General features: G+C 43.7%; 6 protein-coding genes across 8 annotated transcripts in view; 1 reads left to right on the plus strand and 5 right to left on the minus strand.

Annotated features, from left to right (window-relative positions):
* Nucleotides 1–9,720, minus strand: part of LOC310634715 (vomeronasal type-2 receptor 26-like) — a gene marked incomplete at both ends in the record, with an annotated part of 15,446 nt that extends 5,726 nt beyond the window's left edge. Inside the window, 5 exons of the mRNA XM_083353249.1 lie at nucleotides 904–1,131; nucleotides 3,034–3,849; nucleotides 5,255–5,546; nucleotides 7,671–7,842; nucleotides 9,708–9,720. Coding sequence (XP_083209375.1) covers nucleotides 904–1,131; nucleotides 3,034–3,849; nucleotides 5,255–5,546; nucleotides 7,671–7,842; nucleotides 9,708–9,720 — 1,521 coding nt within the window. The remainder of the gene's footprint in view (nucleotides 1–903; nucleotides 1,132–3,033; nucleotides 3,850–5,254; nucleotides 5,547–7,670; nucleotides 7,843–9,707) is intronic.
* Nucleotides 9,721–21,042: 11,322 nt separating this feature from the next.
* LOC310634716 (vomeronasal type-2 receptor 26-like) lies at nucleotides 21,043–38,024 on the plus strand (the record flags this gene model as incomplete). The annotated part of the gene is made up of 7 exons (XM_083353250.1): nucleotides 21,043–21,272; nucleotides 23,733–24,024; nucleotides 27,615–28,430; nucleotides 31,164–31,391; nucleotides 37,114–37,173; nucleotides 37,587–37,748; nucleotides 37,860–38,024. The coding sequence occupies 7 exons, from the start codon at nucleotides 21,043–21,045 to the stop codon at nucleotides 38,022–38,024; spliced, it is 1,953 nt and encodes a 650-aa protein (XP_083209376.1).
* A 3,657-nt stretch (nucleotides 38,025–41,681) lies between these two features.
* Nucleotides 41,682–130,609, minus strand: LOC310634717 (alpha-2-macroglobulin-like; the record flags this gene model as incomplete). The annotated part of the gene is made up of 36 exons (XM_083353251.1): nucleotides 41,682–42,135; nucleotides 47,439–47,480; nucleotides 47,718–47,820; nucleotides 48,725–48,793; nucleotides 49,681–49,771; nucleotides 50,070–50,197; nucleotides 52,246–52,458; nucleotides 52,642–52,871; nucleotides 55,039–55,204; nucleotides 56,575–56,649; nucleotides 58,356–58,512; nucleotides 58,797–58,881; nucleotides 61,974–62,150; nucleotides 63,957–64,040; nucleotides 65,614–65,665; nucleotides 66,947–67,068; nucleotides 68,392–68,518; nucleotides 71,052–71,280; nucleotides 75,755–75,923; nucleotides 79,231–79,315; nucleotides 83,883–84,041; nucleotides 85,490–85,639; nucleotides 88,091–88,236; nucleotides 90,152–90,212; nucleotides 90,723–90,938; nucleotides 98,820–98,981; nucleotides 100,020–100,129; nucleotides 101,647–101,761; nucleotides 104,291–104,408; nucleotides 105,956–106,040; nucleotides 107,852–108,020; nucleotides 111,126–111,146; nucleotides 112,287–112,339; nucleotides 127,429–127,636; nucleotides 127,773–127,959; nucleotides 130,515–130,609. The coding sequence occupies 36 exons, from the start codon at nucleotides 130,607–130,609 to the stop codon at nucleotides 42,110–42,112; spliced, it is 4,485 nt and encodes a 1,494-aa protein (XP_083209377.1). The 3' UTR covers nucleotides 41,682–42,109.
* A 16-nt stretch (nucleotides 130,610–130,625) lies between these two features.
* LOC310635868 (pregnancy zone protein-like) lies at nucleotides 130,626–239,969 on the minus strand. The gene is made up of 36 exons (XM_083355200.1): nucleotides 239,718–239,969; nucleotides 234,552–234,735; nucleotides 225,656–225,821; nucleotides 224,067–224,119; nucleotides 222,196–222,216; nucleotides 220,622–220,790; nucleotides 219,028–219,112; nucleotides 216,615–216,732; nucleotides 213,295–213,409; nucleotides 212,069–212,178; nucleotides 209,575–209,736; nucleotides 207,296–207,520; nucleotides 206,434–206,497; nucleotides 205,092–205,237; nucleotides 204,525–204,674; nucleotides 200,545–200,709; nucleotides 198,932–199,004; nucleotides 194,929–195,136; nucleotides 191,295–191,586; nucleotides 190,786–190,912; nucleotides 175,001–175,122; nucleotides 172,435–172,486; nucleotides 171,685–171,768; nucleotides 169,353–169,529; nucleotides 166,654–166,735; nucleotides 164,223–164,379; nucleotides 160,958–161,032; nucleotides 158,648–158,813; nucleotides 152,960–153,186; nucleotides 151,982–152,194; nucleotides 150,114–150,241; nucleotides 149,592–149,682; nucleotides 148,649–148,717; nucleotides 146,626–146,728; nucleotides 144,677–144,718; nucleotides 130,626–130,689 (listed from the first exon to the last, which is right to left on the minus strand). Exons 1-36 carry the CDS (start codon nucleotides 239,810–239,812, stop codon nucleotides 130,661–130,663), a joined length of 4,545 nt encoding a protein of 1,514 aa, XP_083211326.1. The 5' UTR covers nucleotides 239,813–239,969; the 3' UTR covers nucleotides 130,626–130,660.
* An 8,134-nt stretch (nucleotides 239,970–248,103) lies between these two features.
* Nucleotides 248,104–257,908, minus strand: LOC310635877 (uncharacterized protein). Of its 3 annotated transcripts, none has more exons than XM_083355224.1 (4): nucleotides 257,542–257,908; nucleotides 253,051–253,170; nucleotides 252,528–252,645; nucleotides 248,104–251,852 (listed from the first exon to the last, which is right to left on the minus strand). In XM_083355224.1, the coding sequence occupies exons 2-4, from the start codon at nucleotides 253,153–253,155 to the stop codon at nucleotides 249,901–249,903; spliced, it is 2,175 nt and encodes a 724-aa protein (XP_083211350.1). In that variant the 5' UTR covers nucleotides 253,156–253,170; nucleotides 257,542–257,908; the 3' UTR covers nucleotides 248,104–249,900. The 3 variants fall into 3 exon arrangements, with proteins under 3 accessions (XP_083211350.1, XP_083211348.1, XP_083211349.1); XM_083355222.1 differs by lacking the exon at nucleotides 257,542–257,908 and adding an exon at nucleotides 254,966–255,394; XM_083355223.1 differs by lacking the exons at nucleotides 253,051–253,170; nucleotides 257,542–257,908 and adding an exon at nucleotides 254,966–255,394.
* Nucleotides 257,909–266,499: 8,591 nt separating this feature from the next.
* Nucleotides 266,500–272,089, minus strand: part of LOC310635870 (uncharacterized protein) — a 9,049-nt gene continuing 3,459 nt past the window's right edge. Inside the window, exons 3-4 of the mRNA XM_083355205.1 lie at nucleotides 271,457–271,583; nucleotides 266,500–270,186 (exon numbers count right to left, since the gene is read on the minus strand). Coding sequence (XP_083211331.1) covers nucleotides 267,221–270,186; nucleotides 271,457–271,583 — 3,093 coding nt within the window. The 3' untranslated portion in view covers nucleotides 266,500–267,220. The remainder of the gene's footprint in view (nucleotides 270,187–271,456; nucleotides 271,584–272,089) is intronic.

Below are 272,089 nucleotides of genomic sequence, written 5' to 3' on the forward strand. Positions count from 1 at the left end.
TATTTATAATGTTCAGTGAATATTTGAAAAAGCAAGAAGGAAGGAAGGAAGGAAGGAAGGAAGGAAGGAAGGAAGGAAGGAAGGAAGGAAGGAAGGAAGGAAGGAAGGCAGAAGTAAAGAAAAGAAAAGAAAAGAAAAGAAGATTATATGTGCCTCACTGATCATAGTACAGTAAGTAAGGAACATAGCAACAACAGGACAAACCTTAAAGGTGACCAAACTAATAATGATAATACAATAAACAACCTTAGGAATGAGAATAAAGATTTTAAAATGGTGGATAGATTCCACCTTTTAAATTAAAAGAACCAGCAGGGAAGAAATATACCACAGTTGATAAGGTATCAAGGAAGGAATTGGAAAAGATATTCAGATGCTGTGCTGTGTCCTACAATCCATTGCCAGAATGCTGCTGTCAGAATCCATTGATATCATATTCATAAATGGAATGCTTCAAACATTATTCCATGGATTCTGCCATCTCCCGAAGAGAAGAGAATAGAGGTGTATTGAACCGGTATTAGGCATTTCAAAGGAAAGGAGAAGCCTTTTGAACTGGGGAAACAAAAGGGGGGGGCTAGCATCTGGCTTTTGTCACGGAAGAGAGCAATAAACATGAAGGGTCCTAAGTTCCTTTTTCCCATGAGAGGGATGATACAAGGTAAAGGATGGGGGACTGACCAAATGGGGTTAAAGGGGGTTAAACCGGGAACTCTTTATAAAGGTTTACTTCGTGGAATAATATTAAGTCCTGTCTCATTTCCTACAACCAAGCATGTCATAGTAAAGATTCTTTTTGGAATAGATTTGACTCCAAGAATTTTGTCTTCCTAAGACGTGGTTTGGGGTAGGTCCTGACAGCTGCTGGCAATGATGGGATACATGTGGAAGTGATGTTCTCACCTGATTAAGCCATTTTGGCCACAGGATGGCATCCTCCTTGATAATCATTGTGGACTCCAAGGATCCCTGTTTTTCTATGCTCCCAAAGATGACTTGATTGACAGATTTATTGGGAAACTTCACCCAGTAGACAATGTCCAAGTCAGCTACCAGCTCTCCATCCTTGCTTAGGTATACACTGTCTACAGAACTGTTGTAAAATTGAGAATTTTGTAGAAAAGGATGTAGCTAGAATAACAAATTTCAGAAAGTACACTTGAGGGGAAGGAAATAAAAGTCCTTTACTTTAACTCTGCTCATTTCCAGCTTTGAGCCTCTTAGACTCAAAAGAGAGGTCTAGTGTAGATAACTCCTCAACCAACAAGGGTACCCTCAACTTTAAATTTCCATTCAGAATATCTTTCTTTATCTTTATCTTTATTAGACTTCTATACTGCCCTTCTCCCGTAGGGCTCAGGGCGGTTCACAAGGTTTTTAAAATAACAATACAACAATTACAAAAATTAAGAACAGTTAAAATAATTACATTTAGACCTTGAATAAATATAAAACCCCAATTAAAATCCAATTAAAACCCCAATTAATACTCTCAGTCCAGGCCAGAAATATATATAGCTGGAAGGGACCTTGGAGGCCTTCTAGTCCAACCCCCTACTCAAGCACAAGACCCCTTTTCAGACAAGTGAATGTCCAGTCTCTTCTTAAAAATCTCCAGTGATGAAGCACCCACAACTTCTGAGGGCAAGCTGTTCCACTGGGTAATTGTTAATTGAGCTTGTCTTCTGGCTATTGTCTATTCCTACTAGTTTAGTGTCATCCTCATCTATTCCCAATCTAAGTCATTTATGAAGCTATTGAAGATTACTGGACCTAAGACAGAACTTGTGGTACACCACTGCTTGCTTCCTGCCAAAGAATAGAATAGAATAGAATAGAATAGAATAGAATAGAATAGAATAGAATAGAATAGAATAGAATAGAATAGAATAGAATAGAATAGAATAGAATAGAATAGAATAGAATAATAGAATAGAATAGAATAGAATAGAATAGAATAGAATAGAATAGAATAGAATAGAATAGAATAGAATAGAAAATAGAATAGAATAGAATAGAATAGAATAGAATAGAATAGAATAGAATAGAATAGAATAGAATAGAATAGAATAGAATAGAATAGAATAGAATAGAATAGAATAGAATAGAATCTGGAAGGGACCTTGGAGGTCTCCTAGTCCAGCCCCCAGGTTAAGCAGGACAATTCTACAATTCAATTAAATTATTTCAAATAATTTTTAAAATATTGTAATTTTTTGTCATTAGCACTTCATTTTGTCCCTCCTTTTGCGTCCTTTAATTATTCTACTCTTCCATTTCTTCGATATTAGTGTAACTCTTGTCCTGCAGTGCATTGTCCTGTGGTGAGTTGGCCAAGCCAAGATGTCCTAGACACCAGAGAGGACAGATGGCACTTGGCAAAATGTGTCACGCTGAAGACCAGAAGGTGCCAGAAGACTCAGAGCCAGCCAGTGATAATTATGAGCAAAAATTATGTTTGTTCTTCTTGGATGCCACGGTTTTTCTTTAGAAACAACAAAGCATACATGGTACTCTCTGAGCTTGCTTGTTTTCTTGCATACATTTTATTACCCAAACTAGGTAACATCATCACTGCTTGTCTGCCGCCAATGTTATATATTTTGGGTAAATGAAACATCTGCAAGAAAACAAGCCAGCTTAGACAGCACCCCACAATCCTCCTCCCCCTCCTCCTCCTCCCTCTCCTCCTCCTCCTCTTCCACACTCCTTTCCAGCACTGATGATGTTTCCTAGTTGGGTAATGAAACATCCCCAAGAAAACAATCAACCACAGAGAGCTCCAAGGACCCCACAATCCTCCTCCTCCTCCTCCCACACTCCCTTCCACCACTGATGATGTTCCCTAGTTGGGTAATGAAACATCTGTAAGAAAACAAGCCAGCTCAGAGAGCACCAATGACTCCTCAGTTCAACCCTAGGCTACAAATATTCTCCTTTATTGCAAACCACAAAGCATTTCACCTTAAACTTTTTGCAAAGTGATAATTACATTAGACAGAAAAATCAGAAACGAAAACAAAAATACAGTACCTGCCAAGGCTGCAGCCTCTGAATTCCTGAATACTCCCTCCTTTTCCTCCTCTTCCACGTAGATCCGTAAGAGTAAGCAGCATTTAAGGCCCGGGCCACAGCCCAGATGGTGTTGTAGAGGCGGTAGCCACCGAGGGAAAGCACCCTTTCAATCTGCTCCTGGGGCAAAGTCCTCAGCTTCTCTCTCTCTCTGCATCTTATCCAGCCATTGACAGACAAGGCATGTTTTGAATACAAGCATCGAAATGCTTGATAAACATACCGCTGCATTGAAGCAAAGAAGAGAACCATATCATCGTATTTTATCTTCTTTTTGGTCTGGATGGAGAAGGAAAAAAAGCCATAGGTGTACTGGAAAGAGAGAAGAGAATACCTCAAGTCAAGGACGATATTCCTCATTGCTGTAATGAACCAGATTTTCCCTTGTTTGGGTTTTATTTCCTCCTCAAAGACTCGTTCTATAAGACACATTCTAAAGAAGTCAGAATCTGTCTCCATCAAGGAAAGATATACATTGATTTGCCTCCATTTGAGAAAGGTATCAGAAGGGATATCCACTTCGTACCGATTTAGCCCTGAGACAGTTAGCGAGAAAAGGACACAAATGCCATTTGTTTCCAAGAGTGGCATCAATGTTTTCAGAAACACCTCTCCTTTGTCTGTGTCTGGAGCAATGAGGCCGATGGACGTCCATCTGAAATAAAGAAGGAGTTTGACCATCCCTAAATATTGGATTCCCTCTTCAGGCACCATCCGGTAGAAAAACGGGAACAGGGCTTTATTGCTCAACACTTGAGAAACAAAAGCATAAGATATCTGGAATAAAAAGAAGGGATTGAATGAAAAGAACGGATTGCTGATGAGTCGAGTTAAACCTGTAAAAAAACACTCCGGAGACATAAATTCATATAAATGACAAAATACAGGCAATTTCCAACTTACAACCTTAATGGAGCCTCATGTCTATGGAGATTTTCAGTGATCCAGGTCATGGTGCCCCAAAGGTGCTTTTTCAGAAAGCAACTGGACTTTCTTATTTTTCTTTGAAGGATGACTGAGAACCTCCATAGACATTTAGCTATGCACTTTGGGATGAACATCCAACGTGGCCCGGTTGAGAATATGCCACAGCCCGGTAATGGGCTGCAGCCCCCAGGATACTGGACCCCTGCTTTAAGAACTAGTGATTCAATGTAAACCTGTCAATGCCCTCAATAAATCATTAGGGGGAGGGTGCTGACGGTCCGGAAAGCAGAAATTTCTGTTCAAATTATGGATCCCACATACGTAGCTGTGACAGTGGACAAAAAAAAAACATGTTTAACTCCAAAAGAAATAAACTGGAAGATATCTGTAGGATCCACATATCCGTTTGGTTCTTCTTTTTCACGGTAAGCAACATTACACATCACAAGAATGGAAAGAAAGATTAAAGGAATGCAAAGAACCAGCCAAGGCAGAAGAAAGGAAGATGCAGCTATATCAAACTTTCTTATTATTTTTGTTATGTATTGGGCTCGTGGTATTACACCACGTGCGTTGCTGGAAGAGCTAATGGCTCTCCAGCAACCCAGACAGGCTGTCTCCGGTCCTGCAATTGGTCAGCCCCAGGCGGCAAGCGTGGGTTCAAACCTATTGGCTGCCACCTAGGGGCTAGGCTATATATTGTGGCTGGGTGTGGCCCAAGCTCCAGTACAGTTCCAGCAAGAATAAAAGAATGAGTTTCCCTGTACTCAGTCTTGTATCATCATTCCTGCTCACCAGAGCCCACGACTTAACAATTTTCTAAAAGAGAACATTGACAAAATACTATAACTCAGCAGTCCCCAACTTTTCCAGCTTGGTGGACAGGCAAGGGGAGGGAGACAAGGAATGGTTTTGTATGAGTGGCAGGTGCGCGTGCTTGCCTGTGCGCCTGCCACTTGCACAGGCTGGTTCCAAACGGGCTGCATCCCAGTACCAGGCTACAGCCTAGGGATTGCGGACTCCTGCTATTACTGGCTTGTCCTTTGAAGAACAAATTGAGATCAGCTAGCTGCATGATTTCATTATGTATATCAAAGGTTATTCCAAGGATAAAAATGAATGCATTTCTCCAGTCCAGGTTATTTATACCACAGATCCTTGTCACTTTCTAACTGCACCCTATTACACTGTTTGCTCTGCATTGAGTTTTCAGGTGGAATTTTAAGCGAGAAATTGTCAGTTTTTCCAGCTATACCTGTGGAATTTTGTAGATGCCCAAGAGGGCCGAAATCTGAATGGAGAGGTCAGAGTCTGTCTCATCAAGAACAACCAGCAGGTTCTCCTCTCCTCCACACTTATAATTTGGAATATTGGCTTGTCCAAAAGAAAGAAGGTCTAGCAAGGCTGCAGAAGCCATTTCTTCACTGCCATAGGTATCATGGACGTTGTAGCCCAGAGTGATGTTCGATAAGATACTTGGACTCTGGTTGATCTCTTGAATGGTGAACAAGAAAGAAAGGAGATGCCATATACTTCTTGCTTCTGCCCTGCAGAAAGAAATAGGATCACACCATCATCCTTCATTTACCTTCTGTGTCATTTACCTTCTGCTTCTGGGAGTTTCCGGTGAGCTCTATGGCAGAGTAGACATTTTTGAAGGAAGGGGGACACCATTGCAATGGAGATGGGAGTCTGATTGCTAGTATTAATCCCTGAAATCCCTCCAAATAAAGGAGGGATCAGAAGATAACCCACTTGTTCTCCGCCCAGCTGCTCCCTATAAATTAATGACAGGAATGAATGAATGTTTTTTTTATTATTATTATTTTTTATTGAAAAGTTTTACAGTACATTTTATCTTTAACAATCCCCCCTCCCCCCCACCTAACCCTCCCTATCCCTCCCCCCCATTCCCCCTCCCCCCCCCCCCGACTTCCCAGAGCTAAGTACAGGGTATAAAAACAAAGAACAATCATAAACATCCATATGCTAAAAACAATAAACTATTAATTCTATCGCCCTCTAGCTCATATAAAATGACTACAAGCAATACAAATGTTACATATAAAAAAAAGAAAAAAGAAAAGAAAACTTATTCAAATGCTAAGTGAAACTTTTTAGTCCCATATTTGTTCTGAATATAATCAATCCACTTTTTCCACTCCATAATATAACGTTCTTGCGAATGATCTTTCAAGTAAGCCGAGATCTTTGCCATCTCTGCCAGGTCAGAAACCTTTAGAGTCCAAGGAATGAATGAATGTTGAGTGTGTTGGAAGGCATAGCATATGCTCACAAGGATACAATGTAGCCTATATGCTAAACTTCATTTCTAATAACAATGATTTTAACAAGAATGTATTCATGAAAGAGGGGTCAAAGAGGCCATGTATGTCAAAATTGTACAGCCCTCTCTCAACAGAGCGGGAGGGATACAACATCATCTATCTCCAGTCTACAACACAGTCCTTTCAGCAGTTCCAAGAAGGCTCCACACCCATTTGCACCACTCCGGCGACCCTGAGGAAGCAGACAAACCTCCAACTGGCCTCAACGACTCTCTAGAAAAAGGCAAATGACCAGCTGTCTGCAAAGACTATAAATCCTTCCATTCCCCACCCTCCAGTCAAGAGCCGAAGAAGCTTCTTGGATGAGAAGCGAAATGTCTTCAAAGAAAAACAAGAAAGTCCAGTTGCCTCATGAAAAACCATCTTTGGTTTTTTTAGATGCAGAGAAGGCTTTTGATATTCTGTATCTGGGGTTACTTGATTTGAAATTGTTGTTCATGAGAAAAAAAAGGACAGGATTGAAGATTTAGGTGGCATGGATATTTATACACCAAAGATAAGATTAATGCAGATTTTAAAAGCTGTTTTGTTAGATATGCCATACCAAGAATATGGAATCGATAGAAACCTAGGCTGTGATGGAAAATACATTTAAGGTTCTCTGCACAAGATGTATTGTACAGAAGAAAAATGATAAGTAGAGGCAAATGGCTAACCTATGGTGACATACTAGAATTTTGTTGAGAAGATTTTCAAGATTAATATATAGTTGCCATCAGCCCTTCCTGAGTGTCTAAGCACCACTTAGCTGTTTTGATTAAAGCTAAAAAGTGAAGAGAATTTGTACTGCCAACTACTCTCATAACCATAATGAGCCATCTTTCTCTTTGTATGGTCAGATTAGGTGGATATGTGGTTGAAGTTGTCATGGAAATTATTTAGCAATCTGAGCAGCAGAGAGGTTCTCCTCATTACAAAGGAACTGTGATGCAAATTGAAGAGTGGGAGAAAGCATGAACTCATTGGACCTCATACCAGCAATAATCGTCACTTCCAGGAAATAAGAACATTGAGAAACTGACAAACAGAACTCAAATACAGGCTACAAGAGAGCAGAGAAGATTTAAACATGCTTTCAGAATTGGTTATGTGCTGTATTATGGAAATGGCATTCCCATTCAGAGTTACTTCAGACTACGGAAGAAGTACACCTACATTGAAAAACTCTAAATAAATAGATCATCAAAATCTTCCCCAGATAAGACAGAGATTTAAGGAGCAGCCATTAATGCAGGGAGTCCCTAGTAGAAGTTGGATAACTGATGTTGGTGAAATCAGGAGAGAATTAACTAGAGGCAATTCCACCCCCTCCTCTGGACTCACTGGATGTATTCTTCGGTAGAGGGAGACACGTTGAAATGGTAAAATGGGCGCATAACCATATTTTCAGAAGCAATCCCACCAAGGACATAGTCTGCTGGCTTGAAATCATCCACTCGCTGTGCTATAATCCCTTCCAGAGTCAAGGAGCATTTGGTCTTCCACATCCCACAGGCTGAATGTAGAAGCAGCATCAGAAGCAGGAAAAATACCAGCAACATTTTGGTGACCATTAGAGGAATTTTTTTGTGCTTCACGGCTGATTAGGAACACAAGGAGAAGCTTTCCAAGTCTTCTTGAAAGTCGAGCCTCTGCTTCCTTTCCCAGAGAGGATAGGCATGGAGAAACCTCACGTGTTCTTCCCCTCAGCTGGACCTTGGTCAAAGCTCTAAGAGACGTTCATGAGTCAGTCTGTGCAGCCTTGGATGGAAAACATCGCTCACTCTTGTTCATGCTCAACTCCAAGACAATCTTTGCGAAGGTCCCCGGGGTGGTTTTTAAGAAAAGAAAATGACTGTGATTTTGATAATCATAGAGCAAAGAACCCCAGTCCTGGCAACAGGATTGATGCTCTCTGTGTCTCCAATGCAGGGGCAGAGAAAACATGTTGACCCAAAGTTCCAGCTGCGGTTCCTCCACCTGGGATGATTCACTGTCCAAACTTGGATAAAAAGTTTTAATGTAGAAAAATCATGAACTGGGAATGCTTTGATTCTTGAGATGGTTTCTTTCTGCCCCATCCTGCATTAAGCAAAATCAAGGCAGGTTTATTTTGAGTTTGTTTCTCATGAAAGGCACAGAGACCGTTGAGTTTCCCGCCACTGCCCAATGAGGGAAGGGAACTCCGGCCTGCACCGCACGGTTGACCAGCTTGTCTGACGACAACAAGGAAAAGCCCCTGCCCTTCACCCAGACAGTAACCATACTAGTCCCTTCCATGCCCAAAGCTGTAGAAGTCAGGGCACTGATAGACTCTGATTGCACTTCCATGCCCAATGCTAGTAGGAAACCTGGGAATTCCAGTGAGGAGCCTGAAGAAGATCAGGAGGCTGATCTCTTTCAGTCAATTAGATGGGTCCATAGCAGGGGGGATGCCAGCCACCCTAGCCACATTGCCACTTCAACTCACCCTGGGTGACCACATAGAGACTTTAACGTTTGTGGTAACCCCCGGCATTGAGTGCCCCATAATCCTAGGGATGGCATGGCTAGTGAAGTAGAACCCATGGGTGGATTGGAGGTCAGCAGAGCTTAGATTCCCAAAAGTAGAACCACCTAAGGCACCATCCTAGGGCCCTTCATGAGAGACCCCAACCAAGAAGGCAGCAGTGAGTGGTGAGAAAGAACTACTCAAAATACCTGAGGAATATAGGGACCTCGCTGAAGTGTTCAGTGAGGAGAAATTGGACGAGTTGCCACCCCACTGACCTACAGACTGTGCAATAGAGATCAGACCTGCAGCGAAGCTCCCAAAACCCAGACTGTACTCCATGAGCCCTGAGGAACTGTGAGAAATGCAAGAGTTCATAGACAAGAGTCTATTAAAACCAAAAGTTGCCACTCCGGTCCTATTCAGAGAGAAAAATGATGGAACACTATGTCTGTGTAGACTATAGAGCCCTGAACGCCATAAGCGAAAGCAATCTATACCCTCTCCTCCTCATGAAGGACATGCTGTCCCATCTTTCGAAAGGGAAGATTTTCATTAAACTAGACTTGAGGGAGGCTTATTACCGCATAAGAATCAAAGAGGGGGATGAATGGAAAACCACTTTTAATTGCCCCCTAGGGTGTTATCAACTCAGAGTCTTACCTTTTGGATTACAAGGGGCCCTAGCAGTATTCATGCAACTAATAAATGATGTGCTACAGGAGCACTTATACAAGGGCATGCTAGTTCATCTGGATGACATCCTCATATTCACAGAGACTATGGAGGAACACATGAAACTTGTTAGAGAAGTCCTAAAAAAATTGTGGGTCACTCACCTCTATGCCAAACTCTCAAAATGTAAATTTCATAAGAAAAATATAGATTACCTGGGTACCACATCTCACCCGATGGCATAGAAATGGACCTGGAGAAGGTCTGGGCAGTGTTAGAATGGGCATCACCCTGCACGAGAAAGCAACTGCAAAGCTTCCTGGGGTTTGCCGATTTCTACTGCCAGTTTATCCCCTTGTTTGCCCAAATAGCATTACCAATTACAAACTTACTAAAGACCAAAAGGGACGGCAAACCAAAACCCAGCCAGCCGCTGAAATGGACAGTGGAATGCCAAGCCACATTTGACAGACTAAAAAGTTTTCTCAGCTGAACCCATCCTGCGGCACCCCAATATGGATAAACCTTTTGTAATACAAGCTAGTGATGTAGCAGTGGGGGCTGTCTTACTACAGGAAAATGACCAAGGGGTACTACAATGCTGTGCATATACCTCCAGAAAGCTCATCGAAACAGAACCAAGGTGGTCAGTCTGGGAGAAGGAGGCGTATGCAGTAAGGTGGGCACTCTTCACCTGGTGACACTTCTTAGAGGGGAACAAGATTCCTTTCCAAGTATGGACTGACCATAAAAAGCTGGAAGCACTCAAAGCACCCAAGAAGCTCACCCCTAAACAAGCTCGATAGTTGTAACACTTCCACCATTTCAATTTCACTATAAAACATCTGCCAGGGGGAGGAACTTCCTAGCAGATGCTTTGTCTTGGATGCCTCAATACAATAGCACCCAGCCCAGCATAACAAAATCAATCATGCCAGAAATGCAATTGGCAGCATGAGTAACTACCCAAGCCCAAGCCAAATTGCAAAAGCCACTAGCCAGCCTAGCAGGGATTGAATTCAGAAAAGCCTTTGAAACCAATGAATGGTTCCTAAGCCACAAAACGTATGTACAATCACAGATGGACTCCCCTGGGTGGGGGAGAAACTGTACATACCCAAAAGTCAGAGACTCGCATTTATGCAGCTTTCCATGACACAAAATCGGCAGGTCATTTTGGGTTTGTAAAAATGCTGCACTTAGTCAAAAGAGAGTTTGGGTGGCCATCCATTTTTTTTTTTTGCCGGCTCCAAAGATGGCGGATGTGCTGGGGAGAGCTCCGTAACCCCCAGTGGTAAGGCGTCCCCCCAGGAGCCCCCCAGGGATGTCAACAGACCCCTGGGGTGGGGTCAGAAGTTGGGCAGCTGAGATGGGCAATGTGCCGTCCGCTGCCGCCCCGAATCAGCTGTAGGGGTGCCGGGACATCTCCGCCCCACCGCCTGGGCCGTTGGCGGCCGTTTTAAATGGGGCCAACATTCTCGATCTACTCCGGGCGGCGTCGGCGTCTCCGAAGGATCAAAGGAGACGCCGCAGATCATCTGTGAGGCGGAGGCGGCGAAAGCGAGGACAACAACAGCGGACAACAAGCCCAAAGCCGATCATCTTCCCCAGGGGGCTGGAAACAGCGGTGGCGGTGGCGGTGACATCTTCGGCCCACCCCCTGAGCTGCTGCGGCTGTACAGCCAGCTGAATTGAGGCCGACGCCTCCGCTCTACCTCGGCTCCCTGGCCCGCTCCCGGGCAGCGGCGGCGTCTCCGAGGATCAGAGGAGGCGCCGTGGATCAGCTGGGCGGTGGAAGAGGCGGCAGCGGAGACGACGGTGGCCGGGACTGCTTCTCCAGGCCCAGTCGATCGCCTCCCAGGGGCTTTGACAGCGGCGGTTGCGCTGGCGGCGTGGCATCTCCGGCCCGCCCCCTGAGCCGCTGCTGCCGTTGCAACCATCCTGAGCGGGGCCGGAGTTGCTGTTCTGCCTCGGCTGCCTAATCTGCTCCCGGATAGCGGCGGCGTCTCCGAGGGATCAAGGAGACACCGCAGACCAGCTGTACGACAGTAGCGGCAGCAACGAAGACGCGGGCGGTGAGACAGCTTCTCTGGGCCCCGGTCGACCGTCCTCCGAGGGGCCTTGACAGTGGCGCTAGCAGCAGCGGTGTGGCGTCTCCGGCCCGCCCCCTGAACCGATGCAGTCATCTTGAGTGGGGCCGGTGCCTTGTTCTTCCTCGACCACCTTGGGCTGCTCCTAGGCGGCGGTGCCTCCGAAAGATCCACACCAAAGGAGACGCTGGGCAATGGAGGCGACGGCGGCGTGGGCCACAGCAGCAGCGAAAGCTTCTCCAGGCCCCGGCTGACCACTCTCACCAGGATCCTTCGACGCCGGCAAAAATGGACACGGCGTAGCATCTCCGGCCTGCACTCTGAGCCGTTTGCAGCCGCCCCGAATGGGTGCCAACGACTCCTCTATGCCCTGTACGGCGGAAGCGGCGGCAACGAAGGCGAGGGCGGTGGTGACAGCCTCTCCGGGCCCCGGTCGACTGTTTTTGCCCAGGGGCCTCTGACAGCGGCGGTAGCGGTGGCGGCGAGGCATCTACAGCCCACACCCTGAGCCACCTCTTCGAGGCACCTTGAACGGAGACGGCAACAGCAGCGACATGACACCAGGGACTCCCATACCTCTGGGAGGCCACGCTCCGGACGGTCCCCAACCAATAGGGGCCTATGGAGCTGCGGCCAGGAACAACGCCCAGAGGATCAGGGAGGAAACTGTTTGGGCGGCTGAACCACCAAAGCTGATGCCAGTTAATGAATCCCTCCACCTTGCCTTCTGCCCACTCTCAACCATCCTTGCCCATTCTCTCCCCACAGGACATAACGGGCCTGGGTGCAAGCCACAGTGGCAGAGTGGCTTGGCCTTACACCTGCAACCCCATAGAGGTGAGAGCTCTGTGGGGTATGCTTCACCCAGAGTACGTTCTGGACCACCTCCGGAAGCAGAGACACAACCCATCGTGAGAGGATGAGGAGTGGCCTGCTTCTGGGGGTTCGCCCGGCCAAGTGGCAGTGGCAGGGTGACGATCCAGAAACCCACCTACCCGACTCGACCCTCCTGCAAATTCACCATCCAGGGGACTGCCTTCCCGGAACCCCTTGTGACTATGCTCCTTCAATACTCCAGCACAGTACTGCACGCCCTCAGGGGTTCCCCCCTCTCCTGGGTGCAACCCGCCTGCACTACATCCAATCTCGATGACGGGCCCGACCACTGGGCCTCTGAGAGATGGCCGGGCAGGGTCAGGGGCCTCCAGCATAAGCCCAACAAGAGGACCCTGATTAAGTTCTTAGTTAAGTTTTTTGTGGGGTTAGGGAGGGGGGTGGGAGAAGACTATGGTTGCGCGGGAAAGGCACGCCTTCAAGCCACCATAACGCATGCCAGGCCTACGACCATTCGCGTCGGTGTACAACGAGGACCAGTCGCCGATAATACCCAGTGGCGTACTGACAAACAGCCCATTCCCAGGATGGTGGGGAACGGCAGAAGGTGCACAGACAGAGGGCCGTATCGTCACCGGGAGTGTCATCTCCGCTCTGTACAAGCGGTGAGACGCTCCGACCCTCTGTACTCCCCCGGAGGACCCGGGAGCGAAGGTGTGCAGCCTCCTATGCTAAGGCTGGTCTACCTGAATGCAAGGTCCGTAGCTAACAAAGCTCACCTCATTCGTGACCTAGTGGAGAGCGAGCATGCGGACCTGGCTTGCATCACGGAAACCTGGCTGGGCCCAGAGGGTGGTGTCCCTCTGGTTGACCTCTGCCCGCCAGGTTTCCAGGTGCTGCACCAGCCTCGGACCCATGGGAGGGGCGGGGGAGTGGCAGTTATCTTCAGGGAATCCCTTAGCCTGCGAGAGACCACCGTCCCTCAGATGGTCGGGTGTGAGTCTCTCCTACTGAGATACGGCCCAGGGGCGCAGTTGGGCCTGCTGCTGGCGTACCTACCACCTAATCGTGCAGCGGCGGCGCTGCCTGAGCTACTTGATGTCCTCTCAGGGTTGGTGGTTGAATTCCCAAAACTCATGGTCTTGGGCGACTTTAACCTACCGTCCCTGGGAGGATCGTCCGAACTGGCTCAGGAGTTCATGGCTTCCATGGTGGCCATGGACCTGTCGCAAATAATTTCTGGACCGACTCATGAGAGAGGCCACACCCCAGACTTGGTGTTCTTGTCTGGACGGTGGCGTGATGATATCGGTGGGGGTGCCACGACTGTTACGCCCCTGTCATGGACCGATCACCACCTCCTGCGGCTAGACTTCCCCTTTGCCACCCCCCACCGTGGGTGCATGGTGCCAGTCAGATGGTACCGCCCTAGGCACCTAATGGACCCTGATAAGTTCCAGGCAGCGCTTAGGGACACACATGCACTCCCTGCTCACAGCTCGGCGGATGCCTTAGTGGAAGCCTGGGAAAAGGCAGCCACGGAGGCTCTGGACCGAGTTGTACCCTTGCGGCCTCTGACCCGGCGCAGATCCCAGCGAGCCCCATGGTTCACCGCGGAGCTCCGGGAGATGAAGCGTCGGAGACGGGGCCTAGAGAGCCGTTGGAGATCCAGTCGATCCGAATCCGACCGATTGCGATTAAGAATCCTCACCAGGTCTTATCTCGCTGCGATAAGGGTGGCAAAATCCAACTACTTTTCCACCCTCATCGCATCCACAGATAATCGCCCGGCTGCCTTGTTCAGGGTGACTCGCTCCCTATTGAACCAAGAGGTGAGGGAGGAACCCTTGCAGGGTCGAGCCGAGGAATTCGGTCAATATCTGCTGGATAAAATTGCTCGGATTCGAACTGGCCTGGACTCCAACTGGGCTGAGCTGGAAGAACAAGACATGGACAGTCTTGTCGACGTCATCTGGGAGGAATTTGATCCTGTGACTCCTAAGGAAGTGGACAGGATTATGAGAAGGCTGAGCGCCTCCACATGCTTACTGGACCCGTGCCCTTCCTGGCTGGCCTATGCAGCTCGAGAGGGGACATGAGGCTGGTTCCTAGCGGTCATCTCTGCTTCTCTGAGTGAGGGTCACTTCCCCACCGCCTTGAAGGAGGCGGTGGTGAGACCTCTCCTCAAGAAGCCCACCTTGGACCCATCCTCTTTGAATAACTTTCGTCCTGTCTCCAATCTTCGCTTCCTTGTGAAGGTTGTTGAGAGCGTGGTGGCGCACCAACTTCCTCACATCCTGGATGAAGCGGTTTATCTAGACCCGTACCAATCGGGCTTCAGGCCGGGCTACAGCACGGAGACGGCATTGGTCGCTCTGATGAATGATCTCTGGAGAGCCCGGGACAGGGGCCATTCCTCTGTCCTAGTCTTATTAGACCTCTCGGCGGCTTTCGATACCATCGACCATGGTATCTTGCTGCGACGCCTCAGGGGACTGGGAGGCACGGTTCTGCGTTGGTTCTCCTCCTTTCTCCAGGGTCGCTCGCAGTCGGTGCTGGCAGGGGGACAGAGGTCGACCCCGAGGCCTCTCGCTTTCGGAGTCCCTCAGGGGTCGGTCCTCTCGCCTCTCCTGTTCAACATCTACATGAAACCGCTGGGTGAGATCATTCGCAGCTTTGGAGTAGGGTACCATCAGTATGCTGATGACACCCAGCTTTTCATCTCAACTCCAAACAATATCAGTGATGCCCTCGACGTGATGTCCCGCTGCCTGAAAGCAGTCCGGGAATGGATGGGGAGGAACAGGCTTCAACTGAACCCGGACAAGACTGAATGGCTGTACGTACCGGCAAGCCAGGATATTCAGAACGTCCCATCCCTTAACATCGGGGACAAGTTACTACCCCCCGTTGATAGGGCCCGCAACCTGGGTGTCCTCCTAGACTCGCAGCTCTCCCTGGAAGATCACATAGGAGCTGTGACCAAGGGGGCCTTCTCCCGGGTTCGACTAGTTCGCCAACTACGGCCTTATCTGGACCTGGATGCCTTACGTACAGTCACCCATGACCTTGTGACCTCTCGCCTAGACTACTGTAACGCTCTCTACATGGGGCTGCCCTTGAGATCCACTCGGAAGCTTCAACTGGTGCAAAGTGCAGCAGCACGGACACTCTTGGGAGCCTCCCGATACTCCCATATCACACCTCTCCTCCGTGCGCTGCACTGGCTTCCGGTTGCCTTCCGTGTGAAGTTCAAGGTGCTAACAATGACATACAAAGCCCTACATGGCATGGGTCCGGACTACCTACGGGAGCACCTTCTGCCAATGTCAGCACCCCACCGTCCTGTGCGCTCCCACAGAGAGGGCCTCCTCAGGGTGCCACCGCTCAAGGAATGTTGGCTGGTGGCCCCCAGGGGGAGGGCATTCTCAGTGGGTGCGCCAGCCCTCTGGAACAGCTTACCAACCGAAATCCGGATGGCCCCCGACCTCCGCACCTTCCGGCGCGACTTAAAAACCTTCATGTTCCAGCAGTCCGGCCTGGCCTGATAGCTTTAATTGGGGTCCCAATTTGTTTTTTACTATTGTTTTTATTGTTCAATCTGTATACCTACCTTACTCTGTACACCGCCCCGAGTCCCTCGGGAGAAGGGCGCTTTATAAAAACAAATAAATAAATAAAATAAATAAATAAATCCATCAAAAAGGATATTGAAAGCTATGTGGCCAGCTGCCCAACATGCACAGCAGCAAAGAGATTACAAGGAAAATCACTGGGACAGCTACAACCTGTAGCAACCCCCTTCAGCACCCTGGAAGGAGATTTCTATGGGCTTTATAGTGGAACTACCAGAAAGCAGTGGAATTAGTTATAACAAACGTTTTTTTCAAACAAGTACATTTCATACCCTGCACAAAAATCCCTACAGCAAAGACTTTAGCAAAACTATTTCTTCAGCACATTTATAGGTTGCACAGGGCACCCCAGCACATCATATCAGATAGGGTGTGTGTGCAATTCACCTCAGACTTCTTGAAAGAGTTTTTATCACTTTTAGGAACCACTCAAGGACTCTCATCTAGTCCAGGGCTTTTCAACCGGTAGTACATGTGCCACCTGTGGCACTTGGCTATGTGGCAGGTGGAACGCGATTGCCAGCCAAGTAGAGCTCCAGCTGATTGGCACTTCCAGAAGCAGCTGAGAGCTGGAGGTGAACTGAAGAAAAAGGGGGGGGGAGAGGAGAGGTGAGGCTATAAAAGGAGGTGGTTTGGGCAGGAAAGGGAAAAAAAAGACAGCAGGAAAGTTTTAATCCCTTTAAACAAATGTAATTAGTTTTATCCCCTTTAATTGAGTCTGTCTATGGCTTTGAAGGTAAACAGGCTTAATTTAAAGCTAAAGCTTTTCACAATTGCTGGAGCCTTTCAGTCCTTGATTGCAACATTGTGACACATGACACACCTGAGGCAGCTTAAAAAGGGGGGGGGGGAAACTGGAGTTTGTGTCTACAAATTTAGCAACTTTAAGACCTGTGGACTTCAACTCCCAGAATTCCTCAACCAGCCATGAAGGCTGAGGAATTCTGGGAGTTGAAGTCCACAAGTCTTAAAAGTGCCAAGTTAGAAGACCCCTGAACTAGCTGGTAGTGGTGTATATTAATAAACATGGATAAATTCATCATACATCTGTCAGTGCAAAGGGAAAGTGATTCAGCAAAGGAACAGCCATCGAAGAAATTAAAACTGGTACATTTTTTCTACAGTTTGTAATATTTTGTTAGATTATAAAATACAGTACAAAAATACAAAAGCAAATAGTAGGACACAGTGGAGAGGAAAAAGGGGGGAAAATGAGGGGGAGAAGGGTAAAGAAGAGACTTCCTCTGTTGCAGTAGAAGGAAGTATTAACATTGAACTTCAACTTTTTACTTTTCCATAATATTATAAATTAGCCATTTCTATAATAACAAATAAATCTAATCAGTAAAACCCCAAATCCCCACCCCTTGTTTTTTAGTCATCAAGTTTTTGACACCTTGCTAAGCACTGGTGGTACTCAAATATTGTCATGTCCTAATCGTGGTACAATCTGTGAAAAGCTTGAAAAGCTCTGCAAGAAGGCTTGATCTTCCCCAATGCTGTAGATATAATTTACTTGGACTTCAGTAAGGCATTTGATAAAGTAGATCACAACCTACTACTTGATAAGATAGAAAAATGTGGGTTAGATAGCATCACCACCAGATGGATTCGTAGCTGGCTGACAGGCTGTACTCAGCGTGTGGTCCTCAATGGAACTGCATCTACATGGAAGGAAGTATGTAGTGGGGTGCCCCAGGGCTCTGTTCTGGGCCCAGTGCTCTTCATCAACGATTTGGTTGAGGGGATAGATGGGGAACTCATCAAATTTGCAGATGACACCAAGCTGGCAGGAATAGCCAATACTCCAGAAGATAGGCTTAAGATACAGGAGGATCTGGACAGACTCGAACACTGGGCACTGTCTAACAAAATGAAATTAAATTGTGAAAAAAGTAAGGTTCTACATTTAGGCAGGAAAAATCAAATGCACAGGTATAGTATAGGTGGTACCTTGCTCAATAGTAGTAACTGTGAGAGAGATCTTGGAGTCCTAGTAGACAATCACTTAAATATGAGCCAGCAGTGTGCTGCAGCTGCCAATAAAGCCAACACAGTGCTAGGCTGCATTAACAGAGGGATAGAATCAAGATCAAGTGAAGTACTAATACCACTTTACAATGCCTTGGTAAGGCCACACCTGGAATACTGCATCCAGTTTTGGTCACCACGATGTAAAAAAGATGTTGAGACTCTATAAAGAGTACAGAGAAGAGCAACAAAGATGATTGGGGGACTGGAGGCTAAAACATATAGGGAACGGTTGCTGGAATTGGGTACGTGTAGTATAATGAAGAGAAGGGTGAGGGGTGACATGATAGCAGTGTTCCAATATCTCAGGGGCTACCACAAAGAAGATGGAGTCAAGCTATTCTCCAAAGCACCTGAAGACAGGACAAGAAGCAATGGATGGAAACTAGTCAAGGAGAGAAGCAACCTAGAACTAAGGAGAAACTTCCTGACAGTTAGAACAACTAACCAGTGGAACAACCTGCCTCCAGAGGTGGTGAATGCTCCAACACTGGAGGTTTTTAAGAAGAGACTGGCCAGCCATTTGTCTGAAATGGTATAGGGTTTCCTGCCTTAGCAGGGGGTTGGACTAGATGACCTCCTACGTCCCTTCCAACTACTTCTTCTTCTTCTTCTTCTTCTTCTTCTTCTTCTTCTTCTTCTTCTTCTTCTTCTTATTATTATTATTATTATTATTATTATTATTATTATTATTATTATTATTATTATTATTATTATTATTATTATTATTATTATTATTATACAAGAGGTAGCAACTAAAATCATCCCAAAGAAAAAGAAATGGAAGAAAGCAAAATGGCTGTCTGGAGAAGCTTTACAAATAGCTGAGGAAAGAAGGGAAGCGAAACGCAAGGGAAAAAGAGAAAGATGCACCCAACTGAATGCAGAATTCCAGAGAATAGCTAGAAGAGATAAAGATGTCTTCTTAAATGAACAGTGCAAAGAAATAGAAGAAAACAATAGAATAGGGGGGACCAGAGATCTCTTCAAGAAAACTGGAAATATGAAGGGAATGTTTCATGCAAAAATGGGCATGATAATGGACCAAAATGGCAGGGACCTAACAGAGGCAGAAGAGATTAAGAAGAGGTGGCAAAATTACACAGAACTATACAAGAACGAGCTTAGTGTCCCTGATAACCACAATGGGCTGGTCACTGACCTCAAGCCAGACATCCTGGCTAGAATGTGAAGTGAAATGGGCCTTAGGAAATCAGAGCAACAACAAAGCTATTGGAGTTGACAGTATTCCAGCTGAGCTATTCAAAATCGTAAAAGATGATGCAGTAAAGTGCTACACTCAATTTGCCAGCAAATTTGGAAAACTAAGCAGTGGCCACAGGATTGGAAAAGTTCAGCTTACCTTCCAATTCCAAAGAAAAGCAATGCCAAAGAATGTTCAAACTATTGCACCATTTCACTCATTTCACATGCTAGTAAAGTTATGCTTAAAATCCTACAAGCTAGACTCCAGCAGTATGTGGATCAAGAACTTCCAGAAGTACAGGCAGGATTTCGAAGAGGCAGAGGAACTAGAGATCAAATTGCCAACATATGCTGGATCATGGAGAAAGCTAGGGATTTCCAGAAAAAGTCTACTTCTGCTTCATTGACTATGCTAAAGCCTTTGATTGTGTGGATCACAACAAATTGTGGCAAGTTCTTAAAGAGATGGGAGTATCAAATCCTCTTATTTGTCTCTTGAGAAACCTATATGTGGGTCAAGAAGCAACAGTGAGAACTGGACACGGAACCACTGATTGGTTTAAAATTGGGAAAGGAGTCCGGCAAGGCTGTATACTGTCGCCCTGCCTACTTAACTTATATGCAGAGAATATCATGAGAAAGGCAGGACTAGATGAATCAAAAGTTGGAATTAAGATTGCCCGGAGAAATATCAAGAACCTAAGTTATGCAGATGATACCACTCTAATGGCAGAAAGTGAAGAGGAACTAAAGAGGTTCTTGATGCAAGTGAAGAAGGAGAGTGTAAAAGTTGGCTTGAAACTAAACATTAAGAAAACCAAGATCATGGCATCCAGCCCTCTCAATTTCTGGCAAATAGTTGGGGAAGAAATGGAGGTAGTGACAAAGTTTATTTTCCTGGACTCCAAGATCGTCGCAGATGGGGACTACAGCAAAAAAATTAAAAGACGCTTGCTCCTAGGGAGGAAAGCTATGGCAAATCTAGACAGCACACTAAAAAGCAGAGACATCACCCTGCCAACAAAAGTGCGTATAGTCCCTATCAACCATCTCTCTCTCTCTATCATCTCTCTCTCTCTCTCTCTCTCTCTCTCTCTCTCTCTCTCTCTCTCTCTCTCTCTCTCTCTCTCTCTGTCATCTATCTGTCTGTCTGCCTGCCTGCCTGCCTATGTTTGTCTGTTTATCCATCCATCCATCCATCCATCCATCCATCCATCCATCTATCCATCCATCATCTATCTAATCTTAGTCATCAAGGTTGAGAAAGACACTTCTAAAGGATATCATGATTTTTCCACATTAAAAAGTTTTATCCAAGTTTGGACAGTGAATCATCCCAGGTGGAGGAACCGCAGCTGGAACTTTTGGTCAACATGTTTTCTCTGCCCTTGCATTGGAGACACAGAGAGCATCAATCCTGTTGCCAGGACTGGGGTTCTTTGCTCTATGATTATCAAAATCACAGTCATTTTCTCTTCTTAAAAACCACCCCGGGGATCTTCGCAAAGATTGTCTTGGAGTTGAGCATGAACAAGAGTGGGTGATGTTTTCCATCCAAGGCTGCACAGACTGACTCATGAATGTCTCCTGTCTACTGAGAGCTTTGACCAAGGTCCAGCTGAGGGGAAGAACACGTGAGGTTTCTCCATTCCTATCCTCTCTGGGAAAGGAATCAGAGGCTCGACTTTCAAGAGGACTTGGAAAGCTTCTCCTCGTGTTCCTAATCAGCTGTGAAGCAGAAAAAAATTCCTCTAATGGTCACCAAAATGTTGCTGGTATTTTTCCTGCTTCTGATGCTGCTCCTACATCGAACCTGTGCGGTGTGGAAGACCAAATGCTCTTTGACTCTGGAAGGGATTATAGCACAGCGAGTGGATGATTTCAAGCCAGCAGACTATGTCCTTGGTGGGATTGCTTCTGAAAATAAGGTTATGCGCCCATTTTACCATTTCAACGTGTCTCCCTCTACCAAAGAATACATCCAGTGAGTCCAAAGGAGGGGGTGGAATTGCCTCTAGTTAATTCTCTCCTGATTTAACCAACATCAGTTATCCAACTTCTACTAGGGACTCCCTGCATTAATGGCTGCTTCTTAAATCTCTGTCTTATCTGGGGAAGGCTTTGATGATCTATTTATCTAGATTTTTTTCAATATAGGTGTACTTCTTCCTTAACTCTGAATCAACTCTGAGTGGGAACACCATGTCCAGAATGCAGCACATAGCCAATTCTGAAAGCATGTTTAAATCTTCTCTGCTCTCTTGTAGCCTGTATTTGAGTTCTGTTTGTCAGTTTCTCAATGTTCTTATTTCCTGGAAGTGACCATTTTTTCTGGTATGAGGTCCAATGAGTTCATGCATTCTCCCACTCTTCAGTTTGCATCACAGTTCCTTTGTAATGAGGAGAACCTCTCTGCTGCTAAGATTGCTAAATAATTTCCATCACAACTTCAACCATATATCCACCTAATCTGACCAAACAAAGAGCAACATGGCTCATTATGGTAATGAGAGTAGTTTGCAATGTAAATTCTCTTCTCTTTTTAGCTTTAATCAATACAGCTAAGTAGTGATTAGACACTCACGAAGGAAGGAGTTAATAGAAGGGCTGAAGGCAGAGGGAGTTGGTTCCAACTGTATATTAATCTTGAAAATCTTCTCCTTGACAAAATTCTAGTATGTCACCATTAGTTAGCCATTTGTCTCTGCTTATCATTTCTCTTCTGTACAATACATCTTGTCCAAAGAACCCTAAATGTATTTTCTGTCACAGCCTAGGTTTCTATCGATTCCATATTTTTGGTATGGCATATCCAACAAAATGGATTTTAAAATTTGCATTGATCTTATCTTTGATGTACATAAATTGATCACATGAAGTGCTAATGATCACATAAAGTGTTAATATCACTTTATAACACCTTGGTAAGGCCTCACTTGGAATACTGCATCCAGTTTGGGTCACCATGATATAAAAAAAGATGTTGGGCCTCTCGGAAGAGTGCAGAGAAGAGCAACAAAGATGATCAGGAGCCTGGAGGCTAAAACATATAAGGAACGGTTGCTGGAATTGGGTATGTCTAGTTTAATGAAGAGAAGGACAAGGGGGACATGATAACAGTCTTCCAATATCTCAGGGGTTGCCACAAAGAAGAGGGAGTCAAGCTATTCTCCAAAGCACCTGAAAGCAGGACAAGAAGCAACTGATGGAAAGCAATCAAGGAAAGAAGCAACGCAGAATTAAGGAGAAATTTCCTGACACTTAGAACAATTAACCAGTGGAACAACCTGCCTCCAGAAGCTGTGAATGCTCCAACACTAGAAGTTCTTAAGAAGAGCCTGGACAGCCATTTATCTGAAATGGTATAAAGTTTCCTGCCTGAGCAGTGGGTTGGACTAGAAGACCTCCAAGTTCACTTCCAACTCTATTATTATTGTTATTGTATATCCATGCCACCTAAATCTTCAGTCACGTCCTTTTATTTCTCATGAACAACCACTCTTGCATTCAAATTAAACAAGCTGCAAAGGTATAATTTCAAATCAAGTAACCCCAGACAAAATATCAAAAGCCTTCTCTGCATCTAAAAAAAAATATCTATGCAGCTTGTCCCAAAGATGGCTTTTCATGAGGCAACTGGACTTCCTTGTTTTTCTTGGAAGATGTTTCGCTTCTCATCCAAGAAGCTTCTTCAGCAATGACTGGATGGTGGGGAATGGAAGGATTTCTACTCCTTGCAAACCACTGGTCATTTACATTCTTTTCGAGAGTTGTTGAGGCCAGTTGGACATTCGTCTGTGTCCTCAGGGTCGCCTGAGTGGTGCAAATGGGTGTGGAGCCTTCTTGGAACTGCTGAAAGGACTGTGTTGTAGACTGGAGATAGATGATGTCGTATCCCTCCCCCTCTGTTGAGAGAGGGCTGTTCAGTTTTGACAAAGATGGTCTCTTTGACCCCTGTTTCAAACCAAGAGAATCTCCACAGACATTTAGCCATGCAGCTTGTTTTTCCTTATTTTGTTTCAAATATCCTAAAATGTCCAACACCAATTCTAATATTGTGCTTTAACTGTCTTTTAGGTAACAACAGACACTGGTCTTCATGAATAAATCCTTGTTAAAATTATTTGCATTGGAAATGAAGTTTAGCAGGACTTGATGTCCATGTAGTCTACATTATATCCGTGTGAACATATCCTACACCTCCCAGCCAGGCAACATCCGTTGATTCCTGTCATTTATTTATAGGGAGCAGCTGCTTTATTTGGAGAGATTTCATGGGCTAAGACTAGCACTCAGCCTCCCATCTCCATTGCAGTGATGTCCCCCTTCCTTCAAAAATGTCTAATCTATCATAGATTTCACCAGAAACTCCCTGAAGCACAGAATATGTTATGACCCAGAAGCTAAATGGAGGATGATGGTGTGATCCTATTTCTTTTTGCAGGGTAGAAGCAAGAAAAATATGGCATCTCCTTTCTTTCTTGTTCACCATTCAAGAGATCAATCAGAGTCCGAGTATCTTATTGAACATCACTCTGGGCTACAGCCTCCATGATACCTATGACAGTGAAGAAATGGCTTCTGCAGCCTTGCTAGACCTTCTTTCTTTTGGACAAGCCAATATTCCAAATTATATGTGTGGAGGAGAGGAGAACCTGCTGGTTGTTCTTGATGAGACAGACTCTGACCTCTCCATTCAGATTTCGGCCCTCTTGGGCATCTACAAAATTCCACAGGTAAAGCTGGAAAAGCTGAAAACTATCAATTTCTCCCTTAAAATTCCACCTGAAAACTCAATGCAGAGCAAACAGTGTAATAGGGTGCAGTTCGAAAGTGACGAGGATCTGTGGTATTAATAATAATAATAATAATAATAATAATAATAATAATAATAATAATAATAATAATAATAATAATAATAATAATAATAATAAAGTTGGAAGGGACCTTGGAGGTCATCTAGTCCAACCCCCTGCTCAGGCAGGAAACCCTATACCATTTCAGGCAAATGGCTGTCCAGTCTCTTCTTAAAAACCTCCAGTGTTGGAGCATTCACCACCTCTGGAGGCAGGTTGTTCCACTGATAAATGGTTCTAACTGTCAGGAAGTTTATCCTTAGTTCTAGGTTGCTTCTCTCCTTGACTAGTCTCCATCCGTTGCTTCTTGTCCTGCCTTCAGGCACTTTGGAGAATAGCTTGACTCCCTCTTCTTTGTGGTAGCCACTGAGATATTGGAACACTGCTATCATGTCACCCCTCACCCTTCTCTTCATTAAACTACACATACCCAATTCCAGCAACCGTTCCCTATATGTTTTAGCCTCCAGCCCCCTAATCATCTTTGTTGCTCTTCTCTGTACCCTTTCTAGAGTCTCAACATCTTTTTTACATCGTGGTGACCAAAACTGGATGCAGTATTCCAGGTGTGGCCTTACCAAAGCATTGTAAAGTGGTATTAGTACTTCACTTGATCTTGATTCTATCCCTCTGTTAATGCAGCCTAGCACTGTGTTGGCTTTTTTGGCAGCTGCAGCACACTGCTGGCTCATATTGAAGTGATTGTCTACTAAGACTCTGAGATTCCTCTCACAGTTACTACTATTGAGCAAGGTACCACCTATACTATACCTGTGCATTTGATTTTTCCTGCCTAAATGTAGAACCTTACTTTTTTCACCATTGAATTTCATTTTGTTAGATAGTGCCCAGTGTTCGAGTCTGTCCAGATCCTTCTGTATCTTAAGCCTATCTTCTGGAGAAATGCATTGGTTTTTATCCTTGGAGTAACCTTTGATATACATAATGAAATCATGCAGCTAGCTGATCCTAATTTATTTTTCAAAGAACTAGCTAGTGAATGCAGGGGTCCCCAACGTGTGGGCTGGAGCTGATTATCGGGCTGTGGTCTATTCGCAAATGGGCCATATCAGTGGTAGGTCCTCACATGACACAAATGAAGCTGCCCCTCACACAAAACCATCTCCTCTTCCTCCCCTCCCCCACCCCCACACACCATGCCACCAACCCAGAAAGTTTGGGGAAGGCTGTCTTAAAGGACATAACCAATCCCTTCCTTTCATTCCAAATATCTCATTGTTTTGTTTTCCAAGTGTTGAGCAATAGGACTTTGTTCCCCCTTTTCTACTGGATGTTCCTTGAAGAGGGGATTAATGGCCCTTGGCAATATACCAATTAGGCCCTTCTGATTGGGATGTTTTGTTGAAAGCCAGTGTTTACAACTGTGAAGAGGAACTAAAGAACCTCTTGATGCGGGTGAAGAAGGGGATACAAAAGTGGTCTTGAAACTCAACATTAAGAAAAGCAAGATCATGGCATCCAGCCCTCTCAATTCCTGGCAAATAGATGGGGAAGAAATGGAGGTAGTGACAGATTTTATTTTCCTGGGCTCCAAGATCACTGCAGACGGGGACTGCAGCCAAGAAATTAAAAGACGCTTGCTCCTGGGGAGGAAAGCCATGACAAATCTAGACAGCACACTAAAAAGCAGAGACATCACCCTGTCAACAAAAGTGTGCATACAGTACTCAAGGCCATGGTTTCCCAGTTGCAATGTATGGCTGTGCAAGTTGAACCGTAAGAAAGGATGAGCACCAAAGAATTGAGGCTTTTGAACTATGGTGCTGGAGAAGACTCCTGCGAGTCCCTTGGACTGCAAGATGATCAGTCCTAGAGGAGATCAACCCTGACTGCTCTTTAGAAGGCCAGATCCTGAAGTTGAAACTCAAATACTTTGGCCACCTAATGAGAAGGAAGGGGACAACAGAGAATGAAGTGGCTGGATGGAGTCACTGAAGCAGTAGGCGTGAGCTTAAATGGACTCCAGAAAATGGTAGAAGACAGGAAGGCCTGGAGGAACATTGTCCATGGGGTTGCGATGGTCTGGACATCAACCAACAATAACAACAACAACAACAACAACAAGAACAACAACAACAACAACAACAAAGTGTTCACAACTATTTTTCAGCAAAAATCCTTCTCCAAGAGAGAGGTGTAGTTAAGAAATATAGAATATGAATAATAAATAAGTATATAAATAAATGAGGAGTCCTTGGAGCTCTCTGAGCATGGTTGTTTTCTTGCAGACATTTCATTACCCATACTAGGTAACATCATCAGGACCACTGTTCATCACCCCTCATTTCAACCCTGAGCTACACATATTCTTCAATCAATCAATCAATCAATCAATCAATCAATCAATCAATCAACAGATAAATAGACTGTCAAGAATGAAAGTTTGGCAGCTACGTGCCTCTTCGTTTCAACTTGTTCATTAGAGTGGGGGAGAAGGTGTTGCTTTAAAAGTGTTTACATTGATTCTGCTGAAGACCATGAGAGCCTGAGCCATTTCAGAGGACACTGAAGCAGGTGTGGAAGTATTTAATAAATAGTAAGGATTTTGGAAATGGAATGGTCCTGGTGATTTATTTGGATTCTTGAGTTGGATGTTGACATAAGCCCATAGTGAACAATGGGTTCAATTAATAATTGTGGTGTTCATTGAATGACTGCAGCAGTCACTTTATGACCAGGGCATTTGCTTGAGGATTGTTGTAAGAAAGATCATAAAATTGGATCCAGTCACATCATGACCCCCGCAGTTTACAGCCATAACGGGGAGGCTTCATTAAGGTGCTTTTTCAGGAGGCAAATGGACTTCCTTGTTTTTCTTTGAGGACATTTTGCTTCTCATCCAAGAAGCTTCTTCAGTTCTGAATAGATGGTGGAGAATGGAAGGATTTATATTCCTTGCAGACAGCTGTTCATTTGCCTTCTTTTTAGAGAATCGTTGAGGCCAAGTTTATCTGTGTCCTTAGGGTCACCTGGGTGATGCAAATGTGTGTGGAACCTTCTTGGCTGGAGGATGTCTTTTGTCCTGGGTCCCTTCCTTGTTGAAGACAGGCACAGGCTGTTGGCGATGAGTCCGTGTTGTCTGCATCTCAGACTGAAAGGCAGATGGGTCCTGTAGTCTGCAATGTGTTCTGGAAATCCATTCATACTACCACACCATTTGACGGCTGTTCATCCCAAAGTGCATAGCTAAATGTCTATGGAGGTTCTCAGTCATCCTTCAAAGAAAAACAATTAAGTCCAGCTGCCTCCTGAAAAAGCACCTTTGCGACACCATGACCTGGATGACTGAGGATCTCCATAGACAAGACGCTCCATTAAGGTTGTAAGTTGAAGATTGGCTGTATTTTGTCATTTGTATGAATTTATGTCCCCGGAGTGTTTTTTTTACAGGTTTAACTCGACTCATCAGCAATCCCTTCTTTTCATTCAATCCCTTCTTTTCATTCCAGATATCTTATGCTTTTGTTTCTCAAGTGTTGAGCAATAAAGCCCTGTTCCCGTTTTTCTACCGGATGGTGCCTGAAGAGGGAATCCAATATTTAGGGATGGTCAAACTCCTTCTTTATTTCAGATGGACGTCCATCGGCCTCATTGCTCCAGACACAGACAAAGGAGAGGTGTTTCTGAAAACATTGACGCCACTCTTGGAAACAAATGGCATTTGTGTCCTTTTCTCGCTAACTGTCTCAGGGCTAAATCGGTACGAAGTGGATATCCCTTCTGATACCTTTCTCAAATGGAGGCAAATCAATGTATATCTTTCCTTGATGGAGACACATTCTGACTTCTTTAGAATGTATCTTATAGAAGGAGTCTTTGAGGAGGAAATAAAACCCAAACAAGGGAAAATCTGGTTCATTACAGCAATGAGGAATATCGTCCTTGACTTGAGGTATTCTTCTCTCTCTTTTCAGTACACGTATGGCTTTTTTTCCTTCTCCATCCAGACCAAAAAGAAGATAAAATACGATGATATGGTTCTCTTCTTTGCTTCAATGCAGCGGTATGTTTATCAAGCATTTCGATGCTTGTATTCAAAACATGCCTTGTCTGTCAATGGCTGGATAAGATGCAGAGAGAGAGAGAAGCTGAGGACTTTGCCCCAGGAGCAGATTGAAAGGGTGCTTTCCCTCGGTGGCTACCGCCTCTACAACACCATCTGGGCTGTGGCCCGGGCCTTAAATGCTGCTTACTCTTACGGATCCATGTGGAAGAGGAGGAAAAGGAGGGAGTATTCAGGAATTCAGAGGCTGCAGCCTTGGCAGGTAATTTTGTTTTCGTTTCTGATTTTTCTGTCTAATGTAAAATGATATGGACATAGTATACTTGGATTTCAGTAAGGTATTCAACAAAGTAGACAACTTACTCTCTTGATAAACTAGAAAAATGTGGAATAGACAACATCACCACCAGATGGATTTGGAGCTGACTGACAAACCATACTCAATGACTAGTCCTTAATGGTACTACATCTACATGGAAGGAAGGAAATAGTGGGGTGCCACAAGGTTCTGTCTTAGGCCCAGTACTCTTCAATATCTTCATAAATGACTTAGATAAGGGAATATATGGGGAACTCATTAAATTTGCAGATGACACTAAACTAGTAGCAATAGCCAATGCCCCAGAAGACAAGCTCAGGATCCAAAAAAAACTTGACAGACTTGAACAATGGGCACTATGACAATGCGGGTGACAGTGAGGATGCTTACTGCAAGGAGGTTGAGAGTTTGGTGAACTGGTTTAAGAAAAACACTCTAGTTTTAAACATTGGAAAAACCAAAGAGATCATTGTTGCTTTAAGAAAATGCAGGCACAGCCACACTCCTCTATGTATTAATGATTCACCTGTGGAGGTGGTTGCCAGCATCAAATTCCTGGTTGTGCAGTTAACAAGTCGGCTGGCTTGGTCACTCCACAGTGAGACACTGGTAAAGTGGGCACAGCAGGGCCTCCATTTTCTGCATCTCGTGAGAAAAGTACATCTTCCTTCCCCTGTCCTTACCACTTTCTATAAAGGGACGATTGAGAGCATCCTGTCATATTGCATGACAGTCTGGTTTGGAAGCATCACTGCTTCAGACAGGAAGGCAGTGCAGAGAGTGGTGAGGATAGCACAAAGGATTATTGGCAGTTCACTCCCTTCCATCCAGGACATAGCATATAAGCGTTGCTTGAGCAGGGTCTGCAGGATTGTCTGGGACTCTACACACCCTGTTCATGACCTGTTTCCTTTATTACCTTCTGGGAGAAGGCTTTGTGCTATCCTAAGCAGAACTTGCAGATTCAGTTATAGTTTTGTTTCATACGGTATTAACCTTGTGAACTCTGAAGCTTCCTCTTTCTGCTATGTATTCAAAATGAACAGTCATTAATATTTATATGTTAGCAAGAGTGTAAGTTTATATATATGTTGCATGTTTAAATGCATGTTATGTATGTGTACACTTTAGACGGTAAGCAACAAAATTTCATTTTTAATGTCTGCCAGTGTGCCAACAGTAAAAAATGACAATAAAAGTTATCTTATCTTATCCTGCCGACTTATCAGTTTGAAAACATGCAAATGCGAGTAGATAAATAGGTAGCATTTCACTGGGAAGGTAGCAGTGTTCAGTGCACCTCATCATATATTCATGCTGGCCACATGAGCATGGAAGTGTCCTCAGACAATGCTAACTTCCTTGGCTAGGAAATGGAGATCTTATCTATCCCATAAAATGAAATTCAATGTGAAGAAAAGGAAGGTTTTACACTTATGCAGGAAAAACCAAAGGTACAGGTTCCGATTAGGTGAAATGTAGCTCAAAATCAGTAACTGTGAGAGAGACCTTGGAGTCCTAGTGGATGATCACTTAAATATGAGCCAGCAGTGTGCGGCAGAAGCCAAAATAGCTAATGCAATCCTTGGTTGTATAAACGGAGGCATAGAATCAAACTGACATGAAATATTAGTACTGCTTTATAAGACCTTAGGGACGCGGTGGCTCAGTGGGTTAGGATGCTGAGCTTGTCAATCAGAAAGTCGGCAGTTTGGAGGGTCGAATCCTGAGTGCCGCATAACAGAGTGAGCGCCTGTTACTCGTCCCAGCTTCTGCCATCCTAGCAGTTTGAAAGCACATAAAAATGCAAATAGAAAAATAGGGACCACTGTGGTGGGAAAGTAACAGTGTTCCGTGTGCCTTTGGTGTCTAGTCATGCCGGCCACATGACCACGGAGACGTCCTTGGACAAGCGCTGGCTCTTCGGCTTTGAAACGGAGATGAGCACCGGCCCCTAGAGTTGGAAACAACTAGCATGCATGTGCGGGGGAAACTTTACCTTTTTTTTTTTAATAAAACCTTAGCAAGACTATGCCTGAAATATGGCAACCAATTTTGGTCAACACATTACAAAAAAGATGTTGAGGTTTTGGAAAGAGTGCAGAGAAGAGCAACTAAGATGATTAAGCACTGAAGACTAAAACATACAAAGAACGGTTGCAGGAATTGGTTATGGCTAGTCTAGAAAACAGAAGGACTAGGGGTGACATGATAGCAATATACCAGAGAGGCTGCCACAAAGAAGTGTCAACTTATTTTCCAAAGCACCAGAGGGCAAGACAAGAAACAATGGATGGAAACTAATCAAGGAGAGAAGCGACCTAGAATTAAAGAGAAACTTCCTAACAGTGAGGACAATTAACCAGTGGAACAGCTTGCCTTCCGACATTGTGGGTGCTTTATCACAGGAGGCTTTTAAGAAGAGACTGAACAGACACTTGTCTGTAATAATAAAATGGTCTCCTACTTGAGTAGGGGGTTGGACTAGAAGGCCTCCAAGGTCCCTTCCAGCTCTATTCTGAATTGAAATTTAAGGTTGAGGGTACCCTTGTTGGGTGAGGAGTTATCTACACCAGATCCCTCTTTTGAGGCTCAAAGCTGTAAATGAGCAGAATTAAAGTAAAGGACTTTTATTTCCTTCCCCTCAAGTGTACTTTCTGAAATTTGTCATTCTAGCTACATCCTTTTCTACAAAATTCTCAATTTTACAACAGTTCCATAGACAGTGTATACCTAAATAAGGATGGAGCGCTGGTAGCTGACCTGGACATTGTCTACTGGGTGAAGTTTCCCAATAAATCTGTCAATCAAGTCATCTTTGGGAGCATAGAAAAACAGGGATCCTTGGAGTCCACGATGATTATCAAGGAGGATGCCATCCTGTGGCCAAAATGGCTTAATCAGGTGAGAACATCCACACATATCCCATTGTTGCTAGCAGCATTCTGGCAATAGATTGTAGGACACAGCACAGCATCTGAATATTTTTTCCAATTCCTTCTTTGATATTTATTTATTTATTTATTTATTTATTTATTTATTTATTTATTTATTTATTTATTTATTTATTTATTTATTTATTTATTTATTTATTTTATTGCATTTATATACCGCCTTTTCCCTGAGGACTCAGGGCGGTTTACAGGGAGTTAAAAATCAACCATACAAAAGTTAAAACCCAATTTAAAAAATATTAAATCAACCCTGTACTATTAAAAATCCCAATTAAAATGAATGTCTCCTCAGCCTGGGCCCGAGAGCTCAAAGAGCCAGGTCTTCAGGCCCCGGCGGAATGATCGGAGGTCGGGAGCAGTCCTCAGCTCCACCGGCAGCTGGTTCCAGAGGGCAGGCGCCCCCACTGAGAAGGCCCTATCCCTGGGTGTCACCCGCCGGCAATCTCTTACCGGCGGGACCCTGAGCAGACCCTCCCTGTGGGAGCGCACTGGGCGAAGGGCGTTTGATGCCGGCAGCAGGTGTTCCCTCAAATACCCCGGACCCAGGCCATGTAGGGCTTTATAGGCTTTATAGGTGATAAATATCTCATCAACTGTGGTATATTTCTTCACTGCTGGTTTCTTTAATCTATTCAACATGTTACAATCTTTATTCTTATTGCTAAGGCTGTTTATTGTATTATCTTCATTAGTTTAGTCACCTTTAATGTTTGTCCTGTTGTTACCGTGTTCCTTCCTTACTCTACTATGATCAGTGAGGCACATATAATCTTCTTTTCTTTTCTTTACTTCTTCCTTCCTTCCTTCCTTCCTTCCTTCCTTCCTTCCTTCCTTCCTTCCTTCCTTCCTTCCTTCCTTCCTTCCTTCCTTTCTTCTTGCTTTTTCAAATATTCACTGCACATTAGAAATAAGGTCTCATGTTCTGCTAGCATTAGTCATTCAGGACCTTTTGAGATTCCTGTTAGAAGTTTTGTCCAAGTTTTTGGTTGGTTGGTTTGTTTTGTGTTTACCGGTCAGTACTGACTCCTGGTGACTACCGGGAGAAGTTCCTGCAGTTTTCTTGTCCAGACTTTCAAAAGTGGCTTGCCATTCCCTTCTTCCTAGGGCTGAGAGAGAGCAACTGACCTAAGTTCACCCAACTCGATTTATGCCTAAGGAGGGATCGTGAATATCATGGTTGCCTGGTTTAAAGGCAGATGCTTTAACCACTACCCCACATTGTTTCTTGCTGTAAGATACTTACAGCTTAAAAATCAATGAAGAGAAAAAAAGGAAGAGGAGATAATAATAATAATAATAATAATAATAATAATAATAATAATAATAATAATAATAATAAGAAGAAGAAGAAGAAGAAGAAGAAGAAGAAGAAGAAGAAGAAGAAGAAGAAGAAGAAGAAGAAGAAGAAGAAGAAGAAGAAGAAGAAGAAGAAGAAGAAGAAGAAGTTGGAAGGGACCTTGGAGGTCATCTAGTCCAACCCCCTGCTCAGGCAGGAAACCTTATACCATTTTAGGCAAATGGCTGTCCAGTCTCTTCTTAAAAACCTCCAGTGTTAGAGCATTCACCACTTCTGGAGGCAGGTTGCTCCACTGATTAATTGTTCTAACTGTCAGGAAGTTTCTCCTTAGTTCTAGGTTGCTTCTCTCCTTGACTAGTTTCCATCCGTTGCTTCTTGTCCTGCTTTCAGGTGCTTTGGAGATTTATTGAGAAGCCAACTGCATTTATCCCAGTTGAAGAAAGTTAGCCTTGAATACCAATTTTTAGTTAAACAAAGTTTAGATTCCTTTAGTGCCTTGGTAAGGCCACACTTGGAATACTGCATCTAGTTTTGGTCACCACGATGTAAAAAAGATGTTGAGACTCTGTAAAGAGTGCAGAGAAGAGCAACAAAGATGATTAGAGGACTGGAAGCTAAAACATATAAAGAACGGTTGCTGGAATTGGGTATATCTAGTTTAATGAAAAGGAGGACTAGGGGTGACATGATAGTAGTCTTGCAGTATCTCAGGGGTTGCCACAAAGAAGAGGGAGTCAAGCTATTCTCCAAAGCATCTGAAGGCAGGACAAGAAGCAATGGATGGAAACTAATCAAAGAGAGAAACAACCTAGAACTAAGGAGAAATTTCCTGACAGTTAGAACAATTAACCAGTGGAACAACCTGCCTCCAGAGGTGGTGAATGCTCCAACACTGGAAGTTTTTAAGAAGAGACTGGACAGCCATTTGTCTGAAATGGTATAGGGTTTCCTGCCTTAGCAGGGGGTTGGACTAGATGACCTCCAAGGTCCCTTCCAACTCTTCTCTTCTCTTTTTTCTCCTATCCTATCCTATTGTCAAATTTCCAACGTATGGGCTTTTCTTTTTTCTTTTATTGAAAAGTTTTACAATTTTTAAATACAATGAAATCCCTCCTCCCCCTCCCCTCTCCCTCTGAGGCATTGTTTACCTTAAAAGTCCTTTATTAGCCTAATACACCAGCAAATGCTTGCTTGAAGGTTTAAGGTTTATTAAATTTTTATACCGCCCTTCTCCCGAAGGACTCAGGGCGGTGAACAGGGCATATCATAAAAATACAAAAATACAAAAGTTAAAAAAGAATTAAATTATTGCCCACAGTAAAAACAATAGAAAATGTATATAAATATTAAAACCCTAAGTAACTCCCCATCAGGCCAGGCCAGCTTGTTCAAATAAATGGGTCTTTAACCCGCGCCGGAAGGAGCGGAGATCCAGTGCCATCCGGAGCTCAACCGGCAGCTGATTTCACAAAGCCGGAGCGCCCACAGAGAAGGCCCTCCCCCTGGGGGCCACCAGCCGACATTCTCTGACTGGAGGCACCCTGAGGAGGCCCTCTCTGTGGGAACGCACGGGGCGGAGGGGAGTCGACGCCGGCAGCAGGTGGACCCCGAGGTATTCCGGACCCATGCCATGTAAGGACTTAAAAACCATCACTAAGACCTTGAAGGAAGCTGGAATCTGAAAATTCCACCCCTTGCGCAATATAATTAAACATAATTCTCCACCTTTCTAATTTTGTCATTAATGATATTCTCCAATTAATTTAAAGAATCAGCTTCCCTTCCGTTAGAAGAACCGCCAAAGTCTTATCTTCTTTAGAGAGACAAATGGCCTTCAAAGTGCATTCCTACTCTTCCCTCCCACCAATTTTAAACTAAAACAATACACAAGTCTTAAAGCAATACACAAGTTTAACATATGAAATAGCTACTTCTTCATCTCATGTCAAGCAATAACATTCGATGTTAGCAGCGTTGACACCTATCCTATCCTATCTTATCCTATCCTATCCTATCCTATCCTATCCTATCCTATCCTATCCTATCCTATCCTATCCTATCCTATCCTGTTCCTTAAATGCAGAACTCCTAAGACCTGTTCATTAATATCTCTTTTTATCTGTGTAGTCCATGCCCTCTTCCAGGTGTGTTGAAAGTTGTTATCCCGGATGGGTCAAGCTTGTTCCAGAAGGAGATCCAGCCTGCTGCTACAAGTGTGTTCTTTGTGCAGAGGGGACCATCTCTACTCAGGAAGGTGGGAATTCTAGAGGGCTGGGGTTTTAGTCACTCCTATTATTCATCTCATTTTTATGCCTCATTGATGGCCACATGAAAGTGTGGCCCAAGATGGCCCCAAGCATAACATCATGAGAACATGGAGTGTGGAGATGAAGTCACTGTGGGAAATCTTGTGCAAAGTTGTTGATGACGATTCTCCATCATCCAGTTAGAGTTGTCTGCAAGTTGAATCATGGCAACCTGACTTCTTTTCTTGTTGATTTGAAACATTTCATTGCTTATCTTCAGGGTGAGCAAGTTTGTTAGGGGGCCTCTAGGACATATATAATGTCCTCTAGGGTAGTTTCATTTATCACCTAATTTGAATGGGTGTCAACATCCAGCTCGAGGATTCAAATAAAAGTCCAGGTTCATTTAGTTTCTGAAACTCTTACTGTTTATTGAATACACTGCATAGGAATGTCAAGGCAAAACTAATTCTGAGGTTCCCAGATACCAGTTTGTTCTTGACAATAGGCTCATTAGGACCCACCTTTGTCCAGATCTGAATAAACGTGTGACTCAGAGAGAATTGGATTCTGCCTCTTTGTTTGTGCCAGACCAGGCCTAGTACTCCTGCTTAACAAGTAATCAAAGAGTATTTGGGATGTAAATGTTCCAATTCCTAAACATCCTAGGGGTCATTAAGAGTGGTCTCCTTGGTGAACCTATAAAGTGGTCTTAATCTTCCTGGGGACAGCATCAAAAATGGGGGACAGGTTGTGCCCGAGCCCTCCACTTCTACTGAGGGAAGGACTTTCCACCAGCATAAATGGATCACATCACTTGTGCAAAGTTAGGAAAGAAAAAATATAATTTCGTTCTCTATTCAAGGTACGTGGCATTTGTGATTGACTGATGATTTGTGCCTTAAGTGAGAACTCTTAACTAATTTATACAAAAATCCATTTATCTGGCTGTCTATAGTGGTCTACAGAATGTTCTCCAGCAACAAATGAGTCAATACTCTTCCTATCCTGCTTCTTTTAAGTCCAACTTTTACAAGGACATATGTTCAAATTTTCAACTAGTAAGATTGTTGGCTGAGCAGGTACAAAGATAGACAGGGAAATGATTGAAGCCTGGGAAGTGGAACCTTTGTCAATCAACATGAGGTTGATTTACCACCATCTTATCATGAGGAACAGATTTTCAGAAAACAATGCAAACTAAAGGAACCACTTGCGTTTCAGTTTCAGATGTAGACAACACAGACTCATATGCAACAGCCTGTGCCTGTCTTCAACAGTGAAGGGACACAGGCAGAAAACATCATGCAGCCAACAAGGCTCCACATATATTTGTCCTACTCAGTGACCCTGAGGACACACATAAACCTCCAAGTGGCTTCAATAGTTCTCTAAAAGAATGCAAATAATCAGCTGTCTGCAAGGAATACAAATCTTTCCATTCCCCACCATCCAGTCAGAGCTGAAGAAGCTTCTTGGATGAGAAGCGAGATGTCTTTAAAGAAAAACAAGAAAGTCCAGTTATGCACCTTTGTGGTCCTTGATTTTTATGTATATTCAGCATATAGATAGACGAAATAAGAAAAAAAAATATTCAGTGTTGTTAAACTCCATTCCTCACCTGAAATCAGTTTGTTTCACTGCATTTGTCTGTCTTTACTTCATCTTCCTGACCTATATATATGTTTCTCATGAGGACAATGAGAGATTCTAGGATTCCCATTTTTCTGAGCATATTGTGACCACGATTTTCTCAATTATCCAGTGTGCATCAGCTATAATGTGTCACGTTCCCTCTTTTTTTCTAAAGCTAGCTTAGTCATCGGGCATCTCTTTTTCCACGTAGGGCTCTACTCTGCATTGGATGATCCTAAGCATTGTTTTACTTGCATGTGAAATTCAGATTATTGTACAATAGTTTGTATACTCTGTTCAGCCTCTCTCTCTCTCTTTCCTCTCTCTCTCTCTCCCTCCCTCATGATCACACTCCCTCTCAATTTGCAATTTCCTAAAAAAGTATAACATGCTGGGAGTAAATATAGATTCTAGTCAAAAAGTATTTAGTGATTGAAGAATGAACGAATGGAAAATGGTGGAATAATTTAAATATTTACTCTTGTTCTTTGCAGATGCAGATCAGTGCATCAAATGCCCCAATGATCATCACCCAAATGAAGATCAAGATCAATGTATCCCTAAGATTACTGTGTTCCTCCGTTACAGAGAAACTTTGGGCATTATCATGGTTTCCTTGGCTTTATCCTTATCCTTAATCACTGGCTTCATCTTAGGAATCTTTATTAAATATTTGGAGACTCCAATAGTCAAAGCCAATAACCGGGATGTTTCTTACATCATCCTCACTTCCCTCCTGCTTTCCTTCTTGTCCACTCTTCTATTCATTGGACGGCCAAGCAAATACAATTGCCTCCTCCAACAAACATCCTTCAGCATCATCTTCTCAGTGGCTGTCTCTTCCATCCTGGCCAAAACGATCACAGTAGTGCTGGCTTTCCTGGCCACAAAGCCAGGGAACAAGATGAACAGATGGCTTGGGAAGAGTTTTGCCAACTCCATTATCCTTTCTTGTTCTACTGTTCAGATAGCCATTTGCTCCATCTGGCTCAGTGTCTCTCCTCCTTTTCCTGACTCCGACATGCACTCCCAACCCAGAGAGATCACCCTGCAATGCAATGAAGGCTCTGTTGCCATGTTTTATGTTGCTCTGGGCTACATGGGCTTCTTGGCCGCCATCTGCTTCACGGTGGCTTTCTTGGCCAGGAATCTCCCCGGGGCCTTCAATGAAGCCAAGCTGATCACCTTCAGCATGCTGGTCTTCTGCAGCGTCTGGGTATCCTTTGTGCCTGCCTATCAGAGCACCAAGGGGAAGTCCATGGTGGTCGTGCAAGTCTTCTCCATCTTAGCTTCCAGCACTGGTCTTCTGGTCTGCATCTTCTTCCCCAAGTGCTACATTATCATCCTAAGGCCTGATCTGAATACAAAAGATCACCTGACCACAAAAAGGAAAGATGGCATCTGAATCTGAAATATTTATGGGCTGGTTCATTTATTCTGAAGAAGCAATGCTCCTTCCGACTGGTATATTAGATGCTGCTAAAATAAGCAATTTCGTTTTTTCCCATCATAGGGCTTTAGAGAAGAAGTCCTCACTTCATGCTGCACTGGCCAACAAACATTTATACATTAAATCATGGCAACTGGACCAAACACTTTTAATCTGAGATGTGTCATTGCTCAGTTTGGTCCAGTTGCCCTGATCTAATCTTTAAACACCTTTGGTCTGGTTGATTGTGTTGTCATTGACAGATTGCAAGCCATTTTTTGGAAGAGAAACCTTGACACTGGTGTGGCAAAAGTTGGTACATTCTAACAAATCTCTGACTCTCTGCTCAACTAATTTTGCTCAGATTGATGAAGTTGCTTGGATGAGCAACAAAATGTCTCAGATTAAGACTGGTCCACTTGCCATGATTCAAACTTTTGACACATTACATAAGTCCTCTTTGTTTTCTGAATTTTTTTTTTTGGGGGGGAATGCTCCTTCAAATTAGCATATCAGATGTTGGTAAAATAAGCAATTCCCTTTTATTTTTATTATAGACCTCTAAAGAAGAAATCATCACTTAACACTGAGCTGGTTATCAACCATTTATTTTCTCTTAATGTTTAATCTGAATGTTCATCTTCAACATTTGAATCCATTGTCCAGCCCTTTGGCATAACAATTAAGATTATTACTGAAGTGTGACAACTCTTGAAATATTTGAAGGCAGTTATTGTCTTTGCTTTCCACTGTGTTTTTTGAAGCGCTGTGGTGATGCAGTGGTTAGAATGCAGTATTGCAGGCTGATTCTGCCCATTGTCAGGAGTTTGATCCTGACCAGCTCAAGGTTGACCCAGCTTTCCATCCTTCCAACGTCGGTAAAGAGAGGACCCAGATTGTTGGCGCAATAAGCTGACTCTGTAAACCACTTAAAAAGGGCTGTAAAGCACCATGAAGCACTATATAAGTCTAAGTGCTATTGCTATTGTAGGTTAAACAAACCCAGTTCCTTTAACTGTTCCTTCTTGAGCTTGGTTTCCAGGCCTTCAGTGTCTTGCTTATCATGTAATTGTCCTTTCTGTACTGTGGTACCCAAACTGGATATATAGAATAGTGTTGAATATCTGTAGCTCGGGTGAAGTATGAGCGTGAAGGTTCGGTCTCACAGCTTGTGGGTTGGTTTCTGAATGTTTCGTTACCAGGCTAGGCAACATCTTCCCATCACAAGACCCATCACAAACCTCTCATTGATGACTCACAGACCCATTAAAACACCCATCACAAGACCCTCACTTGACACAACCACACCTGAAGCCCTTATAAATAGAAGGACACTGACACTGACATTCCCCCAAACTCCACTGAAGATGTTACCTAGCCTGGTAATGAAACGTTCGGAAACCAACCCACAAGCTCAGAGAACGAACCTTTGCCCTCATATGTAGAATATTCTAGGTTAATGAGAACAGCTGCAAAGTCAAGATTTCTGAGGCGCAGATTTGTCAGGCCAAAGAAGACTTCTGTGCTTGTGAGTGTCACTGCCGTTTTTTTAAATTTTGCCAGCAGCTCATTTCTATCTGTACATTTTCCCCTGCTCTCTGCACCTGTGTTATTATCTTATCATGTAACCATAGTGAATCTCACATGTCCAGCCATGTTATGGTTTCAAACTGTTTTGTGTGCATGTCTAGAAAAAGTTTCTCACAGTTACTCTGTTACTTTTTTTTTTTCTCTTCTGCCTGACGAGAGATGTAGTCAGTTTAGGTCTTGCTTTGTTTTGCTCATTAAAAGTTTTACTGTAGAATATGCCTCGGATTTTCTTTCTTTGATATTCACCATGCATCAGATGAGCCACGGTCCATCCTCCTCTGATAGGAAGCTTAATTCTTCCGTGACAGTGAGAGCATTATTTTTGTGAGTGAACTGACATTGCTGCAACTGTCTCAAGACTGGGATGCGAAAATGCTGAAGAAAGAAGTAAGGATCGCCCAAGGCAGCAGATTGGCTGCACCAAGGACTTGTTTGCTGGAGAAAAAGGCCTGCATTAGAAAAAGGCATCCAGGTGTAACCGAGGGACATAGCAGGACCAAGATTTTTTTTAATTCCATTTCTTCCAAGATGGAAGAAGAAGGCAAAAATGAAGCAAAGGTGTTTTGTTGTTGTTTTTTTAAAGAGGGAGTTAACATAACACAGCTCAGTCACTGAGTTTAATAAATGTGTGGATTATAGGGACAGCCATGCAAACAATGAAGGAACTGCAGGAAGCTCTGTAAACAAATGTATACTTGGTTGTTAATCGAAGGTTCCTGCATGTGGGAAACATAAGCATGAAATATTTCTTCTGCAGTGCTAACAATAAAAATCTGTTTAGTTTGACAGAAGAATACTGTGCGTCTATCTGAATTTGTTCCAGTTTCTTTTCTAGCCTCAATTTTTCCACCTGGACATTTTTTTTCTGATAGTGAAACCAAATTGTGATAGCTACAATCTATGAACATCTTTCAGATATGACACTATTTATGTACTTAAACCTTGATATCATGACTCCCTTCAGGTTTTTTTTCTAGACTTAACAATTCCAGCATTCTCCACAATAGTAAATTGTGCGGTTCCAAAAGTTAGTTTAGGACAAGAAAAAATTGACACTGGCTGGGATAATCTGTACAAATCTGTTCTTTTATTTCAGCCAAGACAATCAGAGAAAAATGATAAAAGGATATACAGGTCAGTGTATAAAAAAGAAGCTGAAGATTTGAGTTCTGGAAAAATATTCTAAGCAATATTGTAAGAGATCACAATGGGATGGGATGGGGTGGGGTGGGATGGGAGGAGAAGAGAGAGAAGGAAAGGAAATATTTTTTTCATTACAAGAGATTCTAAAAAACGGGATTGAATTTGTAAAAATGGTTACCTTAAGAAACAGTCTCATCACAGTTCATTTTTAGTTTCCCCAGGTGGCTGGGGAATTATGGGAGTTGGGTTTACACATCTTCAAGTGGTCAAAATTAAGAAAACATACCTCAAACGTTAAAGTTTGAGAGAAATGTGGAGCTCACCCGTTGACTTTTCGAACCATAATTTTCAATGCTTCTCCTATATGCTTGAGAAGGACCAATCTTGAATATGTATGTGTAAACATATCTGCTGTTCCATATCTTCAACCGGCCAAATATTAATTTTATACATTGATTCATTTACTGCATTAAATGTTAATCCGTATCTGATTTTTTCCCCTCTTGGTTTACTTTGGCTTCCTTCAATCCGCACTTTGGTTTCCCATCCCGCCTCAATGATTTTCCTGGTTCTCTCCAATTTTGAGAGCAGCTCTTAGCAAAACTGCCCCCCGTACCCCACCACTCCCTACAGACACCTTTAGACATATCCTCGTTACAAGATTCACCTGAGAAACTCTGATGGAATAGGAAAAAAACTTGTTTTATTTCATCCAATGATTGGAGAAAGTAAAACAATTTCTGCTCTGGATCTCCAGTGGCGATCTGTACCCGTTTTCTGACACCATAACTGGTGAAAATGTAAGTAGTCAGTCTCCTGGAAGTCAGTGTAAATGTGACCATTTACTATGTGACCATTCCAACCAAATAAAGCAGAACTCCGAGGCTTGAAGTTTCCTCAAAGCACATGTTTATTAGATACATAATATTGGTAAGGTCAAAAGTGAAACCAACTCTAAACTTTCCCCTAGGCCTAGGGCTTCAGTGTAACTACATATAACATTTCCCTCCCCTGCATTATGCTATTGATTATGCTACCCAATGAAAGCAATTGGCAGGCTCTGGGACACATCTCCATTCCTATGGAGAATGACCTTGGTTCCCAAGGGACCGCTCCATGTTTTGTCTAGCAATTCTTTTTTTTTCCTTCCCCTCTTGCCCCCAAACCTATGTGGCAACGTAGATTGACAAATATGGCTTCAGCCAGGTTCGGTTCAGAAGTTGACAGTAAATTGGGCACATACATGCAGTGGGTTTTTGTACAGACAAAAGGGGGTGAGCAAATATGATTGATTCTTCCTTGTTTTGCTTGGCTGGAGCTTTTCTTGCTTAACGGATTTTTTTGACCTCTTCGTCTGTTGAAGAAAAAGCATGAAATTTTACACATTTACACACACATATATATATACATTTATACACCCGAATGACCAAAGATCCACATACAAACACCCGCGAAAACCTCAGAAAACAAATATCTTACCTCTACGGGGAGGAAATCCACCAGCTAACTAGGACCTACGAAAAACTCGAAGTACGAAGAGCTTCCATTCTGTGTGACCTCACATTCCTACGCAACTGCCGAGATCAAAATTTAATCCCCACATCCTTCCAATTGAAATTCCACTCCAACTCTGCAGCCATCAAACGCATCCTGATAAGAACTGAATTGGCCCTAATCAGAAATGAACTCCACACAAAAAGATTCCTCCTGGACCGAATCAACAGAGACCTCCTCACACTTCACCTTAAACTCAGCAACAAGATCCACCCCACACTTTGGGACAAATTCAAACAAATCGCTGTCTGGAGAGCTGAAACAGAGACTGCCTACAAAACAGACACACACACCAATAAACTCTGAAGACTAAAGGAACGCCAGAAACAAACCCCTCCTCTCTCACAGCAACACATGAAACAAACTGTGCACAACATCTCAGATAGGATTCTCACCAAAGCCGAAACCAACGTCCTGTCTAAAGGATTTAATTTTGCAGTCGCTCCCAAACACATTCCCACGGAAACCATTATATGCGAAGTCGAATCCAGCCTGACCAAAATTAACCCTGACGACGCCAACAAAATCAGACTCGAAGTTACCAACATCCTCTGCACCAGCAAACCACCCAAAAGCAACTTACCCAAAGAGACAGCACTACTTAACCTAAAAAAAGACACCAGTATAATCATTCTGCCAGCAGACAAAGGCAACGCCACAGTGGTAATGAACTCATCTGACTACCATACCAAATTATCCAACCTACTCCGAGACTCCACATACAAACTCCTCAAGACAGATCCCACCACCTACCTGGAAAAAACCACAAAATCCAAAATAAAAGCCACCCCCATGAGTGAAGAGATCCAGCAAACAATCATTCCCAGAGAAAAATCATCCAGATGTCCTAAGCTCTATGGTCTGCCCAAGATACACAAAGAAGGAACCCCACTCAGACCCATAGTCAGCTCCATAGGCTCACCTCTACAAAATCTAGCCAAATTTCTTGCCAAACAACTACAGCCTTACGCAAATTCCATCACCTCACATGTACAAAACTCATTCCAATTCATAGAGATCATAAGTAAACTAAACTTATAGCCCTGTGACCTACTTGTGAGCTTCGATGTAGTATCCCTCTTCACCCAAGTGCCAATCAAAGAAGGCTTGACAGCTATCCTAAATAAATACAACCCCCCAAAACACATCCTAGATCTGACCAACCACTGCCTATCTAACACATACTTCATCTACAATGGACAAAGATACAAACAAATGGAAGGAGCACCCATGGGATCACCCCTTTCACCTGTCATCGCAAACCTCTACATGGAACACTTTGAAACCCTCGCTCTAGAAAAATCCAACCACAAACCCAAACTCTGGCTCAGATACGTAGATGACACCTTCGTAATCTGGCCACACGGCAAAGAAAAACTGGATATATATATGTTTTCTGAGTTTTTTGCAGGTGTTTGTATGTGGATCAGGTTCGAATCTCAGAAGGGTATGGCTGACTGATGAAAACTAATAAGTTAGAAATGCATTTCAGTCTCCCTTAATTCTTTGTTAGTAATTTACACACACACACACACACAAACACACACACACACACACATATATATATATATATATATATATATATATATATATATATATATGTGTGTGTGTGTGTGTGTGTGTGTGTGTTATATATGTGTGTGTATGTGTATATATATGTGTGTGTGTGTATACACACACATATATAACACACACACACACACATATATATATGTGTGTGTGTGTGTGTGTGTTTGTGTGTGTGTGTGTTATATATGTGTGTGTATACACACACACACACATATATATATACACATACACACACATATATAACACACACACACACACACACACACATATATATATGTGTGTGTGTGTGTGTGTGTGTTTGTGTGTGTGTGTGTGTGTTATATATGTGTGTGTATGTGTGTATACATACATATTTGGGGTTTTTTACATATCACCATTAATATTTGGTAAACAGTGTTTGTATTTACAAATAATTAATAACATTTAATTTTTATAGTTCCACGTTCCACATAGTAATTTTCCTTGATTTTCTCTACTTCCAATAATATTCTCTTTTATCAACCTTAAATCAAAACAGTTCTTGGTATTTTTTTGAAAAATAACAGTTAAATGTCTGTGAATATCTTCCACTTCATTATTAAACTTCTTTTCTAATTAATCATCTAGATCACCTTGTCGTAGATCCTGTTTTTAGAGTTTTCATTTAAATTTATTTTCCCCACAATATTCAAAAGAAAGCATTTTTACTTGTTAAAATTTTCTTAGTTAATTACACATATATTGAAATCTTTTTCCTCATATGAACCATCCCAACCCATACATTTTTCGTATCTTGAAATAGAACAAAGAAAGGAGAAAAATAATATACTATCTAAAAAAGCATATCCCTCTTAAACTAAATACCTTAATAATCAATGTTTCATTTTTGAAAAACTTATTCAAATCTTCAAAATCTATTATATTTGAATATTTAATACATTTCCCTCATATGAATCTTCCCACACATTTTTATATTTCTCGTATCATAGGCAAAATAAAAATAAAAATACTGTATTGCTTAAGGAGCCTATCCCTCCTAAGCTAAGATTCATTTGTATTCAAAAAATTATTTCTTTAACCGTATTCAAACAAGTGTTTAATCTTTAAATATTCCATCAAATGAATCCCTTCAACTAATTTCTTAATTCTGGCTTTGGCCCTTTTTTGCCAAGCATTTTCCCTAGTCAGTATGTTCCGTTGAATCCCAAGATAATCCCATGGTTTTGTAGATGTTGTTGTCAATACAAAAGCTAAGGTAAGTCAATTAAAGTGTTTTTGTGAAGATATTCCTCAGATTTGACCTTTATATTGTCCCACACACTCACATAAAATCAAGAGAGGTGAGATGGCCTTTAAAAGCGGGAAAGATTTTTCTATGGTAGCAGCACCCTACCTGTGCAATTATTCACTGGAGAAGCTCGACAGATGCTCACATGAGTCTCACTCTGGCACCAGGTGAAGAACTTTTCCATGTTCCCCTCTTTTTAAGTTGGCTTTTAACTCAAGATTATTTTAGTTTTTGAATGGTTGTTGTGTCACTGTCTAGTTTATATGGTGTTTTCATTTCACACTTGATTTGATTGCGTATGTCTTTATTAAAATTACGGTTTTCTTAGTGTGTCTTATTGCCAACCAACCACCCAGAGAATTTCAGCTTTGGGGCAGTTGAAAAGCTTCAACAAATAAATATATACATGATAAATATCAAACAAAACAAAACAAAAGTCCAGCCTAGCCTGGGAGGTTCGTTTGTGGTACTGTAGGAGAAAGAATGGCACAAACGGGGGGTGAAGTCAAAAGAGGACTTAGCTTAGAATCTCTTCATAGCCACAAATGGACTAAATCCAACAGACTCCCCTTGAATTTCATTTACCTTTATTAGCACCAAATAGTGGTAATCATTACTTGAGTAGGTTCCTGAGCATAGGGATAAACTATAAATTAGTCTAATTGGAACTTCACATGAGAATCTGGTCTTTCCCACCTGAGAGTTACTCTTTGACCATGAAATTATCCTACTTTGTGAAGACTTAGTTCCCTGGAAAAGGCTTTGATGTTGGGAAAGATGGAGGGTAAGACAAGAGGACAATTAGCAACAAGGGACTTAGTGTCAGTGGTGATGAGGGCATCATTGGGTGACCTGAAAGAGCAGATTATGGAAAGACTGTGATGGAGAAAATCTATGTGGTTGTTACGAGCTTACATGGACCTGATGAGACTAATAAATCAACCAATTAACCATATAAACAATTATTTAAAAAAATGCAGGAGAGGATCAGGTCTAACTGGTCCTACAAAATCTGCCTTGAACATGTATCTGGGCTCCAGATTTCCAGATGGAAGCAGAAGAAGTTGGTCATCTGGAAGAAGAAGCAACTGGTTGGTCCCGTAAGAAGCAAAATGCTGGATTAAAGTGGGCTTTGTTTGGATCCAGCACAAGTGTTCTTCTTATAGAGAACAGAATAATGTGTACATGTGGTCTTGAGAGACGTTGCTCTCTCTTGCTCTGATAATCAGTGCTTTACAGAATAAATGCTTTTCTCCTGCACTAGACCTATCATTAACAATGTAGGCGCTGGCTATAATGTTATGCTAGTAAGGATAAATGGTGGTATTTTGTTATGTCTTTCATGACATCTAAGTATTTTGAATCAGAATAGTGTTGGAAGGGACCTTGGAGATCTTCTAGGCCACCCTCCTGCTCAGGCAGGAAACCCTATACTATTTCAGACAAATGGCTGTCCAGTCTCTTCTTAAAAACTTCCAGTGTTGGGGCATTCACAAATTCTGAAGACAAGCTCTTTCACTGATTAATTGTTCTCACTGTCAAGAAATTTCCCCTTAGTTCTTGGTTGCTTCTCTCCTTGATTAGTTTCCATCCATTGCTTCTTGCCCTGCCCTCAGGTGCTTTGGAGAATAGGTTGAAACCCCCCCCCCCACACACACACACACTCTTCTTTTTGGCCCCTGAAATATTGGAAGACTGCTATCATGTCATTCCTTCTTTTCATTAAACTAGACATACCAATTCCAGCAACCGTTTTTCATATGTTTTAACTTTCTGTCCCCTAATCAATTTTGTTGCTCTTCTCTGCACTCTTTCTAGAGTCTCAATGTCTTTTTTATATCATGACAATCAAAACTGGATGTAAAACTATATGTAAGCATGCTCCTATCACGGCGTTTGCAGGGGGTGGGTGGGGTCAACATGGCATATTTGTAGGAAAACCAGATTATTCCATGGGGCTATTGCAGCCACAAAAGAGGCTGGTTTCTGCAGTGTAGTGTCCCAAATGGGCTTCAGGAAGATTCTGTCCATATACAGATTGCAAACTGGGGTTCCACACCATTATAACAAAATTCACATTAAAAAGTTCTCAATAGCAATATCTAACTGCTCTTTGGAAAGGATTGTTCTTAACTCTGCAGAAACAGAGCAATATCGAAATATTTGGAAGTTCTTGTTAAAATAAAACAATCCTGTGATGTTCTCTGAGAAAAGAAATGTCTGAAATTGAGAATTTTGGCAAAAATCGGTTGCTGTTTATACTCCACCTGTGCTGCAGGGGGCGGTGTACTCCGAGATGGCAAACTCATCTGGAAACGCAAACAAAAGAGGAGCAACTGTCAGAGTGCATCATTTCATTTGGTCTATCGACACCAGGGTCGCTAGTCCTCATGCTGCATTACATTGTTTCCAAGAACTGGTGTCAAAGCCCTTATCACTTTGACAACACCTTTGAAGTTTGGGGTAAACTTGGAAGAAGGATATGGATTTTGAAAAATAATTAAGTACGCCGATCAGGCCTCTCCCCACTGGGATCCCCTTCTCACCGGTTTCATAATAATCGTAGACTTTCACCCAGGAAGGTTTCAGGTCCTGGACCGGAGTTTCAAGCTCGACTTTGAAGGAATAACTCTGGCTTACATTGCTGAGCTGCAGACCAAGAGAAATGATGGGATTATTCAAGAGGCTAGAGAAGTGTCTTCTCTGAAGTATGCAACTATCCACAGGGAAGTAATGGGGACCTTGTTCTTGCAAGGCTATTTCCAAGTTCCCTAGTTACCTGAACTTTTTAAGACCAAGGACATATTTTGGCCCTATCCATAGAGGACCTCTGAGGATTAGCTGACTCCCTCCCACCAGAGAGGAACAGAACAACCAATCAGAATAGAGCTGGGAGGGACCTTGGAGGTCTTCTAGTCCAACCCCCTGCTCAAGGAGGAGCTCCTATGCCCTTTCAGATAGGTGGCTGTCCAGTCTTTCTTAAAAACCTCCAGTGATGTAGCATCCACCACTTCTGAAGGCAACCTGTACAATAGAATAACAGAATCGGAACAGACCTTGCTCAGGCAAGAAACCCTATAACACATTTCATACAAATGGTTGTCCAGTCTCTTCTTAAAGTATTGGAGCACCCACAACTTCTAGACTAGAGGCAAATCGTTCCACTGATTAATTCTTCTAGCTGTCAGGAAGTTTCTCCTTAGTTCTAGGTTGCTTCTCTCATTGATTAGCAGCCTTCAGCTGCTTTGGAGAACAGCTTGACCCCCTCTTCTTTGGGGCAGCCTCTTAAATCTTGGAAGACTGCTATCATATCACCCTTAGTTCTTCTTTTCACTAGACAAACATGTCTAATTCCTGCAACTGTTCTTCGTAAGTTTTAGCCTCCGGTCCCCTAATCATCGTTGTTGCTACTCTCTGCACCATTTCAAGAGTCTCAATCACTTTTTTAATATCTTGGTGACCAGAGCTAATTTTATCACATGACATGAGCCCTATCTTCTTGTAGGGAGGAAGAGTTCGCCCACCACAACTCTCGTTCACCAGCCCCACTTACCTGTTCCAAGTACAGGAGGACCTGGGTGGCTGAAATTTCAGCCTGCTGGATCAAATGACGTTCTTCCAGCTGGTGAAGAAAGGGAAAAGCTGGTGTCATAATCCAAACTCTTTGGCTTGGAAGGAAGGGAAGGAAGGGAAGGCCCTCATGGAGAACCACCAAACCACTCCTGGCATTATCTATGTAGAAGGGGAAGGGGATTTCTCTCAAAATGGAGAACTTGAGATGATCCCTGGAGGTGAACTTCAGACTCAGAAGCAGTAAAGTAGATGTTGGCGTTATCCCCCAGCTCAAATACATTCTCCCAGGGAAAATAAAATGTCAACACTCTTAAGAGACTTACAGGAATATTATTAATTCAGAAAATAAACTATAATAAAATGCCAGGGAGAAAGAACCCTTAAAAGAAAGGGCTTCCCATTTTAACTCAAGAAAGCTTCGTATTCATCCCAATTACCTCACCCTTCTGACCTCATCAACTCACATGTGCTACAGCCTGATCAACTAAATGCTATCTTGATTAAATACGTATTGTAAATAATTGCAAAATTCTACACAGAGGGCTTGCCTCCCTTCCTCTTTTGGTATTTCAGTCAATCAGAATATGGCTGGAAGGGACCTTGGAGATCTTCTAGTCCAACCCCTAGCAAAAGCAGGACACACTATATCATTTTAGATAAGTGACTGTCCAGTCTTTTCTTTAAAAACTTCAGTGGTGAAGACCCACAATGTCTGAAGCGCAATGGTGCTTCATTATTGGAGGTTTTTAAGTAGAGACTGGACAGTCACTTGTCTGAAATGGTGTAGGATCTTCTGCTTGAGCAAGGGGCTGGACTAGAAGACCTCCAAGGTCTCTGCCAGCTCTATTCTGATTCTGATTGAACGTTAACTTCTCCAGGCCCAGCTTTGTTGCCAAGAGCAAAAAATTCTTTGGAGGGGAGAAAAAAAGTCTTTACCAACTTTACGGTCGATTTCACTGGGATGTATCCGGATAGCATCTTAATCTGGACAATTAACATGTTAGAAACCCCGCGTTGGCCAGTGTAACTGGGAAACCAAGAAAAGAAAGAAGCCACGTCACATTTTTTTTAAAAAGTAAAAATGCACAGCTTAAGGGCGAAACGCTGCATGCAGATTCATAAAAGCTTGGGTGTGCCCTCAGGGCTTCCATCCACTCCCTCCCGGAGTGCAGAACAATGGCTTTTCAGAAGGTGGAGGAGCCACGTTGCGGCCCTCGAACCCGTAGAGGTTGCCCATCCCCGGAGGAGAAGCACTGGCTAAACAGCAAGGATAGGTTCCCTTTGCCCCCATGCATATTCCCACGTGCTCAGGGTTGACCCGTTACCTGACGTTGATAGCAATGTCAAAGGTCTGGTGGGCTTTAGGTCCAGTGGAATCTTGAGGAATTGTTTGCACAAGCAACTTGAATGGCGCCTCCTCCTGGGGTGGGTGGATGTTATACCTCAGGTTGGTCTGAAAAAGAAGCAGCACACTTGTGTCTCTCTCCAAACGACCAGTGGTAAGCGAGAGGCATGGTTACGATTTGAACGCAGAAGGGCCCGCAGAGTGGGAGAATCCGTCACTTCGCAAAGGCAGGGAACACAGTCCTGGAACTATTCAACCTACCGCAAATACCTTCAGAATTTGTCTGAGGCGATGCCTCTAAATTTAGTCCCTGCCAGACAGAGGTTCTTCACCCTCAAGGATTTCAGGTGACACAGTTTGTGACCACAAACGTGGTGCTCACAAAAGACTTGGAGATTAACAAACATGGAGCTCCATTCTCCAAGGAGGATTGTGGGAAACCTGAAAGCTATCAAAGAACATTTCTATCTCCTTCCAGTCCAAAATTCTCTTTACTGGTACCATATTCACGTATGTTCGCCACCATCGCAAACAGGTGCTCTTATGCTTCTGTGGCAACCGAGGATGGCGGTGTTGTCACAACACAGGCTCCGCCACATAATGGCATCAAAACCCAGAAAAGTAAAGGAGGGGCTTGTGCAATACACGTAATATTGCATGGGCTACGGCCACAAAAAAGCCCAAAATTTCTGTTGCTAAGCAAGACAGTCGTTCAGTGAATTTTGCCCCATTTCACAACCTTTCTTGCTGCAGTTGTTAAGTTGGCAACATGGCTGTTAAGTGAATCTGGCTTCCCCATTGACCTCGCTTGTCGCAAAGGGGCATCACATGACCCCAGGACACCACAACTGTCATAAATATGAGCCAGTTGCCAAGCAGCTGAATTTTGATCACACGACCATAGGGGATGCTGTGATGATCATAAGCGTGAAAAACGGCCATGGGTACACTTTTCAGTGCTGTTGTAACTTCAAATGGTCACTAAATGAATGAATGAAGGTGAATATATGCGTCCCAGGGTAATGTTGCAGGATCCAATCTTGGTCGTTTCCCGGGACCAGAGGCTTTGTCTTCCAAGCTTTTGGACTCTCTCTAGCAGAGTGTGTGCTCTTCACTGTGTGGTATCTATAGTGCCTGATGTATGTGACTTTTTTAGATGTTGATTGGGGTGTGTTGATGGCTGGCTTTTAAGTCGTTAGCTTGTTTGCTCAATCACTGTGATTGAAGCCTGAGAAAGCCTCACACTGCAATGATAGCTCACTTTGCACTGAACAAGGAAACACATTCAATTTTGCAGCTACTAAGATTGTTGTATGAGCAGGCACAAAAACAGCCAGGAAAGTGATTGAAGCCTGGGAAATGGACCCGTCAGTTAACAGGAGTGCTGATTTACCACCAGCCTACCAAGTACTTAGAAGGTGACGGCTGGGCAGCAGAAGCAAACAACAGCCAAAGACTTAAAAGCCAGCCATCAACACACCCCAATCAACATCTAAAAAGCCACTTACAACAGGCACTATAAATACCACACACTCTGCTGGAGACAAGTTGCCTGAAGATGGGCTCCAGCACGAGTCCGAAAGCTCAGAAGACAAAACCTCTGGTCCCAGTGACCGACCCAGATTGGATCCTGAAACTAAATAGGATACAATAGAATAACAGAGTTGGAAGGCACCTTGGAGGTCTTCTAGTCCAACTCCCTGCTTAGGCAGGAAACCCTACACCATTTCAAACAAATGGCTGTCCAGTCTCTCCTTAAAAACTTCCAGTGTTGGAGCATTCACAACTTCTGGAGGCAGGTTGTTCCACTAATTAATTGTCCTCACTGTCAGGAAATTCCTCCTTAGTTCTAGGTTGCTTCTCTCTTTGGTTAATTTCCATATGTTGCTTCTTGTCCTGCCTTCTGGTGCTTTGGAGAATAGCTTGGCTCCCTCTTCTTTATGGCAGCCCCTGAGATACTGGAAGACTGCTATCATGTCACCCCAAGACCTTCTCTTTGTTAAACTAGACATACGCAATTCAAGCAACCATTCTTTACATACGAATGAATGGTGGTAAGTCAAGGACTATCTGTATACCATTTCAATCTGTCCAAGCAATCTTTATTGGCAATGGAAAGCAATTTCCTTCTTCAGTGGCTGACCCAGGACACTCACCTGCATAAAGATGCAACCGGTGACCTCAGCCACATAGTCCCCTGGCACTTGGGGCAGATCCTGGCACTGGAGCAGCAGAGAGTTGGTGCTGTCGACATGGAATTCTGTCAGGACAGCATCTCCTGAACTCAAGGTCACTCTGGCGTCAACGCCATCCTTAGAATAAGTAATTTTCCTGTACTGGCAGAGGGCCTGGAGAGCCACCACCGTATCCTGCAAGAGAAAGCAAAGCTAGGACATCTCTCTTGGATTGCGCACCTCAGCTGGAATCTTGGGAGTTAAGACTCAACACATCTGGAGGGCATATCAGGAAAAACATCAGGCCCCCCAAGTTGGTGCAGAGAGTATGGCAACATCTTCCAGTATCCTTTGAAAATCCATAGGGAGGGACTGTACCTGCGTCGAAGAGAATCCTCCGTTGGGATTCTGTTGGTGGATCAACCATTTGACAATGGCAGTCGCTGTCGTTAATTCTTCCTGGGACGGGGATGGTTCTTTGGCCACGTAAGCAAGGAGAACGTAGGCGGTCATCTCTATCTCAGCAGAGGGAGCAAGGGGGTGGTAATATGGAAGATTGGGGGTCTTCTTCTGCTTCTCAGGTCTCTCCCAGTGGATGGAGCCATCCTCTTCAGAAAGAGAATGAAGGGTTTTAGCATTGGGTTGCCCCATCGAGGCAGCACCATTGGTCAAGTACCTTTGGCATCTCAAGGACATATTGTTCTATTTATCAGAATAACAGAGTTGGAAAGAACCTTGGAGGTCTTCTAGTCCAACCCCCTGCTCAAGCAGAAGCTCCTATACCATTCCAGGCAAACGGCTGTCCAATCTCTTCTTAGAAGTCTCCACTGATGGAGCACCCACAAGCCGTTCCACTGGTTTATTGTTCTTGGCTGTCAGGAAATTTCTCTTTAGATGTAGGTTGCTTCTCTCCTTGATTAGTTTCCAACCATTGCTTCTTCTCTTGTGTTATCCACAACCCTTAAGTACCAAGTCTGAAGCTTGGCATGCCATTCATTGAGTAACTCTCCAATTTTTTTATCATTTGTTAACCCAGCATGTAGACCAGACCAGGAAATCAACTCCTCAGGAAGGCTAAAACTATCTGTATTGAGATTGGCTCCAATAACATAATCTGATGATGCTACTACCGTATTTCCTCAAAAATAAGAGCCAGCCGGAAAATAAGCCCTGGCATGGTTTTACAGGATGCTCATAATATAAGCCCTACCCCCAAAATAAACCCTCATTGTCAGCCAGACAAACGCAGTTAGCATGTCCATTGCAACATATGATGGGCGTATTGAATGATAAAATAATACCATTAATATATCATTAAATATAAATAAATAATATTATTGAAATTAATACTTAAAGCAAGACCTCACCTGAAAATAAGCACTAATGCATCTTTTGGAGCAAAAATTAATACAAGACTCAGTCTTATCTTCGGGGGAAATATGGGTGGTTTGGTCATGAAATGTCAGTAAGAAAACCACCAAGCTCAGAGAGCACCAAAGACCCCCATAATTGTACTGGACCTTCTCCCCTTCTTATATCCAGTGAATCAGGGCAGCATCTAGATTTCAAGTATGATCCCGAGGGGATAACTGCTATCTCGGGGGCCATCCGGCACATCCCACCTCCATTTTTAGCTTCAGGTGGTCCCTGGTGATTCCACCCTCCAGACCAGTTCAGGAGGGTTTTAAATGGCGCTCAAACCATCGGACGGTGGCCATCATCCCAAAGACCTCCGTCGGGGGGGGGGGGAAGCTCGCTGATCTAATAGATGGGCAGATGGGGGTCAGCAGCCTGAGCTTCGGATGGCCCAAAATCTCCAATCCTTTCGCCGCGGCCTCAAAACACTCCTTTTCCACCAGACTGACCTGGACTGACAGGCATTTTAATTAATTATATTTAGAATTTTTAATTTATTTTTAGTTTTTAATTTTAATTTATTGCACAGATGATTTTAATTTTATTTTTATCTTAATTTCTGTATTTATTATATGTTTTGTTGTTAGCCGCCCTGAGTCCTTCGGGAGATAGGGCGGGATATAAATCCCATCAATTAATAAATAAATAAATAAATTTGCTCAAACTGCTTCAAACTGTTGTCTCATGGTTCTGGACTTTAAAAAGAAAGAGAGTAGGACTTCAATCGCACCGATGTGATTACCATCTTGACTTTTTTTGACCTCCTTCCCATAGTCCTCGACCTATGACCATAACTGAGCCCAAAATTTCCATCGCAAAGAGAGACAGTTGTTAAGTGATTTTTTTTTGGTCCCATTTAACAACCTTCCTTGCCACAATTATTAACTGAATCACTGCAGTTGTTCAGTTAGTGACCCAGTTGTTAAGGGAATCAGGCTTCTCGTTTTGACTTTGCTTGTCAGAAGGTTGCAAAAGGGGATCACGTGACACACACCCCGCCAGGACCTTGTAACTGTCATAAACGTGAGCTAGTTGCCGAGCGACCAAATTTCGATCACGTGACCATGGGGATGCTGCAACAGTTGCAAGCGTGGGAAATGGTTAATAGGTCACTTTTTTCTTTGCCGTTGTAATTTTGAACGGTAACTACATGAACGGCTGTAAGTCCAGGACTACTTGTATGTGAAGTGGCTGGCTATATAAATTTAATAAATAAGCAGCAGAGCACCAGAAGAAGCCAAACTCCACAAACGTCCGACACAGAACGCAAGAGGGCTGACAGTTCCATTGCTCATCGAGCATCCTGCACAACAGCCTGAGCATCATACGTCCACCTTGCCTCAAGCGCACGCTTCTTACCTTCCTTCACAGCGAGCTTTTGAAGCGACTCCAACATCGCTTGCCTCCTCTCCTCATTCCCTGCCAGAGTGAAGGCATATGCCAGCAGAGCCCGGGAGTAAATGTGGATCTCTTCCGCCTGAGAGGCCATCTCCAGGAAATGCAAGGCATTTCGTACCAAAATGTGCTGCCGAGGGTGAAAAACATAAGGCGGGCAATTGTAGCCACTGACAAAAACTTGATGGGTTCACAAAGTCTGGTTCAATTTGGATCCAGGCCTTGTGTCATTCCTCCATCTGAGCCTGAATCTGAGAAGGAAATGGAGCTGGAACAGGATCCTATGGAGGCCGAGGGACAGGTGTCTGTGGCTTCAGAGGACTGTGGGGAAGAGCAGGCCGAGGTAAGGCCAGGGCCCTTCAGGTTTGGGACAGGGGAGACAAGAGCTCAGGTGAGGAGCAAGGCCCACCCCCACCTGATCCTACAGCACGGAGAGTGGAAAGAAGGAGGGAACAACGCAGGCAGGCTCAATTGCTCGGGAGGACAGCATCCTGCCCCACGCCGCAAGGCACACCTGGGGATTGAGATTTAAGGAGACGCTGTGGGGTGGGGCATTTGTTGGGAACAAACATTGAATCCTGGGAGGGTTGTGTATTGTTGCTCTTGTTCTATGCCTTCTGTTTGGAAAACCTGGACACGTTGACTACCCGACTAGCTGACCATGTGGATTGAACGTTTTTATGACCTCGGACTGTATTTCGGATTCTCTCTTTGAAAACGACTCAGGCAAGCTGGGATTCAAATGGACTCGTTACGTTTATGTTTTCTTCTTTGTTATCTATATGGCCTTGGGTACATTCTTATACTAATCAGGCTGTATTGAAACTGCTTTCAGCCAGCGTCAGCTGAGAGGTGCGTGTGTGTGTGTGTGTGTGTTCTACTGTTGGAGACTTGCCAGCAAACGGAGCATCGGGAGGAAATTTGCAGCAATTAAAGAACTGTTTACATTGCCAGCTGACTGCATTGCCTTTGTGCTGTGCCCTGGGTCATCACACCTTTCTCACTCCCTGCCCGTAATTCTGCAGGAAACAAGTTCAGCAGGAGCATTTCACATTCTGCCTGGGGTATAGCTAAATGCCAGTGACTATGTCGATTCTCAGTCGCCTAGGTCAGGGGTCCCCGACCTGTGGGCTGCAGCCGTCTACCAGGCTGCAGCCTTTTGGCCACCGGGCTGCGTGAGTGGCTGGCCAAATGGGCGTGTATGGGCATGTATGCACGTGCATGCACAGCCCCACTTGTGCGAGCATCATCACAAAGGTCGCATTGCTGGCTGAGGAATTCTGGGAATTGGAATCCACAAATCTGAAAGTTGCCAGGTTTAGAGACCCCTTGTTTATTTTATTGCTCACACTCTTTTCAAGTCTTCCTTTTCATTCTTGGAAGCTGCCTAGAATAGACCCCCGGCGAGACACATGGCAAATAAATTTAGCAAGTAATAATTTCCTTGGCCACAAGATAGTAATGGTTTGCCCTGAAGTAATTCAGAGGTTGTTTACTTACTGTGTGAGGCAGAGGCATTTCCAGCAAAGCTATGGTGATATAGGTCGAAAGAGAAACCTTATCATCGACCCCACCCTGGAAGAAGGGAGACAGGCAGATATCAGCCCTTTTGTCATCTTTCTAGCCCTCTTTACAAAATCAGTATCCCATCACACTCACACAAAAGCAGGATGTGTTTCCCCCCTCCCCCAGCCTATGCATAATCTGGATGCTTCCATCCAAGGGAAGATGTGTCAACATTTCCAACCTCCATTGACATTGAGCCAAAGTGGCACTGTGGTTAGAATGCAGTGTTATAGGCTGACTCTGCCCACTGCAGTTCGATGCTGACCGGCTCAAGGTTGACTCAGCCTTCCATCCTTCCGAGGTTCGGAAATGAGGACCCAGATTGTTGGGGGCAAGAGGCTGACTCTGTAAACCACTGTGAGAGGGCTGTAAAGCGCCACGAAGTGGTATATAAATCTAAGTGCTATGCTATTTCTACTCATTCCATGTCTCCTTTGCCCTTTGCTGAAGCTTCATCTTATTTTAGGCAGTATAACTCTCCATTTCTGCCTTCTGGTACGGCCTTCTACCACTTCCCCAATTGCTCATAATCAAAACCTTGATGCTTAAAGAAGAGGCAATGTGGCTAAGTGAGTTAAGGCCATTTGCTAAGCCACAAGGGGGCAGCAAAGGGGGTGCAGAAATTGCACCCCCTTTGTTTCCAACCTAGTGGTCATTGGGAACTTTTCAGCCCACATATGATGGCCCTAAACTAAAGGATAGTCTTGGAGTAAGAGAGGACTAACCCAGTCATTGCAATAAAAAAAATAGAAAAGAAAAACCTGCTCTATGCAAATATTGTATTTTGCACAATCACATTGGTAGGGGTCAGGGGTCAACTTTAAGACTTGTGGGCTTCAACTTTTCTCAGAATTGCCTAGTCGTCATGGCTGGTTGGGAAATTTTTGGCGTTGGAAGTCCACAAGTCTTAAAGTTGCTATGTTTGGAGACCCCTGTTGTAGCTCATTAGACTATGCAAAATTTATCCCCAATGTGAGAACATGATCATTTCCAGCCCGATTGGCAACTCCAATCTTGTCAACAGGTCTCCCAGCAAATTACTATTTTAAAACTGTTATTCCAATCTAGGGGAAGATCAGGCAGAAATTATCAAAAGGTAATCAGGACTATATTGATCAGCATGATAGAAAAGTGAACAGAATGGAACTGAATTAAGGAGGGAGGGAGGGAGGAAGGGTGGTATCACCATGAGTTGGGTGGTTTTATAAGTTTTCTTAATAAATAAAAATAAAAATATAAAATAAAATTAACATAATAAAATTAAAAATAAAACAATATAATAATAAATATAATAAATATAAATAATAATAATAATAATAATAATAATAATAATAATAATAATAATAATAATAATAGTAAAAGTAAAATAATCATAAAATATCAGACCTGTCAATTACAAGTGCAAGAAACAGATGGAAACCAGGTCTTCCATCTCAACTGTGAATCGCAGTTCACAGCTTGTTGCACAACTCTGAGCACATAAATTTGAACACTGTTTTCACTATATGTAGGGTTTGATGCACTGCAATCTCTAGAATTCTTCCATAATGGCTTCTTATCTTTGCTACAATAAAAAGCAGTTGTTAAAAAGTTCCCAGAATATTGTTTATCCGTTGAATTGTTTTCTGGTCTGAAAGAAGCTTGACACTGACCTCATTTCCACCAAAACCACACTCAAAACTATCACCCAACAGATATTCCCCCCACCTCCATACCTTTAGTGCGTTGTTCAGCAGAGACCCTCTTTTTAGGAAGGACCCATCTTCCTGCTGCCTCAGTGCCAGTGAAGTCTGAGCATCAGTGATGTGATTTGGGTCCACGTAGATGGAGGAGGCCGCCTGGCTGAAACTCTTCAGCACAAAAGCTGTCAACCTACAAGATAGCCCAGAATGTAAGAGAGCTTTCATTTTTCTTTGTATCAACTGTTGTAGTGTAAAGTCTTCTTCAGAATGAGGCCTTCTTGGTCCACAAAGAATCGTTTCCTTCACATGGAACAAGGAAAACCATTCCTGGAGGACCATCTTGGAAGATCTGATTTTTTTCCTGATTTTCCTATTCCAAGGCCTACCAAGTGCTTTTAGCTTTTGTTGTTAGTGAGAAGGGGAGAGGAGCAGCCACGCTGAGCATTATTTTTTCATACAACAAAGAAATCTTACCAGGTATTTCCTTCCGCCGAGCTGCTTTCTCCAAAAGTGCTGTAGGAACCATCAGAATGCTTGTAGTTCAGTTGCCTTTGATAGCCTGAAGCAGAAGTTGAACATGAGTGGTGGGCAAAGAGGCATGCGCAAATCCCCTTTCAACTCCAATTCAACGAGCTTCTTCAACTTTCTAAGCCATATTGTTTCCAAAATGGGATTAAACCAGGCAGGGCTGGTTGATGGCCAGAGATCCCCCCTCCCCAAAAAACTACAACTTAATCATTAGCTGTTGTGCTTGCCTACAGCTTCTTTTCCCAATAAATAGCACTTCCCTATGAGAGTGTACAAATTTCAGAATAACTGTTGGATGCACTCCTTTCCAACTGGATCCATTTCTCCTTATATTTCTAATTTGTTCTCTGGCCATTTGTAAGCTGCAATAGGATGACCCAGAGTGAGTAACAGAGTGAGCGCCTGTTACTCGTCCCAACTTCTGCCAACCTAGCAGTTTGAAAGCACGTAAAAATGCAAGTAGAAAAATAGGGACCACTATGGTGGGAAGGTTAACAGCGTTCCGTGCGCCTTTGGCGTCTAGTCATGCCGGCCACATGACCACGGAGACGTCCTCAGACAAGTGCTGGCTCTTCGGCTTTGAAATGACTAGTTGAGTTGGAAATGACTAGTACGCATGTGCGGGGGAACCGTTACCTTTACCTTTATAGGATGACCCAAGGGAAAGGTATTTGGTTGCCCCTTTCCTTCTGAACAGTTGAAGAGTTCCAGTGTGACTCAGCCAATGAAACCTGACCTAATTTACAATGTCCTTAATCAATAAATATCTATCGAGATTCTCAAGTGATCCAGGTCATAGTTGTCCCAAAAAGGCTTTTTCATGAGGTAGCTGGACTTTCTTGTTTTTCTTTGAAGATGTTTCTCTTCTCATCCAAGAAGCTTCTTCAGCTCTGATTGGATAGTGGGGAATGGAAGGATTCCGAAAACAGCAAAGTTCACATTTTGGACAGAGAGGACCGCTGGTTTGAAAGAGGGATCAAGGAGGCCATCTATGCTAAATTGAACAGCCCTCTCTCAACAGAGGGGGAGGGATACGACATTGTCTATCTCCAGTCTACAACACAGTCCTTTCAACAGTTCCAAGAAGGCTCCACACCCATTTGCACTAATCAGGTGACCCTGAGGACACAGATAAACCTCCAGGTGGCCTTAACAACTCTAAAAGAATGCAAATAACCAGCTGTCTGCAAGGAGTATAAGTCTTTCTATTCCCCACCATCTAGTCAGAGCTGAAGAAGCTTCTTGGATAAGGTGAAATGTCTTCAAAGAAAAAGAAGAAAGTACACTTGCCTTGTGAAAAAGCATCTTTGGGACAACTATCAATATCCTTAATCAATAAAAGGAAAGGTTTCCCCTGCCCAGTCACCTCTGACTCTAGAGCCATGGTGGCGAACCTATGGCATGCGTGCCACAGGAGGCATGCAGAGCCCTCTCTGTGGGCATGAGCACTGTTGCTCCAGTCCTAGGCCTTCAGCTGGGTTTTATAAAACCTTTTTGCTTTAGGCCTCCACTGCCATGTGCAAAAAAAAGTTCAATCAATCAATTTCAACTTCTCGCAGGGAAAAAAAGATCTAGCATAGTTGGAATTGATTGATTGAACTTTTTAGTCCCACCCAGTCTGCCGTTACCACTGCAGCCACGCCTACCCAATTGGCCACGCCCACCCAATGGGCCATGCCCACCCAGCAGCCGATGATACATAAGTGGATTTTAGGTTTTAGTTTGGGCACTCCGTCTCTCAAAGGTTCGCCATTATTGTGTAGTGGGTCCGACGCAAGAGAGACGCCAGCCGGTGTGTGAGTTCAGCTCTTTATTGGAAGGGGAAGTGAACTGAGGAATGAGGGCTACCTGGCCTCCTTATATACCTGGCCAGGTAAGCTAACAGCCAATGGGGTTGGCCCTAGGTTTCCCGCCGAAACTGTCCAGGCCACGCCCCCTGATGGCTGTTGCTATGCAGATGCCTGCATACATAACAGCCATCACTGCTCTAGAGGACGGTTTTCTAGCCAAGGAAACCAGCATTGTCTGAAGACACCTCCGTGCTCATGTGGCTAGCATGACTATATGCTGAGGCACACTGCACTGTTGCCTACCTATTTATCTATACACATTTGTATGCTTCAAACTGCTAAGTCAGCAGGATAAGATAAGATAACCTTTATTATGATTTTTTTTTTACTGTGGGCACGCTGGAACACATTAAAAATGAAATTCTGTTGCCCTGCTCTCAGAAGTGTACATATACATAGCATAAATATAAACATGCTATATATTCATACATATGTATATACCTACTTCCTTACATATAAATACCTATAAATATTAATCACTGTCCATCTTGAATATATAGTGGAAGGAAGAAGCTTGAGAGTTCACAAGGTTGATGCCATATGGAACAAAAAGCTGTGACCGAATCTGGATGTTCCACTTCAGATATCATGAAGCCTCCTCCCAGAAGGTAACAAGGAAAATAAGTTGTGAAGAGAATGTGTAGTGTCCCAGACAATCCTGCGGACCCTTTTCCAGCAATGCTTATATGCTATGTCCTGGATGGAAGGGAGGGAACTGCCAATAATCTTTTCGGCCATCCTCACCACTCTCTGCACCGCCTTCCTGTCTGAAGCAGTGATGCTTCCAAACCAGACAGTCATGCAATATGACAGGATGCTCTCGATCGACCCTCTGTAGAAAGTGGTAAGGACATTGGGAAGGAAGATGCGTTTTTCTCATGTGATGCAGAAAACACAGGCCCTGCTATGTCCGCTTCACCGGTGCCTCACTGTTGAGCAACAAAGCCAGCCTACTCGTTACCTGCACACCCAGGAATCTGATGCTATTAACTATCTCCACGGTGAATCATTAATACACAGGGGAGTGTGGCTGTGCCTGCCTTTTCTGAAATCTGGGGCAGGAACAGGAGTTCATCCTGTCACATGTTACGTGGGTCTTGACCTACCAGCCTTCCGGTTGACAAGCCCAGAGGCTTAACCACTAGGCCACTGCACCCCTTTCTTAATCAATACCAGTGGCCAATCTGTGGATCAAGCCTGTGGAAATTCCCAACCTCAGTAAGAAAACAAAGAGGGGAGAATTCATGTGGGACTGATTTGGGATGTTTCTCACCTGCCACTAAGTATCCGATGGCCTTGGATTTAATCTCCTTGGTCAGTTGACCAGTCTTATTGAGATAGTTCAGGATGTAGATATTGGGGGCAAAGAGGGCCATGTTCTGCTCCCCACAGCCGTAGGGCATCTTGAGAAGCTGGTGGAGGTTCTGTATCGCTCCCCCGAGGATGTCTCCTGCAGTCGGGAAAGAGGCAGATGGAAAATAGGGGTAATTAGAAGATTTTGGCATGGGTGTGTTGCAGGTTGGGAAGCTCAAATCCAGAAACTCTGAAGAAGAGACAGATGATTCTGGGGGAAAAAATGACAGTGCAAAACTGTAGAAGAATGGACCTTTAGGAGGATGCCTGTGTGTGTTTCTGGCCATTCCAAGAATATAGTTAAATCAGGAGTCTCCAACCTGTGGGTCGCGAACCCTACTGGGCCATGGCCTAATTGCCACTGGGTTATTGTAAGTGGCTGGCCGATGCACAAGCAGCGCCACATTAGGGGTGTTCATGGCCCCACTTGCACAAGCGTCATCGGGGGTATTCATGAGCCCACTCGCGTGAGTGTCGAGGGCAGTTGTGGCCCCACACGTGCAAGTCTCATGGATGTTCGTGGCCCCACTCATGCGAGCATCATCATGGGCGCTTCTGGCCCACTACAGCATTGTCATGAATAGTGCAGGTGCTCACGTGCCCCCAACACGAAATCACCCCCTCTTCCCCTCTCCCCCCCCAACTGAAAAGGTTGGGGAAACTGTGGTTTAAATGATGTTGCTGACGTAGCTTGTGGAGAGTTGGCAAAAGACATCTAAGCCTGACCTTGTGAGAGCTTGTGTTGCTCATCTCTCAATTACCCAAACTGAGAATTCCAGGTAGAAAGATTTTAAGGCAATCAAGCCAAGGACCATCCAGTTCAGCAATCGGTCCAACAATGGCCAAAGAAGCAGAGTTAATTTAATTTTAATTTTATTTTATTGAATTTATATACCGCCCTTTCCCGAAGGACTCAGTTTGGTAACCCCTGACATTTTAATCAGCAAAGTTTCACTGTGTAGAATAACAGACTATCAGAGTCGGAGGAGACCTCAGAGGTCTTCAACCCCCTGCTCAATCAGGAGACCCGATACCATTTCAGACCAGTGGCTGTCCAGTCTCTTCTTAAAAATCTCTGGTGATGCAGCACCCACAACCTCTGGAGGCAAACCATCCCACTGGTAAAACCACAAAGAAAAAGCTTTGATTTCAGGAGAATTTCTTCACATTGTTAGCTGCCAGCCAGAGGAACAGGCTGCCACATGAAGTAGCAAGTTCTCCTTCACTGGGGAAGGTCTTCAAACAGAGGCTGTCAGAAATGCTGAACTAAAGTTGCACTAAATCATGGGTGTCAAACTCACCGCGTCATGTGACGTGTCGCCACGTATCATGACTTTTTTTTTTTGCATTGCTGGAGCTGGGCTGGGCGCGACCTCTGTGTGATGCAACCGGCCCACCGGCTGGCAGTTTGACACCCCTGCACTAAATGATCTGTAAGATCCCTTTTGATTTAATAAGGCAGGTGATACTGAGGAGAAGAGGCAGAAGAGGTAGAAGCATAACTTCTGCAACACAAAAAGTAGATTAGAGGAAAAAGAAGAGAAGGGAGGGGGGTTTGAAGAGCTAGGAAGAGGGTTCCTATATGTTGTGTAGTGCGTTTCTTGGAAGCAGGAGGTGAGACGAGAGGGTTCAAACAGAAACATTGCTTTATTCAAGTAACAGGAACAGAACTGAATCAGAGGCTTCTTCGCAGCTACTTATATGGTTGGCCACTAGGCGGCGGCCAATAGGTTTAAAGGAACCTATTCCTGCCCCAGAGCCAACCAATGATCGTCCTGGAGACTGCATGTCTGGGCAGCCAGCGACCGTTACACAGACACCCTAATTAAGCTACCTCAAGCAGCATTCAAAGACATGTGAAAACAGTTCAAGTAAAAGGCCCAATACATTACACTATACTTACCAAGTACACAAAAGGTCGCCCTGGCAGAGCCTTCCACAACATTTTCTGGCACCTTCAAAGAAAGAGGTTCTGACTGTGCATCTCCTGGAAGAAAACAGAACTTAGATGGTTTTGGCTGCCGTCCCGGGTTTCTATCTTCTCTGGGATGTCCAGAACAAAAAGGGATACAATATAGGAAGCCCTGTTCTGCAACAACACCATTGCACAAGCCCCTCTTTTACTTTTCTGCATTGTGACGCCATTCTGGAGAGGAGCATGTGTTGTGACATCATTGCCATCTTCGGTTGCCACAAAAGGACAGTTGGACATTGACTGCCAGCAAAAAAAACAAGCCAGCCAGCTCTGTTGACATATTTTCTGTGGTAACTGCCAATTACTGGCTGAGAGCAGATCAATTGCAATCTGCTTCTGACTTGATTTCTGCTGGATACACACACACACACACACACACACACACACACAGAGAGAGAGAGAGAGAGAGAGAGAGAGAGATACAAACAGAGAGAGAGAGACACACACAGTGTCTTATTTTTGTATCTGCTGCTTGATTTAATTTTTTATAAAAATGGGGAATCAAATTATATCCTTTGTCTTTACTGGGTATAATGTAGACAGATATATATATTCTAGCCAGTCTCTTTAGCATGTGAGAAGAGAGATGCAGAAAATTCTAGAATCTCTAGAGTGTAAAAAAAAAAACCTCAAACCCTCTAAAACCCATAAATTAAAAGTGGAGCCATTACTTGGTCCTCCAATTTCAATTTCAAGCATTTCCTCCTGTGGTCAAATACACCAAATTTTGATTTTGTCCTACAAATGCTTCCCAGCCACCCAGCAGATTCCTTAGAATACAGAATAGCAGAATTGGAAAAGGACCTTTCCACTTCCATATCCATTTCCACAAGTGGAGGGCAGGTGTGCCCACCTGTCACACAAACGGAGCTATGCATGCACACACACTTGCCCGCCGCTTTCACAGCCTGATTCCAAATGGGCCGTGGAGCAGTACTGTGTCACAGCTCCTCTCCCCCCCCAGTTGGGGTTGGGGACCCCCTGTTCTAGTTCAGCTAGGGAAGTCAGTTCCTTTAAGCCAGCTGTAAAAGGCAAAATGGACACCTTAACTAACTACGAAGTTTACGGCTGGCTTAAAGAAACTTAAAAATACTGTTGTGTATTCACACGTTATATGTTACGTTACCATGTTCCTAGTTATGAGGTAAAACCTTCGGCAGCTTTTGACAGCTGTCAAAAGCTGCCGGAAGCTACTGCGCAAGCGTAATCGCTTGACAGCTCTCGGCTGTCATGAACCGCCGGTTACTGCGCAGGCGCGAGTAGCTTGACAGCTCTGGGCTGTCAAAGCTCTCCTTCGCCGATTGGCCCGCTTGGACAAGCGGGAAACCGGCACAGCCCTGATTGGTCACTGACCGGCCAGCTGGAGTATAAATAGAAGGCATTGTAAGTCTGTTCCTTGCCTGGTTCTGACAATAAAAGGTTTTCGTTAGCCAGCTGTCTTGCGTGCTTCTTCAGCTGACAGAGCAAATACCTCCACGTTACCAGAAAGGGGACTAAATTTTCAGCTCCTCTGCTCTAAAAGAAATCATCCTCATCCATTTAATTCTGTGATGGGGAAAGAAGGACCATGAAGAAGCAGCCGTACCATGAGAACAGAGAAGTGAGTTGAAGACCACTTCTTTCTCAATTCCTTCAGGCTTCACCAGGACAGACAGAAAAGAAGAACAAAGGAAATGTTAGTGTTGAATATTGGAAACTCAAAAAAAAAACAACACCAGGTTGCATAAATCTACATAAATGCAACTGCTGTTGCTAAAGATTAAGTTATTTAAATGAGAAGGAGCAGCTCCGTGTCATTTTCAGTCTTTCTTCTTCGTTTCCATCATTTTTCTTGGGCTGAGAGCTAAACAATAAAGGAAACCACTGCTGATGAAATCTGAGTAAGTTGTACAATAATCTAGGGACTGGCAGGATAGATGGGCTATTGATTTGATTTTTATTCTGTAGACCAACATTTCTCAACCTTGGCCGCTTTGGACTTCAAATCCCAGAACTCCTCAGTCAACCTTGCCTGCTGCCTGGGGATTTCTGGGAAGCTTTCCCCATCTTAAAATTTGCCAAGATTGAGACACGTCAAGAATAATAATAATAATAATAATAATAATAATAATAATAATAATAATAATAATAATAATAATAATAACAACAACAACAACAACAACAATAATAATAATAATAATAATAATAATAATTTATTATTATTATTATTATTATTATTATTATTATTATTATTATTATTATTATTATTATTTGGAAGGGACCATGGAGGTCATCTAGTCCAACCCCCTGCTAAAGCAGGAAACCCTATGCCATTTCAGACAAATGGCTGGCCAGTCTCTTCTTAAAAACTTCCAGTGTTGGAGCATTCACCACTTCTAGAGGCAGGTTGTTCCACTGGTTAATTGTTCTAACTGTCAGGAAGTTTCTCCTTAGTTCTAGGTTGCTTCTCTCCTTGACTAGTTTCCATCTGTTGCTACTTGTCCTACTTTCAGGTGCTTTGGAGAATAGCTTGACTCCCTCTTCTTTGGGGCAGCCCCTGAGATATTGGAACACTGCTATCATGTCACCCCTCACCCTTCTCTTCGTTAAACTACACATACCCAATTCCAGCAGCCGTTCCTTATATGTTTTAGCCTCCAGTCCCCCAATCATCTTTGTTGCTCTTCTCTGTACTCTTTCTAGAGTCTCGACAGTAGGTTCATTATTATTAGGGGTTGAGAAGAAAGAGAGAGTGATAACTCTAGGAAGGCGAAAATCATTGAATGGAAAGATGGATTGGTGACCCAAGTTAATGTTCAAGAGTGGACCAGCTAAAAATTGACTTAATGTGTTTGAGAACAAGAACATTGTTTTGGGTGCTTTTTTTCTCTTCATGATTCTTCACCACGTCCGGTCCACAATTAAATCATCTCACTTACCTCCACTAAAAGCGTTTTGATCACAACATCTTTTTGCTGTATGCTGGGCACCTCCGCTATTTCATTCCCACAGAGCTGATCTGAGCTCACGGCCTCGGCACTGGCTGTGAAATTCACTTTGCCTAGGACCAAAAAGTCACCCGTTCACAAATATGTCATGTAAGCAGTCCTCGAGTTGAGGATGTCTGACTTAAGGACCACCCCTAGATCTGAACAGTCTCCCTATTATTAAAAATGGTGGAGAGCCTTCTCCTTTCTTGAGCTGATTTAAGCACTGAAGGTACGCAGTCTTAAACAGCCGATTTTCAGTAGATCCAGAAAGCATTGCGAGTCGTCAGCACTTCAACGCTTTTTTTTGTTGAAAATTTTTTTATAGGGTTAAAAAGGAGGGTAGGGAAATGGGGGTTTGGGATAGGGTACAGGAAGGGTTGGGGGTGAGGGTTGGGGTTTCCCCCAACAACGTTCAAAATTTGGCAAACAGCATGTTGTCTGGGTAAATGTACATAAATAAAGATAATAAAGCTAAGAATAACACCGATAGGTATAATAAATGATCAAAAACAATACTAAATTTTCAATGTATGATATCATTCTTACTCAAATAAATTCAAAATTGCACATCGCATTCCTTTCTCTCTAACTCGCTTATCTAGCCATTGATAAAATTTATTCCAAGTTCTATACCTATAGTAAACTAAATGTTCTTTCTCTTTAATCTCTAAAGTTAATCTATCCATTTCTGCACAATCCAATATTTTCTTAATTAATACGTCTTCAGTCGGTAACTTTTCATTTTTCCAATATTGGGCATACATCATTCTCGCTGCTGTCAATACACGTAACATTAGCACTTCAACGCTTTTGAAGAAGGATGCTGCCGTCTGCCATTTTTAGGAACAGGCAGTCCATTTGTAAGCACTCCAAACTCCATCCAACTTAAACACAAATTCGGGTCAGACATTGATTTACAGAATGGAATCCTATAAATTACAGTGATTTTCCACCTTAAATAATTGCCCACTGTATATAGGAATACACCAAAGGATCTGATAGGGTTTTGAATATTGTCTCTTTGTAGGTCTCTTCTTCGGGGAGTTTGTTAAGATATTTAAACTTAGTAGCAAAAACAGTGGGGTTGTACAATGAGCCAGAACACAGTTGTAGTTGATTGGTTGGAGAGTGCGGGATCCTGCCTGAGGCATTCTGCGCTGAGATTGGTTTCTATGGGTGTTGGGGGGGGGAGTTTCCCTTTTTCCCCCCACCCTTTTCTTCTCATCACTTAAAACATCTCTTGGTCCAGGAAATTGGAAACCATATTCTATGAAGATGAAAATGGCTCCTCTTCCTCTCAGCCCCCAACCCTAATTGACTATTTCAACTTTGTTTATGCCTCATTTTCATTGCTTTTACAAATAATTCAAGGCAATGAACTTTTCACTACGTACCAAGTGATGTGGGGGTCACCATCCAGGACACCGTTCTCCTCCCATTTGCACAAATGCAGTAAGATTCTTGCTGTTTGTCCATAGCGGTTGCCTCAAAGTCAGCAGAAGGAGCCAGAGATATTGTGACCTGGCCATCAAGAATAAGATGACAGTGAGAAAGCTCTATGAGGGTGTTAAGTAGTGGGCTCTTGGGTGCAGGAATGACACAAGGCTGAGGACAGGGTAACTCATACTTTATTCTTGCTAGGACTGTACTGAAACTTGGGCTGCAACCAGCCACAATATATAGTCTAGCCCCTAGGCGGCAGCCAATGAGTTTGAACCCACTCTTGCCGCCTAGGGCTAGCCAATTGCAGGCCCGGAGACAGCCAGTCTGGGTTGCTGGAGAGCTGTTGGCTGCTCCAGCAATGCACATGGTGTACCACCACAAGCCCAGTACATAACAGAGGGAACGTCCTCCAGGGAAGGAATTCATAAAAGGAGGAGGAAGAACAAGGTGGGCTTCAGTAGGTAAGAAGTAAAGTTTAAGAGACACAGAGAGTTTTAGACAGAGAAAGGCTAGATCTCCTTTAAAAAAAACTCCAGTGTGGGAGAATCCACAGCTTCTGGAGGGTTAAGTAATTACACTAGACTAAAAACAGCAATGTGACAACTGGGAGCATTACCGCTCTTTGAAATAATACCAGAAGAGAATAACAGAGTTGGGAGGGACCTTGGAGGTCTTCTGGTCCAAACCCCTGCTCAAGCAGGAGACCCTATACCATTTCAGACCATTTGCTGTCCAATCTCTTCTTAGAAACCTCTAGGGTTGGAGCACTCACAACTTCTGGAAGCAAATTGTTCCACCGATTAATTGTTCTCACCATCAGGAAATCTCATTTTTAGGTTGGTTCTCTCCTTGATTAGTTTCCATGTGTTGCTTCTTCTGCCTTCAGGTGCTTTGGAGAACAGGTTGACCACCACCACCCCTCTTCTTTGGGGCAACCCCTGAGATTTTGGAAAACTGCTATTCTGTCATCCCTAGTCCTTCTTTTCACTAAACTAAAGGTAAAAGGTAAAGGTTCCCCCGCACATGCGTGCTAGTCGTTTCCGACTCTAGGGGCCGGTGCTCATCTCCGTTTCAAAGCCGAAGAGCCAGCGCTTGTCCGAGGATATCTCCGTGGTCATGTGGCTGGCATGACTAGACACCAAAGGTGCACGGAACGCTGTTACCTTCCCACCGGAGTGGTCCCTATTTTTCTACTTGCATTTTTACGTGCTTTCGAACTGCTAGGTTGGCAGAAGCTGGGACGAGTAACAGGCGCTCACTCTGTTACGCGGCACTCGGGATTCGACCCGCCAAACTGCCGACCTTCTGATCGACAAGCTCAGCGTCCTAACCCACTGAGCCACCGTGTCCCTTGAGCCACCGCGTCCTTTCACTAAACTACACATACCCAATTCCTGGAATGGTTCTTCATACGTTTTAGCCTCCAGTCCCCTAATCATCTTTGTTGCTCTTCTTCTTTTGACAAGGTTTTTTTAATAAAAGGGAGACCCTTCATCTGGCCTTCTGAAGGAAGTGGAATCAGGAACATGTGGATCAGATATTTCTAAATGACATGGATATGTTTGGGAAGGAGCACCGTTCACCCTTAGCTTTTTGGCTCAGATATCCCTGAATTCCATTGCTGCACTTGGAAAAGGCTATATTGTGCAAGAAAAGTTAACAGTAGGAAGAAGACAGAGAAGAGGGCAGAGTTATAGTTCTGCTCCCCCTTCCTATGTTCATGGCGGTATGGTAGAATATGCCAAGTGTCCCATGGAGCAGGAAAGAAATTGTGCACAAGGGAGGGAAGAGAAATCACATGCATACAATGGGGAAAGTAAGAGTAGAAAAATAGCAGGTATGGAGGCTTGCCGGAACACGAATCTTGTATGTACAGTGCATGAATTACAAGAAGTTTTCTATTTTGCAAATTGGACAGGGCAAGTCAGTTCTTTGAAATTTGGGCGGTTCAAGATGTTGAATGTAAACAATGGACAGCTAAGAAACTGAGAAACAGAGAGACTTGTGCAGAAAAAGAGGACCGGACAATGACAGGCATTGGAAGGGAAGGTCCTGTAGCCAGTTACAGAATAACAATAGTTGTTTTTTTTATTCCTATTTACATCCTGCCCTTCTCCGAAGACTCAGGGCGGCTTACAATCTAAGCACAAGTCAATGTGCTTAGCAATAACCTTCATTCTATGTATATGCCTGCTTATTAGGGCTTTCACCCCCCCCCCCCAAGTGGCATTATTACAAAGTCAGCTTATTGCCCCCAACAATCTGGGTCCTCATTTTACCTACCTCGGAAGGATGGAAGGCTGAGTCAACCTTGAGCCTGGTGGGATGCGAACCTGCACTAAATGCAGGCAGCTGGTGTTACTTAAGGAGGCATTAGCCCACTGCTCCACCAAGGCTCTTAGTTGGAAGGGATCTTGGAGAACTTCTAATACAACTCAAGCAGGAGACCCTATACCATTCTAGACAAATGGCTCCTCAGTTTCTTCTTAGAAACCTCCAATGTTGGAGCACCCACAACTTCAGGCAAGTGGTTGTCCAATCTCTTCTTAGAAGCCTCCCAGTGATAGAGTGCCCACAACATCACAACCCACCACTGTTAAGGACTCCTTACCTGGATGCAGTGAGTTTGGTAGGAGAAGACAGTGGCTTTGAGTGGAAAGGCTTCTCCTCGCACCACGGAATAGGGCAAGGTGAGTTCAATAAAGAATGGCTGGAAGGTCTTCAGGAAAGTGGGCTGGGCCAAGCCAAAGCCGGTGTCTGCTGAAAGACAGAAAGCTCCAGCTTTCCATTCGGTGATGGTATCCGGGATGGTCACAGGAAGAGACACATTTTTAGAATCCCTGAAGGACAGAAGAGATCAGCAAGTGAGGAGAAGGGATTCCAAAATCCTGGCACCGAGGAAGCCAATGGAGGAACAATACTTAGCATCTCAATTACAGATAATCCATAATTAACAACAGCATTGGGACCACAATTTCCATCGCTGAGCCACGTGGTTTTAAAGCAAAATGTCATGTCAGTGACAGCAGTTCTGGCTGCCATCATTAAGTGAATCCTGTGCTATTTGTTAAGCGTGATATAACCTGCTTGCCATTTGCATCCTCCTGCTGGCTTCTCCATTGAATACATGATAACGTGTGTTCGTGCTCTCTATCCCACGTGATACCCTACGGGATCACAATTTTCCAATATCTAAGGGGCTGCCACAAAGAAGAAGAGGACGACTTGTTCTCCAAAGAACCTGAAGGCAGGACAAGAACCAATGGTTGGAAACTAATCAAGAACAGAACCAATCTGGAAATAAGGAGAAATTTCCTGACAGCTAGAACAATTAATCAATGGAACTTCTTCAGAAGTTAAAGATGCTACAGTTGTGGACACCAAGCTGATGTTGAATTTAATTACGGCAGCAAGACTTTTGATAGGTCAGTATTGGAAGAAAGAGGAACTGCCGACCATAGAAGAGTGGACTTTAAAGGTTTCCGACCTGGCAGAGATGGCGAAGATTTCTGCCTATTTGAAAGATCACTCGCAAGAACGCTATATTATGGAATGGAGAAAATGGATTGAGTTTATCCAGAACAAGTATAGGGTTAAGAAGTTTTATGTAGCATTTGAATAAGTCTTCTTTCTTTTTATTCTTTTTTTTATTTTAGTTTCTTTATATATATTTAATATTACTAAGGCTTGTTTTATCCTATATAAGCTAGAGAGTGATGGATTTTAGAGTTTATAGTTGTTAGTATATGATTGTTTATGATTGCTTTTTATATATATACCTTGTATTTAGCTCTGGGAAGTCGGGGGGGAGGGGGGAGAGGTAGGGGGGGAGAAGGGAGGGGGAGGGGGGTTTTAAAGAAAAATTGTATGTTAAAACTTTTCAATAAAAAAAAGAAGTTAAAGGTTTTTAAGAAGAGGCTGGACAACCATCTGTTTGAAATGGTATAGGGGAGTGATGGCGAACCTTTTAGAGATGGAGTGCCCAAACTGCAACCCAAAACCCACTTATGTATCATTGGGTGCCAGGTGGGGGTGGCCCATTGAAAGGGTGTGGCCAATTAGATGGGTGTGGCCCATTGGGTGGGCGTGGCTGCAGTGGTAACAGCAGACTGGGTAGGACTAAAAAGTTCAATCAATCAATTCCAACTTTGCAAGATCTTTTTTTTTCACGCAAGAAGTTTGATTGATTGACTGAACCTTTTTTTTTGCACAAGGTGGTGGATTCCTAAAGCAAAAGGGTTTTATAATACCCAGCTGAAGGCCTAGGACTGGGGCGATGGCGCACGTGCCTACAGAGAGGGCACTGCGTGCCACCTGTGGCACACGTGCCATATGTTCACCAGCACGGGTATAGGGTCTCCTGTTGAGCAGGGGGTGGACTAAAAGATCTCCAGGGTCCCTTCCAACTCTTTCATTCTGTTATTGATTATGGTTATAAGAAGCCAGGTTAATAAAAAGGTTACAAATGACTTTGGCATCCTATGATGTCAGAACTGCGAGCCAGGTGCCAAGCATCTGAATTGCGATCATGTGTCCATGGGGGGACCCTGAAACAGCCAAAACCTTGAGGACATGTCATAAGTAGCAGTCATTCAGCAAGGTCCTAAGTTTAAACAACCACTGAATGAGGGATCATTAAACAAGAACCACTTGCCTTTGCATTGTACTTTCAAATAAGTTTCTGAAATCATCTGGGGATTTTTATTTTCTTTTTGAATCAGAACAGAGCTGGAAGGGACCTTGGAGGTCTTCTAGTCCAGCCCCCTGCTCAAGCTGGAGAACCTGTTCTATTTCAGACAAGTGACTGTCCAGTCTCTTCTTAAAAACCTCAAGTGATGAAGCACCCACAACTTCTGGTGGCAGGCTGTTCCAGTGGTTAATTGTCCTCGCTGTTAGCAAGTTTCTCCTCAGTTCCAGGTTGCTTCTCTCCTTGATTAGTTTCCATCAATTGGAATGGTTCTTGCAACCATTCTTCATCTGTTTTAGTCTCCAGGCCTTTAATCATCTTAGTTGCTCTTCTTAATTGCTCTTCTTTTTCTAAAGCAACTCCTATTCCTTTGGCCTCTCCAAAAGGATAAAAATGTAAGAACTGAAGCAAAGGGGATTGATGGAACTGCACCCAACGGGAACCTCGATGAGAGAATGAAAAAAAAAAGTCAAGATGATATCTAAGATTATGGGGGATCAAACCCTCGCCCATTTATTGCATGTTTTTAAAGGGGCGGGGCTTTCAGTTCCCGTGGATGCAGCTGAAAGTAAGAGACGATGCAAGGGAGAGAAATTAATTTAGTTAGGGCTTGAATATGACAGCATCATGTTGCCATTTTAACCAACACACAAGCCAAAGGTTTGTTACCATTTAACATCTTCTGTTCTCTTTAGTTTGCAATGTGGTTTTCTAGCCAGAAGAACAACATGCCGTAACGAAAAGCCAGTTCAAAAGCTTTGTGAAATCAATGTCATAATTAAGCTGTTGACTCCAACCCCTTGAAAAATGCAGGAATTCAAATTCAAATGTCTCTTGACATCCCCTTGAAAGAAATCCCATAAGGGGAGCCCATCGTATCTCAGGATCAGTAGTGTCTATGGCCCCTGTTTGTGTCACTACTCTTGCCGAAATGACCAGAGCGTCCTTGACGTCTTTAAAGAACCATAAAGACGACCTTGGAAGAAGCCATCCAGAAGCCATTAAGTAGCTAGAAAATGATTAGACCCAACTCAATATGTTTTTTCATGAGGCAACTGGACTTTCTTGTTTTTCTTTGAAGACATTTCGCTTCTCATCCAAGAGGTTTCTTCAGCTCTGGGCTGAAGCTGAAGAAGCTGCTTGGATGAGAAACGAAACGTCTTCAAAGAAAAATAAGAAAGTCTGGTTGCCTCGTGAAAAAGCATCTTTGGGACAACTATGTCCTGGATGACTGAGAATCTCTGTAGACTTATTAGATTTGTTGTTGTAATCCCATGGAGTATAAAAAGAGAGGGAAGTGAAAACACAGGAGACTTGCAAGATTCTGTTACCATATAGACCAGACATGTCAAACCCGTGATGTCACGTGATGTTGTGTGATGTATTGGATCTTTTTCTAAATTGCCAGCTATGGGCTGGGCGCGGTTGCATTGTGATGCATCCAGCCTGTGGGTCAGCAGTTTGACACTCCTGATATAGACTATTTTAATTTCAATTAAATTAAATTATTACACTTGTTACAGCCAAGGGAACCCATTGTAGTTTCTTTCTAATATTTTCCACCTCCCTGAACTCAACATAAGCATCTGCACCTGAGACTGTCTTAAGAGCTTCTGGTTGACATCTCCAAGGTTGTCACAACCCAGTAGAGAAAAGGGTGTGGCTTATACCTCATGCTGCAAAGAAACTTCAGGTTGGGGTGATATAGCTTAAACAGAGAGGCGGCAGCAGATAGGGCACAGGTCTGCAACCCATGGCTCCGGAGCCGCATGCGGCTCTTTCAGCTGTCTCCTGCGGCTCCCAGTCCTCTGCCACGTGCAGTCCAAAAAAAAAGTGGGACTAAAAAACTTCAACCAATCAATTCAAATATGCAGGGTAGGTGCATATCTCGCCTTGGCTCCACTCTTCAGTCAAACCCTGTTCTGCGCATGCGTGCATGTGCACACATTTTTGTGGCTCCCAGTTTTTCCTTTTGTGAGGGAACCGGTTCCGAGTGGCTCTTTCACTGTTTCAGGTTGCTGACCCCTGAGATAGGGGAATATTTTCTGAGAAGCTTCATCAATGAGTGGCCTGCTTTTTGCAGCTTGGCATCATGACTTACTCTATGAAAGGAATAAAATATTATTCAGAAATTTCTAATGAGTCTAAAGGACATTAGAAGAAGCCACCTGAAAATCCTAATGGTTGTCTCTGTATCTCATCTAAAAGTTGACAAGTACAAATGTGACAAGCTGAAAAAACGCTAGCTAACCTAAACTGCAAGCAAAGGAAATACAGAAATAACTATAGGAGCCGAGCTTCGTTAACAGAAAATTAGACGGTGATAGATAGGATGTGTACAAAGGGGCTTCCTAGAATATGGGAAGGACAGTGGTTTTAGGCAGTCCGGATAGTTTATCAGATGATTAGGGAAGGGGCATTGAGTATGATAGGGGGGGGAACTGCATCAGGAGCAGGATATAAAAATGTGTCAAACAGCTGTTTAAGGTGTAACTGAACTCCTGTGTGGGTTTCAGCTCACCAAGCCTTTGCAAAACGCTTCTTTTTAAATAAAAACTTTGTTACTGGAATTCCAAGTGAGTTTGTTTGCTTTGGGATATTGAGCCATGTTCCAAACAATCACTTACTCTATTATCACCAAATCCCATAGCCAGGTTTCAGGGAACTCCAATCTGATAGTCTCAACAGGCGTCATTTCAGCAACAGTGGCCGTCCTACTGGGAAAACCATTTTGGCGGAAAGAAAGTGAAGCACCCATTAGTCCCGGGGCACGTGAAAATGATAGAGGGCCAAATCCTAGAGGGAAAGAATATGAGAGAATTTACATGCATTCTATCTTATTTGTCAATAGCCTCTGTAGACCTGATCTGCAGGAACTCATTGCTTTCTCCTTGAAAACCATACAAATGAGTGTCCATCACCCCATCTTTCCTGGAGATGAGTTCTACAAATTCATGCTAGAGAACTGCTTCTTTTGAAAAGAAGGACTAGGGGGTGACATGATACCGTGTTTCCAGTGGTGGGATTCAACCGGTTTGCACCGGTTCAGGAGAACCAGTAGCTAAATTTTGCTGCGCTCGGAGAAGTGGCTGGCTTCCAGAAGTCCAGTCTAAGCCTCGGAGGCCTGGAAGAGGAAGTCTGTTCAAGGCCTCGGAGGCCCAGGCCTGCATCGAATAAGAGAACCAGTTGTTCAAGTATTTGAATTCCACCACTGCGTGTTTTCTCAAAAGTAAGGCCTACCCAGAAAATAAGTCCTAGCTTGATTTTGGGGGGTGGACCTAATGTAAGCCCTACCCAAAAAATAAACCCTAGTTTTGGGGTAAGGCACACACCTAAAAATCAAACTAGGGCAGGGATAGGGGTGTGGATCTGCCCCACGTGCTCTGCACTCATTTACCTTGCAGCCAGGCCTCTCCTCACTGGCCGACTTCTTCTGCATCCAGGCCTCATTTCTCAGTCAGAGGCTTTTCTGTAAGGCCTCTGCAGCCAAGAACCAAGGTATGGATTCAATCCATAGCTCGGTTCTGCAAGACCTATATGGCCGAGTTATGGATTGGATCCATAGCTTGGTACTTGGCTGCATAGGCCTTACAGAAAAGCCTGACTGCAAAATACAGACTGGAATGCAGCTGCAGAACGAATCTGCTCCTTCGGCCCCAGAAGAAGTGGACCTGCTGGGCAGGGCTGTCGGTGCTGGAGGTGAGTAAGACTTACCCTAAAAATAAGACCTAGTGCCTCTTTTTGAGGCAAATATATTGTATATGTATATATAAAAAATCCGGTCTTATTTTTGAGAAAACACGGGTAGCAATGTTCCAATATGTAAGGGGCTGCCCCAAAGATGAGAAGGGGTCAACCTATTCCCCAAAGCCCCTGAAACAGTAGATGGAAACTAATCGAGGAGAGAAGCAACCTAGAAATAGTTTCTTGACAATGAGAACAATTAATCAGCAGAACAACCTGCCTCCAGAAGTTGTGAGAGCTCCAACAGTGAACATTTTTAAGAAGAGATTGGACAACTATTTTTCTGAAATGGACTAGAAGACCTCCAAGGTCCCTTCCAAGAATGCACTTCTTCACCTAGCACGCAATTAAGCTGGGGAACTGTGTTTTCACAAGACCTGGCAGTGACCACAAACTTGAGTGGCTTTAAAGAAGATTAGATAAATTCACAGAGGTTCAGGCCAATGAGGGTCATCAGTCTTGAAGATTCCATGCTACCTCTGGTTTGGGAGAAACATTAACGCCAAATGCTCACTGGTGGGAGAAGAGTGGGTTTCCATCTCCTGCTTCCAAGCTCCCACCACTCTGATTGTCCAATATGAAAAATATGGGCAACAGTAGTAGTTGGTTTCATCCAACACACAGTTGTTTGTTGTTCTTTGGAAACAAGAGCCTTGGGGGCACAGTGGTTAGAATGCAGTATTACAAGCTAACTCTGCCCACAGTCTAAAGTTCGATCTTGACAGGTTCAGGGATGACTCTTCCTTCCATCCTTCCGAGGTTGGTAAAAAGAGGACCCAGATTGTTGGAGGAAACATGCTGACATTGTAAATTGCTCAGAGAGTGCGATAAAGCACAACGGAGTGATATGTAAGTGCTATTGCTAAATGCTATTGCTAATGCCTCTTAAATTTACAGAAAGAAACTTCTGAGCATTCAGTGCTGCTCAGAACATGAGTTATTTCAATGTTGGAAGGGACCATAGAAATCTTCCAATCCAACCCCTACCCAGTGAAGGATCTATCCATTATTCAAGCTGCATAGGCTCAGACTCATCATATCAACAACAATATCCCAATGACTTTTTGTAACAGTTGTGAAAACAATTTTCTGAGGGGTCTTTAAGAGCTAATTGCAATTCTGTTCAGAACTGGAGTTGATATTGATGATGGTTTATACTTTTTTATCAGTTTGGGATAGTGGTGATAAACAATCACAACAACAATTACAGGTGGCCCTCGTCTTACAACCTTTCATTTAGTGACCATTTGAGGTTACAACAGCACTGAAAAAACGTACAACCGTTTTTCGCACTTAAAACTGTTGCAGCATGGTCACGGGATTAAAATTTGGGCACTGGGCAACTGGCCTATATTAAAGAGGGTTGCGGTGTACCAGGGTCATGTGATCACTTTTTGCAAACTTTGGACAAGCCAAGTCAATCGGGAAGCCAGACTGACTTTACAATTGTGTTACTCACACGACAACTGCAGTGATTCACTTAATAACTGCGGCAAATAAGGTGGTAAAATGGGGCAAAACTCAGTTAACAGCTGTTTTGCTTAGCAGTGGGAAAATTGGGTTTCAATTGTGGTCGTAGCAATAGCAATAGTACTTAGACTTATAAACCACTTTACAGCCCTCTGTAAGCGGTTTACAGAGTCAGCCTATTGCCCCAACAATCTGGGTCCTCAGTTTACCAACCTTGGAAGGATGGAAGGCTGAGTCAATAGCAATAGCAATAACACTTAGACTTATATGCCATTTCACATAGCTTTACAGTAGAATCAGCCTATGGCCCCCAACAATTTGGGTCCTCATTTTACCGACCTTGGAAGGATGGAAGGCTGAATCAACCTTGAGCCAGTGAGAACTGCCAAACTTCTGGCAGTTGGCAGTTAGCTGAAGTAGCCTGGAGTACTGCACTCTAACCACTGTGCCACCACGGTCGTAAGTCAAGGAGTACCTGTATTTACCACTGCTACTACATTTACAGGTTTCCTTATGATTGTTTTTCACAATTACAACCCTTGTAGCATCTCCATGATCATGTGATCATAATCCCGATGCTTGGCAACTGATTCATACTTATGGTCGTTGCTGTGTCCCAAGGTCACATGGTCCCCTTTTGCAACCTTTTGACGAGCAAAATCAATGGGCAAGCCAGAGTCACTTGACAACCATGTTACTAACATCAACTGCAGTGGTTCACTTAATAGCTGTGGCAAGAAAGTTCATAAAATGGGGCAAAACTCATCTAACAAATATTTCACTTAACAACAGAAATTTATGGGGTCAATTGTGGCCTTAGGTTGAGGACTAACTGTATTTCCAGAGCACTTATCCTATTGTTTCAGTCCTCAGCAGATCAAATGCTTACCAGAGAACCGTGAGAAAGACGGGGAATCCCAACATATATTCGGCTTGCGCATTTTAGTGCTAGTAAAAACTTTTAAACCCAAGTCCTGTCAAAGGAAATGAAGAAGTCACAGTGAAACATTTGAAAAAGTATGAACAGACCCAAATGATTTTTTTTAAAGTCCAAGGTGAATGCTAGGGGTAAAATTCCAATATTCTTACAGCTGAACTCATGTCTTGTGTCGTTTACAGCAACTGCCTGGAAATCATTTACCACTGTAAATCAACTAGCCTATAACCCTGGGATTTCCTGGTGGTCTCCTGATGCTGTTACCTAACCAATCAAAGGTAAGGACTCAAGTCAAATTCAATTCTTGGTGGGTTTTTTGGGGAGACATCCATCGAGTGATTTGGGGAGCAGTATGGAAGGAGTTTGCCATCATTTGCATCAAGGTAAATTTTTCAACCTAAATTATAATCCTGAATCTCCTGAAGGTTTCCTATCCTCCTATTAAGCAAGTCTAAACTTTCTTCACTTTTTAACATCAGCTAAGCAGTTTAGTTGCCAGTCTGCTACCAGCCTGCCTTCCACTGAGGACCTGCATGAGCCAGAAAGAGGGCTATGAAAATATCTAAAGACCTTTCATATCCTGAACATAAATTCCCACAACACTGTCAAACTACCTAGTAGGGTATTATTATTACTATTATTATTATTATTATTATTATTATTATTATTATTATTATTATTATTATTATTATTATTATTATCCTTCTCATCCTTCCTATTAGATAGTTAGATGGATGGATGGATGGATGGATGGATGGATAGATAGATAGATAGATAGATAGATAGATAGATAGATAGATAGATAGATAGATAGATAGATAGATAGAAACTGTAGATATCCTTTATTGTCATTTTTTACTGTGGCCACACTGGCATAATTAAAAATGAAATTCTGTTGCCTGCTCTCAAAAATGTACACATACACAATACACATATAAACATGCTATATATAACATACGTATATACCTACACCCTTACATATAAATATTAATCACCGTGTAGTGTCCCAGACAATCTGCGGACCCTGCTCAAGCACCACTTATATGCTATGTCCTGGATAGAAGGAGGTGAACTGCCAATAATCTTTTCTGCCATCCTCACCACTCTGTGCACTGCCTTCCTGTTTGAAGCAGTGATGCTTCCAAACCAGAGAGTTATGTATTGGGCTTGTGGTGTTATACCATGTGTGTAGCTGGACTTCTATCACACTTTTCTACCTCATAAGGCTGCACTAGCAGAGCCCCTCCACATGCTTCTAGATAAGAAAGCTCCATGGAAATGGACTAATTTACATAAAAAAAGTTTCCAGGACTTAAAAGCACTTTTGTCAGAAAAGTCCACTGTCTTGCATGTGATGCATCTCCCTTTGGGTTGGGGGTACTTATAAGTTACATAGAAAGGAATGGAACACAGGTTCCTATAGCATTTTACTCAAGGACATTGTCCTCTGCCGAGCGCAACTATGCTCAGATTGACAAAGAGGCCCTAGCCATTGTTGCTGGAATAAAAAAAATCCATGACTATTTATATGGCAAGGACTTCACAGTCTTTACAGACTACAAACCTCTGTTGGGACTTTTCACAACAGACAAACAAACCCCCCACATACTTTTACCAAGAATGCTGAGATGGTCTATTTTTCTATATGCATACATTTAAATTGATTCACAAACCTGGTAAAGAAATGGGCCATGCTAATGGCCTCAGCAGACTACCACTGCCACTAATGGATCCTGATCCAGCTCCTGCTGCTAGAATATTGTCCATACAGGACATACCTGAGTTTCCCCTCCATGCAGGGGATATTGCTGCTGAAACTGCCACAGATAAAATTCTAAGTAGAGTGTTGTCATGGGTATACACGGGCTGGTTGGAAAAAAGTCCAGGTTTTGAATTTCAAAGTTATTTTGTCAGGAGGCATGAATTGTCTGCACATAAAGGGTGCATTTTATGGGGGAACAGAGTCATAATTCCCACTTCCCTAAAGGACAGGGTCTTACACTCCTTACATGAAGGCCATCCAGGCATTGTCAGAATGAAAGCTTTAGCTAGAAGCTATCTTTGGTGGTCTGGCCTTAATAAGGCTATTGAGGGTCAAGTCCGTGGATGTTATACATGCCAGCAATCTAGGCCTGAAATGCCTCAGGCCCCAGTTCACAGATGGGAGGAAATGCACACTCCGTGGTCTAGGATTCATATACACTACGCTGGGCCTTTTCAGGGGCAGCTTTTCCTGATAGTAGTGGATAGCCACTCAAAATGGCTGGAAGTAATTCCAGTTCCTAACATGTCTACTGTTAGGACCATCCAGGTGCTGAGAAAACTCTTTGCAACAAATGGGTTGCCTGATGTTTTGGTTTCTGATAATGGGGCCCAATTCACTGCTGCTGAATTTCAGGCTTTCCTTAGAGCTAATCTCATCAGACATACAACATCTGCACCATTTCATCCATCTTTTAATGGACAAGCCGAATGCATGGTGAGGACAGCAAAGGAGGCACTCAAGCCAGGAACTATTGTCAAGGGAATTTATGGGTTCCTGGTCAAATAACCAAGGCATCCAGACCCCTATCTTATGAAGTGGGGTTGGAGGGAGGGCGATTGGTCAGAAGACACATTGACCAACTCAGGAAAAGGTTTCCAGAATGGTCACTAAGTGAGGACTGCGGCATACGTCCCTCCCAAGATCCTCAAACTTGCAGCCAAGACATCCCCCACTGGAACCACCAGGGTTTCCCATTCTCAGCAGAGATGGAGACTGAGGAAGAACCGGGAAGCACGGAAGTTCAACGTGGAACCCCTGACCAAGCGAGCCAGCCAAACCTCAGCAACTGCTGTGCATACTCTGCAAAACAGACTGACTCTGGGGTGGGCCAACCTGGTGAGGCCAGCCAGAGCGTTTCAATTCCCCTTGACACTGGAGCACAAAGGGACATGGGTCTACCCAGCCCACTGGGTAAGCTGGTAGACCACAAATTGATGGGAACTCCAAGATGTTCCTCTAGGCCACACAAGCCTCCTGCATATGTCTCAGTCTACATTGTAAAATAAAGTGATGTATAGTGTTGTGAAACTTGTACCACTAACTACAGAAACTTGTGCATTGTGGAACTGCCATTACTGTAATGTAAGCCTGTTCATGAGACGTTGTTTAATCTCATTGTAGCCATTACTGCATTGGCAAGCCTGTTCAGATGTTGTTTAATCTCATTGTAGCCTCAGTGAATTTATGATTTAATATTTTATTATTATTATTTTATTATTATCAATACAGTTGTTTGGAGTTGATTAAGAAGTCTTGACTGCTGTTAAGATTATTAAGGGTATAATAGTCTGATCTAAGAGGGGAGGGGTGTTATTTATTGGGCTTGTGATGTTATACCACATGCGTTGCCAAAACAGCTAATGGCTCTCCAGCAACCCAGACAAGCCGTCTCTGGTTTTACAATTGGTTAGCCCCTGGTGGCAAGAGTGGGTTCAAACCTATTGGCTGCCGCCTAGGGGCTAGACTATATATTGTGGCCGATTGCGGCCCTAGTTCCAGTACAGTTTTAGAAAGAATAAAGTATGTGTCACCTTGTACTCAGCCTCGTGTCTTCCTTCCTGCACTCAAGAGCCCACGACATTATACAGACTGTCATGCAATGCGACAGGATGCTTTTTTATCATCCCTCTATAGAAAGTGGTAAGGACAGGGGAAGGAAGATGTGCTTTTCTCATGCAGCACAGAAAATGCAGGCGCTGCTGTACCCACTTCACCAGTGTCTCGCTGTTGAGAGACCAAGCCAGCCTACTCATTAGCTGCACATCCAGAAATTTGATACTGCTAACCATCTCTACAGGTGAATCATTAATACAGAGAGGAGTGTGGCTGTGCCTGCCTTTTCTGAAATTGACAATTATTTCTTTAGTTTTCCCAATGCTTAAAATTGGGCTGTTTTTCTTACACCAGTTCACCAAATCCTCTACCTCAGGGGTCCCCAACCCCCAGTCCATGGACCAGCACCAGCCTGCAGTAAACCAGAAACTGGTCCACGCAAACAAGGAAAGCCCCATCTCCGGGATGCAGGCAGTACACAAAACCATGCCCCCTCTGGTCTGCAGAAAAACGTCTCTCTCCGGTCCCTGGTGCTCAAAAGGTTGGGGACCTCTGGTCTACCTATTACCTATTCCTTATCTTCTCATGACTATAACTGTGTTGCTCGTATCTTTACAATTTATATTCAATTTATTTTGTTTTATTTAGTATCCTAGTCTGATTTATGCTGATTGCTTGTTTAGTATCCTATGACCATCACTCAGTGTTGTATCTTAGGACCTATGTTGAATGTATTTTATGATTATAATCATGGTTTATCACTTGTTGCTGGTATGTACACTGAAGGGTTATGCACAGGAGACAAATTCCTTGTGTGTCCAATCACACTTTGCCAATGAAGAATTCTAGTTCTTATCAATTGCTGGCCAGTCACTATTCAAATTAGAAAACTGAGTGAAGGGCTTGTGTCCACAGATTTTCTAAATCTCAGCAAGGCAGCATTGACCCATCTCTGCCCAGTAGAACAAGGGAAATTTCACCTGCCAGAAGCAGCATAGACACTCACCTTAAGAATTTTGAAAACATCAGCTTCCCCGTGAGAAAAAGAAAGAGGGTGATAACGGATACCATCCAGTTCGATATTTTCCATTTTTATGCACGGCCTTGTATCCCATTCTTCCACAAAGTGTCTGCCATATGAAGAGACTAGGAGCAAGTTATAGATCTGAAAAGAGAGACATTGCAATTCAGAAAAGCTGTCCATCTGATGTGGGCCCCTGATCCTGTTTGTCCAACAACAGAGGAGGGGAATCTTTCTATTTCTGTGCTCAATAAGAAGGAATACCCAACCATTTTCCAATAACATTTCCCTACACTTACAATTTGACAAGTGGTCCTTGACTCATGACCACAGTTGAGCACCAAATTTCTGCTGCTAAACAAGACAGTTGTTAGGTTAACCAGGCCCAAAATTTAAGAGAAAATTTTTATAAAATGTTTTATAGATGGCATCTGGATCCTAAAAAGTTGTCTTGTATGTATCCCAACTTACAGCCCAAATGTTGGAGATGTGGTAGTTTGGATGCTACTTATTTTCATATTTGGTGGACTTGTAGAAATATAAAAGCTTTTTGGATTTTGGGGAGCGGATAATTTTGTAATTGTTATAAAACTTTTCAATAATAATAATAATAAAAGACAGTTGTTAGGTGAGTTTTGTCCCCTTTTTACGACCTTTCTTGCCACAGTTGTTAAGGGAATCGCTGCAGCTGCTAAGTTAATAACACAGTGAAGTAAATCTGGCTTCCCCCTTAACTTTGCTTGTCAGAAGGTAGCAAAAAGTGACCATGTGACCCTGGGACACTGCGCAACCATCATAAATATGAATCAGTTGCCAAGTGCCCAAATTTTGATCACAAGACAATGAGAATGCTACAGTGGTCATAAATGTGAATAATGGTCATGAGTTGCTTTTTTTCCAGTGCTGTTGTAACTTCCAACAGTCACTAAACCTGAGCCGTGGCAGTGCAGAGGTTACAATGCAACATTGTAGGCTAACTTACTACTCACTCCAGGAGTTCGACCCTGACCGCCTCAAGGTTGACTCAGCATCCGCCCTTCCAAGGTCAGGAAAATGAGGACCCAGATTGTTGGGGGCAATAGGCTGACTCTGTAAACCACTTAGAGAGGGCTGTAAAAGCACTATGAAGCGGTATATAAGTCAAAGTGCTATTGGTAAACAAAGGGCTGTAAGTTGACAACTACTGTATTTGGGGCGGGTGGGAGTTTTAAGGAGATCTAAAGAATGAACACTATAGTTACTTGAAGGTATGAGCAGCACTAAGCTGGAGAAAATTGTTAGGTCCCTCTCAACTCAGTTATTCTGTTAATTCTGTTAATTCAAATACAGCTGGGTCTCAATCAATTAATCAATCAGAATAGAGCTGGAAAGGACTTTGGAGGTCTTCTAGTCCATCCCCATGCTCAAGCAGGTGTTTCTATACCGTTCCAGGCAAATGTTTGTCCTATCTCTTCTTGAAAGCCTCCAGTGATGACTGCTATCATGTCACTCCTAGTCTTTCTTCTCACCAGACTAGTCATATCCTCTTCCTGCAATCCTTCTTCATGTCTTCGTATGACTGTATGACTTCATACCTTCTTCATATGACTCACCTTCTCAGGGGAGAGCTGGGCTTCAGGTTTCAAGAGAAAGATGCTCTGGTCAACAGCATGGAAAGCACAGAGGGAACCAGAGGAAGCAGCAAGATGGAGTTGGGTTTTCTGGCCAGGCAGGCCTTCTTGATCAGAGAACCAGAGTCTGGCCTGTAAACATAAACCAGGTTTTTGAAAAAAGGCATTTCTTCTGCAATAAGAAATGACACACACACCCTGCCACCACCCCAAGTCATCCTTCTTGGAGGCTGCAGAAAGACAGGCTGTGCAGGCAGATTCAAAGCTTCTTGTCCCGCCCCCATCGTCATGACAACCCAGCTGCCCATGAAGCCCCCATTGTCATGATTACCCAATAAGCATTGTTGGGTAAGAGACAAAGGGGAAGGAAGACAAAATGCCTGCCAGCCCCCGTCGTCGTGACAACCCAGCTGCCAATCAAGTAACCATTGGTGGGTAAGAGACAACGGGAAGACAAAATGGCTGCTGCCCTCCCTCCCTCCTCAGGACAATCCAGCTGCCAATCAATTACGCATTGTTGGGTAAGAGACAAAGGGGAGGGTAGACAAAATGGCTGCTGGCCCCCATTGTCATGATAACCCAGCTGCTCATGATGCCCCTGTCATCATGATTGTTGTTGTTAGTTGCGAAGTTGTATATGACCCAGGCCTTCCTGTCCTCTACCATCTTCTGGAGTCCATTTAGGCTCACACCTCCTGCTTCAGTGATTCCATCCAGCCACCTCATTCTCTGTTGTCCCCTTCTTCTCTTGCCCTAAATCTTTCCCAGCATTAGGCTTTTCTCCAGTGAGTCCTTCCTTCTCATTAGGTGGCCAAAGTATTTGAGTTTTAGCTTCAGGATCTGGCCTTCTAAAGAGCAGTCAGGGTTGATCTCCTCTAGGACTGACCAGTTTGATTGCCTTGCAGTCCAAGGGACTTGCAGGAGTCTTCTCCAGCACCATAGTTCAAAGGCCTCAATTTTTTGGTGCTCAGCCTTTCTTATGGTCCAACTTTCACAGCCATACATTTCAACTGGGAAGACCATAGCCTTGACTATACACACTTTTGTTGACAGGGTGATGTCTCTGCTTTTTAGTGCGCTGTCTAGATTTGCCATAGCTTTTCTCCCCAGGAGCATGCATCTTTTAATTTCTTGGCTACAGTCCCCATCTGCAGTGATCTTGGAGCCCAAGAAAATAAAATCTGTCACTATCTCCATTTCTTCCTCATCTATTTGCCAGGAATTGAGAGGGTCCCAATAAGTATTGTTAGGAAAGAGTCAAAAGAGAGGACAAGGGAAGACAAAATGGCTGCTGGACCCCGTTGTCATGACAATCCAGCTGCCAATCAAATAAGCATTAGTGGATAAGAGACAAAGGGAAGACAAAATGGCTGCTGGCCCAATCCTCATGACAACCCAGTAGATAAGAGACAAAGAAGAGAGAAGACAAAATGGCTGCTATTACCATTCTTGGGGAGGCAGAGGCAGAATAAACAGCCAAACTCTGGAGTAAAAATAAATAATAAAATAAAAATAAAAATAAAAATAAAAATATAGATAGCTCTGTGGGGAAACGGCAACAGGAAAAGAAGCGCCCGGTGAGAAAACTGGGAGGGAGATTTATTTATTTCCTTCCCTCAGAGCTGCATGAGGGAAAAATTCTTCAAGTTGTTTTTCTCAGACAGAGACAAAATAGGGAAAAAGAAGAAGAGGATAAAGCCCAGCCAGGATCCACCAGCAGAAAAGGGGAAGAAAAAGTCAGGGTTTTGACACAAACAGAAATAGAAAATTAAAAAAAAAGAAAATCGAGTTCTGAGAAAAACATACAGCCCTAGAAAGTGACAAAAGAGAAATGGGGGGGGGAATAAAAGAATTGATGTTGATTTTGATTTTATTATATTTGTATACCGCCCTTCTCCCGAAGAACTCAGGGCGGTGAACAGGGCACATATAAAAAATACAGAATACAAAAATTAAAAAGAATTAAATAGTAGCCCAGCTAAAACAATCAATAACAATATAAAAATCCCCATTAAAACCCCAACATATCCCCCATCAGGCCAGGCCGGCTTGTTCAAATAGATGGGTCTTCAGACCATGTGGGAAGGAGCGAAGGTCAGGGAGATAAAGAAGATAAAGAAAAGGAAGATGGACAGCTATAGTGACAGTGGACTTTAAATAGTGCAGATAAAGAGCTTAGGGAGAATAATTTTTTAAAGAATATAGTGCAGATAAAGGTATGAGAGGTGGTTATCTGGTCCTCCTGTTTGGTTTCAAAGTTTCAACTTTCCCTAAAATTATCAGTTTAACTAAATAGTCTATTGCATCTGCAATTTTCTTCTTTTCTTATTTCTCTTCCGCATGACTTGTCCAATGTACACATTTTTCAAACATATGCCTAGCAAATGGCTATTCAAGTTGGAGGTCTTCTAAATCAATCACCTGTTCCAAGGTCCCTTGTTATTCTGTAATGCTGTAAATCTGTGCTGTCTTTTCTGTGGGTTCAGTCCAGGTCAGAAGGGGAACTCATCTGACATGAACCACATGATCAGTATGCTATTTCTAAAACTAGGTTAAAAGCTGACATTTTGTTTCTCCACTTACCTTGTTGGAGAAGCACTTTTCCACAGTAAAGTCTCTGGAGTGAGCAACAAGTTCTCCGCTGGGCAAAATGGTGTAGAGGAGCAAGCGGGTCACGGGAGCCGTGTCGACATCCACCGAGAGATTCAAAAGGAAGTCCCCTTTGGGTTCTAAAGCATGAAAAACCCAGGTGGAGAAAAGAGAGAGAGAGAGATTGAAAAGAGGAAAGTTAGAAGGAATGAGTTCCATTTGGAATACATCAAACTCCAACAACAGGCTGAGAAAGTTCTAGGCTGCATGAACAGAGGGATAGAATCAAGATCACGCGAAGTGTTAATCCCACTTTATAACACTTTGGTAAGGCCACACTTGGAATGCTGCATCCAGTTTTGGTCAACATGAGGTTAAAAAAATGATGTTGAGACTCTATAAAGAGTGCAGAGAAGAGCAACAAAGGTGATCAGGGAACTGGAGGCTAAAACATATGAAGAACGGCTGCTGGAATTGTGTATGTCTGCTTTAATGAAAAGAAGAACTAGGGATGACATGAAAGCAATGTTCCAATATCTCAGGGAGTGCCACAAAGAAGAGCTATTCTGCAAAGCACCTGAGGGCAGGACCTGTGGAACCGCTTGCTGGTCGAGCTCAGGGTGGCCCCCGACCTTCGCTCCTTCCGGCGGGATCTAAAAACTTATTTATTTGAGCAATCCGGCCTGGTTTGATGGATTAGGGTCAGGGTTTTAACATGGTTTTTAATTACTGTTTATATCGGGCACAATATCTAATTGTTTTTTTAACTTTTGTAATTCGTTTTTATATTTATTTATTTATATTTATTGCCCTGAGTCCTTCGGGAGAAGGGCGGTATAAAAATTTAATAAATAAATAAATAAATAAATAAATAAATAAATAAATAAATAAATAAATAAATAAGAAGCAATGGAAACTAATCAAGGAAAGAAGCAACCTAGAACTAAGGAGAAATTCCATGACAGTTAGAACAATTAATCAGTAGAACAATTTGCCTTCAGAAGTTGTTGGTGCTCCATTACAGGAGGTTTTTAAGAAGAGACCAGACAACTATTTTTCTGAAATGGTATAGGGTTTCCTGCCTGAGCAGGTTGGACTAGATGACCTCTAAGGTCCCTTCTAACTCTGTTATTCTAGTCTATTCCTCCGTTCTGAATGTGGGACAGAAGTGGATCATTGAAAAATCAGGAGCTGAAGAACCTAAGCAGCTCTCTTCTCCTACACAGTTGCATGGGCTTGCCTTATCCGTGAATCAGCAGGTGGCTGTCCCACTGCCACTGGTGGTAACATCTCCCACTGCACAGGAGGGCAACAAACATAAAACAGCTCCCGTGGCACATGCCCTTTGGCACCCTAGAAACCAAAGATGCTGTCTTGGATCCATGAGTCAGTACTCTTACTGCCTCTCCAGGGTTTTGCCTCCTGGAGAGGAACTATTAAAGGTTGAACTTGGATCCTTTTGCATGCTGGGCAGTTGGGAACTCCACCCTCTTCCCTTTTTCATCCTTCTACCTTAAATGTATTTGTTATCTTAAAAAGCAAAACCACACCTGGCATACCAGGCTGCAGCTCCGAGAGGCTGAACCCCTGAGCCTCTCTGTGGCTCTCCAAGAAGGTCCAGTCCTAACAGAAATGGTAGTAGGCAACTGGGCAGCCGACTAATTGCAAAAGATGTCACTGTTGCACAGGGCGATGCCCAACAAAAACTCAGGATGAAGGAAGCAGATACAGAGATTTGGGAGAAATGGCCTGTTTCTTCTCCCCCCCCCCCCCCATTCCTACTGCTTGAGACCATCCTTTCGTTTGCTCACGGGCAAGGCTGGCTGTATGTACCCATGTTCCTATGAAATAGAATATAGCAACCAATTGCAAGGGGGGGAAAGAGAGACTTGGAGATGAGTAAGGGGCACCCAGTATTCAGCAAGGGAGAACTGGAGTCCCCGTACATAGACACACCTCAAGCCCAGCACTTGAAATGGGAAGGGTGGACATTCCCAGGAAGCTTTTTGCCAAGTATGGAGGGGAATGCAAGCTGGGGGGTGGGGAAGCATTTACCTTTTCCCTGCATCGGCTGTGTGTGTGTCCCTGATCGTATGATGTCTCCCTTTGCCATCACCTGGAAAGAAAAGAGCAATCCTTGCAATGCAGGTCAAAAAGCGGCAAGGTGGCAGCCACCATCCTATCTTTTTTTTACCGCTTTCTGTGGACACCCTTGATTAAGATACTTTCAATACCCCCTGAAATCAGGCACCAGGTTTTCCAGTCATTTAGCAGCAAGAAACTCATCAAAAGTCGTGTGAGACAAACAGTCCTTGAACTTATTTTTTTAAAAAAAGCAATTGTCTCTCGGAAATTCACTCTAAAATCACAAGGGAAGAAGCTAAAGATCTGGAGCATAATGCCATAATGATATTCTACTCACTGGGGCCCATGGCTTCCTAAAATTGGTATAAGAGCAATCTCCAGTTTCCAAAAGGTTTCCAGTTATGGTTTATGCCACTGATGAAACCAGAAATCTGTTACTATTCTACCTAAGACTGAATCTTCCTCAATCTACATTCATGTTATATACCCCTAAAGTATATCCTGTCTCCAGAAAAAAGAATATGTTTCTTTTCCAACTCACCAAATAATAAAAGGTAATTTCCTCCTTCACCGCATTTGGATCCAAGATAAAATGCACTCGAATCTGCTCTGTGTCACCACAGCTCAATGTTTTTGGCAGAGGCTCAATGTGGAGGTAACTTTGACTTGGTGAGTAAAATCGGTGCACTGAGTGCGAGGCACGTTGGTGATAAATGGGAACTGAATTGCCACACCTTTCATTTGCTTTGTAAACTCCCTGTTTATAGAAAGGAAAAGAAACCTGTATATATATATATATATATATATATATATATATATATATATATATATATATATATATATATATATATATATATATATTCACCAAATATAGTTACCGAATGAAGGAAAAAGCTAGACCTGTAGTTTTTTCTTGTCAATTCCCAGAAGCTGATACATCTTAAAATTGCCAACTTTGAAAAACACTGAGCTGGACTATCCCATTTAGAGGGGGAAGTTAGAAGATACCTTGAAGTTCATGCTATCCAACAAAATGTTTTTTTTTTAAAAAAAATATTGGTTTTCTAGTTTTACATTTGAATATTGGAAAAGCAATGTGGCAGCTGAGTTGGTCAATAATTCAATAACATACAAATATCTTTAGTACAGATCTCAAACTATTACATTAAATCAGACATGTCAAACACAAGGCCCGGGGGCCAGATCCGGCCCGCGAAGTGGTTTCATGTGGCCCGCGAAGCCATCCTGGAAACAGTGAGGGAACGGCCCCCACTGCCTTGGCCCTGGCCCAGAGACCCTCAGATCTGTCCCACTCCTGCCCAAGCCCCCATAGGCACCCTTGATGCGAACGATGTACAGCTGGCCACACCCACCCAGTAGGCCATACGCACTTTAGCCACGCCCACCCAGTAGGCCATGCCCACCCAGGCCACACCCACCCGGCCCCCTGAGGGCAACCGCAATGCTGATGCGGCACTCAATGAAATTGAGTTTGACACCCCTGCATTAAATGTTTCCTCTCTTTTCCCCTTAGTATTTACTGTCTCATCTTTAAATTAATACAATTCTTATTATATCGATTAAATCAAAAATAGCTTTCTTACATTTATCAATATTTTTTAATTTATACATATCCTGGTTGTTTTAACATTCAATCATTTTAGACAATCAATGTCCTGGTTAAGTCTTCCCAATTTTTAGGTTTCCCATTAATATTTATATTTAACATTTGATATTTATAATTTCCAAGTTTTAAATAACCCCAATTCCCTTTATCACAATGTATAACAAGATCTAAGCTTCAAAATACACATCTTATCTATTTGGGTTCTCACCATCTTACATCAACTAGTTAGTCATAAAATATAATATAAAACATATTACATTCATCGATTAGTTTTTAGCTTATATATATCTTAATTACCTTTACATTTAACCTTTATAAGCAAATAAATGTTCAAATTTAACTTTTAATATTTATACCTCTAAGTTATAAATGACCCAAGTTTTCTTTATCTCATCTCATAACAGTATCTAGTATTCAGAATACACATCTATTCGAATATATTCTATTTTAATTCTCATGAGCAAGTCAAAATTCCAATTTTCTTCAGTCTTATTCTGGCTTGCTTTCTTTGCCAAATCGTCTTCCATGTTGGTGCTCTTAAGTCATCAAACAAATCTCCCTGTATTGTTGTATAGATTCTGCAAACTATTAAGGTTCTGCATTTAGGCAGGAAAAATCAAATGCACAGGTATAGTATAGGTGGTACCTTGCTCGATAGTAGTAACTGTGAGAGGGATCTCGGAGTCCTAGTGGACAATCACTTAAATATGAGCCAGCAGTGTGCTGCAGCTGCCAAAAAAGCCAACACAGTGCTAGGCTGCATTAACAGAGGAATAGAATCAAAATCACGTGAAGTACTAATACCACTTTACAATGCCTTGGTAAGGCCACACCTGGAATACTGCATCCAGTTTTGGTCACCACGATGTAAAAAAGATGTTGAGACTCTAGAAAGAGTACAGAGAAGAGCAACAAAGATGATTGGGGGACTGGAGGCTAAAACATATAGGGAACGGTTGCTGGAATTGGGTATGTGTAGTTTAATGAAGAGAAGGGTGAGGGGTGACATGATAGCAGTGTTCCAATATCTCAGGGGCTGCCACAAAGAAGAGGGAGCCAAGCTATTATCCAAAGCACCTGAAAGCAGGACAAGAAGCAATGGATGGAAACTAGTCAAGGAGAGAAGCAACCTAGAACTAAGGAGAAACTTCCTGACAGTTAGAACAACTAACCAGTGGAACAACCTGCCTCCAGAAGTGGTGAATGCTCCAACACTGGAAGTTTTTAAGAAGAGACTGGACAGCCATTTGTCTGAAATGGTATAGGTCAGGGGTGTCAAACTCAATTTCATTGAGTGCCGCATCAGCATTGCGGTTGCCCTCAGGGGGCCGGGTGGGTGTGGCCTGGGTGGGCATGGCCTACTGGGTGGGCATGGCTAAAGTGCGTATGGCCTACTGGGTGGGTGTGGCCAGCTGTACATCGTTCGCATCAAGGGTGCCTATGGGGGCTTGGGTAGGAGTGGGACAGATCTGAGGGTCTCTGGGCCAGGGCCAAGGCAGTGGGGGCCGTTCCCTCACTGTTTCCAGGATGGCTTCGCGGGCCACATGAAACCACTTCGCGGGCCGGATCTGGCCCCCGGGCCTTGTGTTTGACATGTCTGGTATAGGGTTTCCTGCCTTAGCAGGGGGTTGGACTAGATGACCTCCAATGTCCCTTCCAACTTATTATTATTATTATTTGACTTAGAAAAAACCATCCAGTTGCCTTTTTTTTTGAGAGGACTAACAAATTATCTCTCTATTTTTCTATGTTGATGTAGTTGTCCTGAACTGTTTATCTTCTCTTCAATCTATTCTTCTTCTTGATCCCCAAGTTCCTTCTGATTTATGTAGAAAGTCTTTTCCTTTTTCCATATTATCAATCCTTTTTCTGGATTTTCCATTGACTATTTGTTGATCAGTTGAATCTTCTGTCATAATCTTTCATTGTTCTTTTCTGTATAATTGATTTTTTTTAGTTGTAATCAAAGCTTGAGTTCGTGTATCTGGGCTGACATCTTGTTCTTTTCTGTAGCCTCTTATTTCATCAGTGGCTGTAAGAATAGTTTGATGAATTGCTTTCAACATAGAGAGAATCTGTTCCTGGTCTTCATCCATATTCTCTTGGTAGAGTATTAAGTTAAGAACTTCACAATCAGAGAATGCAAAAAAAAAAGATTTTGTCACTGACTGAGGAACACAGCTGGGCTTCTCTCGGCTGATGTCTCAAGGTTAGATAAGTCTTATCCTCTGGGCTGCTGGCCAAGTCTCTTTTTAGCAATAACAAATTGTAGTATCAGGTTTAGCCACAAGATGTTGCCCCTACAATTTAAAGTTTTCTTTTAAATCCAAAGTTTTTATAATCTTTTCAGTTTTGCTTCTTTCTTATAAGAAAAACCCCAATCTTCAATAAGCATAGAAAATCTTTTAGTCCACAAACTTTAAAAAATACAATTCCAATTAAGATCAAGTTATTCTTTCAATGTTTTAAACTCCCCTCGATAGTCAGTCACTGCCATTTCTGGAGGGAGGATAAAAATCTCCCTTCCCTCTCCACAGGGGGAAAGTACTTTAGGCAGCTTATGCAGGTAAAGAAAATAGTTAGGATTTAAGAGAAGTAGATCTCACCTAGTCTCATCTATGCTGCTTTAAAGTTGCCTGGTGGTACTGTAAGTGTGACTTCAGCTGTCTGCAGCCTATTGATGAGTCATATTGCTATGCCGGTCTTTTGTCCGCTGGTTTGGAGGGCTGCCCTGGATCAAGCTGAAGGGATACTACCCTCCCGTGATCCAACAGGGATCCCCTCCTTGCTAGTTGCCCCTATAGGGCAACTTTTGACCCTTTCCAGGGTCCTCCAGCGAAGCAAAACTGGATGCGGAAGGCAGAGCTTGCCTTCCAGACATCCATGGTGGCCACCTCTGCAAACCGGAAGTCACAACATGAATTTTAATCTGAAGAAAAGCAAGGTTTTACACTTGGGCAGGAAACAGCAAAGGTACAAGTACAGATTAGGCAAAACCTGGCTCAAAACCAGTTACTATGAGAAGGGCTTTGTAGTCCTAATGGATGATCACTTAAATATGATCCAGCAGTGTGTGGCAGCAGCCAAAAAAGCTAATACAATCCTTGGTTGTATAAACAGAGGCATAGAATCAAAATCACTTGAAGTATTGATACCAATTTATAAAGCCTTAGTAAGGCCACATTTGGAATATTGCATCCAGTTTTGGTCACCACATTACAAAAAAGATGTTGAGAGTTTGGAAGAAGTACAAAGAAGAGCAACTAAGATGATTAAAGACCTGGAAACTAAAATGTGAAGAATGGTTGCAGGATTTGGGTATGGCCAGTCTAGAGAAAAGAAGGACTAGGGGTGACATGATAGCAGTATTCCATTATTTTTGAGAGGCTGCTACAAAGAGGAGTGGGTCAATTTATTTTCCAAAGCACCAGAAGGCAGGACAAGAATCAATGGATGGAAACTAATCAAGGAGAGAAGCAACCTGGAATTAAGGAGAAACTTCCTATCAGTGGAGGAAATTAACCAGTGGAACAGCTTGCCTTCAGAAATTGTCGGGGCTTCATCACAGGAGGTTTTTAAGAAAAGACTGAACATTTCAGACTTACTTGTCTGAAATTGTATAGGATCTCCTGCTGAAGCAGGGGGCTGGACTAGACCTCTAAGGTCCCTTCTAGCTTTATTCTGATTCATTCAGTCCAACCATCTGCCCACAGCAGGAATACACTACTACTACAGCATAGTCTTTAAATCCATAGGATTTTGATCAAGACACCAGAAGGGTAGCTCACGAGTGCAACTACCAATAAACCAGTACTCACTCTTTTGAGCCAATAGCTGAGTACTAATTTTGCCAAACAATCAGAGGAATAAATTGGATCCGTGCCCCTCCTGGCTAGCTTATGCGGCCCGGGAGGGGACACGAGGCTGGTTCCATGCAGTAATAACTGCTTCCTTGAAGGAGGGTGTCTTCCCTGCCGCCTTGAAGGAGGCGGTGGTGAGACCCCTCCTCAAGAAGCCTGCCTTGGACCCGGCTGTTTTAAATAACTATCGTCCAGTCTCCAACCTTCGCTTTTTGGCGAAGGTTGTTGAGAGTGTGGTGGCGCATCAGCTTCCTCTGTTCCTGGAGGAAACTGATTATCTGGACCCGTACCAATCGGGTTTCAGACCCGGACACAGCACGGAGACGGCATTGGTCGCGCTGGTGAATGATCTCTGGAGGGCAAGGGACAGGGGTTGCTCCTCTGTCCTGGTCCTATTAGATCTCTCAGCGGCTTTCGATACCATCGACCATGGTATCCTGCTGCGGCGTCTCAAGGGGTTGGGAGTGGGAGGCACCGTTTTACGGTGGTTCTCCTCCTATCTCCTGGGCCGCTCACAGTCAGTGTTGACGGGAGGGCAGAGATCCACCCCGAGGCCTCTCATTTGTGGAGTTCCTCAGGGGTCGGTTCTCTCGCCCCTCCTGTTCAACATCTATATGAAGCCGCTTGGTGAGATCATTCGTGGTTTTGGGGTGGGGTATCATCAGTACGCTGATGATACCCAACTTTTTCTTTCCACCCCGAACCAACCCAGCGATGCCCTCACCGTGATGTCCCGGTGCCTGGAGGCGGTCCAGGTCTGGATGGGGAGAAACAGGCTTCGTCTCAATCCCGCCAAGACTGAGTGGCTGTGCATATCGGCATCTCCGGTCAACCAGACTATTCCATCTCTAACGATGGGGGGTGAGGTGTTACCCCCCGTTGATAGGGCTCGCAACTTGGGCGTCCTCCTGGATTCACGACTCAATTTTGAAGACCATATAGGAGCCGTGACCAGGGGGGCTTTTGCCCAGGTTCGCCTGGTGCGCCAGTTGCGACCCTATCTGGACCGAGATGCCCTACGCACAGTCACTCATGCGCTCGTGACCTCCCATTTGGACTACTGCAACGCTCTCTACATGAGGCTGCCCTTGAGGACCACTCGGAGGCTTCAGCTGGTGCAGAATGCGGCCGCGCGAGTTGTGATGGGGGTCTCCCAATACTCCCATGTAACACCTCTACTCCACGAGCTGCATTGGCTTCCGGTTGCCCTCCGGGTGAAATTCAAGGTGCTGGTGATGACCTATAAAGCCCTACATGGCTTGGGTCCGGGATATCTGAGGGAACACCTGCTGCCGGCATCAGGTTCCCTTCATCCAGTGCGCTCCCACAGGGAGGGTCTTCTCAGGGTGCCACCGGTAAGAGATTGCCGGCGGACGACACCCAGGGATAGGGCCTTCTCAGTGGGAGCACCTGCCGTTTGGAACCAGCTGCCAGTGGAGCTGAGGACTACCCCCGACCTCCGTTCATTCCGCCGGGACCTGAAGACCTGGCTCTTCGAGCTCTCTGGCCCAGGCTGAGGATTAATTTTATTTTAACTGGGGTTTTACTTATGCAGGGATAAATTTAATTTTTTTTTTAACTTGGTTTTTAACTTTTGTATTTTGGTTTTTAATTACCCTGTAAACCGCCCTGAGTCCTCTGGGAAAGGGCAGTATATAAATGTAATAAAATAAAATAAATTAAATAATTAAATAAATAAATAAATAAATAAATAAATAAATAATTATATTTATACATTCATTCAGGGTTCTGCTAAATACAATAGCATGTTTTGGTCTTCAAAATTCTGAATGCAAGATGCTCCTTTGCCTCATCTTGCTTGTGCACCATCATGATGGGCAGCACATAAGCCAGGAGCCAGTCAAGCTGTGGCTCTCCAATAAAGACATCAGCCATACCATTGTACAAGGAAGGAAAATGAACCTTTTTTTTTTAGTAATCCTTGGAACACCCAACCCTGTACGCCCAATGGTTCTACACCTTTAGAAGCTCCACCACTTATTCAGAGATTATTTGAACTTAACAGTGGCAATACCTAATGACTAGTTCTCAGTATTGCAGCTGTTGCAGCATTCCTGCAGTCACACGATTGCAATCTGGGTGCACGGCAACCAACCTGGATTTCCAAGTGTTGCAGCATCCTGAGGTCACAGAATCATAATTTGCAACCATCCCTGCTGGCTTTCCACAAATAAAGTCATTGGGGAAACCAACAGGAAGTCAAACATTGCAAATTACAGTCACATGTAGTTCTCACTTAATACCACATGGTGATTTGCATAATAATGATATTGGGGACTGCAAAAACTGCCCTCACTAAGTGGTATCACATTTTATGACCATGTCACTTAGCAGCAGAAATTGCAGTCCCAATTACTGTTGTTAAACAAGGGCAACCTGTTTTGAGCTATAGGATAACTTGTGAGTTTTATCAGAGAGACTTCCTTGGCATAATAAACCTATTCCCAAGCATTCAATATCTTTGTTGCTTCCTCCTCCTCCTTCAGTAAAGATTCTCTCTTTAGTAATGCAGTTTCTAAGCTATAGATCAGAAGTCTTCAACTTTGGCAAGTTTACAGCTTGTGGCCTTCAATTCCCAGAATTCCTCAGCCAGCATAAGGGTAAGTCCCTTCTTTGCACATCTCCATTATGACATTGCTGCAGGGTAGAATCAAAAAGACACTTTTCTTTGCTATGTTTCTTTAGCCTGCAACAAAGCCTCAAGGTATACAAGAGTGGCAACTTTGTGTGTTAAGTGCATCTGAAATACACATCCAGCAAAATGATCAGGATGTGATGAAGAGTCAAACCGAAACACATGTTATAAATGCAAGTGTCCTAGAAGAAAAAAAAAGGAAGTTCTCAAAGCGGTGAGAAAATTGGAAAGTGGTAAGGCTGCAGGCATAGATGGTATATAGTGGAACAAATGTTCCAGGATGAAACAGGCAATTTGCTTATGGAATGGCTATGTAATTTTTTGAATGTATGTGAAGACGGCATCTGTGCCAAACAATTGGAAGAACATTGCTATTGTTCCCTGTTACAAAGGGAGGGATAACAAGAGCAAATGCAAAAAACCAAGATGGTGCTTAGCAGAATTTGGATTGAAAAGGGCACAAGAGGGGATTGTTTTTCACTCCAAAACACTCACCTGAAAATTGATGGAGTCCTCTGTGAACTTAGATGTATCTATGGAAAACTGTATTCGTCCTTCCTCGTTGGTTGTGTACCTGGCTGTATATTTCACTGAAGGTCCTGTAATCTCAACGGTCTTGTTAGCCATCGGCACATCCATACCATCCACCAGTTTCATCTACGTGGGGGGGGAAAAATCAACCCACATCCAATTATTTTAGATTTGAACTCTCATTAGGGGCATCCCTGCCATCAGAGCCTTGCTTGTTTTTTATGTGTGTTGCACACGCGACACACATTAAAAAGGGCAAAGATTTTGATGCCCAGCCACCATCCTGAGTTTTTTGACTCACCCATGAATATTCATTGCTCAAGGGTCTTAAGGCTCCCTCTCCCAAGTTCAGCAGGGCCAGGATTTATGAGGAGGGGGTTGCTAACAATGTTTTCATAGGTGAAATATTTGTGATAAGCAAATTAACACCGCCACCCCAAATCTTCCCCCAAATTATTGTCCTCTACTCCCTCGGGGAAAGCCACTAAAGGAATTGTGGCAGGCTATGTGTGCAATCTTTGGCCTATCCTTTTTTCATCCCCTGCCATATTGACTGCAGAATTTAAAGGCTCTGTTTTTTGAACTCAGGGTGGGGAGGAGAGGTAGCACTAAGGCAATTGGGAAATGCCATCTATTAGACTAGCACTGGTGAGGCTACCTAGTTTGAGTAATGAAACGTCTGCAAGAAAACAAGCAAACTGAGAGACCGCCAAGGATTCCTCAGATGCCATCTCCTTAGAGCAGACATGTCAAACACAAGGCCCGGGGGCCAGATCTGGCCCACGAAGTGGTTTCATGCGGCCCGTGAAGCTATCCTGGAAACAGTGAGGGAATGGCCCCCACTGCCTTGGCCCTGGCCCAGAGACCCTCCTTCTGCCAGAGACCCTCAGATCTGTCCCACTCCTGCCCAGGCCCCCATAGGCCCCCTTGATGCGAACGATGTAGAGCTGGCCATGCCCACCCAGTAGGCCATACGCACTCTAGCCACGCCCACCCAGTAGGCCACGCCCACCCAGGCCATACCCACCCGGCCCCCTGAGGGCAACCGCAATGCTGATGCGGCCCTCAGTGAAATTGAGTTTGACACCCCTGCCTTAGAGCAACTGGTTGAAAAATCAGGGCTCACCTCTTCCCCCACCAGTAATCTCTCTCCCGCTGCCTTACCTGCAGGAAAAGGGGGATCCCAGGCTTATAATAAGGCTCTGCATTTTCAAAGCTCAGTTTGCTGGCTGTCGAAGTGATGATTATGGTGCTCGCCTTCGTCATTTCCACCCCTGTCAAAGAGAGGAAGCATTGAAGGAGATGGGAAAGGCTGAGGACATTGCCATGCATTTGAAGCCCACGGACGCTGAATTAGCAACGGGCGTATACGGTGAGCTCAGGAGATGGGTGGAATGGGGATCCAGAAGCCAGCCTTATCTATTATGCCCCCACCTCTTTTGGAACTGCTCTCCAGAGGTTGGAATGGACCCCTGCTGCATTCAAAGCCTGCTAATATGAATGAAAGTAAAAATATGCACGTTCCAGGATAATGTGGCAGGATCCAATCTGGGTTGGTCACTAAGACAAAAAATTTACTCTAGAGAGTGGTTGCTCTTGTGTTATCAAAATTGATAATGTTCAGTTGAAATTATATGATTGTCTTTGTATTGTACGCTTCTAAGCTGTCTGAAGTCTAGGACTGGGTCAGATTACAAGAATAGAATAGAATATAGAATACAGAATATAGTATACAGAATACAGGATACAGAATACAGAATAGAATAAAGAATAGAGAATAGAATAGAAAATAGTTGTAAGGGACCTTGGAGGTCTTCTAGTCCAATCCCCTCCTCAGGCAGGAAACCCTATACCATTTCGGACAAATGGCTGTCCAGTCTCTTCTTAAAAACCTCCAGTGTTGGAGCATTCACCACTTCTGGAGGCAAATTGTTCCACTGGTTAATTGTTCTAACTGTCAGGAAATTTCTCCTTAGTTCTAGGTTGCTTCTCTCCTTGATTAGTTTCCATCCGTTGCTTCTTGTCCTGCTTTCAGGTGCTTTGGAGAATAGCTTGACTCCCTCTTCTTTGTGGCAGCCCCTGAGATATTGGAACATGGCTATCATGTCCCACCTTGTCCTTCTTTTAATTAATTTAATTAATTAGATCACATCTGGTCCTAAAGGGATACAGTGATCTCTCACTCTTGTCATAGAGCAAAAAATGCTGATCTATTGACAACACACACACACACACACACACACACACACACACCCTTGTTCAGATGTCTTAGAGCTAGAACTTCCACCAGAGCAGCAGAGCCAAGGTTGCCTACAGTGACTCAGGGATCCTGGGAGTTGAGGTCCATGAGTCATAAAAGAGCCAAGGTTGCCTACACTGACTCAGGGATTCTGGGAGTTGAAGTTCACGAGTCATAAAAGAGCCCAGGTTGCCTACACTGACTCAGGAATCTGGGAGTTGAAGTCCATGAATCATAAAAGAGCCAAGGTTGCCTACGCTGACTCAGGGATTCTGGGAGTTGAAGTCCACAAGTCATCAAAGAGCCCAGGTTGCCTACCCCTGCCCTAAACTCCAATGAAGATGTTGCCTAGCAATGAAATGTTTGGAAACCAACCCACAAGCTCGGAGAAGGAACCTTCACCCTCATGACCATTTATAGTTTTTCTGAAGCCCTCTAGTGAAGGAAAATTCATTGTCTCAGGTGGCAGCCCGTTCCATCGGCTCACCCAGTCAGGAAGCTCCCCCTGACATCTAGCCCAGCCCTCTCCTCTGCCTGCTTCCCGAAAGATACCTGTGCCTTCTTCGATGATCTTGCCTTCTGCCTTAATATGCATTTCCAAATCATTTTGCGTCAGATGAAACATCTTGGTTTTTACCACCTGAGAGAAACACCCACGTCCATTCGCCTGGAAGGGAAAATGGAAATTACTAATCCAAGAAGCCAATGGTTTGTTGCCTTCCTCAAATGGCTGCATTCATTGGAACTGAAAGCCCATCAGCCCTAGCCAGCCTGAGCAATGCAGATAGAAGGCATCGAATCAGCCAAGGGTGCTTTACAGATTACCGAAGAGGACATTTAACAGATGAAATCCACTGGATCTCTTGGGAAACTTACTTGCCTGCTTCACCTCAATCTCGCCTCAATCTTGTACAAGATCAGGAGAACCTTGAGGCCATCTAATCCAAACCCCTGGTCAGGAATTTCGCTCCATTGATCCCCCACCAATGCCTCGGGGATCTCCATTGGAACACAATCTGACTCTGTCCCAATTCCTCCATCCACCCTCAGCAGCAGAAAAAAACCTAAATTCTCTTTCCTGCTGCTAACAGGAGCCGAGAAGCAGAATCTTTGGAAAGGGCAGTGGGAAGGAATACCAGAATGTTGTGTTTGTGGGGATGAGCGGTTGTGGACTCAAGAGAGGGAGGGAGGCAGCAGGGAGAAGATATGTGAGCCCAAGAGCTCTGCAGGGGTCATTATAACCTTTCTAAAGTTGTAGGCATTGCAAGAGGAGAACTGTGTTAATTTAAAGTAAAGGTAAAGGTTCCCCCGCACATGCGTGCTAGTCATTTCCAACTCTAGGGGCCGGTGCTCATCTCCATTTCAAAGCCGAAGAGCCAGCGCTTGTCCGAGGACATCTCCATGGTCATGTGGCCGGCATGACTAGACACCAAAGGTACATGGAATGCTGTTCCTTCCCAACATAGTGGTCCCTATTTTTCTATTTGCATTTTTATGTGCTTTCGAACTGCTAGGTTGGCAGAAGCTGGGATGAGTAACAGGTGCTCACTCTGTTACGCGGTGCTCGGGATTCGACCCACCAAACTGCCAACCATCTGATTGACAAGCTCAGCATCCTAACCCACTGAGCCACCACGTCCCTCGTGTTAGTTTAGAGTGGCAAAAAAATATATATCTGGAGTCTGATAACCCCTTTTTGGACTCATATATTTTGTTAAATGGCATAAACTTTCAAAAATAGGACAGGACAGGACAGGATAGGACCTTGAAGGTCTTCTAGTCCAGCCCCCTGCTCAAGCAGGAGAACCTATACCATTTCAGACAACTGACTTTCCGGTCTCTTCTTAAAAACCTCCAGTGAATGAGCGCCCACGATTTCTGGAGGCAAACTGTTCCACTGGTTAATTGCTCTCACTGTTAGGAAGTTTCTCCTTAATTCCAGGTTGCTTCTCTCCTTGATCGGTTTCCAACCACTGTTTCTTATCCTGCCCTATGGTGCTTTAGAGAATAATTTGACCTCTCTTTTCTGGCAGCCCCTCAAATACTGGAATACTGCTAGCATGTCTCCCCTATTTCTTCTTTTCTTCAGACTAGCCAAACCCAAGTCCTGCAGCCGTTCTTCGTATGTTTTATTCTTCATGCCTTTGATCATCTTAGTTGCTCTTCCCAACATCTTTTTCTTAGTATGGCGACCAGAATTGGTTCCAGTATTCCAGGTGTGGTCTCACTAGGGTTTTATAAAGCCGTACTAATACTCTGTGTGATCTTGATTCTAGGCCTCTGTTTATACAGCCAAGCACTGTATTAGCTTTTTTGGCGGTTGCCGCACACTGCTGGCTCATATTTAAGTGATCGTCTCGCAGGACTCCAAGGTCCCTCTCACAGTTACTGTTTTTGAGCCAGGACTTGCCTAATCTGTACTTATATCTTTGATTTTTTTCCTGCCTAAAACTTTGCTTTTCTGCACACTGAACCTCATTTTGTTGGATAGGGCCCGTGGTTCAAGTTTGTCATGAACTGCAGCTCACGAGAATTACACAGTCTTCCAATAAAATGTGTTAGTTTGAAAAGGCATCCCAGATTCCTCATTTTCGTAAATTAGCTACGCACCCATACACGCCCACTGGCATTCATATAACTTTGGTTTCAAATCTAAAAAGGCATCAGGGAAAGGCTGTTAATGCAAGCCCAAAATAGGGGCATGGAAATATGCATGGCCAGGGAGAGCTTTCAAAATATGGCAGATGAGCATCAGCCTGCCTGTTACGAAATCCATAAGAAAAATCAAGCAACTCCCGGAGACACTGCCAGAAAATTCTCACTGATTAAAAAAAAGGGGCTGGTATAACCATGTTTTGTGCCGTCTATCCCTCTTTCCCTGGCATTGAAGCTGATTAATGAGACCATGTAAATCTCACTTGGGGTCTGACGGTAGCCTTAGCTCCTCTAGAGCAAAGATGGTCAACACCTTTGGTAGCCGGGCTAACATTCCCATCTTCCCATTGTCCATGCTGGCTCAAACCAGCAGGAATCAGAACTGAAGAATGTTGGATGAACTACGCCAGGGGTAGGCAACCTTGCCTGGGCTCAGGAATTCTGGGAGTTGAAGTCCACGAGTCATAAAAGAGACCAGGTTGCCTAGCCCTGAACACCTTCCTCATCCCATCTAGAACATTTTCCTTGGTCTGGAACCTACCTCTCCACTGTACTCTTCACACAGTTTCGTCTCTGTCTCGGGACATGAAGAATGTCGCACATAACAACGGCAGACAGTCATTTTCACTAGGCCAGGGACAGGTTTCCCATAGGTGTACCTGAATCCAGAACCAAACTGATTAAAGAGTTTAAAAAAAAACCAAACCATCTACCGCAGTATGTTTTTCTGTACTTTTATGATACAGAAGGGAGAAGGCCTGCCTCTTTTGTGAAAACAAGATAGGCTGTATCTGTTCGTTCTTTTGATCATTGCAACTCATTTTATCAGTACGAATAGTCGCCTTGCCAGTGATGTTGTGAAGCCATTCCCCAAACACGGGACCCCCAGCCTTTCATCAGCATGATTGATTATGGACACTGATGGCAATGCTCCCCTTCTCTGACTACTGTAATGCTTTGGGCTGGACGACCACGAGGCTCATGACACAATGATGGCACCTGTTATGTCATGGGCTCTGGTGAGCAGGAATGATGACACAAGGCTGAGTACAGAGAAACTCATTATTTTACTCTTGCTGGAACTGTACTTGAGCTTGGGCCTCACCCAGCCACAATATACAGCCTAGCCCTAAGGAGGCAGCCAATAGGTTTGAACCTGCGCTTGCCACCTGGGGCTGACCAATTGCAGGACTGGAGATGGGCTGTCTGGGTTGCTGGAGAGCCGTTAGCTCTCCAGCAACGCACGTGGTGTAATACCACAAGCTCAATACATAACAGCACCTATCTTGTGAATGGTGCCTCAAGGAAGAATTGAGGCTGACAATGCATCTTATCCACGTATTGTGCCTAAATTAATCATTGGAAAGGGTTCTGGAACATCGCAGATCACTGATGTGAAAAAGCAGAGTTTGGAAGAGGAGGGAATAGTAAAAGTGGAAGGGACCTTGGAGGTCGTCTAGTCCAACCCCCTGCTCAGGCAGGAAACCCTATACCATTTCAGCCAAATGGATGTCCAGTCTCTTCTTAAAAACTTCCAGTGTTGGAGCATTCACAGCTTCTGGCGTCCACCCCACATTTTCCTACATGGCTTAGAACAGAGAAGGAATTACCTAGTCTCCTCCTCTCCATATTCTGCTACTACAGTGGATGTTGAAGATTTAAAACTAGAACAAGTAAAGACTACTCCCTTTGTGACCCTTTATACAAATTATGTGCAGCATTGCTTTGAGTGGCCTTGGAAAGTCATGTGCCTTTCATTATACAGCCGGAGATATGTAGATAATTTTAGTTCTTACCTGCTGCTCACATTTCTCCATGTTTTTTACTTGGCTTTTATACCTATTTTGCCTATTTAACAGTTTCTGATGTTTTCTGATTATTTTAAATCAACGAACGCCAAGATATATATATATATTTGCCAGAATAGAATTGCTATATAGAATTGCAAGGGCTTACTCTAAACTGGATATAGGGAGTGACTAGGAATCTGCTGGGGGCAAGAAAAGGAAATTTACCCATATAATTTTCCAACACATGGTTTCTAAAAAGTTATCATGTCTTTCAGGCCATCAACATGATCTTTTCATACCCTCCCCACATTCCCACCCCAAAGGAAGGTGCCTAGGATGAGACAGAGATCCAGGGAGAAGTCCTCCATTCTCCTTTCCTCCCCAAAATAAGGAAAAGAAACCTTGTTGGATCTTACCTCCCACAAACTTTTATTTCAAATGTTGTGTCCAAAACTGAGATTTGTTTCGGTGCCGTCACCAAAACGTTAAATTTGGGTAATACTAAAAAGAGGAGAGAAATGTCAACTCTAAAGGAGAACTTTATATGCTCTTCAAATCTTGTTACTGTTTGCCCTGTTTTGCTATCCTATCATATTAATATGGAGTTGAGTCCTAGCTGAAAATTCTGAGCACCTCTAAAAGCCAATCCAGTATTAGAATTAAGGATACATCTGGCATGCCAAGTTATTGAGTCTTTTCTGCCCTGGGTGGTCCCAAAGGCTAACTTTGGTTTCTCTCCCTAGGCAACCTTGGCTCTATTATTTTTTATTTTATTTTTATTTATTTTAATTCCATTTATATCCTGCCCTTCTCCGAAGACTCAGGGCGGCTTACAAGCTTAGCAGTAGCCTTCATTCTATGTATATGCCTGCTTATTAGGGCTTTCATACACCCCTCAAGCGGCATTATTACAAAGTCAGCTTATTGCCCCCAACAATCTGGGTCCTCATTTTACCTACCTCGGAAGGATGGAAGGCTGAGTCAACCTTGAGCCTGGTGGGATGCGAACCTGCACTGATTGCAGGCAGCTGGTGTTACTTAAGGAGGCATTAGCCCACTGCTCCACCAAGGCTCATGGACTTCAACTCCCAGAATTCCTGAGCCAGCCATGCTCAGGAATTCTGGGGGTTGAAGTTCACAAGTCATAAAAGAGCCAAGGTTGCCTTCCCCTGCCCTAGAGAAAATGGAGATATAGATGCTAAGTGAACTGTTGTGTATTGGGTTCTTTGCTTGAGCGAAGAGACGAGGCGAGTGAGTTCAGTCAGAAACATTCCTTATTTGCTTGCAGGAACCGAATTGGGGAACAGGGCTGCAAATGCAGCTATTTACACCCTGGCCTCTAGGTGGTGGCCAATAGTTTTAAAGCAACTTATTGCCACCCTAGAAACAGCCAATGGCGGCGCTGGAGACGGGTTGTCTGAGGAGCTGGGAGCCGTTAGCTAGCTCCCTACTTAAGCAACCTTACAGCAGTTAAACCCACGTGATACACTAAGTAAAACAAAGCCCAATACATTACAGGAACATTTCTCAGTTTCAGCAACTTTAAGATGTGTGGACTTCAACTCCCACGATTCCCCACTCCACACATCTTAGAGTGTTGGCTAGGGAATTCAGAGAGTTGAACCCTTCTATATACTACAAAACCTCTTCGGTTTCTTTGTCTGTTTATAATTGGGCAAACAGTGCATCGCAGGGCAAAGAATTTTGAATCAACCCTACTTCATATGGACTAACTTAAAGAATGCACCCAAAATCCAGTTCCTGTGGGATTGAAATTTGGCAAAATAGTGACAGCTCCAACACCATCACAGCCAGTTGCAGTCACATGTTTGTTATTTCCAGTACTTCCTGCCTGCTTCCCACAAAGAAAGTCAATGGGGAAGCTGGCAGGAAGTTGGAAGTCACTCCCCAATCCCACTGCTTTTTTTGCCCTCCCATGACAATTCTGTTACTCAGTTGAGATAAGGAAATATCTATGAAACAATGACCCACTGAATTACATGTTGTCTAGTGCATCTTCAAGTACTGGCTGGGGAATTCGGGGAGCTGGAATTCACACATCTTAAAATGGGTGATATTGAGAAACATTGTGCTAAGGCATTACTTGGAAATCCAGGAGCCTTGTTTAACACAAGAAGAATCTGAAGTAGAAGTCCCCCTTGGAGTCACAAGTTCATTCCTAGAATGCCGCAGAAGACCCATAGATGTCACTTCTATTTCATTTATGAAAGTATTCTTAGAGAGAGGTTAACAGGAGTACAATCACTACCCAATTCTACTCAAGGTTCACAAGTAGGCTTGAACCTTCTTACCATATTCTTCCACGTCAAATAAGTGCTCAGCGATCTTCCTGGAAGATTTTTCTACCACCAATTTGTAGGTGCCTAAGGCGGGCTCAGAAGACAGAGGGAAAGACAGCTGGCTAAGGCCCATGTTAAGCTTCACATCGTTCCACTGGAACAGACGATTCTTCCTGGGGTCCTGTCAGTCACAAATTCAGAACATGAGAGCTTTTGATGTTGATAGCTAGCAGACTTAATGCCCCATCCCATCTTCCGGTCAACGTTCCCCCAACTTTTCAGATTCTTGGAAATATAATTCCCAGATTCTTAAACCAATTCACATGGAGATTGCTGTTTTATTCCTTGGCTGCACAAATACATTTACAAATTTTGTTCAGCTGCTTTCATTATTATTATTATTATTATTATTATTATTATTATTATTATTATTATACATAAAAAACAAAGATACAAAAGAAAATAGTAAGGAACAATGGTAGGGGGAGGGGAAAGGGAAAAGGAAGTGTGGAAAGTGGAAGGGAAGGGAAAAAAAGGCGTTGACTTCCGACTCCCTCCATTGCAGTAAAATAAGGCATTAACATGGAATCTCAACTTTTTACATTTCTATAGTAGTATGAACTAGCCGTTTCTATATCAACAAATCAATCTAATCAGTAAAAGCCCAAATCATAGTATCATGTTTTTTTCCACCTCAAGCACAAAGTCCAGAAGTGGTTTCCAAGTAGAAACAAAAGTACTTATATTCTTCTCTTTTATCAAAACAGTCAGTGTAGCCATCTCTGCTAATTAAGCTGCTTTCAAATGAAAAGCTGGTGCCTCGCTTGGATTGTACCATACTCGGAGAAGGGAATTTGGTAGGAATGGTGAACAGAAGCTCACAGACAGACATCTTGCAGAGATAAAAGGAAAGAACCCTAATTTCGGGCTTCATGGGTAGATAAGCCATCACACAAACTGAAGGCCTTGAAATTACAGTTGAGTTAGAACAGGGGTCTTCAAACCTGGCCCTTTGATGACTTGTGGACTTCAACTCCCAGAATTCCCAAGGTCCCTTCCAGCTCTATTCTATTCTAAAGGAATGAACGGTGGTTGCCAAGTTCCCAGAACCTAACTCAAATTTAAATTCTTTCTTTTGAAACCCTTCCACTCAATCATTAACTGATATTGAGGGTGGATTTGGAAATCCTGTTTCACCCCAATCAGAATAGGGAAGTATGCCTCTCCCCTCAAAAAAACGTACTTCTGACCATATCTCTTGGTTAAAAAAATTGCAAGGGTGGTTAATATTTAACACTATTTTCTCCTTACTTCTGCACCTGTAGTAAATCATATTAAAAAAATCTATTTGCTCTAGATAACCTAAGGGAAGAATGGTGCCTGCAACCTGGAGAAGAAAATCAAATTCTGAAGCATCCCTAAAAAAATATACAATAAACTAGAAATTAAACTTTAATTGAAATCATAATAATATAACTTCAATGTCTTAACAAACAAAAGCACTGAGCTGAGCTGAGTTCACAACCTTCCAGATAAAAGTCTTTCTTGATTATTGTCTCCCCTCCCCAAATTTCTTCATTTCCACAGGAAAATGCATTGGTATTGCTAAATGACTTAGTATTTTTGCTCACTCGTTAAATGCCATTGACGTAAGGTCAATGCTTAAGTCCCAATGACTTAGAGTTCATGCTCTGATATGATAGCATAATGGGGAAACAAAATCAAGGCCAGCCAAAATATTTAGATACCATCTGTTATCCTTACTAACATAACATCATAGCCAGGGACTACGTGGCTAATGACAGACCTAGTGCAGGAGGACTCCCAAATTGTCTGTTATGCCCATGATAATGGTGCCCTCAAGCAATCATTTTGGCATTATTATTATTATTATTAAGTTCCAAAAAGTATCACAGAGCAGTTGGAAGGAATGGGATTCCAGGATGAGCATGACAGACTTATACCCAGGGAATATCTACTACCAATAAAGATATTCCTTTATTGTTAGAAAGTTTTGTGAAACATCTCTTTAAGAAAAAATTGGACCACCATTTGTCTGAAATAGTATAAGGCAGGGGTGTTAAACTGCTGGCCCGGGGGACGGATGCATCATGCTGAAATCGCACCCAGCCCATTGCCAGCACTAGAAAAAAAGTCGTGATACATCACGACATGTCACGTGACGTTGCAAGTTTGACACCCCGGTGTAAGGTTACCTGCTTGAGTAGGGGGGTGGACTAGAACAAGGTTAGGGAACTTTGGCTCTTTTATGACTTGTGGACTTCAACTCCCAGAATTCCTGTGTCAGCATGACTGGTTCAGGAATTCTGGATATTGAAGTCCACAAGTCATAAAAGAGCCAAGGTTCCCTATCCCTGGATGAGAAGAGCTCCAAGGTCCTCCCAACATTGTTATTCTGTTATTGAACTGGAATTAGCCTTCTGGAAACCTAAGATTATGACTCCTTAAATAGCCTTGTTCTGCAGCTCCTTCTTTTGGATATTTGAAATGGACCGTCCTATCTCCTCATCCATAATGACCCAAGAACAATATGAGAATTTGCTTCTGGTTTTCAAGCCAGTTGAGGATCCAACTGCTCATGTTTTATTAGCTTGTAAACCAGAATGCCATATGGCACTTTGTCAAATGTGTTGCTGAAATCAAGTCATATTAGATCTGTTGCATTACCACTATCTACTGAAAAAAGTTACTTAATATAAAGATAAATATAATCTGACAAGAATTGTTGACAAATTCATGCTGACCTCTAGTAAATTATTGCACTGTTTTCAAGGGGGATGAAATCATTTTTAATGACCTACTGTAGAATCTTCACAGGCATGCATGTATACATACTGTATGTCTTATTTTGGCTTATATACTACTGCATTTCCAGAAACTTCATTGTCAATTTTGCTAGCAAAGGGATTGGTCTGTCTTTTCCTCTTCCTGAAGAAGTAGATAATTGCCCTCTTCCAATTTCTGGCAATTGGCTCATTTCCCATAATTTCTTAAAGAAAATCAAGTACAAGCACTGGGTATACAATATCAGTATGTTCCAACTAATACTCATATTAACTATAATTCTATCATGCCCAATGTGTTCCATAACTGTTGTTGGTTCTTCTTCTTAAAAAAAAAAGAAAATAAAATCTGAAAAGTTGTGGGCAATGACAATTAAGCTTGAATTATGCTGAAAATTGTACAATTTTGATACCAACAAACATAATTTGGGGGTGTAGCAGCCATCTTGTTATTATGGTAAGAGGGGAAAAAAAGTACTTACCTGGATGTAAATTAAAGGAATCTGAGAGAAATAAAAGGAAGAGAGAGAGAAATTAGAAATTATAAGACTACAACAAATTATAATTTTATACACATGTATACACAGAGAGGAAATATGGATATATGAGATTACAGGTAATCCCTGCTCTTTGTGGGGCATTGGGGAATTTGCTGCAGTAGGACCGGGGAAGTGAAGTCCTGGTCCTCCTCAGACATGGAAAGTTTTGAGAGAGTTTGGATCATTTCCAAAGATGGTTAGGGGACTGTAGAATCAAATAAATGAATAACGGTTGCAGGAATTGGGTGTGTAACCTATTCTCCAAAGCACCTGAAGGCAGAACAAGAAGCAGTGGGTGGAAACTAATCCAAGAGAGAAGCAACCTAGATCAAAGGGGAAATTTCATGACAATGATAACAGTTAACCAGTGGAACAGCTTGCCTCCAGAAATAGTGGGCACTCCATCACTGGAGGTTTTTAAGAAGAGACTGGACAGCCATTTGTCTGTAATGGTGTAGGGTTTCCTGCTTGATCAGGGAATTGAATTAAACGTTCTTCAAGGTCCCTTCCAACTCTGTCATTCTGTGATACTTACAGGATTGCCATTGAGGGAAAAAGGGGAGAAAGGAGCCACCTTGAGCTCCCGGACGAAAGGCATGGCACAAAACTAACAAATAATTAATGGAAGAGGGAACACACTTAGTTACAAACTGAAGGACCCAGTTTGTGTCAGATGTATGGCATGTTTGTGACAGACATATCACTTTGATGACCATTGTGGCTTTTACAGACAGGGAAGATCATTGTGCTTATGTGAGTGTAAGGTGAGCATGCAATTTCATGATATTATTGTAGACAGGCTTTTTTTGTCATAGAATGCTCAGAATGGAGTTCCGTCACCTTTTTTGGATGGAACCTTGTAGGATAGGCAAGGCAGGTTGTATGACATGTGTGAGTTCCGGCACCTTTTTCTTTTACAAAAAAAGCACTGATTGTAGACCAGGATGTGCTCATGGACCTACATGCCATCTTGACTTTATTTTACTATCCTTGCATGAACATAGGAAAGGTATATTTCTTTATTATGCCAAGGTGAAGCTTCAGTGAAAACTGTAGCCTTCCAAGGAAGGGAGTGAGCAGCCATTGTACTCTGTCACAGCCTACCATCTTAGTTGCGGGGCGAAAGTCTTCATGCAGACAAACGATGCGAATCTTCACTGTGAAAGGAAGAAATAGTATTGGGTTTGTGGCCACGTAAATAGGTATCTGGAGCCCAGCTTGGGCTTCATAAGCATAGTAGCCCCCAATTCCTCCCAGGCATTTCTATCACCCATTTATAGACTTATAATGAAGGGAGAAGTCATCTGTTCTGACCTTGAATGTGTACAAGATCAAGCCAGAGCGGAATTGGCAGGGTGACTGGCACCAAGGGAAGAGTTAATTGGATTTATTGACTCATATCAGAAATTCTGTTTATATAAAGCACCCCACAGAGCAAATAGAGTACAGTCACCACGTGCTTTATTGCTCAACTATATCCTGTAACAGGAAACAAGAAACTCTGCTCAGAACAAAAGAGCACAGAGCATATATAGCATATACCCAAACTTGTAAATCCCCTTCATGGATTACTGCCATGTCGTGGCAAAGGGGCTTGCGTAATTGAATGAAGCTATGAGCTATGCTATGCAGGGCCACCCAAGACAGACAGGTCATAGCAGAGAGTTCTGACAAAATGTGATCCACTGGAGAAGGAAATGGCAACCCACTCCAGTATCTTTGCCATGAAAACCCCATGCACAGTACCAAAAGGAAAAAAGATATGACACTGGAAGATGAGCCCCTCAGGTCGGAAGGCATCCAATATGCTACTGGGGAAGAGCAGAGGACTAGTACTAGTAGCACCAGAAAGAATGAAGTGACTGGGCCAAAGCTGAAAGGACGCTCAGCTGTGGATGTACAGTATCTTTCATCTACTGGCTGAATATTATTGCAACTGTTGCATAGAAATACTGGGTGTGACGAACCATCCATTAAAGCAGGGGTGTCAGACTGCCAGCCTGTGGGCTGGACGCATCATCCAGAAGCCGTGCCCACCCCATTGCTGGCAATGGCAAAACCGTCCCAATATGTTGCGCAATGTCACATGACGTCACGAGTTTGACATGTCTGCATTAAAGCATTTAGATTTTAAAAACCTGCACAGATCCCCAGAAATGGAATAAAATAAATAAATAATCTTCAACATAGGCTTAAAAATTAATTGGAGGTGATCTGGTCCTCTGGGGGCAAGCAATTGCTGCATTAGTGGTATCCATAGGGCCTGTTGTCATGCTCATACTGTGTTTCCCTGAAAGACCTACCCCGAAAATAAACCCTACCTTGATTTTTGGGGGTGAGCCCTAATATAAGCCCTACCCCCAAAATAAGCCCTAATTTGGAGGCAAGGTACTCATCCAGGTCTGGATGGGGAGGAACAGGCTTCGGCTCAACCCTGACAAGACTGAGTGGCTGTTCGTGCCGGCATCCTGGGAAATTCCGATTATTCCATCTCTGGCCATGGGGGGTGAGCTATAACCCCCCGTAGATAGGGCACGCAACTTGGGGGTCCTTCTAGATTCACAGCTCTCTTTAGAAGAGCATATTGGAGCTGTGACTAGGGGGGCCTTTGCCCAGGTTCGCCTGGTGCGCCAGTTGCGACCCTATCTGGACCGGGATGCCTTGTGTACAGTCACTCATGCGCTCGTGACCTCTCGTCTAGACTACTGTAATGCTCTCTACATGGGGCTGCCCTTGAATTCCACTCGGAGGCTCCAACTGGTGCAGAATGTAGCCATGCGAGTTGTACTGGGAGTTTCCCGATACTCCCATGTTACACCTTTGCTCCGCGAGCTGCATTGGCTGCCAGTTGCCCTCCATGTGAGATTCAAGGTGTTGGTAATGACTTACAAAGCCCTACATGGCATGGGTCTGGATTACCTACGGCAACACCTGCGGCCGGCGTCAACTTCCCTCCATCCAGTGTGCTCCCACAGAGAGGGCCTCCTCAGGGTGCCTCCGATCAAAGAATGCCGATTGGTGGCCCCCAGGGGGAGGACGTTCTCTGTGGGTGCGCCAGACCTGTGGAACCGCTTGCCGGTTGAGCTCCAGATGGCCCCCGACCTTCGCTCCTTCCGGCGCGATCTAAAAACGTATTTATTTAAGCAATCTGACCTGGTCTGATGGGTTAGGGTTGGGGTTTTAATATGTTTTTAAGTATTGTTTTAAATTTTAAATTTGGGCATTATATTTAATCGTTTTTTAACTTTTGTATTCTGTTTTTATATTTATTGCCCTGTACACCGCCCTGAGTCCTTCGGGAGAAGGGTGGTATAAAAATATAATAAACAAATAAACAAATAAATCTAAAAATCAAGCTAAAAATCAGCCTTGCAACCAGGCCTCTCCTCACTGGCCCATTTCTTCTGCAGCGTCCCCAAGCCTGCATTTTGCAATCAGAGGCCTTTCTCATTGCACCAAGAACTGAGCTAAGGATTGAATCCATAGTTCGGTTCTGCAAGGCCTCTGCAGCTGAGCACTGATTGCAGTGGCCTTCCAGGAAGGCCTTTGTTTGCAAAATGCGTGCTGGAGCTCCATTCTCAGCTGCAGAATGAATCTTCTCCTTCTGCCCCAGAAGAAATGGGCCAGCTGGGCAGGGTTGTCGGTGTGTGAGGTGAGTGAAACACACACACACACACACCCAAAAAATAAGACCTGGTGCCTCTTTTGGAGGCAAAAAAAGTTTGTTTTCAGGAAAATACGGTAGTGATCCTTTTTGACAGCTTTCTCCATTCCTTTTTAAACCTGTCTACCATCTCTCACAGACAGATTTGTTCAGAGAGGCAGTTCTCCCAGTAACTTGTGCCAAGGCATTCAGGGCTTTGAATTGGCCTCCAAAACCTAGCAGCAACCAGTGCAGACATCTTGGGGAGGTATGGCAAATTGAAAATATCTCTGCAAAAGTGGAATCAACCACAGCAACAAAGACCAAGTAAGTTTATCAGTTCCTTAGAACCGCTCTGGATAAGGAGAGGACAGGAGATTGCCCATGTTATGTACTGGGCTCATTAGTAATACCACGTGGGTTGCTGGAGCAGCTAACAGCTCTCCAGCAACCCAGACCACAAGTTTCCAGTGCTGCTATTGGCTATCCCTAGGCGGCAATGTTTGCTTCAAACCTATTGGCTGCTGCCTAGGGGCTAGACTATATATTGTGGCTAGTTGCAGCCATTTTCCCAGTTCAGATTCTGCAAGAAATAAACCATGAGTTTTCCTGTACTCATTTACCTTGTCTTCATTCCTGCACCAAAGAACCCGCTACACAACACTGGCGATGAAGGTGGGATCCTGCTTCCCTGAAAAAGAGCTGAAGGCAGCACACATCGGAGGGAAAAGGCATTTCCCCCCCCCCCAAGGTCGGCTAGCAAGCTACGCTAGTGACCTCATACTCAGTGGACTCATTCCCTGAGCCTGGGAAGCAGGATTCAGAAGAAAATGTAGGAACCAGCAAAGACAGAATGCCGAAGGTCGGGAGACTTTGAGAATTTGACGTGAAGCACCCAGAGGAATGGCCATCCTATGTGTCCCAGGCAGAAAATTACCTCCGGGCAAATCAGATCGCAGAAGAAGGACTGAAGGCCGCAATGCGACTCTGCCTATGCAGCACAGCAACCTTTGATTTGGCCGAGAACCTCTTTGCTCCGATGCTGATAGAATCAGTCTCCTACACAGACCTCAGAAAGAAGCTAACCGAACATTTCCAGCTCAAGATGTCTGAAATGGCTTGGAGGTTCAAGTTCGACCAGAGAGTGCAGCAACCCGGTGAATCAGCTTCAGAATTCATCGTGGGCCTGAGGCAGGCTGCTCGCCTATGCAAATTCTCAAACTTAGAAGAGACACTATGAGACCAGCTCATCTGCGGTCTATGGAACTGAACGCTTCAAAAGAGAGTCTTTGCCAGACCAAACTTAACGTTTTCAGAAGCACAAGATGAAGTAATGGCTGATGAAGCTGCCAGGAGTACAGTTCAAACAGTACAGCCCGCCAAAATGACAAAGCATGAAGAAACGGTCCACCATAAGGACGCCAAACGCACCAAAGAATCTTCCGAGGAAGAAGAGCCTGAAATCAACAGACTCCAAAAGCAACCCAACGTGCAACACCGCAACAGCCAGCAGCAAGAGAACACTTACAAGGCAGTTCTCTTACCTAGATATAAAGGGTGCGGCAGCAACCATTTTCACGCCGATTGCAGATTCCGATCAGCCAAGTGCAGAGCTTGTGGAAGGACAGGCCACATCACAGCAGTTTGCAGAGCCTGCCAGAGAGACTAGCCACCCAAACACCAGTCGGAAGAATTGACTAGGAGAGGTACTAGGCCCAGGGTCTGGTTAGTGTGGGGTTTTTCAGAAGCAGTAGAAGCGTGTGCCACACCAGGGCCCGATGCCCCCTCATACCTAAACTCTTGATAGAGCTACAAGGAGTTCCATGTAAGATGGAATTGGACTCTGGCTCTGCAGTCTCAATTATTTTTCAAGACACTTTTAACTTTGTGCGTAGGGGCAGTAAAAATTGGGCCAAACTAAGGCCCTCAGACATAATCCTAACTGACTTTCAAAATGCTCAAGTTAAAATTAAGGGAGAAGCCATTTTGACGGTAAAATTTAAGGGGTTTTATGGGCACCTGGATGTCATAGTAGTAGCGGGGCAGAGAACAAGTCTTATTGGACTTGATTGGTTTGATGCCTTAGGTATTCAGATTACTGGTATCAACCGGACACAAACTGTAGATCTTGCGTCAGTATGCAAGGAATATGCAGATGTTTTTGATTAAGCCCTAGGAACATACACAGGCCCACCTATCTCATTTAAGCTAGATCCCAATGTATTTCCAATCAGGGTTAAGCTTCATAGGGTCCCCTTTGCCTCAAAACAGAAAATTGATTCAGAAATTGATAAGCTTGTAGAACAGGGCCTTTTACAGCCTGTTGATGGTAGAGAGTGGGAAACTCCTATAGTCACTCCACTTAAAGCCAACGGGGAAATTCGCATTTGCGCTGACTATAAATGCACTCTAAATAGAGCCCTCAAGCAACACACTTACCCGGTACCTGTGGTCAACCACATTTTAGCCTCCTTGCAAGGGGGTACTATCTTTGCTAAACTTGATTTAGCACAGGCCTATCAGCAATTGCCGGTTGATGAGGCCACAGCTGCGGCTCAGACGATTGTGACTCACAGGGGGGTTTTCAAAGTTAAACACTTACAGTTTGGAGTCAGTGTTGCACCTGGCATTTTCCAGGGAATCATGGAACATACACTTAAGGGTATTCAGGGCATCTGCCCTTATTTTGATGATGTTCTTATTGCCGGGGAATTCCCAGAAGTGCTAGCCAGTAGGCTCAGAGCTTTTTTGCAGAGGCTTCACGAAGCAGGCCTCAAATTAAAAAAGAGCAAGTGTAGTATTGAGGTTCCTTCAACAGAATTCCTGGGTTTCTGAATTGATGCTAACGGCATTCACCCTGCTGATTCTAAACTGAAGGCTATTAAAATAGCTCCTAGTCCTAGATCCAAAGGAGAGCTACAAGCATTCTTGGGCCTCCTAAACTTCTATCACACTTTTCTACCTCATATGGCTGCACTAGCAGAGCCCCTCCACATGCTTCTAGATAAGAAAGCTCCATGGAAATGGACTTATTTACATAAATTATATGACGTCTCAGGGGGTTAGGAGTGGGAGGCACAGTTCTTCGGTAGTTCTCCTCTTACCTTCTGGGACGTTCGCAGTCGGTGTTAGCAGGGGGGCAGAGATCGACCCTGAGACCTCTCATTTGTGGAGTTCCTCAGGGATCGGTTCTCTCGCCTCTCCTGTTCAACATCTATATGAAGCCGCTGGGTGAGATCATTCGTGGTTTTGGAGTTGGGTATCACCAATATGCTGATGATACCCAGCTTTTTATTTCGACCCCAAACCACCCCAGTGATGCCCTCGACGTGATGTCCCGTTGCCTGGAGGCGGTCCGGGTCTGGATGGGGAGGAACAGGCTTCGACTCAACCCTGACAAGACTGAGTGGCTGTTCGTGCCGGCATCCCGGGAAATTCCGATTATTCCATCATTGGCCATGGGGGGTGAGCTATTACCCCCCGTAGATAGGGCCCGCAACTTGGGGGTCCTTCTAGACTCACAGCTCTCTTTGGAAGAGCATATTGGAGCTGTGACTAGGGGGGCCTTTGCCCAGGTTCGCCTGGTGTGCCAGTTGCGGCCCTATCTAGACCGGGATGCCTTGCGCACAGTCTCGTGACCTCTCGTCTAGACTACTGTAATGCTCTCTACATGGGGCTGCCCTTGAGGTCCACCCGGAGACTCCAGCTGGTGCAGAATGCAGCCGCGCGAGTCGTCTTGGGAGTTTCCCGATACTCCCATGTTACACCTCTGCTCCGCGAGCTGCATTGGCTACCGGTTGCTCTCCGGGTGAGGTTCAAGGTGTTAGTTATGACGTACAAAGCCCTTCATGGCATGGGTCCGGATTACCTACGGCAACACCTGTGACCGGCGTCAACTTCCCTCTGTCCAGTGCGCTCCCACAGAGAGGGCCTCCTCAGGGTGCCACCGATCAAAGAATGCCGATTGGTGACCCCCAGGGAGAGAGCGTTCTCTGTGGGTGCGCCAGACCTCTGGAACCGCTTACCGGTTGAGCTCCGGACAGCCCCCGACCTTCGCTCCTTCCGGCGCGATCTTAAAACATTCTTTTTCGAACTAGCTGGCCTGGTCTGATGGGATGGGGTTGGGTTTTTTAGCTTAATATGTATTGATTTTATGGGCATGATGTTTAATGGTTTTTTAATGGTTTTTTAATTTTTGTATTTGATTTTTATTGTGTATTGCCCTGTTCACCGCCCTGAGTCCTTCGGGAGAAGGGCGGTATAGAAATCAAATTATTATTATTATTATTATTATTATTATTATTATTATTATTATTATTATTATTATTATTATTATTATTATTATTATTATTATTATTAAAAGTTTCCAGGACTTAAAAGCACTTTTGTCAGAAAAGTCCACTGTAACTCACTACAAAGAGTCTAAACCAGTATGTCTTGCATGTGATGCATCTCCCTTTGGGTTGGGGGTAGTTATAAGTTACATAGAAAGGAATGGAACACAGGTTCCTTTTACTCAAGGACATTAGGTAGGTAGGTAACCCTTAAACATTTCTAACCTCGATGACGGGCCTGAGTTTTGGGTCTCTGAGAGATGGCTGGGCAGGGGCAGGGGCCATCAATGTAAATCTAGAAAGCCTCTGATTATTTTTTTAACAAAATTTTTTATAGGGCTAGGGAGTGGGGTGGGAGATAGGGGTTGTCTGGCTATGGGGGGTGGCCAATCAACCATGGTTCAGGCCAGACTTGGGTCTGACTGCACGGTGGGAGAACGGGGTGGCATTGTCGCCGGGGCTCATGAGCGGGTCGTGGGATTATCTATTCCCACGACGGGGAATGGCAGCAGGCGGGTAGACAGGGGGCCGTATCGCTACCGGGAGGGCCGTCTCTGCTACTTGCAAGCGGTGAGGCGCTCCGACCCTCTGCTTCTTCCCCGAGATCCCGGGAGCGAGGATGTTCACCCTCCTGAGCTCCGGCTGGTGTACCTAAACGCCAGGTCCGTGGTTAACAAAGCTCCCCTCGTTAGGGATTTAGCTGAGGGTGAGCATGCGGACCTGGCCTGCATCACGGAGACCTGGTTGGGCCCAGAGGGTGGGGTCCCTTTGGTTGACCTCTGCCCACCAGGCTTCCGGGTGCTACACCGGCCACAAGCTCATGGTAGGGGTGGGGGAGTGGCGGTTACTATTAGGGAGACCTTACGTCCGCGGGAGTCCACCGTTTCTCAGATAGTCGGGTGTGAGTCTCTCTTTGTGAGATTTGGTTCTGGGGCGCAGTTGGGCTTGCTGCTGGTGTACATTTCGCCTAGTCGCACAGCAGCAGCCCTGCCCGAGCTGCTCGATATCCTCTCGGGTTTGGTGGTTGAGTTTCCCAAACTTATAGTTTTGGGAGACTTCAATCTACCATCCCTGGGAGGTTCATCTGAGCTAGCTCGGGAGTTCATGGCTTCCATGACGGCCATGGACCTGACGCAAGTAATTTCAGAACCAACTCATGAGGGAGGTCACACCCTTGACCTGATTTTTTTATCTAGACGGTGGTTGGATGATCTTGGTGGGGGCTCTCCATTTATTATGCCTCTGTCATGGACCGATCATCATCTCCTGCGGCTGGTCTTCCGTTTTGCCACCCCCTGCCGTGGGGACACGGAACCAATTAGATGGTACCGCCCCAGACGCTTAATGGATCCTGATAGATTCCAAGCGGCGCTGGGGTCCCCACCTGCCTCCATTGCTCACAGCTCGGCGGATGCCTTAGTGGAAGCCTGGGAAAGGGCAGCCACTGAGGCACTTGACCGGGTTGTACCCTTGCGGCCCCTGACCCGGCGCAGATCCCAGTGAGCTCCATGGTTCTCCGCGGAGCTCCAGGAGATGAAGCGTCGGAAACGGGGCCTAGAGAGCTGTTGGAGGGCTAGCCGATCCGAACCCGACCGGTTGCAGTTAAGAACCTATATTAGGTCTTATCTCGCAGCGATGAGGGTGGCGAGGTGTAATTACTTCTCCACCCTCATCGCGTCCGCAGATAATCGCCCAGCCGCCCTGTTTAGGGTGACTCGCTCACTTCTTAATCAGGAGGTGAGGGAGGACCCCTTGCAGGGTCGTGCCGAGGAATTTAGTCAACATCTGTCGGATAAAATCGCTCGGATTCGGACCGGTTTGGACTCCAACTGGGCGGAGTCGGGCGATCAGGACACGGGCGGTCTTGTCAACGTTACCTGGGAAGAGTTTGACTCTGTGACCCCTGATGAAGTGGACAGGATTATGGGGAGGCTGAGCTCCTCCACATGTTTGTTGGACCCGTGCCCTTCCTGGCTGGTTTATGCAGCTAAGGAGAGGACACGAGGCTGGCTCCAGGCGGTTATATCTGCTTCCTTGAGTGAGGGCTATTTCCCCACCGTCTTGAAGGAGGCGGTGGTGAGACCTCTCCTCAAGAAGCCTGCCTTGGACCCAGCTGTTTTGAACAACTTTCGTCCAGTCTCCAACCTTCGCTTTCTTGCGAAGGTTGTTGAGAGTGTGGTGGCGCATCAGCTCCCTCTGGTCCTGGATGAAGCGGATTATCTGGACCCCTACCAATCGGGTTTCAGGCCCGGGTACAGCACAGAGACGGCATTGGTCGCTCTGGTGAATGATCTCTGGAGGGCTCGGGACAGGGGATATTCCTCTGTCCTAGTCCTATTAGACCTCTCGGCGGCTTTCGATACCATCGACCATGGTATCTTGCTGCGGCGTCTCAGGGGATTGGGAGTGGGAGGCACAGTTCTTCGGTGGTTCTCCTCCTATCTCCTGGGACGCTCGCAGTCGGTGTTGGCAGGGGGGCAGAGATCGGCCCCTAGGTCTCTCGTTTGTGGAGTTCCTCAGGGGTCGGTTCTCTCGCCTCTACTGTTCAACATCTATATGAAACCGCTGGGTGAGATCATTCGTGGTTTTGGAGTTGGGTATCATCAATATGCTGATGATACCCAACTTTTCTTTTCGACCCCAAACCACCCCAGTGATGCCCTCGCTGTGATGTCCCGTTGCCTGGAGGCGGTTCGGGTCTGGATGGGGAGGAACAGACTTCAACTCAACCCTGACAAGACTGAGTGGCTGTGCATTCCGGCATCCCGGGACATTCAAAATGTTCCATCTCTTTCTATGGGGGATGAGCTCTTACCCCCCGTGGATAGGGCTCGCAACTTGGGAGTCCTCCTAGATTCACGGCTTACCCTGGAAGATCATATAGTGGCCGTGACTAGGGGGGCTTTCGCCCAGGTTCGCCTGGTGCGCCAGTTCCGGCCCTATCTGGACCGGGATGCCCTGTGCACGGTCACTCATGCGCTCGTGACCTCTCACCTTGACTACTGTAATGCTCTCTACATGGGGCTTCCCTTGAAGACCACTCGGAGGCTCCAACTGGTACAGAATGCGGCCGCGAGAGTTGTCTTGGGAGTTTCCCGGTACTCCCATGTTACACCTTTGCTCCGCGAGCTGCATTGGTTACCAGTTGTCTTCCGGGTGAGGTTCAAGGTCTTGGTTATGATCTTTAAGTCCTTACATGGCATGGGTCCGGGTTACCTCGGGGACCACCTGCTGCCGGCGTCAACTCCCCTCCGCCCTGTGCGTTCCCACAGAGAGGGCCTCCTCAGGGTGCCTCCAGTCAGGGAATGCCGACTGGCGGCCCCCAGGGGGAGAGCCTTCTCTGTGGGCGCTCCGGCATTATGGAACCAACTGCCGGTGGAGCTCTGGATGGCATCAGACCTCCGAACTTTCCGTCGTGGCCTGAAGACCCATTTATTTGAATTAGCTGGTCTGGCCTGACGGGGGATTTGGGTTTTAAATTGTTGTTTTAGAACTGTATTATTGTTTTTAACTGGGCATTGATTTAATCTTTTTTTTTAACTTTTGTATTGTATTGTATTACTATTTATATATGCCCTGTGAACCGCCCTGAGTCCCTAGGGAGAAGGGCGGTATACAGATTAAATAAAACTATAAACTAAACTATTATTCTCTGCCAAGCGCAACTATGCTCAGATTGACAAAGAGGCCCTAGCCATTGTTGCTGGAATAAAAGAATTCCATGACTATTTATATGGCAAGGACTTCACAGTCTTTACAGACTACAAACCTCTGTTGGGACTTTTCACAACAAACAACCCCCCCCCCGCATACTTTCACCAAGAATGCTGAGATGGTCTATTTTTCTATATGCATACACTTTTAAATTGATTCACAAACCTGATAAAGAAATGGGCCATGCTGATGGCCTCAGCAGACTACCACTGCCACTAATGGAACCATATCCAGCTCTAGCTGCTAGAATATTGTCAATACAGGACCTACATGAATTCCCCTTCCATGCAGGGGACATTGCTGCTGAAACTGCCACAGATAGAACACTTAGTAGAGTATTGGCATGGGTATACACGGGCTGGTTGGATAAAAGCCCAGGTTCTGAATTTCAGAACTATTTTGTCAGAAGGCATGAGTTATCTGCCCACAAGGGGTGCATTTTATGGGGAAACAGAGTCATAATTCCCACTTCCCTAAGAGACAGGGTTTTACAGTCATTACATGAAGGCCATTCAGGCATTGTCAGAATGAAAGCTTTAGCTAGAAGCTACCTTTGGTGGCCTGGCCTTGATAAGGACATTGAGGCACAAGTCCATGGTTGTTATACATGCTAGCAATCGAGGCCTGAAATGCCACAGGCTCCAGTTCACAGGTGGGAGAAACGCACACTCCCTGGTCTAGGATTCACATAGACTATGCTGGGCCCTTTCAGGGACAGCTCTTCCTTATAATAGTTGGTAGCCACTCCAAATGTCTGGAAGTAATTCCAGTTCCTAACATGACTACTGCTAGGACTATCCAGGTGCTGAGAAAACTCTTTGCCACACATGGGCTGCCAGATGTCTTAGTTTCAGACAGTGGGACCCAATTCACTGCTGCTGAATTTCAGGCCTTCCTTAGAGCTAATTTCATCAGACATGCGCATTGTCATAGGTGACTGGCATCACAGATTGGCAGATTGGCAGATTTTCTACTCTGCCAGCATTTGTGGAGTTCCTCAGGGGTCGGTCCTCTCTCCCCTCCTGTTCAATATCTATATGAAGCCGCTGGGTGAGATCATTTGTGGTTTTGGGGTGGGGTATCATCAGTACACCGATGATACCCAACTTTTTCTTTCTACCCCAAACCAACTCAGTGATGCCCTCGACATGATGTCTCGTTGCCTGGAGGCGGTTCGGGTTTGGATGGGGAGAAAGAGGCTCAGACTCAATCCTGCCAAGACTGAGTGGCTGTGCGTACAGGCATCTCGAGTGAACCATTGTATTCCATCTTTAATGATGGGGGGTGAGGTGTTACCCCCCCATCGATAGGGCTCACAACTTGGGCGTCCTCCTGGATTCGCGGCTCAGCCTTGAAGATCATATAGCAGCCGTGACCAGGGGGGCTTTTGCCCAGGTTCGCCTGGTGCGCCAGTTGCAGCCCTATCTGGACCGAGATGCCTTGCGCACGGTCACTCATGCACTCGTGACCTCCCGGTTAGACTACTGCAATGCTCTCTACATGGGGCTGCCCTTGAGGACCACTCGGAGGCTTCAACTGGTGCAGAATGCAGCCGCGCGAGTTGTGATGGGGGCCTCCCAATACTCCCATATAACACCTCTGCTCCATGAGCTGCATTGGCTTCCGGTTGTCCTCCGGGTGAGATTCAAGGTGCTGGTGATGACCTATAAAGCCCTAAATGGCTTGGGTCCGGGATATCTGAGGGAACACCTGCTGCCGGCATCAAGTTCCCTTTGTCCTGTGCGCTCCCACAGGGAGGGCCTTCTCACGCCTGCCCTCTGGAACCAGTTACCCGTAGAGCTTAGGACTGCCCCTGATTTTCGTTCGTTCCGCCAGGACCTGAAGACCTGGTTCTTTGAGTTTTCCAGCCAGGACTGAGGATTTTTTATTTTTTTTAACTTATTGTAATTGGGTTTTTAATCAGAGATATAGCGGTTTTAGATTTTAATCAAGGAAAATTTAATCTATTTTAATTGCTATTAATTTTTGTATTGTAATGTTGTTTTAATTGCCTTGTGAACCGCCCTGGGTCCTACGGGAGAAGGGCAGTATATAAGTTTAATAAATATAAATATATAAATATTCTATGCCCTGCACTGCTATAGGCAAAAGTCCTGCAGAACTACATTGGGGGAGGCGATTGATCACTAAACTGGTCAGGTTGCATCCAGATAGAGTGGCAGCAGAATCCTCTCAACCAAAACCCGCTAGGGGGCTGCAAATGGGCGATTGGGTTTGGGCCAGGAACTATGGTCATGGGAATCTGTGGGTTCCTGGTCAAATTACCAAAGCATCTGGGCCCCTGTCTTATGAAGTGGGGTTGGAGAGAGGGTGAGTTGTCAGACGCCACATTGATCAACTCAGAAAATGGTTTCCAGAATGGCCACTAATTGAGGACTGCATCATAAGTCCCTCCCAAGGTCCTCAAACCTGCAGCCAAGCCAGTCCTCACATGGACTCTCAGGACTTGAGGAGGAACCAGAGGGAGAAGTGGGGAGTCCAGGAATGCAATATGGATCCCCTGAAGGAGCAAGCCAACCAGACTTCAGCAACTGCTGTGCCTACTCTGCTGATCAGTCTGACTCTGGGGTGGGCCAACCTGGAGAGGCCAGCCAGAAAGCATCTAATCCCCTTGATTCAGGAGCACCAAGGGACACAGGTCTACCCAGCCCACTGGGTAAGCTGGTAGACCACAAAGTGACTGGAACTCCAAGACGTTCCACTAGGGCACACAAGCCTCCTTCATATCTTGCTGATTACATTGTAAAATAAAGAGCTATAATATTGTTGCATTGCAGCTTGCCACTGTACTACAGAAACTAGTATGATGATGTTAACTGTCTGGCGTATTGTCAATGAAGGCATATTCATTCAGGTGCTATGATGTAACTGTCTAGTGTGCTGTCAATGAAGCCTATTCATTCAGACGTTGTTTAACAACATTGTAACCTATATGGGTTTTTTTCCTATTACTATTATTTAAGTTTGTTTTGATAATGAGTCTTGATAATTGCATTAAGACTAACTTGTGTTAATATTGTCTGATCTAAGAGGGGAGGGGTGTTATGTACTGGGCTCATTAGTAATACCACGTGGGTTGCTGGAGCAGCTAACGGCTCTCCAGCAACCCAGACTACAAGTCTCCAGTGCTGCTATTGGCTATCCCTAGGTGACAATGGTTGCTTCAAACCTATTGGCTGCCACCTAGGGGCTAGACTATATATTGTGGCTAGTTGCAGCCATTTCCCCAGTTCAGATTCTGCAAGAAATAAACCATGAGTTTTCCTGTACTCATTTACCTCGTGTTCATTCCTGCACCAAAGAACCCGCTACACAACAGCCCACATGTGCTCCAGATGGCTACTCCTGGCAGAACAGTGATTTTCCACAAATTGAAGTGCCCAGAGACAAAGGGATCAGCTATCTTTGTGATTGCAATGAAGTCTTTTAAAGGACACTAAGTTTGCAAGCCTCACTTTCTAATTGCTGTCAGAAATTGCCTATTAACCATTTTAAAAAGCAAACCGCCTCACAGTGGTCATTTGCCCTTACGGCTGATCGTAGAGACACTGCAACATGGCCCCTGCCTATTTCAGTAAAGCCATGGGAAATGGGGTGGGGAGGAGTAAGTGGATTATGGGATGCTAGCAAACCAGGCCCAGTCTCTGGAGACCCAGCAGGGCAGGATGGGGGGAAGCAATTGTGGGGACCCCAGGGGAGCATGAGGTATCTCAGTGGACTGGGAGAGACCTTGGGTGGCCTGATCCAGCACCAAACCCCCATAGTCTTCCTCACCTTGAGATACCTCATGTGCATTTAGCGACCTTCACATTCAATTAGCGAATGCATTGGAGAAAGGGAGTCATCACATTCATTTAACGTGATTCGATCAAACAAATCCTCGGATTACAAATTTAATTGGCAGGCTGTATTACATTTGTAACTCAAACATTAAGTGATTCACTTAAGAACCATGGAAAAAAAGATAATAAAATCAGGCTGTCATGGTTCCAACAGATGAAACTTGAGGCATTGTTTACCTTAAAGGATCTTTTATTCAAGTAGCATAATATTGGCACTTACATAATTGAAGCCAAAAACTGATTTCTCCTCCCCTGGGGACATAGTATCAAAGCACAATTCCCTCCCCCAATTAACAGTCATAAATCACTTTCCCCAATTAGCTTGAAGTGCAGGCTTCCTCTCCAGCTCTCCAGCCCGCCAATTTTTTATCAGCTCTGGGCTCAATAACCTTGATTCTCACGCTAAGTGTAGTGTTATGTCTAGCTAGACTCTCATTCACATCCCCACCCTCCCAGCAGAAGGGCGGTATACAAATTAAATTAAATAAATAAATAAAAATAAATCATCTAACTCTAAAAGCAAAAGGATAAAGATGGCTACATTTCCATCTGTTGTCAATGGAAAAATATGTGATGTTAGCAGCGTTGACACAGGCATGACTCAATTAAGTTGCTCAGCAATGGAAATTCTGATCCCAATTGTGTTCATACCTCTACCTCTACAATTTTTCCACTGGGAGGACCTCACTTACCTTCCTCTCCTGCCTTGTAAATGGGCTTGTCTGTCTGAACAAAAAGTAGGTCACTCGGGTTTCTGACTATGACCGGTTCTTGTTGTGTCACGTTCAACATTTTTCCCTTCAGTGCCACCCTGAGAAGGACCTTGGGATGGTCTGTAGCCCCACGAAACCTTGAGGGATGTCCTGAAGGACTGCTTGAGGAATGCTTCAACTTGGGAAGCTGGAGAAGAAAGAAGGGTAACAGTGTGAGGCTTCTTCGCAGTTCCTATTGAAAGCATGTATAACCTCTTGCTTTACTTCCTGGACCCCTGCCAGTAATCATCCCCCCCTCAAATAAAACACCCTGGAACTCCTACCTGGAAGGAAATACATTGGAAGATGTCCTTCTCAACCATCATGTTCACTTCAGTCAAGCTTATGTTCTTGTCCTCAAATTCCACGGTGATGCTCAAAGCCAAGGTCTCATTGAAATGGAGCATCTGGACACAAACCTTCTCAGGGGTCTGCATGTGGATCACAGAGGGCACCAGGATCAAGTATTGCCTGGAAGGTAGGAAAGGGAAAAGGATTTATCAAGTGAGTGACACGGATGTCCTGTGACCAGGGTAGGTTTCACTACAGGAAGTCACCACCCCTGCAGCTAAAATAATTTCCTTGATGGATTAATTATCAGTTTTGTCATTGTGACAGAGGAAGGAAGGAAGGAAGGAAGGAAGGAAGGAAGGAAGGAAGGAAGGAAGGAAGGAAGGAAGGAAGGAAGGAAGGAAGGAAAGAAAGAAAAAAAGAAAGAAAGAAAGAGAGAGGGAGGGAGGGAGGGAAGGAAGGAAGGAAGGAAGAAAGGAAGGGGAGGGAAGGGAGGGAGGGAGGGAAGGAAGGAAAGAAGGAAGGAAGGAAGAAAGAAAGAAAGAAAGAAAGAAAGAAAGAAAGAAAGAAAGAAAGAAAGAAAGAAAGAAAGAAAGAAAGAAAGAAGGAAGGAAGGAAGGAAGGAAGGAGGGGGGAAGGAAGAAAACAAAGGAAAGGAAAGGAAGGAAGGAAGATAGGAAAGGAAGGAAGGAAGGAAGGAAGTTCTAGGTAGCTTCTCTCCTTGATTTGTTTCTATCCATTGCTTCTTGTCCTTCGGGTGCTTTGAAAAATGCTAAATCAAATGTAGTTGGACTGGATCTGTGATTAAATTTTTGCCATGGACTTTTAAATTGATTTTTGCAAGAAAATTGTAGAGATGTATAACTAAAGTCAAAGCAACACTAACTCTGAGGTTCCAACACAAATTCATAGACTTAAACAATAGGTTTCCGCCACGTCTTACGTAGTCCATATTATCGAGTTCATTTTGTTACGGGAACCGTCTGCTTCAAACCCATGCCTGTTATGCTGCCCTTGAAACGCTTTTAGGCTTTCATGTAGAAGTTTCTTTTCTCCATCTAACCCACTCAAAAGTAACACCTCCCCACCTTACTCTAAAGGCAAGCTGAAACACAGCGGCATGTAGCTGCCAAAGTTTCATCCTTGACAAGAAGTCTGTTGCAAACAGAATTGAAGTAAGATATTGCTCTTTTACAATCAGTCATCACTTGGGGAATAAAATAAAATGGCCTGTGGATTTATCTGTCCCAAGACAAAGGTATAAAAGCCAGAACTGACTACTATTTGAATATAAAATGGGTCCCAGAAACCATAGCAGGGCTTCTTTTGTAATAGAACGCTCAGAACGGATTTCCGACACCTTTTTTGGATGGAACCTTGTAGGGTAGGCAAGGTGGGTTGTATGACATGTGTGAGTTCCGGCACCTTTTTCTTTTACAAAAAAAGCACTGCATAGCTATATGATTAATAAATGAGAGATAGATGGAGCCTTTTCAATATTATACTTCAACTCTTAGCTTCCAGAAGTTATCCAGAACAGAGCAGAATAACCGAGAATACCAATATCCAAATGAATAATGCACATGATGTTAGGGAGGAAAAAAACTTTCATATAGACCATGATTCCCCACAATTCTATGAAAAATCTTATGATTTTTGAATTAACTTCATGTACAATCCAGAGAGCTAAACTCTCTAGTCACAAGGTTCATGTGTTTTCATGCAAAAAAAAAAAATCCTGAAACCTTTAGAAAAACCATTCTGCTCTGTTCTGGGCAAAAGTTCTGAGTCCCTTTGGGAGAAGGGCGGTATATAAATCTCAATAAATTAAATTAAATTAAAAGGCCATCAAACTTGTTTGAATCATTAACTCTTTGCAAAATGTAACTAAACTGGATTTTGGACCTGCATTAGAATAACCAAAGTATGTTGTTATTTTGGATCTACCTGATTAGCCATGGTTCAATAAATTTTGGAAGCCCAGAAAAATATTACTACTGAGCCCTAATTAAATCATCTTTACGCTACTGCTTGTGTATATGCCTGGTCACATTCAACAAAATGGGACCAGCAAAATTTTCTAGAAATAAGGGGTAGTGATAGTCCCTAATCTGAATTTTCCTTCTCACATTTGGGCTGTGGAATAAATTCCTACCAGGTAAGACAATTGTGAAGCATTCTGGATTGAAATGCCCAAAGGAACTTTGGAGTGTGCTGTTTTCAACCGCAGAATTTTGCAAAGAGACATGGCTGCTTTAAAAAGTTGCAGATATGAGCTGCTTGAATACCCCATCACTCCCAGTTTTTTGCCTTTGAATATATTTATTTTTATTTTTTTATTAAGAGCATATATTTATTTTTATTTTTTTTTATTTTTATTTATTTATTTAATATAGAGCATTGCATAGCCGTAGCAAACCCATCCGGCCTCTAACTAGCTTTCAATGGCCTACAAAGACTAATTAAATGTCTTTCGGGCTACTCATGAGAATGCTAGGCTTGCTTCCTCTGGCCTCAACAGTTTGTGGATGGGTCTCCAGTTGGTTTTTCTAAACCTCTGAGCCTTAGGAAGCCAACTGTTGCTACACTGGGGCACCAGCCATACAATGACTCCTCTGTTGAGTGTGTGAATTCCCTACTTGCAAACCTGCAAAGAAGAAGAAGGAAGGACAAAGCTGGAAGTGGAGATTTGGTAAGGAAAAAAGGAAGACAAGAAGGTCCAACAAGCATCTTACGGTTCGGTGTAATTAGCCAATGAAGTCAGAGGAAGAAGAGTCACCAGCAGCAGCATGGAGAGGCTGGGTCCCTTCCAGATCCATCCATTCCCCATGGTGTTTGGATGGCTGGTGGTGTGCAAAGCCAATGCCTCTGATCATTCTCCCTATGGCTGTTGCTCCTTATACTGTCTACCTGCAAACAGAGAAGATAAGAAATGGGCTGGAGCAGATTGCAACAGCCAATTCTGTTTGCATTAACTGATCTTCCTGGTTGTCGAGAACAAAGAGTATTAAGTTGAAATAACTCAATTGCCAAATTCTTTTCCAGTGGTGCTGTGCAAGTTAGAGAAACTGGCTGCATAAGGTACCTTCCAACCAGCTCATATTTGCCTAGAGGCCACACTGCTCACTTTCTGTACCCAGCTTCTGACCAACCAATGTCATGATTTTTCCAACTGTAACCCTTTAAAATCCACGGCCTTAGAACAAATCTCTGCGCTTGCTTTGGAAACTTTAATCCCAAGTGACATTTCTTTTGCAAAGCAAAGATCTCAAAAAGATTTACGTGTCTTGTGTGCTTAATTAGCATTAGCACACCATGCCCAAAACAAAAGACAAAACCCGGCATTTCCTGGGACAACATTGAAAGAAGTAGATTATTATTCAGAAATTTCTAATGAGTCTAAAGATCTATAGAAGAAGACACCCGAAAGTCATAAACTCAGACAAGTAAACTATATACAAATAAGAAAAGCAGAAGTTGCTCGCTAGCTGAAATCACAAGCAGAGGAAATACAGAAATAGCTATAAGAGCTGAGCTTTTTTAACAGAAAGTTAGATGGTGATAGGTAGGATGTGCACAAAGGGGCTTCCTGGTACATGGGTGTTGTGATTCAGGGTCAGCCTGTGGGTTCGGCAGTTGGGTCGGACGAATCAGAGGAGGAGGGGGGTGTTGAAGACCTTGCTGATGATAGCCCTCAGGCAGGCCCCTCCCACTTGGTCACCATGGAGACCCAGCTGTGTGAGCCTGACAGTGTGGATAAAGATGACCCACAGCTGGCCCTGTTCTAGGACGCCCGACGCAGGAGGCAGTCAAGTAGGAGTAAACAGAGGAAGGCTGTGGGGCTTCTCGGAAGGAGGCAGAGAGAGGCCACGCCCTGAACTCTCTATAAAGGGAATGTTTGGGGAGGGCTGGTTTGCTGAAAGCAACCGCTCAGATAGTGTTTCAAAGCTCCTGTATCTTGGTTCGTGTCTTGTTTGTTTTTTGTAGTAATAAATTTGGCAGACGTCATTCCAGCCTCTTGCCGTTTATAAAGGGGTTGCCTTTTCTGCAAGGCCGGTAGCAGGCTGGTACAGAACAGTGGGAGGGATAGTGGTTTTAGGCAGTCCGGATTAGTTATCGGATGATTGGGGAAGGGGGGTTGAGTGCGATAGGGGAGGGGGGAATCTGCGTCATGGGTAGGGTATAAAAATGTGTCAAACAGTTCTTTAATGATTTCCAGAGCTTGGGGCAGGAACTCAGCAGAATGGGCTGTAGGCTCACTTTTTCAGAGGTCTTACCAATGTATAAGGAGCAAAATGGAAAAGGCCAGCGTATAGCAGAATTTAATATGTGGCTAAAGGAGTGGTGTAAAGGAGAAGGCTTTGGTTATATTAGTCACGATGTCTGTAGCTGGTCCAATGAAAAAATGTACAAAAGAGATGGTCTGCATCCATCCAAGAAAGGGACTGAGTTACTTGGCAATAAATTCACAGCTTTTCTGGAGGAATATTTAAACTAAACAAAGGGGACAGTGAGTTAATTGATACAGAACATCACTGTCCCCGGCAATCTAAGAAAATAGGGGAACTTAGACACCACACAAGTTATGTAGCAAGTAAACACAGGGTCAGTCATAAAGGAGTATGAACAGTAAGCAGGGTGAACTAGAAATTCAGGTAAATGAGGGTAGATATGATATTGTTGCCATTACAGAAACATGGTGGGACGAAACCCACAAATGGAACACACAGCTAGAGGGATTTAAATTATTTAAAAGAAATAGACTAAACAAAAGAGGAGGTGGAGTTGCCATATATATAAGAAATAACTTTATCTCTACAGAAATAGAGCACAACAATGATGAAAACTGGAAACTTGAATGTATTTGGGTCAATATAAAAGGGGGGGAAATGACATTGCCATAGGTGTATACTATAGGCCACCCAACCAAGCAAAGGAAATAGATGAACTTTTTGCTAGTCAGTTAACTAAGGTATGTAGGAAGCGCATCACAATAGTAATGAGGGACTTTAATTACCCTGATATCAACTGGGAGACAAATTCTGCACCAAGTGAAGATCTAACAGATTCTTGACAAACCTAGCAGACAACTTTCTCTCCCAAAAGGTAAAGAAGGGAACTAGGGGATTAGCCATATTGGATTTAATTTTCACTAACAGAGATGAAATGATAGAAAGTGTCAAAGCCACAGGAACTTTGGGGGGAAGTGATCATGCAATATTAGAATTCAACATTATGGAAGCACAAGCAATAGAATACAGCCAAACTAGAGTCTTGGAGTATAAAAGAGCTAATTTCAATAAACTTAGAGAGACCTTGGGAAGAATTCCATGGATGAGAATCCTAAAGGGGAAAACAACTCAAGAAGCTTGGGAAATTTTGAAAAGTGAGATAATAAAGGCCCAGTCTAGCACAATACCAACAAAGAAGAAAAATAACAGCTTTCAAAAGAAACCAGCATGGCTGCATAAAGAACTCTCTGATAAACTGAGAGATAAAAAGGACAAGTATAAGAAGTGGAAAGAGGGGCACATAACTAAGGCAGAATATCAGCAAACAGCCCGTGCCTGCAAAGATGAAGTGAGGGAAGTTAAGGCTCAAAATGAACTAAGGCTTGCGACCAAAGTCAAAAATAACAAAAAAAAAGTTTCTTTCAACATATAAGAAACAAGAAAAAAGTTAAGGAAATGATTGGTCCATTAGTGGGGGACAGTGGCAAGAAGGTGACAAGCAACAGGGAGAAAGCAGAACTATTTAACTCGTTTTTTGCATCTGTCTTTACACAAAGGGGAAAAAACAGTCCAACCTACCAAAAGCAGTGCCATAAAAACAGAATAGAAACGCAAGTTAAGATAGGCAAGAAAATGGTAAGTGAGCACCTGTCCAGCCTAGACGAGTTCAAATCACCAGGACTAGATGGATTACACCTCAAGGTTCTCAAGGAACTGGCAGACGTGATCTCAGAACCACTGAACTATATTTTTCAAAGATCCTGGAGCACTGGGGAACTACCAGAGGACTGGAAGAGAGCTGATTTATTTTTTTTTATTTATTTATTTAGTTACATTTATATACCGCGGTTTACAGGGAATTAAAAAATCCAACATACAAAAGTTAAAAACCAAATTAAAAAATATTAAATTGACCCTGTACACATTAAAAAACCCCAATTAAAAATTTCTCCTCAGCCTGGGCCCGAGAGCTCAAAGAGCCAGGTCTTCAGGCCCCGGCAGAATGATCGGAGGTTGGGGGCAGTTCTCAGCTCCACCGGCAGCTGGTTCCAGAGGGCAGGCGCTCCCACTGAGAAGGCCCTGTCCCTGGGTGTCACCCGCCGGCAATCTCTCACCGGCGGAACCCTGAGCAGACCCTCCCTGTGGGAGCACACTGGGCAAAGGGCGTTTGATGCCGGCAGCAGGTGTTCCCTCAAATAACCCGGACCCAGGCCATGTAGGGCTTTATAGGTAATAACCAGCACCTTGAATTTCACCCGGAGGGCAACCGGAAGCCAATGCAGCTCACGGAGTAGAGGTGTTACATGGGAGTATCAGGAAACCCCCATTACAACTCGCGCGGCCTCATATGGTAGTTCCCATATTCAAAAAAAGGGGGGAAATAGATCCAGGAAACTACAAACCTATCAGCCTGACCTCAATACCTGGGAAGATTCTGGAAAAGATAATCAAACAACAAATCAGCGAACACCTTGATGCAAACAAAGTTATCACTAAAAGCCAACATGGGTTTGTCAAAAACAGATCATGCCAGACAAACCTTATTGCATTCTTTGACCAAGTGAAAACTAGTGGACCAGAGGAATAATAATAATATCCACTCTCATTTTGCACCTTTCTATCTTATCAAGTAGTAGGTTGTGATCTACTTTATCAAATGCCTTACTGAAGTCCAAGTAAATTATATCTACAGCAGGAATGATAAGATAGAAAAATGTGGGTTAGTTAGCATCACCACCAGATGGATTCGTAGCTGGCTGACAGGCCGTACTCAGCATGTGGTCCTCAATGGAACTGCATCTACATGGAAGGAAGTGTGTAGTGGGGTGCCCCAGGGCTCTGTTCTGGGCCCAGTGCTCTTCAACATCTTCATCAACGATTTGGATGAGGGGATAGATGGGGAACTCATCAAATTTGCAGATGACACCAAGCTGGCAGGAATAGCCAATACTCCAGAAGATAGGCTTAAGATACAGGAGGATCTGGACAGACTCGAACATTGGGCACTATCTAACAAAATGAAATTCAGTTGTGAAAAAAGTAAGGTTCTACATTTAGGCAGGAAAAATCAAATGCACAGGTATAGTATAGGTGGTACCTTGCTCGATAGTAGTAACTGTGAGAGAGATCTTGGAGTCCTAGTGGACAATCACTTAAATATGAGCCAGCAGTGTGCTGCAGCTGCCAAAAAAGCCAACACAGTGCTAGGCTGCATTAACAGAGGGATAGAATCAAGATCAAGTGAAGTACTAATACCACTTTACAATGCCTTGGTAAGGCCTCACCTGGAATACTGCATCCAGTTTTGGTCACCACGATGTAAAAAAGATGTTGAGACTCTAGAAAGAGTACAGAGAAGAGCAACAAAGATGATTGGGGGACTGGAGGCTAAAACATATAGGGAACGGTTGCTGGAATTGGGTATGTGTAGTTTAATGAAGAGAAGGGTGAGGGGTGACATGATAGCAGTGTTCCAATATCTCAGGGGCTACCACAAAGAAGAGGGAGTCAAGCTATTCTCCAAAGCACCTGAAAGCAGGACAAGAAGCAATGGATGGAAACTAGTCAAGGAGAGAAGCAACCTAGAACTAAGGAGAAACTTCCTGACAGTTAGAACAACTAACCAGTGGAACAACCTGCCTCCAGAAGTGGTGAATGCTCCAACACTGGAAGTTTTTAAGAAGAGACTGGACAGCCATTTGTCTGAAATGGTATAGGGTTTCCTGCCTTAGCAGGGGGCTGGACTAGATGACCTCCAAGGTCCCTTCCAAATTATTATTATTATTATTATTATTATTATTATTATTATTATTATTATTATTATTATTATTATTATTATTATTATTATTATTATGGTGTGGCTGAACTCCTACGTGTGTTTCAGCTCACCAAGCCTTTGCAAATGCTTCTTTTTTGAATAAAACTTTGTTGCTGGAATTCCAATTGAGTTTGTTTGTTTTGGGATCTTGAGCCACATTCCAAACAACATCCTGGGTGGGTACTTAAAAAGAAAAAAATCCATTTTACTAAGAGGATTCTGAGCACCATAGTTGAAAAAGGATGCTGGAAAATTGGAAAGAAGCCCAAGAGAACTACCAAGATGGTGGAAGATCTGGAAACCAAGCCTTTATTTATTTAAGTGTTTGTCAAATTTATATGGCCACCATTTCACACAAAGTGACTCTGGGAAGCATATAACAGAACTTATGTTTAAAACAAGACCCATCAAAAGACCCTCACTCAACACACCCACACCTGAAGCCCTTGTAAGCAGAAGAACTCCGACAATGACATTCCCTAAAGACACCATATGTTCCTGGCTGAGTTAGGATATTGGGTGTTTCCTTTGCTAAGTGTTGTGATTCTGTGCCAGCCTGTGATCCCGGCAGCTGAGTCGGGGGAATCAGAGGAGGAGGAGGAGGGGGCTTGGGAACCCATCAGAGTGGGAGAAAGGCTCTGATGAGTTACAAGACTTACAAAGTGAGGAAGAACCTGCCCCTCCCCCATTCATGATCAAGCTGAAAGCCCGCTGTGCTGGATGGCTGAGTCAGACTCAGAGGAAGCACAGTTGGAAGACCTCAGAGAGGCACATAAACGTGGACAGGTCACATGAGTAAATCAGAGGGAGGCAATGGGGCGACTCCAGGGGAGAAGGAGAAAGCAGTGAGAAGTCATGTCTTGGGGGCTGCATAACAAAAAGGGGATGTGTGGGCAGGGCTGGTTGCTGGAGGCAACTGTTTGCAAAGAACTTCTGTGTCAAGAGAAGGTGGTCTGTTTATTTTACCAGTGAGGTATTTCATGTTTTGGCTTGTGCTCCATTTTGTTTGTGGACAAGGTCTGTAACTCAAATAAAAAAGGAGTTATTTTTCCAGTCTACTATTAAAAGAGGGGTTGCCTTGTGAAGTAACAAGGATATACGTAGGCTGGGACAGAACACTATCCTTTTATGACCTTGCATTCATGGTTCTGCAAGTGGCCAGAGATAGCCAGGCCATCTGCACATATTCACAATTGATACTGTTCCCTAAGCCTGGGTCAACACCATCACCTTCACCAATATTTTCTAAACTCTTTCCAATTCCCCCCACATCTTCCTTCTATTGTGGCTACCAGATCCAGACATAGTGTTCCAGATGCAGTCTGACAAGTTCAGAGAGAACAGAATGACCACTTCCTGGTACCTTGCTCAATAGTAGCAACTGTGAGAGGGATCTTTGAGTTGTCGTGGACAATCACTTGAATATGAGCCAGCTGTGTGCTGCAGCTGCCAAAAAAAAGCCAACACAATGCTAGGTTGTATTAACAGAGGGATAGAATCAAGATCATATGAAGTGTTAATACCACATTACAATGCCTTGATATTGGAATACTGCATCCAGTTTTGGTCACCATGATGTAAAAAAGATGTTGAAACTCTAGAAAGAGTACAGAGAAGAGCAACAAAGATGATTTGGGACTGGAGGCTAAAACATATAAGGAATGGTTGCTGGAAGTGGGTATGTGTAGTTTAATGAAAAGAAGGATGAGGGATGACATGATAGCAGTGTTCCAATATCTCAGGGGCTGCCGCAAAGGAGAGGGAGTCAAGCTATTCTCCAAAGCCCCTGAAGGCAGGACAAGAAGCGACAGATGGAAATTAATCAAGGAGAGAAACAATCTGGAACTAAGGAAGAATTTCCTGACAATGAGGACAGTTAATCAGCAGAATGGCTTGACTTCACAAGTTGTCGGTGCTCCATCACTGGAGGTTTTTAAGAAGAGACTGGACAGCCATTTGTCTGAAATGGTATAGGGCAGGGGTAGGCAACCTTGGCTCTTTTATGACTCGTGGAGTTCAACTCCCTGGCTCACAAATTCTGGGAGTTGAAATCCACGAGTCATAAAAGAGCCAAGGTGAGACGGGGTGAGTTACCGTCATTCGCTCCAGCTCCTGCTGGAGTGCAAATGAGAGTGGATAAATAGGTACCACTATGGTGAGCTCATTAATGGAGACATGAAAGGAGCCCCCAACTGGGCATCCCCCAGGCAACAGTGATGTCACTGGCAGATCCTTTCATTACAGAAGCACCTCACTGCTTCTGACTCAGAAGTATAATATAACGTCCTGCTCTGCAGCCAGCAAGCCACATCTGTCATCCTCGGAGTTAGGAAAGCTGTTTTTTTTCTCTTTCTTTCTTTCTTTCTTTCTTTCTTTCTTTCTTTCTTTCTTTCTTTCTCTTTCTTTCTTTCTTTCTTTTTCTTTCTTTCTTTCTTTCTTTCTTTCTTTCTTTCTTTCTTTCTTTCTTTCTTTCTTTCTTTCTTTCTTTCTTTCCTTCTTTACTTCCTTTCTTTTGTAAGGTCCCAGTCCCTTACTTGAACTTGAGATATCATAATCTAATCAGATAACCCAAGTGGAGACTTCTTGATCAAGCAGCACTTTATTTGATCAAATCAAGATGCTGAGTGGCCAACAATCTGGAACGCTGGCAAAGTTACGTCCAGAGGTGCCACACCTTAGAAAGTTAGTAGCATTGCTTTATAAACTTTGTGAGCCAATGAAAATCAGACAACAGAGCCATTACATTATAAAGACATCAATCATTCCTGTACCCTCCCTTATTCCCTCCTTCAGTACATCCCATCCTTGTACATGATTCTCACACCTGTATGAGATTTCACTGGCAAAAGCCGAGCAAAAAAGCAAGAAAGCAACACTTAGTCTAAACAATTACCCTTTGTTCCAGAACCCTTCACTTTCATCCTCTTAAAAATATCCTTCTGAATCAGAAGGAGGCTCTTTTTCGGCTGTGCTTTGAAAACAGTTGCTGGCTTGTGCCAGACCAAGAGATCTGTCCAGGTCACCTGCTACATTTCATTTCATGATACACAAAGATCCATTCAGCTCCTGTGCTCCATTCCTTCTGCTTCACAATGGGTTTTTCCCCCTGCACATTCACGGATGGAGCAATGAAAGGATGGACTTGTGTGTGTGTGTGTGTGTGTGTGTGTGTGTGTGTGTGTGTGTTTAAGCCAGCTGAAATCAATAAGAGTGACCCCAGCTGGCAGTTTCCGGACAGCACTTGTATGTTAGCCAAAGCATTTTGGGAGAATTTATTTTTTTCAGAGCCTGCAACTTCAGACTTTTTTCCACACAACCCTTGTTGTTGTTGTTAGTTGCGAAGTCGGGTCCGACCCATCGCGACCCTATGGACAATGTTCCTCCAGGCTTTCCTGTCCTCTACCATCTTCTGGAGTCCATTTAAGCTCACGCCTACTGCTTCAGTGACTCCATCCAGCCACCTTATTCTCTGTCATCCCCTTCTTCTCTTGCCCTCAATCTTTCCCAGCATTAGGCTCTTCTCCAGTGAGTCCTTCCTTCTCATTAGGTGGCCAAAGTATTTGAGTTTTAGCTTCAGGATCTGGCCTTCTAAAGAGCAGTCAGGGTTGATCTCCTCTAGGACTGACCGGTTTGATCGCCTTGCAGTCCAAGGGACTCGCAGGAGTCTTCTCCAGCACCACAGTTCAAAGGCCTCAATTCTTTGGCGCTCAGCCTTTCTTATGGCCCAACTTTCACAGTCATACATTGCAAATGGGAAGACCATGGCCTTGACTATACACACTTTTGTTGACAGGGTGATGTCTCTGCTTTTTAGTGTGCTGTCTAGATTTGCCATGGCTTTCCTCCCAAGGAGCAAGCGTCTTTTAATTTCTTGGCTACAGTCCCCATCTGCAGTGATCTTGGAGCCAAGGAAAATAAAATCTGTCACTACCTCCATTTCTTCCTCATCTATTTGCCAGGAATTGAAAGGGCCAGATGCCATGATGTTGGTTTCAGTGGCGTAGCGTGGGGGGTGCAGGGGGGGCCGGCCGCACCGGGTGCAACATCTGGGGGGGCGCGCTCGACGGCGCCGGGATCCGGCAGGGTGGAGGCACCGGAGCCCCAGCCGGGAAGGGCCTGACGCCCCACGGCGCGCCACACACACACACACACACACAAACACACAACCACACAGCGTGACTCCTCCTTCGGGCCGCTCCGCCTTCGCTCCGGCGCTGGACGGAAGCCTTCTCTCCCTCCTCCCCCCCCCCACAAAGGAGAAGGCGGCTCCTGAGCATGCACAGAGCGCGGCCCTCCTGCAAGCCCGGGGCTCCGCTGCGGAGGCTCTCCCAAGGCGCTCCCGGGGTTGCCAAAGGCGGGGGGGCGCGGCGGGGCTTGAAAGAGGGTGGATTTCCCGCAGGGGGAGGATCGCTGCAGCGTCTCTCCGGGGTCCCTGCTCTGGAACGAAAGCTGCGTCGGCAGGTTGCCGATCCAACCGTGCATGCAGACTTTGGGGGCGAGAGGACGTGGTCGGGTGCGTGTGCGTGTGTGTGTGTGTGTGTTTGTGGGCGCGCCCGTGCTGTCTCTGTTCTGCAAAAGGCGCTTTTAAAAAAAAATAAAAAAAATAAATCCTGTCCTGCTGGAATGCAGAAAAGCAGCCCTCGCCCCCCCCCATTAAAAGCTTGAACTCTTCTTCTGCCTTCAATCTCAGTTTCTGGAGCGCGAACCGGATTAAAAGACAAGGATGCGTTCGATTGGCTCAAGTGTGTGTGAATTTGACCGGACCCGGTACGGGGAAAACGAGCGCTCAGATGCCGCCTTCCCCAAATTGGCCATAAACTGGGATTCGTTTCATGTCATTCAACCGGGGCTTCGTGAACGTCACAGAAACACACATTAACTGTGTCAAAACATTTCTCTCTCCAAACTCCCAAGCTACAGACTTTCCCTTTTATTTAAAGGGGTTTTGTTTGTTTGTTTTTAAAAAAACTGTTTTATTTAATAAACAGCGGTTTATTTAAAGACCACATTCACACACCCTAATGGCAAACCAAACGTATCATTGGGGTGACATGACAGCAAAGAATGGTGTGTGTGTGTGTGTGTGAACTTATACATCCAAAGCACCAGAAGGCAGGACAAGAAACAATAGATGGAAACTAATCAAGGAGAGAAACATCCTGGAATTAAGGAGAAACTTCCTGACAGTGAGGACAATTAATTAACCAGTGGAACAGCTTGCCACCAGAAATCGTGGCTGCTCCATCACTGGAAGTTTTTAAGAGGAGACTACTCAAATTGTATAGGGTCTCCTGCTTGAGCAGGGGGTTGGACTAGAAGACCTCCAAGGTCCCTTCCAACTCTCTTATTGTTATGGATGTGGATAAAGGTACAAAGAGAAGGAATGATAGTACCTCACTTGGAAACTCAGTTAAAGTTCCCAACTTTCTCCCTTCTGTCTGCTCCTAAGTCTTTGGCACCCAGCCTGGTCCGCTGACTTTGAATGACTGAAACTTTTGCTGGCAGGATGCTAAACCAACAGGTAAAGCTCAATTCCCTTACGTCAGACTGACTGGCAGTCAGGTAACAACTGCAGCCGCCGCACCTGCGGCTGCTTGCTGCTGCTGCTCCTCCTCCTCCTCCTGCTGTATTGACTCTCTGCGGCCACTCGGTTCCCCCTGCAGGAGGCGATCGGGACCGCCCCCCCCGACACACGTCGCCAGCAGCGAGAGTTTCCAGCCAGGCCGGCGAATCTTTGGGGTGAGGTGCCAAAGAGAAGGAGGCGGCTTGGCTTGGATAAGCAGCGTCTGGGCAGAAAATAGGTCGGGCGCCGCAGCAAGTATGAATTCCTGGGGTTCAGCCTAAGCAGGCAAAGCTGCAGGGTGGGTTGGTTGGCTTTTCCGGCTTTGGAATAACCTTGGGAAGCTGAGGCATTGTAAGTTGGAAGTCATTGTTTGTCGCCTAACATGTTGGGTCAACCCCACGCCACTTGCTAAGCCATAAACCGTGGTTGGTATCCAGGGTTTAGGACAAGATGGAGAAAACTAGCCAATTGTGGGATCATAAATCTTGATGAAGCCCATCATCGCTCCATGTGATGTATGCACTCAATCTACAAACGTAGTCCAAGCCTATTCACATCTGTTGTAAGGTCATTCTCTCGTGGGGTTTATCCTGACGTCCACTAAGAGTGGAACAAACATGCCCCATTAACCATTTTCAACGCCATGTCCTCTCTTTGTCTCATCCTAAATCACAGCTGAGGCACCTTAAAGTTGCCTTGTTTCAGTTTTAAATTAGCATTTTCCCTCTTCTCCAGAGACCCTTTTTTGCCTTGAACCTAACTCAGGGGTAGGCAACCTTGGCTCTTTTATGACTCATGGACTTCAACTCCCAGAATTCCTGAGCTAGTGGAAGAGACTAGCTAGTGCTAAAATCCACAGGTTAGGGGGCACAAATTACTTGCCTTGCCCCGGGTGCTGACAACCCACGCTATGCCACTGGTTGGTTTTCTTAATGTTAAGTTTCAACCCAACTTTTGCACTCTCCTTCTTCACCCGCAACAAGAGGCTCTTTAGTTCTTATTCACTTTCTGCCATTAGAGTGGTATCAATTCTTTGGCGCTCAGCCTTTCTTATGGCCCAACTTTCACAGTCATACATTGCAACTGGGAAGACCATGGCCTTGACTATACACACTTTTGTTGACAGGGTGATTTTTCTTTTGCAAGATAAGGCAAAAGAGCTGCCTTGATCCTGAAAAAAGTTATTTATTTATTTATTCATTCAATTTCTATAGCCACCCCACTTCAGTCAACGACTCTGGGTGGCTTACAGTTTAAAAAATGCACTACAACAAAGGCATTAATTTTTGTTAGTATTTAGTGTTCAATATGTTTGTATATATAAAACCACGATCCTCTTTAGTTTCTCAGAAATTCATTCTTTGTGAGCTATTCCGGAAGACATGAGCTGAATCCTTAGGCTTTATAGATTTCCTTGATGTCATCTGTCATGAAAGAAAAGTTAGAAAGTAAGAAAGTGAAAACAGCTCAAATCAACTGGTAAAAAACAAAGTTTAGGATGGTATGAAGCAGAACACCCAAATGAAACAACTCCCTCCTCAAACACAAACATAACAATGATAATATTGAAGATGATGATGATGATGACGACGACAAAACAACAATAATAATAATAACAACAATAATAGTAGTAGTAGTAGTGTTGGACGGGACCTCGGAGGTCTTCCAGTCCAACTCCCTGCTCAGGCAGGAAACCCTATACCATTTCAGACAAGTGGCTGTCCAGTCTCTTCTTAAAAACCGCCAGTGTTGGAGCATTCACCGCTTCTGGAGGCAGGTTGTTCCACTGGTTAATTGTTCTAACTGTCAGGAAGTTTCTCCTTATTTCTAGGTTGCTTCTCTCCTTGACAAGTTTCCATCCATTGCTTCTTGTCCTGCCTTCAGGTTTTTTGGAAAATAGCTTGACTGCCTCTTCTTTGGGGCAGCCCCTGAAATATTGGGGCACTGCTATCATGTCCCCCCTCGTCCTTCTCTTCATTAAACTTGACATACTCAATTCCAGCAACTGTTCTTTATATGTTTTAGCCTCCAGTCCCCTAGCCATCTTTGTTGCTCTTCTCTCCACTCTTTCTAGAGTCTCAACATCTTTTTTACATTGTGGGGACCAAAACTGGATGCAGTATTCCAAGTGTGGCCTTACCAAGGGGTTGTAAAGTGCTCTTCAAATAATCTTGCTTCTATCCCTCTGTTAATGCAGCTGAGCACTGTGTTGGCTTTTTTGGCAGCTGCAGCACACTGCTGGCTCACAGTTAAGTGATTGTCCACTAGGACTCCAAGATACCTCTCACAGTTATTATTGAGAAAGGACAAATTGTCATCCTGAAATAAGCCAGAGAAGTAACTATAGGTAGTCCTCAATGTACTACCACGATTGAGCCCAAAGTTTCTCTTGCTTAGAGAGTTAAGTGAGTTTTGCCCCATTTTACAGCCTTTCTTGCCACAGTTGCTAACTGAATCACTGGTTGTTAAGTGAATCTGTCTTTCCTAGTGATTTTGTTCATCAGACAGTCACAAAAGGTGATCATATGACTCCAGGATGTGAGCCAGTTGCCAAGTGTCCAGATGTTAATCATGTGACCACGGGGATGCTGCAATGGTCATAAGGGTGAAAAATGGTCATAAGCCACTGTTTGTTGTGATTCTTCACCAGCCCGTGGATCGGGCAGCTGAGTCTGAGGACTCAGAGGAGGAGGAAAGGCCTGGAGTGGCATCAGAGTCAGAGGGAGGCTCTGAGGAGCTCCAAGACTTACAGTCTGACGAGGAGCCTGGCCCCTCTACTCCTGCTCAGGCTGTGACACAGCTGTGCTGGGAGGCTGAAGGGGATAGTGATGACTCACAGCTGGGTGACATCCAGGATGCTCGTAAAATGCCGGCAGGCAAAGAGAGCAGGACAACGGAATGCAATGGGGTGGCTCCAGAGGCAAAGGAGCAGGCATTAGGAAAGCCACACCTTGGATGGATAATAAAAGGGGAGGTGTGGGAGGTGCTGGTTGCCAAAGGCAACTGTTTGGGTTAAGAATCAAGTTGCGATGAACTGTGTTTGTTTTTCCTCAAGTCTGTGAGTAACAAAAGGGGTTTGGGTTTGTCCTGCAATTTCTGCCTGCTTGATTTGAAGAGGGGTTTTCTCCTTGTGAACTTAACAAGGAGCTCAAGTAGGCTGGGACAGAACACTGTTTTCAGTGCTGTTGTAACTTTGAATGGTCACTAAACAAATGGTTTGTGGTCCTAAATTGAGAATTACACTGTACCTAAAAACATTTGGCCCAATGGCAACCCATGCTTTACCTGTACTGCAGGGGGCAGTATACTCGGTTGTGGCGTGTTCACCTGAAACGCAAAAAAAGGAAAAAATGTCAGGGCTGAGGTGTGTCTCTCCCAGACTTTGATCTCCACCGGCTGCTTCATGACACTGCTCCAGGTATACAAAGGTGCACAAAGGGGGACTGCAGGGTCGTCTTCATGACCTGTTTTCCTTGTTACTTTCTGGGAGGGGGATTCGTGGTATATGAATCAGAAGATCCAGATTCAGCCACAGTTTTGTTCCATATGGCATCATCCTTGTGAACTCTCAAGTTTCTTCTTTCCACTATGTGTTCAAAATGGACAGTGATTAATGTGTGTGTGTGAGAGAGAGAGAGGGAGAGAGAAAATATATATATGTGGGTGTGTGAATGTGTGTGTGTGTGTGTGTAGTATGTGTATATATGTGATGTATGTGTATGGGTAGATATATATATACCAGGCATGTCAAACTTGCAACGTCACGTGACGTTGCATGATGTATTGTGACTTTTTTCCCATTGCTGGCAATGGGGCGCGGTTTTGGCGTGATGCATCCAGCCCGTGGGCCGGCAGTTTGACATGCCTGATATATACTTTCTTTCAAAGCAGGCAACACAATTTTATTTTTAATGTGGGCCAGTATGCTCACAGTAAAAAATGACAATAAAGCTTGTCTTGCCTTGCCCTGTCCTGTCCTGTCCTATCCTATCCTATCCTATCCTATCCTATCCTATCCTATCCTATCCTATCCTAATCCTAATCAGTTGCAGACAAACAAAACCCACATGGAGGGGCCTGAGTTTCAACTGCCATCTTGACATTTTTCACCCCCACTTCCAAGTGCTTCTGTCTGGAGCACCCACAGATGCAACTAAAAAAGCTCCAAGGGAATAGATGAAAAGCTCCGTTCTGCAGCTGCCCCAGTGGCACAAAACAACCCTTGTGTCAATGTTGCAAACACTGACATGTTTTTGCACTGACAATATAAGAGGCAGCCTTTTACTTTAAACTGTTTCGCTTTGAATCACTGAAGGGAGGGGGAATGTTAACGGATGTTTTGATAAGATAAGAAATAGCCGCACACTACAGAAAGGAAGTGAAACTTTGTGTGTTAAACTAATTGGTGAATGTGATTCACGATGTGTAATTAAGGGAGGTAATTCTGCATGATATGATTGGTAAAGGGGGGGAGAATTCAGATTCTGGCATCCATCCATGAGTGCCGATGCTCCATTTCATTATTACAGAGTTTTTAGATAAAACAATGCCTGAGTGTTGTTTGAACTGTCTCATTAATCGGAACCATGACACCTTGTAGATTTGGACTTATTTATGATGCCTGGAAATGCCTGAGCTAGGTTGTGAAACACAAAGTTGTTTTTAAACAACTATGTAAATTACAACATGCAAACCAGTCAGGGGAGGGTGATTGTCCTCTAATTTTGCACACAGTTTCAAATGTTGTGCAGGGGGAAAGTTATCTGTCTCATTTAAAATCCTGAAATCTCCCCAAGAATCTGATGGATTTTTCCCACCAAGCAGTCCTTCTAGGCAGCGGTCCCCAAACTTTGCGGCAGGGGACAGGGGAACTGGGCCACATGGGGAGTGGCCCCAGTGTGTGCACATATACACACACAGCTCGGCATGAGTTGAACTGTGCACGCCTGTGTGCACACGCTGGCCTTCCATTTGTGTAAGTTGAGTTACACATGCATGTGTGCCAGCCCGCTGGTCTCGAAGCCCACTACTGAATAGGGCACAGTTTATTGGGGACCCCTGCTTTAAGGGCCAAACACATGCCCACTTTTGGCAAAGCTGAATAGGCATTACTTTTGCCCATTTTTGAGCCCTTAATCTTCCAATGCAAAAAGAAGAAAAAATGCCGAGCAAGTGCATGTTGAAAAATAATTAATGAAGCTAATTGGAGCTGCCACCATTCAGTTGCTTCTCACCAGTTTCATAGTAATCGTAGACATTCACTGAGGCAGGCTTCAGGCCCTGGATGGGTGTCTCCTGTTCCACTGTGAAGGAGAAAGTCTGGATTGTGTTGTCTACCTGCAGAGGAAAGTTGACTGTAAGATTACTTGAGGGGAGGTTTAAGCAAGACAGACGGTTCTGCAGACATCACACTGTTGACTCCTTTCTGATCTCTGAGCTTGGTTGTTTGCTTGAAGATCTTTTATTACCTGCCTAGGTATCATCATCAGTCCTAGTGGTGTGGAATTTGCTATTTTTTATATGCAGTAGCCTATCTATGCATGTGTGTGTGTGGGGGGGGTTGCTTTTCTCCTTGATTGTTTTTCTGCTTATTTGTTTGTCTGTTATTAGTCCCTGCTTATCTAGATGTAGACTGCTTTGTCTGGTATTAGTCCCTGCTTTTCTAGGAGTAGGCAGCTGGAGAGGATATCTTCTGGTCATATTGTTTCCTTCTTAACTTTTAATTATCTTTTCTGAATGGTGTGTAAATGTGCTTCATTTCTGTGCCTGTTGATGGCTAATTTGTCTGAATGCTAAGCTTCTAGAGGGACGTGGTGGCTCAGTGGGTTAGGACGCTGAGCTTGTCGATCAGAAGGTCGGCAGTTTGGCGGGTCGAATCCTGAGTGCTGCATAACAGAGTGAGCGCCTGTTACTCATCCCAGCTTCTGCCAACCTAGCAGTTCGAAAGGACGTAAAAATGCAAGTAGAAAAATAGGGACCACTACGGTGGGAAGGTAACAGCGTTCTGTGCGCCTTTGGCGTCTAGTCATGCCGGCCACATGACCACGGAGGTGTCCTCGGACAAGCGCTGGCTCTTCGGCTTTGAAACAGAGATGAGCACCAGCCCCTAGAGTCGGAAACGACTAGTACGCATGTGCGGGGGAACCTTTACCTTTACCCTAAGCTTCTAGACCAGGGGTGTCAAATTGCCAGCCCACGGGCCGGACACGTCATGCGGAAGCTGTGCCCACCCCATTGCCGGCAATGGCAGAACAGTCCCGATACGTTGTGTGATGTCACGTGACGTCACGAGTTTGACATGTCTGTTCTAAACATTTTGTAGCGTTTTTAGATTTACCTTTGTCTGAGCTTCGTATGTTAGTTTTTCATGAGCTACATACTTCTTTACCACCTTGAACTACATGTATTCTCTTTTATTGGAGGCATCACACTAGCAAGGATCCTAGAAAAACCTGGATGTATTTCAACCATATCTCCTATAGGCGATATGAAATACAGAAACATAATGGAAGTCTCTGAAAAAAGAGATTGGCTCCAGTAATCTCTTAACTATGTTCCCTAGGGGACACCTCCAAGCTTTTTCAGAATCCTTGGGCCGAAAGGGGAAGACCTAAAATATACTGGTAGAGGAAAGATGGGCACTGTAGTCCAATCTATCTGGAGCCTTTAATCTTCCTTTTTCCTTGTGTTCTAAAGCTGTGGGGACTCTTTTTCTCCTTGAACAGACTGAAGGCAAGGAATCCTGAAGCTGGAAGAGGTCTTTGAGGCCACCCAGCCTTCCCTCTGCTCATTGCAGGAAGCCAAATGAAAGCCATTTGAGCATCCTTTGGCTGAGAAGATGCTATTATTTAATATGGGGAGAATTCCAGTTGAAATATTCTAATGTTGTAATGGAATTAAGCGGCACCATGACAGATGAGAGATATGCTATTTGTTTACATAGAACAGGATTTCTCAAACTTACTGGCTGAGGAATTCTGGGATTTGAAGTCCATGCCTCTTGAAGTTGCTGATGGTTGAGAAACACTGACATAGGGAAATATACCTGCCTCAGAGTGTACATCTTTGTGTAAAGTGTGGAAGCTGTCCTTGACCAAAGATAGAGGGTGTGGCATCCACTGGAAAAAAACTCAATCCATAATAAGCCTATAACTCCTTGCTTCCAGGGAGAAAGGAAGCTGTCCTGCCCTGAATTTTTAGCCCCTTGACTGAATGGTCTTGTTCCCTGTTTGGGCTCTGCTGCTGATGCTCACTCACCTTCTCCAAGTATAGCAGGACATGATTGATGTTCACTTCAGTCCTCTTGATCTGACTCTGTTTTTCCAGCTTGAGGGGTGGTGAAAAAACACAAAGAGCTTTAGTAGCAGTCATAGTCATACTTAGAAAGAATGGCAGCTGTTATCTTCACTGGACAAACTATCGCTTTCAACAAATCTGTTCTAGAATTCTTAATCCCCATTTCCTATTACAGGTAATTCTCAACTTACAACCAGTTGCTTATCAACCATTCAAGATTAAGACAGATCTCCCCAGGGCCACTTACAACCTCTTACAACAACCAGCACAATTTGCAACATAATTCCAGGCTTGATTACAGTCATAGGTGGAGGATTTACCTGTGTGGGAAGTCAGTCCCCTAGAGAAGGAAATATTAAAAGGGCAGAAAAATATATTTCCTCAAAGGATCTTAAAGAGGCAGAAAAGCATGTCCAGTTTTCTTAATAGCCCCAAGTCTTTCTCCCCAAAGCAGAAACCAGCTCTATAGAAATGCAGATGTAAACCATTCAGGAAAGTTGAAGCTAGAACATTAAGAAGACAAAGACACCTATAATCTACATACCCCACCCAAAGTCTAAGACAGGACATGATTAACCCACAGATGCCAACGGGCACACCCAGACTCAGATCAAAATACATGACACAGGAAATACAAAGCCTCAAACAGGAACAGTAAACAACTTCAAGAGACCCAGAGGGTATAAAAACCCACTCCCTACATGTGCTCTCTCTCTTTTCTTCCAGAGCCATCTTTCTGTCTGGCTCTCCTCTTCAATAAACTGCAACCTTCTTTCTAAAGCAGTCGCCGTATTGTTTATTCCCGGCTTGGACTGAACCATGATGAAGACTTTTCCTTCAACACCTGCATTAAGAAATAGGGCACTGAAGGTTTAGCAGAAAAAGGAAAGTGGGCAAAAAATACCTTTTTTACACTGGATTTCACCGGGATGTATCCGGACAGCATCTTAATCTGGACAATTACCATATTGGAAACCAGACGTTGGCCAGTGTAACTGAGAAACCAAGAAAGGAAAGAAGGCATGTGACTCTTTTTTAAACCAAGAAATACACAACTTGAGGCAAAATGCTGCATGCAGGTTCATAAAAGATTGGCCATGCCCTCAGGATGTCCATCCAGTGGTGGGATTCAGCCAGTTCACACCACTTTGGCAGAACCGGTAGCTATTTTTTTCTTGCCCAGGCCCAGAAAGGACTTCCAGAAGTAGAATCCATGCAGAGAACTGGTTGTTGACATATTTGAATCCCACCGCTGCCTCCATCCTATGTTGCCATAGAATGGAACCTCTGGAATGTAGAACTGTGGCCTTTCAGAAGGTGAGGGAGCTGAGTAGCAGCCTTTGGACCCTCAGACATGGTTCACCCCTGGAGTGCCTGTATCTGTCCAAGGAAGCAAGGCTCAGCATTGATCCAAGGAAGAGATTACCTGACATTGATGGCAATGTCAAAAGTGATGTCAGCTTTGGCTCCTGTGCAAGTCTCAGGAACTGTCTTCACATCCAGCCTAAATGGTGCATCTTCTTGCCGCAAAGGGACATTGTATTTCAAGGTGGTCTGGAATAGAAATGTCATCATTTGATAAGCCGTGGTGGTGCAGTGGTTAGAATGCAGTATGGCAAGCTACCTTTGCTCACATTGCCAGGAGTTCAATTCCTTTGATCCTGACCAGCTCAAGGTTGACTCAGCCTTCCATTCTTCCGAGGTCCGTAAAAACGAGGACCCAGATTGTTGGGGGCAATAGGCTGACTCTGTAAACAGCTTAGAGAGGGCTGTAAAGCACTGTGAAGCAGTATATAAGTCTAAGTGCTAGTGCTATTCTATTCTACTCTATTGCCATGGTGACGCAGTGGTTAGAATGCAGTATTTCAGGCTGTCTGCCCATTGCCAGCAGTTCGATCCTGAGCAGCTCAAGGTTGACTCAGCCTTCCATCCTCCTAAGGTCAGTAAAAATCAGGACCCAGATTGTTGTGGGCCATAGGCTGACTCTGTAAACCACTTAGAGAGGGCTGTAAAGCATTGTGAAGCGGTATATAAGTCTAAGTGTTATTGCTGTTGCTATTTGGGATGTTCAACACTTCTGTGATGGAAGAATTTGGAGGTTTAAAACAAGTGGGATATGTAAAAGAGCAAGAAAAATCTGAATTCAAATACACACAGATACGGAGGATTTAAAGATTCGTATGCAATTGGGACCCAGAGGCTTTTCTTTGGAGATTCAATGGACAAACAGTTGGGAAAAAAGTCATAGAACTTTGTTGTTGAACATGATAACTGCAACAAGATTATTGTATGCACAAAGATGGAAAGTTACTAGCAACTAAATTGTACACATGAATGAAGCACTCCTCCCAAGATATTTCCTTCTTCTATTTGGATTACTGCAATGTACTCTGCATGGGGCTGCCCTTGAAGATCATCTGGAAGCTACAGCTGGTCCAAAGTGCCACAGTGTGTGCAGTGATGGGTGCTCATAACAATAACAACAACAACAACAACAACAACAAAGTTGGAAAGGACCTTGGAGGTCATCTAGTCCAACCCCCTGCTCAGGCAGAAAACCCTATACCATTTCAGACAAATGGCCGTCCAGTCTCTTCTTTAAAACTTCCAGTGTTGAAGCACCCACAACATCTGGAGGCAGGTTGTTCCACTGGTTAATTGTTCTGACTGTCAGGAAGTTTCTCCTTAGTTCTAGGTTGCTTCTCTCTTTGGTTGGTTTCCATCCGTTGCTTCTTGTCCTGCTTTCAGGTGCTTTGGAGAATAGCTGGACTCCCTCTTCTTTGGGGCAGCCCTTGAGATATTGGAAGACTGCTATCATGTCCCCCCTCATCCTTCTCTTCATTAAACTAGACATACCCTTAGATTTTGCTTGGCTATTGTAAACCACTCCATCCTTGTCAGAAAATGGCTTCTGTAAAACACCAGCTTATGGCCACTTTTCTTCCCCAGTGCTTTTCTCCCTCCCTCTCTCCTTCTCTCCCTTCTCAGGTCTCCTATATTTCATAAATGACATATGGATTTCATTGCCTCAAGACATGGTGATGGTCATCAACTTGAATGGCTTCTAAAGCGGGATCGGATGCATTCACAGAAGACAAGGTTCCATGTTATTTCTGAATTCAGGACAGCAGGACCCCAAGTGCCAAGTTGTGGGAGAAGTTCTATCTCCTGCTTATCATAGCTGGCCACCATGAGAAGCAAAATGTTCTTCTTCCTCTCAACTTGCATTCCCATAATTCCACTGGGAACCCAAAATAGATCATCACTGGCCTCTTCTCTCACCAGGGCGCTCACCTGCATAAAGATGCAACCGGTCACCTCAGCTGCGTAGTCCCCTGGGACTTGGGGCAGATCCTGGCACTGGAGCAGCAGAGAGTTGGTGCTGTTGACATGGAATTCTGTCAGGACAGCATCTCCTGAACTCAAGGTTGCTCTGGCACCGACGCCATCCTTGGAATAAGTAATTGTCCTGTACTGGCTGAGGGCCTGGAGAGCCACCACCGTATCCTGCAAGAGAAAGCAAAGCTACAACATCTTCTCTTGAATGACACACCTCAACTGGGAATCCTAGGAGCTGAGACTCAGCACAGCTGGAGGCCATATCAAGGTACATCATATCAGGTTGGTTTCCAATTGCTCTGTTGAAAGAAAAATCAGGTCCAGTTCCAAGCCAGGAGTAAGGCACTGGAAATAAAATGGAGGCTAAGATGCTGGAAATAAAATGGAGACTGTTAGGAAACAAGATTCCTGTATATCGATGAGCAGAACCAACAACGTGCAGTTCAGGGACAGCTGGCAAAATGGCTGACTGAGTGGATGGATCTTTATGGGGCTCTGAGACTTTGAGGTGGAAATGTTTCTGGGTTGTGCAATGAGGTGGGCTTTTGTGTCTTTGGCTAGTCTGAAGAGGGTGCTGGGTTAATCCTAAAAGTCATGCCCTGTCCTTAGAGTTTGGGTGGGGAAATGTAAATTCTTAATCCCTTCAGCTGTGGGGGCTGAAGGCGTTTTGTTTATGAATGGATTGGCCCAGTCTTCCTTCACAGACTGGAAAATCTGCATTCCTAAAGGCCAGCCTCTTCAGATTTCTTAGTTGGAAGCTGTTTTTCTTATGGCAGGGAAACGGGGGCTGCTTTCTGCCTTTAAGATTTTTCTCCATTTCTCCTTTGGGGAAATATAAAATAGTCTGCCTGTTTTTAATATAAAGAATATTTTAATCTGGCAAGGGGGGGGGGCCTTCCCACAGCTCTTTCCAACATTGAGGAGCAAACATACCTGTGTAGAGGAGTATCCTCCATTGGAATTCTGTTGTTTGTGCAACCATTTGACAATGGCAGTTCCTGTCGTAAATTCTTCCTGGGACGGGGATGGTTTTTTGGTCAGGATTGCAAGGAGCACATAGGAAGTCAACTCTACCTCAGCAGAGGGAGCACGCAAGTAGAACGGAAAATCGGACCTCTGCTTTGGCTTCCCAGGCCTCTCCCAGTGGATGGAGCCATCCTCTTCAAAGAGAGATGGAAAAGTTAACTTTGGGTTACTCAGTCCAAGCGCTGTCAATCAAATTTCAACTAGTATCTCTTCAGAAACATCAGGGGTCGCTTGGTGTCAAACCCTATGCAACTGGTCAACAGGTCAAGCACATGACAGGTGGTCCTTGACGTACAACCGGTTACAACCGTACAGCCTTGACGTACAACAATTGTTCAAAGTTATGACGGATCTCTCCAGAGCCACTTACAACCAGTTTCTGGAGTAACAATAGCCACTCACACCTCTGTGGTCACATGATCACATTTTGGGCGCTTGGCAACCAACTCACCTTTATGACTGTTTGCAGCATCCTGTAGTCACATAGAATCACATTTGCAGCATCCTGTAGTCATGGCAATTTTTTTGCCAGCAACTAGCATTTACTTCCAGTTTCTAGCAAAAAACATCCTTTGGAGAAAATGGATTCGCTTAACAACTGCCACAACTGTCATAACAAAATGATTGTAACTTTGAATCCAATCTTCTGATACCTCAGCTTATGACTGCAGTGACTTAGAATCATGATTCTGGGCTTAACTACATTGAATGGGATGGGATGGGATGGGATGGGATGGGATGGGATGGGATGGGATGGGATGGGATGGGATGGGATGGGATGGAATGGAATGGAATAGAATCTTTATATAGAATAGAATAGAATAGAATAGAATAGAATAGAATAGAATAGAATAGAATAGAATAGAATAGAATAGAATAGAATAGAATAGAAAATATGGAATGGAATGGAATGGAATAGAATAGAATAGAATAGAATAGAATAGAATAGAATAGAATAGAATAGAATAGAATAGAATAGAATAGAATAGAATAGAATAGAATAGAATAGAATAGAATAGAATAGAATAGAATTCAGAATGAATAGAATGGAATGGAATGGAACAGAATAGAATATAGAGTTAGAAGGGACCTTAGACATCTTCTACTCCAACTCCCTGCCCAGGCAGAAAACCCTATACTATTTCAGATAAATGGTTGTCCAGTCTCTTCTTAAAAACTTCCAGTGTTGGAGCATTCACAACTTCTGGAGGCAGGTTGTTCCACTGATTAATTGTTCCAACTGTGAAGAAGTTTCTCCTTAGTTCCAGGTTGCTTTTCTCCTTGATTAGTTTCCATCCGTTGCTTCTTGTTCTGCTTTGGAGAATAGCTTGACTCCCTCTTCTTTGTGGCAACCCCTGAGATGTTGGAACACTGCTATCATGTCACCCCCTCATCCTTCTCTTCATTAAACTAGACATACCCAATTCCAGCAACCGTTCCCTGTATGTTTTAGCCTCCATTCCCCTGAACATATTTGTAAGTCAAGGACTACCTCTAGACAGATTTCAATGAACCCCCAATAAATCATTTGAATTTGAATTTTGAATTTTATTGAATTTATATACCGCCCTTTCCCAAAGGACTCAGGGCGGTTTACAGGGTACTTAAAACAACAATACAAAAATTAAAAACAATTTAAAAGATTAAATTAAAATCCTGAAGAAATAAAAAACCCCAGTTAAAACTCTCAGCCTGGGCCAGAAAGCTCGAAGAGCCAGGTCTTCAGGTCCCGGCGAAATGAACGAAGGTCAGGGGCAGTCCTAAGCTCCACGGGTAGCTGGTTCCAGAGGGCAGGCGCACCCACAGAGAAGGCCCTACCCCTGGGTGTTATCCGCCGGCAATCTTTTACTGGCGGCACCCTGAGAAGGCCCTCCCTGTGGGAGCACACAGGACGAAGGGAACTTGATGCCGGCAGCAGGTGTTCCCTCAGATATCCCGGACCCAAGCCATTTAGGGCTTTATAGGTCATCACCAGCACCTTGAATCTCACCCGGAGGGCAACCGGAAGCCAATGCAGGTCGCAGAGTAGAGGTGTTACATGGGAGTATCGGGGAACCCCCATCACAACTCACGTGGCCGCATTCTGCACCAGCTGAAGCCTCCGAGTGGTCCTCAAGAGCAGCCCCATGTAAAGAGCGTTGCAGTAGTCTAAACAGGAGGTCACGAGTGCATGAGTGACTGTGCGTAGGGCATCCTGGTTCAGGTAGGGTCGCAACTGGCGCACCAGGCGAACCTGGGCAAAAGCCCCCCTGGTCACGGCTCCTATGTGATCTTCAAAACTGAGCCGTGAATCCAGGAGGACGCCCAAGTTGCAAGCCCTATCAATGGGGGGGTAATACCTCACCCCCATCATTAAAGATGGAGTAGTCTGGTTAACCCGAGATGCCGGTATGCACAGCCACTCAGTCTTGGCAGGATTGAGACGAAGCCTGTTTTTCCCCATCCAGACCCGGACCGCCTCCAGGCAACAGGACATCACGGCAAGGGCATCACTGGGGTGGTTCGGGGTGGAGAAAAAAAGTTGGGTATCATCAGCATACTGATGATACTCCACCCCAAAACCATGAATGATCTCGTCCAGCGGCTTCATATAGATGTTGAACAGGAGGGGAGAGAGAGCTGACCCCTGAGGAATTCCACAAACGAGAGGCCTCGGGGTGGATCTCTGCCCTCCCGTCAACACCGACTGCGAGCGGCCCAGGAGATAGGAGGAGAACCACCGTAAAACGGTGCCTCCCACTCCCAACCCCCTGAGACGCCTCAGTAGGATACCATGGTCGATGGTATCAAAAGCCGCTGAGAGATCTAATAGGACTAGGACAGAGGAACAACCCCTGTCCCGAGCCCGCCAGAGATCATTCACCAGCGCGACCAATGCCGTCTCCGTGCTGTGCCTGGGCCTAAAACCCGATTGGTACGGGTCCAGATAATCAGCTTCCTCCAGGAACAGCGGAAGCTGATGCGCCACCACACTCTCAACAACCTTCGCCAAAAAGCGAAGGTTGGAGACCGGACGATAGTTATTTAAAACAGCCGGGTCCAAGGCAGGCTTCTTGAGGAGGGGTCTCACCACCGCCTCCTTCAAGGTGGCAGGGAAGATACCCTCCTTCAAGGAAGCAGTTATTACTGCCTGGAACCAGCCTCGTGTCTCCTCCCGGGCCGCATAAACCAGCCAGGAGGGGCACGGGTCCAATAAACAGGTGGTGGAGCTCAGCCTCCCCATAATCCTGCCCACATCATCAGGGGAAACAGGGTCAAACTCAGTCTAGATAACATGCTCAAGACCGTCCAATTCCTCCACGTCAGACTCTGCCCAGTCAGAGTCCAAACCGGCCCGGATCTGAGCGATTTTGTCCATCAGATGATGACTAAACTCCTCGGCCCAACCCTGTAAGGGATCCTCCCTCACCTCCTGGTTAAGAAGGGAGCGAGTCACCCTAAACAGGGCAGCCGGGCAATTATCTGCGGACGCAATGAGGGCAGCGAAGTAATTAGCCTTCGCCGTCCTCATCGCCGCAAGACCTTATAAAGGTTCTTAACTGTAATCGGTGAGATTCGGAATGGCTGGACCTCCAACCACTCTCTAGACCCCATCTCTGATGCTTCATGTTCCGGAGCTCCAAAGAAAACCATGGAGCCCAACGGGATCTGCACCGGGTCAGGAGTCGCAAGGGTACAACACAGTCAAGGGCCTCAGTGGCCACCCTTTCCCAGGCACCCACCAAGGCATCAACTGGGCTGTGAGTGAGGGTGATGGGTATAGACCCAAGCGCCATCTGGAATTGTTGTGGGTCCATTAGGCACCTGGGGCGGGGGGTGGCATAATGGAAGACCAGCCGCAGGAGATGATCATCGGACCATTACAGGGGGACAATGACTGGGGAACCTCCTCCCAGATCATCCAACCACTGTCCAGACAGGAACACCAGGTTGAGAGTGTGACCCCCCCACATGAGTCAGGCCTTGAATTACCTGGGTCAGGTCCATGGCTGTCATGGAAGCCATGAACTGCCAGGCTAACTCTGATGACCCTCCCAGGGAAGGCAGGTTGAAGTCACCCAGAACTATAAGCCTGGGGAACTCCACCGCCAATTCTGAGAGGGTGTCGAGCAGCCCGGGTAGGGCTGTTGCCACACAGCTGGGCACCAGATATGTGAGCAACAAACCCATCTGAGCCCGGGGGCCGCATCTCAGGAGGAGGGACTCACTCCCGCCAATCTGGACAATGGTGGTCTCCCACGGACATAAAGTCTCCCGAATAACCACCGCCACCCCTCCACCCCTACCCTGAGCCTGTGGTCGGTATAGCACATGGAAACCTGGGGGGCATAACTCGGTCAGAGGAACCCCTCCCTCTGAGCCCAACCAAGTTTCCGTAATGCATTCCAGATCCGCGCATTCCTCCTTGATCAAGTCACGAACGAGGGGAGCCATGACCATCATGATAAAGTGGTAATAAGATGTTGAGTGTTAATGCAATACTAATGTGAAAGAAAGATTCATGATGGCCAGAAGGAACATCATCTCTGGCTCATCTCCCCACTTATTTCCTTCCAGTGGTCATTAATTAATTATTCATGGAATCAGTGTGTGCTTCCATCCTTATATAGTGAGATGAGCAGCAAATACAGTTAATAAATAAAGTATACTTCTATATGAAAAACACTTTAAGCTATAGCAGTGGTGGGATTCAAATATGTGAACAACCGGTTCTCTGTGTGGATGCCGCTTCCGGAAGTCCATGTTCTGTTCCAGCCTACATATGTCCTTGTTACTTCACAAAGACAACCCCTCTTTTAACAGTAGACTGGAAAAATAAAGCCTTTTTATTTGAGTTACAGACCTGATAATTGTCCCAGAAAAACAAAAGCAACAGAACACTTTTCCAATGGACACCTTGTCCAAAAGAAAAACAGGACAGGAGTCAAACAGGAAATAACTCACAGGCAAAATAAACAGACCATGGTCTCTTGACACTGAAATTCTTTGCAAACAGTTGCCTCCAGCAACCAGCCCTGCCCACACATTCCCTTTTTGTTATGCAGCCTCCAAGGCGTGGCTTCTCACCACTTTCTCCTTCTCCCCTGGAGTTGCCCCATTGCCTCCCTCTGACCTACTCATGTGACCTGTCTGCTTTTATGAGCGTCTCTGAGGTCTTCCAGCTGTGCTTCTTCCGAGTCTGACTAAGCCTCCCAGCACAGCTGGCTCTCAGCCTGATCACGAGTGGAAGGGCCAGGTTCTTCCTCAGTTTTAAGTCCTGTAGCTCATCAGAGCCTTCCTCCGACTCTGATGCCTCCTCAGACCCCTTCTCCTCCTCCTCCTCTGATTCCCCAGACTCAGCTGCCGGGATCACAGGCTGGCACGGAATCACAACAGTCCATTCTGGGCCTGGGCAACAAAAAATTAGCTACCAGTTCTGCCGAACTGCTGCAAACCAGCTGAATCCCACTACTGGGCTATAGGGACCTTTTCCTGACTGGTGGATGGGTGCGGTTTCCAATGAACATTATTCTTTGCATTCCAATAAAGTTTGTTGCACATCTCCAATTTTTTTCATGGGTACATAATTTTCATAACAAAGAAATCATGTCTCACCGTCCTTCACAGCTACTTTTAGAAGGGACTCCAACATTTCTTGCCTCTTCTGCTCTTTCCCCGCCAAAGTAAAGGCGTACGCCAACAGAGCCCGGGTATAAATGTGGATCTCTTTAGCTTCAGATGCCTTCTCCAGGCAAACTAAACTATTTTCCACCACAAAGAGCTGCAGAGGACAAGGCGTTGAACGGAAATCAATATAGCAGGATACAAAGCATATTCATCCCCGCCCTCTATTACCAGTGTCGTGGTCATTTGCCATAAAGCAGAAGCAAAAGTTAGTCACCATGGAAGTGAGATGCCTAAGGGAAACTGCTGGAGTGACCAGAGCAGGGATAAAATAAAAAATGACATCAAAAGAGAATGAAATGCAATAGATCCAATGTTAAATACATGCAAAAATAACGAGTTAAGTGGTTTGTTCACCTACTGTATGGAGAATGTCTTTGATGGTGAACCCATGGCACGCGTGCCACAGGTGGCATGCAGAGCCCTCTCTGTAGGCACGCGCACTGTCGCCCCAGTCCTAGACCTTCAGCTGAGTTTTATAAAACCTTTTCACTTTAGGCCTCTGCTGCCGTGTGCAAAAAAACAAAAAAAGGTTCAATCAATCAATTTAAACTTCTCGCAGGGAAAAATAGATCTTGCAAATTTGGAATTGATTGATTGAACTTTTTAGTCCCACCCGGTCTGCTGTTACCACCGCAGTCACGCCACCCAATGGGCCACGCCCACCCAATTGGCCATGCCCACCCAGCACCCAACGAAACATAAGTGGGTTTGGGGTTGTACTGTAGTTTGGGCACTCAGTCTCTAAAAGGTTTGCCATCACTGACCTATACCATACAAAGCATATAAAATAAAGAGGCCGAAGAATACAAGACAGACCCAGAAAAAGATGGAGAGACAGCATCAAAGACACAGAACAACAGCACAAAAATAACAATGATTGAGGCCACCAAAAGTGCAAGAACCAAAACTTTGTATCTCCCTCCACACTTGAAGGGGGGGAGGAGGAGGAGGAGGAGGACGACGACTCTTGTAATCTAAGTTCAATAGGAGGAAGGTTCCTGAAGGAGAAGATTTTGAAGAAACACAGAATCTCAGCAAAGCCCTGGGATGACGGTAATTACTATTACTATGAATCTCTGTATATCTGTGGCCTGAACCACCACTAGCTACTTGCTTTTCCTACATGTTCCTGTGTTTTTGGAACAAAGCTTAGCAGTTCTTTACTAGGTGAGGTCCAAGATGAGGGTGCTGGTGGTTCAAGCATGAGGAGGAGGAGGAGGAGGAGGAGGAGGAGGAGGAGGAGGAGGAGGAGGAGGGCGGCAAATCAAGAGTGATAATATAAGGATTCAGGAGATTGTTTTGTGAACAACCCTCTGCAGACTCTGCCATTATCTGCAAAAAGAAGCTCCTTCTTTCCAGTTCACACAACAGCCCTTAGAAAGAAAGTGAAAGCTGCTGATGTTGTCCCAACCCTTTCCTTCTCCTTTCAATAAATCCTGCTAAAGAAGACTGTGAACATCTTGCTTGGAAGAATGACATTGGTGTAGCCAGCTGCCACGAGTTGGAGAGCTAGCCATTAGGAGTCAAATCTAAAGAAGCAGGTGAGGGCAGAATAGATAGGGTTATTATTGGCATATGGCATTGTTACAGTAGCCAGGAGACCACAATGCTATTGTAGAGTAGCAGTTTGGCTTGCCAAGGTACCAGCCCTGTTATAGGACGCACTTGCACGCTTCCCATGGTGGGCCACAGGAGGGTCAGCTGGCTCCGCATCAAAGAGAAAGACGAGCAGTTCTTCCTGCAGCATCCCAGAGCTGACTCACAAATGGGCACTGCAACTGGGAAGGTTCAGAGCCATCAGAAATCTGATTGCCTGCACAGAGCACCAGTTCATCTCCTCGCCAAAGTGGTACCTATCTATCTACTTGCATAGGACATGCTTTTCAATTGCTAGGTGGACAGAAGCTAAGGCGAGTGACAGGAGCTCCTCCTGCCACACAATGCTTGGGCTCAAACCACCAGAGCTGAGACACCTTCATTAAGCCACTGAACAACCCCGTCTCTTATTTGATTGGAGACAGAAAAGGACAGAATTGATTGGAGAGGAGGAGGGATAAGGAAGAGGCATCTGGGCTTATTCAGCTTATATTATTACATTTTGGGACTATGGCATGGCTTTGAAGCTAGTCAGATTTCATTAGCCTAAGTGATTGTGAACTCCATGACCAAGTGAGAACTTGAACATGGTTTTCCCCACAGCTGGTCTACTGCAATCATGGTTGCACTTTGCACACTTACGGAGGGAGGTAGCGGCACTTCCAGCAAAGCAATGGTGATATAAGCTGAAAGAGTGATCTGGTCATCAACTCCCCCCTGCAAGAGAGAGACAGATATTAGCTGCACCTATTAGACAAATAACTTCCACCATCTTCTATCACCCCTCCACTCTTTCCAAATCTATATTACATCTCCCTCACAAGAAATCATGGAGTTTTGGGAACTGGACAATACAGAAGTGTTTCTCATCAATCAGTAAATAGATTTTTGTGACATCTATAGCTAGCTTTGACTGGGAGCTTCCAAGTATATTAGCTATTACAGATGGTCCTTGCTTGCCCACTGCCTCATTTAACAACCATTTGAAGTTAAAAGGTAAGGTAAAGGTTCCCCCGCACATGCGTGCTAGTTGTTTCTGACTCTAGGGGCTGGTGCTCATCTCCGTTTCAAAGCCAAAGAGCCAGCGCTTGTCCGAGGACGTCTCCATGGTCATGTGGCTGGCATGACTAGACACCAAAGGTGCAGGGAACGCTGTTACCTTCCCACCGTAGTGGTCCCTATTTTTCTACTTGCATTTTTACGTGCTTTCGAACTGCTAGGTTGGCAGAAGCTGGGACGAGTAACAGACGCTCACTCTGTTATGCGGCACTCGGGATTCGACCCGCCAAACTGCCGACCTTCTGATCGACAAGTTCAGTGTCCTAACCCACTGAGCCACCGCGTCCCTTCCATTGAAGTTACAATGGTCTAAAAAAAAGGGTTGTGTCCAATCATCTCATTTACAACCATCATAATGTCCCATGGTCAGGCGATCACTCTTATGACAATTTCCAAGCAGAATTAGTGGAAGAATGCAGAATTAAAATTGCAAGTCATTGTGACATGATGTTTTGCTTAAGGACTCCACTGACTCGCTTAGGAACCAAATGGGAAGTGACATTGTCAATCTGCCCCCGTCAAATGATTTTTCCTCTTAGCCACTGCAGCATTGGAGTCAACAATTCCGATTGTGGTTGCTAAGCAAGGACTAGCTGTAATAATTCTCATTTCATCGCTCTTTCAGTTCTGTATTGATTTTAGGCGGAATTGGGGCATGGGGTGACTTCGTGGGGCTAAAAAAGACAAGATGTCAATTGTGAGTAGATCTTTGAAGCCTTGTTTATTTTTTTTACCTGCATTGCAAATAAAAAGAGTGGAGCTTCAACTGTGCAATTTTAGCTGCCATGTTTGTTTGTTTTTTTGCCTCTCCTATAGATAACTTTGAAATGGGGGCACAGCTTTCATTAGATCACTGTTACCATATTTTATATATATATATATAAAAAGGTAAAGGTTCCCCCGCACATGCGTGCTAGTCGTTTCCAACATCATACTAATTCTTTGCACCGCATCTTATTATATTATGCAGTTCATTGCTATTAAATAGGGTGGTAACCTCACCAATTGACATGGCCCTGAACGAAAAGGAGTATTGTAGAGAAATTCATGGAGGGTCAGTCAATCCATAACTTCTCATCCCGTTAGACACTTTTTCCCCCAAATCAAAACCAAGATTTGGTGGGAAGAGATTGCAGAAGATTGGACCTGGATATTCCTGCCCTTTGTTTTTAAAAAAAGTTATTTTAATAAGACTACTGAAGATACTCTGTCAGTTTTTCATGAAAAATGTTAAATCCTGACTGCAGAATATTCATGAGTCTTTCTGTTTTGTCAATACTGTCCCAGTTCATAAACAGAAAGAAAGCACATAATTTCTTCCCAATTAGAAATCCAGAGTAATTCCCAGTCATTCTCTCTATGGCCAAACCAGCTCAATCCACGTGTATCTTCAATCCACGTTCTTTCTTGAGCTTATTCATTTAATGATGGTTCAGATTTACAACCACCTTGGAGAAACTGGCTTTCAGGTCATCCTTGAAATTTTGACTCTCACATCACCCTCATAATCCCGTGTACACAATCTGGGTACTTGGCCACTTGGCAACGGGCTTGCATTTATGATGGTTGCAAAGTCTTGCAGTTGTGCGATCGTGATATGCTACCTTCTGGCCAGTTTCAGACAAGAAAATGTTACTTGAGGAAGCCACTTAACCACCATGGTGATTCGCTTAATAAGTGCAGTAAAAAGTGGTCATAAAATCAGGTTGGTCATGTGATCACTTGCTTAGCGACCATATCATTTAAGTTCCAAAATTCCAGCCCCAAAGTGTAGTTGTAACTCAAGGACAGTGGTGAGATTCAGCTGGTTTGCACTGGTTTGGTAGAACCGGTATCTAAATGTTGACTTTGGAGAATCGGCTGAACCCATGCTGCTTCTGGAAATCCATTCTAGGTCTTCGAGGCCTGTAGGAGGCCTGCCAGGCCTGGAATGGCCCACAGGAATTGCGTGGATATTTATTTATTTATTTAATAATATTTCTATACCGCCCTTCTCCTGAAGGACTCAGGGCGGTGAACAGGGCAAGAATAAAAATACAGAATTACAAAAATTAAAAAAGGATTAAATACATGCCCACTAAAAACAGTCAATACAATATTAAAACCCCAATAAAACAACAGTAAAAAACCCCACCAATCCCCCATCAGGCCAGGCCGGCTCGTTCGAATAAGAATGTTTTTAGATCGTGGCGAAAGGAGCGAAGATCGGGTGCCATCCGGAGCTCAACTGGTAACTGATTCCATAGCTCCGGGGCGCCCACAGAGAAGGATCTCCCCCTGGGGGCCACCAATCGACATTCTCTGATCGGTGGCACCCTGAGGAGGCCCTCTCTGTGGGAACGCACAGGGCGAAGGGAGGTTGATGCCGGCAGCAGGTGTTCCCTAAGGTACTCCGGACCCCTGCCATGTAGGGCTTTAAACACCATTACTAGTACCTTGAATCTCACCCGGAAGACAACTGGTAACCAATGCAGCTCACGGAGCAGAGGTGTAACATGGGAGTATCGGGAGACTCCCAACACAACTCTCGCGGCTGATGATACCCAACTCTAAAACCACGAATGATCTCACCCAGCGGTTTCATATAGATATCACTTCCGGAAATCCATTCTAGGCCTGGGAGGCCTAGAGGGGGCCTCCCAGGCCTAGAACGGCCCACAGGAAGTGCATGGATGTCATTTCCAGAAGTCCATTCTAGGCCTCAGAGGCCTAGGTCTGCATCCACGCAGAGAACCAGTTGTTCAGGTATTTGAATCCCACCACTGCTCGAGGACTACCTGTGTTCCCAATATACCCAACTCTCACTTCCAAAGACATGTCACCCTTTTCTCCCACCCGCCTCTTGTACCTTGAGGGCATTGTTAAAAAGAGACCCCGTGCTCCGAAAGCATCCATTAGACTCCTGCCTCAGTGTCAGTGAGTTCTGAGCTTCGATGATGTGCTTTTCTTCCACAGAGATGAAGGACCTCGCTGGAGCAAAAGACTTCAGCACGAAAGCCGTCAGCCTGTAAGACAGCCCAGAGCACAGAACAGTCTCATTTTAATTTTTTCAGTTCCTAATGTCATGATCCAGGTGGCCAAGGCAAGTCAGGCCTCTGCCTTCCATTGAGGACCTGTATACCGCACAAGTAAAAAAATAGGGTTATGAAAATATCACTTCCTGGACATAAACTGTTTCAACTTCTACCCTCAAAATGATGCTATAGGGCAGGGGTCAGCAACCTGAAACAGTGAAAGAGCCACTCAGAACCGGTTCCCTCACAAAAGGAAAAACTAGGAGCTGCAAAAAATGTGTGCGCATGCGCGTACATGCGTGCATGCGCAGAACAGGGTTTGACTGAAGAGTGGAGCCAAGGCAAGATATGCACCTACCCTGCATATTTGAATTGATTGGTTGAACTTTTTTTGGAGGGGACTGCACATGGCAGAGGACTGGGAGCCGCAGGAAACGGCTAAAAGAGCCGCATGCGGCTCTGGAGCCACGGGTTGCAGACCTGCGCTATAGGGCATTGCACGCCAAAACTACCAGACACAAGGACAGTGTTTTTTCCCCCATGGCATCACTCTGCTAAACAACTAATTCCCACAACTCTGTCAAGCTATCTAGTAGGGCTGCATTACTATTACCCTTCTCATCCTTCCTATTAATAATAATAATAAGTAAGTTGGAAGGGACCTTGGAGGTCATCTAGTCCAACCCCCTGCTCAGGCAAGAAACCCTATACCAGGGGTAGGCAACCTCGGCTCTTTTATGACTCATGGACTTCAACTCCCAGAATTCCTGAGCCTTTGCTTTCCTCACTTCATCTTTGCAGGCACGGGCTATTTGCTGATATTCTTATTTAGTTATGTGCCCCTCTTTCCAATTCTTATACTTGTCCTTTTTATCTTTCAATTTATCAGAGAGTTCTTTATGCAGCCATGCTGGTTTCTTTTGAGAGCTGTTATTTTTCTTCTTTGTTGGTATTCCTTATCTTCTCATGACTATAACTTTGTTGCTGGTATCTTATGATTTATATTGTTTTATTTAGTATCCCAGTATGATTTATGTTGATTGCTTTTTTAGTATCCTGTGACTATTCCTGTATTATATCTTACGGTTTATGATGAATGTCTTTTTACAAAGATTACGATCATGATTTACCATATATTGCTTTTATGTGCACTGAGAGCATATGCACCGGACTTGGGTTTGGCTAGTAGTCTAAAGAAAAGAAGAAACAGGGGAGACATGATAGCAGTATTCCAGTATTTGAGGGGCTGCCACAAAGAAGAGGGGGGTCACATTATTCTCCAAAGGACGAAAGGGCAAGACAAGAAACAATGGTTGGAAACTGATCAAAGAAAGAAGCAACTTGGAATTAAGGAGAAACTTCCTGACAGTGAGGACAATTAATCAGTGGAACAGCTTGCCTCCAGAAATCGTGGGCACTCCATCACTGGAGGTTTTCAAGAAGAGACTAGACAGTCACTTGTCTGAGATGGTATAGGTTCTCCTGCATGAGCAGGGGGCTGGACTAGAAGACCTCCAAGGTACCTTCCAGATTCTATTCTATTCTATTCTATTCTATTCTATTCTATTCTATTCTATTCTATTCTATTCTATTCCATTCTATTCTATATGCTAAAAGCTATTGTCATGATATGACCAAGGATACATAAATTTTCCAATTTTTTTTATTCAAATTACAAAACTTAGAATGATAGAAGCTGCCCTCATAGTTTATAGAATCACAGAATCGTGGAATCATAGAATTAGATTTGGAGGGCTTCCTTTATTTTGTAAAGGATCTTTATTTCTTGCTTGATGAAAAATATAAATTTACACAATGGCTCCTGAATTTTCTGAATGTTCATTTAATTCAGACATGTCAAACACAAGGCCCGGGGGCCGGATACGGCCCGCGAAGTGGTTTCATGTGGCCCGCGAAGCCATCCTGGAAACAGTGAGGGAATGGCCCCCACTGCCTTGGCCCTGGCCCAGAGACCCTCCTTCTGCCAGAGACCCTCAGATCTGTCCCACTCCTGCCCAGGCCCCCCATAGGGACCCTTGATGCGAACGATGTAGAGCTGGCCATGCCCACCCAGTAGGCCATATGCACTCTAGCCACACCCACCCAGTAGGCCACACCCACCCTGGCCATACCCCCCCAGCCCCCTGAGGGCAACCACAATGCTGATGTGGCCCTCAATGAAATTGAGTTTGACACCCCTGATTTAGTTAGTCCATCATTGTAGAAAGTTGGAGAAATACTACCTTAGGAACCAAGAAATCTTACCAAGTGTTCCCTTCCTCTGAACCTTTTCCAAAAGCACTATAAGAACCATCCGGATGCTTGTAGTTCAGTTGCCTTTGATAGCCTGAAGTGGAAAAGGAAAATTAAAGCTGAGCTGAGCAGCATGTGCGTTTCCAAATCCAACTGAAATATTTCCTCCCAAGTGTTAAGTCGTGGGCTCTGGAGAGCAGGAATGATGACGCAAGGCTGAGTACAGAATAACTCATGCTTTTATTCTTGCTGGAACTGTACTGAAGCTTGGGCCCCAACCAGCCACAATATATAGTCTAGCCCCTAGGTGGCAACCAATAGGTTTGAACCCACACTTACCGCCCGGGGCTGACCAATTGCAGGACCGGAGACGGCCTGTCTGGGTTGCTGGAGAGCCGTTCGCTCCTCCAGCAACACACGTGGTGTAAAACCACAAGCCCAATACATAACACCAAGTATTGCGATTCATTTCCAAAAGTCCGTTTGGCTTAGAAATTTAACCAAATTGGCTTTGGATCTCCAGATCAAATTTGGAATATTATTCAGTCTGCTTGACTACACCACCACCCCTCCCCCTTCCCAAAGGTTCCCCTTATGATCTCATGGAGACCGACCTCTGGCAAGAGTGAAAATTTGGCAGTTACCTGCCTCTCTCTTTTCATCTTGCTATTAAAATAAGGCGGGGAGGGAGGTTGTTGTTTTTGAGTGTGTTAGTTAGAGAAATGAAACCTCTCCAGTTTTACAGAAGCTTGCTGAAAGTCAGCAGTATGGAAATCTTTCAAGGACATTCTAGAACAGGGATCCCTGACCCCCGGTCCTTGGACCAGCACTGCACCGCAGCATGCCAGAAACTGCTCCACACAAACAAGCAAAGCCCCATTCACAGGATGCAGGAAGTACATGAAACAACACCCCTTCCGGTCCGCAGAAAAACCTCTCTCCACGGAACCAGTCCCTGATGCCCAAAAGGTTGGGGACCTCTGTTCTAGAAGGTGTGAAGAAGATAGAAAATGGGTCCCATAACAAAGAAAACTTGTTTACACAAACTACATGGACATCTTTGGTGATGGTGGTGGGGTTTGGCTGGGAAAGTCATTGTTATATGCTGTAGTCTGATGCCTTAGAATTTTAGAGTTAGTTTTAGCTCACCTTTACCAGGCCATGCATTCAATAAACAGCTTTTCCAAAATGAAAATAATCCTGGACTTTTATTTGAGTACTTCAGCTGGAAGTTGAAATTAATGTTCCATGTTCCTATATTTTACACATTTTGTTTGTTTGTTTACCCTTACACTTATAACCCTCTTTTCTCTTTGCATAAACACTCAAGGGAGCTTCCATATTTAAACTGTAATTCATTCTAATTCTTTACTATTGCAAGGTACCTGGATGGTCCAGAAGAGCAAGCCATTGAGCTATATTTTATGTATTTATTTATTAGATTTTTTTTAATCCCTCATTGACTACTTTTTTTATAAGAAATTCAAAATGGTAAATATGCACCCCTTCCTTGTTTTATCATCCCCACAACCCTTTTCTATTTTTCCCAACCAACATTTTAAGGAGAGTTAAGCCAAGAGAGAGTGGAAAGCCGCAAACCACTCAGCCAGTTTTTCATGCCTAGGCCAAACTAGAATTCACAGTCTTCTGTCTATGGAGATTCTCAGTCATCCAGGTCATAGTTATCCCAAAGGTGCTTTTTCCCAAGGCAACTTGACATTCTTGTTTTTCTCTGAAGACATTTCACTTCCCATCCAAGCTGGTTTGAAAGAAGGGCTGAAGAGGCCATCTATGTCAGAACTGAACAGCCCTCTCTCAACAGAGGGGGAGGGATATGGCATGACCTACAGTATCTCCAGTCTGCAACACAGTCCTTTCAACAGTTCCAAGAAGGCTCCAGGACCATTTGCGCCACTTAGGTGAACCTGATGGCACAGATAAACCTCCAGGTGGCCTCAATGACCCTCTAAAAGAAGTCAAATGACCAGCTGTCAGCAAGGAGTATAAATCCTTGCATTCCCCACCATCCAGCCAGAGCAGAAGAAGCTTCTTGGAAGAGAAGCAAAATGTCTCAAAGAAAAACAAGGAAGTCCCATTGCCTCGTGAAAAATGCACCTTTGAGATCACCAGTCTTCTGGTTTCTTAACCACACGCTAAACAGGTTCTCTATATTTTAATGTATCTTGTTTGCAACATCTGAAAAGGTCCCAGGTGTCTCAGTCAACCTAATTTGTCCAATTTACAACCTCCTCAATCAATATGTCTAGTTTAATGAAGAGAAGGATGAGGGCAGTGTTCCAATATCTCAGGGGCTGCCACAAAGTAGAGGTAGTCAAGCTATTCTCCATAGCACTCGAAGGCAGGACAAGAAGCAACGGATGGAAACTAATCAAGGAGAGAAGCAATCTAGAACTAAGGAGAAATTTCCTGATGGTGAGAACAATTAAGCAGTGGAACAACCTGCCTCCAGAAGCTGTGATTGCTCTCAACACTGGAATTTTTTAAGAAGAGATTGGACAGCCATTTGTCTGAAATGATATAGGGTTTCCTGCCTGGGCAGGGGGTTGGACTAGATGACCTCTAAGGTCCCTTCCGACATTGTGATTATTATGATGATGATACCAGTGACTGATCTGTGGATCGAGCCTTTGAAAGCTCCCAACTGCAACAGGGAAAGCATGAGAGGGGAATTCCTGTGGGATGCTTCTCACCTGCCACTAAATATTCAACGCCCTTGGATTTGATCTCCTCGGTCAGTTGTCCAGTCTTTTTGAGATAGTTCAGGATGTAGATATTGGGGGCAAAGAGGGCCATGTTCTGTTCCCCACAGCCGTAGGGCATCTTGAGAAGCTGGTGGAGGTTCTTTATCGCTCCCCCAAGGATGTCTCCTGAGATGGGGAACGAGGAGGACAGAGATGATTTTGCCAACATTGTATATGTATATATTTAAGTTTTATTATTTTTTTAAAATTACAGTCTTTAATGCTTAGTAAACAACACGTTGTCTGGGTTCAAATATTTAACATTAGCGTCTTCACTATAAATCTGTTCAGTACTACGCAATCCAGTATTTTCCCCTATCCACCTTTCTTCTCCTCATCACACTCATTACCATTTTTGGTACTGTTAGTGTATACAAAGTTAAATATAAGCATCTTCATCATATTTCACTAATATCACACCAATAACAATCATATCAATCCATCAATCCATAATGTCAATTCATCCATCAATATCCTGTTTTTCACGCTCTTGTTCAGGTTTAATTTCCCATCAGTACTTGAAATATCTTTATCAGTTATGATTTTCTCCAAATTAATTACATTATAATCTTGCCAGCTTTGATTCCCCCCCTCAAAAGATGCCACTGCTTGAGTATCCACAGAAATCTACCCATCTTTCTCCCAGTCTTAGTCCGATGCCTAAAACAGCCAACTGCAGTGAGGGTCTAACACGCTGGAAGTTCTCGACTTGTGACCACCATTGAGCCCACCATTTTTGTTGCTGAGCGAGGCAGTGAAGTGAATTTGGCCCAATTTATGACCTTTCCTGCCACAATTGTTAAATGAATCAGGGCTGTTGTCAAGTCAGTCACACGGTTGTTAAGTGAAGCTGGCTTTCCCATTGACTTTGCTTGTCAGAAGGTCACAAAAGGGGATCACATGACCCCATGACATGCAACCATCATAAATATGAGTCAGTTGCCAAGTGTGGGAATTTTAATGACACGACTGTAGGGATGCTGTAACAGTCAAGTGTGGAAAATAGCTATAGCCCTTAGACTCATATACCGCTTCCCAGTGTTTTACAGTCCTCTCTAAGCGGTTTACAGAGTCCACCTATGGCCTCCAACAATCTGGGTCCTCATTTTACCAACCTTCAAAGAATGGAAGGCTGAGTGAACCTTGAGCTGGTGAGAATTGAACTGCCGAACTCCTGGCAGCTGGCAGTCAGCAGAAGTAGCCTGCAGTACTGCATTCTAACCACTGTATCTGTTCTGAACCAGCCCTCTTCTCGCAACCCCTATTCAAAAAGAAGAGTCTGGAGAGCGTCCAAGGCTAAAAGGCTACTGCCAAGATTTAATTACGCAGTTAACAAAAACACTAGAGCTTGTCTTCTCAAGCGGAAAAGTTGCTTTCAGCAACCAGCCCCTCCCCAAACACTCCTTTTATAGAGAGCTCAGGGCGTGGTCTCCCTGTGCCTCCTCCCGAGGAGTCTCACAGCCTTTCTTTGTTTGTTCCTGCTCGACTGCCTCCTGCATCGGGCGTCCTTGAACAGGGCCAGCTGTGGGTCATCTTCCTCCGCACTCTCGGGCTCACGCAGCTGAGAAGAGGTCCCCGGCTGAGGACTCTGCAAAGCCTCCAAATCATCATCAGCCGGTTCGTTTCCCTCCTCCCCCACATCTGAGTCCTCCGATACATCGGAGCCGGCTGTCGGACCCACAGGCTGGCCCTGAGTCACAACAGTATCGCCAGTAACTGACTTAAAGGTAAAGGTTCCCCCGCACATGCGTGCTAAGTCTTTTCTAAATCTAGGGTCCAGTGCTCATCTCCGTTTCAAAGCCGAAGAGCCAGCGCTTGTCTGAGGACGTCTCCGTGGTCATGTGGCTGGCATGACTAGACACCAAAGGCGCACGGAACGCTGTTACCTTCCCACCAGAGTGGTCCCTATTTTTCTACTTGCATTTTTACGTGCTTTTGAACTGCTAGGTTGGCAGAAGTTGGGATGAATAACAGGCGCTCACTCTGTTACGCAGCACTTGGGATTCGACCCGCCAAACTGCCGACCTTCTGATCGACAAGCTCAGCATCCTAACCCACTGAGCCACCGCGTCCCTTAACTGACTTAACCGACTTTAAAATGGTCATGTCCCTTTTTTCCATGATGTTGCAACTTTGGTTGCTCACTAAATGAACTGTTGTAAGTCAAGGACTACTTGTATATGTAGTGGGAGCAGCTTCCAGACTGGCCCAGGGACCTTATGCAGGAGTGCCCAAAGACAGAATTAATTTCCAAAATGAGTAGCATAGCAACCTCACTTACCCAGCACACAAAAGGAGGCCCTGACTGAGCCTTCGACAACATTTTCCGGTAATGTCAGAGGAATAGATTTGGACTTAGGTTTTCCTATAAAAGAGAAACAGAATTTAGACCATGGTACATTTTGCACTGCTATTCTGACTGAACTCTTGGTGCACGTACTGCTTAGAAGACCGAGCTATAGTAGTGATTTTTTTTAAAAATTCCATTTATATCCCGCCCTTCTCGGAAGACTCAGGGCGGCTTACAAGCTTAGCAGTAGCCTTCCTTCTATGTATATGCCTGCTTATTAGGGCTTTCACACCCTTCCCAAGCGGCATTATTACAAAGTCATCTTAATTGCCCCCAACAATCTGGGTCCTCATTTTACCTACCTCGGAAGGATGGAAGGCTGAGTCAACCTTGAGCCTGGTGGGATGTGAACCTGCACTAATTGCAGGCAGCTGGTGTTACTTAAGGAGGCATTAGCCTACTGCTCCACCAAGGCTGTAGGAGTCAAATTGTTCAAGCGACTAGGTCCAATATTTATATCATTTCCCCCCCGCCCCCTTCCTCTCATCTAGGTTTTCCCAAAGAGGCTTTTTCAGGAGGCAACGGGACTTTCACATCACGTGACATTGTGAGTTTGACACCCCTGATCTAGGCTTTCATGAATGCCTGGGTTTGCGAGGCGGCGATCTTCTTTTGAAGGAGGTACTTTAAAAAAAGAGCATTTAAAATAAGTTAATATCTGTGTCTACAGGGTCTACGTACCATCTGCACAGAGATGAGAGTTGAAGACCACTTCTTTCTCGATCCCTTCAGGCTTCACCAGAATAGAAAGGGAAGGGGAAAAAGGGGGGGGGTTGAACATGAGTGTTAGAATCATTTTTTTTTTTAAAAAATCACCATAGAAATAACATCTGAGTTAAGTAGATAAGTACCAACAGGAAATCCTAAAGGTGCTTTTTTCAGGAGGCAACTAGATTTTCTTGTTTTTCTTTGAAGACGTTTCACTTCTCATCCAAGAAGCTTCTTCAGCTCTGACTGGATGGTGGGGAAATGGAAGGATTTATATTCCTTGCAGACAGCTGGTCATTTGCCTTCTTTTAGAGAGTCATTGAGGCCATTTAGAGCAAGGGTCTTCAAACTTGGCCCTTTTATGACTTGTGGACTTGAACTCCCAGAATTCCTCAGCCAGGCATGCTGGCTGAGGAATTCTGGGAGTTGAAGTCCACAAGTCATACAAGGGCTAAGTTTGAAGACCCCTGATTTAGAGGTTTACCTGTGTCCTCAGGGTCACCTGAGTAATGCAAATGGGTATGGACCCTTTTTGGCTGCAGGATGTTTTTTTTTCTGCCCTGTATCCCTTCACTTTTGAACACAGGCACAGGCTGTTGGGGATGAGTCTGTGTTGTCTGAATCTCAAACTGAAGGTGTAGTCTGCAATGTTTTCTGACAATCCGTTCATCCTCCCTCACCAAGAGGAAATGCAGTTGAAACAAGTAACAAGAGAGGTGAACCATCAAAAGGAGCACGTAGAATTCATATTCCTGGAACGCAGAATTGCTTTGCGTTGTTTCCTAACAAGGTCATTTTGTTTTCGTTTGCATTGAACAGCCCCATAAAGATCTACCTGCTTGTTCCCTTAAGGAGACTAAAGTTTTATCCAGGTGACTAGGAAAGGAATGTTAGCTTTGGCCCCTTAGACCAGGGGTGTCAAACTCAATTTCATTGAGGGCCACATCAGCATTGTGGTTGCCCTCAGGGGGCTGGGTGGGTGTGGCCTGGGTGGGCGTGGCCTACTGGGTGGGTGTGGCTAGAGTGTGTATGGCCTACTGGGTGGGCATGGCCAGCTCTACATTGTTCACATCAAGGGTGCCTATGGGGGCCTGAACAGGAGTGGGACAGATCTGAGGGTCTCTGGCAGGAGGAGGGTCTCTGGGCCAGGGCCAAGGCAGTGGGGGCCATTCCCTCACTGTTTCCAGGATGGCTTCGCGGGCCACATGAAACCACTTCGCGGGCCGGATCCGGCCCCCGGGCCTTGTGTTTGACATGTCTGCCTTAGACTGATGAAGAAATGTTATATTCTTCCCTCCCTCTTGATTACTACACAAATTTGTTTTAACCCTTCACTTAATCCACATCTTTTTCAGCCCTCAAAACCACAAATCATATCATTTTTTTTCTTCTTCCAGCAAAAACTTCATATGAGGTTTCCAGTCTTTCAAAAAAAAGTTTTTATTGGTTTTATTTTTCTATTTAAACAGCAAATTCGGACATTTTCAAAATCCCTTTCTCTGTTGTGGGAATTTCATTAAGCTTCTATTTTTGTGCATACAATAATCTTGTTGTAGGTCAATCTGCCATAAGTCTCTTCTAGTTCACTATGTTCTTGCACTGCCCCCAGTTTGTAGCAGAATTCCTGGTTTCTTAAGTCCAAAAAAGCAACATTACCTAGAGCCTTTTCCACCTCTGTTAGTTATTTCTGCTTTATTTTCCAAAGTTCCTTTTTTTCTTTATTTTGTTTAAAATCTCAAATTATTTTTTTCTAGAATCCTCTACTTTTCTTATCCGCCTTATTTTCCCAGTGATTGTATATATCTCTTCCATTCTCTCTCCTAAGTTAGTCAGCTTCCTGTTAATTGATAAAGTTGTACTTTTCCTAATTCCTCAAACAGGAGTCATGGTGGCACAGTGGTTAAAATGCAGTACTCCAGGCTACTTCTGGTGACTGCCAGCTGCCTGCAGTTTGGAAGTTTGATCCTGACCGGCTCAAGGTTGGCACAGCCTTCCATCCTTCTGAGGTTGGTAAAATGAGGATCCAGATTGTTGGGGGCAAATATGCTGACTCTGTAAATTGCTTAGAGAGGGTTGTTAAGCACTGTGAAATGGTATATAATTGCTAGTGCTAGGGTTATTTTATGTGACTAATCCCTTTTTCTATCATTTGCTGGCTTTCTTTAAAAAGCCCCTTCTCGTTGTAGTTATTTCTGTTGTTTTTGTTGCTTTTCTTATAGTAGCCATTGTAAAATTTGTAATCCAAAGAAGAAGAAAGTGAAACTGTGTGTGTGGGGAGGAGGTAAACGGATCACTAACAAGTTTCCTTCCCTTCAGATCTTGTTAGACGTCTCCCAAGGAGCAGCACTCCAGAGCTCAGATAGGTGATCTCACACCTTCTCTTCATATCCTGGGAAGCTCTACTATCTGGGATAAATTGCCAGCTGTTGGTATTTTCCTCAGCATCTTCCCCAACATTTAGCATAGATATCCACCACTGCTTTACCTAGACATCTGTGTCCCCTTATTACCCAGCCCAGGTTTAAAGCATCCCATATACCTCAACTAATAGTGACTTGATCACGACGTCTTTGTTTCCGATGGTGGGCACCTCCACTACTTCATTCCCACACAGCTGATTTGAGCTCATGGACTCTGCACTTGCTGTGATGTTTATCTCCCCTGGAACAAAAATGATCATCTCCTTACAATATGCTACCTTTATATTGTAATCGTATGTGGGAACAATCTAGGGAGATTGGGCACAGAGACCCTGCCAAGAGTATGGTCAGATAAGGGACAGCAGAGCCTACAGCTGGATAGTGGAGAGACGTCAACTGTCCAGTTGGCATTCCCAGAAAAAGGAACTCCTGGGACACGATTTTACCAAGAATATATTACTTTACTGAAAATTTACATTGGCACAGAAGAAGCAAAACCAGCTCTGTTTTTCCCACTCGAAAGCTTAATTAATTAAACAATAGATTCCCTTGCCACCATCCACAAGGTGTTCACATTGCCCAATGTAGTACTTCTTGTTATGGGAAAAGTCCACTTCTCCATCAAGCACCTCCGTTAGTGATCTTGGAGTTATCAGCACCAAGCTCTCAAATTGCCTCGGATACCATCCCTCCCACCTTGGCATTCCACAATCATGTCAAGCTATGAGCAAAGGGAGAAAATGTAAGTGAAAAGGTGAATCAATCTTGACAAGAGATGCAAGAGGATCCAGCACCCCCACCAACATTAACATTAAAAGACTTACAAGAGGCTTTAAAACTTCAATCTGAGCAAATGGCAGAGCTCATTAATGAGAAAAATAAGGAAATAAGAGAGGATATTTTATTGGCATTTCAGGGGTTGGCAGTTTGTATTGAGCATTTGGATGAATGCGTGGAAGAAGTTTATTTATTTATTTATTTATTTATTTATTTATTTATTTATTTAATTAGATTAAATATTCCTGAAGGACTCAGGGCGGTTTACAAGTTAACAAAAGTAATTTGATACTGGAAGCTAAAATGTGCGAAGCTGAGAATAAAATGGATAAGATTGATGATGAGGTGGTAATGATACAATATAGAGACATGGAGTTTGCTTTGAGGATAAGGGGTCTGAAAGAAAACCCACAAGAAAACCTGGAAGAGATATTTGCAAAGGCTGTGGCGCCTATATTGGGATGGTGAGTTGAAGATTTTATAATGGAAATAGATAAAATATTTCATGTCAACTCCTGGATTGCTAGATAAAGAAATTTACCAAGAGATGTGGTTGTTTATTTTACAAAAAGAACGATCAGAAATGCGATTATTCAAGCTTTTTATCATAACAGATTTAAAGTGGCTGATCAAGAGGTGTTAATTTTGAAAGAAGTTCTACCAAGAATTTTAAGAAAAAGGAAAGAGTTTGTTTTCTTGGCAGATGAATTTAAAAAATGACAGCTCCAGTTGAGATGGGAAATACCAACGGGGATAGTGGTGAATTATTTAGGTACAAGATATCATCTTAATACAGTTCTGAAGGTATGAGATTTTTATTGTAATGTACTGAAAGCAGGTTCATCGCCACCCCCAGAATTCAAAAGAGGAAAGGAAGAAGGAGCGCGACAGGCACAAATGGAAGGTATACAGCAAGGTGAAGAAATCACCTCGCTGATTGTAAAAGATGTACAGCAAACTCTGGAAACTGCACAACCCCTGGCATTATTAGAAGAACTAAGGGGTCAAAGAATGACACAGGCTGCAACCAGTATCAATAAATTTGTGTGGGCAGGGAAAAGGCCACGAGTTAAACTTAAGATTATGCAGGATACTCGTGAAAGAGGTGGTCTTAAAATGCCTAATCTTAAATTATATTATGAAGCTGCTGCGTTGTCAGGAATAAGTGACTGGATTAATTTGACACAAGGGAGATTATTAAATCTTGAGGGCCACGACTTGTTATTTGGCTGGCATGCATATTTGTTGTATGATAAGAAGGTAGATAATGTGTTTAAAGTGCATATTTTAAGACAGGCATTGTTGAGAGTTTGGAAGAAGTATAGACATAAGTTAGACTACAAGATGCCGTTGTGGGCAATTCCGAAACATGCAATAGAAAATATTAATGTTGGCTCCAAACATGATGTGACTACGAATAAGGAGATCTTAAGTTTGGAAAGGAACGTCTGGTGTTTGAAGCCGTACAATCTCTTGCGAGATGAGAAGATCGTCCAAACTTGGTTTCAATATACTCAATTACGTGTCAGGTGGAAAGAAGATGAGAAAATTGGTTTCTCAATGACTGATGAAAATTTGATAAAGCAAATTAGAAACCAGGGTCCAGCACATATCAAACGGATTTATCTTGCATTGATAGATATTGACTCAGAAACAGAACTTGTTAAAGACTGTATGATAAAATGGGCCCAGAATATTCAAGAAGTTATTACAATGGACACGTGGGAAAAGATCTGGGTGAGGAACGTAAAATTTACGCAAGCCCAAAACCTAAGAGAGAACTTTTATAAAATGTTTTATAGATGGCATTTGGATCCTAAAAAGCTTGCAAGTATGTATCCGAACTATCAACCTAAATGTTGGAGATGTGGTGGCGAAGATGCAACATATTTTCATATATGGTGGACCTGCAAAAAGGTTAAGGCTTTTTGGATAAAAATTTGGTGGAATATGAAGAAGATCTTTAAGCAAAGGATAAAGTTTTGTCCGCAATTGTTTTTATTGGGCATAATTACAGATGCTACTGTTGTGGACATTAAGTTGATGTTGAACTTAATCACAGCAGCAAGACTCTTAATAGGTCAATATTGGAAAAAGGAGGAACTGCCGACTATAGAAGAATGGACTCTAAAGGTTTCTGACCTGGCGGAAATGGCAAAGATTTCGGCTTACTTGAAAGATCATTCGCAAGAACGTTATATTATGGAGTGGAAAAAGTGGATTGATTATATCCAGAACAAGTATGGGACTAAAAAGTTTCATTTAGCATTTGAATAAGTTTTCTTTTCTTTTTTCTTTTTTTTCTTTTTATATGTAATATTAGTATTGCTTGTAGTCATTTCATATGAGCTAGAGGGCGATAGAATTAATAGTTTATTGTTGTTAGCATATGGATGTTTATGATTGTTCTTTGTTTTTATACCTTGTACTTAGCTCTGGGAAGTCGGGGTGGAGGGGGGAATGGGGGGAGGGATAGGGAGGGTTAGGTAGGGTTGGGGGGAGGGGGGATTGTTAAAGATAAAATGTACTGTAAAACTTTTCAATAATAAAAAGAACAACAACAAGAACAACAAAAACAGTATCCTATAATCACAGCTAAAGAATCTACTAATAATGAAGCAGTGGGAGGAGCAAGACCAAAGAGGCAGGTGCATATGGACCTGCAAGATACGCTCCGAAAGCTTCAAGTTGCAAAAGATGGTGACAAAGTTTCTAACATGGAACGTTAATGGCCTAAATTCTCCTCAAAAGAGAAAGAAAATATTTCAGTATCTAAAGCAATTTTAAAATGATGTTATATGTCTGCAGGAAACGCATATTCGTGTATCAGATCAAAAATATTTGACAAATTCCAGATTGGGTATACAATTTACTGCATCCGCTCCAGACAAAAAAAATGGAGTAGTTATTTATGTGAAGAAGGACTTAACAGCTAACCTAATTGAAGCAGATAAACAAGGAAGATATATTATAACTGAACTTTTAATAGAAGGGAAGAAAATACTTTTAATTGGAATATATGCACCCAATCAACAGCAAGGAGAATTTTACAAACTTCTTCATAGTAAAATAATTCAATGGCATTATAAATCATGTATTTTAATGGGAGACCGGAATGGAGTGTTGGACACACAAAAAGATAAAAAAAGGATCTTTTAAAAGTACTCCAAACCATGCTAGATTGGCTAAATCCTTTTTTGATATGAAAGACGATTTGGAACTGAGAGATGTCTGGAGAGAACAAAATGTGGAAGAAAGGGATTTTACTTTTTTTTCCTGATAGACATCAATCTTTTTCTAGAACTGATTTTGTACTAACTACTAATGATTTTTTTTCTAGGGTTAAGAAGATTAAAATATGTCCAAGAACTTTATCAGATCACAGTCCAGTATGGATGGAATTGGACCAGGGGAAGGGAGATAGGAGATCCTGGAGGATAAATGAAAATTTGTTTAGATATGAGGAAAATGTGGATGAATGTAAAAAACAAATGAAAGAATTTTTTGCTATAAATATGCATAAGCGTACTCCAATTGAAATGGTCTGGGACGCAAGTAAAGCTTATATGAGAGGAGTTTTAATATATTTGAATAATAAACATAGACGTAGATTGGAATATAAGCGTAAGGAGCTAGAGGAGGAAATAAAGATGAAAGAGAGGGCTTTTATTTTGAACCCATCTAACAAGAGGGTGAAAGAAGCAATTAATTTGTTAAGAGGGCAGTTTAACATGCTGATGGCAGATCAAGTGGCAACTAATTTGTGATATGCTAAACATAATACCTTCTACAATGCTAATAAGCCAGGTAGGTGGCTAGCTTATCTGTTAAGGAAAAAACAAAAATCACGTAATATAGACAAAATAGTATATAAGGGTAAAGAAGTGTTTCAGCAAAATATTATCAAAAAGGTTTTTGTAGAATTTTATTCAAAATTATATGCTAGGGATACAATTCAAAGTTTAGATATAGATAAATATTTACAAGAAGTGAATATTCCTATACTTACACAAGAGCAAAGGGAAGGGATGAATCAATTAATAACTGCTGAAGGAATTATTCTAGCAATTAAACAATTAAAAGTGGGTAAAGCACCTGGAACAGATGGTTTGACAGCTATTTATTATAAAAACCTACAATTATTTATTTATTTATTTATTTATTTATTTATTTATTTATTTATTTATTTAATTTGTATACCGCCCTTCTCCCAAAGGACTCAGGGCGGTGAACAGGGCAATACATAATAAAACAAGATACAAAAATTAAAAATTATTAAAAAGTAATTAAACAGCGATGCCCGTAATAAATTAGTACAGATTAAAAGTTAAGACCAATTTATAAAACCCAACCCCATCCCATCAGGTCAGGCTGGCTTGTTCAAAAAGGTGGGTTTTAAGATCGCGCCGGAAGGAGCGGAGATCAGGCGCCATCCGGAGCTCGACTGGAAGATGGTTCCATAAATCTGGTGCGCCCACAGAGAACGCCCTCCCCCTGGGGGCCACCAGTCGGCATTCTTTGACCGGTGGCACCCTGAGGAGGCCCTCTCTGTGGGAGCGTACTGAGCGAAGGGAAGTTGACGGCGGGTGCAGGTGCTCCCCAAGGTATTCCGGACCCATGCCATGTAGGGCTTTGTAGGTCATTACTAACACCTTGAACCTCACCCGGAAGACAACTGGAAGCCAAAGCAGCTCGCGGAGCAAAGGTGTGACATGGGAGTGTCGGGAAACTCCCAACACAACTCACGTGGCTGCATTCTGCACCAGTTGGAGCCTCCGAGTGGTCTTCAAGGGTAGCCCCATGTAGAGAGAGTTGCAGTAGTCAAGACGAATTAGAAATGGTGGAACCTTTAAAGGAGTTATTTAGAACAATTCAATCTGGAGGAGACGTGCCTCCATCCTGGAAAACAGCTTTTAGAACATTGATTCCAAAGAAAGATCAAGACCTTACTCAATCTAAAAATTACAGACCAATATTGCTTTTAAATATTGAATACAAGATATTTGCAAAAATTTTAGCAAACAGATTAATGAAGGTTTTGCAGCAATTGATTTATAGTGATCAAACAGGATTCATAAGTGGTAGACAAATGAAATATAATGTGAGACATATTGTAAACTTAATAGAATATTTGGAAAAAAATAATCAAGTTCCCACAGCGCTGATTTTTTTGGACACCGAAAAGGCATTTGATCAATTGAATTGGCAATTTTTATTAAAAGTATCAGAGAAGATGGAGTTTGGGAATAAGTTTTTACAACCTATTAGGGCAATCTATCAGAAACAAACAGCTCAAATAATAATTAATGGTAGTTTAACAGAAGCTTGCAAAATTGAAAAAGGTACAAGACAGGGATGTCCGCTGTAATAAATAAAAGGAATTAAAATAAAACATCAAGATTATAGATTAAGAGCGTTTGCGGACGACTTGGTTATTACATTAAGTCAACTGACTCCATTGGTTATAGATTTAATGGAGATAATTTTGTAATATGGACAAGTTTCTGGATTTAAGATAAATAGGCAAAAAACTAAAATATTGTCTAAAGATATGACTATAGAACAAAAGGAATTCCTAGAAAAACTAATGGGATTCAAAATAGTTAAAAAGATTAAATATTTGGAGGTATACGTATATTACAGCTTCAAATGCAAAATTATATAATAATAATTATGAATTGTTATGGTTAAAAACACAAAAAGAGTTAGACAGTTGGAGAAAATTACAATTGTCTTTACTGGGAAGAATTGCAGCAGTGAAAATGAATGTTTTACCAAAAATTTTATATTTGTTTCAAATGATACCTATACTTTAAAAAGATTCAAATTTGGAGGAATGGCAGAAAGGTATTAATAAATTTATTTGGGCAGGGAAAAGACCGAGAGTAAAACTTAAGATAATGCAAATTATACGTGAAAGAGGTGGTCTTAAAATGCCCAATTTTAAATTATATTATGAAGCTGTGGCTTTATCGACAATTAGTAACTGGTTTAATTCAACAGAAGGAAGAATACTGAATATTGAGGGATATGATTTATTATATGGCTGGCATGCATATTTATTGTATGATAAAGAGGTGGATAATGTTTTTAAGACACATATATTAAGGTATGCTCTGTTGCGAGTCTGGAAAAAATATCAACATAAGTTAAATTATAAAATACCAATTTGGGCAATACCTAAACATGCGATAGAAAATATAAGTTTGGGATTCAAACATGATGTGATTACATATAAAGAAATTCTTAGATTGGAAAGGAATGCATGGCAACTAAAGCCATTCAATATTTTAAAAGAAAAAAAGATAGTACAAACTTGGTTTCAGTATGGGCAGATACAAGCTAGATGGAAAGAAGATCGGAAAATTGGTATTTCAACAACTGATGAAAATTTGGTAAGACAAATTAGAGATCAAAGTCAAGCGCATATAAGAAGGATATATAATGCATTGACAGAAATAGATTCAGAAACAGAACTTGTTTAAATGGGCCCAGAATATTCAGGAGCCAATAATGATGGATACTCGGGAAAAAAATCTGGGTCATGTTAGATGTTTAGTGCCAGCCATTGGCAGTTCCCCAAAAGGGTCATCAGATGGAGGCAAAGAGGCTTCTTTGCTTCCACTGATGAGCCAAGGGTCTCGGACCCACAGCCCCATTGGTGAGAGTGTTTTATGGTCAAGGAGGGGCCAAGACCCCCCATAAATACCTCTGCACGAGGGGCTGCTCTTTGTTGTAGTTCTATTTCAGCTTCTAGTCTCCATTTCTCCTCTCCTAGCTCTTAGTCCTTCTTTTAGTCATGTTATGCTAGCTTGTTTTATTTTATTTCTCTCTTACATGCAGGCATGAATGCTTTCATGCCAAGTATTTCTTTCTCTTTGATCTATCATGAATAAAGATAATATGATTGCATCTCTGCGTGATGCCTTTGCTTGGAAGCACCTTTAACGATTCATTGTGAGAACACCTCACAAGTTGGTAGCCAGAGGATGGTTTAAAGGAAAGCTTCCAAGCCAGCCAGGAACTAGCCAACAAGATGTCTGAAAGGCCCGGCTCCAATCCATTTATAACAGATGGCAGGATTTCTCCCATCGTGACCAGGAGTCATCGATCGAAGACAATGTCCCTGCCTACATCCAAGACTTCAGTCCCTGAAGCAACCTCAGCTGCAGATGAGAGCGCAAATGACCTTCATTCCGTCAGAGGATCCAGCAGAGCGTCCAGGACCCCTTCACATGCCTCTCTACAACTGAACGCCACAGAGGAGAGCATACAAGGTTTGCAGACTGTCCAAGACTGCTCAGATGCTGCAGAGACGGACCTGGCTGAAACCAAACGCCGCGTGAGTAAACTGACTGCACAGGAATGTGAAGAGCTGCTTAAAGAGATCCTTGCAATGCAGGGGAAAGGGAGGGGGAAGGCAGCCCAGGAAACCGAAGCCTCAGAAACCACGAGGCTCCCAAATATGGCGCCTGCCACCCTTAGTGACCCCGGGACCCCAGGGCTTTTGGCGCGAACCCCCCCTCCCAGCCGTGAGCTACAGCTTCCTGGGGCAAGCGGAAACAAGATGGCTCCGCCCACATGGTCTGGAACAGGAAACAAGATGGCGGCCCCCTATAAGCCCACACGGTCTAACAAAGACTTGATTTCTTTAAGTCTGGAAAGCCAGCAGTCCCTGGCTTCCAACCAAAATAGCCAGCAGTCCCTGGCATACAGCAGAAATGACATGCAATCCCTGGCTTCCAGCCAAGACAGCATGCAAAATCCTGAGTTTTCCCCACCACAAAGCCTAAAATGCTATGATGACAATGATGTCTGTCCAGCCAAAACTGTTACAACGGCTCTCCAGACAGCCATGCAAGCCCTGGCCACTGCCTTAGAGGCCAGCAAGACAGCGGCCAAACAGACATCGGGGGTGCCCACCACCCCCAAGGCCTCCCATCCTCTCCCCAGGGCCCAACTGCCAGGGGGAATCCAGCCTGCAGCCTCCCAACAATCAACCCCTGCGGCCTCCCACCTTCTCTTCAGGTCTTCAGGACCAGCAATGGGCTCCTCAAGGCAAGCCAGGCAATGATGAAAATCCATGTGGTTTTAATTCTCGGGAGGATCCATTGAAGCAACCCCGGGCTGGTAAATCTGGGCTCCACCCCCCCAATGCCTCATGGGAAGAAGGAAGAAACCCTGAACAACGCCCTCCCCCGGGTCACATGGTTCCCGGGCATGCCCATCTGGAGTCAATAAATAATCAAGAAAGGATTCCCTCCTCGACCACTAGAGGGACCCCTTTCACTGAAGAATTCACTGAAGGAACAACTTCAGAAGTAAGCATTTTTCCGCTTCCTTTTACATCAATGGACGTTTCAGAATTTTTTGAATATGGGTCCGAGTTTCTAGCCACAGACCTTCCTAGAGATTTTTAAAAACTGCAACTAGCGGGAGAAAATTATAGCAGTTGGAGTAAAGATATACAGCTATATCTCTTAAAGAATGGGATTCTACAAATGGTTCGAAAACCACCCCCTCCCCCATGGGGACGTCAAGAAGAGCTGCGACACTTGCAGGCTTATTCTGCTCTACTCAGTTCCCTGGACAATAACTTGTTCCCTAGCATCCCAGCTGGTCTCAGAGCTGCTCAGGTCTGGGAACTGTTATTCAAATTATTCAACAGCGATACCATTGGTTCCATCACCAGATATACAACTGAGCTCTATACAACCAAACTGAAATTTGGTGCCAGCATGCCTGAACATCTTGCAAAATTAAAGGCACTCAGGGCAGAATTGATTTCCAGAGATTTTCCTGTGTCTGATGTGAGCATGCTCTCCATAATTTTTACTTCTCTAGACAGGAGTTGGAGCAATTTCATTGTTTCACTCGAAGCGGTCAAGAGGGAAGACATAAATCTGTCCTACCTCACAGGGAGACTGATTGAAGAAGATCGGAGAAGGAGAAATGCTGGAGAATACGCAAGAGTCACCACTCAGCAAGCCAGAAGGGGGCGCCACAACTCAGAGCAAATTAATGCTCTGCTTAAGTGTTTCATCTGTGGCTCTGAGGAGCACCTCAAGAAAGACTGCCCCCATCAACATCAAGCCCCTAAACGTGGTCCCAATAAAGTAAGAGGGAAGGGGCAAGGAAGGGGGCGTGGCAGGGGCAAGGGAAATTCACTACATACTTGTTCCCTCACCCCCACAACAAAGGCTGATAGCTCCACTGACTTATGGTTACTGGACTCTGGAGCTTCTTCTCACATTACTAATATGAGTCAAGGTTTTAAAAGGTTAAAGAAAATTACCTCATCTGTCAAGGTTGCAAACGGTGATACTGCTTCAATTGTTGGGGAGGGTTTTGTTTCTGTACCTGGACTTGGAAAAGTAGAAGGTGTCTTGCACGCGCCTTCCATAGCCAACAACCTTTTAAGCATCACCAAACTGTGTGACGATGACAAAGTGGAAGTCTTATTTCGCAAGGGGGGAGGTCATGTCACCCGGGACCAGAAGGTCATTGGAAATATTACAATAATAAATGGCTTGCCATATTTTTCTCCCAAGGCACCACAACCTGCCCCAAGGCTTTCCAAGGGTAGTGTGGGCAAGGAGCCTGAATCTCAGCAGGCACCTACAGCAACACTCAAAGCAACAAGAGCCAAGAGAGTGTCAATGGGAAACCCAATTCACAATAAGTGCGTCCACCTCATGCACAGAAGGCTAGGACATGCAAGCTTCCCTGTAGTTAAAAAGATGGGAGAGTTTGCTGAGGGAGTCCAGCTCAAGGACTGTGACGTGTTTCTGGACTGTGCCATTTGCAAGAAAACAAAGAGGAAGGCTGCTTCTATACCAAAGGTGTCATCCCGTAAGACTCAATACCCTTACCAACTAGTACATGTTGATTTGGTTGGGCCTTTTACACCATCCCTAGGAAAGAAAAGGTATTTTCTCACTGCCGTTGATGATTTTTCACGTTACGGTCACGTGTATACTCTCACAGAGAAATCTGAAGCCTTTGACGCCATAAAGTCGCTGTACAACTTCGTAGAGACCCAGTACAAGACCAAGATCGCACAATTGCAGAGCGATCGCGGGGCTGAGTTCATGTCTCAGAAGTTCCAGGACTGGGTAAGGCATAAGGGCATCTGCCATTTTCTAACTGCACCGTTCACCCCGTCGCAAAATGGTGTAGCTGAGAAAAGGAATGGAATCCTGCAAACCATGATGCGTAGTCTGATTGCAGACGCGGGTGTCGCAGAATCATACTGGGGGGAGGCAATTCATTATGCCAATTACACTTTAAACCGCACCTGGAGCAGTGTTGTGAACCAGACCCCATATTTCCTGGTTCACGGTAGGAAACCAAACCTGGGACATTTGCGCGTGTTTGGTACCTATGCATGGGTGCATATCCCCAAGCAGCTGCGGAAGAAGGGGAAACCTGTTTCTCAGAGACTAAGGTTCTTGGGCTATGCTCCTGGCTCCAAGGCCTATCGTTTCCTGGGAGAAGGGGGCAGGCCTGTGACTTCCCAATCTGCCTCTTTCGAAGAGGATTCCAATTGGACTCAGATCCACTCAAATGATCTGAGCCCATATGCCAACCGACCCAGCAAGGACACACCGACCGCGACATCACCAGAGGCGACCTCGTACCCTGCCACCGACGAAAGTGAGGAACAAGATGAAGATGCGTCCAGTCCCACGGAGGAAGACACGCCGTCTTCAACCCCAGCGACACCTCAGAGACCCGCAGAAGAAAAGAGCGGTGAGTGGCAGAAGGTAAGGAGGTCAAAGCGGTCCAACAAGGGGGTCCCGCCAAAGAGAATTGACATTGGCCACATAGCGTCTGTCAACAGCGTTGTGGTCACCCCAAAATCCTTCTCTGACATCCAGGAGCTGCCCATCGAAGAGCAAGAGAAATGGCAGCTCGCGATGGAGAAGGAAATGCAGAGCCTGAAACAACTTAAGGTCTTCACCCCCCAGCAACCTCCAAAGGAGAGGAAAGTCATTGGCACAAGGTGGGTTTACAAGGCAAAACCACTTGCCAATGGCCTCTACCTGTATAAGGCCCCTTTGGTAGCCCAGGGCTTCGCTCAGCGTTATATGGAAGACTACTCGGAGACTTACTCTCCAACCGTCCGGGCAGAGAGCGTCAAGGCCGCCCTCGTGACTGCAGCCGCTCTGGGAGAAGAAGTCTTCCAATTCGACATCCAGACGGCTTACCTCCACGCCAACTTGGACCGGCAGATCTACGTGAGGGTCCCACCTGGCTACCAGCAAGAAGGGGGAAATACATGGTTGCTTCACAAAGGGTTATATGGTCTTAAGCAGTCAGGGAAATTATGGTATGACTGTCTTAGAAAGAGTTTAGAGCGAGTTGGTTTCCATACATCTCATGCAGATCAATGTGTTTTCACACGCAATTCCAAGGGTACCACAGAACGGGTGTTAGTTTATGTGGACGATCTATTATATGTAGGGCCAAACAAGAAAAGGTGTGATGAATTTGCCAAGGCCCTGGAAGAAAAGTTTACTCTGAAGTCTTTGGGGCGGGTTGATAAGTACTTGGGTGTGCATATTTTGGCCACTAAAGGGGGGTTCGCTCTATCTCAAAAAGAAAAGATAGAGGAATTACTGGCCAAATGCAAAATGACAGAATCTAATCCTATGCATAGCCCAATGCAAACCGATTTTTACAACCACACCCATAAGGACGGTCCTGAGTTCACAGATAACACGTTTTACAGATCTGTGATTGGCTCCTTGCTATACATCAGCAATTGGAGCAGACCTGACATAGCTTTAGCTGTGAATCTATTGTCCAGGCACGTGGAACACCCAAAGGAATTCCACTGGACTGCTGTTAAAAGGGTGCTTAGATACCTAAAGGGCACAGCTGATGCCCTCCTTATGCTAGAACCAGAGAAGGGGAAGACGGCCCAGCTCTCCGCTTACTCAGACGCAGACTGGGCTGGTAACACCAAAACTAGACGGAGCACTTCCGGTTTTCTCATATTGGCTGCCCAATACATTGGCATGTTAGGCAGCAAAAATTTATTTCTTGCTCCACGGCCGAGGCTGAATATGCCAGCCTGTCAGACACGGCCAATGATTTGACTTGGTTCAATGAGCTGGTAACAAGCATCTGGGCATCTCCCCCTCTGCCCATCCAAATTCTAGAGGACAACACAGCTGCCATTGCAATCTCGGAGGCTTATGCAGTAGGATCTAGATCTCGCCATATAGACATACACTATAAAAATGTCAGGCAGCTTGCGAAAGAGGGTTTTATACATGTTGAGCACTGTAATACAGCTGACCAGATAGCTGATCTGTTTACCAAGCCTGTTCCCATTGACCGGCACAACCTTCTGTGTAAGCGTTTGTGTTTGGCCTTCTGAATGTTTTTATGCATGTCTATGACACCTGATCACCCCTTACATACATTCACTGGTCCCTGTCATTGGCTGGCAAGAAGGGGAATTGTTAGATGTTTAGTGCCAGCCATTGGCAGTTCCCCAAAAGGGTCATCAGATGGAGGCAAAGAGGCTTCTTTGCTTCCACTGATGAGCCAAGGGTCTCGGACCCACAGCCCCATTGGTGAGAGTGTTTTATGGTCAAGGAGGGGCCAAGACCCCCCATAAATACCTCTGCACGAGGGGCTGCTCTTTGTTGTAGTTCTATTTCAGCTTCTAGTCTCCATTTCTCCTCTCCTAGCTCTTAGTCCTTCTTTTAGTCATGTTATGCTAGCTTGTTTTATTTTATTTCTCTCTTACATGCAGGCATGAATGCTTTCATGCCAAGTATTTCTTTCTCTTTGATCTATCATGAATAAAGATAATATGATTGCATCTCTGCGTGATGCCTTTGCTTGGAAGCACCTTTAACGATTCATTGTGAGAACACCTCACAGGTCAGAAATGTAAAATTTACACAGGCACAAAATTTAAGAGAGCACTTTTATAAAATGTTTTATAGATGGCATTTAGATCCCAAAAAATTAGCATGTATGTATCCAAATTATCAACCTAAATGTTGGAGGTGCGGTTGTGATGATGCAACATACTATCATATATGGTGGACTTGCAAAAAAGTTAAAGCTTTTTGGATAAAAATTTGGTGGAATATGCAGAAGATATTTAAGAAAAAGATAAGGTTTTCTCCGCAGTTATTTCTGTTGGGTATTATTACAGATTGTACTGTTATAGAAATTAAATTGATATTGAATTTAATAACAGCAGCAAGACTTTTGGTATCGCAATATTGGAAGAAGGAGGATTTGCCTACTATAGAAGAGTGGACTCTAAAAGTTTCAAACCTAGCTGAAATGGCAAAAATTTCAGCAAATTTGAAAGATCACTCGCAACAAAGATACATTTCAGAATGGAGAAGATGGATTGATTACATTCAGAATAAATATGGGACTAAAAAGTTTCATTTAGCATATGAATGAGTATTAGAATTTAACAAGATGTATTTTTATTTAGTTATGTTTAATGGGAGTTAAAGCGCATTAGGATTTTAAGTGTATTCATAGACAGTTAGCATATTCTAGTTTAGGTTTCTTAGAGGCAATACCCTGTATTCAGCTCTGGGAAGTCAGGGGGAGGGGAGGGGGAGGGAAGGATGGCTTTATGGGGAGGTGGGGAGAAGCCGAGGGCAGAAGGGGAGGGAAGAGGGGTTTTAAAACGTACTGTAAAACTTTTCAATAAAAAAAGAGATGCAAGAGGATCAAAAGAGACCTTCCCTAGTTTCTCGGGCTATACAGGAGAGAGCAGGAGAATTGAACTTCCAGAGTTGCAGGATTGATGCCAATTAAGGTAGACTAGGCAGTAAACACAACCTGATGAGTTAATTCTATTTTAACTGTAAATCTATACTAGTAGAATCTTTCATGTTTGAAAGTACAAATCTCCCGCTGTCTCCTCTACAGCCAAGAAACTAGAGAGGGTACAGAAGGCAGTTCTGTACACCTATGGGAGATGCCATCTCCAAGCTGACTGTTCCCTGGGCAATGTATTTTTGCCTGGTCTCTCTTGTATACCATTATAATCCTAGGAGGAAATGATAATTAAAACTCTTCTCCTTGATTTACTTTATTCGTTGTTGTTAGTTGCGAAGTCGTGTCCGACCCATCGCGACCCTACGGACAACGTTCCTCCAGGCCTTCCTGTCCTCTACCATCTTCTGGAGTCCATTTAAGCTCACACCTACTGCTTCAGTGACTCCATCCAGCCACCTCATTCTCTGTCATCCCCTTCTTCTATTGCCCTCAATCTTTCCCAGCATTATTTATTTATTAGGCTCTTCTCCAGTCAGTCCTTCCTTCTCATTAAGTGGCCAAAGTATTTGAGTTTTAGCTTCAGGATCTGGCCTTCTAAAGAGCAGTCAGGGTTGATCTCCTCTGGGACTGACCGGTTTGATCGCCTTGCAGTCCAAGGGACTCGCAGGAGTCTTCTCCAGCACCATAGTTCAAAGGCTTCAATTCTTTGGCGCTCAGCCTTTCTTATCATCCAGCTTTCACTGCCATACATTGCAACTGGGAAGACCATAGCCTAGACCACAGGTCTGCAACCCGTGGCTCCGGAGCCGCATGTGGCTCTTTCAGCTGTCTCCTGCGGCTCCCAGTCCTCTGCCATGTGCAGTCCAAAAAAAAAAATTTGGACTAAAAAAGTTCAATCAATCAATTCAAATATGCAGGGTAGGTACATATCTCGCCTTGGCTCCACTCTTCAAACCCTGTTCTGCGCATGCACGCATGTACGCGCATGTGAACACATTTTTTGCGGCTCCCAGTTTTTCCTTTTGTGGGGGAACTGGTTCTGAGTGGCTCTTTCACTGTTTCAGGTTGCTGACCCCTGGCCTAGACTATATGCACTTTTGTTGACAGGGTGATGTCTCTGCTTTTTAGTGTGCTGTCTAGATTTGCCATGGCTTTCCTCCCAAGGAGCAAGCGTCTTTTAATTTCTTGGTTACAGTCCCCATCTGCAGTGATCTTGGAGCCCAGGAAAATAAAATCTGTCACTACCTCCATTTCTTCCCCATCTTTATACACAGAGGGAAAAGATCATCTTCTAAATAATGGCTCCACTTCCTTTGGGGGTCTCCCTGACCCACAAGGATTGTTTAGTCACACTTACCTAGAATTTTAGGGGTCACCATCCATGACACTGTTTTTCTTCCATTTGCACAGATACAATAGGAATCCTCCTTCTTCTCCGTAGGGGATGCGTCAAAGTCAGCAGAAGGAGCCAGAGATATTCTGACCTATTCATTTGGGAAAAAAATGGTTCAGTGGGAAAACTACACATCCCCGCTGCAGTGCAGAGAAAAGCTGATAATCATCATTTCCCAGGAGGCCCCTGTGAGCCTTTCTAAAGGCCCTGAAAACATGGTGTCTCCAGTAACACTGGGGATCCCATGGGGAGTCTGCACAATGTTTATACTATGATTAGATGGATGTTCTTCTCCCCCAATTTTGCTTTTATTTATTTGTTAAGTTTTGAAGCCCTATAATATTGTCTGAATAATATACAGTAGAGGTGACAAATAGATTATTCTGAACTGGAGCAAATAAGCAGAGGAAGAGAACCGAGCAATTTCAAGAATACAGCAGAAGATTCCACAGAAGCCATTAAGTTCTCCTTACCCGGATGCAGTAATCCTGGTAGGAGAAGACTGTAGCCTTGAGTAGGAAGGCTTCTCCTCGCACCACGGAATAGGGCAAAGTGAGTTCAATGAAGAATGGCTGGAAGGTCTGCAGGGAAGTGGGCTGGGCCAGGCCAAAGCCTGTGTCTGTTGAAAGACAGAAAGCTCCAGCTTTCCATTCAGTGATGGTGTCCGGGATAGTCACAGGAAGAGCAATCTCCTTGGATTCTTCAGATACATCCCTCTTTCTGCCAGAACCAAGGAGGTGAGAAGGGCTATTTCCTTGAGAATCACTGAAAGACGCAAGAGAACAGAAAGTGAGGGAAGCAAATCTACTACAGGTAGTCCACAACTTCCAACCATTTGTTTATTGACCATTCCAAGTTACAACAGCACTGAAAAAAGTGACTTATGGCCATTTTTCACATTTATGCCCATTTGTCAACTTCCAGCTGAAATATCCAAATAAAAGTCCAGGGTTATTTTCATTTCTGAAAAACTTACTGTTTATCAAATATATGGCCTGGTAAAGGTGAGGTAAAACTAACTTTAAAATCCCAAGGCATCAAACCATAACATATAACAATGACTTTCCCAGCCAAACCACCCCAGATGTCCACGTAACTCATGTAAACATGTTCTCTTTGTTATTGGAACCATCTGCTATCTTCTTCACACCTGCTAGAATGCCCTTAAAGGTTTCCACACTACTGACGTTCAGCAAGAACTGGAGAGGTTTCATTTCTCTAACTAACACATTCAAAAACCTCTCCTCTCCCCCGCCTTATTCTAATAGCAAAATGAAAACAGAGAGAGGCATGTAGCTGCCAAATTTTCACTCTTTGACACCACTGCCACATCCTCGTGGTTGTGATCAAGCTTTGAACGCTTCACAATTGGCTCATATTTATGATACTTGTAGAGTCCCAGGGTCACATGATCCCCTTTGTGATCTTCTGACAAGCAAAGTCAATGGAGAAGCCAGAGTCCCATAACAACCGTGTCACTAGTTAACAAGTTGTAAAATGGGGCAAAATTCACTTAATACCTCTCTTGCTTAGCAACATAAATGTTGGGCCCAATTGTGGTCATAAGCAGAGGATTTGCCTCTAAGGAACTCCATCAAGGAGACAGAGGATAATAGTTAAAACTGGCTACAGGTTTTAATTTAATTTACAACCAGTCACTTAACAATTGCTTGAAGTTATGATGGTATTCCCCCACAAAGCTACACATATTCAAAGTTATGACGGCTGGGCGCAGTTTGGTGGGTCGAATCCCAAGTGCTGCGTAACAGAGTGAGCGCCTGTTACTCGTCCCAGCTTCTGCCAACCTAGCAGTTCGAAAGCACGTAAAAATGCAAGTAGAAAAATAGGGACCACTACAGTGGGAAGGTAACAGCGTTCCGTGCACCTTTGGCGTCTAGTCATGCCGGCCACATGACCACGGAGATGTCCTCAGACAAGTGCTGGCTCTTCAGCTTTGAAATGGAGATGAGCACCGGCCCCTAGAGTCGGAAACGACTAGCACGCATGTGCGGGGGAACCTTTACCTTTACCTTTATATATATAGATTAGATTACCTTGCTAGGCCCCAAACATGGGGCAAATCTTTGTTAGTAATTTACACAAATATATGAACTGTCCGGTGTGACTACAGCCTGTTTGATGGCCTTTGAGATAAGGCTGAAAACAGGAAATAAAGATTTGCCCCATGTTTGGGGCCTATCAAGGTAATCTAAGAGTTAACATATGACACATATTTCTCCCCTCACAAAAAAAAAGCTAACAAAGCGAGAGAGAACCTGTGGCTCAAGAAGTAAAAACACTGCCTAACGTGCAAGCAGCCCAGGTTCGAATCTCAGAAGGGTATGACTGACTGATGAAGACTAAAGAGTCCGAAATGCATATCAGCCTCCCTAAATTCTTTGTTAGTAATTTACACACACACACACACACACACACACACACACACACACATATATATATATATGTCTATGGAGATTCTTAGTCATCCAGGTCATAATTATCCCAAAGATGGTTTTTCACAAGGCAACTGGATTTTCCTTGTTTTTCCTTTAAACACATTTCACTTATTATCCCAGAAGCTTCTTCAGCTCTGACTGAATGGTGGAGAATGGAAGGATTTATACTCCTTGCAGACAGCTGGTAATTTGCCTTCTTTTAGAGGGTTATTGAAGCCATTTGGAGGCTTACATGTGTCCTCAGGGTCACCTGAGTGGTGCAATGAGTGCACTACTCAAGAAGGCTCCACACCCATTTTCACTACTTAGGTGACCCTGATGACACAGATAAACCGCCAAGTGGCCTCAAAGACTCCCTAAAAGAAGGCAAATGACCAGCTGTCTTCAAGGAATATAAATCCTTCCATTCCCCACCATCCAGTCAGAGCTGAAGAAGCTTCTTGGAAGAAGTGAAATGTCTTGAAAGGAAAAATAAGAAAGTCCAGTTGTCTCATGAAAAAGCATCTTTGGGACACCCATTGGGGGAAAAAAAAGGTTTTGCTTAACAACCATGGTATTGATTCAATACATACACACACACAAAATCAGGTAACAATGCCTCAGTTTACAACTGCAATGATGTATGGCCATAATTCCAGGCTCAATTAGGATTGTAAATTTAGTACTACCTATACATTTTTGGAAAGAAAAAAAACAGCATAAAAGATTGGTCACTCCTGGAGCAGTTGCACAGAATACTTCAGTAAACCAGATGTCTGCACAGCAATATAGATTTAGAGTGCTGTGACATGAACTGTCTTGAGAGTTTTATTTTAAAAAAACAATATTAAGTTCAAGTTGAATTGCAGGCAGACTCCTTGCACATATGTTTTAAACAGTTGTCTTCTTCTGGTGCCTTCTGGAAATATTGGATTGCAACTGTCTTCGTGTTCAGCCAAGCCAGCTCAAAATTGCCCCTTGAGTTGGAGGGTGATGGGGGTAGCTATAGCCCTCCCTGTCTGGAAAGCTCCCAAGGTTGGAGAAATTGGTCTCCAGTGGATGTTGTGATTCCATGCTAGCCTGTGATCCCGGCAGCTGAGTCTGGGGAATCAGAGGAGGAGGAGGAAGGGGGGCCTGGGGAGCCATCAGAATTGGAGGAAGGCTCTGATGAGTTATAAGACTTACAAAGTGAGGAAGAACCTGGCCCCTCCACTCGTGGTCAAGCTGAAAGCCAGCTGGCTGGGAGGCGGAGTCAGACTCAGAGGAAGCACAGCTGGAAGACCTCAGAGACACTCAGAAATGTAGACAAGTCACACAAGTAAATCAGAGGGAGGCAGTGGGACGACTCCAGGGGAGAAGGAGGAAGCAGTGAGAAGCCATGACTTGGGGGCTGCGTAACAAAAAGGGAATGTGTGGGCAGGGCTGGTTGCTGGAGGCAACTGTTTGCAAATAACTTTGGTGTCAAGAGATGATGGTCTGTTTATTTTACCAGTGGATTATTTCCTGTTTTGGCTTGTGCTCCGTTTTGTTTATGGACAAAATCTGTAACTTCAATAAAAGGGGGTTTATCTATCCAGTCTACTGCTAAATTAGGGGTTGCCTTGTGAAGTAACAAGGACGTAGTAGGCTGGGACAGAACCGGGGAATCTCTTAGGCTGCTCCATCAACTTACTTTATCATAACCAGGTGCCACAACCATGTTTCAGGAAAAACGTGCCGAGGTGTCCTTTCAGGGGCAGCCACAACCTGAGGAGTGGGAAAGTTGGGAAAAGCACCAACAGCAGCAATTCCAGCGGCTGGTATGATCCCCATTCCCTGGGAATGGAAACGCTGAGGAACAACAGCCCCTACAGGTAGTGATAAATATTCAGGTACCATCCCTAGAACACAGAGAGAAAACAATTGGATGAATTGCAACAAAGATGATCAGGGGACTGGACGCTAAACATATAAGGAACAGTTGCTGGAATTGGGTATGTCTAGTTTAATAAAGAGGAGGACTAGGGGTGACATGATAGCTGTGTTCCAATATCTCAGGGGCTGCCACAAATAAGAGGGAGTCAAGCTATTCTCCAAAGCACCTGAGGGCAGGACAAGAAGCAATGGATGGAAACGAATCAAGGACAGAAGTAACCTAGAACTAAGGAGAAACTTCCTGACAGTGAGAACAATTACTCAGAGGAACAACCTGCCTCCAGAAGTTGTGAATGCTCCAACACTGGAAGAGACTAGAAAGCCACTTGTCTGAAATGGTATAGGGTTTCCTGCCTGAGCTGGGGGTTGGATTAGATGACCTCCAAGGTCCCTTCCAACATCATCATCATCATTACTATTATTATTGTTGTTGTTATTGTTATTATTATTAATCATTGCACAGTCAGCCAGATGTTCAGACTGGATTTGGCATTTTTGTATACCTATCAAGTCCTTACCAAGGACCTAGGATAGGCAGATGTGGATGTTTGATGGTATTACAGATATCATCGCAGGATGGAAGCAGTTCCTAGTAAGGCCGCCTTTTGCAATTGATTAATTGTGAATTTCCCCTTCATGGATTACTGCCTTGTTGTGGTGAAGGGGCTTGCATAATTCAATGAATTATGCCATGCAGTACCACCCAAGACGGAAAGGTCATAGCAGAGTTCTGACAAAAGGTGATCCACTGGAGAAGGAAATGGCAACCCACTCCAGTATCTTTGCCATGAAAACCCTATGGACAGTACCAAAAGGCAAAACAATATGATGCTGGAAGATGAGCCCCTCAGGTCAAAAGGCATCCAATATGCTACTAGGGAAGAGCAGAGGGCTAGTACTAGTAGCGCCAGAAAGAATGAAGCGACTGGGCCAAAGCCGAAAGGACGCTCAGCTGTGGATGTGTCTGGTGGTGAAAGGAAAGTCTGATGCTGTAAAGATTTTTTCTCCATAGGAACCTGGAATGTAAAGACAAGACTGAACATCAACATCTAAAATGGACAGGAATGGGTGACCATCAGGTATATTACTGTGGGCAAGAATCCCTCAGAAGAAATGGAGTAGCCTTCATAGTCAATAAAAGAGTAGGAAAAGCAATACTGGGATACAATCCTCAAAATGACAGAATGATCTCAGTTCGAATCCAAGGCAAACCATGCAATATCACAGTAGTCCAAGTCTATACCCTAATCACCAGTGCTAGAGAGGATGAAATTGACCAGTTCTATGAAGCCCTACAGCACCTTATAGAACTAACACCCAGAAATGATGTCCTTATCATCATGGGGGATTGGAATGCTAAAGTAGGAAGCCAAAAGATAACCGGAATAACAGGCAAGTTTGGCCTTGGAGTACAAAATGAAGCAGGGCACAGACTGATAGAATTTTGTCAAGAGAATACGATGGTCATAGCAAACACTCTTTTCCAACAACCCAAGAGATGGCTCTACACATGGACATCACCAGACGGTCAACACAGAAATCAGATTGACTATATGCTCTGCAGCCAAAGATGGAGAAGCTCTATACAGTCAGTAAAAACAAGACCAGGAGCTGACTGTGGCTCAGACCAGGAGCTTCTCATTGCAAAGTTTAGGCTTAAACTGAAGAAAGTAGGGATAAGCACTAGGCCACTCAGGTATGAATTAAATTATATCCTTGTTGAATATACAGTAGAGGTGTATATTTTATTTTATTTTCCTGGGCTCCAAGATCCCTGCAGATGGGGACTGTAGGTTCTTTTGGGATTGGACCCAAGGTGCCTATTACTGCAATCCCATTGTCATCGTTGTTGTTGTCATTATTTTTTATTATTATTATTATTATTATTATTATTATTATTATTATTATTATTATTATTATTATTATTATTATTATTATTATTATTATTATTATTATTATATTATCAAAGGATACCAGACCCTCCCCCCCAGGTCTGGTTTTGATATTTGTCCACATAAACCCATGGTGGATGATTGGAGACTTCCAGACCAGAGGCCCCCAACCTTTTGGGCACCAAGGACCAGTTACGTGGTGAGAGATTTTTCCAAAGACCGGAGTGGGCCTGGTTTTGTGTACTGCCTGTATCCTGTGGATGGGGTTTTGCTTGTTTGTGCGGACCGCTTGCTGGCATGCCATGACCCGGTACTGGTCTACAGACCAGGGTTTGGGGACCCCTGTTCCAGACAGTTGAACAATGGGGGAAAGCGATCCTAATTTCACCACTGGAAGCCCCGACCTTTCTACCTTCTTTACTCCATGGAACTTGAGGCCAGGAGTCCAAACATCACCTGTTAGTTTCCCCCAGAAACTCTATCCTCTTTGTGGTTACTATCAAGCCCACATTTCAAACAGTATTGTTTTACATCTCAGTATAGTTACCCATGTTGTGTGGCAGCAGTAGTATTATTACCCTATTCACCTTCTCTACCACCTGCTCTTATTGTTATCACATTATGATTATTAGAAGGGCTTTTTTGTCAGAATGCATTGAATGGCATTCCGGCACCTTTTTTTAAATGGAAGAACCGGTTCCTTCTAAGCTGCTAGCAGGAGTACAGGTATGGCTGCAGAGTGATTTTGCAGACCCCCATTAACCCAATCTGGGCTCCGGAGGCCTTTTCCAAGCCTCCGGAGCATGATGTCAATACTGCTAACATCGAATGTTATTGCTTGACAAGAGATGAAGTAGTCATTTCATATGTTAAACTTGTGTATTGCTTTAAGAGATTGGATTAAGGTTGGGAGTGGGGAAGAGGAGGATTGTTCCTCAAGGCCATCTGAAATTAAAGAAGATGAGAGGTTGGCGGGTTTTCTAATGGAAAGGAAACTGATTCTTTAAATTAATAGGAGAATATGATTAATGACAAAATTAGAAAGGTGGAGAATTGTGTTTTAATATATTATGCAAGGGGCGGAGATTTCAGATTCCAGATTCCTTCAAGCAAGCATTTGCAAGTGTATTAGGCTAACAAAGTACTTTTAAGGTAAATAATGCCTCAGAGTCACTTGAAAAGCCCATACGTCGGAAACATGACATCAAACTTGACATCAAGCTGGCTCCATGGCTGCGGAGCGATTTTGCAGGGGGGCCCCAGTGGCCTGATCCAGGCTCCAGAGGCCTTTACCAAGCCTCCGGCGCCCAGATCCATGGCCGAAGAGCGACTTTGCACCCCCACAGCAGCCCGATCCAGGCTCTTGGAGGCCTTCTATCCCCTGCTCAAGCAGAAGATCCTATACCATATCAGACAAGTGGTTGTCCAATCTCTTCTTAAAAGTCTCCAGTGATGTACCATTCACAACTTCTGTAGGCAGGTTGTTCCACTGATTAATTGTTCTCACTCTCAGGAAATTTCTCCTTAGTTCTAGGTTGCTTTCTTCCTTGATTAGTTTCCATCCATTGATTCTTGTCTTGCCTTCAAGTGCTCTGGAGAATAGATTGACCCCCTCTTCTTTGTGGCAGCCCCTCAAATATTGGAATACCTCTATCATGTCACCCCTCATTCTTTTCTCTAGACTAGCCATTCCCACTTCCTTCAACAAAGGGGGACTCCCACTCAGCCCCTCTGCAACTGAGGAACTCAGGATGAAACCTCTGCTATCAGGTCTCCATCTATGGAAGAGTTCCAACACTCAATCCCGGAAGTAGCCAGATTGTAAAAGATCCCACTTCCTTATCATTTTCTCCCCATTCCAGTTCTTACCAATGTTGTACCCTCTGGAGCAGAGGTGCGGGTTGCTCATCTTGGTGTTTGTAAAAATGCTCAAGCCAAAGTCCTACCAGATGAAGCAAAGAGCCAGTGAGGAACAGTTCTTTCTGCTCATGAAAACTAATTGTCAATGTTTATTCTTCGTACATTCTAATATACTCAACCGTAAGGAATATATTATTGTCCAACTCTCTCCAGTACTTTTTTTTCATAATGCTGCATCCGCTGCCCATATTGCTACCCACTTGGGGGGGAGGGGATACTTAAAGGGACAGACAAGCAACAGATGGAAATTGCCATCTTCAATAGCCATCTATAGCCAAATAAGGAAAGCCAATTCTTTGATGGGTCTTTTAGCAGAGAAGCAGTGGGAGAGAAGCCTTAGCTTGTGGCAGCTCCTGACTGAGCCTATATCAGCTTGGAAGTTAAGTACAGGTAGTCCTTTACTTACAATAGTTTATTTAGTGACCATTCAAAGTTACAGCAGTACTGAAAAAGTGATTTACGATTGTTTTTCACACACCCATTGCAGCATCACCAAGATCACATGATCAAAATTCAGATGTTTGGCAACTGACTCATATTTATGACAGTTGCAGTGTCTTGGAGTTATGTGATCACTTTTTGCGACCTTCTGACAAGGAAAGTCAATGGGGAAGCCAGATTCACTTAACAACCACATTATTAAAGCAATAGCACTTATAGACTACTTCACAGTGCTCTACAGCCCTCTCCAAGCAGTTTACAGACTCAGCCTATTTGATCCCAACAATCTGGGTCCTCCTTTTACCAACCTCGGAAGGATGGAAGGCTGAGTCAACGTTGAGCCGGGTCAGGATCGAACTGCTGGTGTGAAAAGTGAGTTAGCCTGCAGTACTGCATTCTGACCACTATGCCATTATGGCTCTTAATTCTTTAACTGTTGCTGTGATTCACCTAACAACTGTGGCAAGGGGCAAAACTCACTCAACAAATGTCTCACTTAGCAATAGGAATGTTGGGCTCAATTGCGGATGTAAGTTGAGAACCACCTGTAAGGTTATATTAAATCAGAGGGAAGATGGTTAGGAATGACCAACAATTAAGAAAATAAGGAAAGTACTGTGTATCACAAATGAAGGTGAATATACATGTCCCACGATAATGTTACAGGATCCAATCTGGGTCAGTCACCGGGACCTGAGGTTTTGTCTTCCGAGCTTTTGGATTCGTGCGGGAGCTCATCTTTGGAGAACTTCTCTCTACCAGGATGTGTGCTAGCTCCCTAAGGATGGGCTCCAGCACAAAACTGAAACCTCTGGTCCCGGGGACTGACCCAGATTGGATCCTGCAAGGAAAGTATATCCCTATGGATCTGACCAGGAAGACATCAGGAGTCTACTTCAGCTCAGCAGAGAATCTACTAGTCACGTCTCCCTGCCCAGGGGTAGCCAACCTTGGCTCTTTTACGACTCATGGAGTTCAACTCCCAGAATTCCTGAGCCAGCACTGGCTCAGGAATTCTGGGAGTTGAAGTCCACGAGTCGTAAAAGAGCCAAGGTTGCCTACTCCTGTCCTTGCCTAATGAGAGCATCTACTGTGTGGAGAACCATAGCTTTGATGCTTACCCTGAATATTTTGTAAGAATCCCCATGGTTGAAAAAAAGATGCGATGGGGCATAGCCAACATTTTCAGAGCTGGGTAGGTCTTCAGGGCAGAGATGAAAGTTGGTTTCATCGAAAAAGAGGTCATCGGGGAGGACGCGATCTTCCTTGGGCAGGAAATTGTAAACCTGAAACCAGAAAGGTTGCAACTAAGGATGGAGATTTGGGGTAAAGGAACTCCCTGCCTGTCAAGCTAATGAAACAGGCTGTGCAATAGAATGGGAGAATGACCTTGGGAGAGGAGGAAAGGGAGACAGAAGTCAAATAAAAGAGGGATGGACCTGAAGCTGACTAATGGACTGACAAAGAAATGTAAAGAGGATCCACCCTAACCAATCAGAGGGCAAAAAGAGACAGCAGATGACTTGTACTTTCAAACCTACAAGATTGTTATCAGCCTTTCAAGTACAGCAGACCAAGCAATAAACACAATAAAGTTAGTTAAGCCTACTTTATTGTAAGGTCACATTAGTAGAATCTTGCAAGTCTGAAAGCACAGTTCTCCTGCCACATCTTTTCAGCCGTTGATAAATTAATAATAATAATAATAATAATAATAATAATAATAATAATAATAATAATAATAATAAGAAGAAGAAGAAGAAGAAGAAGAAGAAGAAGAAGAAGAAGAAGAAGAAGAAGAAGAAGAAGAAGAAGTAGTTGTTGTTGGAAGGAACCTTGGAGGTCATCTAGTCCAACCCCCTGCTAAGGCAGGAAACCCTATACCATTTCAGACAAATGGCTAGCCAGTCTCTTCTTAAAAACTTCCAGTGTTGGAGCATTCACCACTTCTGGAGGCAGGTTGTTCCACTGGTTAGTTGTTCTAACTGTCAGGAAATTTCTCCTTAGTTCTAGGTTGCTTCTTTCCTTGACTAGTTTCCATCCATTGCTTCTTTGTCCTACTTTCAGGTGCTTTGGAGAACAGCTTGACTCCCTCTTCTTTGTGGCAGCCCCAGAGATATTGGAACACTGCTATCATGTCACCCCACACCCTTCTCTTCATTAAACTACACATACCCAATTCCAGCAACCGTTCCCTATATGTTTTAGCCTCCAGTCCCCCAATCATCTTTGTTGCTCTTCTCTGTACTCTTTCTAGAGTCTCGACATCTTTTTTACATCGTGGTGACCAAAACTGGATGCAGTATTCCAGGTGTGGCCTTACCAAGGCATTGTAAAGTGGTATTAGTACTTCACGTGATCTTGATTCTATCCCTCTGTTAATGCAGCCCAGCACTGTGTTGGCTTTTTTGGCAGCTGCAGCACACTGCTGGCTCATATTTAAGTGATTGTCGACTAGGACTCCAAGATCTCTCACACAGTTACTACTATCGAGCAAGGTACCACCTATACTATACCTGTGCATTTGATTTTTCCTGCCTAAATGCAGAACCTTACTTTTTTCACAACTGAATTTCATTTTGTTAGATAGTGCCCAGTGTTTGAGTCTGTCCAGATCCTCCTGTATTTTAAGCCTATCTTCTGGAGTATTGGCTGTTCCTGCCAGCTTGGTGTCATCTGCAAATTTGATGACTTCCCCATCTATCCCCTCATCCAAATCGTTGATGAAGATGTTGAAGAGCACTGGGCCCAGAACAGAGCCCTGGGGCACCCCACTACACACTTCCTTCCATGTAGATGCAGTTCCATTGAGGACCACACGCTGAGTTCGGCCTGTCAGCCAGCTACGAATCCATCTGGTGGTGATGCTATCTAACCCACATTTTTCTATCTTATCAAGTAGTAGGTTGTGATCTACTTTATCAAATGCCTTACTGAAATCCAAGTAAATTATATCTACAGCATTCCTCTGGTCCACTGGTTTTGTCACTTGGTCAAAGAATGTAATAAGGTTTGTCTGGCATGATCTGTTTTTGACAAACCCATGTTGGCTTTTAGTGATGACTTTGTTCGCATCAAGGTGTTCGCTGATTGTTGTTTGATTATCTTTTCCAGAATCTTCCCAGGTATTGAGATCAGGCTGATAGGTCTGTAGTTTCCTGGATCTATTTTTTCCCTTTTTTGAATATGGGAACTACATCAGCTCTCTTCCAGTCCTCTGGTAGTTCCCCAGTGCTCCAGGATCTTTGAAAAATATAGTTCAGTGGTTCTGAGATCACGTCTGCCAGTTCCTTGAGAACCTTGGGGTGTAATCCATCTGGTCCTGGTGATTTGAACTCGTCTAGGCTGGACAGGTGTTCACTTACCATTTTTTTTGCCTATCTTAACTTGCGTTTCTATTCTGTTTTTTATGGCACTGGTTTGGGTAGGTTGCACTGTTTTTTCCCTTTGTGTAAAGACAGATGCAAAAAATGAGTTAAATAGTTCTGCTTTCTCCCTGTTGCTTGTCACCTTCTTGCCACTTTCCCCCACTAATGGACCAATCATTTCCTTAACTTTTTTCTTGTTTCTTATATGTTGAAAGAAGCTTTTTTGTTATTTTTGACTTTGGTCGCAAGCCTTAATTCATTTTGAGCCTTTGCTTCCCTCACTTCATCTTTGCAGGCACGGGCTGATTGCTGATATTCTGCCTTAGTTATGTGCCCCTCTTTCCACTTCTTATACTTGTCCTTTTTATCTCTCAGTTTATCAGAGAGTTCTTTATGCAGCCATGCTGGTTTCTTTTGAAAGCTGTTATTTTTCTTCTTTGTTGGTATTGTGCTAGACTGGGCCTTTATTATCTCACTTTTCAAAAATTTCCCAAGCTTCTTGAGTTGTTTTCCCCTTTAGGGAAAATTAGGGCAGATCCCTTCTAAGTTTCTTTCTGTGCCCATTACCTAGTTTTGGGCTTCTCCCCCTTTTATCTGACCATTCCCCAGGCAGCATCTCTTTTGCCTGTCCTCCAGGGTCATTCTCATGTTCCATTACAGGCCACCACATGAAACGATGAGTTCTCTTTTACTCAAAACAGATGGCACCCTGGTCTTCTGGCCAAGATGCTTCAGATAATTCTACATTGAGACACCTCTGAAACAGGCTGGAGTGATCTATGTTTGATGAAGAAGTTGAGCTGAGTTCTTAGTCTGTCCTCTTCCCCAGTACTCCACACTGGTTTGCAATAGTGGCTAATATCTGTGGCTCAGGTGTAGGTTGATGGTGGAAGTTCGTCCCCCGAGCTTGTGGGTTGGTTTCCAAACATTTCATTACCAGGCTAGTAACATCTTCAGTGGAGTTTAGAAGATGTCAGTGCCAGTGTCTTGTTTATAAGAGCTTCAGGTGTGGATGTGTCGAGTGAGGGTGTTGTGATGGGTCAGTTATGAGTCATCAGTGAGAGGGTTGTGATAGGTTTTGTGATGGGGAGGTTACATCAGGCCAAGAACATTGGAAGATGAACTGCTGGTGGGTGGAAGAGGGAGCTTGAGTGGGTCAGTTGAGGGTCGATGCTGTCTCTGATTGGTTATGTGGTCGATTTGGATTCTGAAGAGTTTGTAGGCTGGTTGTAGGTCAAACTCCACCAAAGATGTTACCTAGCCCAGTAACAAAACGTTTGGAAACCAACCCACAAGCTCAGAGGACAAACCTTCATCCTCACTCCACACTGGTTCTAGGACTCTGAGGAAAGGATTGACCCAAAGTTCCTCAGGAGTTCCACTCCTAATCCATCACTTTCACTACTCTAACACATGACCTTACATTATGGCAAAATCTCTGGACTGTGATATTGGGCTACCCTTGGTCTACATGCTTTGTCCTTCTATTTTTCAGGCATTTTCTCCCCCTAAAATTAATTTATGGACAATGTTCTTTACATCTTTTTGCCTACAGTCTTCCTCCCCGGCACCTTAAATTTGATTGTGACCACTATCATCAGGTGTCAATTGTAAATACGTGGCTGCAAGTGATCACATTTGAAATACATCTCTATGAACAAGTAAATCTTGGGATGAAACCAGCAGGAGCCAGGACATATCTGGGCCCCAGTTGAAATGCAGTTGGGACTCACCTTCTCAGGGGACAGCTCGGTTTCGGGTTTCAAGAGAAAGACACTCTGGTCAACAGCGTGGATGGCACAGAGGGAACCGGGGAAGGCTGAAAGATGGAGTTGGGTTTTCTGGCCCGGAAGGCCTTGTTGATCAGAGAACCATAATCTGACCTGTGAACATAAACCAGGTCTTTGAAAAAGCCATTTCCTCTCTGCGTGGAATGAATGGAAAGAGAAATAAGTGGAATGAAGTTATCCTTGCCGTCATGCATATTGTAACCTTGAGTTGCCCCCTGTGACTAATCTCAAGCCATAGTTTGACAGGCTCAATCAAACTATTGGCTGATCAAAAAAATAGGCTTTATTTTAGCTAATGTCTGGCCAGGACATAGCTGAATTACATCAGCCTGGACAAGCAGATAACAAAAGTGTAACTCAAGAGCTATTTCTCAAAGGATCAGGAGCAAAGAAGGCTTTGTGGATATTAGCGCCAGTAGAGATGTGTAGCACCAGCTTAAAAGACACCTGTTCTGGAACATTCAGATTCTGCCTTTCTTTAACAGCACAACACAAGATGCACAACGTTACCTTGTTGGAGAAGCACTTTTCTACGGTGAAATCTCTTGAGTCAGCAATGAGTTCTCCACTGGGCAAAATGGTGTAGACGAGCAAGTGGGTCACAGGAGCCATGTCAACATCCACCGAGATATTCAAAAGGAAGTCCCCTTTGGGTTCTAAAGGATGGAATTCCCCAGTGGCAGGAGAAAAAGAGTTTGAAAGAGGCATATAAATTTCATTAAACAGATGGACAGACAGATGACAGGGGGGAGGGAGGGACAATGAGAAAGAAAGAAAAAGAGGGAGAGAGATGGATGGACAAATGGATAAATATAGACAGAGACAGAGAGAGTTGGATAGATGGATGGATGGATGAATATAGACAGACAGACAGATAGATAGATAGACGGACAGACAGACAGACAGACAAGACAGATAGATAGATAGATAGATAGATAGATAGATAGATAGATAGATAGATAGATAGATAGATAGATAGATAGACAGACAAGCAGATAGATAGATAGATAGATAGATAGATAGATAGATAGATAGATAGATAGATAGATAGATAGATAGATAGATAATGACAGGTGTATCTCCCTCCAGTAACATCTCCCACTGCACAGGAGGGCAACGGACAAAGCAGGCCCTGTGGCATATGCCACAGAGTCCTTCATTCTTTTGCCATCCTAGAAACCCAGGGTGCTGCCTTATTCAGTGCTGTTAATAGTGCCTTCCCATGGCTCTCCAGGGTTCCTGACCCTAATTAGGTCAGACTCTTCTTGAATCTGAGGCCTTCTGTGTACCAGGTGATTGGGAACTCCATCCCATTCTCTGTCCTTCATTCTTCTGTCTTGCAAGTTTTTTTGTTATGCTTGAAAACCAAGTCACATCCAGCATGCCAGGCTGCTACTACAAGAAACTGAGTCCCCAATCTTCTCTCTGGGTTCCCAAGAAGGGCCTGTCCCAGAGGAAATGGATCGCAGGCATCTGGGAAGCCTTCTACTGTCTAGTAGGGACATCATGGTGATGCCCAGCAAAAACTCAGGATGAAGGAAGCGGCTGCAGAGATTTGGGAGAAATGGCCTATTCCCATTGCTTGAGACTATATCCCTTTCTTCTGCCCAATGGCAGGGCTGGCTGTATGTGACCACCTTCCCTGCCCTGCCAGTATGAAATGGGATATAAGGAACCCAGCTGTGAGTGGAAAAAGGAGGAGAGGTTTTTCAGACGAGCAAGGGACACTCGGCATTCAGCAAGAGAGAACTGGATTCCCACAGATGGACACACCCCAGGAACCTCTTGGAAGCTTTTTGCCAAGCATGTGTGTGGGGGGGGTGAGAGTACAAGTGGGAGGGAGAGTATTTACCTTTTCCCTGTTCCACTGGTTGCCTGTGTGTCCCTGTTCGTATGATGTTCCCCTTAGCCTTGATCTGCATGGAAAGAAGAAAAGCCTGCTAGATATCCATCCATTTTTGGTCACCACGATGTAAAAAAAAAGTTGAGACTCTAGAAAGAGTGCAGAGAAGAGCAACAAAGATGATCAAAGGACTGGAGGCTAAAAAATATGAAGAACGGTTGCTGGAATTGGGTATGTCTAGTTTAGTGAAGAGAAGGACTAGAGGTGACACGATAGCAGTCTTCCAATATCTCAGGGGTTGCCACAAAGAAGAGGGAGTCAACCTCTTCTCCAAAGTGCCTGAAGGCAGGACAAGAAGCAATGGATGGAAACTGATCAAGGAGAGAAGCAACCTGGAACTAAATTAGAACAATTAATGTGAATGCTCCAACACTGGAAGTTTTTAAGAAGAGACTGGACAACCACTTGTCTGAAATGGTCTACAGTTTCCTGCCTGAGCAGAGAGTTGGACTAGAAGACCTCCAGGGTCCTTCCAACTCTATTATTACTATTATTACTATTATTATTTTATTTTTATTTATTATTATTATTATTATTATTATTATTAATAATAATAATAATAATAATAGTAATAATAATAATAATAATAATAATAGGCATAATAGGCATAATAGGCATAATAATAATAGTCATAAATAATAGTCATAAAAGAGCCAAGGTTGCCTACCCTGGGTATAGGGTCTCCTGCTTTAGCATGAGGTTGGACTAGAAGACCTCCAAGGTCCCTTCTGAGTATATTCTCATTGATTTATTGATGGCTGTTTAACAAAACGAAGCAAACATGCCTTGTGAATGCAGCCTGAAGACTCACCATGTAATTGAAGACAATCTCGCTCTCTGTCACACCACCCAGATTAAGGATGTAGCACACCCGAACTGGCTCACGGTGGCCGCAGCTTAGAGTCTCTGACGCAGGCTCGATATGTAGGTAACTTTGGCTTGGAGAATAAACTGCGTTTGCTGTGTAAAATGCCTCAATGTGACGGGGTATAACCCAGTAGGTAGTAGCACACCAAGAATTGACTTGATATGTAGCCTGTGAGGAAAAGCACAGATTTAGAGAAATTAGGTGAGAGGCTGGCTGAGAATATTTCATTGGCAGGCCCCAGAGCAATTAAAAAATGTAACAGATGGATAGATGATAGAGATAGATATAGATATTCAATAGATATAGATAAATGAGAGAGAGAGAGAGAGAGAGAGAGAGAGAGAGAGAGAGAGAGAGATGATAGACATATATGATATGAGAGATATATAGAGATAACAAGACAGAGGCAATCAAAAGTCAAGAGGGGGGCTGTGACTGTGTGCTAGAAGCCACATTCCATTTGTTTTACCCTGTCACACACAAAAAAACCCCAAAAGGAGTGGGTTCATTGACTTGTTTGCAGCCAGCAGGCTGACTTTCTCAATTTCGATGCATATAAAAACAGATGTGTCTTTGCATAGTAGTGGCTTCCCTCTTGATTTTGTTCACCCCTCTGCAGACATCCCATTTGATGATCCATCAAACTGTAATTCTCCTCCCTACAGCCAATGGGCCAGGTTGGTCAGAGAGGAACACTCCCCCTATCCCAGTGGAATGGAATTGTCAAGGATGAAACTTTGGCAGCTACGTACCTCTGGGTTTCAACTTGCCTTTAGATTAAGGGGGGGAGGTGTTACTTTCAAGTGGGTAAGAAGAAGAAATGATACTTCTTCAATTTAGCTGAAGACCATGGGAGTCTGAAGCCTTGTCAAGGACACCAGAACAGGTGTGCATTTGAAGCAGACGGTTCCCATAACAAAGCAAACTTGTTGATATGGATTACGTAAGACGTTGAGGGTCTGGCTGGGAAAATTATCATTTCAGTCTATGAATTGGTGTTGGAACCTCAGAGTTAGTTTTGCTTCGACAAAACCATGCAGTGTATGCAATAAACTAAGATTTTCAGAAATGGGGTGAACCTGGAGTTTTATTTGGATTCTCAAGCTGGATGTTGACAGGAATATTCCTGACACCTGGCAAGTGAGATGAAAACAGGCTATGAAGAATCAACTGTGCAAGAGTCCTGGCACAAAGAAAAATGCTCTTTGGGAAAGGGGGTGGTGGGGTGGTTGGCTTAGAAAGCACCCAGCCCAGGCATAATGGAAAACCATCATCCATGGACTATATGGATAATCCTTGGCTTATGACCACAAGTGAGCCCAAGATTTCCATTGCTAAGTGAGATAGTTTCTTGCCACAGTTGTTAAGTGAATCACTGCAGTTGTTCAGTTAGTAACAGTTAGTTGTTAAATGAACCTGGCTTCCTCAAGGACTTTGCTCGTCAGGAGTTCACAAGCGGTGATTACATGACCCCAGGATACTGCAATAACCGTCATAAATCTGAGCCAGTTGCCAAGCGGCTGAATTTGGATCACCTGACCAACGGTCGCACGGATGAAAAATGATCATAAGTCCCTTTTTTCAGTGCCATTGTAACTTTGAACGGCCACTAAACAAATGTTGATAAGTCGAGGACTATCTGTATAAGGGCCATAATTCTTTCCTCTTCTTCTCCTTTGTACAGATTCTACAGCCAGGTTTTCCTGTACATCCATCTCCTTTTACCCATCGTCACTCTTCCTCCCGCACTTTCCCAGCTCCCTTTATTTCTGCTTGCAAAGTTCCCCCCAACAGACTGCCTTCAGCACACACCACCTACTTAAGCAGTGAAGGACTCTAGTTTTTTGTGGAAGGGAAGATCACTTGCAGCTCTTTTATCTATGATCTACTATAGAACTGAGCAGTGTCAGTTCTGTTCCATGCACGGACAGGAGACCACAAAGAAATCTTCAAGTTTGAGGGGTTAGACTGGGAAGTTGAAAACACATCTGGGAATAAAGCCACAGAGGACCTTGCCTGCTGTGGAAATGGCAGGGCCTGTGCAGATGAATAAGGTGAACAATCACCTTAAAAGGAGAAAGCAACAATGAGAAAAGAGAGAGAAAGAGAGAAAGGAGAGGGAGCCCTAAGTACGTGCCACTGCTGAGAAGCTATTTCTTCTCATTTTTAGAGAATTCGTATGATGTCATAAAATACTGCCGTCGCAAATCGAGGAGACTAACCTTAAGAGACAAAATGTTGTGTCCGTAATTGGTGGTGTCTATGGAAAATTGGGCTCGCCCCTCGGCATCCGTCACTTGAGTCATCTGCTGATTTCTTGACATTATCAAAAGCTGCACGGTTTCATTGCCGATAGGCAACTCGGTACTGTCTACCAGCTTCACCTGCACATGAAAAACCACAACATTTATCCAGTCGGTTGCTGCCGGATATTTCAGTGTTTACGAATGCAATTTCTCTTCTGTCTTCTCTTTGGGAACGCAAAGCTTTCCTGTCAACCCATACTAATTTTTCTCATAACTAAAACTCTGTAAAAAAAGGGGAGAGTAGAGGGAGGGACTACAGCCCAGGAATAGATTTTTGTGCTGCGGCTGAGAAAGAAAGGGAAGTATTTCTAAACCCAAGCAAGGAGCCACTGAAAGATGGCTTTTCGTTAGGGAAAAAAGGGCTTTGGGAGCTTCAAAGCAGAGCATCCATGGGGGATGACAGCAATAGCAATTGTACTTAGGCTTATACACCTTTACAGCACTCTCTGGATAGTTTTACACTGTCAGTGTTGTTATGTACTGGGCTTGTGGTGTTACACCACGTGGGTTTCTGGAGCACCTAACGGCTCTCCAGCAACCCAGACTAACTGTCTCCTGTACTGCAATTGGCTAGCCCCAGGCGGCAAGAGTGGGTTCAAACCTATTGGCTGCTGCCTAGGGGCTAGACTATATATTGCGGCTGGTTGCAGCCTAAGTTTCAGTACAGTTCCAGCAAGAATAAAGTATGAGTTATCCTGTACTCAGCCTCGTGTCTTCCTTCCTGCACCAAAGAGCCCACTACTTAACAAGTATGTTGCAAGTATGTTGCCCCCAATAATCTGGGTTCTCATAAAAGTCAATCTAGTGGCTGCCACTATGCAAAACCCTGCCCCTTTTTAAGGGCATTGAGGCATGATTCGGGCTGCCGTCTTGACATTTTCGGGCCTACCACCATCATTTCCATGGATACCCCTACTTCATAATCATGCTAATGAACACAGGTTGTAAGTTTCCTATTGTAAACTCCAGTCTGCTTGTTTCTATCTTCCTTCCCTCCCATCTAGCTACCTATTTCCTCCCTCCCTCCTTCCTTCCTCCTGTAGGGAATCAGCAACCCCCTCCCCCACCAGAGAATGAAATAGTTTGGGGAATATTAAAAGAGGCTGGATAGAATATTTCGCCTGAAGGAGAAATGGAGAAAAATCCTAATACAGACAGAAACCAGCCCCAGTCTTTCTGCCTCAAGCAGAAACTGAAGAGGCTGCCCTTTAGAAATGCAGATTTGGTGATCCTTTCAGAAAGACTGGGAGCCAATCTATTCATAAGCAAAATGCCTTCAGCCCCCACAGCTGATGGGATTAAGAATTTACATTCTCCCACCCAGCTCCAAGGACAGGACAGGACCTCCCAGCCACAATAGGAGTCAGGTAACAATAATGAGAATAGCAAAAGGGCACACTCAAGCTCAGGTCAAGGTACATTGCACAAGAACAGGCTCCGCAAATGCAAAGCCCAAAGAAGGTATAAAAACCCACCATTTCTCAACTCCATTTCGTCAGCTGTCCCAGAACTGCATGCTGTTGCTGATTCTGCTCCTCAATAAACAAGAATCTTCTTTCCTAAGCAGCCTCCATTTTATTTCCAGCAACTTACTCCTGGCTTGGAACGGGACCTGATTTTTTTTGTCTAACACTCCCTCCCTCCCTCCCTCCTTTGTCTCAAATGGTATAAGTCCTCCTGCTTGAGCAGGGGATTGAAGTAGAACAGAAGCCCCCATCCTTTGGGGCATCAGGGACCGGTTCCAAGGAAAAAGGTTTTCCATGGACCAGAGGGAGCGTGGTTTCACATGCTGCCTGCATCCCGCGGATGGGGCATTGCTTGTTTCCACAGCCTGGTTTCTGGCATGCCAGGGCTTAATGCCGGTCCACTGACTGGGGGTTGGGGACCCCTGAACTGGAAGACCTCCAAGGTCCCTTCGAAGCCTGTTATTCTGTATCCCTAAATGCTTTTACCCTGCTGTAATGTATTGGGCTTTGTCTTGCTAAAGGAATATCACGTAGATTAATTGCTGGAAGGTTGCTCAAGCAGGGAAGCTGGCTAACAGCTCCCAGCTCCTCAGACAACCCATCTCCAGCGCCACCATTGGCTGCCTCTAGGGCAGCAATAGGTTGCTTTAAACCTATTGGCCTCCACCTAGAGGCCAGGATATAAATTGCTGCATTTGCAGCTCTGTTTCTCAGTTCAGTTCCTGCAAGCAAATAAACATTTATGTTTGCTGAACTCACTCACCTCGTCTCATTATTAAAGCAATGAACCCAGTAGCTAACACCTGCTTTTGATCATTTGAGCTCAGAACAGCTGGCCAGCAGCTGTTGGGGTGTAAAAATGGCATTGCAGCAAACTGAAGGGGCCAGCTGGGCTGATATGGCCTAAATCCAGCTTTGCAGAGAAACCATAACTCCCATCTTACCTTCACAACATAGGGAATGCCGGGTTTATAGTAACGGTCTGGGTTTTCAAAGATAACTTTGCTCAATATGGACGTGACCTCAATGGATTCTGTGCCATTCAATTCCACCCCTGTTGAAGAGAAATGTCATCTCAAGAGACTTCTCTGTTCCCTTCCTCTCCAAACTCACAGAAACATTTTGTCTCTGCAGTGCCAAGATGCCTGACTGTTTGATGGATATTTGCCCTGTTTTTATGGATTTCGGCTTCAGAAAAGGGGTTGGAATAGATGATCTCCCGGATTTCCCCCCCCCTCCCCATGTGCAGATTTCTCTAACATAAGTCTCTCTGTTGGTTTTCCCAAAGGCGCTTTTTCAGGAGGCAGCTGGACTCTCTTGTTTTTCTTTGAAGACATTTTGAAGACGCTTCTTCAGCTCTGACTGGATGGTGGGGACTGGAAGGATTTATATTGCTTGCAGACAAATCCTTCCATTCTCCACCATCCAGTCAGAGGTGAAGAAGCTTCTTGGATGAGAAGTGAAACATCTTCAGAGAAAAACAGTTGCCTCCTGAATAAGCATCCATGACTTGAATGACTGAGATCCTCCATAGCCATCTCTCTGTTGGTTTTTAATTTGGCACTTGCTAGCCCTTTAAAGGTTTCCCTGCCCAATCGTGACCAGCTCAATGGGGGGAGGCATCTCCAATTCTCATCCTAGGGAGTGTGTGTTGTCTGAAAGGCGCTTCCATCATCATGTGTCCAGCACAAAAGTATGGAATGCAGTAACCTTTCCCGCTGAAGTGATACCTATTTTTCTACCTTCATTTGCATGCTTTCTAATTGCCAGGTAGGCAGGAGCTGGAGCGAGGATGGGAGCTCACACTGTCCTGTGGCGTTTGGGTCTCAAACCTGGACTGTCAGCTTTCCAGCTGATAAGCCCAGAGACTTAACCGCTGAGCCATTGCACCCTTTATGGGATAGCAAATTTGACTGGTATGCCTCGGACTGCATGGGCCAGCTGATTATTTTCCCCTCATAAATCTCATCACTTCCTGTGAAATGGGTGTTGGAGCAAAAAATAGTTTTCACATTTATAACTCAGATGCCTCTACTCTCTTAAGACTTAAACACAGGGTGTGTGTTTTTCCCCTATCTCCCAAACCTTCCCTGTAGGAAATAGAAGCTTTAGATCTGGTTCTGAGTTATTCTGACAGTCAGTTGGCGCTCTTTTGTTTCATGAAGCTTACCTGTCCCTTCCTCTGTGATTTTGCCTTCTACAACGATGTCCATCGATAAACCGAGCCACGACAGGTGGAGGTCCTCCGTGTCCACCACCTTGGAGAAACAGCCGTACCCATCTGCCTGCGTGCCACACAGCCAAGAAAGAACAGCCTGGGATCCTTTTGTCAAGTTGGAAGCGTGCTTATGCTCTTGCAGTCATTATTGCTTCTCAGCTTGCCAATGAACCCGGGGGGGGGGGGAGGGAATTGGAATGTTGGCTACAGATATCAACCTGTGAGAGCCAAGGATGTTCCAACAGGTGTTTGCCAAGTCATAGACAGACTTTCTCATTAGAATAGAATAGAATAGAATAGAATAGAATAGAATAGAATAGAATAGAATAGAATAGAATAGAATAGAATAGAGTAGAGTAGAGTAGAGTAGAGTAGAGTAGAGTAGAGTAGAGTAGAGTAGAGTAGAGTAGAGTAGAGTAGAGTAGAGTAGAGTAGCAGAGTTGGAAGGGACCTTGGAGGTCTTCTAGTCCAATCCCCTAAGGCAGGAAACCTTATACCATTTCAGACAAATGGTTGTCCAATCTCTTCTTAAAAACTTCCATTATTGGAGCATTCACAACTTCTGGAGGCAGGTTGTTCCCCTGATTAATTGTTCTGTCAGGAAATTTCTTCTTGGTTCTAAGTTGCTTCTCTCTTTGATTAGTTTCCATCCATTGCTTCTTGTCCTGACTTCAGGTGCCTTGGAGAATAGCTTGACTCCCTCTTCTTTGTGGCAACCCCTGAGATATTGGAGGACTGCTATCATGTCACCCTTAGTCCTTCTCTTCATTAAACTAGACATATCCAATTCCAGCAACCGTTCCTTATATGTTTTAGCCTCCAGTCCTCTAATCATCTTTGTTGCTCTTCTCTGCACTCTTTCTAGATTCTCAACATCTTTTTTACATTGTGGTGACCAAAACTGGATGCAGTATTCCAAGTGTGGCCTTACCAAGGCATTATAAAGTGATACTAACACTTCACACGATTCCAATTCTATCCCTCTGTTAATGCAGCCTAGCACTGTGTTGGCTTTTTTGGCTGGCTCATATTTAAGGGATTGTCCACTAGGACTCCATGATCCCCCTCACAGTTACTACTATTGAGCAAGGTACCACCTATACTGTACCTGTGCATTTGGTTTTGCTTGCCTAAATGTAGAACTTCACTATTTCATTAGACCTTCTCAATGCTTTTCTGAATTTTTTCCCAGTGCTTTGTTCATTCTCGCCTAGATACAGCAGTCTTGACTTACAACCACATTCAGGACTGAAACGTCCATCTCTAAGTAAGGTGGTTGTTAAATGAGGCATGAAGGGACCTTGATGCTCTCCTAGCGTGGTTGTTTTACTGCAGATGTTTTGTTATCCAACTATATAACATTAATGTAAGAGACTGGGGTTTGCTCTCAGTTTATATTCTAGTGCAGGGGTCCCCAACCCCCGATTCGTGGACTGGTACCGGTCCACGGCATGCCAGAAACTGGTCTGCACAAACAAGGAAAGCCCCATCCATAGATGCAGGCACCACACAAAACCACGCACTCTCAGGTCCATGGAAAAACCTCTCTCCACGGAATCGGTCCCTGGTGCCCAAAGGTTTGGGGACCTCTGTTCTAGTTGTTTGCTCTGTCCATCCTGGTGGGCGTAGTCTTGTCGGTTCTTTGGTTGGCTCTTTATTATGAGCTTCTATGGCAGCTCCTTGACTGGGATATTGTTTCTTTCTAGATCAGGGGTCCCATTTTAGAGGGATTTACCCCAGAACTTGCCTTGACTTCCCTACTGTCACTAATCCCAAATAAAAGTTTCCTTTTGAGAAAATGCCTGTTTCAAGAGTTCTGCTTTCTTGGGTGGTTAGCTGAGGTGGGTCCTTACACAATCACTTGTCTGAAATGGTATAGAGTCTCCTGCTTGAGCAGAGGGTTGGACTAGAAGACCTCTAGGGTCCCTTCCAGCTCTAATTCTGATTGATTGATGTCCATTTTAGCCAAATGGTGGTTTGTGTTAATATGGTTGGGTTATTCAAGTCCCGCATGAAACAAATATATTATTTCAGAACAAATAGAAAATAGGCGTGAGGGAAGTAGGTGAGGAAATTGCCAGGCACACAATGACAGGAGAAGAGTTACAAAATGCCACAGAAGCACATGGAGTTATACTGAAGTGGAAGAGGCTGTGGATAAGAATAAAAAACAGAAAATGCTTGGTGGAAACCATGAAGACGAGAGAAAAATGCTGTGTGGTATCATTAAAGGAGAATATTTGTAGCTCAGGGCTGATGTGAGGGGTGCAGGGTGGTCTCTGAACTTGTTTTCTTGCAGACATTTCATTACCAAACTAGATAATATCATCAATGCTAGGAAGGAGTGCACCTTGCTGTCAGTTTGTATTCTGGTGTCTTGCCTGACTGTGGATGGGTGGGGGGGGCAGTCTTAGAGATTATTTGGTTGGGCTGTTTGCTAATAGCTCTGTGGCAGTTTCTTGATTGGGGTGTTGCTTACTTGATTGTCTGAAGCTAGCCTTGGAGTTAATGTGGTGGTCGCAAAGCAAAAGTTGGCTGCAAAGCATATAGTCAGAGAGAACGTGGAAAGGTTAAGATGAAAAGAAGATAAGAGATAAGATAACCTTTATTGTCATTTTTTTTACTGTGGGCACAACAGCACACATCAAAAATGAAATTTAGTTGCCCACTCTCAAAGTGGAGCACATACATGAAACACACCTAACCATACTATACGGAGATGAGCACTGGCCCCTAGAGTTGGAAACGACCCACACCCCTACATATAAATAACAAATAAATATTAACTACTGTCCATCTTGAATACATAACACAAGGAGGAAGCTTGAGAGTTCACAAGGTTAATGCTGTATGGAATGAAACTATGGCTGAATCTGGATGTTCTGCTGCGGATACTACAAAGCCTCCTTCCAGAAGGTAACAAGGAAAACAGTCACGAAGAGGGTATGTAGTGTCCCAGATAATAAGAAACTGGGAAGATACAGAGCAATTTAATAGGAAGACGGCGCGGGAAGAATGACGTCCCTTTTTGCTAACTTTTTCTATCCAGTTTCAACTGTGCAAGCATTGATTACTCCATTTTCAACCGTTTGAATTATTTTCAATTGTCTCAATGATCAATTGCATGAATATCAGCCTCCTTGTTGTTTGCCAGAGTGAATCAAGACAAGGGCAATATAATCGCCATTCTTTAAAAAAAAAATCCATCAAAAAATTAGAATTAAAATAGATCTACAAAGATATCCCAGCCATGGAAACTCGACGTCCCTTACCTCACCATCAAATTCTTTACACAGACTTTTAGCGATATTACACAGGACAGGCGATTGTTCAGGATGCCGGCAGAGGCGCAGCTTCACTAGGCCGGGCACAGGTTTCCCGTAGGTGTACCTGGAGTCAGATCCAACCAATGTGGACAAAAACACAGATAGGGAGGGAGTTGTGTGGAGAAAGAAGATCAAGGGGGCCTGCAGTGTCCAGAGCAGGGGTAGGCAACCTCAGCTCTTTTATGACTCATGGACTTCAACTCCCAGAAGTCCTGAGTCACTATGCAGGAATTCTGGGAGTTGAAGTCCATGAGTCATAAAAGAGTCGAGGTTGACTACCCCTGGTCCGGAGGAAGCCATGTGGGTATAGCACCGTGGTGGCGCAGTGGTTAGAATGCAGCATTGCAGGCTAATTTTGCCCACAGCGTTCCATCCTTCCAAGGTCAGTAAAATGAGGACCCAGATTACATAGCTAAATGTCTATGGAGGTTCTCAGTCATCCCGGTCATGACTGTCCCAATGGTGCTTCTTCAGGAGGAACTGGACAATCTTGTTTTTCTTTGAAGACATTTCGCTCCTCACCCAAGAAAAAGAAAAGAAAAACAAGGGAATCCAGTTACCTCTTGAAAAAAAAGCACCTTTGGGACAACCATGACCTGGATGACTGAGAATCTCCATAGGCATTTAGCCATGCACTTTGGGATGAGCACACTTCAGATGGTGCGGGAGGATGAACGGATTTCCAGAAAACATTGCAGGCTACAGGAACCATTTGTGCTTCAGTTTGAGATTCAGACAACACAGACTCATCCCCAACAGCCTGCGCCTGTCCTCAACAGTGAAGGGACCCAGGGCAGAAAACATCCTCCAGCCAAGAAGGCTCCACACACATTTGCACTGCTCAGGTGACCCTGGGGACACAAGTAAACCTCCAAGTGGCCTCAACCACTCTGCGAAAGAAGGCAAATGACCAGCTTTCTGCAAGGAGTATAAATCCTTCCACTCCCCACCATCCAGTCAGAGCTGAAGAAGCTTCTTGGATGAGAAGTGAAACATTTTCAAAGAAAAATAAGAAAGTCCAGTTGCCTCCTGAAAAAGCATCTATGGGAAGACCCAGATTGTTGGGGGCAATATGCTGACTCTCTAAACCACTTAGAGCGACATATAAATTTAAGTGCTATTGCTATTGATTAAGCCTTCTGTTCTTCAGTGGTCGGTAAAATGAGGACCCAGATTCTCTGTCTGTCTGTCTGTCTGTCTGTCTCTTTCTCTCTCTCTCTCTCTCTCTCTCTCTCTCTCTCTCTCTCCTTGGATTACTTTTATTTTTCTTCCCTTCGTAATTAATTTATTAGGTCAGGTATGATTGATTTTATATTATATTGTATTATGTTATTTTTATGTTATTTTTGCCATTTATTCACCATATCAGACCAGATATTATTAAAGAGCAAATCTTGCAGCCAGGATCTTTTTTTTTTCTTTTTGCTTATTTGTACTCTTTGTTTAAACAACCCAGGAAGATGCCCTTGTTTACCCAGCCTTTCACAATAACAACCAAACTAGGACTTGACTACCTTAAAGGGAACTCTGCTTATTACTGTTGTATTTTCTCTCTCACCAGCTTCATAAATATTTATCTATTAGTAGTATTTATCTATAGCACATCTGAAGGCAGGACAAGAGGCAACGGATGGAAACTAATCAAGGAGAGAAGCAACCTAGAAGTAAGGAGAAATTTCCTGACAGTGAGAACAATTACTCAGTGGAACAACCTGCCTCCAGAAGTTTTGAAGAAGAGATTGAACAACCATTTGTCTGAAGTGGTATAGGGTTTCTTTCCTGAGCAGGAGGTTGGTTTACAAGACCTCCATGGTCCCTTCCAACTCTATTCTATTCTATTCTATTCTATTCTATTCTATTCTATTCTATTCTATTCTATTCTACTCTACTCTACTCTACTCTACTCTACTCTACTCTATTCTATTCTATTCTATTCTATTCTATTCTATTCTATTCTATTCTGTTCCATTCCGTTCCATTCCGTTCTGCTCCGCTCCATTCTATTCTATTCTATTCTATTCTATTCTATTCTATTCTGTTCTGTTCTGTTCTGTTCTATTCTATTCTATTCTATTCTACTCTACTCTACTCTACTCTACTCTACTCTACTCTACTCTACTCTACTCTACTCTATTCTATTCTATTCTATTCTATTCTATTCCATTCTATTCCATTCCATTCTTTGAAGATGTTTTGCTTTTCATCCTTCTTCAGCTCTGTGGGCTGAAATCACCAAGAGGCAAACTTAAAGCCAAACCTGAGCAGACTTTCCATCCTCCCTTTCTTCTGCAATCACACCAGGAAAATCTTGCACCCCCTGCTCACATTGCAAACAGGAGAGTAGATGAACATTACGCACCTGCCACATACGCTGACTTCTATCTGCTTAGTTACAAACTGGATGAGCTTGGGGGCCTTCACCGAAACCTCAAACTTGGGCAGAACTAGAAAAAGGGAAGAGAAGGAAAATCATGGGGGTGAACCTTGTGGAAGAAATGAACTTTTCAGTTCTCTCCTGTGACCTCCCTTGAGGGATCGGGTGGTGGGAGAAATTGACCAGATAAGGGATCCCTGATTACCTTGAGGTCTGAAAGGAAAAGTAAGATGTAAATCTAAGTAAGTCGAATTAAACCTTACATTAATAAAGCAATAAACAGAATGAATTTAATGATTGGACAATCTTCTAAAAAGTTTGGCTTCACTCTTAGCTAATTTGTCCTTGTTGTGGTGGCTTATGTTTTGTAGAAGTTCAACCCATTGAATTAGTTTCTGGGGCAGTGGGTGAGTTAGGTTTCAATTATACTGTCCTAACCACTATCTTAACTTCCTGACACAGACACTCCATATTCATTTGATTAGTCAGTAAAACCTATTCTCAAATCCCAGAAAATGGGTTAATTTAGCTCAGTAACCAGATCAGTGTTACATTTGTTGGAGAAACTGAGTCTTAGAATTAAACTGGATAAACAGCATTGTGAGGTCACTGGTCTGCTAAATCCCTCATTGCCAAATACATCTTTCTTTCTTTCTTTCTTTCTTTCTTTCTTTCTTTCTTTCTTTCTTTCTTTTTCTTTCTTTCTTTCTCTTCTTTCTTTCTTCTTTTTTTCTGTTTTTCTTTCTTTCTTTTTTTCTTTCTTTTTTCTTTTCTTTCTTCCTTCCTTCCTTCCCATCCTGCTTTTTCCATCATTAAAAATAATCCTATTTTTTTTTAAAATGTACCAGCTCAACATGAAGAGGTATTTAAATCTTCAAAATTCAGTGTGCAGATTAAGCTGTTACAACTTCACTGGGACAAACAAATCTTAATTCCACAAGGCAGAATAATTTGGACTGTCCAAAAGCTAGTTTTATTTATTTAAGCTGTTTTTTATTTATTCTATTTGAAGATGGCCAAATCAAGAAAGACTCATAGTGATCTACAAGTATCCAATAAAGACATACAAGCAATTTCAACTCCCATGGTGAAGATCGTGACAATTGAAGTGGGTGAATGCAATGCCTCATATAATTGCTAGACAGTAGTATTGAAAGGGAGGGGAATTCAACAATGATTTTTTTTAAAAAAAAATCCCCAAATTGAAAGGAGAACCTGAGGCCAACTCACAGCATAGTGCAGGGATCTGGGCTGAATTTTTTTCCAATGGATTTTTAGAGAAAACCATTGTTTATCTTGAAGGACAGAAGATCTCGGTTTCAGCACTTGATGATAGCTCAGTGGTCATTTTAAGTGCAGAGCATATGGGTTATGTGCTCTGAATGCAAAAGTCTGAATGACCACCAGGTGGCAGAAAGAGTAAGCAGAGCTGCCAAGTTTGCAGTGCCCCAAAATCTGCATGGCCGCTAGAGGGCAGCAATTCTTCCCTGCTGTCTCCTGGTTGTCCAGATTTTTGCTGATCAGATCTTGTAACCTTTACTGGTATCTAGTGAGGACAAACTGGATCTCTCCTCCTTACCATATTCGTCCACATCAAAGCTGTATTCAGCAACCTTTGTGGAGTCTTTCTCTATCATCACTTGGTAGGTGCCCAAGCGGGGATCGGAAGACAGAGAATAAGAAAGCTGGATTATGCCCTTCGGAACCTCCACATCTCTCCACTGGAACACCCGGTTGTTTTGGGGATCCTGGAAAGAACAAGATAACATGTGCCAAAGGCTGCCCATAATCCAGAATTGTTCTGCAATCAGTGGTTTGTGACAATGTAGTCCTATCCCATTTTCCGAGTGCTATTAGCAGTGTATGGGATATGACAGTCTTCCAGAAGCCCACATATGTGTTGGGATTAAGCTCTCAGAATCTGCATCCAGCAAGGACAATTGTGGGCTGGCTGGAAATTCAGGGAATTGTACTCCTTAATTTTCTGGAAGTTGGAGATGATAGCTGTAGGTATTAGCAAGAAGGCTCTGCCCTTAGGCAAAGTGATGTTCAAGCTCAGATTGTTTAAACTGAGGGAGGCTGGAACATAGTTTCTTCAATACTCTAACAATTTTTGAGCAACTAATTTAAGAAGTAAAGGAGTGAAACAGAACAAGCCTCTTGGCTGGTTGCCAGATCAAGACTGCATTATTCCATAAGATCACTAGATGGACACTGAGCATCTCACAATTTTACTGCCATCTAGTGGACATCTTGGGGAATTGCAGTCCAGAGATGGTAGCACTAATCCTGCTTTTCGTGAATTATTTTATGCAGGAAGTTGCTTCATGTTTTTAGTTGATTCCTTGATCAATGCTACTGTTTCTCTAATCAAATGCAAGGAGAAGTCTCTCATTCAGTCCAATTCCTAGTAAAGAAGATAGGAATGGGCCTGGTCAAAATTAAATACCCCTCGTTTCTCAGCAGCACTAATTTTGCAACTTTGTGGGACTGTGAAATAGCTCCATTCTTAAAGAAGTGAAATAGGATACATTAGCTACTTTAAAACTCTCTCTCCCGGAGCTGCTCGGACATCACCCCTGAATTGTATCGGAAGAGGAATGGGAGGGAAGAAAGGAGAGGAGAGAGGGAAGAGAGTAAGTAGGAAGTAGGAAAGTTGGAGGGAAAGAGGAGGAGAAGTGGGGAGAAACGGGAGGGGAGTGATGAGGGAAAGAGGAGAGGAGAGGAAGAAAAGGGAAGTAGGAAAGAAAGGAGAAAGGGAGAAAGAAAGTAGAGAAGAGGGAAGAGAGAGAAGGAGTGAGGATACAGCGAAAAGGGAAATGGACGAGCAGCACCCAAACTTACATGTATGTTTTTATGCATGACGATATGTAATACCTACAGCATCACTGATTTATCAAATGTTAAATACCTGTAAAAATGTTTATATTATTGTGAAATATAAAATAAAAAATAATTTTAAAAAAAACTCTGTCTCCCTCGCCACCAAGGGACCTGCATGAATCACTTTCTGGGCAACGATTTGGAAATGGTTTGCCATTTTGACTTTCTACGAGCCCGTAGACCTCAGATTTCCTGGTGGCCTCCCGTCTAGAGATTAATGCGCTCCAATCAGCCGTGAAGCTGGCATTGCTATGGTCTTTCAGCACATACCTGGATGTACACAACTGGAAACTGTGGAGACAAAAAGAAAAACATAGGAAAATCAAAGACAGCAAGGAATGAAAAAGAGGATAGAGAAAAAGTGTAAGTTAAAAAAAATGACATGGCAGATTCTTTTATGTCTATGGAGATTCTCAATCATCCAGTCATAGTTGTCCCAAAGGTGCTTTTTCAAGAGGCAACTCGATTTTGCTGTTTTTCTTTGAAAATGTTTCACTTCTCATCCATGAAGCTTCTTCAGCTCTGATTGGATGGTGGGGAATGGAAGGATTTATACAGTATATTCCTTGCAGACAGATGGTCATTTGCATTCTTTTAGAGCAGCAGTTCCCAACCTTTTCTGTATCTCACATCCCTAGAATGCTTCTGATATATTCTCGCACCCCTTACAAAACTTTGAAATAACGGCAACAAATTATGCATATGCACTATAGTTTTGAAAACCCAAATTTTCACACCCTCTGGAATATCATCTTGCACCCCCAGGGGGTGCAAGCACTTCCATTTGGCAACCCCTGTTTTGGAGAGTCATTCAGGCCACTTGGAGATTTGTCTGTGTCCTCAAGGTCAACTGAGTTGTATAAATCGGTGTGGAACCTTCTGGGAACTGCTGAAAGGACTGTGTTGTAGACTGGAGATACAGTATATGATGTTGTAGCCCTCCGCTTCTATTGAGAGAGGACTGCTCAATATTGACACAGATGGCCTCTTTGACCCACTCTTTCAAACCAGCGGTCCTCTCTGTCCAAAATGTGGGTTTTGCTGTCTTTGAAAGAGTCTTTTGTCTTTTAAATGCAGATGGACCTCTGAATCTTGTCCTGATGGGTTTGTTCTCCTGTGTTGTCCCATGCTTTTATGAAGTAGTTGTTTTGTTTCCCCAAAGTACAGATCTGCACGTGGCTCACTGCATTGTTCTGAATATACCAATTTGTTCAGTTTGTGTCCTGGTGTTTTATCCTTGGGATGGACAAGCTTCTCTCTTAGTGTATTCTTGGGTTTGAAGTGTGCACGTATGTTGTGTTGGCTGAAGATCCTCCTGAGCTTTTCACGTATTCAGCTGTCTGCAAGGAGTATAAATCCTTCCATTTTCCCCACCATCCAGTCAGAGCTGAAGAAGCTTCTTGGATGAGAAGTGAAATGTCTTCAAAGAAAAAACAAGAAAGTCCAGTTGCTTTTTGAAAAAGCACCTTTGGCGGATTGTTTTATGTTGTGTTATCATTTCAATATTTATTTATTTGTATTTTGCCTTACCTCAAGGGATTACTCTTAGAATTTCCCTCCCCCATAATAACCACGTTGTGAGGTAGGTTGGTTGACAGTGACAGGCTACAAGCCAATTTTCATGACTATGAGTAGATTTAAGGTCAGTCACCCTATACCAGGGGTAGGCAACCTTGGCTCTTTTATGACTCGTGGACTTCCAGAATTGAAGGGACAGGCTACAAGGCCACAGTGACAGGCTACAAGGCCACCCAGCCAATTTTCATGACTATGAGTAGATTTAAGGTCATACACCCTATACCAGGGGTAGGCAGCCTTGGCTCTTTTATGACTCGTGGACTTCAACTCCCAGAAGCATGGCTGGCTCAGGAATTCTGGGAGTTGAAGTCCACAAGTAATAAAAAGAGCTAAGGTTGCCTACCCCTGCCCTATACTAATCCAAGGACTTCAACTACTCCATGAGTTTTCACCCAGGAGCAACTCCATACAAGCTAAGTTCATTGTTCTATGTGAGGAGGGAGTAGTCGATACAATTCCTCTGAAAAGGAATTGGCCCCGGGTGAGCATGAATTGAATATTTTCACATGGAGATACCAAATGCCCCATCATGTCTGTCCATCTTCGTAACCCACAAAATTTACCTTTTTCTTCATGGGACGGAAATCTTTATCCATAGAGACGATGCGAAACTGAACTGCAAAAGGTAGAGAGAGAATATGTGGGAAAAGTAGCCCACTGAATATAGAAATATTAAAATATAGATGGGATCTTGAAGATCAGTTACGGTAGTCCAGGGTTTCTCATACTTGACAACTTGAAGATGCGTGTGGACTTCAGCTCCCAGAATTCCCCAGCCAGCCATGAAGTCTTTCCAGAAAATTCCATGCTGGCTGTGGAATTCTGGGAGCTGAAGTCCACACACATCTTCAAGTTGCTAAGGTTGAAACACATCAATCTACTGTTTTACTGCAGTGTAATACACTGCGGTGTATTACTGCAGTGAGCAGAGATTAGACTAGATCTAATCTATTCTAATCCTGATTCTGATTCTCACCTTCCCAGCTGGGTTGTGACTACGGGTTCAATAGAGGAAGCCAGATTCGCTTAACAACTGCATGATTCATGTCACAAATGCAGTGATTCGCTCAACAACCAAGGGAAGAAAGGTCATAAGAGCAGGCATGACTTGGTTAGCAATTGCCTTGCTTAGCAATGGAAATTCTGGTCCCAAATCAAGGTCATAAATCAAGGACGAGCTGAACGTGGATTTCAAATTTGTAAAATACAGGTAGTCCTCGACTTAGATCCCAACTGGGACCAGAATTTATGTCGCTAAGTGAGAAATTTGTTAAGTGAGCTTGCCCCCATTTTACGACTTGCCTCGCCACATTTGCTAAGTGTATCACTGCAGTTGTTTAATCAGTAACCCGATCGTTAAGCGAATCTGATTTCCCGGTTGACTTTGCTTGTCCAAAGGTCACAAAAGGGGATCACAGGACCTTGGAACACAGCAACGGTAATAAGTATGAACCAGTTGCCCAGCATCTGAATTTTGATCGCATGACCCTGGGGATGCTGCAACCGTCGTTAAGTGTGGAAAAATGCTCATCAGTCGCTTTTGTCAGTGCTGTTGTAACTTTGAATGGTCACTAAGCAAATTGACTTACAGGACTACCCGTAAAGCCTGTAAAATATTCAAAGACAAAGTTTCAAAAGAGTAAAATCTCCGAGTGAGATTCAAGGTGCTGGTGATGACCTATAAAGCCCTAAATGGCATGGGTCCAGATTATCTTAGGGAGCACCTGCTGCCAGCGTCAACTTCCCATCGTCCCGTGCGCTCCCACAGGGAAGACCTCCTCAGGGTCCCGCAGATCAAGGAGTGCCGGCGGCTGATTCCCAGGGGGAGAGCATTCTCAGTGGGTGCGCCTGCTCTATGGAATCAGCTGCCGGTGGAACTCCAGATCGCCCCAGACCTTCGTTCATTTCGCCGGGACCTAAAAACCTGGCTATTCGAGCTGGCCGGCCTGGACTGAGGGGTTTTTAAGGTTTTAAATTTAATTTTAAAGTGTTGGGGCTATTAATTTAATTGTATTTTAATCTGTATATTGTAACTCTTTTTTAATTTGCCCTGTAAACCACCCTGAGTCCTTCGGGAAAAGGGCGGTATATAAATCGAATAAAACTAAACTAAAAAAAACCCAGGAATTTCAGGAACAGAGTCGCCCTTTACCTTGTTGCTTCGCTCTGTAGATTGGTTTGTCTGTCTGGATGAAAATCAGATTGTTTTCTTGCTCAACCTGCACTTTTTTGCGGCTCCAGAAATTCTGGGTTAACCCATTTGCTCTCACCGCAAGAATGGCTTCCACTGGGGGCGAAATGTTGCTCCACCTGGGAATCTACAGGATTAAAAGAGATAAAATTAAACCGCTCGAATGGTAGAAAGGCCCAAAGCCATACTACAAAACAGATGTTTGAGACCTGGCTCAAAAACAGCAACTGTGAGAGGAACCTTGGACTCCTAGTGGACGATCACTTGACTACGAGCCAGCCGTGTGCAGCAGCTGCCAAAAAAGCCAATACAATACTGGGTTGTGTAAACAGAGGCATAGAATCAGGATCATGTGAAGTATCGGTACTGCTTTATAAAGCCCTAATACCACACCTGGAATACTGCTGCCAATTTTGGTCACCATACCACAAAAAAGATGTTGAGAGTTTGGGAAAAAAAAAGTCAGAGAAGAGCAACTAAGATAATCAAAGGTCTGGAGACTAAAACATATGAAGAACGGCTGCAGGACTTGGCTTTGGCTAGTCTAAAGAAAAGAAGAAATAAGGGAGACATGCTAGCAGTATTCCAGTATTTGAGGGGCTGCCATAAAGAAGAGTGGGTCAAATTATTCTCCAAAGCACCAGAGGGCAGGACAAGAAACAACGGTTGGAAACTGATCAAAGAGAGAAGCAACTTGGAATTAAGGAGAAACTTCCTGACAGTGAAGACAATTAACCAGTGGAACAGCTTGCCATGAGAAATCGTGGGCACTCCATCACTGAAGGTTTTTAAGAAGAGGCTAGACAGTCACCTGCTTGAGCAGGGGGCTGGATTAGAAGACCCCCAAGGTCCCTTCCAGCTCTATTTTATTCTAAATGGATGAGAGCTGTCTAGGACAGGGGTAAGCAACCTTGGCTCTTTTATGATTCATAGACTTCAACTTCAACATGGCTGGCTCAGAAATTCTGGGAGCTGAAGTCCATGAATCATAAAAGAGCCAAGGTTGCCTACCCTTGGTCTATGGATTTTGGGCTGATCTCAGCTGGTCTCAAAATATAACGTGGGACACGTATATTCGCCTTCATTTGTGATACACAGTACTTTCCTTATTTTCTTAATCGTTTGTCATTCCTAACCATCTTCCCTGGGATTTAATATGACCTTACAGGCAGTCCTCAACTTACATCCACACTTGAGCCCAACATTCCTATTGCTAAGTGAGACGTTTCTTAAGTGAGTTTTGCCCCTTGCCACAGTTGTTAAGTGAATCATGGCAACAGTTAAGAGCCATAATGGGGCAGTGGTTAGAATGCAGTACTGCAGGCTAACTCACTTTTCACACCAGCAGTTCAATCCTGACCCAGCTCAAGGTTGACTCAGCCTTCCATCTTTCCGAGTTTGGTAAAAGGAGAACACAGATTACTGGGGGCAATGTCTTGGTTTTATAAGCCACTTAGGGAGGGCTGTAAGACACTATAGGTGTCTCATTAATCAGAACCATGACAATAGGTTTATTATTATTGTCCTTCCTTCCTTCCTTCCTTCCTTCCTTCCTTCCTTCCTTCCTTCCTCCTTCCTCCCTTCCTTCTTTCCTTCCTCCCTCCTTCCCTCCCTCCCTCCCTTCGTGTGTAAGGGTTAGAATGCAGTTGTTGTTGTTGTTAGCTGCGAAGTCATGTCTGATCCATTGTGACCCTATGGACAACATTCCTCCAGGCCTTCCTGTCCTCTACCATCTTCTGGAGTCCATTTAGGCTCAAGCCTACTGCTTCAGTGACTCCATCCAGCCACCTCATTCTCTGTCGTCCCCTTCTTCTATTGCCCTCAATCTTTCCCAGCATTAGGCTCTTCTCCAGTGAGTCCTTCCTTCTCATTAAGTGGCCAAAGTATTTGAGTTTCAACTTCAGGATCTGGCCTTCTAAAGAGCAGTCAGGGTTGATCTCCTCTAGGACTGACCGGTTTGATCGCCTTGCAGTCCAATGGACTCGCAGGAGTCTTCTCCAGCACCAGAGTTCAAAGGCCTCAATTCTTTGGCACTTAGCCTTTTTTATGGTCCAGCTTTCACTGCCATACATTGCAACTGGGAAGACCATAGCCTTGACTATACGCACTTTTGTTGACAGGGTGATGTTTCTGCTTTTTTAGTGTGCTGTCTAGATTTGTCATGGCTTTCCTCCCTAGGAGCAAGCGTCTTTTAATTTCTTGGCTACAGTCCCCATCTGCAGTGATCTTGGAGCCCAGGAAAATAAAATCTGTCACTACCTCCATTTCTTCCCCATCTACCGTATTTTCTGGCGTATAAGACGACTTTTTAACCCATGGAAATCGTCTCAAAAGTCAGGAGTCGTCTTATACGCCAGGTGCTGAAACTTTAGTGACAGGGCTGGCTGGAAAACCTGGAGCAGATCTCCCATTTGGTCTGCACAGGGAAAGCGGGACCAATTGGAGAAGAACCTGCAGTCTGTGATTTTCTACAGGCTGGGGTCTGGGCGTCTTTCCTTCTAAAGTTGAAGAGCAGCTGCAGTCTATCCCAACTTGAAAGGCAGGTGGGGAATGCAGCAGCCAGAGCAGCTGCTTAGCTCTAAGGACACATTTGACTCAGGAACTGGGCGGGCGGGCTGGAAAACCTGGAGCGGATCTCCCATTTGGTCTGCGCAGGGAAAGCTTTAGAGTGAATTAGGAAAAGTTTAATCCACTTGCACTGTTTTATGTTTACATGTTTGATGACAAACAGCCTTATGTTTATAAGTGACAGTTTTCCTACTAAGTACCTGCATGTCATAAGCATTTGAATTAAAATTACTATATTAAAATCAAATCTGATGTTTTTTAATTTTTATTTGGTGTGCGTTGGAAGAGGGGTAGTCTTACACGGCGAGTATAGCCCAAACCCTATAATTTAAAAGGAAATGTAGGGGGTCGTCTTATACGCCCAGTCGTCTTATACGCTGGAAAATACGGTATTTGCCAGGAATTGAGAGGGCCAGATGCCATGATCTTGGTTTTCTTAATGTTAAGTTTCAACCCAAGTTTTGCACTCTCCTTCTTCACCCGCAACAAGAGGCTCTTTAGTTCTTCTTCACTTTCTGCCATTAGAGTGGTATCATCTGCATATCTTAGGTTGTTGATATTTCTTCCGGCAATCTTAATTCCAACTTTTGATTCATCTAGCCTTTCTCATGATGTGCTCTGCATATAAGTTAAATAGGCAGGGCGACAGTATACAGCCTTGCCGGACTCCTTTCCCAATTTTGAACCAATCAGTGGTTCCGTGTCCAGTTCTCACTGTTGCTTCTTGGCCCACATATAGGTTTCTCAAGAGACAAATAAGATGGTCTGGTACGCCCATCTCTTTAAGAACTTGCTACAGTTTGTTATGATCCACACAATCAAAGGCTTTAGCATAGTCAACGAAGCAAAAGTAGATGTTTTTCTGGAACTCTCTAGCTTTCTCCATGATCCAGCGTATGTTGGCAATTTGTTCTCTAGTTCCTCTGCCTCTTCGAAATCCTGCCTGTACTTCTGGTAGTTCTCGATCCACATACTGCTGGAGTCTAGCGTGTAGGATTTTAAGCATAACTTTACTAGCATGAGAAATGAGTTCAATAATGCGATAGTTTGAACATTCTTTGGCACTGCCTTTCTTTGGAATTGGAATGTAAACTGATCTTTTCCAATCCTGTGCCCACTGTTGAGTTTTCCAAATTTGCTGGCAAATTGAGTGTAGCACTTTTACTGCATCGTCTTTTAAGATTTTGAATAGCTCAGCTGCAATACTGTCACCTCCACTAGCTTTGTTGTTGCTCAGCTTTTCTAAGGCCCACTTCACTTCACATTCTAGGATGTCTGGCTCGAGGTCAGTGACCACCTCATTGTGATTATCAGGGACGTTAAGCTCATTCTTGTATAGTTCTTCTGTGCAATTTTGCCACCTCTTCTTAATCTCTTCTGCCTCTGTTAGGTCCCTACCATTTTGGTCCTTTATCATGCCCATTTTTGCATGAAACATTCCCTTCATCTCTCCAATTTTCTTGAAGAGATGTCTGGTCCTCCCTATTCTATTGTTTTCTTCTATTTCTTTGCACTGTTCATTTAAGAAGGTATTCTTATCTCTTCTAGTTATTCTCTGGAATTCTGCATTCAATTGGGCGTATCTTTCTTTTTCTCCCTTGCCTTTCGCTTCCCTCCTTCCCTCAGCTATTTGCAAAGCTTCCTCAGAGAGCCATTTTCCTTTCTTGCATTTCTTGTTCTTTGGGATGGTTTTGGTTCCTACCTGTTGTACAATGTTGCAAATCTCTGTCCATAGTTCTTCAGGCACTCTGTCTATCAGATCTAATTCCTTTAATCTATTTGTCACCTCTATGTATATTCAACAGGGATATGATTTAATTCATACCTGAGTGGCCTAGTGCTTATCCCTACTTTCTTCAGTTTAAGCCTAAACTTTGCAATGAGAAGCTCATGGTCTGAGCCACAGTCAGCTCCTGGTCTTGTTTTTACTGACTGTATAGAGCTTCTCCATCTTTGGCTGCAGAGCACATAGTCAATCTGATTTCTGTGCTGACCGTCTGGTGATGTCCATGTGTAGAGCCGTCTCTTGGGTTGTTGGAAAAGAGTGTTTGCTATGACCATCATATTCTCTTGACAAAATTCTATCAGCCTGTGCCCTGTTTCATTTTGTACTCCAAGGCCAAACTTGCCTGTTATTCCAGTTATTGTTTGGCTTCCTACTTTAGTATTCCAATCCCCCATGATGATAAGAACATCATTTTTTGGTGTTAGTTCTATAAGGTGCTGTAGGGCTTCATAGAACCGGTCAATTTCATTGTCTTCAGCACCGGTGGTTGGGGCATAGACTTGGATTACTGTGATATTGCATGGTTTGCCTTGGATTCGAACTGAGATCATTCTGTCATTTTGAGGATTGTATCCCAGTATTGCTTTTCCTACTCTTTTATTGACTATAAAGGCTACTCCATTTCTTCTGAGGGATTCTTGCCCGCAGTAGTATACCTGATGGTCATCTGAATTAAATTCACCCATTCCTGTCCATTTTAGTTCGCTGATACTTAAAATGTCGATGTTTATTTATTTATTTAATCCCATTTATATCCCACCCTTCTCCGAAGACTCAGGGTGGCTTACAATCTAAGAAGCACAAATCAATGTGCTTAGTAATAGCCTTCATTCTATATATATGCCTGCTTATTAGGGCTTTCGCCCCACCCCCCAGCGGCATTATTACAAAGTCAGCTTATTGCCCTCAACAATCTGGGTCCTCATTGTACCTGCCTCGGAAGGATGGAAGGCTGAGTCAACCTTGAGCCTGGTGGGACTCGAACCTGCACTAATTGCAGGCACCTGGTTCAGCCTTGTCATCTCTTGTTTGACCACGTCCAGCTTTCCTTGATTCATGGATCTTACATTCCAGGTTCCTATGGAGAAAACATCTTTACAGCATCAGACTTTCCTTTCACCACCAGACACATCCACAGCTGAGCGTCCTTTCGGCTTTGGCCAGTTGCTTCATTCTTTCTGGTGCTACCAGTACTAGCCCTCTGCTCTTCCCCAGTAGCATATTGGACGCCTTCCAATCTGAGGGGCTCATCTTCCAGCGTCATAGCGTTTTGCCTTTTGGTACTGTCCGTAGGGTTTTCATGGCAAAGATACTGGAGTGGTTTGCCATTTCCTTCTCCAGTGGATCACATTTTGTCAGAACTCTCTGCTATGACCTTTCCATCTTGGGTGGCCCTGCACGGCATAGCTCATAGCTTCATTGAATTACGCAAGCCCCTTCACCACGACAAGGCAGTAATCCATGAAGAGGTAGAATACAGTATTGCAGGCTAACTCTGCTCACTGCTAGCAATTTGATCCTGACCAACTCAAGGTTGACTCAGCTTCCATCCTTCCAAGGTCGGCAAAATGAGGACACAGATTGCTGGGGGCAAATAGGCTGAGTCTGTACATTCTTAGGACTGTAAAGCTCTATGAAGCGGTATATATATCTAAATGCTACTCCTGTTCAAAACAAATTAGCCCTTGGATGGGAGACCACTGAGAAATCCCAGAAATGGAACCGAAACTGAAAAGAGGAAAAGGAAGTTCCAGCAGACTCCCTTCCCCCCCCCCCCCGCAAAAAAGCAAGTTGAGTCAAGCTACTCTGGCAGCTGCATTTTCCAGGCTGACAGGTGTTTTTAGAATAGAGATACTGGTAGTCCTTGAGTTACAACAATTGTTTTAGTGACCATTTGAAGTCACAACGGCACTGAAAATAGTGACTTGTGATCATTGCTCACACCTACAACCGCAGCATCCCCGTGGTCAAGTGATCAAAATTCAGCCGCTCGGCAACTGACTCATATTTATCACAGTTGCAGTGTCCTGGGGTCATGGGATCCCCTTTTGTGAGTGTCTGACAAGCAAAGTCAGTGGGGAAGCCAAGTTCACTTAACAACCAGATTACTAACTTAACAGCTGCACTGATTCCCTTAACAAGTGTGGAAAGAGAGGTTGTAAAAATGGGGCAAAAATGACTTAGCAATGATCTTGCTTAGCAATAGAAAAATTGGACTTAATTGTGGTCTTAAATCGAGGATTACCTGTGCAGATATATAGATCTAAAGAAAATGCTTTCTGTCTTTAAAAAATATACAACCAAGTTCGCACCAAGTTCTTCTGCATTGTAGATAGCAAGGCTTGAACCTGTGACCTTGGATTTGCAAAGCCAATGTCCTTTACTTGCTCCACAGTTGTGTCTTCACTCATCTGACTCTTTCCAGTGGCGCATTGCACCCCCCGCCCACACCATACCAACACCCAGAGCTCAATTTAATTTTGCCAAATTCATTTTCCCCACAATTTTATATAAATCTAAATAAATCTAAATAAATAAACCAGGCATTGTGAAGGGGACAAGAAGTATTTCCACGGCAATATTGAAGGAGAACTGACAAAAGGTTTTCAGGAGCCCCCCATTGCTGAAGCATCTCACTTAGCCCAAATGCATTTTTTAAAAACAGGAATTAGGAAATTTCTTGTGAAAGCTGGCACTGGTTAAGCAATCATGGCTTTATATATATATATATATATATATGTATGTATGTATGTATGTGTGTGTATGTGTATATGTATATATATATATATATGTGTGTGTGTGTGTGTGTGTGTGTGTGTGTGTATGGATCTTTGGTCATTCGGGGTTTTTCCCGCGTAGAATTGAAGGTGTAGGAGCAACGTTTCGACGGAATCCCATCCGTCATCCTCAGGCTGGTGGCTTCAGCTTCCTTCTTCTGGGAGAAGCATGTGGTAGTGGCTGTTTGTTCCTCTTTTTTAAACTGCCAGAGGGGGTGTGTTCTGTGGGTGGAGGTGTGCTCTGATTGGGTGGGGGATTAGGTGTGTTCTGATTGGGTGGGAGTGTGTTTTGAATGGTGGGTGTGTTCTGATTGGGTGGGGGTGTGTTTTGAGTGGATGGGCTGGTCTCAGCTGCCAGCCTTAGACCTGAGCTGGTGAGTTGTGCTGCTTTTGTTCGGCTTCGTGTTTGTAGTGGTGCCATGTTTTTATAGTGGGTGTCAGTTTGCTTATTGTGTGGTTTGGAGGGGTTTAAAGTGGCTGATGTTGCAGCTGTAGTTAGGTTTCTGTTTTGTGGTTGTGCATCGTTATCATTGTGGGTTCGGATTTGCTTTTTGAATGGTTGTGTGGTGGTGATGTCATGTGATGTTATCATGAGTTTGGGTCTGGTATCATTCTTGGTGGTTGGGACTCGTCTGTCAATCAAGGCGGGTTTCCAAATGGCTGGTAGGCGAGAGGTATCATCTCATTTGTTCATGCTGTGGGGGCGTTTTTCTATCTCAATGGCTTCTCTGATTATTCTGTTGTTAAAATGTTCAATTTTGGCGATAGTTTTGGTTTTTTTAAAATCAATTTCATGTCCCGTGGCTTCAAAGTGTTGGACCAGGGATGAAGTTTGTTCTCCCTTTCTCTCCCTTCTCCCTCTCCGCATTGAAGAGCACAAAAACTCACTCAGAAAGGGAGAACAAACTTCATCCCTGGTCCAACACTTTGAAGCCACGGGACATGATTAAGTAGTCCTGACCTGGTCGCTCAACAGTGAGACACTGGTGAAGCAGGCACAGCAGCGCCTGAATTTTCTGCGTCACATAAGAAAAGCGCATCTTCCTTTTCCTGTCCTTACCACTTTCTACAGGGGGACAATCGAGAGCATCCTGTCATATTGCATTACTGTCTGATTTGGAAGCATCACTGCTTCAGACAGGAAGGCGGTGCAGAGAGTGGTGAGGATGACAGAAAAGATTATTGGTAGTTCCTTCTATTGAAGACATGGCTTATAAGCAATGCTTGAGCAGAGTCCACAGGATTGTCTGGGACACTAGATATCATCTTCATGACCTGTTTTCCTTGTTGCCTTCTGACAGGGGGGTGGGTCTTCATGGTATGCAAAGCAGAACATCCAGATTCAGTCTCAGTTTTGTTCCATACAGTATTAACCTTGTGAACTCTCAAGCTTCTTCCTTCCGCTATGTATTCAAGATGGACTGATCAATATTTATGTATGTTTGTATGTATGTATGTATATAGCATGTGTATATATGTGTTGTGTATGGGTATGGGTAGATATATACTTTCTTTTGAGAGCAGGTAACAGAATTTCATTTTTAGTGTAGGCCAGTGTGCTCTTAGTAAAAAATGACAATAAAGGTTATCTTATCTTATACGCATTGGACTGTCTGACAATGTAGATTGGAATTAGAAACACAGCTAGAGAAAGAGAGAGGGAGAGAGAGAGGGAGAGAGAGAGACAGAGAGAGAGACACAGAGACACAGAGAGAGTCAGTCTTACCTGGAAAGGAACACACCAAAATCCATCTTTCTCTTCTACCGTCACTTGATTCAGGCTCAAATTCTGGCTCCCGTATTCCAGAAAGATGGTCAAGGTGAGTCTTTCCTTCAGGTGGTTCATCTGGATGCAGAAGTTCTCAGAGGTCTCCAGGTGGATTGTGTTGGGCACAAACACTACATATTGCCTTGAACAGAGGGACAAGGGTTCTGATTAGGAAATATGCAGTGTAAATACTGGAGGGTTTCCTGAGACTTGGGCCTGTGTTGGTGGAGATAGATAACTATCATCTGTCTAAAGCAGTGTCCAAAGGTTGAATCATGGCAACTGGACCAATCTTGGTTAATCTGAGACTTTTCATTGCTCATCCAAGCAACTTCATCCGTCAGAGCAAAATTAGTTAGGAAGAGTCAAGGAGTTGTTGGAACCTACCAACTCTTGCCAGACCAACTTCAGGGGTTTCTCCCCAGAATGGGTTGCAATGTGGACAGAAACCCATGAAGTTGGTGTGGCAAGAGTTGGTACATTCCAATCACTCTTTGACTCTCCCCTTAACTAATTTTGCTCTGACTGATGAAATCGCTTGGATCAGTAACAAAATGTCTCAGATTTGATGAGGAGGAAGCACAGGAGTGGGCGTCGACCCCAGCGTCAGGGCCATCTGAAACCTCCGATGGGGATGAACGAATGGCAGGGGCGGAGACAAATAGGTGTAGCAGACAACTATTCATCTCCCTGCCGGTCAGCCACTTCTAGTTGGAATTCCTGACTGTGGTTTCTAAACTTACTGGAGTTTTCCTCAGATCCTGTGGTGCTGGGAGTCGGAGCACCTTCTGAGCGTGTGCATGTTGGAAAAGAGCCAGCTTGCCTGAAAGACTCTTGCTGCAAGCATGGTGAGAGACTGAAATTAACTCTGGGTTTTGGGAGACCCCTGCAGGGGAAAAGGGAGCAAACTCCGTTGTTTGGGGGCAACTAAAGACTTTAACAGTGGCTGTGTGAAAGGAACGTTGGAGATTTATTGGTATGTCTGTTGTGTTCGGGGAATCGGGTCAGAACAAGATTACTAAAGACTGGTCCAGTTGCCATGATTTAACATTTTGACACCTTTGGTCCGAATGATTGAGTCTTCATCGACACATATCTGTAAAGCAGCATTTTGCAACCTTGGCACCTTTAAGGTGTGTGGATTTCAGCTCCCAGAATTCCCCAGCCAGCATGCTGGTTGGGGAATTCTGGGACCTGAAGTCCACGCACCTTAAAGACACCAAGATTGAGAAACGCTGTTCTGAAACAATAATCACAGAGTTGTTAGAGTAATTATTGCCCTTCTGGTTTATCACACCTTTTGGCCTTTCCTCAGATCATCTCAAGCCATGTGTCAAGAATGAAACTTTGGCAACTACGTGCCTCTGCATTTCAACTTCCCTGTTTAGATTGAGGGGAGGAGATGTTACTTTCGAGTGGGTAGATGGAGAAACAAAACTTCTTTGATTAGCTGCAGACTGTGAGAGCTTGAAGTCTTGTCAAGCGCACCAGAGCAGGTGTGGATCTGAAGCAGGCAGTTCCCATAAAAAAGTGGACTTGTTGATATGGATTACGTAAGACGTTGGGGATTTGGCTGGGGAAACTATTGTTTAAGTCTATGAATTGGTGTTAGAACCTCAGAATTAGTTTTGCTTCAACATAACCCAAGCTGTGTATTCAATAAACAGTAAGCTTTTCAGAAACAGAATGAACCTGGAGTTTTATTTGGATTCTCAAATTGGATGTTGACACCATAGTTCTGTATGATAAGCCCCACACAGCTGATGGGGTTATCGGTAGGGTGAGGGGGAGTCCAAAAAAAGTCTAGGTGGTGGGTGCAAGCCCTTGACTAAAGCAACACATTTTCATCTATGTTTTGCATATAAAAAAGGAGTTGCACTTTGTAGTTGCACCCACCATCTTGGCATCCTTCATATCCCCAGGTACCATTTGAAGCTGGGCAACATGAGGAAGCAAGAACACCACCAATTGCAGGAAATGTTCTTTCATGCTTGACTGGGGTAAATTCAGAGACTTGGACGCAGAGGATTTGCCAACTTTCGTCTGTAAGTGGGTGACTTAAAGGACGAGTCAGCTTGAAAGGCTGGAGATGCTTTTTTCTAGGCCTCTCATCTACCTGGCTTCTGAATCAGCTGACTCACCCTCTGTTCTGGATTCTTTGTGATGTCTCCATTTCTTTCCCTGCTTCCTCACCATCTGTCACAACAGGAGAATTTGAACTCCTCCTGAAAATGCTTTGTTTTATCTATGCCAGAGGATGATGGCAGATGATCAATTGGGTAGCTGGCCAATTTGACATCCCTCCACTCTATGACTTGAATTCAGAGCTAGAAGGAATGGGACAAGGCTGGCTGACATGCCTCTTTTATGTGATCCAGATGTTTTGAAAGCCAAGAAAATCATCCCGCAACGTGGCTGGATCCTAGGCATGGCGAGAGAACGCCAAAGCAGATGTAGAGTTTTCTCCTGTGTTGAGGAGGGACCTAAAAACCCATCCAGGGATATGGCAATTTGAAAGAATGTTTTGCTTTCACACTGTGGATAATGCTCTCCTAGCACAAGTTGGTTCTGATCAGAGCCTGCCAACCTGTTGATCTTAGAAGAGATTCTGGCCAAATAATGTTTCCCTCAAAATCATTTTCATTTGACTGAAAAGGAATTTTCTTTTCCATGTCATGGTGGGCACCTTTTCTAAACTGGCATAACTGGCTCTCTGGACTTTGTTCCTTGTGTAATGTCTATGGAGATTCTGAGTCATCCAAGTCAAATATATGTGAAGCCTTCTTGGCTGCAGGATGTTTTCTATCCTGTGTCCCTGCAATGTTGAAGACAGGTGCAGACTGTTGGGGGTGAGTCTGTGTTGTCTGCCTCTCCTGCTGAAGGGCAAATGATAGTTTGCAATGTTTCCTAGAAATCCGTTCATACTCCACAACCATTTGCACTACTCAGGTAACCTTGAGGACACAGATAAACCTCCAAGTGGCTTCAACAACTCTCTAAAAGAATGCAAATAACCAGCTGTCTGCAAGGAGTGTAAATCTTTCCATTCCCCACCATCCAGTCAGAGCTGAAGAAGCTTCTTGGATGGGAAATGAAACATCTTCAAATGAAGTTTAATAATAATAATAATAATAATAATAATAATAATAATAATAATAATAATAATAATAATAATAATAATAATAATAATGGAAGGGACCTTAGAGTCATCTAGTCCAACCCCCTGCTCAGGAAGGAAACCCTATACCATTTCAGACAAATGACTGTCCGGTCTCTTAAAAACTTCCATTTTGGAGCATTCACAGCTTCTGGAGGCAGGTTGTTCGACTGATTAATTGTTCTAACTGTCAGGAAATTTCTGTTTAGTTCTAAGTTGCTTCTCTACTTGATTAGTTTACATCCATTGCATCTTGTCCTGCCTTCAGGAGCTTTGGAGAATAGCTTGACTCCCTCTTCTTTGTGGCAGCCTCTGGGATATTGGAATACTGCTATCATGTCACCCCTCATCCTTCTCTTCATTAGACGAGACATACCCAATTCTAGCAACCGTTCCTTATATGTTTTAGCCTCTACTCCCCTGATCATCTTTGTTGCTCTTCTCTGTACTCTTTCTAGAGTCTCATCTTTTTTACATCATGGTGACCAAAATTGGATGCAGTATTCCAAGTGTGGCTTTACCAAGGTGTTGTAAAGTGGTATTAACACTTCATGTGATCTTGATTCTATCCCTCTGTTAATGCAGCCTAGCACTGTGTTGGCTTTTTTGGCAGCTGCAGCACACTGCTGGCTCCTATTTAAGTGATGGTCCACTAGGACTCTGAGATCCCCCTCACAGTTGCTACTATTGAGCAAGGTACCACCTATACTATACCTGTACATTTGGTTTTTCTTGTGTAAATGTAGAACCTTACAAGAAAGTCCAGTTGCCTCCTCAAAAAGCACCTTTGGGATATTCCAACTGGATACTAGAAACTGTTTTTTAAAATTTGAATTCCTGCCCTGAGCCAAAGAACTGGATGGTCTCGAGGGTCCCTTTCTTCTCAGTACTCCTAAAATGGAAAGATACGCCTGTTTGTCTGCCTATGAGCAATTTGTCTGATCTTTGCAAAAGTCCAGACTATATTCAGCCAGCCATTTGTCTGAAATGGTATAGAGCAGGGGTGTCAAACTGCCGGCAGGCAGGCCAGATGCATCATAGCGAAACAGCACCCACCCCATTGCCAGCAATGGCAAAAAAATTGCAATACGTCACGACACATCACGTGACGTTGCAAGTTTGACACCCCTAGTATAGGGTTTCCTGCCTGAGCAGGGAGTTGGACTAGATCAGGGGTGTCAAACTGCCGGCTCGCGGGCCAGATTCATCATATCGAAGCCACGCCCTCCCCATTGCTGGTAATGCAAAAAGAGTTGCGATACGTCACGACATGTTACATGATGTGGCGAGTTTGACACCCGTTGACTAGATGATCTCCAAGGTCCCTTCCAACAACATCATCATCATCATCATTATTATTATCATCAACAACAACAACAACAATTCATTTGTGCTCCTAGGAAACTCTTTAAAGGAAGAAAAGAGAGAGGGAGGGAGGGAGGAACAAAGGAAGGAATGAAGGAAGGAAGGAATCAATAGATGGGGTATACAAACAAAACTACTATCTTTAAAATAAACACTAAATACAGGTTGCAGAAATGATCCTTCCATTTTCAAAGAAAGACACTAGTCTCGTCTAGTATTATGTTGTTTTATTTATTTTTCACATTTCTGGAATCACCCATCTCCCTCAAAAGGTATATCCTGTACGCTATGCTCCAAAGCCCCATTGCATTCAGTGGGGTCCCTTTCCAGTTTAAACAAAGGAGGTGGCTTTCCTTACACTTCCTATTGCCATCTCGTTGTCCAAAGCCCAAAAGAAAATGAATCTTCTAGATCCATTTAAAAAAAAAGCCCTCCCTCACCCCTCGGCCTCTCCGGATCATCACTCCTCCTTAAGTTTCCCTTTGCAAATCCCAGACTGAGAGGTGCTTAGTTTAAAAATAAAACAGAGTGGAGTTTAAAGCCTAATTTTTTCCCCAGCCAAAGAAGACAGAAAAGAAGGATGCCTGCAGAGGACAACTCACAGTCTGGGGGTGGGAACAGCTACAGTGGTCCTCAGAAGGGCAGATAGCAGAAGGAGAAGGAAGACATTTTTTCCACATTTCCAGCTTTCCCCCATAACACTGAAGACAGAGAAGCTGAGCTGAAAAGGCTGAGCCGTTGCTTCTTCAGTTCTGGTTGCTGATTGTCTCTCTGCAAACAGTCTGCAGGGCAGAAGAGATCAAAGCTGGGAACTGTGTTGATTTTTCTGATGTCTCAGCCCAACACTGGGCCCTTGCCAGTTTTGAAAGCCAATTGAGCAAGAGTGAAGCAACACAACTTTATTCTGCACAGAAAAAAATACCTGGGGAGGTTTCCTTCAAAGCCTGTGTAACATAGATGTTTACAGCCAGGTCTTTTGTATCAGTGGCCCCTAATCTTTTGAGCACCAGGGACCAGTTCTGTGAAGAGAGGTTTTTCCATGGACCAGAAGTGGCAGGGTTTCACGTGTTGCCTGCATCCAGCGGATGGGGCTTCACTTTGTTGAAGGAAAAGTCTTCATCATGGTTCAGTCCAAGCCGGGAATAACAACATGGTGACTGCTTTAGAAAGAAGGTTGCAGTTTATTGAAGAGAAGAGCCAGACAGAAAGATGGCTCTGGAAGAAAAAGAAAAAGCACATGTAGGAAGTGGGTTTTTATACCCTCTGGGCTCTTGAAGTTGTTTCCTGTTCCTGTTTGAGGCTTTGTATTTCCTGTGTCAGGTATTTTGACCTGTGTCCCTTTGGCATCTGTGGGTTAAACCTATTTTGTCCTGAGAGTTTGGGTGGGGTATGTAGATTTTAGATGACTTTGTCTTCTTAATTTTCTAGCTTCAACCTTCCTCATGGTTTACATCTGTATTTCTGTAGAGCTGGTTTCTGCTTGGGAGAGGGAGACCTGGGGCTATTAAGAGGCTTTTCTACCTCTTTAAGATCCTTTGAGGAAATATATTTTCCTGCCCTTTTAATATTTCTTTCTCTGGGGGACTGACTTCCTACAAATCCCCCTTTGTGCCATAATAGTGTGGGTGACACACTTTTACTGGCACAAGATTAAAATTGATCTAATCAGGGAGACTTGGTAAACAAGCTTTAAGCTATTAATGCAAAAAAAAAAAAAAGAGGGGAGGACACTAATGGAGGCAAGCAGAAAAATATCCCTGCAGTGGCTCCCAAAAGGGGAGCTTCCAACCCATAAAGTTCTAAAATTCAGGGCAAACATTTTGTTAGTTGGAAAAGAAATTTATAGTTTCCAATATTCTGTGCCAATTATTTTCAAATATTGGATGTCACTTTGAGCTTCCAGTCAGGTTTGCATATTCCTCCCAAAATTCTTCACAGCCATGGTTTGCCTCAGTACATAACTACTGGCTGCCTATTTTCAAGTGTTGTTTCCTGCCTTAGCTCTTAGTTCAGTGCATCCAGGCTTGTAATGTCCAACTGGGGTTAGCCAGTATGCAAGCCAGACTATTACATTTTCTTAAATTGCACATAGTGAGCCCTAGGACTCCCAATGTGAGTCCACCAGTGCAAGATATTCAGGGCTTAGGTTTGGAGATCTCTTTTTTGCTACTTCCTCAGTCAGGGCATATGAATTGCAAATCTCCTGAGGAGGGCTGGTTCCCTCCCCCTTGAAATTTTGATGTAAGTTGTTTCTACAAAGTTTTAATGACACAGGGCAAGAATCAGGCTGGAGCTTTACTGAAGGTAGGTGAAAGAGATAGACTCAGTATGATTATATGAATGGGGTGTGTGTGTGTGTGTGTGTGTGTGTGTGTGTGTGTAGCTACTGATACAAACAGGCAATACAAACATTCTGGTTAAATTTTCCCTCCCACCAGACAGAAGTCCAAGGTGTTCAGTACTTGCTGTGCCAACTATTCCCAAATGCCAACTCTCCATAAATACATTCAACTGGCTTATTACAATACAAATTGGGCAAGAAAGAAAATCTTACAATGAGTTTCCACCCTCCCCCCATAGTGTTCCTAATTTTCTTCTGAGGCTTCACATGGGGACCAATGTCTCCAGGACTCCTTCCTTCCTCTGCAGCTTTCACAGGCATTTGGGGGAATGGTAGGACTTGGGAATATCTGTTCCACTCTTTTTGTTTGATGGCTTTTTAGTGGATGGCTGGATTCAAACCCCAATTCCATGGCACAAATGGATGGAGGCAGCATCTCCGTCAGTGTGTTCTGCTTCCAAAGGATGGGGGGGGGGGTCATCTGTGTAGGGCTGAAAGACATGAGAGCAAGATCTCACCCCTTTCTGGGTGGACTCTCCCAGGAGTGTCAGACAAAGGCATGGTGAACAGAGGATAAGAAAAGGAAAAGTAGAATTGGGAGGGGGGTAGCTTCCAGGCAGAGTTTGAAAAGGCATTAATACTGCAGTTGTTAAATAAACAGATAGGCAGACAAAATGAGGACATCCCAGATGAGGACAAAAGAAAGACTGGATTCTGGTAAGAAAACATACATGAAAAGTTTCACTTCTGAACTTGAACATTTGCAACATGTTAGAACTTAAGGAATTGCAACTTGAAAAATGCTGGTCATGTTTCAGGAAAAGGATAGACAGATAAAACCCATTTACAACACATGACTAAATGCCAGAGTGAAACTTTTCCAGCAGATGAACTTAAAACATTCCCTCCTGATAACTTTCTTAAGAGTACAGAGAGAGAAAGGAAGAAGAAAGAAAAAACAAACAAACAAATACATTTTTCTTCACTCTGTTTGTTGGCCAGACAAACAGAGTAAGGGTATTTCCTTTTGGTGGCCTATATTTATCAGAATTTCTAGCAGAATTTTAAAATTTTCTCTTTGGATTAGAGACAATAAACAGTCACATTTACCTCTCACACAAAGACTTTGACACACATATACGCAAAGACAAGGAAAAGAGAACAGAAAAGGGGAACAGAAGTCTTAGTTTTATGACCCCACCATAAATTTCAGTTAACTCAAATTAGGGAAGGGACAAATCATACCATGTGGTTGCGAAGAAGAAGAAGAAGAAGAAGAAGAAGAAGAAGAAGAAGAAGAAGAAGAAGAAGAAGAAGAAGAAGAAGAAGAAGAAGAAGAAGAAGAAGAAGAAGAAGAAGAAGAAAAAAAAAAGAGAGAGAGAGAGAGAGAGAGAGAGAGAGAGAGAATCACTATTTCTTATTTTCCCTTTAAGTACTTTTATTTAGCCAAATTGGTTTCCCAGCAAAAGCCTGAGCAAAGCCCATTCTTCACAAATTTGTATTGCTTGCTTCCTTTTTCATATCATCCAGGACGGGCACTCGCCTCTCATCATACACCTCGAGCAAATCTCCAATAAGTGACCTAATTCCAACCCTTGAACTACAGCTAACTATGTGCCCCTTCTGATGTGGGGTTCAGTCAGCTTAGTCAGGTCCCTAGCGGCACTTCTCAGCCACTCTTAGCGACACTATCCCTGCCACCCTGCCTGTCAGGTTTTGGGCACTAAAAAAAATTGCCCAGGAGGACTTCGGTTCCCTAACGAAGTACGGGCCCCTCCTACCTAAAGAACTCCCTGCTGCCACTTTACAGACCAAAAGGGGTCCAAGGAGGACCTGCCACAACAGGTACACAGCCTCCTTCTATCATCCTGCCTTCAGTTTTCAGACTCAGGAGGAGTCTGGGAGGACCTTTGCTTTGTGCACTAGTATGAGCCCCTCCTACAGGTGGGCTTTGCTTACAGGGCCTTACCAGCTGGTTTCCCAAATCCAATTCTTTCATGCACTCATTCCATTTGCACACAGCCTCTCCTTTTTTCCTAACAAAAGATTTGCTTGGGGCACTTTTAACTTATTGATCTGAGTGGGAAACCCTCAGATCCTGTCTATTATGCCTGCTATAAACTTCTCCTATTAAAAGTTCCTTTTGGAAGAAACTGCTTCCACGAGTTCTGCTTTCTTAGGATGAGGTTTTGAAGTGGGCCCTGACATTAGACAGGATCTGAGGGATTTGACAGACCCTGAAAAATGTGACATGACTGTTTTTTATACTTATGACCATGGCAGCATCCCCATGGTCACATGATCAAAATTCAGATGCTTGGCAACTGGCTCATATTTATGATGGATCATGTGATCAACTTTTGCAGCTTTCTGACAAGCAAAATCAACAGGGAAACCAGGTTCACTTAACCACATTACAACTTAATAACTGCAGTGATTTGCTTAACAACTGTGGCAGAGGGGTCATAAAATGGGGAAAAACTCACATAACAAATGTATCACTTATCAATAGAGATTTTGGCATCAATTGTAGTTGTAAGCTTTGTTGTTGTTGTTACCTGCGAAGTCATGTCCGACTCATCATGACCCCATGGACAATGTTCCTCCAGGCCTTCCTGTCCTCTACCATCTTCTGGAGTTCATTTAAACTCACGCCTACTGCTTCAGTGACTCCATCCAGCCACCTCATTCTCTGTCATCTGGCCTTCTAAAGAGCAGTCACGGTTGATCTCCTCTAGGACTGACCGGTTTGATCGCTTTGCAGTCCAAGGGACTTGCAGGATCAAAGGCTTTAGCATAGTCAATGAAGCAGAAGTAGATGTTTTTCTGGAACTCTCTAGCTTTCTCCATGATCCAGCGTATGTTGGCAATTTGATCTCTAGTTCCTCTGCCTCTTTGAAATCCTGCCTGTACTTCTGGTGGTTCTCAATCCACATACTGCTGGAGTCTAGCTTGTAGGATTTTAAGCATAACTTTACTAGCATGAGAAATGAGTGCAATGGTGCGAGAGTTTGAACATTCTTTGGCACTGCCTTTCTTTGGAATTGGAATGTAAACTGATCTTTTCCAGTCCTGTGGCCACTGTTGAGTTTTCCAAATTTGCAGTGAAGAATAGAATATGCTATTAGCAGAAGTTATTGGGGGACTTCTGTGTATTAAAGGCTAATATTTCATTTTAAAATCAATCATAACAAACAACATTGGCTGGTCAAAAATAAAAAGAAAGCTTAGAAATTGGAAGAATGATTTAGGTTTGAAAATTAACCTTTTCACCCATCTTTACCTATGCGTGCAGAACATAGTGCAAAAGTCTATCAAATCTGAGAGCTACAACGTATGCATGAGGGGTTTTAAGAGCATGGAAGTTATCTTAGTCTGGCTCCTAGTGGTCAGTAGTATAAGAAACTGGCTCTCTGTTGATTTAATTATGTATCTTGAATTCAGAAAAATGAATTTATTTTTTTATTACTTCGGGTAAAATAAAAGTTTTACATAAGTTCTATAGTTTGGCTAAACACAAGGCCCAAAACTTGGGATGCTTTGTGTTTTAATTCCCAAATATGTTTTGGGGACAAGGCATGCAGAAGAAAGTACTGCTAATACTTACAAATTATGTCAAAGTAAATAGTTGTGGTTGTAACTATTCTGTACATCTAAGCTTACAACTTGAACTATGGTGCTGGAGAAGACTCCTGCAAATCCCTTGGACTGCAAAGCAATCAAACCGGTCAGTCCTAGAGGAGATCAACCGTGACTGCTCTTTAGAAGGCCAGATCCTGAAGTTGAAACTCAAATACTTTGGCCACTTAATGAGAAGGAAGGACTCACTGGAGAAGAGCCTAATGCTGGGAAAGATTGAGGGCAATAGAAGAAGGGGACGACAGAGAATGAAGTGGCTGGATGGAGTCACTGAACCAGTAGGCATGAGCTTAAATGGACTCCAGAAGATGGTAGAGGGCAGGAAGGCCTGGAAGAATGTTGTCCATGGGATCACGATGGGTCGGACACGACTTTGCAACTAACAACAACAAGAAGAGGGGAATCAAGGAAGCCATCAGTCCTCTGGCTGGAAAAGATAGTGAGATAGTGATGAGCAACAGGGAGGAAAGTGAAGAACTTAATTTCTATTTTGCATCTCTCTTTCCACATTATGGGGTGGGAGAAGAATAATGCAGGTCAAAACAGGCAACGGAAGACTTGACTGCTCTGAATGAATTCCAGTATTGCTACTCTTTTGTTGGATCTGTTTCTTTTGAATAAATTATACACTTCTACTAAAATATTATAACCATAGCTTCCATTTCATCGAGTTTCAGTGATAATATCAATGTTCATCCCCAGGTCTCCCTCCCCAGGGGGGGAGGATTAAAATTGACTTGTAGTTCCAGTAAAACAGGTGACCAATCTGTCAACACAACCAGGAAAGCCTGCCAGTTAAGGGGAAAAAAACAAACAGATTTACCCTTGGCTTTGCATCCTGGCCAAGGAAAATGTGACTATTGTGAAGGACAGGGAGTTTTTGCAATGTAATTAATTGTTGTGGTTGCTTCATCAGCCTGCCCCCAGATCTCTCAGATTAAAGAAAAATAACTGCCTCCCACTTATGCTGAAAGAAAAAATATTTCAAGGCAGTAGGTAAATAACCAACCTTCCTTAAAATAATATTTATATCACATGGGCTTCCAGCCAAAAGTTGGACAGCTGTTGACATACTTCCTGATCACCATTTAAATTCTACTTTTATTGCCCGCACCAGAACTTTAAAGAAGAGACTAGGTGTACCTACTAGATGTAACCACTTTTATTCTGGAGATTGGAAGGCCCACTGGAATTGAGCAACCAATAAATTTAAATAAATCAGCATGACCACCATTAAAGACACCATTGATGCTATACATACCAGATTGGATGCAGTGAAGAATTGTTGTTGTTGTTAGCTGCGAAGTCGTGTCCGACCCATCGCAACCCTATGGACAACGTTCCTCCAGGCCTTCCTGTCCTCTACCATATTCTGGAGTCTATTTAAGATCACGCCTACTGCTTCTGTGGCCAAAGTATTTGAGTTTTAGCTTTAGGATCTGGCTTTCTAAAGAGCAGTCAGGGTTAATCTCCTCTAGGACTGACAGGAGTCTTCTCCAGCACCGTAGTTCAAAGGCCTTGCAGTCCAAGGGACTCGCAGGAGTCTTCTCCAGCACCATAGTTCAAAGGCCTCAATTCTTTAGCGATCAGCCTTTTTTATGGTCCAACTTTCACTTCCATACATAAATCTAAATCTAATAAAATCTAAATCTAAATTGCAACTGGGAAGACCATAGCCTTGACTATACGCACTTTTGTTGACAGGGTGATGTCTCTGCTCTTTAGTGTGCTGTCTAGATTTGCCATGGCTTTTCTCTCGAGGAGCGTCTTTTAATTTCTTGGCTACAGTCCCCATCTGCGGTGATCTTGGAGCCCAGGAAAATAAAATCTGTCACTACCTCCATTTCTTCCCCATCTATTTGCCAGGAATTAAGAGGGCCGGATGCCATGATCTTGGTTTTGTTAATGTTAAGTTTCAACCCAAGTTTTGCACTCTCCTTCTTCACCCGCAACAAGATGTCTTCCGGCAATCTTAATACCAATTTTTTATTCATCTAGCCCTGTCTTTCTCATGATGTGCTCTGCATATAAGTTAAATAGGCAGGGCGACAGTACACAGCCTTGCCGGACTCCTTTCCTAGTTTTGAACCAATCAGTGGTTCCGTGTCCAGTTCTCACTGTTACTTCTTGGCCCACATATAGGTTTCTCAAGAGACAAACAAGATGGTCTGGTACTCCCATCTCTTTAAGAACTTGCCAGTTTGTTGTGATCCACACAATCAAAGGCATAGCATAGTCAATGCTATTTATGACATGTTTTCCTTTTCAAAAAGTCCTAAAGACATTGAAGAAGTTCTAAGCCATTTAGAATAATCCCGTGTAAGAATACATTTTCACATTTCATGTTTTGGATTCAAATTAGGCTTCATGTTGGTGAGACAGCAGAACTGCCATCTCACACGTGCCTTACTTTTTTGCTTCGGTGCCAGTCTGCCATGAAATATAGGGGAGAGAGGAAACCGAAGGGGAGGGGGAAGGAGGATTCTGCTGCTCTGTATGCTAGCAGGAGATAGGAACTCAAGGGCAACTGCCTGAGAAGGAATGTAGCTGCATACCAAGGATGACCATTCCAACAACATCTAGTTTGAACATGATTGGATGATCCAGAGTCGCAACCAGGAGGATCCTGGAAATGGAGGAATTCTACTGCAGAATTTGGTCTGCAAACTTCAGATCGGGCTGTTTTACTGTGTATCACTTGACCTTTAGTAAACTTTAGTAACAGAGTGAGCGCGTTACTTGTCACAGCTTCTGCCAACCTAGCAGTTCAAAAGCATATAAAAATGCAAGCAGAAAAATAGGGACCACTATGGTGGGAAGGTAACAGCGTTACGTGCGCCTTTGGCGTCTAGTCATGCCAGCCACATGACCATGGAGACGTCCTTGGAAAAGCGCTGGCTCTTTGGCTTTGAAACGGAGATGAGCACCGGCCCCTAGAGTCAGAAACAACTAGCACCCATGTGCGGGGGAACCTTTACCTTTATCTTTCTCAACAAATGGGAGTCAAGGTTCATTCTTGCTGAAAGGTTCAAGTCAAGACAGGGTTGACATGTTAGATGTGAGGTATGGCTTTCTACAGAATGAGACAAGCTAGCACTCATCTGTTGAAGGAAAAGTCTTCATCATGGTTCAGTCCAAGGCAGGAATAAACAACATGGCAACTGCTTTGGAAAGAAGGTTGCAGTTTATTGAAGAGGAGAGTGAGACAGAAGGATGGCTTTGAAAAAAAAAGAGTGAGAACATGTAGGGAGTGGGTTTTTATACCCTCTGGGGCTTTTGTTTGGAGTTGTTTCCTGTTCCTGTTTGAGGTTTTGTATTTCCTATGTCATGTATTCTGACCTGAGTCTGAGTGTGCCCTTTGGCATCTGTGGGTTAATCCTATTATGTCCTGTCTTAGAGTTTGGGTGTGGTATGTAGATTTTAAGTATCTGTCTTCTTAATCTTCTAGCTGGGGGCCTCCAAATTTCCTGGATTTACATCTGCATTTTTACAGAGCTGGTTTCTGCTTGGGGGAGGAAAACTTGGGATAATTAAGAAAACTGGGCATGCTTTTTTGCTTCTTTAAGATCCTTTGTGGAAATATATTTTCCTGCCCTTTTAATATTTCCTTCTCTGGGTGCCTGATGTCCCACACATCAATGAAGAAGACCAGAAAAAAACTGACTGAGGAAGATCTGGGGGGGAAAAACTTTGGAGATCTGCTGTATTACACTGGAAACAGGAGCTCGGCTTCCAACAGAGGCCCCTTCCTGGCTACCTATTAAAGAGATGTGTACTGAGCAAACTCCCCCCCCCCCCAAAGTATCAAGAATTGGACAGGACCTAGCAATCATTTTACAGGTACCCCTGGTTATTAAACCAGAACTGGGACTGTTGCGATTTCCAGAAAACATTGCAGACTACAGGAACCATCTGTAGTTCAGTTTGAGATGCAGGCAACACAGAATTGTCCCCAGCAGCCTGCGCCTATGTTCAACAGTGAAGGGACCCAGGGCAGAAAACATCCTGCAGCCAAGAAGGCTCCACACACATTTGCACTACTCAGGTGACCCTGAGGATACAGGTAAACCTCCAAGTGGTCTCAACGACTCTCTAAAAGAATGCAAATGACCAGCTGTCTGCAAGGAGTATAAATCCTTCCACTCCCCACCATCCAGTCAAAGCTGGCCACATGACCATGGAGACACCCTCAGACAAGCGCTGGCTCTTCGGCTTTGAAACAGAGATGAGCACCAGCCCCTAGAGTTGGAAACAACTAGCATGCATGTGCGGGGGAACCTTTACCTTTAAGTAAGCCCTCAGTCCTCCCTTTGCAAATGATAGTGAGGTGGTGATAGGCAGTAAGGAGAAAACTGAACAGCTTAATTCTTATTTTGCATCCCTTTTTCCATATGGGAAGGGAGAAGAAAAATGTAGGTCAAAGTAGGGAAGGGAAGACCTGGCTGCTCTTAATGAATTCAAATATTTGAGACCAAGATTATTCTGAAGCTCCTTCCATGGATTTATATGGTTTTTTATGTGTGCATTTTTTATGAGAATTATGGTGTCCTTCACGAGTCAAGCTCTGTCCGCACTCCCTGCATTTACATGATTTCTCCAGTGTGGATCATCTAATGGTGTTTCCACTGGAGGATTTTCCACTTTGTCCATTTCCTCCCTGCATGGATCCTTTCATGATGAGTAAGATGTTCTTTCCCAGCAAAGCTATATCCACACTCCATGCATTATATGGATTTTCCCCAGTGTGAATTCTTTCATCAGTAAATGTCTTGTGATTGTTAAAGCTTTCTCCACACTACATGCATTTATGGAGATTTCATGTGGATCCTTTTATGAGAATTAAGTGGCCCACTTTGAGTAAAGCTTTTTCCACACTCTGTGCATTTATACGGTCTCTCCCCTGTATGGATTCTTTCATGATTTATAAGAGCACTTTTCTGAGTAAATTGTTTTCCACACTCCATGCACTTGTATGGTCTCTCCCCAGTGTGGATCCTTTTATGATGAATAAGATCTCTCCTCCAGTTAAAGCTTTTTCCACACTCCAAGCATTTATATGGTCTCTCCACTGAATGGGTCTTTTTATGAGAATAAAGATGTCCTGTCCAAGCAAAGCTCTTTCCACATTCTGTGCATTTATATGGTTTTTCCCCTGTGTGAATCCTCTGGTGTCGAGTAAGACATCCTTTCTGAGCAAAACTCTTTCCACACACTTTGCATTTATATGGTTTCTCCCCTGTGTGAATCCTTCTATGAGAAGTAAGATGTCCTTTCCAAACAAAGGTTTTTCCACACTCCATGCATTTATATGGTCTCTCCCCAGTGTGGATCATCTTATGATGAATAAGTTCTGTGTTCCAACAAAAGTTTTTTCCACACTCCATGCATTTATACGGTTTTTCCCCTGTGTGCATCCTTTGGTGTAAAGTAAGGCGCGAGTTGTCCAGAAAGCTCTTTCCACACTCCATGCATTTATATGGTTTCTCTCCTGTGTGAATCCTTATATGAGATTTAAGGTTTCCTTTCTGAGTGAAGCTCTTTCCACACTCCAAGCATTTATATGGTTTGTCTGCTGTATGAAACATTTGATGTCGAGTAAGATCACTGTTGTAAAAAAAGCTCTTTCCACATTGCAGACATTTATATGGTCTGTCCCCCGTGTGAGTCCTTTGATGGGAAATAATATCACCACTCTCAGTGAATCTCTTTCCACACTCCTTGCAACTATATGGTTTTTCAATAGTGTGGATCCTCTGATGGTGAATCAGATTTCGCCTTGTAATGAAGCCCTTTCCACATTCTGTGCATTTATATGGTCTCTCCCCTGTGTGGATCCTTTCATGATTAGTTAGACATCCTTTCCGAGCAAAGCTCTTTTCACACTCCATGCATTTAAATGGTTTCTCCCCAGTGTGGATCCTCTTATGATGAATAAGTTCTGAGTTCCGACGAAAGCTTTTTCCACACTCCATGCATTTATATGGTCTTTCCCCTGTGTGAATCCTTTGGTGGACAATAAGGGACCATTTGTCAATAAAGCTCTTTTCACATTCCATGCATTTATATGGTCTCTCTCCTGTGTGGATCCTTTTATGAGAATTAAGTTTTCCTTTCTGAGTGAAGCTCTTTCCACACTCCAAGCATTTATATGGCTTATCCACTCCATGAAATCTTTGATGTTGAGTAAGATCTCTATTGACAATAAAGCTCTTTCCACACTCCAGGCATTTATATGGTTTGGCTCCTGTGTGAATCCTTTGATGGGAAATAATATCACTACTCTCCATGAATGTTTTTCCAAACTCCTTGCAACTATATGGTTTTTCACTTGTGTGGATCCGCTGATGGCGACTCAGATTACAGTTTGTACTGAAGGCTTTTCCACATTCTGTACATTTATAAGGTCTATCACCTGTGTGGATCCTTTCATGACAAATAAGATGGCCTTTTTGAGTAAAAGTCTTTCCACACTCTATGCATTTATATGGTTTCTTTCCTTTGTGGATCCTCTGATGGTGATAAAGATTACTCTTGTTACTGAAGCTCTTTCCACACTTCAGGCATAGTTTCAACTTTTTGCTTAGACTGAAATCCCTCTCATAGTTTGCAAACCTTTGTGGTTTGTGTTTCTTATCCAGTATTTTATGTAAAGTAAAAGAGAAGCAATGGCTCTTTGCAGACACTGCTCTTTGTAGCGTCAATAACTTTGGCTGCTTGTCATTCCCATTCTCCAGCTCATCAGCATCACCATCGCTTGCTTGGGACAAAAAGAAAAAGAAAGAAAGAAAGAAAGAAAGAAAGAAAGAAAGAAAGAGAGAGAGGGGGGGGGGGAGAGAGAGATTCTCATTAGAATTTATAATGATGGCAAATGGGGGTATCCCCCAGTCAAAAAATATACCCATCTGAGCATTAGGCTAGGTACCAGCCATGTGTCAAATGAGGAGATATTGGGGGGGGGATTTATCCAGGAGACTCTAATCGTATCCAAGGGATTTTTCAACCCAAAAGCTTTGCTGTTGATAGGTCAATCAGTCCAGGAATTTCCATGGAGCATCTAAGGCTTTTCCCAAAGTCATGGTAAGCATTTCTGCCAAGGTCTTAGTTATGTTGCAGAAGAGTTGTTATGGTGACAACCTTGAACAAAATTGCCCAAGAAGTGCCTTGGCTGATCTGTCATCCAGGGTGGCCCTGGTGGTGCAGAATCAAGAGGAAGTGTACGGGCCTCTTTGTGGCCATGGCTCCTCCACTGGATATTAGTTACACACTAAACATTCTGATCCTGAATTTCCTGAGATTTGGAGGGCTTTTAAAGTTCATAGCTAGGTAGAGTTCTGACCACCTTATGCAACTGAATGCAGGTATCGTCCCTGTTTACCTCCCACTGAAAACACCTTTCCCAATGAATGGAACACAAAGCAAAGAGGGTCCTTACCCAGAGTGGCTATATTCCTAGAAACCTCCAGCATGATTTCCTTGCACAAGGCCTTCTGGCCAGAATCTAGCAGTGCCCACTCCTCCTCTGTGAAGTCCACAGCCACTTCCTCAGAGTCCTAAAAAGAAAACAAAAATCTTCTCCAGCAGACAATCGTCTCTTATATTTTCTTATTTCTAAAACAGAAAACACAGCTTCACAAGAGACAATTATAGACTATTTTTTCTAGGACAGACATAGGCCCTACAGTTCTACATAAGTCTTTAGGGCTGAAACATCCCCCTCCATCTCCCCCATGCTGCTTTTGTAAAGACACCAAAACTAGCTTAGAGGCAGCCAAGTTGTAGAATGGCACGCCTTCAACTCTTCCAACCCTTCGTTTGCATCCCAGAACAATCTTGAAAGTTGAATGAGTGAAACTCCCTGGATCATTTTATGGAGACACCATGTTCACCACTCAAAATTTGGTTATCAAAGTAACTCATGAACCAAAAGAAGTCTAAACTTCTTACAAGAAACCTACACTTTCCTGGCAGGGCATCCCCAGTTGGATCCTCCTGAAAGGAAGCTCTTTACAAGGACTGGCTTGATCTCCTCTTCCCTGGAGTTCTGCTGAGATCTCCCTCATGAATGGCTCCTGCAACTGAAAAGAACAGCCAGATTTACGATCCACTTTCAAATAACTGTAACCATATCAATTTGCTTGCCTTACCTTTTTCTTCTCCAATTGTACTTTTCCAACCCAAATCAAAATGTAAGAACTTGAGAACTCCTATTCTGTAGATGGCTGATTTCTGGATAAATGCCAGCCACTTTTGTGAAATACTTCATTGCTTCTTTTTATTTCTTCTTTTCCTGATAATCAGGAGCTGCTTTTTGATCTTCTCCCCTTCACTTGACAAGTGTGGCCTTTCATTCTATGTGGATGTACTTATCCTGTTTTATATTTTGTTACTGAAATATTTTCTTTAGATTTGGGGACTTTTATTTCTAGAGCAAGAGAATTAATCTCTCATTCCATTTGGTGTGGATTTTCTGTGCCCCTTCCAGTGAGGAGACCATCAGCATGGCAGTTCAGAGATTTTGGGATCAAAATTGATATGCTTTTGGTGGTGAAATGGACTCCTTGAAAACATTGTGACTGTCAATAAAAGCAATTTGAATACTTCATTTTTTCTGACCTCAAATTCCTAATCTGGTTTAATTATAAATGTTTTAAAGTTATCTACAATATATAGAAAGAATGAGCTGAACTAGAGAATTTCCATTGCAATGCATGGGAAGGATATCATATCCATCCTTCACATTCTGCCTTCTGCAGTTCAGAAGCACAAATCAGAGTAGGCTCCAAACAAAGATCAAAGTGTAATGAGAAACAACAAATTTAATAATGTACAACTTTCCTCCTAATCTGATTATAGTCTGAGATCTCTTTTATGCTGAGATCTCTTTGATGAAATATAAAAATGGGCCTTTCTCCCAAGATTACCACTTTCATTGAACAAATGCTAAACCTCATCTCAGCAGGGTGCCTGAACTGCAGCCATTTCTTTCCACACTCCAGGCATTTATATGGTTTGGCTCCTGTATCATTGCTTTCCCAAGCAATTGTGCTTACTGGAGCCAAAAGGCTTGAAAAGGAAGGGAAAACAACTCTCCATCTTTTTGCTCCCTAACATGTTTTCAAATAATAGCTAAATTGGATTTGTATATATCTTTCATCTTTTATTTCCTTGTTATCTTTTGGGAGGAGGCTTTGTGGTATTCGAAGCAGAACATCTAGATTCAGTCATATAGCATCAATGTGAACTTTCAAGATTCCTCTTCCCACTATGTATTAAAAATGTAGTGATTGTATGTGTGTATGTATATATACATGCATATATATATATGTATACATATGTGTGTATACACACACACACACATATATGCATGTATATATACATGCACAGAGACATATAAATGTATATGTATGTAGCATGTGCATACGTGTGTTATGTATGTGTATGGCTAGATGGATACTTTCTTTTGAGAACAGGCAACAGAATATCATTTTTAATGTGGGCCAGTGCCCACAGTAAAAAGTAACAATAAAGGTTATTTATTTAACAACTTTTTTGTCATTGCTTGTCGCTTCTTTGTACTAAATTGCAGCTATGTAATACTGTATACTTGTCCTAGTTTCCGGCTTCTTCCAAAAACATAATAATAACTACGAGGGGGGAAAATGTAAGTTTTCAACATCTAATTCCTCCCATGGAATTTTTTACCAGTGTGAAACAGAAGCGTTTGCTTGAAAAAGAAGCAAACTTGAAAATATTAGGAGCTGCTGAAAACCTGGCGCTGATTTCGTCTTCATATCTGTGATTTCTTACTGACAGGCTAAATCTATCAGCGCTCCCCTCCGCCAGGCATCCCTCAGGGTCAACTCGTCTCACCTGCCGGCCTTCTCCGGGGGGCTCCCGGGGGGCGGAGAAGGGCGGCGGGCCGAGCAGGAAGCCCTCGGCCAGGGCCACCGCCTGGGCGCAGCTCTCCGCCCCGCACTCCCACAGCCAGCCCGCCAGCTCCGGGGGCAGCAGGGCCAGCAGCTGCTCCAGCACCACCCGGTCCAGCATCTCGGCTTTGCCGCTCCGCTCGGGCCGCAGCCACCCGCGGCACAGCCGGTGCAGGCGGTTGCAGAGCGCCCGCGGGCCCTCGTCCTCCCGGGGGCAGCAGCTGCGGAAGTGTCGGCGCTCGGCCTCGGAGCTGCGGGGGTCCTCGGGGAGGCCGCTCGTGCCGCGGTCTCCGCTGCCCGCTTGAAGGGCCGCTGCTTCTCCTGCCCCCGGAGACCCCGGGGCCTCCATCCGGCCTCCCGCTTCGGCTCAGCCGGAATGGGAGAAGCTCCCTCTGAGGCGGCCCTCGGTCACGGCGGACCCTCCCCCGCCCGGTTTCAAGGGGGGGGGGCGAGAAGGGGCGGGACTCCGCTTCCTCAGAGCTACTGAGGCGGAGAAAAACAGCTGCGAGTCGCTCCCGCCAAAACTTTCCCCGCCTTCTACCCCCACAGAATCTCGGTCAGAGGGCTGCTTCCTAGAGAGGCAAAACACTATAAGCCCCTTGGTTTACTGCTCTTGGTTAGAGCGCCTCATAAGGCAACTACCTTCTCTCCTGTCCTCTGCTCGGTACCGAGGGCTGGCAAAGATCTTCTGCGCATGTTTTTGTTTTGTTTTGTTTTGTTTTGTTTTTGCGGACAAGGTCCGAGAGTACAGACATTGAGCCAGTAAATTTAATATATTTAATAATAAACATATATGGCGTGAGGGAGAGCGAGGGCAAAGGCGTTCAGCCAGTAAATTTAATAATAAATTAAATAATAAATTATTATTTAATAATAAATTAATAATAAATTTACTGGCCGGATGCCTGCCATTGAGCTCTCTCGCATTATACATGTTTATATAGTTATTAAATACATACTGCACAAGCCAGAAAGAAGACTGAAAATATTTATAGGCCCCTCACATCCTGGACACAAATTGTTTCAACTTCTTCCAAGACAACGCAATAGGGCATTTGCACACCAAAACAACCAGACGCAAGGACAGTTTTTTTCCCCATGCTATCACTGCTAAACAACACTGTCTTATGCCCTTGGATGTCAAACCACCTAGTTGGGCTGTATTACCATTATCCCTCTCATTTTTCGTATTGCCTATTTCCATAGCTTCTTATGACTATAACTTTGTTGTTTGTATCTCATGATTTATGTTGCTTTTTAGTATCCATTATAATTTGTGTTGATTATTTAGTATCCTATGACTGTCACTGATTGTTGTATCTTATGATTTATGATTGTATTTTATGATTACAATCATTTATCATTTGTTGCTTTTATGTACAATTGAGAGCTGATGCACCGGAGAATAATTCCTTCTGCATCCAATCACTTAGTCAATAAAATAATTTCTATTCTATTCTATTCTATTCTATTCTATTCTATTCTATTCTATTCTATTCTATTCTATTCCATTCCATTCCATTCCATTCCATTCCACTCTACTCTAGCAATATATGCTTTAGGGATTCCTTCAGACCAGTTTATTTGTCCTCTTTGTTGTCTATATTTCTGTGGTGACAACTCAGTGAAAGAATCTCCCTTTTTCTATAATCAGCCCTATATCCTTTTCTGTTTTACATCTTATTTCTATTCTGTTGAAGTCTTGACTCTTTCTTCATCTTTTTTGCTTGGTATTTCCTGGCTAATTGATTCTTAATGAGTTGATCTGAATTCAAGGGCTGCACTAGATAAAAAGAAATCAGAAATTGATCCCCTGAAGTAGGTTTGTCCCCCTGGGTGAAATGAAATATGGCACTGCATATTGCTGGCCATGATGTTTAGGTCAGATAGTGAAAAAGGAATACACGGAAGGAGGCTGTGGGACAATTACAAGCCATAAGAGTTTATTAATAAGGTTCCAAGACTATAAGAGTATAAGGAGTTTCTTCCCCAAAAGCTCAAGTGGTGAGGAATAATTGCCTTGACAACTGCTCAAAAAGTCGTCTTTCTGGACTTCCAGAGATGGCCGCCTCAGGGAAAGAGGGAGAGAATGGAGCAGTAGCTACCTCAACATAGTCACTACGCCTGGCAGCTTCTTTGAAGCCTCTTTGAAGCCGCCGCCGAGTGGGAAAGCTTGGCGGAAAGGAGGGGAGCTTTCCAGCTCCATGCCGAAAGTGCAATCTGCACGAAATTGCTGAAGAACCTCCCCGGTGCCGGTGTGGTGAATGGATGCCTGCTATGGCCTCCAGAGGCTGCTGCTATACTGTGTGAGGAAGCCTTATTCATCCCAGCTTAAACGTAAAATTGTGCTGAGATTTGGCGTCCTGACTCAAGCCAAATCAACAAGGTAGTGGAGTTTATAACTACTTTCCAACCCCGAAGCCCGCTCAGAGTGAAGTGGCAGAGAGACTGTGTGGCAGTTTTAAGATTAATACCATCTTTGGACTAAGAGGGTTTTTTGCGATCAGATTTCAATCCTACCTTAAGATTGGTGACTTTGATGATCTGGAACTACTGCTGTTTGGGAAAGTGATTCTCCACGGACTCTATGTGCCTTGCTTCCTTTTTGATTTGACTTTAATGTTTCCTGTCCCGTAGGACGCCATTGCAGAAGCTGTCATCCTTGCTTTGTGTGTAAGAGGAATTGGAGGAGCTGGTGTCTGCTGCCATCTAGTGACCAGTTTAGAACTTTGCCTAGTAGAGTGATTTTTGCTAGAAGGTGGTAAGACTGTTTAAAATTATTTGGTGCTGTATGATTACCTGGAAGGACTTTTTAGGGATATCCAAAATGGCTACTACAACCACTACTTTGAAGAAGAAGGCACTCACGACTTCCTTAGTTCCACCTCCAGCTACTACTTCCACGGCACTATGACGATTGTCAGAGGACATGACTACTCCTGGTAAACCTGTGACTTCGTCACAGAATACGCAAGATATGCTCCAAGCTATACAAGAGACGCTGATCAAGAATCAAGAGTCAACATCAAAGTTTCTGGAAGAGCTAAATAAAAAGGTTGAAACGCTAACTAATGAAACACGGCAGTTTCATGCAAAATTTGAGGAAGTTCAAAATACCCTATCTAATCACGAGGAACGGATCCAAGCTACTGAGACGAGAAGGTGACCTGCAAAATGGAGTGACATGAACTTCGATATGCCTTGGCCAATAAAAAAATCAAGGAAGAGATTATCTTCCTCGAAATGGACCGTTCCGGTAATTTTCTATGGTTTCAGAACGTCCCTGAGGAGAGTGTTTGGATGTATTGATGGGAGTGATTGTGGCAGGAATTACTGGAAGGGATCATGGAGACGTCTCAAGAGATATTGATGACGTCTTTCGAGCTAGCTAGCTACGCTCGACATAATAAGCTCCCAAGAGAGATTCATGTTTGATTTACCAGGACGACACTGAGAGACAAAGTACTTTGGAAAACGAGACCAAGCTTTTATCTATAAAGGCAATCGATTGACAGTTCTGCCTCAACTTCCAAAACGGGTACAAGATACTCGGAGGAAATATGATTTTCTCACATGGCTGAGGAAAGATGGGATACGCTATCGTTGGCTCCTACCCGAAGGCCTGACCTTTACTTGGCAAGAGCAGAGGTTACGACTGGAAACTATACAAGAAGCACAAGACTTTCCAGAGACCTATATTAATCCTAGTGACCAGGAGGGTGAGGGTGATAACAAAAATAAAAGCCAAGAGGAAGTAACCCAGGAAACAACAGCTAAAGAGTATACTGTCAAGCCCTTTGGGCTCGACATTACAGAAGGGACCAGGGGAGCACAAACGGAATTACCCGCCCTGTCCAGCCGCGCCCGAACTCACCAGCTGTCCGGCAGGCGAACGCCGAGCCCGCAGCCGCGTCAGCAGCTGAGAGGCGGCCGGAGAGCACTACGAACGGCCGAGACGGGCCCGCGCCGGCAGGAACGGCTTCGAGGCAGCTGGAGAGCACTAAAAACGGCCGAAAGGAGCCCGCGCTGGCAAGAACAGCTGAGAGGCGGCCGGGAATGACTACGCGCAGCCGCGGGGAGCTCGTGCCGGCACGGAGAGCCGGGAGGCGGTCGGAAATGATTGTTGACGGTCGCGCGGCTCCACCGGCTGCGGGAGGGCCAGGGACACCTGTGGCTAGAAACAGCTACAGGTCCTCACGGCGGTCAGCTGTGCGGCGGCTGAGTTCGAGCGACAGTGACCACGCGGGGCTTGCGAAGCCTCGGCCGCCTCCACCGGCGGTAGCCCAGGGGGGCTCTACAATTACGCTCACACAGCGCGGCTGCGGGAACAATACGGGGCGCTGGGATGGTGGAGGGGAGCACAGCGAGGACTTTCGGTTATGGGGGAGGGGGGTGCTGGGATTGTACCTTTCTTCGAATTATGTGGTCCACAGTAGCAGGGGAAGAGGTAGGGTGTGGGGTGACGGGATTGGGGCGGGGTATTTACGCAGCTCAGGCGGGTGCTGGCCTGCGCGGGGAGAGGGCGGGGTTAATGGGTGGAGTTGTTGCCTAATTATCAGCAGAGTATAAAAGGCGCGTTGGGGGTGAGTAACTCCCAACGCTGACTTTGTTAATGCTTGGAGATCCTGACATTAAAGGTGCTCTCTGCAGTCATCCGTACTTCGTCGTGGTTTTTCCTGAGTGCTTGTTATTCCCGGCGGAGACGAGGGGTTTGACATATACCAGACAAGATAAGGAAACAGCCCATTCTGGAGAAGATAGAGGAACAAATTCCCAAATTGAGACCAGATCCAGGAAATTTAAGAACACAAATAAGTAGAGATATGGATGAGGGGCTCCGTCTGTTTTCCGCCAACATTAATGGTCTGAATACCCCTATTAAGAGGAAAAGGGTTTGGGCTAACCTCCAGAAAGATAACTACATTATATGTCTACAAGAGGTTCATATAAGGAAAAATCATCTTAAGACCCTAATCCATCCTAAACTGGGGAAGTTGTGTGTATCCTTGGCTGATCAAAAAAAAGGGGGAGTGGTTGTTTACGATCGGAAAGGTCTGGTGAAACGTCAAATATATGCTGATATAGAAGGTAGGATATTGATGTTAGAGATTTTTATTGGTCAAAAGATAGTACTGTTGGTTAAAATATATGCCCCCCAATGTTAATCAATTAGGTTTCTTTAGAGACCTTTATAAGAAAATAAATGAATTAGACTATGAGCATATATGTATTGTAGGGGACTTTAATGCGATCATAGACACAGCAATTGACTATGATCCAGGGGCGGGATCTCCAAAATACAAAAAGGACACAGAAAGGTACTCCCTAAAACATGGGAAAACTTAAGAATAGGAATGGGGCTAAGAGACGTGTGGCGAGATTTACATCCCGTGCAAAAGCATTATACATATTTTACATTATACATCTCTCCCAGGCACAGGTCATGGTCTAGGATTGATATGTTCTGATCAATATCGGATTTGAAAGAAGAGACAAAATTTGCTGAAATACGTACGAACATATGGGCAGACCATTACCCTTTGATAGTAGAATGGAAGGGGTCCACCAGAAGAACAAGATGGTCTATGAGAACTGAGATAATGAAAGACGAGGGATTTATAAACATGATTAAAAAAGAATTAGGCTATTTTTTTCCAAAAATAAGAAAGAAGATACATCTCTTCAAAATATTTGGGATACGGCCAAAGCTGTTGTTAGGGGACTGGTAATAAAATATAGACAAATAGATTTAAGGAATTAGATCTGATAGACAGAGTGCCTGAAGAACTACGGACAGAGGTTCACAACATTGTACAAGAGGTAGCAACTAAAACCATCCCAAAGAAAAAGAAATGCAAGAAAGCAAAATGGCTATCTGAGGAAGCTTTGCAAATAGCTGAGGAAAGGAGGGAAGCAAAAGGCAAGGGAGAAAAAGAAAGATACGCCCAATTGAATGCAGAATTCCAGAGAATAGCTAGAAGAGATAAGAATGCCTTCTTAAATGAACAGTGCAAAGAAATAGAAGAAAACAATAGAATAGGGAGGACCAGACATCTCTTCAAGAAAATTGGAGAGATGAAGGGGAACGTTTCATGCAAAAATGGGCATGATGAAGGACCAAAATGGCATGGACCTAACAGAGGCAGAAGAGATTAAGAGATGTCAAAATTACACAGAAGAACTATACAAGAATGAGCTTAACGTCCCTGATAATCACAATGAGGTGGTCACTGACCACTGAGCCAGACATCCTAGAATGTGAAGTGAAGTGGGCCTTAGAAAAGCTGAGCAACAACAAAGCTAGTGGAGGTGACAGTATTGCAGCTGAGCTATTCAAAATCTTAAAAGACGATGCAGTAAGTTATGCTTAAAATCCTACAAGCTGGACTCCAGCACTATGTGGATCGAGAACTACCAGAAGTACAGGCAGGATTTCGAAGAGGCAGAGGAACTAGAGATCAAATTGCCAACATACGCTGGATCATGGAGAAAGCTAGAGTGTACCAGAAAAACATCTACTTTTGCTTCCTTGACTATCTAAAGCCTTTGATTGTGTGGATCATAACAAACTGTAGCAAGTTCTTAAAGAGATGGGCGTACCAAACCATCTTATTTGTCTCTTGAGAAACCTATATGTGGGCCAAGAAGCAACAGTGAGAACTGGACATGGAACCACTGATTGGTTCAAAATTGGGAAAGGAGTCCGGCAATACTGTATACTGTTGCCCTGCCTATTTAACTTATATGCAGAGCACATTATGAGAAAGGCAGGGCTACATGAATCAAAAGTTGGTATTAAGATTGCCGGAAGAAATATCAACAACCTAAGATATGCAGATGATGCCACTCTAATGGCAGAAAGTGAAGAAGAATTAAAGAGCCTTGTGTTGCAGGTGAAGGAGAGTGCAAAACCTGGGTTGAAACTTAACATTAAGAAAACCAAGATCATGGCATCCAGCCCTCTCAATTCCTGGCAAATAGATGGGGAAGAAATGGAGGTAGTGACAGATTTTATTTTTCTGGGCTCCAAGATCACTGCAGATGGGGACTGTAGCCAAGAAATTAAAAGACGCTTGCTCCTGGGGAGGAAAGCCATGGAAAATCTAGACAGCACACTAAAAAGCAGAGATATCACCCTGTCAACAAAAGTGCATATAGTCAAGGCTATGGTCTTCCCAGTTGCAATGTATGGCAGTGAAAGTTGGACCATAAGAAAGGCTGAGCGCCAAAGAATTGAAGCCTTTGAACTATGGTGCTGGAAAACACTCCTGCGAGTCCCTTGGACTGCAAGGCGATCAAACCGGTCAGACCTAGAGGAGATCAACCTTGACTGCTCTTTAGAAGGCCAGATCCTGAAGCTAAAACTCAAATACTTTGGCCACCTAATGAGAAGGAAGGACTCACTGGAGAAGAGCCTAATGCTGGGAAAGATTGAGGGCAATAGAAGAAGGGGACGACAGAGAATGAGGTGGCTGGATGGAGTCACTGAAGCAGTAGGCATGAGCTTAAATGGACTCTAGAAGATAGTAGAGGACAGGAAGGCCTGGAGGAACATTGTCCATAGGATCGCGATGGGTCGGACACGACTTCGCAACTAACAACAAATGGAATCAGATACCCCAGTCCTGGACAGAGGCCTATATTTCCCTAATCCCGAAACCTGATACCAATAGAACTTTGATCCAGAACTATAGACCAATCTCGCTCCTGAATGTTGACTATAAGATTTTTGCGACAATTTTAGCTGAGAGGCTTCGGGTGTTTCTGTCCCGTTTTATCCACCAAGACCAGAATGGTTTTTTACCCCATAGGCACCTGAGGGATAACTTAAGAGTAGTATTGAATGCCTTAGAATACTATGAGACCCATCCAGACAAATCTATGGTAATGATTTTTTTTGGACACCCAAAAGGCTTTTGATAGTCAACTGGAACTTTATAAAACAACAATTGGAAGTGATGGGCTTCGGTTCTCAATTTACAAAGGCAGTTCAAGCTATTTATGCTAAGCAGTCGGCAAGGTTGCTGCTCAACGGATTAATATCAGAGGAGATACAGATTTGTAAGGGTACCAGACAAGGATGCCCTCTTTCACTGCTGCTTTTTATTTTTAACTCTGGAACCATTTCTTCAGACGATTAGACAGGATTCGGAAATTAAAGGCTTAAAAGTAAAAGGGGAGGAATATAAACTTCAAGCATTCGCTGACGATTTGTTTTTTACATTAGAAGACCCTCTGACTACAGGGCCGAAATTACTTGTAAAATTGGATAACTATGGAGAGGTAGTGGGATTAAAAATTAATAAGGATAAAACTAAAATGCTAACAAAAAATTTGTTGTATATTCAAAGGGAACAGATCCAAAATATTATGGGGATGAATTGTGTTAAAAAAATTAAATATTTGGGTGTTTGGTTGACAAACAAGTGCTCCACCATCAAAGAGCTTAATTATTCAAAACTGTTAGTAGATACAGCGAAGGACTTGGATAGATGGCAGCATATACAGATTTCGCTCTTGGGTAGAATTGCTGCGATACAAGCTCATATCCTACCAAAATGGATCTTTTTATTCCAAATGGCTCCTGCAAGATTGGGGGAAAAATATTTTAGGAAATTAGATCAAATTTTGGGTAAATTTATTTGGCGAGGGGAAAAACCTCGTATAAAAAGGAAAATGTTGCAGGAGCATAAATCAAAAGGTGGCTTGGGGCTCCCTATGTGGGAGCTTTATTACCAAGCCTCTTCCTTGGTTTGGATAAAAGATTGGGTGACCCTTTCAAGGAAACGTATTTTGATACTTGAAGGGTATGATTTGCAGCGAGGTTGGCATTCCTTTTTATGGCCACAGAAGGATAAGCAATCTAAGTATTTTACCACTCATTAGAGGAGATTTGCAAAGGGTTTGGGAGGCGGTTAAAAAACAAGTGTATACTCAGATCCCCAAACGGGTACCTCCGTTAGAAGCGGTGACCCTCCCGACTGTACACAGCATAAAGAGAAATTGGACTTATGGTGACTTATTGGATGAAGGTGGGAGACTTAGATCCAGAGGTGATCTTCATATTAGAGGATGCAATATAGATTGGTGGTCTTATGCCCAAATACAAACTACAACTGCCAGAGACAAACAAGAGTATGGTATCGCTCTTCAACTACAAACAATCAATAAACTCCTTTTGGGTAGTCAAAGGAAATTTATCTCTAACGCATACAATCTTCTTCTGTCCAGCTTTATGGCGGAAGAGATTGTAAAAGACACGATGATTGCCTGGGGGAGAAATATTGGGAGGACAATACAGCTTGTTATGTGGCAGAACCTATGGAATAAGACCATGAAACTGACTCTATCATCCTCCTTTAAGGAAAATTTCTATAAAATGATCTACCGTTGGTATCTCCCCCGTTAGAATCACTAAAATGTTTCTGATAGATGCTGGAAATGCTGCTCGGCCAAGGGTACCTTCTTTCACCAATGGTGGAACTGTTTATATGCCAGACGATATTGGAGAAAAATTCAACAGTGGCTATTGGAAATAAACAGGCGTGAGTTTCCCTATGCAGCCAGACCTCTACTTATTGGGTATAAGACTGGACAATATCGACAAGAGATTGGTATATATTTGTTCATGTCTCAACAGCAGCGAGGATGGCCTTTGCCCAATTGTGGAAGGACCCAGATATACCCCCTGACCATTTGATAATAAACAAGATTCTCCGTTGTGTCGAGATGGACAGGTTAACGTACATTTTAAAAGATAAACGTGAATCACTATATAAGTTGGAACAAATGTTTTGTATGGCTTAAAAGAAGGTTCAATTTAGGAGACGAGTGATGAGATCGCCCACTTAATTGATCTGTGTAATTTATTAGGCTTACAAGGTTGACAAGATATGACCAATGGTAGTTTTGTTTTTCTTTTAATGATAAGGATATTCTATGTATTGGAAAGTTTAGCTGGGATGATATATTTTTTGTTAATAGGAGAGTAGATATAACTCTCGGTCTGTTTTGTTTGTCTTCCATGGTTTGTGTTACATGATTATATGGTTTGTGTCTTTAAACCCCTTGTCCCTTTCCCTATGTATTATTCTGTTGTCATTCTTATTGTAAATAATTAATAAAGATTATTTTTAAAAAAGTTGTCTTTCTGCGGCTGATCTCAGTCCTTCCCATAGTCAGAAGATGACCAAGGAAAATGACCAGCTAAATCTTCAGAAAACCAGAAAATGAGCACTATTTTGTGGGAAACAACATAAGTGCAAATTAAAATGCTTTATAAAATGTATGTGATTTCTGTTTTATATAGTTTTTTAGGGTAAAGAGGGGAATGAACTCCTGTAAGTCCCTTGGACTACAAGGCGTTCAAACCGGTCCTAGAGATCAACCCTGACTGCTCTTTAGAAGGCCAGATCCTGAAGTTGATATTCAAATACTTTGGCCACTTATTGAGAAGGAAGGACTCACTGGAGAAGAGCCTAATGCTGGAAAAGATTGAGGGCAACAGAAGAAAGGGACGACAGAGAATGAGGTGGCTGGGTGGAGTCACTGAAGCAGTAGGCGTGAGCTTAAATGGACTCCAGAAGATGGTAGAGGACAGGAAGGCCTGGAGGAATGTTGTCCATGGGATCACGATGGGTCAGACACGACTTTGCAACTAACAACAACAAGAGGGGAATCAAGGAAGCCATTAGTCCTCTGGCTGGAAAAGATAGTGAGATAGTGATGGGCAACAGGGAGGAAAGTGAAGAACTTAATTTCTATTTTGCATCTCTCTTTCTACATTATGGGGAGGAAGAAGAAAACTGCAGGTCAAAACAGGCAACAGAAGACTTGGCTGCTCTGAATGAATTCCAATATTTGGAACCAGAAGGATTACATCCCAGGTGCCAAAGAAACTGGCGGATGTGATTTGGTACTACTGACTGTAATATTTGAGGATTACAACCATTGATAGTAATATGCCTGAGAGCTAATAAGAGAAATGTTCCTGTCTTTATCTTAGGAAAAGAAGTGACAATATAGATAAATCACTTTGTCATCAGTACCTGGGAAAATCCTAGAAAAGGTAATTAATTGTGCAGGTAATCAGAAAGACGTGCGTGCACACACACAAAGTATAGGAGCACATACACTAAAGCATTGTCTTGCTGTGTTGCTGTTAGACAAATTCTACCAAGAATTTGAGATGGACATCTCTCCATCTAAACTTCCAAAACAAAAAACTGAGCTTTGCAACAGACCAAATGGTCAGAGGGCAGACGTAGGTCCTTGCAAGTCCATAGTCCTTAGAACCTAGAAGCCCCCTTCCACCTCCTCCATGCTGCTGTTGTAAAGGCACAAAACTTGACTTAGATGCATCCAAGATGCAGAATGGCACCCCTTGGAGAACCCCCACTGACCTAGAAAACCTCACTAAGGTTTTGAGGAATCACCTGACTCAGCAAAAACACAAATTTCTTAGAAAACACACCATACTTACTAAACATTTCTTTCATGGCCTATTTCAAAATGTCGGAATGTAGCGACAGCTACAAAAGAACCAGAACTCAGTCTTGGTTCTGCAGGGCCCCTCGGATGGGGAAGTTCCTTCAAAGGACGCTTCGCCCTGGTTATTTTATTCCCCATCCCCACCCGCTGAGCCAAGAATAACACATTTCAGGCCTTTAGACAACCCAGCCTTCAACATCTCAGAAGGGATAGGATTTCCAGATGACTTAAGAAGAGACCTTAATTTCAAGGTCCTTAGGCTACTTGCTGTCCCAGCCCTTGCATGTGAATAAGGACACGCAGAAGCAAAACTGTATTGATAAGGTATTGGCAGCCCAACCCAACAAGAAGCAAGAACTTCCCCAGTGTTTTTTGAACAAGATTCACTAAGAGAATATAATTGTTACAGAAATGGCAACAATGTATTCTGTCACTTTTGGAACCATCTTATCCTCCCTCCCTCCCTCTCTCCCTCTCCCTCTCCCTCTCTCTCCCTCTCCCTCTCTCTTATAGCAGACTTTTTCATGCTCACTATGAATGAGAAAGTTGCTCTCTTGATCGATAAAAGGAATGTGCAGGTAGCCAAGCTGTGAGTTTTTCCTGGATGGTGATCATGTATATAAGTTTGTTAAGCATGATGTCATGTAATCACCATTTGAGACTTCCTGCTGGCTTCCCCACTAACAGCAGTAAAGATTGCAAATGGTAATCAAGGGACCGTGGGATGCTGTTTTGCTTCTGAGTGAATCCTCTGATGGGAAGTCAGGTCATTGCTCCATCTAAAGTTTTCTCCACACTCCTTACACTTGTATGGTTTCTTCCCTGTGTGGATCCTGAGATGATTAGTAAGAGCACTGTTACTGCTGAAGCTTTTCCCACATTCCGTGCATTCATATGGTTTCTCCCCTGTGTGGATCCTTCGATGGTTAGTAAGGGCACTGCTGCTACTGAAACTCCTTCCACACTGCATACATTCATATGGCTTCTCTCCAGTGTGTATCCTTCGATGGTAGGTAATGGCACTGCTACTACCAAAGCTCTTTCCACACTCGATACATTTATACGGCTTCTCCCCTGTGTGGATTCTTTGATGGTAAGTAAGCGCACTGCTGCTACTAAAGCTCTTCCCACACTCTGCGCACTTGTATGGCTTCTCCCCGGTGTGGCTCCTTCGATGATAGGTAATAGCACTGCTGCTACTGAAGCTCTTTCCACATTCCATGCATTTATATGGCTTCTCACCTGTGTGGATCCTTTTATGTATGGTAAAATCATGGTTCAAAATGAAGCTCTTTCCACATTCCATACATTTATATGGTTTCTCCCCTTTATGAATCTTTTGATGGCAAGAAAGATTACTGTTTCTACTGAAGCTCTTTCCACACTCAGTGCAGTGATAGGGTTTCTCTCCAGTATGGGCTCTTTTATGAGTCATGAGGCTACTGCTCTCACGGAACCTCTTTCCACACTCCACACATTTATAGGGTTTTTCTCCCGTATGAGTTCTTTTATGTTTTATAAAAGTATTTTTGAGACTGAAGGTCTTTCCACACTCCATGCATTTATATATTTTCTCTCCGGTGTGGATCCTTTGATGGGATGTAAGAGCACTGTTCTGACGAAAGCTCTTTCCGCACTTCATACATTCATACGGTTTCTCTCCGGTGTGGATCCTTTGGTGGAAAGTAAGGGCGCTGTTCTGGCGAAAGGTCTTTCCACATTCCAAGCATTTATATGGTTTTTCTCCTGTGTGAACCCTTCGATGGCAAGTAAGTTGAGGGCTTGTATTAAAGCTTTTTCCGCATTCTGTGCATGTAAATGGTTTCTCCCCTGTATGAATTCTCTTATGGACTGTAAAATCGCTGTTAAAACTGAAGCTTTTCCCACACATTGTGCATTTATAAGGCTTTTCCCCTGTGTGGATCCTTTGATGTCGAGTAAGAATAGTATTTCTACTGAAGCTCTTTCCACACTCAGTACATTTATATGGTTTCTCTCCTGTATGGATTCTTTCATGCGTCATGAGGCTACTGCTCTCACGGAACCTCTTTCCACACTCCACACATTTATACGGTTTCTCTCCTGTGTGGATTCTTTTATGTTTTATAAAAATGCTGTGTAGGCTGAAATTTTTCCCACAGTCCACACATTTATATGGTTTGTGCACAATGTGAAGTATTTGGCGAGACATAAGGATACTGTCCTTTCCAGCCTCCAAATGTTTAGATGGTTTCTCTCCTGTGTGGATCCTTTGATCACAAGTAAGCTGAAGGCTTGTACTGATGTTCTTTCCATAATCCATGTGTTGGAATGATTTTTCTCTCGTGTGGATCCTTTGGTGGGCAGTTAAGGCACCACTCTGACTAAAGCTGTTTCCACACTCCAAGCATTTATATGGTTTCTCTCCTGTATGAATCCTTTGATGGGCAATAAGGGTACCTTTTTGACTAAAGGTCTTCCCACACTCCAGGCATTTATATGGTTTCTCCCCTGTGTGGATCCTTTGATGGCAAGTAAGGTGCGTACTTTTACTGAAGCACTTTCCACACTCCATGCATTTATACGGTTTCTCACCTGTGTGGATCCTCTTATGTATTGTAAGATCACTGTTCAACCTGAAGCTCTTTCCACACTCAAAGCATTTATACGGTTTTTCCCGTGTATGGATCATTTGATGGCGGGTTAGAATACTGTTGTTATGAAAGCTCTTTCCACAAACTCTGCATTCGTATTGTTTCTGGGTCCTCTTATGAAAAATGAGTGTGTTGCTACTACTGAAGCTCTTTCCGCCCTCAGAGCATTTATACGACTTCTCATCTGTGTGGATTCTTTTATGTATTGTAAGATCTCTATTTGTACAGAAACTCTTTCCACACTCAGTACATTTATATAGTTTGTCCACTGTGTGGATCCTTTGATGGCAAGTAAGGTGCATACTTTTACTGAAGCATTTTCCACACGCCATGCATTTATATGGCTTCTCCCCTAGATGGGTCCTTTTATGATGAATAAGGTCTTTGTTCCCAATGAATCTTTTTTCACACTCCATGCGTTGATGTTTCTCACCAATATGACAAATAAGAATACTGTTTCTAGGGGAGGTCTTATTACGCTTCACACACTTATATGGTTTTTCACCCATATGGGTCCTTAGATGGAAAGTAAGGACATGGCTGTTACTAAAGCTGTTCCCATACTTAGAGCATTCATGTGGTTTCTGCTTTGGGTGAAATTCTTCAGAGCAACTCTGATGACTGTGGTTCAGACTAATTTTTTTTCCAGATTTTAAAAATGTACATGCCTTATTTTTCCTACAGAATTTTTCAGGTAAATTACAAGGGAAGGGAAGATCGATGTTTTCCTCATGCTGTCCATATTTATATGGTTTCCATTTAGTCTGGGTTTTGCAATATTCATTTAAATCAAATTTATTTTCATCTCTGTTGTCACATTCCCATGGGTATTTTCCCTTTCTTTTCAGATCTGCCTGGATAGGGAAGTTATGGAGTTCAACACGTAGAGGAGGAAATTTCTCCTCTCCATTCTTTGAGTAGATTCTGTCTTGCTTTCTTTGTTTCCCTTGCTTTTCAATAATCAGTTCTTCCACCTCCTGTTTGATTGTTTGCAATGGCACTTCCCATGACTCCTTGTCATGCCCATTCTCTTGATCATAACCTTTGAAGAGAAAAGAAATTTCTGTTATAAATTATATGCAGAAACTGAGACAGCTTCTAGGCAACACAATCCATTAACTGTATCTGTAATTCATCATTATTGTTTCCCTCTTTTGTCTTTTGTATTCCTTGGTCAAAATAAACCTAATTAATGTTGGGGGAAAATCCTTCTTATACTTCTTGCTTTTAAGATGTCTCTCTTTAAGGGGAACAAACACGTCAAACTTTGCTGGAACCTATGGCAGGAAAAGGGAGTTGTTTCTCAGCCTATACATGAAAGAAACTAGCAATCTTTTTTATGCTAAACAATATTAATGCTCTTGCCAGTCTTTTAGAAACAAGCCTTCAAAGAACAGCCCCTGTTCAACAAAGATCATACCGAGCAATAATGAAATCTAAATGAGGGAATATATTGAAGAATAGCAATAGCAAAAGAACTTAGACTTATCTACCGCTTCACAGTGCTTTACAGCCCTCTCTAAGCGGTTAACAGAGTCAGCCTATGGCCCCCAACAATCTGGGTCCTCATTTTACCAATCTCGGAAGGATGGAAAGCTGAGTCTCAACCTCGAGTTGCTCAGAATCAAACTTCTGGCAGTAGGCAGAGTCAGCCTGCAATACTGCATTCTAACCACTGCATCACCATGGCAATAGAGTAGAATAGCAATAGCACTTACACTCATATACCGCTTCACAGTGCTTTAAAGCCCTCTCTAAGCAGTTTACAGAGTCAGCCTATTGTTCCCAACAATCTGGGACCTCATTTTACCAACCTCGGAAGGATGGAAGTCAACCCTGAGCCGGTCAAGATCAAACTGCCAGCAGCCAGCATTCAGCAAAAATAGCCTGCAGTACTGGATTCTAACCAGTGCGCCACTATGGCTCATTTGTCAGGATAAAAGGACAGACTGCATCATGAGATAACAATTCTGGGAGTGTAAGGTACAATTTAAATCCATACAATCCATAAACCAAAGACAGAAGCAACCTAGAACTTAGGAGAAACTTCTTGACCATTAGAACAATTAATCAGTGGAACAACCTGCCTCCAGAAGCTGTGAATGCTCCAACACTGGAAGTTTTTAAGAAGAGACTAGACAGTCATTTTTCTGAAATGGTATAGGGGGTTGGACTAGATGACCTCCAAGATTCCTTCCAACATTATTATTATTCCCTTTTTAATGCTCTAGAAAGTATTATTTTATCCAATTACTTCTGACTACAAAACCCCCTGCCTAATTTACTGAACTTAGAACAAAGAGGGGTCTTACCGAGAGTAGCCACATTCCTAGAAATCTCCAACATGACATCCTTGTACAAAGATTTTTGGCTAGAATCCAGCAGTGCCCACTCCTCTTCTGTGAAGTACACAGCAACCTCTTCAAAAGACACAGAGATCTGAAAGAGAAAGAAAATAATCCTTAGCAGAGCATCCCAGGGAATCCTTCTATGTTTCTTCCCTTTTTTTTTCACAAAGCAGAAAAGCAGAATTTTGCCACAGACCAAACGGACCCGTTATTGTAGGATAGCTCAATTCAGCTTTGTCTCTGGATGCCAAGTTTAGTCACTGCGACGGTGGGCTCCCCAGCAAAGATACCACTGTTTTGAGTGTACAAAATGTATCTTAGCTGCATCCAGGTTGGAGAACGGAGGAAGCAGAACTCCATTTGAAGAGGCTCTTACTGGTGATGCAGTATGATCAGTGGTGGAATTCAAATATGTGACCAACCGGTTTTCTGTGTGGATGCCGCTTCCGGAAGTCTGGGCCTGTGCAACAAAAAATTAGCTACCGATTCTGCCAAAGTAGTGTGAACCAGCTGAATCCCACCACTGTGTATGATACAGCCAAGATCTTTGGGGATGAATATTCTTTTCCCCCATCTTCCTGGGTTGAGTAAATTGTA

The sequence above is a fragment of the Vipera ursinii genome, assembly GCF_947247035.1.
Source record: "Vipera ursinii genome assembly, chromosome: 2".
NCBI lineage: Eukaryota > Metazoa > Chordata > Lepidosauria > Squamata > Viperidae > Vipera > Vipera ursinii.

Coding starts and splice junctions, on each gene's coding strand:
- LOC310635877 (XM_083355222.1), bottom strand. CDS start 255,370: ATGGAGGCCCCGGGGTCTCCGGGGGCAGGAGAAGCAGCGGCCCTTCAA. Junction 253,171..254,965: donor CCCCCGGAGAAGGCCGGCAG/GTGAGACGAGTT, acceptor TGTTCTTTTCAG/TTGCAGGAGCCATTCATGAG. Junction 251,853..252,527: donor TAGGAATATAGCCACTCTGG/GTAAGGACCCTC, acceptor TTTTGTCCCAAG/CAAGCGATGGTGATGCTGAT.
- LOC310635868 (XM_083355200.1), bottom strand. CDS start 239,812: ATGGGGGAAAGCTGGAAATGTGGAAAAAATGTCTTCCTTCTCCTTCTG. Junction 209,737..212,068: donor GCATTCCCTATGTTGTGAAG/GTAAGATGGGAG, acceptor TTTCATGTGCAG/GTGAAGCTGGTAGACAGTAC. Junction 200,710..204,524: donor CCGAGCTGTCCCCTGAGAAG/GTGAGTCCCAAC, acceptor TTCTGGTTTCAG/GTTTACAATTTCCTGCCCAA.